The sequence below is a fragment of the Pinus tabuliformis genome, chromosome 9, assembly GCF_031772625.1.
Source record: "Pinus tabuliformis cultivar Carrire ecotype Pingquan chromosome 9, CPIR1, whole genome shotgun sequence".
Classification (NCBI taxonomy): Eukaryota; Viridiplantae; Streptophyta; class Pinopsida; order Pinales; family Pinaceae; genus Pinus; species Pinus tabuliformis.
In genome coordinates this window covers 1,734,131,975-1,734,420,332 of record NC_142307.1, presented here as the reverse complement: position 1 = coordinate 1,734,420,332, position 288,358 = coordinate 1,734,131,975, and positions in this window count along the sequence as shown.

Genomic DNA, 288,358 nt, shown 5'->3' with positions numbered 1-288,358 from the left:
GAACAACCTGGAGGGTGGTGTATCTTGGTTCCAGCTTCCATTCTTATTTGATACCTTGGATCGAGTAAAGGGACTCATTATTTCCCTTTTTCTTGCATGTTTCATGTTCCTGATTCATACACTTGATGGTCGACTGACACAACAAATTGTACTAGTGATTCTCAGGTTTTTGTGAGATGTTTCAGACCTCATGAAGGGGTGGCCCTTTAGGTAGCTCCCTAACATGAACTGATGCATTCATATTATGCTACAAACTCAGATACGATTCCGCAGATTTGATGGGTTTGGTTCCTACAGATCGCAATGTTCATAGCATGCATGTCTCCTATAGATGATGCATTCAGTTTGTAGAGCTCTTCCCTGTTCAACAGGGCTTCTTTTGTTATTATACCCTCCCTCTCACCCAATTTTTAAGGGAAGGGCCATTATATCTAATGTACTCAGATATTATTCTATTCAATCGTGGATCATGTTTTTCCATGTGGATTATGTATATGGGACACACTGTATTATTTCCTAGATCAGTTATGTAAGCATGTCATGTACCATTTAGCATGTACTTCATTGCTCAGTTTTATGTTTCTCAGTGCATCATTATTTTTGTACTAAGTTATCTTGACGAGTATAGGTATGCCTCCCCTGCCTCACTAATATCTGGTACCACAACATAAAAGGAAAATTGCATTGGTCTCACCCCCTCTGTCCCTATCCTCTTTTGCTTCAGCTCTATTGGTCTCTGTCTCTCTCTGTGACACCACTTTGTTGTCTAGTGATTGTGTCTTAACAATGTACTTTGTACATTGGGTGCAATATGTTATCCCCCAAAAATTGATCATCTAACCTCATTTACTAGATGGATCGAAGTACACAACGTAAGGTCAATTTTACCATAATAAAATTGCTTTCATTGTGAGAAATTACTTATTAAACGACATTTGTTAAGTAATTTATTATTAAACCCATGAAAAATAATTAAAGAAATCACTATTTATTTAATTATCTTCGAGGAATAATTAAATAAACCATGGTTTAATTAATATTCCTTATCATAATTGACCGAGTTATGAAAAATAAATAGATAAATCATTAATTATTTTGTTTTTCTCTAGGAATAATTAATTGATCACTAATTAATTATTATTCCTTGCCAAGTTTGACTAAATCCCTTAGGAATAATTAAATAAATAATTATTTGTTTATTATTCCTTAGCCATATTTCTTGACATGATAAATAAATCATTTATTTATTGATTGATTTTAAATAAAAGTTTAAAGACTTTTTCCCTCGCAATCAAGTACAATAAAATATTTCAAGTGGTTATTTCTAGAATGGGGTTAATAATATTTTATTATTGGTCATTATTCAAGATAACTCAATATTTTGTTATAAATAGAAGGGTTTTCCGTTCATTATTCCCTTTTGATTATTTTCATTGTTGCACTCACTTGCTCTAACTCTAATTATTATCACTATGGCACACTATTTTTATTTCTATTTTAGTTCCCATTGAGCTCAAACATTTTATTTGCTGGTTTACACATTATAGAGGAGAGAGACTCTACAAAAGCTGAAGACAATTGACGTTAGCCAAGAACCCATCTCATAAACGTGGATTGGTAACATTTATTTGTTCCTTTCACAAGTGTTATTTAATTAAATCTATTCTTTGTATATCTCGTTTCCATTGGATTATTTTGGTTACCATCATTTATTACTATTTGATTTCGTTGTTTAACTATGACTGTGGCATAGATGAGGGCTTTGGTATGTTTTGTTTCTATCATTTGCTGTAGATCTACAATGTTTAGAAGCCATTTATATTGTTGAGACTATTTGTCATCCACAGTCTTAGGTGGTTTCTTTCCGTACACCTTTTAGAAGAAAACCCTATAACAACCTTTATAAATTAATCACAATTAGTAATGCTTTAATCAAATTTAATTAATGACTTAAAAACTCTACATTAACAACATAGCTTGAACTGATAATTAGTTTAATTAAACTATCGCTAGTCTTATCACATAAAATCTTACACTTTCGAAAATATGCATTTTTAACCAATTTTCAAAGGTTAATGGATTACAATTTGTGTGATATGATAGGTAATATCATTATAATGTCTTGTCTTTATGTGCTTTCCTTTTTAAATTAAACATGAAAATCATATGGATAATGAAAATATAAATAAATCTGAACTTGGGAAAAATAGTTTTTACAGGATGGGGTGCTAAGGCAAAGTAATTATAACTCATATCTTACTTGTCCCTTCTTTCTGAACTTGGCTTCTCCAAGTGGCCTAAAAGGTACCACCATGTAATGTTAGAGCTTACCTACACTCTCCATCAACTTGATCCTCTCATCATTAAGAATGTTATGAAAAGTACTCATTGGAACAAGGTTTTAATGGGAAGGCATGTGAATAGAGTCTTCTACAATAGTTATATCCATGCATGATCTATTAGTGTACATCACCTCCTTTATGATATTATTGAGCTCATTATGAATTGGTTTGGGAAAAATTTGTTGTTTTCATCAATTTTTCTTCTCTCTATTTGGCCTCCTTCCATTTGATTCGATAATCTCTGAGTTCCAAATTTAATTCTTATATTGGGATTATCTCTCTTTCCTTATCCTTCCCTTTTTTCTTAGTGGTACTACCACCCTTCTTGTTCATTTAGTCTCTCACTCTACGCCTCATGATGATGAATGGTATTTCCCTCTAACTTTATCCCTCTTTGTCCTTTCTAGCATTGGATGCCCATCCATCACTTACACTAACTTAGTTCTTTGAGGGAGTAGTGGCACCCACAATCCTCCTCTCAATCATTCTTAATTTTAGGTTGAATCTCCTTTCCCTGCTTTCAAAATTCGAACCTCATGTGAAATGAGAGAAGAGTTAATGTTAGTATGGAAAGCAATTCAAAATTAGAAATATATAAGGAATTAAGCCAATGAAAACGAGACAAGAGAAATAGAGAGAGTAAAACTACAAAGTATTAACAAACCATTGAAAAATACAAAAGACTATCCATTTCCAAGAGGATTCTTGGTCTAAAGCAACATGGCACCCAACCAACATGTCAGCCTAGTTGCAAAAAATGTTTCCCCCACTCACTGACATACACAATGCTTTAGTTTTTTTTCTCTAATTGTTACTATGGTAGATATCTCGTAATATAGTTTAAGGCATATAGTGTTGGGAATCGCGATTGTCGTTAGACCAAAACCCTAGCAAGAGATAAGGATCCAGGAGAGGTGGTTAGACTATGTCGCGAAACACACGTGGAGCATTGGTTTATCCAATGTCCAACAATCTCTCCCCAAAGCGAGCAAGGCGTGTATCAAACTCATGACCTACACTCTCATACCACTTGTTGGGAATCATGATTGTAGTGAGACCAAAACCCACATGTGTTAGTCAATGATCACATGGCTAGAGATGAAGATCCACCAGAGAGGTTTAATCCATGTCCTGAAATACACAAGAACTTTGGTTTATCGAATGTCCAACATATAAGTCATCTTTATTGTGAAGACAATCTCATTTTCAAAAACATTGGCATTAAAAATCTCTTTCAAACCATAACAAAGAATACTTTTGTAATTTCTATTATGAACTAATAGTAAGTATTTATATATAATTTTTAATCATAATTAATACAAAATAATTAACTAACGTTATATATAAGACGAATAAATGCTATTAATAGCAGGCAAATAATATAACTTTAACATATAATAATAAATGTCGTACAAATTGACATACATATTATTGTATTTTAAGGATTTCAAATTCAATTTTATATATTATATTAAAAAGTTAAAAAATATATTAATGTGAAACAATATAGAATATTAAAAACCAAAACACGACCCAACATTGCTTATTATCACAGAAATATTATATCATTTTTAATAAACAACAATTTTTCTTAAAATTTATATCATAGGGTGATATTTTTACCGTATTATATGACTATGAAGATTTTTGCTCAACTCTCACAGTTGCATAAAGGTTTAGAGTTATAAAATTACAGCTGTTGATTAAGTGCGATCTCCTCCCATCCTACTTTTTTCTACTTAATTATTTCATTACTTATTTTTCTACTTTTAGTTCTACATATAATGTTCTGATGTAAATCAACCCCACACAGAAAATAACGCTTATAATATATAGCTAGGAGCTGGAGAGAGATTGTGTTACTAGATGGATAGAAAACAGACATACAGGTCTCGTTTATTGACATGATTGGCCTATAGGGAATGGGACAAAATCCAAATTTAGAGCTGACCATTTATAGAGCAGATAAACATAAAAGGTCCCCCGAAATACCACTCCTTTCTAGCTGTGTAGAATTCAAATGAAACATAAAAGGGCTCCGAATACCCTTTGTTTAGAGCATAGGCTTCAAATGACATACAAGGGAGGATTCAAATAATAGACACGGGGGATTAGCCTAACAAGTAGACAAAAACATACTTTTTGCGGTATAAATTCCCTTTCAAATTCTTTTTGCAGTATAAATTCCCTTTCAAATTCGTCAAAATTAAAACAGGGAAAAAACAAACTTTAATTATCATAAAAATAAAATGTCATTAGATTTTAGTTCTAAACAAATCTAATCGTTTATAGTGAGATTTTTTTGGAAGTTTTTTGGTAGAGTTTTCACTTTAAATTTTTTTAACAATAATTTATTGAAATCACAAGTTTGATGGGTAATTTCTGCACAATCCAAGTGCATTGGGAGTGCATTGGGAGTTTTCCAAGATGCTGAATCCATATATAAAGTAAAAAACTAGTTTAAATAACACAAATCAAGATTTCACCTCAAATTTTTCAACCACATTCCATAAAAGTCTAAAAATTGACACTAAAAACAACTCAGATTTTCTACTCATTAATTCACTTTAATTTATCAAAAACATAAAGCTGAAGGTATCCACCCATTTACCATAGATAACAAACTTTAATTATCATAAAATTATCATAAAAAATAACATTAGATTTTCTACTAGTTAATTCACTTTCATTTGCTTTTATTATTGGTTAAAAACAAAATGTTAGATAGCATCCACAGATTTACCCAAAATTAAATATTAGTAATAGTATATGAATGGTAAAATAATTTTAAAAACTATTTTTATTCTTGTAAGCATTAAAATACCATTTTATTTTATTATCAAAAATATTATAAACCACCCACCTTAGCAACGTAAACCTATAGATAAACACTTACCCATCCGCCAATTATTACCCTGTCACATAAACATTAATTGCCCCTCTTGAATAGTTCAATAACTTATCCATGATCACAACCATTAAAATATCATTTCATTTTATTATCAGAAATAGTATAGATCACCCACCTTAGCAACTTAAACCTATGGATAAACACTTACACATCTGCCTATTATTACCCGATCACAGAAACATTAATTGTCTCCCCCCTTGAATAGTTCAATAACTTATCCATGATCACAACGCCTACAAGTGACTATGCCCTGGCAGAGTATTAACTGCCCGGTTGGGTATTTTAATAACTTATACATAACCCAGCAAGGTGATTATTGAAACAGTTAATGCTCCGCCAGAGAATAATTCTTTGTAGCCGAAACAGACACTTATGGCTTATTCTGAAAATACCCAGAGTTATCGTTGTCTCTCTGAAAATACTCAGAGAATTATTCGATAATAGTTTGATGAAAAAACCTAAACCTATCATTGTCGTTTTGAAAATATCCGGAGAGTTGTCCTCTCACAGTAAAAAAGGAGCAGAAACCTCTATTTGTCTAAAGCTGAAAATATCCAGAGTGTGATCCAACATATCAATGTCTGAAAGGGTTATTCAATCATAATCACGATATGACATGTCAGAATAAATACAGAGGGTTGTCCAATCGTAATCAGGACATATGATTGTCTTCCTCTGAATAAATACATAGACCTATCCATCAGAGCATGCCATCTAAAAGAGTGTTCCCATTTGGACAAGGTATAGCTAAAATAATGAGGAGGATCGCAGAAAATAAGAGAAAATAACTAATATGTTATTTGCAGTAAATGTTATGGTCAGATTTAAGTAAGTATATTATTTAATTATAGATATATACAATTTACTTATCTATATAATTTACTTATTAACTATATTTATAGATAGATTTAGGCAAGCATAATCTATTTATTAACTATATTTACTATTAAATTTAAGCAAGTATATTGTCTAATGATAAACATATACAACTCTTGCACATGAGTGCATGGTCCAGGGGCTGGGCGGCCTGCTTATACCCACCAGCCTGCCTTCCATCCACCATGGTGATGCTGTTGGGCAGCCATTTGTATCATCGTGAGTTCATTTGATATATGGAGAATGATGTTGATTGATGTGATGGGTATCAACCTGTATACATGTAAATATATTGTACATATAACCTAATAAATGTTTCTTTAGAAGACTAGCCACCCCATTTTCAAAAACATATACAACTCCACTTATTAACAGCCCTAAAACTACTGAAACAAATTCCTTTTGCCCAACAAAGATGCACGTCCATCCTTCCATCAATTCCGGAGCCCCAGAAATGACCTAGCTCTCCCGAGCAAATATTGTCCGTCTTGAGAATAAATAAATTTGGCAAATAGCAGCCGAAGATGATAATCTTGCTTTTGAAAAAATATATACTCCATTGCAAACTGTTTTACAAGTCGAACTTTGTTGCGATTTTGACACTGAAACATAAAATTGCAGACGTGCTGAACTATGGTAAATACCTAGAAAGGTATGAACGCCTGCCCCTGAATACCTAGAATACTATATTAAGAAAAGTATGAGACCCGGCAACCTCCATTTAATGTTATGCAATGCAGTGCAGTGAACCATCACCATCACTATTAATTAATAAATTGAGCCTCAAATCTACCATGTCTTTTGGTGATATATTTAAGCAATCATGAGGGTAGTGTAGCTTTTTATCTTTTTATTTTTAAGCTGTAAAACTAGTTAAAATAACACTTTTAATTGTTTAATTTTATACTCCATACAAATTTTTTAAATTTGAATTAAATTGATTTATATGTTAAATTCATTTCAAATAAAAAGGAAATGATATGATTATGAAAAACAAACATAAAACAATTATGTTTTAAATATCAATACACTTGCAGAACATTTATATTTTATTTAGTATTAATCAAAAGGTTACATTAAAAGTATTGTTAATTTAAACATCTTAAAAAGTTACATTAAACATATTATTAATTTTAATTTTTATGTCTTTAAAATATTTTATGCTATATTATTTTTACATAAGAATATAATCAATATGATAGTATTATTAAAAAGGGATTATCTGTATTAAAAATTGGCTTAGATTTATTTAGCTTCAGATTTATCAAGGGTCCAGAAATCACATTTCTTGAGATGAACTTTTTTTAAATGAAAAAAAAATTGGTCCCTTGTGGTAGATATGGAGTTAAATGGATTAGGATAGTATAATTATTAATTATAATTAGTTATATTATAATTATAATTATATTTTCTTTTATTTTCTTTTGACTCATTCAAATTGTTAAAGAAGACATTACAACATCTCTACCATGCTCGTAACTTGAGTGAAGAATTTTTGTTGTATTATTTTAAGTTAATTTAATTTTGTGTATTCCATGTTTAATGGGTCACTACATGTTTAATATGACATCACAACATCTCTTAGCTTCTCTTACACTCTAGAATGACTCTTGGGCTAAAAATTTGCAATATAGATGGCTATACTCTTGGATATAAACACTTATTTACTATAATAGTTGATTGATCAATTATTTAAGATATTGACCATTTGATCCTTTTAAGATTGATGGGAACATTGAAGCTACAAGATTGATTGAAGGCAAGGTGGAAGTAGTGGCTACATTGAATACCTGTACAAACACATGGTGGGACATTATTCACACTAGACAGACAAATGCTATGATTACTCATACTTCTTTTAGTAGTAGGTTTTTCTCTATTCTTGCTTCCACACATATTACTTTCACAACATCTATAGTTACCATATGAATGGATTTTAAAATTGATCTACACTAATTTTAAAATGGATCTATACAGTCTACTTGAAGCTCCTCTGTTGTGTGAAGCTATCTTGTGAGATGATAAAACCCAATAAAAATATATGCCTTTGTCTTTGTAGGGACCGAGTATATCAACTATCCTTGGTTTAATTTTATTTTGAATGCTATCATTTAATGTCCTAAATAAAACACAACAACAATTGTATCTAAACTAGGTTGTTATGGTCATATGAGAGACACATTCTAGTCAATTTTCACATAGAGGTTAAAACCAATGGTTGACACTATCTAAAGTGAGCAACTCCGATAAATTTCAATGTAGACAAAATTAGAAGAGTTTTTATGAACCTCTATCTAATGAATTTTAATAAGGAGGTTAAAAATAAAATGTAAAACAAACTGCTATATTACTACTCTATAGTCTAATTTTCTTTTTAAGGTAATTTGAGCAAGTCAAAATATTTACAAAACATAACATTACATAACATAACATAACACCATTGTAGATCCATCTTAACTCTTGATCTATCAAGTTCCAAGAGGGATCAAATCCCTAAAGGTATAAACCTCCTTTTTGAGTGCAAAACTTAAGGAAAGATTTGCACCTTGAGGGACTTGATCCCTCTCCGCCCTTGATAGATCTAGAGTTAAGATGGATGTATATATATATATATATAGATAATTTGACAAAGTCAATATGTTTAGATAACATAACAAGACATTAATACATCTCTTACATAGTGGGTTGGAAAGAATCTCTTCGCCTAATAACATCATAACATATATTCCGTACTACGTTGTAGATCACCTCTCACCGCAACATTAGTTTGAACATCTTATAATATTTTCATCATAATTTTTTTTTCTCAATCGCCAAGGAAAATTTTAAGGATGGAAAAATTTCTTGAAGTTTAAAAAAATTGGCGAATCTCACTAATCCCTAATATGCAAACTATAAAATGTTTATTGATATATTTGTAAAATTATTCAAATTTATAATGATTTTATATATAGCCTCTATACAATGTTGGCGATTTTTAAGGTAAAATAATTTTATATTCTAAAATTTGGGCGAATCGTCTTTTATAAAATTGGAAATTGGCGAATCTTTTTTGTGGAAAAATCATGGAAAACTAGCCCACTGGGCGAACATTAGCCCCTAAAATTTTCCATGTCAATCGCGGTTAGGCCCAAGATTCAATTTAGCTACTACTACTATAACACCAACACTATATCGAACAATGAGTAAATCAAATATATACCAAAGATGTTCTATAACATTTGAAACCATGTGAAAAAGACAACATCCCATTGTATCAACTATATAAACAAAAATAAACAAATTAAACATATAAAATTCCCCATACTTGCAAGAAGCATTTGCAACTGCTCTTATAAAATGTCTTTTAATAGATTACTATATGTCCTAGTCAATTGACCTCTAACAAAGAGGAATACTAAAGTTAAAGGCCAATTGGAAAAAAGGTCACAACACAACGTGAAACATAATGAGAGAGCATAGCACAAAGCCAACCACACTACTAACAAACATATTTCGAAGAGATGACACTGACAAGTCCAAAAAGTAGAGCTGCAAGATCACCTCCAACATAATAAAACAATAGAGAAAAATTCCAGCCAACATACCATTAAATAATTTCATTAACCCTACAACCACAATTTAATACAACCCCATGACAACTATGTTGAGGTCACAACATGCAATAGAACGAAAAAACCAACAAACCTTGCAAATATAATGAGATATATGTCTAAATAGGTCAATTCCTTTCGAACTTGATCATAAGAATCAAACTATTACAACCCTAATCATCAAAAAGAAATTTCACACCACAAACCTTTGAATAACCTACTTTGCTTCCTAGCTTCCTGAATGTAATTGTTCAAAAGAAAAAACCTTAGAAAAAGGTTTTATGTTGTGACATTTTACTTCAGGGGGATTATCTCATGAATATTCTGATCTACATGGAGTCTCTGAGGGCCCTTAGAACATCATTTCCCTCTACCGAGTGATTTCAATGATCATGTTTGTGAACATTAGGGAAGTTAGGGGACCTACCAATGTTCGTTCCCTTTAGAAGCTAGCTTTTGTTCACCATCTTTCTATTGTCCTTTTCCAAGAAACTCTCGTTCCTTCTATGAAAACTAGAGATACCCTATCGAAAATATGCCTTGATTGGTTCATCTGTGCAATGGATGCCAATTGGGAATTTAGATGGCCTTTGCATTATAAGGAATCCTAGATAAGTCACTCTGAGGCCATTCTCCTCTCTAGCAGGTATTATTATCAAAGAGTCTTTCCGGGGTTTGGATGATCAAGATTTCCTGGTAAATTTCTATGGCCCTTACCTAGACCAAGAAATTATCTAGAGCTTATTATCTTGTAGTCGTTTTCTCTGCACTCAAAATATAATTTTAATAAGTTCTCTAAATTTCACAACATCTATTAATGAAATATGTGGCCAATTGGCTCATCCATACACTTTTGTTGTGGTAATTTCTTAATGTATTAAGGATTCCAAACTTATTGATCCTCGACCCATCCCCTTAGGTGCAACTTGGAGTAATGGCAGAACGAGAGTTAATAGGGTTCCCAAGAGGTTGGCTAGGTTTCATTTTGTTGAATCATTGACTACCATGGTGGGAAAATATAGATCTTGGATATGTCCAGATGTCATTTTAGACCATTTCCTTATTTTCCTTTAGCTTGAATTCAATATATTTGGTCATCGTACCCCCTTTAAATTCCACCACTCATGGTTAAAGGAAGAATCATTCCATGCTCTCGTTCGATTGTGTTTGCAATGGTTGTAACACTTGTTAGGGTCCTATAATTTATAGGATCTCAAGGTAATTGAGTATTGTATCTCAGGAATCTTATTTTGTAAATACTTGTTAATCTGCTAAAGATTTCCAAATAAAATGAAAAAAAAATTAAAAAAAAAGAAGGAAAAGAGGGTATAAAGAAGAAAAATAAAGAGAAAAACAAGAATATTGAAAAAGAAGAAAAGATGGAACCCTGCTAAAAGAAAAATAAATAAAATGGAATATTATTGAAAGTTTTGCAAGTCTAAATGCCACTACTCATAGATATTTTTGCTTCATCATTGAAAATAAAAGTTGTGTACCCCTTTCGTTCATCCTCTCTATTGTGCCCCACCACGTTCCCTCCTCCACTCTCCGCCCCCCATGTGGCATCATCGTTGGCCTATTAAATGTGTTCCTGGCCAAATGATCGTTCTACATTTAATTCAATTTTCTCCTGGGTAACCCTTCAGCCTAACAGTCCCACGCCCTTTTCAATGGGACATTCTTCGCAGCGTTGAAAAGCTCCTGCAGCTATCATTATCATCCCTTTTTCACTTCTATTTTCTCCCTTTTTCCACTTCTATTTTCAGTTATTGACATTTCCACAGAGTAGTCACTTTCAAAGATATTCTGTGACGAGATCAAGAAACAAAAACTGATAGTTCCATTTCATTTTTTCCTTTCAGTCTATTATTCTTATGTGCTTGGTAAGCCTCCTCTGCAAATTCATCTTGTTCATAGATTTCTACACTCATGCCTCCTAAAACTAAGACTCAAGATAAGCTCATTAATCATTTAATTCCCCCCTATGTAGATTTATATCATATTCCTTTAACTAATAGGGATTACATGATAAATGAAACTCAGCGTGACTGTGATTTTTTGGAATTGTGTTGCTAGTTAGAGGATAAACACATAGGAAAAACCGATGAAATTGGGCTCTGGGAGTCAAACCTTCCCCATTATATTTTCCCCTTGACATTCAAAGCCCCCGAATTTACTAGAAGGTGCCAATCTTGCTACATCCCTACCCAAAGATCCATCATTGTCCTACATGTGACATTCTTTTCACCATTATGGCCCAATCCATTGACCAAATGATGTTGGCCCCCACTGTGGAAAATGTTGCCCTATTCTTTATAGAAGCCCTCATCCAACTTTATCAAAAGCTGAACTTTGACACTAGAGCAAGAATTTTTGAGATTTTCTTGCCAAAGAATGCCCAATTACCCAAAAAGAATCCTCCATATCCTTCTTCCATTTTCCGTGATCAGACCAAGCAGATTATTTCCACAGTTTCTTACATTTTAGGCTATCATTCTGATTAGTGGGTAGATGAGCCCATTTTAGTATTCCTTTCCATATTTTCTATAGACAGCAAGCCCCCCTTGGTGTTCAATTTTAGTCAATTCTTGGTTGATAGTATCCATGAACAATTCATAAAGTTTCCTATAGAACAGGTGTTTAATTACACCTCAATTTTGATTTATATGTTCCTCTTTTATCAAGCAGACAGATTTAGTTTTGCATTGTATAAGCTTGATGATGTAGGGAACAAGCAGCCAATAATCTTTTGGAACTCATTGGTCATGATAGAACAAAAAAAATTCACCTACACGAAGTTTATTGAAGATTTTTTTCATCCAGCCATGAACAATCTGAACAGTGCAGTACAACCTAGAATGAGTGAGGAAATCAAGAGAAATTTTCATTTGTGAGACCAAGCAAAGATAGGGGATTGGTATTTATACCAAAATGACACATAAATTAGGGTATATGGTTTTGTATTTGCCCCCTATAAACTCCCCAAATACCTCTAAATGAGGATTTTTTCCCTGGAGTATATGATGCAGATGTTGAATTCGGATGAAATCCACTTTATAGTAGCCAAGAAGAAGTCACAGTTCAGAAGAAAGACACAAGTTGGCCCATTTATGTGCAACGCAAGGATAGTAGGTGAAGAGGAGATAAAATGATTAAAGAAATGAAGTTCAATCTAAGGTTTACATGGTCTTACGATCCCTGTCCAATTATTTCAAAGCTCAGAGTGGAGAACAAGAACATTCCTTACATTCATACTTCAAGGAGAGACATCGAGAAACATGCCAATCAGCTGGAGTGGACAGAAAATACCTTGCAGGAAGCTGAAGAACAATTTCCTTCTACTTCTAGTTTGCAGACTCCTATTCCTCAAGAAAATTCAAGCAAAAGACAAATGGAGGAAGGATCATCATCTACAACTGGGAGTGAAGCTAAAGAATTCAGAATCGGCTATAGGAAGAGAGAAAAGGTAACTCCCAAAGTAGAATTGGATAAAGAAACTGAAGAGCAGACATCCATCATCATCACAGATTCACCACTTGCAAGTACCAAATTCACAACATCTCCTATCAAACATTCATCTTCAGAAGGTCACAAGGAAACTGAGCTTGGATCACAAACTGTCCAAACAGAAAAAGGGAAGACAATTTTTGACAGGTATAGGGAGATAAAGCTCAGAAATGAAATTATAGAAAATATCACTTATAATCAATTTTGGAAGGAGACCTCCAGCTCACAAAGTAGGTTGCTGTCAGTCTTTGATATAGAGCATGGAAAAATGCAGATGGCCTTTCTTGAGGCCCAAGTTCCATAGCCAAAATCAACAACAAACTACAAGAGCACTACTTTTGAATTCAACACAAAGGACATACATCGCATTGATCAAATGGAGATGCACAAGAAAACTAGTTAAATGATATCCTCCACTTTGACTAATACTACTATGTCACTTTCTAAATTGTATGTTTCTTTTGCAAATGTCTAGTCACAATTGAATATGGAGAAAGTCTCCTCCTTCGCAAAGGATAACAGGATTAACTCTTTGGAAGACTTGGTGATTAAAATAGGATATGATACAAAAAATGTCAATGCTACTAAGGAGATTATAAAAAAGAAGAACTTGGACATTGCAGCCTTAAGAAAGTAGCTCAAGCTTCCAGCCACAGAAGATCCAATGACCAAAGATATTGAAGAAGGTGAAGCACAAAAAATAGGTATGATGAAATTGTTTATAGAACAAAATATACAGATTAGGGAGATGGAGGCAGAGATGGAGAAGTTGATAAAGGAGAAGGAAGACAGTTTGAGGATGGCCATTGTCCCCCTGGATGCCATACCTATCTCTCAGCTTCCATCAACAGGGGAAAACACTGCAACTACTTCTTCCACTCAGATTGCAAGTGTTGAACAGGTAACACAGACACTACAGAACATGTCACTACAGTCAAAGGAGATTGAGACTTTGCAAGTGATGCAGGAGCATCCAGCTCAGAAATATCATTGTATTTAGTAGACATAGGTGGTCTTGTGTTTTCAATGAATTTGGTTTCCTCGGTATTAAATTAATGTAATTATTAAGGTTTCTAAGTAAGTTTATGAGAGATATTAAGAATATGAATTAATTAAGTATTGCGAGGCATATTTGTAAATGTTCTTGAATGTTGGTGAACATGAGAGAATTAGGATAGCTGAGAGATTGAGAGATTTGGGAATTAATTGTAAATCTTAGATTAGGAATAGGTTTCATGGTTTGTGGAACTAGAGAGGATCATTAGGGATTAGTTGAGTCAAAAGTGGACTTAGAGGATATTCAGGACTTAGTTGAAAAGGTTAAGGATCTGAATCGAAGTGGGTTACATAACCTTTTGTATAAATGTAAGCATAGAGTTAGTTAGTTAGTTAGTTAGTGAGTGAGTTAGGGAGTTAGAGTGAGAATCAAAGTTCAGAGATTAGATAGGGTTTGACTGTAATCCTATGGGCAGGGAAGAAAAAAGGCCACTCATTAGAAAATCAAGGCAGAGAGAGTTTCATTATGTAAATAATTGTTTATAAAGACAAAGAATTCAATTCTTGAGTTGTGTGGTGTGTATTGATTAATGGAATTATAAATTGTGTGTGAATTAGAGTAATTCTGCATAGTATAGGTATACAGGTGTAATTAAAGCATAATGCAGAGGTGGAGAATGAAGGATAGTGGTCTAATCATTTGAATTCAATTGAAGGATGAAAGTTGAAGTTCAGATGTCATAACGTTTAAATAGTACATAGAATAAAGTTCAAGAAGGAGTCAAGTGGAAGAACAATCAAATATAAAAGTCAATGAAAGGAATAAGAAATCCTTGCTTCAATTGGGTTCTGTGGTTGAAGTCTTCAATATAATTTATAGATTGATCGAACCCAGAGAAAATTCATTAAATAGTCAAGTCGTGCATGGAAGATCAACGACGTAGAATGAATTAAACAACAAAGAATGGGAACCGTTGGATCGACCAGATTGATGGATGATATTGACGGAAGATGAATGATGGAGATTAAAACCATGTGTTAGCAGAAGAATGGAGCTATATTTGCAAGTGGTCAGTGGTATCTCACACGCCCTAAAAGCTATAAAGAGTATTCTACAATTTCACGCGAATAACCTGAGGGGTTGACATGTAGCACAAGAAAACCACTTTTCTCACGTGCTCTCAACCTAATATCTGTCGTACAAGATTTCACGCGAGATTACACAATCATCGTTGGATTGAGGTAGGAGAAATAAATGGTGGAGATTAGCCAAGCTAGTTGGCGCGAGTTACTGTGTGATAATCGTCAGATTGAAGAATGAGATCAACAGTAGAGATTTGCTATGCTAAAGAGAACATTGATATATGTGCAAAGGTTTGTGGAATGGAGGAAAGGTAAGGTTTAAGTGTGGTTTATGAAATATTTCTATTATATGGGAATTATCATAGAAATAAGTTGGATTAATGTATTATGGTTTAAGTTGAGCTCTAACCAAAGTCTAAAATCCATGGTATGGTTAATATGTGCGAGTAATAAGAATTAACCAAAGATTATGAAGGATTTATAAGGTTTCGCTCAAAGGTTTATAAAGGTCCAAACTTTGGATAGTTAAATCAAACGTTTCCATGTGGAGTTTATTAAAGGAGCATTAAACTTTGTATTGTGAATGTTTCACTAAGTATGGAATTATAAAATTCCAGGAAGATAGTGTGACATGGAGTTTTATTTGGATAATGTGGGTAGATGCGGCTTTTGATGTGTCATTTTTGGTATCAGAGCTGAACAAGGAAATTCTGCATGTAATAATTCTTTGAGAAGATTTAGAATAGAGTTATGTTTTGAAGGTATGTATATAGGCAAGAGGAGATCAAATTTTAAATCTGACAAACTGTAGGCACACAGAGATAAAGTGTAGTAGAATTTGTAGATGCAAAAAGATAGAGAACAATCCATTCAAAGTGCAGGTGAATTGTAGAACAAGATCATGCAAAGATCTTGAAGGTGAGATGATATGTTTTTGTTTTAATTTGGTTTGAAGATTGTGGTTGTATAATTTAGGTTGTAGACAAAAGAAGGTATCTCAACAAAAGAAAAGAAGCAGTAATGAAGAAAGTTGGTAAGAATTTCTGAGTGAATGAAATACAAGAGGACAATTGTGTTCCTAAAAGGTAGATATGATTTGAAGCCTAGAAGGAGCAGAGATAAGTGCTCAAAGAGGTTTGAGAGAGTAGATAACCAAGTGCTTGCCAAAATAACAAGTACAGGGGAAATCTTGGTGAGGTAAGTGACAACAAGGAGGACTTGTTGTTGCAGAGGGTTTAATACAGTTCATAGTAAGTGAGTGAGGAACTCATGAAGATAGAGAAGGAGATGACTACTAATAGTCATAACAGAGATAATAGAGGTTTTGAGGAAGACCACAACAAAATAAAAGTGAAGAAAGAGGATGCCAAGGAAAATGGCATACATAGACAATTAAGTGAAGAAGAATATGAAAGGGAGAAGGTTGAGATCGCAATTCATCTTGAGATATTGATGAAGATGATGTAGACGAATAAGGAAGACCAGAGGCATGGTTGTGTCATAAGGAAGAAATTAAAGTGGTAGAGCCTACAAGATAAGAGAAATTAGCAGGTGAATATGTAGTTAGCTGAAGAGCTTATGAAGCTTGAAAATGTAATGGATGATAAATTGAAATCTGAAAAACTCAGAGAAGCTGAGTTGAGAATGGAAGTTTCCATTTATGAAGCAGAACAAGGTGAATTTCTCGGTGAAGATGAAGACTAGAGATTTGTGAAAGATCTTATGAACCATTGTGCAAATTCAAGACAACAAGAAGTTTACTTTGCCGAGAAGGAATTATTGATGATTTTCTAAACTGTTGGACAAATTCGGATCAACAGGAGGATGTAAAACCTTGTATATTTGAATCTAATAATTTTGATGTGATTATAGGTTTTACAAAAGATGAGCAGTCTTTTGAAGCTATCAAAAGTATGGAAGAGTATCTTTTAGAAGATAAATACTCTGAAGTAAAGAAGGATGGAGAATGCCTCTTAAATGAGAAAAGCAGTGAATTATGGTAGTAGAAAAAATTTAGTAATACATTGATGTTTGAAGCTGTTACAATGCAGGAACAATTTCTTATGAAAGAAGGAGATGAGATTCAGTCTGAAGAACTAATATGTGAACCGACAGTTGAGACTGTTGAACCTTGTAATTTTCAAACTGATAATTTATGCATAAATGCATGAATTATAAGTGATGATGAAGTACTTATGAAGTGTCAAAGAGAAATTAAATTGCTGGAATATTTGCTGAAAAAATTTGAGTATGACAGTGTGATTACAAACGAAGGAGTTCACTACAGTGGGCAGTAGCAGAAAGACATCATTGAAGCAGATGGTGTGGAAGAGATACTTGCTGACAGTTTCAAGAGTCCTTTGGAGAATTATTTAAAGAGGTTGAATTAGCATACTAAGGTGCTGATAGAGAAGGAAAAATCAGAGGAACATACTGAAATGTTGCCAAAGGAAGAAGGGGCACTAAGGCCTTATGATTTTCATTTAATAACTGTTTTCTGAGTACAGGCTTTCTTGCAGATGCTGGAGAATATTTGGCACATATGAGCAGCCAAGTGAAGATGGAAGAGGAAGGAAAATATGCTGGAATTGATGAACAACATAGTGATGTATTTGAGAGGAATCAAGTACAAGGGGAATTGGAGGAAAAAATATTTTTTGAAATTAAATTTACAGATATTGAACATAGGTTGTTTGGAAAGTCACAAGAGGGTAATGATGACATGGCAGTAGTAAAAATCTGACAACTTCAAAGAGAAGATAATGAACAACAGTTTGAAGATGTTCAGACCTAGTACAACAACAAATGGTAGAGTATGTACCAGCCCAAGGATGTGTTGGAGATAGAGATTGAAGAATTATGTCAATTAATGATGAAGCAATCTAGATGGAGGAGATTGATAGCAACAGGAAGAGTGATCAATCAAAACTTGAAACTGATTGACAAGGAGATGAAGATGAAACAGAAGATAGTAGACATACAATAGCAACAAAGGAATAGAGCATTCAGACAACTACAAACTAAAGTTTGGGACCCTGGAGGTTTTCTATCAACATATGAGAACACATGATATGGAGGTCATGATTATTTTAACCTTGGGAGTCTCATGAGGAGCATCTAAATCAAAAATATCATTGTATTTTAGTAGACATAGGGGGTCTTGTATTTTCAATGAGTTGGTTTCCTGAGTATTAAATTAATGTAATTATTAAGGTTTCTAAGTAAGTTAATGAGAGATATTAAGAATAGGAATTAATTAAGTATTGTGAGGCATATTTGTAAATGTTCTAGATTGTTCGAGAACGTGAGAGAATTAGGATAGTTGAGAGATTGAGAGATTTGGGTATTAATTGTAAATCTTAGATTAGGAATTAGTTTCATGGTTTCTGGAACTAGAGAGGATCCTTAGGGATTAGTTGAGTCAAAATTGGACTTAGAGGATATTCAAGATTTAGTTCAAAAGGTTTAGGATCTGAACCGACATAGGTTACAAAACCTTTTGTATAAGTGTAAGCCTAAAAGGCAAAGAGTTAGTTAGTTAATTAGTGAGTTACGGAGTTAGAGTGAGAATTAGAGTTCAGAGATTAGATAGGGTTTGATTGTAAGCCTACATGCAGGAAGGGAAAAAGGCCACTCATTAGAAAATTAGGGCAGAGAGAGAGAGATTCATTATGTAAATAATTGTTTATAAAGACAGAGAATTCAATTCCTGATTGTGTGGAGTATATTGATTAATGGAATTATAAACTGTGTGTGAATTAGATTAATTCTGCATAGTATAGGTATGTAGGTGGAATTGAAGAATAACATAGAGGTGGAGAATGAAGGATAGTGGTTTGATCATTTGAATCCAATTGCAGGATCAAAGTTGAAGTTGAGATGTGATAACGTTTAAATAATATGCAGAACAAAGTTCAGGAAGGATTCAAGTAGAAGAAGAATCAATGATCGAAATCAGTGAAAGGAATAAGAAATCCTTGCTTCAACCTGGTTCCTTGGTTGAAGTCTTCGATGCAATGTATGGATTGATCGAGCCCGAAGCAAAGTCATTGAATATTCAAGTCACACATGGAAGGTCAATGAAGTAGAAAGAATTAAACAACAAAGAACGGGAACTATCCGATTGGCCAAATCGATGAATGATATTGACTAAAGATGAATAATGAAGATTAAAAACACGTGTTAGCAGAAGAATGGAGTGGTCTTCACAAGCGGTCAACAGTATCTCGCGTGCCCTAAAAGCTGTAAATGGTTTTCTACGATTTGACATGATTAACTTGAGGGGTTGACATGTAGCACGAGAAAACCACTTTTCTCGCACTCTCTCGACCTGATATTGGTCATGCAAGATTTCACATGAGATTACGTGATCATCGTAGGATTGTGGTAGGAGAAATAAACGATGGAGATTAGCCAGGATGGCTGCCGTGAGTTATTGCGCGATAACCATCAGATTGAGGAATGAGATCGATGACGAAGATTTAATCTACTAAATAGAGCATCAATATATGTGAAAAGGTTTGTGGAATGGAGGAAAGGTAAGGTTTAAGTGTGGTTTATGAAATATTTCAATTATATGTGAATTATAATAGAAATAAGTGGGATTAATCTATTATGTTTTAAGTTTAGTTTTAACCAAAGTATAAAATCCATGGTATGGTTAATATGTGCAGGTAACAAGAATTAACCAAAGATTATGAAGGATTTATAAGGTTTCGCTCAAAGGTTTATAAAGGTCTAGACTTTGGATAGTTAAATCAAACGTTTCTGCATAGAGTTTATTGAAGGAGCATTAAGCTTTGACTTCTAAAGGTTTCACTAAGTGTGGAATTATACAATTCCTGGAACATAGTGTGACATGCATTTTTATTTGCATAATGTGGCTAGATGTGGCTTTTGCTATGTCAACAAGGCTAAATCAAATCTTTGGAAGTGAAAAAGACCAAATCTGAAGCTGTGAGGGTCACTAAAATGGAGAAATTACAGAGATTGTTGGAAAATTTTCACAAGGTAGAGAAAGACAATTTAATTGGTCAGAACTTGGCCCAAGGAAAGGAAACTATTTGGTTGAATATATTAGACTCTATGAATGAGATTTTTCCTTCTATCCAAATCATATTTGAGCAGAAAGAGCTAATAGAGAAGGATACATAAACTATTGTGCAAGGAAGAGAAAAGCTAGGAGAGATGCCCACAGAATCCTCTAATATAATCAAGTTCTTAAACTCAAAGTCCAAGTATGAGTTGGAGGAGGTAAGAATCAGTGATATAACTACCACCATTCTGGAAGTCGAGAAAGTATTGACAAAGAGAAATGTTATTGATCTATTGGAAGAAAGTTGTGAAACTATAGAGCTGCAGGTAGGTAAATAGGTTCACAAACAGAATTGAAGCCTTAATTGAAAAGGGACTGCTGAGTATCTATGTTATAAGTGAAAAATTGATCATTGAGGAATACTATATCCTGAAGATGAAAGAAGTTGCCAAAATCACCTTTAAGTTCAGTGGAATTAAGGGCATTATAACAACAATGACATTTTTTGAAACTATGTCAAACAATTTCCATGAACAGAATGAGGCAAAACACATTTTTAGTGCAAAACCAACTTTTGCCACATACATAGAGGTAGATGAAATTTATCACGGGGTAATAAAATTACAGTTTCAGATGAAAAGAGATTAGAGGAATTGGTTGCTTTACAAGATTGAAGGATAATTCAGGAGCAGTAAAACAACTTGCCAGTGCCACAGCGAGCACGACGGTCAATTCAGCATCACAACACTGCTTCAAGTTGACTCAGCAACTGAAACCATCAGAACAGGTCGATCTTTCTTTTCAATAGCCTGCATGGCCTATTATTTTGCCAGGATTAGATGATATAGTTTGTAATTAGTCTAACAATAAATTGTTGGTTTGACAATGATTTTCTAAAGCATTTTGTAATTTATATTATAAGTACTTCACTGTTTGAAGTATCAAGTGTTGATTTCTGAATGTAATTTCCTTCTACATATTGTAATTTTCAAAGCACTGGAGCATTAATAATAGAAGGACCTTTCACAAGATTCATGTCGTGTGGTAAATGGTGATGTGTATTTTATGTCTATTTGTTTAAACATTGTTTTTTCTTCCTCTCTTATTCTAAATTTCTAAATTAATCAACATAAACTGTGATAAATAAGATTCGCTATTTAGAGTGCCCTATTTTGGCTATTGTTAATTTTAATGTTTTCTACTAAAGTCAGATCAAGGAATTCTTAATTTCTCCTTGATTTCTATTGAACCTTACACTTCTGATATTCCATAATTCATTTAATTTTTGAAAAGATCCAGTTATTTCAACCTAGCTTTCCTCATGAGAACTCCTCTAAAAATTGATGTAAAACTCCACTTTAGTTTAAAGACTCCATATCCCAATGGAATTATAACACTCAAATCAACCAAACCAATCAATCAAAACAAACAAGTACAGTCATAGCTAGCCTAAAATTTACACTAAAACAAAGCTAAATTAAATAGAGAGATCCCTCTCTGAAGCTGGTAGGGCTAGCTCCCAGCTTCCAAAGTGGCGGCCATACTGGGGAAGAATACTTTTTAGTCTAAAACATTATTAATCCCTGGTATGTAATCAATATTTCTATAAATCGAGAGTTATATATCAGCATGAAATACATGATTTGAGGTTGTTATTTTGTGAATATTCTAGTGTGTCATTGATTTTATTTTTATTTGTGTGATGATTTTTAATAGATATGGCTCCCAAAATAATTTTCACTAGATCTCACCCTGACCCCAACCCTGATAAATTTGTAGATAACCCTGAGAAATTGGTGAGAAAGAAAAGATTTACACAAAGTCAAGGTAGTAATAGCCCATTGCCTAGATTCAGTTCTCTTTCTGAGAATATTCCTTTGTCAAGGTCTAACTCTCTTCCAGAGAAATTTGAAACTATTCAAGATATAGAGATTGATTTTCCTTTCCAACATAGTTTGTTTAGATCAAAGTCTGAGGCTTTTGCAAATCAAAATGTCATTGATAAAGCCCTACTGCAACCACACATATCCCAGACCTAGCATTTCAAAACAGATCCTGATCTTGAATCCTTACAGCAATTTGACAAATTACAAGGTCTAGTTTCAGTGTTGGACCAAGCTATTGAAGAATTTTTTATTCAACAATCTATTGAGTTTTTTTCTTTAACAGTTGTAGCAACCTCTTTGTCTAGTAAATCTTCCCAGTCAGTTCATCTATAGCCTCCCAGTCCTACTCATTCCATAGTTTCAACTTCCTCAACTATGATCTCTTAAACAGTTATTCCTACTATCCATGTAGTTATCAAAACTACACCTACATTAGGTCCATCTTCAAGTCAATCTTCTAGAATAGTTATGGCAGGTAGGTATGCACCTTTGGTGTTACTAGGCCAGCTAAATGCTATGCCTAGAGATTACAAATCTGAAATTGTGACCTTTGATAACACTAGTGCTTATACTGCTCAACAACATGTCAATAGGATGAATGATGTGTTTGACCTTCAAGAAGTAGATGAAGTCAATGTTAAAATGAGATTGTTTACCCAAAGTTTAGGAGGTGATGACAAAAAATAGTTTAGGAGTTTACTTGCAGAAAGTATAGCCAACCTTGATTCTTTCCATCAAACTTTCTTAGCTAGATGGGAGATAAAGAAAAATGCACTTCAACTCCTAAATGAATACAAAAGACTAGAACGAACACCAAATGAAAGTGTGGAAGAATGCTATGAATGGCTTAATATTGTTTACAATGCCATTCCATAAGACATCAAGCCCTCCCTTGGCTTGGCTCTAATTTATTTTCAAGATGGTTTCAATGTAGACATGGAATATCAACTTAGAGAAAGGGACAAGACAAGTTTGGAAGAAATACAAGAAAATCCTATTAAAGTTGAAGCAAACATCCTAGCCAAGAAGGCCAAATTGAAATCTAAATGCAAAGTCACTAAAAAAGAAGAGCCTTCTACTTCTGTTGTTGATCATAAAATTGATAACCTAGTGAGAGTAGTGAATCAAATGATGCAAACAGTGAACATCAATGACCAAACTCAAGTAAGAGAGAACCAAAATACCCCTCAAACTAGAAACCAAAACTTTAGAAGGAATGTTCCCCAAATTAAACAAAGAGAAAAAAATGATCCAGACCAACAGGTTCGGCCTCCTTTTCAGGAAAATTACATAGTTGATGAGGGGAATATTCTTGAAGATTTGGATGATAATCAAATAAATTTGATGGGGATAACCGATGATGAAACAATTTTTCTCACTCAACAGGAAGAAGAATTTTTTCTCCTAGCCCAAATTGAACTAGATTCTGAAGAATTGGTTGAATATAAGCAAGGATTTGAAAATACCATAATGGAAGTCCATAGGTAGTATAACATTAGGAGAAAAAAGAATCTAGACACTCTAAACACAAAAAACTCAGATAATCCTGCTAAAACGTCATCTAAAATTGAACCTAGGAAAACCACAGACAGTCTTCCTAAGAAAATTGTGGATAATTCTCGCAAGAAAAAGGTAGAGATCACTGTTAAGAAGTTTTTTGACATTGTTTCTAAAACTACTCAAACAGATATCCCAACCACCAATCAACATAAAGAGCCTATGAAAAAAATAATCGCAAATCAATTTGAACTTCCCAACTTGACTAAGGTTCAAACATCATTCAACATTGAGGATGAACTAGCAAGATTGAAAATCCCTATTGCTCTCATAGAATTAATGAGTAGAAACATGTACAGACCCAAATTAATGAAAGATTTAAACATAGGGGAAAATACTGACTCTATAAATATGAATGATAACTAGCCTGGACTCTTATTTGGACCAGAAGTTGAAGGAAAACCATAGGAAGGGGGTGTTCCTCCATTCTATGTTAGCCTGAATGTTCATGATAGAATTCTCCATAATGCTATGGTAGATTTAGGTGCCTCCCACATTTCAATGCCTAAACTTGTTATGGAGAAATTATGACTTGACATTACTAGACCTTATAAATACTTGTATTCCTTTGATTCTAGCAAAGTTAAATGCCTAGGTCTTATCAAAGACCTATGTGTTACTTTAGCTCAAATACCTACTAAGAGTCTAGTAATGGACATAGTGGTTGTAGATAATCCCCCTAAGTATGGCATGCTGTTGTCATGCTCATGGGGATAAAAATTACAAGGTACCCTACAGATGGATGTGACCTTTTCTACCATACCAGTCTTTGGGAAGCAAAGAAGACTATATATGGAAACCTTGATGAAATTCATGGTGAGTAGTCAAGACAAACCTCACAACTATTCACTTTATTTTGCTCACTCAGATTTGGATTATTTCATTCTTTACAATGATGGGGATATCAACACTCGAGTAATCAATGTTGAAACTAAAATTTCTAAAACAAACCCAACCCAATCACAAGTAATAGAACTAAATACTCCTCCTAAACCTCTTTGGAACATGAGTTTTGATGTCTCTTGCAACAAATATGGTGTTGGAGAAGGAATTTGGGTCATTAATATAGGAAATAATCATGTTGAGGTTCAATCATACAACATTAATTTTCAATGTACTAATAACATAGCAGAGTATGAAGCCCTTATTTTAGGATTGTTGTTCTTAAAAATGTTAGGTGCTAAAAGAATCTCCATTCAAAGGGATGCAAAATTAATTATCAAACAAATCAAAGGAGAATATTCAGCCAAACATCCTAGGATGAGAGCGTACAGAAATGTTATGTTTGACTTTGTAGAGACTTTTCTTGAATATGACCTTTCTGCAATTCCTAGAAAATAAAACATCATTCCAAACAATTAGGATTTTTTAGCTAGCTCTTGTAAAATGCCTTATCCTAATCAGGAATATGTATTGTAGGTAAAACATCGACTAGTTGTACCTGATAACATGAGGTATTGGCAGGTGTTTGGAAATGATAAAAAGATTGAAAGTCTTTTGCAATCAAAAGATGAATTTCAAGATGACAGTATTGATTTGGAATTGAAACTAGATAGTCAATTTGTTTAACATTCTAATCCAGAAAGGAAATTATATAATTTGATATAAATACATGTGTAGATAAAATTGTAAATAAGATAGAATTGCTTGAAATAGACCCTGAAAAAGAAGAATTCAAAACACTCTAGCTTAAAGATAATGTTTTTCCTAGAGGTCTATTTCCATTAGAGGAATTATTTGATTTCAATGATGTGGCTAAAAATCCTAATATTGAGTCGTCAGAAACAACAGTTGAAGATTGTAATTTAGGTATTGAAAATGACACAAAAATCATAAAACTGTCTAAATCAATCCCAACAGCTGAAAAACAAAAATACACTGCTTTATTCAAGAAATTTAGTGATGGTTTTTCCTAAAGCTATGAAAATATTAGAAAATATGATACAACAATGATACAACACAAAATTCCAATTAAAGAAGATCAAAAACCATTTAAACAAAAACTTCGTAGAATAAATCTGATTCTGATGCCTTTAATTGAGAAGGAAATAAAAAGAATGTAAATTCTAAAATAATAGTTCCTCTTAGGTACACTAAATTGGTTTCCAATATTGTGCCAACCAGGAAGAAAACATGTGAAATACGATTGTGTATAGATTTCAAAAACCTAAACAAAATTTCCCTAAAAGACAACCATCCCTTACCTAAAATGGATCATATCCTGCAAAAGTTAGTCGGATCTTCTAGCATTTCCTTATTAGATGGATTCTCAAGTTATATTTAAGTCTTAATTCATCCATAGGATTAGAACAAAATAGACTTTACCACTCCATGGGGTACCTTCATGTATGCGAAGATGCCTTTTGGATTAATGAATGTTGGAGCCACATTTTAAAGAGCAATGGATATTTATTTTGTTGATGAAATTGGCAAATTTATTGTGATCTATCTAGATGACATAACTGTATATTCTAAATCTGATGAGGAACATTTGATGCACCTAAGAATAGTTTTTGAAAAATGTAGAAGTTTTGGGATTTCACTAGATCCTAAGAAAACAATGTTTCGCCTTGAAGAGGGAAAACTTCTTGGTCATATCATATCTAAGGAAGGTATCAAAATTGATCCTAAAAGGATTGAAGCTATTCTAAAAATAAATCACCCAAGAGATATTAAAGAATTTCAATCATTTATTACGATAATAAGCTTCCTCAGAATATTTATCCCTAACCTTGCAAAACTTCTCAGAAACATCACAAACATGCTAAAACGAGATTCTGAAATCAGGTGGAACCTTGAAGCTAGGAAATCATTCGACCAGGTTAAACAAGCATTAACAAAGGCACCAATCCTTATTAGTCCATATTTTACTAAGGATTTTATAATTTTTTTATTTTCTTATGAACATATTGTTGCAACTGTCCTTTTGCAGAAAAATGATGATGGATATGAACAACCCATTTCTTTCTTTAGCAAGGCCTTGAGGGATGTTGCACTCAAGTATAATATAATGGAGAAACAGGCTTTTGTACTGATAAAAGAAATTAAATATTTCAGAGTATATATCCTTCATTCTCATATAATTGCTTATGTACCAAATGTTCTAGTTAAAGATATCTTGACACAAAATGGACCATATGGAAAAAGAGGCAAATGGATTTCCATCATACTGGAATATGACGTGGAAATCAAGCCAACCAAGATTATAAAAGGACAAGGATTAGCAAAATTGATGGTTGTATCTAATTTTAATGCTTTAGATATCAACTTTGTAACTGAATTGGATGATCAAGAGGAACATGCGACTCCACAACTAGATGAGTCTTTCATGACCTCACCCTAGTATGCAAACCTTATTTATGTTTTATTTAATTTAAATGCTCCTCCTCGTCTAATGAAAATAAAGGTTGGTTTCTGAAACTAAAAGTAGTTAAATTTTGCATCATAGCAAATGTTCTATATTGGAAATATGTTGGTGGCATTCTACTAAAGTGTTTGTTGAGAGATGATGCAAAAGAATAATGTAGGATTTCTATTAGGGTGACTGTGGTGGCCATTTCTATTGGAAAACCACTACAAATAAGATCCCTAGAGTTGGTTTTTACTGGCCTACACTTTTTTCAAATGTTCATACGAAGGTAACCTCTTGCCACAAGTGTCAAATATTTGAGGGAAAAAGAAAACCTTTTCCTTTACCTTTGAAGCCCATATCTATTGAAAGCCCTTTCCAATAGTGGTTAATGGATTTCATTAGAGAAATCCATCCTCCATCCTCTTCTCAATATAAATGGATCCTTACTGCTATTGACTACTTCCCCAAATGGTTTGAGGCCACTCCTTCTAGACTAGCCACTGATGTTTTTATCATCAAATTCTTCGAAACCAATATCATGTATAGCTTTGGCTACCCAAACAAGCTTATTACAAACAATGTTGCAGCCTTTAGGTCTAAGAAAATTATATATTTATGCAACAAATACCATATCACTTTTAGGCATTCAACTACTTATTACCCACAAGGTAATGGGTTGGCTGAATCTTGAAATAAAAGTCTAGTAAATATTATCAAGAGGTTGTTAGTAGGCAACAAAAGGTCATGGCACAATGAGCTCATAAATTCACTTTGGGTTGATAGGCTCACCACAAAGAAATCAATTGGCATGACACCATACCAATTGGTTTATGGAATGTGTTGGGTCCCTATAATACTAGTGATTACCCCATTACTATTGTAGTTATACCCCTTATTTATATTGTTGTGCCCCCATTGCCCCCCATATTGTTATTAATGTGCCCATAGAATCCCTCTATTGTTATTTTTGTGGCTTTATATTATTATTGTTAGGTCGGCTGGATTATATTGTGACTCCTTAGACTCCTATATATAGAAAGGAGGTTTTGTCATTTGTATCATCCAAGAATTGTTCATTTATGTAATGTAAAGGAGGTTGCCCCCTCGAAGAGGCTGAATTCTAAGGCGTTGATCTATCTTTTCTATCTTTTCTTGAGCTGGTTTCATAACATTTGGTATCAGAGCTTTGGATTCTAGGGTTTCGCTGCTCCAAACAGGTCATCGTGGCATTTTCGCTATAACTTTTTTTCTGTGAAGTTTCAGAAATCGCAAAAAAAAACCCATTTGAGAAGAAATCGCGCTGAACCTTGGGTCCAAATTTCAGATCTTTTCGCGCAATATTTTCGGAGATATGATCTGAGGAAGTTGGTCTTTTTGCAGACTCCTGAATTACACTCAAAACAGGTGACCTGGGGAAAATCGTCATAACTTTTGTTCTGATCATCGGATTGAAATTTCGTAAGAAGGTACAGAAAGAGGACAGACTGTAGTTTTCGTTTATATATTTTTCAGAGTCAAAGGTTGAAACAGTGACACGTGGCACTTTGTACAAGTTCTCTCTACTGAACTAGTCTATAATCAGGTCACAGCGGAAGATTGTGCATAACTCTTTCTTGGAGAATCCAATTTGGATCAGACTAGTGGCATTGGAAAGAGGACATAGAAGGATACTACAGGTAAAAATTTCAGAACTGGATGATTCGAAATTACAGAGATACATCAGATTCAATATCAGGCTTCTACAAAGAAAAAAACGTGTGTAGTTTTTTTTTAAATTTTTGCATAAGCTTAGTTTGAAGGAATTCAAAGGGCATAGTAAAGCATTATTATCGGTAACTGATGCCCCGAGGAAAGAAAATGCAAACACCTAGTAAGGAACTTGAAAGCTCTAGCATGACTCATGAAGAAGAGGAAGAAATGCTACATGATATATCAAAATTACAAGAACAAGTGCAACAAATGTCACGCTCACAAAAGCTAACAAATGCTAAGATAAATGGCGTGGAATCTAAGATAAAGGGCATGGAAGCTAAGATGGATGGCATGGAAGCTAAGGTGAATGGCATGGACGGTAAAATTGATGGCATGGATGATAAGATGGAAGAATTGAAGATAAATATGAATAAGTTGCTACAAGAAATGGTCACTAAGGGTGAAAGAGTACTAAAGGAAACTCATGATGAAAACAAAAGAAATGTTAATCATGATTCCATAGACTCTAATGTTGGATCAAAGACTCACCATGTTCCAAAAATCGATATGAGGAAGTTTGATGGCAAGGATCCCGCCACATGGATATTACAGATGGAGCAATTCTTCGATCTCAATAATGTGCAAAACACACAAAAGGTACGTATGGCAACTTTATATTTGGAACCAAATCAGTTTGTATGGTATCAATGGCTTTGTTCTCGTAAACAATTTATCACTTGGACAAATTTTACGGAAGAATTGATAGCACATTATGAGGATACAAAAAGCAACACTTTTTTTAGCCAATTGATAAGTCTCAAACAAAAGGGTTCAATAATGGAGCACATTGAGGAGTTCCAAAAATTGAACATAAGGGTAAAAGATATTCCAGAGGAGCATAGGATTGATGTGTTCATAGGGTCTTTAAAGGATATGATGTGCGCCTTTGGGAACCTGATTCATTAGAGAAGGCATTCAGGTTAGCAAGAAAAATGGAAAGCAAAATTATGGCAACTAGGAAGCATACCATTCACAACTATAAAGATGGAAGTGTTGTTGCCCATAGTCTTCCACAACCTACAAGGTTGACACCACAACAATTGGAAGAAAAAAGAGCAAAAGGGCTTTGTTACAATTGTGATAGCAAATACACAAAAGGTCATAAGTGTGCTGAGAAGAAATTATTCTACATAGATTGTGAAGAGGAAGAAGAAAAGGAGCAAGAAAGGTCCAAAGAGGATATATTCCAGGAACAAAGCCTAGATGAAGAACAAATAAATCCGACCATATCTTGTAATGCATTTGCGGGAATTACCACTCCTCAAACCATCAAGATAGAAGGACAAATCAAGAAGAAAAAGGTAATAGTGTTGATTGATTCAGAAAGCACCCACAATTTTATTCATTGTAGGGTAGCAAAAGAATTGAATTGCTTCCTATATCCAGCACCAGAGTGTCAAGTGATGATTGCAAATGGAGGAACAATAAATTGTTCTGGAAAGTGCCATAATATCAAGCTATCCATGGGAGAATATGTATTGACTAGCCCAATGCTTTCCATTCCAATGGGAGGTGCTGATGTTGTACTAGGAGTCCAATGGCTACAATCCTTGGGTACAATAGCTTTTAATTTTCAAGAAATTTTCATGAAATTTTCTGTGGAAGGAAAGGAAGTTGAATTAAGGGGTATTGCAGGGAAACCAGGAAAGATAATCAGCTCTAATGGCATGACAAAGCTTCTAAAAAAGGAGCAAATAGGTGTAATTGCACAATTATGTTCGCTAGATGTTTCCACATTGGAATCATCTATTTCTCCATATCTCCAAAAAGTCCTGGAAAATCATTCCAAGGTATTTGAGACTCCCAAAGGTCTCCCACCTATGCATGATCATGATCATGCTATTCATCTGATTCCAGGAAGTGTTCCTCCAAACATCAGGCCGTACAGATATCCCTATGTCCAAAAAAGTGAAATTGAACGTATGGTTGCAGAAATGCTAGAGGCTGGTATAATTCAACCGAGTCAAAGTTCTTTCTCTGCTCCAGTAGTATTGGTGCACAAGAAGGATGGATCATGGCGCGTGTGTCCGGATTATAGGGAGCTCAACAAGCTCACTATTAAAGATAAGTTCCCCATTCCTGTCATTGATGAATTACTGGATGAATTGCATGGATCAATTTACTTCACCAAGTTGGATCTTCGTTCAGGATATCATCAAATCAGAATGAAGATTGAAGACATTCCGAAAACGGCATTTAGAACTCATGAGGGTCATTATGAATTTTTGGTCATGCCTTTTGGCCTTACCAATGCACCTTCAACATTTCAAGGTTTGATGAATTCAATTTTCAAACCATTCCTTAGAAAATTTGCGTTAGTATTTTTTGATGATATACTTATCTACAGCAAGTCTTGGAAGGATCATGTTGAACATGTTGAGAGGGTGCTACAACTATGAGAGGAGAAACAATTATATGCCAGAAGATCCAAATGTTTTTTTGGAGTCCAGGAGGTGGAATATTTGGGTCATATTGTATCTCATGAAGGAGTTAAGGTAGACCCTAGCAAAATTAAAGCCATTAAGGAATGGAAAATCCCCACATCCATAAAGCATTTGCGTGGATTTCTTGGGTTGACAGGGTATTATCGCAAGTTTGTTAAGAATTATGGGACTATAGCAGCACCTCTAACAACATTATTGAAGAAACATGCATTTTCATGGACTCCGGAAGCAACAAAGGCCTTTGAACATCTTAAAGAGGCAATGTGCCAAGCACCGGTCTTAGCTACACCGTACTTCACAAAAACCTTTATTGTGGAATGTGATACTTCAGGAAATGGAATTGGTGTTGTTCTAATGCAAGATGAAAGACCCATTGCTTTTGAAAGTCGTCCAATCAAGGGAAAGTTTCTAAGAAAAGCTATTTATGAGAAGGAAATGTTGGCAATACTCCATGCACTTAGGAAATGGCGACCCTACCTAATGGGAAGACACTTCAAGGTAAAAACGGATCATGATAGCCTTAAATACTTTTTAGAACAAAGATTATCCTCTAAAGAGCAACAAAAGTGGGTCACAAAGATGTTGGGTTATGACTTTGAAATCATCTACAAAAAAGGGAAGCAAAATGTGGTGGCAGATGCACTCTCAAGAAAGGATGAGGATGTGGAAGCATTTTTGTGTGCTATTTCTATCATCCAACCAGATTGGATAAATGAAGCAAGGGAGGAATGGAAGAATGACGAAGAAGTGTGGGCTCTTATTCGAAAGCTACAACAAGATTCCAGTACGTCTGATACATTTAGCTGGAAAAATGATTCGTTATGGTACAAAGATCGCTTATACCTCTGTAAGAATTCCCAGCTAAAACAAAAGATTCTTATGGAATTGCACACTTCTCCCTTAGGAGGGCACTCAGGATTTTTAAAAACTTACCACAGGGTTAAGAAGGAATTTTTTTGGGATTGCCTTAAATCAGATATTCAAAAGTTTGTGGCAGAATGTTTGGTTTGCCAACAAAATAAAGTTGAAACAATTAAGACACCGGGTCTATTACAACCTTTATCCATTCCAAGCCAACGCTGGGAGGAGGTATCAATGGATTTTATCACAGGTTTACCCAAGTCTGAGGGAAAGAGTGTCATCATGGTGGTAGTTGACAGACTTACCAAGTATGCACACTTTTGTGCATTATCACATCCATTTAGAGCCAGTACAGTTTCTACTGCATTTATGGAAACAATTCAAAAGCTACGTGGAAACCCAAAGATTATTGTAAGTGACAGAGATCCCATTTTCACTGGAAATTTTTGGACAGAATTATTTTCTCGTCTTGGTACTCAGTTAGCTCATAGCTCATCTTATCATCCTCAATCTGATGGGCAAACTGAGATAGTAAACAAATGTTTGGAAGGATATCTTCGTTGCTTTGTATCTGATAAACAGACACAATGGGTCAAATGGTTGCCTCTGGCTGAATGGTGGTATAACACTTCCTTTAATACAGCAACAAAAATGACCCCATTTATGGCACTTTATGGGTATCAACCACCATCCATCACATCATATTTAAGAGAAAATTCTAAGGTTCAGGCAGTGGAACATTACATCGAACATCAACAACAAGTCCTCCAACTCTTAAAGGATAACCTTGTGTTGGCACAAAATAGAATGAAACAACAGGCAGATCAACATCGCAGTGAAAGAAGTTTTGATGTAGGTGATTGGGTATTCCTATTGCTACAACCATATAAGCAAATGTCCCTCAAGCAAGCTAAGAAGGATAATAAATTATCACCAAAGTATTATGGTCCACAAGACAAGATCGACAGGATACTTTGGTGATAATCTATTTGGTGATAGAAGGAAATGGATATTGATTGTCTGATTGACAGATCAAAGACAAGATCAACCGTTATCACGTGGGTAAACTACGGGGGCATTAATACGCGAGAAAGGTAGTTTCGCAATAGTGGAAGTGGATTTCAGGTGGAAGAAAAACCGTAAGCGGTATTTTCTTATTGGCTCCGATTCCACTTAGTGGAAGACACGTGGCAGTGAGGAGGAGAGAGGAAACTGCTTTTTGGGCAGTTAAACCTTGCGCTAGTCATGCATCAGAAATCACTGATAGCCATCGGATCTAGAGTGAGGTGATCGATGATCGGAGATCAACAGACTGTTTGATTTTTCGGAGTGAATATTGACCGTTGATCAGAGCAAATATTGGACGACAGAGATTGATTGATCCGCAATCAGCAAACGGAGAGCGCGATGGACTGTGCGATGGAATGACAGTATGTGATTATGCGATATCGCCGTTCGGAGATCAGAGGTATCGGCTTATCGGAGTTCCAAGGAATAGATCAAAGGGTGGGCAGACTCGATGATATGTGTAGTGGCGGCCTTATAATTTTGAAGTCTAGCTATACGTTTGGAGTGGGGTTTTTTCTCGTATTTCTGTGTATTGCGATAAAGATTTGATGTCCTAGAGTTTTAATGTAAAAGAACAATGTAATGCTCCTGATAGTATAAAAGGCTCTGATATGTTATATGGTTCGGTTTTAAAGGCTTAAAGCCTTATGGAACGTTTCAGATAAGTGATGGGCTCATAACCCATAGGTCCCAGGATCGAATGTTATAAAGGAAAAGGGGTTTTGGCCTTACCCCAAAATTTCTTTTCATCAAGTGGTATCAGAGTAGAATTATATCAGAGCAGGGTAAGGATTTCTTGCGAGAAGAAAGGAGTGCAAGTAAAAGGAGAAGAGGTACAGTTGGTGTTGAAGACTGGAGAGTTATGGTCTTTACTTTCATGCAGAGAATGACAGCATAAGGTGAGAAGACTTGTAGAAACCTAGAGCAAGGAGTGCTCAATTGGTTCCAAAGGACACGACCAAAAGGATGCTAAAAGACTAAGCTCAGAGGAGAAAGCTTGGTGAGGTATTGTGTAGCAGAGAAAGACTATTACTGCAGAGGTTGGATGCAACTCACAGAAGATCATGAAGGCAATTCCATTGAGAAGTGGGTAGAATTGCTAAGGACAAGGAGAAGCATATGACCAGGAGGTCATAAATTCTTGTGCCCCAGGAGTCTGATGCAGGAGCATCCAAGAACTCATAATTAAAGGAGGAATCCAAAGTGAAGCAAGGAGAAGGACGTGGACCATCGGAGCAAAATAGGGACATTTATGTTAAAAACAAGAGTAAATTATGGAATGGATAAAAGTCTCGAGAAGAATTGCTTTAAATGTAATCTGCCATATATATATATATATATATATATATATATATATATATATATATATATATGTATATATATATATATATGTATGTATGTATATATATATATATGTATATATATCTATATATACATATGTATATATCTATATATCTAGATATATATATATATATATATATATATATATATATATATATATATATATATCCAGATGTATACATGTAGAGAGAATTTAGGGGTTTGTTGAGTAATTTTGGGGAGAAATCGCACATTTTAAATTATCCACGACTATTGTAATATATTATATAAAGAGAGTCTCTATAACGAGGTGAGATATAGAGGAATAGACAGTAAACTGTGAGAATAGAGTATTCACAATGTAGTCGAAGGAGAACCTGTTACTAAGGCTGAAATTCCTTAGAATGTAATTATGTTGTGTATAATAGAAAAGTGTGTGTTTAAGTGTTGAATTGTGCGCCTGAGTGTTATGTAATAATGCCTTTCATGTTATTTGTGTATAAATGTGATAATGGCTTGAATCCAAGGTTAACAGATTACTAATCCTCCATTGATTAGTACGACGATCGATGGCGATCCATTAGAAAAGGAGTTAACCATTATGGAGTTGTATTGTGTGTAAACAGACTATGGTAGAGGAACTGGGATTTAAACATAAAATCCATCAACGACATGCAGAATCAAGTTAAGCGAGAATGATGGAGGAAATGGATATCGACCGTCCGATAGACAGATCAAAGACAAGATCAATGGTTATCACGTGGGTAAACTACGAGGGTGTTAATATGCAAGAAAGGCAGTTTTGCAACAGTGGAAGTGGATTTCAGGCGGAAGAAATACCGTAAGCGGTATTTTCTAATTGGCTTTGATTCCACTTAGCGGAAGACATGTGGCAGCGAGGAGGAGAGAGGAAACCACTTTTCGTGGGGTTAAACTTTGCGCTAGTTGTGCATTCGAAATCCCTGACAGTTGTCAGATCTAGAGTGAGGTGATCGACGATCAGAGATCAATGGACTGTTTGATTTTCAGAGAGAACATTAACGTTGATTGAAGGAAATATTGGGTGGCAGAGATTGATTGATCGGCGATTGGAAAATGGAGAGTGCGGTATAATGTGCGATGGAATGTCGATATGTGATTACACGATATCACTGATCGGAGATCGGAGGTATTGGCTTATCGAAGTTTGGAGGAATAGAGCAAATGGTGAGCAGACCCGATGATATGTATAGTGGCAGTCTTATAATTTTGAAGTCCAGCTATATGCTTGGAGTGGGGATTTTCCCCGTATTTCTGTGTATTGCAATAAAGATTTGATGTTCCGGAGTTTTAATGTAAAAGAGCAATGTAATTCTCCTGATAGTATAAAAGGCTCCAATATGTTATATGGTTCGATTTTAAAGGCTTAAGGCATTATGGAATGCTTCGGATAAGTGATGGGCTCATAACCCATAGGTCCCATGATCAAACGTTATAAATGAAAAGGGGTTTTGGCCTTACCCCAAAAAAAATTTCATCTGTTAGGAAAGAAATTTCTTCTACTGGGCCCCATCCCTTACATGTCACCCTCTGGTCATTTCGGATCCTCCACACCAAAACCATTAACTGCCCACTACCCCCCTTAGAAACAACTTTCCCTCATCCACTTTGCTACACCCCACCACTTTCCCTTCACTGCTCTTCGCTTGCCACATGGCATAACCTTGGGCCTATTAAATGTGTTCCTGATTTCTCTCGGATAACTGTTCAACCTAATGGTCCCACGCCCTTGTCAATGGGACATTCATCGCAACTTTTAAAAGCTCATGCATCTATCATTCTCATCCCTCTTTCACTTCTGTTTTCTCCTTTTTGCCACTTTTGTTTTATTTTATTGACATTTTTGCATAGGAGTCACTTTCAAATATATTGTGCGACCAGATCAAGACAGGAAAAGTGATAGTTCCCTTTCATTTTCTCCTCTCAGTTCATTATTCTTCTATGCTTGGTAAGCCTCCTCTTCAAATTCATCTTGTGAATAGATTTCTACAATCATGCCTCCTAAAACTAAGGCTCAATATAAGCCCATTAATCCTTAAATTCCCCCTTCTGTAGATTTAGATCATATACACTTAGCTGATAGGGATTACAGGATAAATGAAACTTAGTGTGACTGCAATTTTCTGGAATTGTATTGTTGGTTAGAGGATAAACACACAGACAAAACTGATAAAATTGGGCTCTGGGAGTAAAACCTCCCCCCTTATATTTTCCCTTTAACATTCCAAGCCCCATAATTTACCAAAAGGTGTCAATATTGCTATATCCTTGCACAAAGAGCCATAATTTCCCCTATAGGTGACATTATTTTCATCATTAAGCCCAAACCATTGACCAAATTATGTTGGCCCTCACTCTGGAAAATGTCGCCTTTTTCTCCCTAGAAGCCCTCACACAACTTTATCAAAAGATGGAGTTTGCCACCAGAGCCATAATTTTTGAGATTTTCTTGCCAGAGAATGCCTAATTAGCCAGAACAAATCCTCCATATCCTTCTTCCATTTTCCCTGATCAGGCGAAGCAGATTATTTCCATGATTTCTTACATTTTAGGCTATCATTCTTATCAATGGGTAGATGAGGCCATTTTAGGATTCCTTTCTATATTTTCCATAGACATCATGCCCTCCTTGGTGTTCAACTTCAGTTAGTTCTTGGCTGATAGTATCCATGAACAGTTCATAAAGTTTCCTATAGAAAAAGTGTTTAATTACACCTCAATTTTGATGTATATTTTCCTCTATTATTAGGCAGACAGGTTCAATTTTGCATTGCAGAAGATTGATGATGCAGGGAACCAGCAACCAGTAATCCTTTGGACCTCATTGGTCATGATAAAACAACAAGAATTTACCTACAAGAAATTTATTGAATATTTCGTTCATCCAACCATGAACAGTCTAAACAGTGTAGTACAACCCAAAACCAATGACAAAATCAAGAGAATTTTGCATTTGTCAGACCAAGAAAAGACAGGGGATTGGTATTTATACCAAAATTACGCAGAAATCAGGGTATATGGTTGTGAATTGCCCCCCTATAAACACCCCAAATACCTTCGAATGAGGATTTTTTCCCTGGAGTATATCAAGCAGATGTTGAATTCGAATGACATCCACTTTGTAGTGGCCAATAAGAAGGCAGCCTTCAAAATAAAGACACAGATCATCCCATTTGTGTGCAACATAAGGATAGAAGGTGAAGAGGTAGATAGAATGCTTAAAGAAATGAAGTTCAATCTGAGCCATGGTCTTATGACCCATGTGGCATTATTTCAATGCTCAGAGTGGAGAATAAGAACAATCCTTACATTCATATTTCAAGGCTAGACATAGAGAAATATGTCAATCAGTTGTAGTGGACATAAAATGCCCTGCAAGAAGCTGAAGAACAACTTGTTTCTACTTCTAGTTTGTAGACTCCTATTCGTCAGGAAAAATCAAGCAAAAGACAGAGGGAAGAAGGATCATCATCTACAACTAGGAGTGAAGCTAAACAATTCAGAATCAGCTATAGGAAGAGTGAAAAGGTACCACTCAGAGTAGAATTGGATAATCAAAACGAAGAGCAAGCAACCATCATCATCATATATTCACCACTTGCAACTGCCAAATTCACAACATCTCCTAGTGAACCTTCATCTTCACAAGGTAACAAGGAAACGGAGTTGGAATCACAAAATGTTCAAGAAGAAAAGGAGAAGACAATTTTTGACATGAAAAGGGAGATAAAGCTCATAAATGAAATTTAAAAAAATAACACCTATAATCAATTTTTGATGCAGACCTCTAGCTCACAAAGTACGTTGTTGTCAGTGTTTGATATGGAGCATGGAAAAATGAAGATGGCCTTTCTTGAGGCCCAGGTTCCATAGCCAAAATCAATAGTAGACTACAAGATCATTACTTTTGAATTCAACACAAAGGACATACATACCATTGATCGAATGGAGATGCACAAGAAAACTGGTGAAATGATATCCTCCACTTTGACTAATACTACTATGTCACTTTATAAATTGCAGTATTTTATTATAGCGGTTAAAACCACCCTCCAAAATTTTTCCTTAGCTTCGTTTTGGAGCCTCCCTACCAACCTTTCACAGCAACATGTCCTTCTTCACCAAGTACAAAAGCTTCAGTGTTTTTCTTTTAGAAAGATATATTGTCTATCAAAGCTTGATGCATTCCCGTCATAGGTTGTTTCTTCAGACTTGGTCTAGCTGCAGGCTGAGAAGATCCTTGAAGAAGTTGCGCAATTCTTGATGGAAACTAGCCTTCCCCTAGAAATTGTGCAATTTAGTTTGGAAACCTACTGGGCTTGAGAATTGTGCAATTATGCCAGTCAGGCTTCATCTATAAAATTGCGCAATTCTTCCCAGCATGGTTGCTTAGCCTGAGCATTGTGAAATCCTGGGCAACAATCAGTTGATTTACCCAGAAATTGTGCAAATATCATGGGTTGTCAACCTAGCTCCCATCCAGAAATGCACATTTTCTCCCAGCAATTGAGTTGCTTCTTTCATGTGCAGTTAGGTTGACCAGTTCCACCCAGGACCAAGGAAACTTGACTTGCATCCATGGCTTGCTCTTCTCAGAATAGCAAAATGAAACATGAAAAAAAAAATCCCTTGATTCAAGGAGCTATTTTTAGCAGCTGGAAGTTACAAGAAAATATTGTTTTAGAATCTTTCCTCATGTCCCTTTTTCCTAGACCTGTGGCATGTGTGTCATGAGACAAAACTTATTTATTCGATGCATGAAAGATCATTCTTTTACATCGATCTTGGAGCTTTGACATCCCACAACACATCCAGGAATCTTTGACACATCTGGCTCGGCTATTTACGAGTAAGTGATCTCAACTTGTCTCTTTCAAAAATTCTGTCGTTTTTTGTGTTTTTCCTTGTGTGAGTGCTTTTTTCTTGATTTCTTTGAGCGCTTGCTATTGTTTACATGCATACTAGCTTGTATTAGCACCATTTCATTTTTCATTTCTATCTCACTATTGTCACATGCATGAAACTGTTTTGCACGAACAATCATCAATTCGGCGACTCGCTTCACCCACATGCATGTTGTTCTGTTTTCTGAGTCTTTCATCCAATGTTTGCATGCATGATCATTTTCTTATACTTACACTCAGTATCACCATGCATTCACTTACACATTTTCATTCAGTTTCCCATCAACGGGTCTGGGTAGCCTTGGCCCAGACTCTACCTCATCGAGACAACATTACACAATCCTAAGAGGGAAGGCTCTGTCTTCCTCTCTAGAAATGCATATTTTTTCCCACCATCTATTCCCTAGCCCTAATTTGTGCAATCTTGAGTGACAGTGACTACTGGCACAAAAAATTGCCCAATGCAGTCACTGAGCTTATAGTCACTACCATCTGGAATTGCGCATTGCACAATTCCAACAGTCAATAGTCAGCCTGGATTGCACATTGCACAATTACAGCATCCATTCAACCTCCCTAGAAAACCCATACTAACTTTCATGCAGTTGTGGCAGATAGTCACTCAACCTCCCAGAAAGAAATTGCACAAACTTTTCCTATCAATCCCCCTATATGTGTTATGTCATTCCCAAAATTGATTTTGTTTTCACTGATAGATTTCTCTCCATGTATGTTGCTTTGTCTCCAGATCTAGTAGGTGTTCGTTCATCTCTTACAGTTCAAGATCGATGGCCTCTATGAGAGAAGGATCAAAGGACATTGACATAATTGCAATTGGAGCAGCAGATGAGCGAGTGTTGTCAAATATACCAATCTATGAAGATAACAAGTTGCTTCTAAACAAGGAAATCAAGTTGAAATGGAAAGAGGTCAATGATGCATTTACAGGCACATTTGGGGAAGACCTCAAAGACCACTAGGTATACATGAAGATTCACAAGTCTGGCTTGTACTGGATTTCATGCAGATACCACGTGTTCCCATGCGTGGACATGATACACTGGATTGTCTCACACACTGACCCTGAGACAATGACCTTGAGCAGTATCAGTGGGACAAATATTGCAACCTTCAAGGCAGAGGATTTTGATGAGATTTATCAAATGTCAGAGCCCATGACTATCATGGAGACTCGCTTCAACTTACCAAGCAATAATGCCAACTCCAAGACATTATGAAGAATTGGGTAAAGTAGCCGGCTAGATTCAGGATGACAGCCAACTAGATCTACAAGATGAATATACTATGGAAGGCGTATCAATACTTGGTCATATTTTCATGTCAATTGTATGGCCAAGAAAGCATGGAAATCTTCCCACAGAGTTGGGTGATTGCACTCTACCAACTGGCCAGAGAAGGAAAACCATGTAACTTACCTCGTGTGTTGGCTCATCAACTGAAGGAACATGTAACGAGGACTCGACGGCCAGCTAAAGGTATGCAATTAGAAATCTACATGTCCTCCTATATCTTGGATGCAATCTATGCCTGAGAGGAGTTCCTAGGCTTGAAGTGGGAATGGTCACCACTGGGGTATACTCTGAACACTTATTGTATGTTGTTGTTCGAATGCAGCTTCAGAGGAGTTATCACATGACTCTCTAATCATTTTTTCACCCTTGTCTACATGATGATATTCGAATAGGATCCACCCTGCATGTCTAAGGTAGCAATGGAGGCACTGATAGACATTACTGATTAGTATGCCTCACCGTCTAGGACCTTCATACGAATGTATAGTGCGAAGAAGCCTCCACATGCGCTACCGAAGTTTTCCTTGGACATATTCATTATGTAGGAAGTACCATATCACATCTCGGCAAGATTGACAACTATACTCCACCGGAAGAACAAGGCACCTTATCCCTCTCTTCCATTATGGATTGGGTTATATGAGATCTGGAGTTTCAAGCACGTGGATGTTGAAGTAGAGAAGATAAACAAGTATCCATTCAACCTCCAAAGTTACAATCCATATGACCCACATTGTCTTGTGAAAGATCACTGCGTGAGAGTACAGTTCAACTTGATCCACAGGGTGTCTCATTTGGTGGAGGAGGACCCATGGAGATATTACTATAGTTTCTCCAGAGCCAATGAACAATTTGGCTTTGTTGTGGAGTGGTTAGTGAAGCGAGATGAAGCATCATCCCAGAGAGCACCAGAAGGAGCAACAACAGTAGAGGTGAACATACCAATGCTCGACAAGGGCAAGAGAAAGATTGTCGATTACATGGAGGAAGAGAAAAGCTGCAAGTTTCAAGTAGATCTACTTGTAGATAGCAGCTTTGGATATAGAGGCGAAGAGCCAACATCGCAATAAGAGAATCACACAAAGGCAAAGGGAGAAATGGAGAATGGAGGAAACATATAAGGAGTGGCATGAGTTGAAGGAGAAACTCTGGTAGTAACAAGAGTTGCGCAAATAGGAGAGGGAAGCACAACAACAACAGGTACATCAAGGGGCACAACATGTGCAGACGAATGAAAAAACACATGTACAGGTAGTGGACTCATCATAACAGCTAGCATCAGGTAGACAGGGTGAACCATTAGAGGAGAAAGACTTCACTTGTGAGATAGAGAAAGCACTTCAACAGTCGGATACAGATATGGAGCAATAGGAATTGGAACAAGACATCAACCTCATGCCTCATCACCAAGAGGTCGACTTACCCACTTCACCGCATCTAGAAGATGAGCAAGTCTCAAGCGATCGAGGAGGCACTGAGATCACTGGAGATCAATGGGAAGGAGAGATGCACAACATCTCATCCGACGAGTCTCAACATAGAGTTGTGCAGTCTCGTAGAGTGTCAACTCAAGATGATCATACATCTCCTGCTCAAGTTGAGGAATGAGTGATCGTGTTTGACGTGTGAAAACATCTAACAGCCTTGGCCAATTCTACTAGAGTGTATGCCAAGGCCAATAGCTCAAGTGTTCACTTTCTAAGAGCTAAGAATGAGCGAATGGCTAAGGAACTACATACGACCAAGCAAGGAGAAGAGTTGGTTACAGCTTCCGCCCAAGTAGAACAGACGAAGGAAATACTAGATGAAGTGTTTTCCCTTGACATAGTCATGTGGGCATTGTATTCCATGTTTGGTACCATGCACAAGGCAGTCGTCCATCTCAATAGATGGTAGCAACTTTGTGTTAGAAGCACACGTATCTTGGTGAACATGCATGTTTCTACTGATTACATGCAAATATGGACAATGAGATAAAAGGGAGCCCCGCTTCACTTGCCTAAGATGATGAAGCCCGGAGCAGTTGAGATGAAGGAACATATGTGGAGTCAGCTGTGGAACTATGAAGAGATCCCACAACTCATCATTACTATATAGGCTTCCCATGCGCGTGTATTCAAGAGTATGGATTTTGTGGTCCATGCACATGCGATAAAATCTATTGGGACTCTCACCCAGGTGAATACATGTCCAACTAGAGCTTCACTCATAGTTTGACGAGTTGATGCGCATTTCCACCAGCCTAGACTTGCCCATGAGTGTAGACATCATGCACAAATATGTTGCTGGTCTGGCTGCATTGAAAACAATGATCTGCATGCTTTCAGATGAGTTGGACAGAGGAGCCCGAGCAGTGTATCGAGATGCTATGGAGGCAAGAGTCAGGTTCCAGAAAGGTGTCACCTTGGAGCACACGGACACCATCGTAGACTACCAGTCTTGGCATCAATATGCTACTGTCAACCACAATGAAGATGTCAAAGAGTTGGTCTTCAAACAGTTATCCAAGTCATATTGATGTCTACCATGGATTGCGCAAGCCATTTTGTCACAGAAGGTTACATGTGCATTGTAATGTAACGTCTTGTGAAGTGTAAGTTCAAATGTCAATAGTTGGATGTAATAGTCATAGAGTAGATGAAGAGTCATGAGCGTAGATGAACTCTGACAAAGGGGAATGTCAAGGGTCACCCCACTCTTTGCTATAAATAGCCCCTCATAATTCATTGTAGAGGCTTTTGGTCAACCAAGCTTCTTATAAGAATATCTCGGAGAGAGCTTGCACAATATTGTAATGAGATTTAGCTTCTCCACTGCGCAGAGCTAGTACATCTCTTTGGAGGAGCAGGCAGTTGTGGCTGTAACATTCTGCTATCGGAACTAGTGGTTGGACATGGATGTATTATATGAGTGGAACTTACACTTCTTAATATAACAGGAGCCAACACATTTCATGCATATGTTGTATTGTGTTCTATGCTCTCTGGTTTACTCTAAATGATATATGTATATGTTTTCTTACGCATGCATGTAAATATTTCTGTGTATGTATATATGAATATTTCTAAAAGGTGTTGTTGGTTTAACAATCTATTTGGATTGCTAGCTAACTTGCCTTCCATGTTATGATGCATCTATGCTCGTGTGATCGCTTCTTAACTCCATGCTATCATAGGTTTCCAAGGGGTGCACGCATCTCAAATGAAGTGTGTTAGAACCTCTCATGCACCTTCCTTGGCTCACTAAATATGTCATAGCCTTGCTACCAACGCAGTTATCTTACTTGCCTCTGTGCAAAATCATGGTCAATGCATTACCATACGACCCACTGCTGGGACTCCTACACCAAATTGTTTGTGGTCTAATTGCGACTTCTTACCGGGGGATACCCTGACATGTTGGCCGGTCTAGCACCGTCAACTTTTATGGTGCTAGGAGGAGGACTAGATGACAAGCTGTGTCCTCTCACCCTATTTTTAACATTTTCAAATCTATCATGGATTCTTGCACTCTTCTCCCTCCACTATGTTTTTCGAATCACGAAGATGTCACCATCAACGGGGAGTTCTTTGATCTCTTGTCCACTTACATGTATGATGGTGCAGGCAAAGTGGCCTCGCCTGAGTTCTTACATGACTTTATTTCCATGCTTCATGAGGAAGATGGATGTTCTCACAAACATGCTAGTTTGGTGATTTCATACACACTTTGTGAATCTCCACATCGATGGTTGTGCAGCCTACTAGCTGACAATGTGCACTCACTTGAGCACTTTTGTGATCTCATTGAAGAAACTTTCTATCATTTTGATCCAGACCATCTTGACCAAAAACTGCTACAACAACAGAAGGCTCTGCATGAATCGACTATGGATTTTTTCAGTCCTTTCGTGATTTTTGGTTTCAAGCTCTAAAGAGTTAGATGAAATTTTTCTACCTTTGGGACCAATTCGAGTACTGTGTTAAGAAATCTACTCATCCCAATAAGAAGTTTGAAATCAAGCCTCGATCAATATTCTTTAGTGATGGATTTGCGCAATCACAAATGGAGGCGTCACTGTCACAAGTGATTGTCCTTTGTCCCCTCATCAAACAACTCCACCACTGCAGAGTGATGTTGAATAGCATGCTCACATACCTGTTGAGCTGTCACATCCTCCCAACATCACTTCGCTTAATTTTCATGTAGATCTGGTTGTGAGTCCATTGAGTTGTCACATGCATTTTGTTCCACGACCTCTATCTTCATTCTCGACTAATCCTCTGGATGATACTGTCTTGTGTTATTCCATTCCGGACTCTGCACTTGTTGTGAATGAGGATCAAGCCATCGACGAGGTTGGTGTTGCACAACCAACATGCACTGTAATTCATGAAGAGTATGATTGGGAGCTTGAGCATAAACACTCGGTGAAGGATGACTCCCTTCCATCTGAGCCTCCTCCGTTCTTTCTTGACATATTTGGTGAACCTTCCATCCATGATTTCGTATGTGTATCTTCATCCATGGATGCACCCATTGTTGATCACTCACAGGATACACTGGGTGTTAGTCCATCATCGGAAAATGGAAAGCATAACTTATTCATTGAAAATCCATTTGATTTTTCATCTACCTTTTCTAGAAACACAAAGGATGAATTTGTTCACTTCTCATCCACCCCTATGTTTCATTCATCATATAATGAGGATGTCGATGAAATCATTGATTTTACTGATGATGGTTGTCGTGATCCATTTACTCCCATATTCGATCACGATCATGAATCTAATGCATTTGATTTTTCGAAGCCACCAGTATATGATGATCTATCTAATGATGAAGTTGAATCACCTAAGATTATTGAGGCACTTCAGCCTGAGTCGATGGTTATGTAAGGCCCTTTCTCTCTTGGGGTTAGTTTCACTTCCGATTAGGAAATTATTCAATCACCCAAGGCTCTTCATCACTCATCTGTATCCATTGAAGATCAATCTCACACAAAAATCATACTTCTTGCACTCGAACCGCACGATCCCATTGCTCATGCATTGGAGAAATCTTACATCGCAAGCACACATGCATGACGCAAGTTGTATTTTGTTTCTTTCATTTTCTTACATGTAAAAGTCAAGAGTATGCATATGCTTCAAGGTTGCATGCAATGTTGCACAACATCATGATAATTCCATGGATTGCTCATCATGCACTTGCACTCAGTTATGTCCCATGGACACTTCTAAACATAAAGTGTGCTTGTCTTCATTGTTATATCTTTCTTGCTTGCTGGTCTGCACAATTGGGTTGCTCACGGACCAAGCCTTCACCAACTTGGGTCAACCAATGCACTGGTGGCTACATTGGAAATATCACCTCATGTGATCAAGCCCATGCACTGTTAGCTCAAGAGTAGGAGTAGCGTTTTCTTTCAGTTGGTTTGCTTCCAAGCTTGTTTTCTTACTTGTTTAGTTTTTTTCTTGTTTTCTTGCTTGTTTTCTTACACACTTTGCTTTCGCATTCACTTCGGCTTCTGCTTTGCTTTGTTATTTGTTCGCTTGTTTTGTTCGTAGGTTAGTTTTGCATGAAACCATGTATGACTCTTGAAACAAGCTAGGTAAAGTATAAGAGGCCTTGTACTACTATCACTACTTGGTTATCTGTCATCCTACCTCTGTATGTTGAACTCGTTACGTTTAGTCCATGATATGTCGAAGAAAAATATGTATTATTCGAAGTGAACCTTGGTGAAAACACAACACCTGCGTGCTAACTAGTGTCACCAACCCTAGTTGGTTGTTTTTGGGTTAACCCTTGTTAGCTCAGTCAAGTAGAGTAAGGCAAGGGGGAAAGCCTTAACAAGCATGTTAGAGGTATATAATAAACTACTTCTCTCAAGGAAAAACCTCTTCTTCTCTCAATAATTCAAGATCCCTCTTCTACCTCTAAAATAAATAGGTGCTATGCACAGTTGTGAAAATGAAAAAAAGAAAAGCGAAAATTTTAATGAATGAAGAATGAATAAGGTGAAAGAAGAGAAAGGCTTCCTGTGGAGAGATGTGATGAAAGTAAGTCTACTGGGGTGCTGACTAGGCTTGCTAGAAGCAGAGTGATGCTTGTGTTCCTGCATGACTCTGCCAAGATACTATCTAGGCCTGCTGGCAGTAGAGGAACATAAGAGATGAAATTAACACTCTGACGATTATATTACTTGTGCACCAATATACTCATCAACCCCAATCGAAACAACTATGTTTCCTTGGCTTGGAATGTGTGTCAATCAACCAAAAGTTTGGTAGATGCTACATCTTACAATTAGGCTAGTGTGAAACCAAGATGAAGTAAGAAATGAACAATACTTCCAAAGGTGTTAGACTTGATTTTCATGAACAAGTTCCGTTCATAGAGTTGGAGTTATACCAGTGTCTCACCAAGTGTTGTAGCGACTAGAACCACCCTCCAAAATTTTTCCTTAGCTTCGTTTGGGAGCCTCCCTACCAACCTTTCACAATAGCATGTCTTGCATTGTCAAGTACAGAAGCTTCAGTGTTTTTCTTGTAGAAAGGTAGCCCACATATCAAATATTGATGCATTACCCTCATAGGCTATTTATCCAGACTTGGTCCAGCTGCAGGCTAAGGACCTCCTTCAATAAATTGCACAATTCAATCTAGTAGCCTACTGGGCTCCAAAATTACGCAATTCTGCGAGTCAGGCTTCATCTAGAAAATTGCACAAATCATCCCAGCAGGGCTGCTCAACCCAAGAACTGTGCAATCCTAGGCAGCAGTCAGCTGCTCTACTCAGAAATTACACAAATCTCTTGGGAAATCAGCCCAGCTCCCATCCAGAAATGCGCATTTTCTCCCAGCAGTTGAGAAGCTTCTTGCATGTGCGGTTAGGTTGACTAGTTCCACCATAGACCAAGGAAATTTGACTTGCATGCATGGCTTTATTTTCTCAAAATAACAAAAGGAAACATGAAAAAAGCATCACTTGATTCAAGGAGCTATTTTTAGCAGCTAGCGGTTACATGCAAAGATCGTTTTAGAATCTTTCCTCCAAGTATTGCTTTTTCCTAAACCTGTGGCATGTGCGTCATGAGACAAAAGTTATTTATTCGACACATGAAAGCTCATTCTTTCACATCGATCTTGGAGCTTTGACATCCCACAACACATCCAGGAATCTTTGACACATTCGGCTCAACTATTTACAGGTAAGTGGTCTCAACTTGTCTTTTAAAAAAAAATTGTCGCTTTTTGTGTTTTTACTTATGTGAGTTCTTTTTGCTTGATTTATTTGAGTGCTTGCCATCGTTTACATGCATACTAGCTTGTACTAGCACCATTTCATTTTTCGTTTCTATCTCACTACTGTCACATGCATGAAACTATTTTGCATGAGTAGTCGCTGATTCGGCGACTCGCATCACCCACATGCATGTTGTTGGGCATGGAATCCCCCCACAGCATGTTTTGGGGCTCCAAGCCCAAGTTTTGGCCAAAGGTTTTGTAAGACTCCGTGAATTGCAGGCGCAAAGTACGAAGTATAGGTTAAGTCATAGGGTTGTCTGCCCTAAAGTATTGTAATGTAATCTAAATTGATGTCAGCCTACCCATGGTCCACGGACCATGGGATTGTATAAATAAGAGTGAGGCCCTAAGTTTTAAATATAGCTAATGAGGAAAGTATAGAAGAATATGAATGGTTTGAGCATAGAGTAGAAGTCTATGTGTATTGGGATATAGTAGTAGGAAGAGGCTCTGCAGCTCAGTGCATAGAGGCCTAGTAGAGTCCGTAGCTGAGTGCGCAGACCCCTGCAGCTGAGTGCACAGGGTGGTGTCAAGTCTGTAATCTTGAACGAAGAATAATAAAGAGAAGATGATTCCTATTTTTGCGTATTTGGTTGTGTATTGCCTTCTTTACATTTATACTATTTTATTTATCACGCACACTGATATGATTGCTGAATATGCTGTAATAATCATTAGTCTTACACAGAAAAGCTAGGTAATCAGGAAATAATGAATTGAATAAGCAAGGAACTTGGGTATTATATGGGTTGCGCCCCGATTAGGACTGCGCAGGAGCAACATCATGGGTTGGGAAGGAATAGGAAGTGCACGTAGTGACGTGCGCGCAGGGTCAAACTGCGGACCTCCAGAAGCTCATCAGACATCCCCACGGTGCAAAAACTTGGTTCTAGCACCCTCCCATACTACTTTAGGTGAGACCTTAGTCTGCGCTCTGCGTACTATTGCTGAAAGGGCCAGTGGTACTTGGATTTTCTTGGCTAAATCACCTCTGAACCTGGGTCAGGCCCATACAAGGCAATAAATGGTTCCGTTGCTAGGACCGAGATCTGCATAAAGGATGTCTGATGTCGTGCCACTAGAATCCAACAAAGAAAGAAATTGAAAAGTGGTTGGACAAGAAGATTCACGAGTTTGCAGTGCAGGAAAATAGAAATCTATGAGTATCTAAGGAACAATGGTTGGAGCGCTACTTATATTCAAAAATCCATGAAATTTTCTTTGGATTTTTTCCTTCTGAGCTGTATGAGTGGATCGCGAAGTTAGCATACAGCCAGGGAAGGTGTAGGCTCAACAAACCAATAGTGTGGAATCCATAATTAGTGTGTAGGCTAGAAACATCAGGAGATAAGATAGTGCGAGTTGTGGACCACTGGCTCGACTGAGTAATAGGAGGATTTATCACTGAGTTTGCGGTAGACATGACTGTCACCTATAGTGAGGCAGAGTGATGTTTCCTCAAGGGAGCATAAGGAAAGTATATTAAATCTTTGAACACTTGGATTAAGATGCTATTGTGTGAAAAGTGGGTTATGTGAATAAATTAATGTTTGGGACTATGCGAAGTGGGAAGATCTACAGAAGCAGAAGTGGTGAAGAGTTGGAAACTAGTCCCTTAATTTCACCTTCGCAGGAAAGCGAGGAAGAGCTCGCAAAAGTTTCTCTGAGCAGTGCGGTCAGTTTGATAAGGTAGTGTATTCCACGTTTACCACCTCCACCCACCTCTCCACCCATCTCACCCTCCTCGCCTCCATCTCCACTCACCCCACCTCCGCCACCACCACAATTCAGTATGGCGAGTGGGATCAAACTACCGGTATTCAGATGAGTGGGAAATGAAGATCCGGACCAATTCTGGTTTGTGGTAAGAGTAGTATGGGAAGCACAAGGCATCGTGGATGATAATATTAATAAGGCTACGTTGGTGAGTATGTTGCAGGATCATGCATTAACGTGGTATATCAAGCATTCTAATGACCAACCAAACACAAGAATTGTAGAGATCCAGGTCGCATTGAATAAGGAATTTAGCAGGCCGAAATCAGAAACACAATCAATCATTGAGTTTAAGGAGATCACGATGCTCCTAAACGAGACCCCCGGTGACTTGGACCAGAGGCTGAAGAGTACGATTTGCGAAGCCAATATGATGTTGACAAATGGACAACATCATGCATAGTTTGTGGCATCACTTACGCCACACTTAAGGACGCCGTTGTCACAACAAAAACTTTCCACCCAAGCCGAATCATTGGAGATGGCAATGAGATTACATGAGACCCATATAGAAGACCCTAGGTTGGGAGTCCAACAAATTCACACACAACTGCAGAATCTATGTCTGGAAATGCAATGTTTGAAATAGGACATGACACCTCAGCCAGAGATGTGCGAGGAAGTATGGTGAATAAACTGCAAATGCCAAGGGCACGATAAGGACCATTGTCCAGTGTTCACAAACTATTTAGTAGGAGGAGGGCTGATTCCATTAAAACCTGAGGCACAGGCGAGGCCAAGCATGACATCTGCATTATGGTGCATGATTTGTCAAATAGGAGGAAAACACACCCCGGATAATTGTCATCTATTGCAGAAGTATACGTAGACGTCCCAACAATTGTTTTATAATTTCTGCAGGTCAGTAGGCCATGATGAATGCACCTGCCGAAGCTACAAACTAATGATTGACTAGACACCTGCCTACAGGGTGCAGACCAAAACGCGAGCCCTCAAACCAAATGTAGCGATGACATGCACTGGATTTCAGGGGCGTGGTCGAGGTGGAGGTGGAATGGGACCAGGAAGGGGTCACCAACAACTAATTTGTTACAATTTTGGAGGGCCTGGGTACTATGGCTGCAATTGTACAAACCCAACAAGGACATCATGTTGGTATTGTACTTAGTTTGATCATGAGGCAGAAAACTGCCCTTCGCTGATAGCGAGGATGCATGAAAAGGGGTTACTCTAGCCCCCTCCATCTCAGAATTTATAGATGATGAGGTGTGAGCCACGTGAAGAGGACTCGAATATAAACATGATGCTCAGCAGCGATATGACCACGGGAGAGGATAAAGGGAAGCAACCAGAAGAAAGTGTGTGGGTTCGCAAGGCTCCTACAAAGGAACCTGAATTCGATTTAGAATGCGTGAAGGAGAAATTCATGGAAAGGAAGAAGAGCTTCACGGAGGCCTCCACTTCAGGTAGTAAGGATCAACTAGAGCCAAGGATGGATCCTTCAAATCTCACTACCTTTCTGGAGACATGCATGAAACTACTGCATGACAGCAAGGCAGTCAAAGGACTACAGGAACTTATCACTAGGTGCACGGGGTTAGGAGAACCGTGCGTGGTCTGGAAAGTTGGAAAGCATGCATTGCACACAGGAAGGGAAATGAGGTTGACTGCGTAAATCAGCGAGTATGAAATGGATCAAGTAATCCTGGATCTAAGTTTGTATGTGAATGTACTACCAAAGAAAACATGCGAATGCATGGGCAAACCCATGCTACAATGGTCTCCTATTTAGTTATGAATGGTGAATCAACAGAAGATTTTTCCCATGGGAAGAATGCAAGGGGTAACAGTAGATGTTCAAGGTGTGAGCGTGTAGGTGGATTTTGAAGTGATAGAGATTTTCGATGATAGTAATCCCTATCCCACACTAGTAGGGATAGATTGGGCCACCGATATGAATAGAGTCATAAATCTAAAGAAGCGCAAAAAGATCTTTGAGAAAAAGTCACTACGTGTGGTAGTACTGCTAGATGAAACCAAAGGAGCATGATACACTTCGCGAGAACAGGATTGGGTGAATCCGATTGCAGATGGAAGGATTTCATGGGACCGCGAAAGCTCCTGCACCTCATATTCAGACGAAGAAGTAGAACGATGTAGAATCGGATGCACAAAGTAGCAACACTGAATTGCAACATGATGGTTGGATCATTGCATTGCGTGAAAATAGAGGCAAGGGAGCTACCGACATATGATGGATTGTCAGCGGTGGATAAATTCCTGAGCAAATTTGAAAGCGTAGTACCAGAACAGTAGCGTTCGACACGCTAAAGTGGGCTCTACACGCAACACTCGCACGATGGTGGGGTACGCATAAAAGAAGTTTTGAGGATTGGCACAGGCTGCAGAAGAATGATGCACCTACAATTTGGGAAACCCCAAATACGGCTAGTAGACAAATATGACAGATGAGACGATCGACGCACACACCCCATGAAATGGACCAAGGTCTATGGGGAAGAGCCACAGCTTGAATGGTTACATTTATTATACCATACGCTGGATGCCATACCCATGAATTTGTATACTGAGATGTAGCTCCACCATGCTACGGGTGAATGGGATGTATTGCATGAAGGATTTTTGTTAACCTTCACGTTCGAAGATCATTAGTCAGATACTGTTGACAATGCGCTACAAGTAGTAAAGGCTGCTATCTTCAAAATACCACAGGAGCCAATGGGAGTACTTCTGCCAAAATGGGCGACACAGTTAAGCAACGCACTAAAGTGTTATAACGCAAATGTTGAGGAGGATGATGAGGACCGAAGCAAAATTCACATTTCAGAAACAGAAGGCTGTCACGAGATTCACAGACCATCACTTGAAGACCCCTACATCACCGCACCAGTAAGGATGAAGTAGGTCAATATTGGAACAAAGGCAGAGCCAAAGTATGCAATGCTTGGGGACTATTGGGACGATGCCATAATTGATAAGGTCACAAAGTTACTTCACGAATACCAAGACTTGTTCCCAACCAAAATTACGGACTTAAAAGGGATTGTTGGCGATTTAGGGATGATGAAGATCACCCTGAAACCTGACGTGAAGCTAGTTAAATAGCGGCCTTACCACTTGAATCCAAAATATAAATAAAAGGTCCATGACAAATTAGACAAAATGCTCATAGCCGCAATTATTGAACCAGTGGAAGAATATGATTGGGTGAGTCATATGGTAGTACATGAGAAAAAACAAAAGGAGGAAATAAGAATATGTGGAGACCTCAGGAAGCTGAACGATGCCTATGTACACGATCCATTCCCAACACCATTCACAGATGAAGTACTAGGGAATGTTGGCAGTCAGGAAGCATACTCATTCACAGATGGGTTCTCAGGGTACCATCAGATCAAGATTTCGCTAGAAGATAGGAGAAAAATGACCTTCGCAATAGAACGGGGTTCCCTTCAGTACACCGTTATGCCATTTGGACTGAGGAATGTGCCAGCTATATTTTCGTGCATCATGGTAGCTGCATTCAAAGAATACATCCACAAGTTTTTGGAGGTCTATCTAGATTATTGTATTGTCTTTGCATTAGTTAAGCATCATGTAGCGAGCTTACACTTGATGTTGGGTACTTGCTGTTGACACCAAATTGCGCTGAACCTTAAGAAGTGCACATTCCCCATTCCCTTTGGAAACCTTCTAGGACATGCGGTCTACAAAAAAGGACTGATGGTGGACCTTGCAAAGATTTTCGTTATCCTAAATTTGGAAGCACCACTAGGTGTTAAACAACTGTGCACTACCTTGGGACACAGTGGATATTATAGGAAGTTCATCAGAAGTTATGCCCAAATAACTGCGCCGATGGAAAAGCTATTGAAAACAGATGTTACATATTGCTGGGATGATGATCACATGAAGATTTTGGATGTCCTAAAGGGGAAATTGGCCTCTACTCCAATCCCGATATTCCCAAAATGGGATGTGGAATTTGATGTACATGTGGATGTGTCATGTATTGTGTTGGGAGCCGTACTCACACAGGAAGGCACGGAGGGTGTGGATCACCTAATCATGTTTGTAAGTCGAAGATTTTTCAAAGCAGAAAAGAACTACTCTAATACCAAACATGAGGGGTTGGCACTGGTGTATGTGCTCCAAAAATACCGACACTATTTACTTGGAGGAAATTTCAAGATGTACACTGACCATTCCGTGTTGAAATACCTGGTGAACTAGCCTGTTGTTATCAGGAAAAGTGTCTATTTAGAACTACTCTATCCCACTAAGGTGTGACAGTTGCCTTAGAAACAAACAGAGAAAACTACTTTTGTATTTCCTTTATGAATTAAAGATAGAGGGGGATAGAAAGAACCGACCTATGTCTTGCGTTAATCCTTTGATCCAATCCCTCTCTTCTTTGACAGCTTCCAGCTACTTGCTCCCTTACTTGCCCAGCTTCACCAAGTACTTGTAAGGTCACAGAAGAAGAAAACTATACAAAGACATGGATCTATATTCATAAACAACTTAGGATCAGATTTAAACTAACCATACAAATGTAACAAGCATCAATGATACAAAAGCATGGAGGAAAAACTCAAATAGGTTTTATTGATATACAACAAGATCCAGGAGGAGTTACAACTGATGATTCCTGACCCAGCATCAACCTCCCAACAAATAAGCCCCTCTTCACCTCCAACAAAGCATAAATCACCCAATACTCTGATATCTATCTCAAAACCAATAGCAATTCCTTGCAATGTGCAAAATTCCAGCCCCTGGATCTCTGGGATGAGGGATCCATATATAGATATATGAAAGGAGGATGAGTCAGCTTGTGATTTGATTAGTGTCTTCTCTCTGTCAGTTCTTGCTTCCACTTGGAGACTGAAGGCCTCTTACTCATCCTTGGTAGAATTCAGTGAGGCAAGTGTCATAGAAGAAGATTCTGGAAACTTCCATTGTCTCTCCACCTCGCGGAATGGCACTGCCATTTGTCATTTCCCACTCAACGCACCCTCATAGTGCATTTAGGTGTGTTGCAATGCACCTAGCTAGTGTGTTTAGGTGCTATGCAACGCACCTATCCAGTGTAGCAGCTGAAATGATCCTGTTTTGACTTATTCTGAGCAGTTTCTGGTGGAGAACTTCTGGGAGAAGCTGTAATTTGTTGACCTTGTTCCTTTAGGGGTTAGAACAACACTTTTAGAGACTTAGGAGCCCTTGGTTTATGGACATTTCATGCTTGCAGCTGCAAGGCACAAAAATGTCTATAACAGTTTCCCCCTAAAGTATGAGGTCGTTAATCGGGTGAAATGCTTTATTATGAGGATCCGAAGTTCTTTCAATGTTGGGAGGAGACCTGTAATAAGATACAATACAATACATTATCTTCATATTATTTTCATGATCTAACTGAGGTGGGCATTCCCATGCTCAGCTTTATAAATTCATTTTCATGTACATAGGACAGACAATCGTCTGATTCTAGATTGATGATTCTGATAGAGCCATCATCCTTTTGGTAGGATGATTATCTGTGCTGCAATGCTGTACATTTAATGTCTTTATTTTCCTGAATATATATCGCAGCCCGGATGGATGAAACTAGATCCAGGGTCTTCAATCTCGTCCGATCTTCACTCGAAGTACAAGTCGATCCATGTGAGAAATGTTTTGAAGTCGAACATGGAAAGACATCGCTTGATTACCAGTCAATGATGTAAACTGTTAACAAGCGCGAGAGGAATCACCGATAATGATGATGATCCTCAAGGTACTGCAGTACAATTCACGTGGTGTGAATAAAGGACTTGGCATCGAACACCACGCAAAATCTTTCGGTCGAAGGCCATTGATGTAAACCTGTCGCCGGAAGTGAGAAACTTGCCATTAAGGCATGCAAGCTTCAAAGTACTAAATGGGGTGTTCCTAGACCAACTTCTTGGATAATGAGCTGATGTCGACAAGAAGTGATCTGTCACAGGAGGGCCTTAATGAATCCCACATCAATGACACGAAATGGAGCAAACGATTTTGATGGAGGTGAAAACAATCTGATGAGATACGGTTCAGGATGGCGGTCATGAAAGAATGGAGTATAATGTATGGTAGTGGGTGGGACACAGGTGACTTCTCTGGATGACTTCTCTTGAACATGTCGGCGACACTTATGTGATGGATTCGTAGCATTAACCCCAAATGTGGATGGTATGGCATGACCATGGTGATGTGACCGGTGAATGAAACAACCCAACTTGACTCGGACACGGAGTGGAAGTGTCATGTTCAAGAGTGACTTGCTACCAACAAGATTCTTTGAGTTTTCTTCCCAATTTTTCCCCAGTCATTGCTGACCAGTACCTCTTTATTTTTGTCAAGCTTGAGGAGGATAACATATGCTTGTTCTATAATTTTCCCTTCGGGCAAACCCATCGCTATGTTTTAACGAGCCTAGTGATAGTGAAACTCGTTCTCGTCTAAAGACAAGTTTGTCGCTATTAATCTTTTTAACGAGTTTAATGACAAAGATAACTCGGTCCTTTTCATTTTTAGAGAGTCTGAAAAGGTACGTAAAGGTAACTCCAAAATTCCTTTTTCGTCATCTAATCCCTTAAGTCCGAAAAAGTATAAAACAATACAGAAGGGATGAATTTTCGATAGTTTTAATGAGCCGAACAAAACAAGCGCTCGATCTTTTTGTGCAATAATCCCTCAGGTCCAAAAAGATTAAAATCTAGATGAGGGATAGCACTTCCTGTCCCTTTAACAAGCTGGAGAGGGCAATGGCTCGGCAATCTTTTCATATTTTAGGAGTCAGCTGAAAAGAGCTTAAAGGAGACTCGTCTTTTGAGGAACGAGTGACAAAATGGGTAGCAGCTGATTCCAGGTAAGGTTTGGAATTTTCCAATCACAGCAGTGTCACAATGATGGCTAGTGAAATCACTCTTCGCAGGTATTCCTCAAAATGGGTAAACAATCAAATGGAGGTGAATGATCGGCCAATGTAAAAGTGGAGGTGACGGTGCAAACACAACCAAGGCTTTAATGGCTGAAGTACTACATTCACGGTGGTTATTTACCGGGGAATAGTTCATTTTTTAACAAGATTAAATGCGGGTGGAAACATTTGCTCGGTGCGGGTTTATTTTTTAACGAGCTTGAACCTTGCGGTAACACTGCTCGATTAATCCAGTCGTATGATAACAATGTCTCATATAAAACGTCAATTTTTAGAGTTTTTCCCCACATCCTTTCTTTATGCAAGTTAGGAAACGACCAATCCAAAAAACAGATAAATAATTGCTCTTTGCTTGCACTCCAAAAGGTTTGCATGCCCCCAGGTATAAAACAGAGTTTCAAGGTTACCTCTTCTTTAGTCCGTTAAAACATTTGTTTTACCGAGAGAGGCCTACCTCTTACAGGTTACAAAAGATTGTTCTATTCGCAGCGCAAACAAAACACTTCTTCGGCGATGTCTACCGAGATAAACAAAGGTGAGTGGCGGCACTCGCCAACTCACATAACTTTGACAAGAGAATCCTATCCTAGAATAACCCCTCTTCCACTCATGGATGGGGGTACAGACTAGGCATATTCTCCCGCGGAAACCTACTCTATAACCGAAGTTTTCCTGCCGAAGCAGACCAGGATGCATGCCCCCTGGGTTTCAATCATATCCATCCGAATTACTCGCGCTCATCGGGAGGACGGACTGGAGATTGAGACATTTCTTGCATGAAAAGACCATTCAGGGATGGTATATGACTATTTGCTCTGTATGATCCGGGAAATGAAAGTTGGTCCACGAGCTTGACAACTCTTCCTTCGTGCAGAAAACACATTACTCTAAAGAGTGAGGAGACAATGGCTCCCATGCAATAAATATAGTCTCGTCCAACGAGTAGATTGTATTCTAGGGGTCCTTGAACTACCATTACGTTCAGGTGAATGGTTTTCCCTCTCAATGTTATGGGCACATCGGGAAGGATCCCTAAAGGTCGACTGGTTCCTTTATCAAAGCCTGTCAGCTCTCTCATCTCAGGAAAAAGCGATGGCGAACCAAGTGCTTTCCAAGCAGTTGAGGAAAGGATACTCACAGAAGCCCCCTCATCTATGATGGTACCGGCCATAACCATTCTATATATTTGAGCGATAATTCGGAATGGTATGCTTGCTGGTACACGGGGTCTGCCTAGTTGATTCCAATCGAAGGAGACAACTAGGTTGCTCTGAGGTGGGACCGAATAGACAGCCTGGTACGACTCTGACGAACTTCCATCCTGCCGTAAAGGAACAGGTAAATTGCCCCCATGTTCGTTGGAGTCTGTGCTTATGAAAAGAATTTGGATGGTGTCATCGTTGTTCTCTTCAGTGACTCTATCATCTGAAGATGAAACCTCTGAAGGCAAGACCGGGTCAACTGCCGCCTCGACCTTTTGACTTTCGTCTGGTATGGATCTAGACGGCTTATCTTCAACGATAGGTGCTTCAGCCGACCACCTGAGCGGGCCAGCCGGATTTTCAACTAGTGACGGACTCGACAAGAGTTTTTTATATCCAGGAGGAAGTCGTAACGGTGAAACCGGACGATCATCCAAAACTCTTTTAGCTTCGTCTAAGAAGGGACAACGGTGGACGACATGGTCGCCTTCGCACAGTTTACAAGGAAATCTACATTTTTCTTTTTGTCCTGGGGCTTCACTTTCACTAGTTGACGGTGTGCTTTCAACATGATCATCAGAGGTTGACGACACCGGGTTGTGCAATCTAGGAGACCAGTCCCTTAATATCCGAGGGATGCAAGGACAATCTCTGTAAAAGTGGTCTCCTTTGCAAATGACACATGGCGATTTAGGCCTGGTCGGTGCAGTGTGTGGATTTTCGTTAGACGACACTCATTTTCCCCCATTCACCTTTGGCTCCTTCTTCTTCTTCTCTTTCTTCTTCTTTTCCTTCTTCTCCTTAGTAACTTGACTTTTGGCTTTACCAGCCCCATCAAGTGAAGAGGAAGGAGGAGAGGAAGAATTAGAGGAAGTAGAAGGTTGGTGGGCAACTCTGGACTCGCCTAATTGCTGATTCGATTGTTCAGGAATAGTGGTGTTCTGAACGACAGAGGTTGAGAAGAGCCATACAGGCAAACGAATTGTCAGTCCTGGAAGCGACAATGTGGCCATATGGGGTGCACCAACATCTCCCCAAGAGGAGAAGGGACTAGGATTTCCTCCAAGGGGAATTCCTTGGTTGGTAGACTCCATTTTCTCAATCCAAGATCAACGTAGGAAAGGGGTAATGAATATTCTGTTTAAAATAAATTTTAACACGCTTTGACACAACCTTTTTTTTCAGTTTTTAAGAGTCGAGAAAAAACAAAAGATTACTCTAGTCTCCTTCGATTTTTAATGAGCCTGAAGTGACAAGTGCTCAGATGGACCTTTTCCATTAAGGAGTCTGAAAAGGAACGAAAGGGACTACTCTGGAGATCTAGGTAGAGGGAGTACCAAACCAATCGCAAAACTGCAGAATACTTTTTACGGTACGGCAGTCAATCTTCCTGAATGTTGTGTTCAGTGCATTGCGATCGATAGGGCGGTAGACACAGCTTCCTATGGATAAAGCATTTAAGCCTATAGGGGTCTCCCAAAATATACTCGACGGTACGTGGGAGCACAAGTCCGTACTGGCACTTATCGTCTCAAAGTGGAGGAATCACCCAACCATCAGTGAGGACAATAGTTACCAGGCTTTACGACACCGGAATACGTCTCTAGCCTAGACCTCTAAATGTTGTGCGTTAAGTTCCGAAGCGTTGTTAGATTCATTGAATTTATTTTAAGTTGATCTTTCTTATGAAGTTTTCCTTTTGGGTTCACCATGAGATGTAGATGTAATTCCTAAAATGCAATCTAAAGATGATAAACAAACTTTTATCTCTTTTACGCAATGAAAATCCTAGCTACTAGAGGAAAAGAAAGACACAATCTTTTCACAAAGAGCAAAGAGCAAACTGTAAATGCACTTTCCTAAATCAAGCCAAACATACTGTCAATATGCAAATGCACATGCATGTATTTGTTTTTTACTTTCTTAGTATTGATGCTAAAAAGAAAGTTGATGTACAAATCTAAATTTGCTTTCAAGCGAAAAACACAAACAAGCTTCTTTTCGAAATCAAAAGATAGAGACGATTACGACACTTTACGATTTTGAAATGAACACTCATTTTTGACACTAGAAAATCACAAATTCAGACCTAAGGCAAAAGTAAAAGTATAATCGACCATCAACAGTAATCAAACTTTCTCCTATGATCGAAATCGACACTTGCGACAGATCTAAATCAAAGGACGACAGTACGACTATTTTACTTTTGCAATGGAAAACTGTAAACGACTCAACAAACACACAAAAACATCTACAGTTCTTTTGTACAAAGGAGGTAGAATAACAGCAAGGAAAAGGGGTTTTTAAACAGACATATACTGATCACAAGATGCAAAAATTCAGAGACAAAACTGGAAAGAATGAAGCACAAGAACCTCAGCTGCACAAGGCTAGTCTGATCAGCGCACCTGTAACACAGAGAAACTGGATTGCAGCGCAGGTTGCCCTTTCGGGAAGTGCGCTGAAATGCAGGAACTCTTAACAGTACCTACGCTGGGCGAGAAACGATAATCTGTCTGGGTTCTGGGTCACGGTTTGCAGTTCAGTCTTTGGTTTTTGGCCGAGTAAAAGCAATCAGTAATGCACAATCAGGGGTAGATCTAAGGAGGGTCTAAGAGCTATCACAAGGGCAATCAGATCATTTGTGGATTAGTTGTTCAAATCATAAACAAATCCAGTGAATGGATTGAGGCAGCGGATGTCTACTTTGCATTTGTTATGGCAAATGCAGTTCGAATGCCACTTATAAGTTTATGAAACAAACAACAAAGAGATACACAAACAAACTAATTAGACAATCGTCCCCAGTGGAGTCACCATTTTGTTACCGGGAAAAGTGTCTATTTAGAACTGCTCTATCCCACTAAGGTGTGACAACTGCCTTAGAAACAAACAGAGAAAACTACTTTTTTATTTCCTTTATGAATTAAAGATAGAGGGGGATAGAAAGAACTGACCTGTGTCTTGGGTTAATCCTTTGATCCAATCTCTCTCTTCTTTGACAGCTTCCAACTACTTGCTCCCTTACTTGCCCAGCTTCACCAAGTACCTGTAAGGTCACTGAAGAAGAAAACTATACAAAGACATGGATCTATATTCATAAACAGCTTAGGATCAGATTTAAGCTAACCATACAAATGTAACAAGCATCAATGATACAAAAGCATGGAGAAAAAACTCAAATAGTTTTTATTGATATACAAGAAGATCCAGGAGGAGTTACAACCGATGATTCCTGACCCAGCATCAACCTCCCAGCAAAGAAGCCCCTCTTCACCTCCAACAAAGCATAAATCATCCAATACTCTAATATCTATCTCAAAACCAACATCAATTCCTTGCAATGTGCAAAATTCTAGCCCCTGGATCTCTGGGATGAGGGTTCCATATATAGATGTATGCAAGGAGGATGAGTCAGCTTGTGATTTGATTAGTGTCTTCTCTCTGTCAGTTCTTGCTTCCACTTGGAGACTAAAGGCCTCTTACTCATCCTTGGTCGAATTCAGTGAGGCAAGTGTCATAGGAGAAGATTCTGGAAACTTCCATTGTCTCTCCACCTCGCGGAATGGCACTACCATTTGTCATTTCCCCCTCAACGCACCCTCATAGTGCATTTAGGTGCGTTGCAACACACCTAGCTAATGTGTTTAGGTACTATGCAACGCACCTAGCCAGTGTAGCAGCTGAAATGATCCTGTTTTGACTTATTCTGAGCAGTTTCTGGTGGAGAACTTCTGGGAGAAGCTGTAATTTGTCGACCTTGTTCCTTTAGGGGTTAGAACAACACTTTTAGGGACTTAGGAGCCCTTGGTTTATGAACATTTCATGCTTGGAGCTGCAAGGCACAAAAATGTCTATAACACCTGTGTTGGGGGGGTGAATATGCATATGGCTTTCACTATTTCAATAATATGATTTTGAGTTCATAGTCAAGCCAGGACATTTAAACGTAGGACCAAACCACTTTTCACGAATTGAGATGGGCGAGGAACCAACAAATTTGGAGGAGGGACTACCTGATGCACAGCTCTTTGCAGTGCACATCATGGATGGACACTTCGAAGATATAATCCATTTTCTAACAACAAGGACTGCACCAAAGGAATACTCAATCAAACAGAAGAAGGAATTGGTGGTGGGTGCGGCGGACTTTTCTGTCATCGCGGGGCACCTCTACAAGATGGTCAATGATGAGATATTGTGAAGATATGTACCTGAATTTGAACGAGGTCGGATCTTCATGGAAGCACATGGGAGCATTTAGGTGGACACTATGCAGGATGGACGATCGGACAAAAGATTCTTCGCACAGGGCTACGGTGGCCAACCCTTCACCAGGATTCGAAGGTGCACTGTGAGGCCTGTGATATCTGTCAACAGATTGGAAAACCATCAAAAAGTGACGAGATGACTCTAAATCCACAAGTGACACTGCAACCATTTGAAAAATAGGCAATCTACTTTGTGGGATCTATCAAATCTCAGGGAAGAATTGGTGTGCACTACATCATCACCGCGACGGAATACCTGACACGATGGGCAGAAGCATAGCCAGTCAAGGACTGCATGGTTGCTACGGCTGCAAAATTTTTGTTCGAAAACATGTTGACATGATTCGGCTATCCAAAAATATTAATGAGTAATTGTAGAACACATTTCCTAAATGAATCCGTCAGCACGCTCATAGAAGAGTTCCAGGTGTATCATCAGAAAAGTACACCATACCACCCACAGGCCAAAGGGACTGTAGAGGCATTCAACAAAATACTAGACCGCGCTGACCAAAGTATGTAATGCACAGCGAAATGACTGGGACCTAAGCATACCTATCGTCTTATGGGCATACAGGACAACATGCAAGAAATTGATGGGACAGACACCTTTCAGGTTAGTCTATGGCACGGAAGTTGTCATGTCGATGGAGTACATCATCCCTAGTCTCCGAATAATAGCGCTCACAGGCATGACGGACCACAAATCTCTCGAAGAAAGGCTCACGCAATTAGAAGAACTCGAGGAAGAATGTCTTCTGGCTAGATTTCACTAGTAGGTACAAAAACAATGTGAAAAGGCCTGGCACGACCGCCATATCAAGTCGTGCACCTTCAAGGTAAATGACTTAGTACTATTGTATGACAGTAAGTTTGAAAAATTTCCAGGAAAATTCAGAATGCACTGGCTAGGACCATATGTGGTAAAGGAGGTCACAGACGGAGGTGTGGTCTAGCTAGTCAAACTAAATGGAGAACCCTTCCCAGGAAAAGTAAATGGTAGTTGCTTGAAACCCTACATGGGTGGGTTGGCTCTCTGACTAACTGACCGAAGCAAAGTCTTCGCAACCCCAGGAGCCAGACAATGGCGCAGGACTATAAAAACATGCACCAGATGCCAGTACCAAGGTAAGGACATGATTCTGACATGGATGATTCAGAAGCAAGAATGCAGCAGGTCCAACAAAACAAAGAATAGTGTGCCGCAGACCTCTGAGCAGTATGGGACCAGTTGGCGGGACTCCACACCAAGGTCATTGCACCAGCAGAGTGACTCGGGATGAGTCACGATCATTTTGTTGGGGGCCTGTTGGGCATGGAATCCCCCCACAACATGTATTTGGGCTCAAAGCCCAAGTTTTGCTCAAAGGTTTTGTAAGACTCCGTGAATTGCAGGCGCGGAGCACGAAGTATAGGTTAATTCATAGGGTTGTCCACCCTAAAGTATCGTAATGTAATATAAAGTCATGTAGACCTACCCATGGTCAATAGACCATGGGATTGTATAAATAAGAGAGAGGATCTAAGTTTTAAAGATAGCTAATGAGGAAAGTACAGAAGAATACGAATGGTTCGAGCATAGAGTAGGAGTCTAAGTGTATTGGGTCGTAGTAGTAGGAAGAGGCTCTACAACTGAGTGCGCAGAGGCCTAGTAGAGTCCGTAGTTGAGTGTGTAGACCCCTGCAGCTGAGTGCGCAGGGCGATGTTGAGTCTGTAATCTTGAATGAAGAATAATAAAGAGAAGTTGATTCCTATTTCTGTGTATCTGGTTGTGCATTGCCTTCTTGACATTTATACTTTTTTATTTATCGCACACTAATATGATTGCTAAATATGTCGTAATAATCATTAGTATTACACACAGAAGCTAAGTAATTAGGTAATAACAGATTGAATAAGCAAGGATATTGGTATTATATGGGTTGCACCCCGAGTAGGGCTACATGGGAGCAACATTATGGGTTGCGAAGGAATATCAAGTGCACGTAGCAACGTGCGCGCAAGGTCAAACTGCGGACCTCCAAAAGCTCATTAGACATCGCCAGGGTGTGGAAACCTGGTTCTAGAACCCTCCCATACTACTTTACGTGAGACCTCAGTTCGTGCTCTGTGGAATGTTGCCAAAAGGGCTAGTAGTACCGGGATTTGCTTGGCTAAGTAACCTCTGAACCTAGGTTAGGCCCATACAACCCAACACATGTTGTTTTGTTTTCAGAATCTTTCATTCAATGTTTCCATTAACGATCATTTTCTTATACTTACACTTAGTATCGCCATGCATTCACTTACACATTTTCATTCAGTTTCCCGTCAACGGGTCTGGGTAGCCTTGGCCCAAACTCTGCCCCACCAAGACAACATTGCATAATCGTGAGAGGGAAGGCCCTGTCTTCCTCTCTAGAAATGCATATTTTTGCCTAGCAGTTGTTCCCCAGGGCTACTTTGTGCAATCTGAGGGAAAGTGACTGTTGGCCCATAAAATTGCCCAATGCAGTCACTGAGCTTGCAGTCATTACCATCTGGAATTGCACATTACATAATTCCAGCAGTCAGCCGTCAACCTGGATTGTGAATTGCACAATTTCAAAAGCCATTCAGCCTCCCCAGATTGCCTTTTGCGCAGTTCTGGGAGCCAGTCACCCAACCTCCCAAAAGAAATTGCGCAATATTTTCCTATCAATCCCTAGGTATGTGTTATGTCATTCCCGAATTTGCTTTGGTTTTTGCTGACAGATTTCTTGCCCTGTATGTTTCTTTGTCTCCAGATCTAGTAGGTGTCCATCCGCCTCTTACAGTTTAGGTTCAATGGCCTCCAAGAGAGCAGGATCAAAGGACACTAACGGAAGTGCAACTGGAGAAGTAGATGAGCGAGTGTCCTCAAGTCTACCGATCTATCATGATACCAAGTTGATTCTAGACAAGGACATCAAGCTGAAATGGCACGAGTTCAATGATGAATTTACAGGCACATTTGGGGAAGACCTCGAAGACCTCCATGTATATGTGAACATTCACAACTCTTGCTTTTACCATATTGCATGCAGATACCCCGTGTTACCATGCGCGGGCATGATACAAAGGATCTTATCACACACTGATGCCGAGATGATGATCTTGAGCAGTGTCAGCAAGACGAATATTGCAACCTTCAGGGCAGAGGATTATGATGAGATTTATTAGATATCGGAGCCCATGACTATCATGGAGACTCCTTTCAGCTTACCTAAAAACAGGTTTAAATCCAAAGACATTATGAATAACTGGGTAAAGGAGCCGACTAGATTCAGGATGACACCCAACCAGATCTACAAGACAAAGATACTGTCGAAGGTGTATCAACACTTGGTCATTTTCACATGCTGACTGTATGGTTAAGAAAGCATGGAAACCTTCACACAGAGTTGGTTGATGGCACCAGACCAACTGTCCAGAGAAGGAAAACCATGTAACTAATCCGGTATGTTGGCTCATCAGCTGAAGGAATAGGTAATGATGGCTTGACAACCACCCAAACATATGCAAGAATAAATCTACATGTGCACTTATATCTTGGATGAAATCTGTGGCCGAGAGGAGTTCTAGGGCTTGAAGTCGGCATGGTCACCGACGGAGACTCCTACAAACACTTATTAGAAGTTGTTGTCCGAATGTAGCTTCAAAGGAGTTATCACACGACTGTCTGATAATTTTGTCACCTTGATCTACAAGATGATATTCGAACAGGATCCACCCTGCATGTCGAAGGTAGAAATGGAGACACTGATAAACATTTCTTATTGGTATGCCTCACTGTCCAGAACCTTCATACGAATGTACAGTGTGGAGAAGCCTCCACATGTTCTACTAAAGTTTTCCTTGGACATACTCATCATGCAGGAAGTAGCATATCACATCTTGGAAGGATTGACAGCTATACTGCACCGGAAGAAGGCACCTTGGCGCACTCTTCCGTTGTGGATTGGCTTATATAAGATCCGAAGTTTAAACCATGTGAATGTCGAAGCAAAGCAGATGAAGTAGTATCCATTTGACCTCCAAAGTTACAATCCATATGCCCACATTGTCTTGTGAAATATCACTGCACGAGAGTATAATTCAACTGGATCCCTGGGGCATCACATTGGGCAGAGGATGACCCATGGATATATTGCTACAGTTTCTGTAGACCTAATGAATAAGTGAGCTTCCCTATGGAGTGTTTAGCAAAGCAACGTGAAGCAGCATCCCAGAGAGCACTAGAACCAACAACTGCAGTAGAGGTGAACATACCAGTACGCGAGAAGGGCAAGAGAAAGACTGTCGATTACATGGAGGAAGAGAAATTTTGCAAGTTCTGAGTAGATCCACTTGTAGAGAAAACAACTTTGGCTATAGAGGTGAAGAGGCAATAGTGCGATAAGTGAATCGTGCAAAGGCAGAGGGAGAAACAGATAATGGAAGAAACATAGAAGGAGTGATAAGAGTTGAAGGAGTAGCTCTGAAAGGAACAATATCTGCGTAAATAGGAGAGGGAAGCTCAATAGAAATAGGTACAACAGGGGAGGCAACATGTGAAAATGGATGAAAAAATGCCCATACAGGTAGTGGACTCATCAAAACAGTTGGCATTAGCCAAATAGGGTGAACCATCATAGGAGCAAGACTTTGCTCGTCAGATAGAGAAACCACTTCAACCGTTGGATATGGATATGGAGCAACAGGAGTTAGAACAAGACATTGACCTCATGCCTCATCACCAAGAGGTCGACTTACCCACTTCACCACATCGAGAAGATGAGAAAGTCTCAAGAGACCAAGGGGCACTGAGATCCTTGGAGGTTAGCCAGAAGGAGAGATGCATATCATCTCATTCGACGAGTCTCAACATAGAGTTGTGTAGTCTTGCAGAGTGTCGACTCCGGATGATCATACATCTCCTACACAAGTTGAGGAACTAGTGATCATGTCTGACATGCGTAAGCATACAACAGCCTTGGTTGATGCTACTAGAGTGTATGCCAAAGCCACTAGCTCAAGTGTTCACTTTCTGATAGCTGAGAATGAGAGAATGGCTAAGGAAATATAGACGAACAAGTAAGGATGAGAGTTGGTTACAACATGTGCCCGAGAAGAACTAAAGAAGGAAATACTAGATGAAGTGTTGTCCCTTGACATAGTCATGCGGGCATTGTATTCCAAGTTTGGTACCACGCACGGGGCAGTCATCCATCTCAATGGATGGCAACAATGATGTGTTAGAAGAGCATGTAACTTGGCGAACATGCATGCTATTTTTGATTACATACAAACATGGACGATGAGATATAAGGGAGCCCCGCTTCACTTGCCTAAGATGATGAAGCCCAAAGTGGTCTAGCTAAAGGTACATATCCAGAGTCAGGTCTAGAACTATGAAGAGCTCCTGCAGCTCATCATTAGTATACAGGCTTCCCATGCACATGTATTCAAGAGTATGGATGTTGTGGTGCAAGCACATGCGATCCCATCTATTGGGTCTCTTACCTAGGCAAAGACAAAGGCACAGGTATGCCTAGAGCTTAACTCATAGTTTGACGAGTTGATGCGCATTCCCATCAGCCCAGAATTTCCCATCAGTGCAGACACCATGCACAAGTATGTTTTTCGTCTGGCTACATTGAAGACAATGATGCACATGCCTTCAGATGAGTTGGACAGAGGAGCCCGAGTAGTGTTCCGGGATGCTATGGAGGCAAGAGTCAGGTTCCAGAAAGATGTCACCTTGGAGCACAAAAACACCATCGCAGACTACCGGTCTTGGCATCAGTATGATACTATCAACCACAATGAAGATGTCAAAGAGTTGGTCTTCTAACAGTTCTCCGAGTCATAGTGATGTCTAGCATGGCTTGCTCAAGCTAGTTTGTCTCACATGGGTACATGTGCATTGTAATGTAACGTCTTGTCAAGTGTAAGTTCAAGTGTCGATAGTTGGATGTAACATTCATAGATTAGATGAAGAGTCATGAGGGTAGATGAATTGTCACAAAGGGAAATGTGAAGGGTCACCCCACCCTTTTCTATAAATAGTCCCTCATAACTCATTGTAGAGGTTTTTGGTTAGCCAAGCTTCTGATAAGACTATCTCAGAGAGATCTTGGACAATATTGTAACGAGCCTTGGCTTCTACATTGCATAGAGCTAGTACATTTGTTTGGAGGAGTAGGAGGTTTTGGTTGTAACATTCCACTATCGTAACTAGTGGTTGGAAATGGATATATTGTATGACTGGAACTTACACTTCTTAATATAACAAGAGCCAACACATTTCATGCATATGTTGTATTGTATTCTATGTTATTTGGTTTACTCTAAATTATATAGGTATCTATTTTCTTATGCATGCATGTATATCTTTCTCTGTATGTATGTATGAATCTTTCTGAAATGTGTTGTTGGTTTAACCATGACTTTGGATTACTAGTAAACTTTCCTTCCATATTGTGATCTATATTTTCTCGTTTGTTCCCTTCTTAACTCCGTGTTATCATAGGTTTCCAAGGGGTGCACTCATATAAAACGCCGTGTGTTAGAACCTCTCATGCACCTTCCTTGGTTCACTGCATATGTCACACCCTTTGCTACCAATAGAGTTATCTTACTTTCCTATGTGCGAAATCACAGTCAAGGAAATACCATACAACCCACTGCTAGGACTCCTACGCCAAAAGGTCTGAGGTCTAATTAGGACTTCTTACTAGGGAGATCCCCTGACATGTTGGCGGGTCCAACACGGTCAATATTTTCTTTTTCCAATGTCCAGTCACAGTTGAAGATGGAGAAAGTCTCCTCCTTGGAAAAGGATAATAGGATTAAGTTTTTTGAATACTTGGTGATTAAAATAGGATATGATACCAAATATGTCAATGCTACGGAGGAGATTATCAAAAAAAAGAACTTGGACGTTGTAGCCTTAAGAAATCACCTCAAGCTGCCAGCCATAGAAAATCCAATGACCAAAGGTATTGAAGAAGGTGAAGCATAGAAAGCAGATATGATGAAGTTGGTTATAGAAAAAAATATGCAGATTAGGCATATGGAGGTATAGATGGAGAAATTGATAAAGGAGAAGGAAGACAGTATGAAGATGGCCATTTCCCCCTTAGATGCCATACCTATTTCTCAACTTCCATCAACGGGGGTAAAAATTGCTGGTACTTCTTTCACTTAGACTGCAAGTGTTGAACAGGTAACATAGACACTACAAAACATCTCACTGCAGTAAAAGGATATTGACACTTTCCAGGGCCAAATCAAAACTTTGGAAATGAAAAAGGCCAAAGCTAAAGTTGCTCGGGTCATTGAAATGGAGAAATCCCAGAGACTATTCGAAAAGTTGCACAAGGTAGAGAGAGACACTTCAATTGGTCAGACCTTGGCCCAAGCCAAGGAAACTATTTGGCTGAATATACTAGACTCTATGAATGAGATTTTTCCTTCTATCCAAATCATATTTAAGTAGAAAGAGCTGATAGAGAAGGCTACATAAACTATTGCGCAAGGAAGAGAAAAGATGGGAGAGATTCCCATAGAATCCTCTAATATAATCAAGTTCCTAAACACAAAGTCGAAGTATGAGCCATAGGAGGTAGGAATCAGTGATAGAACGGCCACCATTCCAGAATTCAAGAAAGTCTTGGCAAAGAGAGATCTTATTGATCAATTGGAAGAAAGGTGTGAAACCTTAGAGCTGCAGGTAAATAGGTTCACAAATAGAATTGAAGCCTTAATTCAAAAGGGACTGCCTAGTTTCTATGTTATAAATGATAAATTGATCACTCAGGAAGAGTATATCCTGAAGATGGAAGAAGTGGCGAAAAGTAGCATTAAGTTTAGTGGAATTAAGGGCAGTATGAAAGCAAAGGAATTTTTGGAAACTATGTCAAATGATTTCCATGAACAGAATGAGGTAAATCACATTTTTACCATAAAATCAACTTTTTCCAAATACACAGAGGTAGATGAAATTTACCACACGATAATAAAATTGACAGTGCCAGATGAAAAGAGATGGGAAGAATTGGTTGATTTATTGGATTGGAGGATAATTTAGGAGTAGTAAATAACTTGCGAGTGCTGCAGCCAGCACGACAATCAGTTCAACATCACATCACTATTTTGGGTTGACTCAACAACCGAAACTATCAGAACAGGGCCACCTTTCTTTTGGATAGCCTATGTGGCCTATTATTTTGCCAAGATTAGATGATATAGTTTGTAATTAGGCTAATAATACATCGTTGGTTTGACAATGATTTTTAAAGCATTTTGTAAATTTTATTATAAATACTTCATTGTTTGAAGTATCAAGGGTTGATATCTAAATGTAATTTCCTTCTGCATAATGTAATTTTCAAAGCACTAGAGAATCAATAATACAAAGACCTTTCACAAGGTTCATGTGGTGTGATAAATGGTGATGTGTCTTTTCTGTCTATTTGTTTAAACATTGTTTTTTCTTCCTCTGTTATTCTAAATTTCTGAATTAATCAACAGAAACTGTGATAAATAGGATTCATTATTTAGAGCGCCGTATTTTGGCTATTGTTAATTTTAATGTTTTCCATTGAAGTCATATCAAGGAATTTTTAATTACTCCTTTATTTCTATTGAGCCTTACACTTCTGCTATTCCACAATTCATTTAATTTATGAAAAGATCCAGTTATTGCAACCTAGCTTTCCCCGTGAGAACTCCTCTAAAAATTGATGAAAAACTCTAGTTTAGTTTATAGACTCCATAACCTAATGAAAATATAACACTCAAATCACCAAACCAATCAATCAAAACAAATAGGTACAGTCATAGCTAGCCTAAAATTTACACTAAAACAAAGCTAAATTAAATAGAGAGATCCCTCTCTAAAGCTGGTAGGCTAGATCCCAACTTCCAAATTGGTTTTGATGTTTTCCTATGTGTTTACTCCCTCAACCTCAAAAATACGGAATGAAAACAACACTAAACCCTCCCTTTCTACTACAAATCACTAGAAATTTATGATGTATGTCATTTTGTCATGTGTGTTTACTCCCTCAACCTCAAAAATACAGAATGACAACAACACTAAACCCTCCCTTTCTTCTATGGATCACTAGAAATTTAAGATGTATGTCTTAAAAGTACATGTTAAGCATTGGGATGGAATCCACCTGCATGAAAAAAAAAATGGAATTGGAAAACATTAAGGCATATATTAATTTTTTTCAGTATATTTCTTCAATATTTTCAGATGCTCTTAAAAGGGATCCTTGTCCTTTGGTTGAGAAGAAGGCACATTTATGTAAGGTCAATGAAGAAAGGTAGTGCTTAAAAAGAAAATCCATATGGATCTGAGAGGGTGATGGGAACAAAATGTTTTTCCACAAGTTTGTGTCTAACAAGGGAAATATAAATGTTATTTGCAATATGTTAGATTGTGATGGAAATTGGATTTGTTCCTAACAAGATCTTAGGAATGCATCTAAGGCACATTTCTTCTGGATTTTCAAGGACCTAGTTGAGAGTAGATTGCAGGAGAAAGGTCTTGCAACATTTCCTTAGATTCTTGCCTATGAGGCCTCTTCCAGGATTGGGTCTCCTCTTACTTTGGATGAAATAAAGCTTGTGCTCAAATCCTCCACAAAATATAAGATCCCAAACCCTAATTGGTGGTCTATTGATTTTTATTTAGCCTTTTTTATTTCATTGGCCAGGATATGCTAAATGTCATTGAATAAGCTTGCATATCTGGTAATATATTTGGGTGTAGAAATGCCACCTTTCTTGCACTCAGTCCAAAGTTCTCAAGCCTAATTCCTTTGATGACTTTTATCCAATATCCTTGTGAAACATGATTTATAAGGTCATTTTTAAAGTGGTGGAAAACAGGCTTCAAAGTGTTCCCTTTTCCTCTATTTCACCTTAAAAGTTTGGGTTCTTACCTAATAAACTCATTCATGATGTAATTGGGTGGCTAAGAATTCCATTCATTCTATGAAGAATAAAAATATTAGCGCCATGATTCTTAAGATGGATTTTGTGAAGGCATATGACAAGGTAAATTGGGAAATTTTGAGACAACTATTCTTTCATACTGGTTTGGATTAGAAGGTGACGAATTGGATGGTTTCATCACCTTTGCAACTTTTGTAGTTCTCATAAATGGCACCCCATTGACTTTCTTTCCATCCTCTTGTGGTCTTCCTAAGGGATGTCCTATGTCCCCTCTAGTATTAGTACTAGTCATTGAGGGGTTAAGCTTAATGATTAAACAATCCAAATCTAATGGTGATATTGAAGATGTTGAGATATCAAATCATATATTTAGCACACCTTTTATTTTGTTTTGACAAGGATATGATCTTTTTTTTATGGGACTATCTCGTAATGGAAAGGCAAATAATGCTATTTTCTCTTACTTGTGTGTTGTGACTAGAATTCTAGTAAACCTGGTTAAATTCTCATTTTTCCAACACAATGATCAAACAAGCCAAAGCTAATGGTGACATTAAAGGTGTTAAGGTATCAAATAACATATTTATCACACATTTTCTTTTTGTTGATGATGTTCCGATTTTTGGTGATGGGATTATCTCATAATGGAAGACATATAATGCTATTTTCTCTTCCTTTTGTGTTGCAACTAGATTGTGTTTCATCCTCGTTAAATCCTCATTTTTCAGCATAATATCCCTAGTGACATTTGTGACTCTATTACCTCCTTCCTTCCTTACAAGGTGGCACAACTAGAGCACGATATTACTTGTCTTGGTTTTCACCTAGGCAGCGTGTAAAAGGTCTCCTCCCCATAAAAGTGTTCATGCCCAAATAGATTTTATCCCCACATCCAGCTTTCCACACCATTCACCTAATGGTCCACATGATTGTATGCAATAGACCCATCCATATGTTTGATCCCCCAACATAATTCAAATTCATGCCAGACCAAAGCCAATTAATAACGGGCTGATTCTTTGAATATTTATCTACAACAATATTTCTCCAAATGCCAGAACTAGTTAGCACCCTCCAAATACTTTTCATAGCAAGTTCTAGACCAAACCGATGGAGGTTCTTAAAACCCCATACACCATTAAATTTTTGCCACAAGATAGTCTCCCATTTAACTGGATGAAAGCCACACCTTTGTTTGTATGTTGCCAATAAAAACTTAAACATAGTTTTTATGATCCACCCAAGAGTTGTTTTAGCAACCTTTGGCAATGAAATCTAGATGAAAAGTATGCTTTCTAAGGCCGATTTCACCAATTCCATCCTCCCATCAATGGATAACCACCTATGACACCAAAGACTAATACATTGATCAATGCACTTGTGTAGCCACATCTAGTCCTCCACTAGATAAAAATTTGGCTTTTTATTATTACTCTACTAAATGTCTATGGGATATATAAGCTTGGACATGCCTACCTTGTTGGTGAACAAGAATGGAAAAATGATAAATGGATTAACTCTCATGACCTAGGCCTTTGTGGCTCTATGAACATTGAGTGGGATGGATTTATATCTAAATTTTCATGTAGTGGATTGTTACTTAGTAACACGGATGATAGCATTGTCTAGCTTGGGAACACACCCACTGGCCCAATCACAGTTAGACTAGCTTATGATCTCATCAATAAAACATTTGATTCATCTAGTGTAAATTGGTGGAAGCAGATCATTTCGAATATTTGATCACTCTGAAACTTAAGTGTTTTTCTTGGTTGGAATTACAAAATAGGATTTTGAGCTAGGATAACTTGATTTAGTAAGGATTCAAAGGTCGAAACAGTTTTATCCTTTGTATACATGGACCGGAATCTATGGATCACCGTTTCTTTTCTTTTGATTTCTCTAGAGGCTTGTGGTAGGAAGCATTCTTCACAGTGAATCTTCAAGAATGTGGTCCAATCTATTTTCTGGAATTTTATATTGGCTGGTGGGTTCATAATATGGGGCACTATAAATATATGTCGATCCACATTGCATGCGGCATATGGAATGTCTGCAACAAGAAAATATTTGAAGGCCCACATTTCGACATCTCCTAGATTCTTCATCCTATGCAATATAGAAGGCTTCACTATATATCTTTTTTGATGGCTCCTATCATGGGTTATGTTGCCTTCTTTGAGGGGGAATAGTACTTGGGCATTTGTGGATGGGGTGGTGATATCATCCTTCCTGCCAATATCACCTTTCACTTCTAATTGAATGTGAGGAGCGGTTCCAACGTAAAAGCATAAAACATTACAACTTGGTATATTATATATATCATTGCATATATGAAGGTAACTTCGTTGCAGATTTTTGGTGACTCTAGGTGTGTTGTATATTCGTTGAACGGAAAAAGAAAATTGCAGGTACTTCTGCTTCAATGTTGGATGGAAAGAACCCGGGTATTAAGGGAGAACTTTCAACTGTTATCTATTCTACATATACATAGGGAATTGAACTATAAGGCGGACACCCTCTCAAAGAAAGACTTGCAGGTAGAGGAAGGATACATTTTCCTTGAAAAATATCAAAATGGCTCACTAGTGGGAAGGGGGAGAATTCAACTCCCTACTGGTCAATGACCTCAATCTCTTCAGTTTTGACACAATCAAACATTGTGGATGCCTCTATATTTATGTGTTGACGTTGGCATATATTTGTTGTGATCCGTTTTATTGGGTCTTTTTTTCATCTAATGGCCTTTGATGTTTATCTACAAATGTATATGTATGTCTATTTAGACATTATGCTTATAATTTTTTTGTATTGTTGTACTATGGTGAACTACTACAAAACTTTTTGTCGGTGTTTTAAGCTATGTCTATGTGTAGGCACACACATATCTATGTACGCCTTTTATATTATTGAAAATTTGATGATTTTCCTTTTCTCGAAAAAAACCATACTAAAAATATCTACATAGAATCCCTAATTTTTCGGTCATCTACCAAATGAGCACAAAATCAAAGCTCCAACAACAAGTAGCACAATAGTGCCAACTAGTTAAGCATGAATGTAGACCAACAAATAGATGGCAAATTGAACTCCAACATGTCCAATTAACCAAATAGTGAAGAGAAATTCCAATGAGTCACACATTCAATAATTTCTAGAGTAAAAAGAAAGAAAATTCACCATTAATAAAACAAATCCAAATCTAGTCCAATGGAAATGTAATGACTTTTTTAATTTGTTTAAAGCCATTCCAGGTATTCTAAGTTATTGCTTTCATTTATGCCAATATTTGTTGAATGTTTGAATATACTTTTGTCTTTTCTTACGAAATAATTAATTACAATGTTTTGTCGGATGTTTTAACAAAATTACACATTTTATTATTTTTTTAAAGTGAATCGACATTTCTATTCTGATATTTGAAAAGATAGTTTAAGAGTTTTCTCTCATTCTTGAAATAGTTTTCTTTTTTCTCCTATTCATGAGACATTTTTTCTTTATTTTCAAATAGATTAATTCGTTTTTTGCAAATAAATTTTCAAAATTAAAAATATGTCTAGATAACTTACTCAACCCAACACCCTCATCATATGTATCCCATAAAGAAAATAAAAATTTAAATTTCTTGCTAGAAGACACAAATTTTCATCACCATATTCCATTGAATTTTCTCAACATATTCTGGTCGTTTCTCTTCCCCAGCCCGGACCACTCGCTCCATTTCCAGTCATATAGTACTAGTGTACAAGAGAAAGAAGGTGGTGTTTCATTCAACGCAACTGGAACACATTCCATGACTAAGCCACTCTCCAAAGAATTTGTCAAACTAAAGTTGGTGGCCCTACAAGCTCTTCCCCCACCACCCCCACCCCCGCGCACCCTCACTCCCCCCCCCCCACACCAAAATTGAATCCCTTCAAGTTCCCATCATTCACCAGGACTTAGCCGATTCACACCGAGAGGCACTCTACAACCCTATATGGGGTAGATGTGTAGGTGTTAGATGTTAGATGTGTATGTGTTATATGTGTAGGCATTAGATGTTAGATATGTAGGAGTTGAATATGTGAATATTTTTTAGATTTCAGTCTCATAAGTATATATAGGTTATGTAGACATTTTGAAGTGGTCAAATTAAATAAAAAAGTAAAATTAAATATATAAATAAATAATCTTAATATAATTGAGATAAAATAGTAAATTTATGGATGGATGTTTTTGGGTTCCAAGTTTTCACAGCCCGTTGTATTCTTCTTTGATGGTCAAATTACATTTAAAAAAATGGTAAAATTTGAATGAAATTTAAAAAATTTTAAAATGATGTAAAATAAATAATTAATACTTAATAGTTGAAATAAATTTAAGATAAAATAGTAAATTTATGGATGGAGGCTTTTGGGCTCCAAGTTTTCACAACCCATGGTTTTTCCCATGGTATTCTTCTTTAATGTAGCATATTTAAAGGTACGATTCACAAATGTGAGACATTCATTGAAATAAAATCTTTTAAGTTAAAATAAAATTGAGATAAAATAGTAAATTTACAGATGGAGGATTTTGGGCTCCAGGTTTTCACAACCCATGGCTTTTCCTATGGTATTCTTCTCTAATGTAGCCTATTTAAAAGTATTATTTGCTAATGTGATACATGCATTGAAATAAAATCTTTTAGCTAGATCAAAATAAATCCTAATTACCCCCACAAATATCGTAACTTGAGCAATTTTCATATCTGATTTGACAAATAAAACCACTAAATAAATGCACACTACACAAATATTTCTTTTCAATGCATGTCTTCAAGATAAAACTAGGGAAAAATAGTTTTACTCACTTTTTTACATGACCTTAAAATATTATAATTTTCTAGGTTGTTTTGCATTTTATTCATTTTATTTTTAATGTTTGAAATTTTAATCTTGAGTGTGAAGAGAAAAATGAGCACAAGAAAAATAAAATCTCATGCATGAAATCCTACATTTTGTTTATATTTTCTTGTATGCATTAAAGTTTATTGGAGTTTCTTAGTTTAGATTGTGTCAACTGTTGGTTTTAACCTCTGCATGAAAAATCACTGGAATATGTCTCTCATATGTTCATAAAAAATTAGTTTAGGAACAATTGTTATTAATTTTTATTTAGTTGATTGAATGATAACATTAAAAATAAAACTAAACCAAGAATAGTTAATATCCTTAACTCATGCAAAGATATAGGTATATAGTCTTATTGGTATTTTTGGTATAACAAAATAGCTTATTAGGTTTTATGGTCTAACAACAGAGCTTCTAGCTGTCTATCTTAACTATCGATCTTATATATATCAAACCAACCTAGATCCATCTTAACGCAGGATCCATTAAGCATCGAGAGGAATCAAATATCTCAAGGTGCAAACATTTCCTCAATTTTTTCACCCAAAAAAGTGTTTTGTACCACGAGAGATTTGATCCCTCTCAGTTCTTGATAGATCCCAAGTTAAGATGGATCTAGGCTAGTACAATTAAATGCAGTAGCTTAGTCATAAATATGTGGTTGATATACATTATTAGTGTGATTTTCCATATTTTGAAAATGACATTAACTAATTTATATCAATCACATCAATTAATTTGTATCAATAACATTCATTTATTAATTTATAATTATATTACTTAATATATTACCGCAACCTATAATCATAGGTGACTTCGTCACTATTTCTTTATGTTGCAGGAGCATAGACTCGGGAAAATACTTTGTATTTTACTTAAATCTAGGGGTTTCATGTTTTTGAGAAATTATTAATTTTATGTAAATATTTATGAGATTTTGAGAGGATTTGTAATGTTTCCAAATAATTGGAAAACATGAGAAAAATTAGACTTGGGATATTTAAGAATTAATTATGAGCCTAAGATAGATTTAGTTTCAAGATATTAGGGATAAAATCTAGATTATAGGGGTGTTGAGATATTTGGGGATTTTTTTGAGTGGTTAAAGGGATATGAACCAAAATTGGTTCAATTCAATTTGTATCGATTAGGAGATTGTGAGTTGTAGAGAGGGTGAGATTGGGAATAGAAAGCAGGGGTTTCTACTTGGGAGCCTTCGGGCAATTTGCAAAGGGCCACCGAATTAGAATATCGGCCAACAAAAGTTTTTAAGTCATTGTTTTGTTTCAGATTATACATACGTTGGTTGATTGATTGAGAAACTGTTTATTTGATTTCTGAAGTTCGTGGCATTGTTGAATTACTGAAGAAATGATCAATGGGCTTGCATTTACATTGGTTTTGTGTGGTAACCGCCATGTATAATCATTGTGTAAAATGGCATTAAATCTCTGCGTAAAGGATGTATTGTAAGGCATTGAGTCTGTAGCTTGGTGTGGAACTCTGTATGTAAAAACTCTGTTCTATCAGGGTCGTTGGTTATTGAGAAAAAATTGTGTAATTCAGTTACATCAATAATGGATGGATTTCACTGTTGCATAATGTGTTAAATGAACTGTAAACCATCGAAGGGTTGGAGCATTGCTTTGGCGCAGATTAAATAAGCGTTGTCAATTGTGCTAAATTGGGTATGAACAAATTTTGAATCACTATTATTAATGTGTTGGTCTTCTGTCCAAGAATGAAGGTTGACCTGATATATGACCACGTTATTGAAGCTGTTTTTAGGAGAACTTAAAATTGCATCGGTTCTGTATTAAAATACATAGTTGTTGACTACGCCAGTGGTATTGAGTGATCGGGTTGTGGACAAGGCGTAGATGTTCAAACGGAGCTCAGTTGGACTTGGAAATTCGACTTCAGGGAGGCGGAATCGTTTAATGGAATTTTGATTGAGATGTTGTGTGTAAAATCGTGTTTGAATTCAAATTGCAGGTTTAGGATCTGCAAATCTACATTCCTGATTGGTGAAAAGCGGTCGGAGGAATTTGTTTAAATCCAACGTAGAGTTTTGTGTGTATATATTGCAGCAGATCGATTGAAGAGTAGTTTAAAACGCAGAGCTTATGAAACGCAGAACTAAACTCTATGTATTAGTTGATTGTAATTGCAGGGAAGGGCTGTTGGTCTTGGAAAACAGCAAAGAAATTGGAGTCTTGGAAGTTAATTCAGAGCAGAGAGAGTTATGATTAACTCTTGAGTGAAATCAATTTTAAACATCGATTTCTTATGTCTGAATGTACTGCCTTAGTGCTAGAAGGTTTGAGATCAAATGTTGGCATTTGAGATTATAGTTCCACAGCAACTACAGGGGGTGAATTGGTATTACCAAGAACCTGTGTTATTGGTGGATAAACAGGTATGAAATTTGGATTCTATTGTTTAGATTTGAGCTTGGTAAAGGGCGTATCATGGATAGGTGTAAAGCGCTCCTGGAGTTAATCCATTGATTTGTGTGAATTGGCTGGTTAACCAATTGTTAAAGATTGAAGGGCGCAATAAAGTTATGGATCGAATCCAAAATGAAGTGATTGTATGGATCAGTGTTGAGGTTAATGACAGTGTTAAAAGCAGAGTTTGAGCTGGAGGATGGACAACGCTTGAGAGCACAGGTATGTTTAAATTGAATGGAATTAGTTTGAATAGCGCTGGCAAGATAAGTTGTTACTGAGGAATGGTATTGTGTGAATTTGCCAACTATTGAAGTTTTCATTTGGGAAAAAAGCTGAGATGCATTCTTATATGCATGAAATGTTTAAAGATCCTGGGTATTGCAGGCCCTGCCTGCGTCAATTTTGGTATCAGAGCTGGAATAGCTCCATTTGAAGATTCAAGTTTTTAAGTTAAGTTAATTGCATGTGATGAATGAATGTTAGATTTTGGAACTAATGAATATTGCAGCACAGAGATGCAGTGCAGTTGAGAAGTGAAACAAGATCAACAGGATCTTGAAAGGTGAGCTGACGGGTATTATTTATCTCTGGTTTAAAGGTTATGCTTGGATAATTTGATTTACAGGCATAGTGAAGAAATCTCAGCGGGAAGAAGTAGATCACAGCTAGAGTGCAGTGATGAAGGAGTCCAGCAAGGGATTCTAGGTGAATGTGGCAGAACCTAAAGATTCAACAAAGGTTGAACGAAAAGGACAATTGTGTTCTTGGAAGTTGCAGATGAGAGAAGCCTGAAGGAGCAGTGGAGAAATGCTCGAAAGGTTCCAACAGAGGACCAGTGATTACCAAAATACCAGATCCGGAGGGAAGGATTGGTAAGGTAAGTGGCAGCAAGAGAGTTTGTTGTTGTAGAGGCTTGATGCAACTCATGGGTGAGAAACCCATGGCAAAGGAGATGACTACTGAAATTCATAAAGGAGAAAGCAGAGGTTCAGAAAGAGGCCATAGTAGAAAAGAGAAGAAATATGCCAAGGCGAATGGCATAAGACAGGAGTTGACTCAGGAAGAGTATGAGAAAGAGAAAGCTGAGATAACAGTTCATCTTGAGCTATTGATGGAGTTGTTACAGGAAAATGTGAAAGACCAGAGACATGGTTTGCTGATGAGGAAGAGAGTGAAGTGGCAGAGGCTACAACAGAAAAGAGATCAACAGATAAACATGCAGTTAACAGAAGAGCTGAAGAAGCTTGAGCAGATGATGAGTATACAGTTGAGACGTGAAGAACTCAAAACAGCTGAGTTGAAAGTGGAGGTTTCCATTGATGAAACAGAGGAGGAGATCATTGATGATTTCTTGAGTTATTGGGTAAATCCAGATCAGCTGGATAATGTAAAACCGTGTATTTTTGTAGCTGACAATTGTGATGTGATTACAGGTTTTACTGAGGAGGATGTGCAATCTTGTGAAACTGTTACAGCACAAGAGGAAGTTCTTATGGATGCAGAAGAAGTGGATCAGTCTGTAGCACGGATAAGTGAAGCAACAGTTGAGACTGTTGAACTTTGTGATTTTCAAACTGAAAGTTTGTGTGTGAATGCAGGGACTATAAGTGATGATGGTATGCTTCAACAATGCCACGGAGAAATTGCATTGTTGGAATATTTGTTGGAGAAGTCAGAGTATGATAAAGAGATTGCAGCAGAAGGTAGAATTCAGTACAGTGAACAAGAGGAGAAAGACATCATGGAAATAGATGGTGTGAGAGGAAGACTAGTTGATAGTCTTGAGAATTCTTTAAAGGATTCTTTGGGCAGAGAGAATCAACATACTGATGTGCTGATTGAGATGGAAAATTTAGAACAACATACTGAAATGCGGGCAGAGGGAAGTAAGGCACTGATGCCTTATGATTTTTGTTTTAACAAGTGTTTTGTGAATGCAGGTATTATCGCAGGTGTTGAAGGACATTTGACTCAGTTGAGCAGTCAAATGAAGGAAGACGAGAATTATGTGGAAATTTCTAATCCATGGGATAAGGACGTTATGTTGCTAGAAAGGATGCTGAATGATCAGAATTCAGTGCAAAAAGAATCTCAATTTTAGAATTGGGAGTTGCAGGTGCATAGAGATGAAGATAGCAGAAAGGAGTACACAATGTACCAGTGCAGTAAGTTGTTGATAGGAGAAGGCAAGGAAGAAGTTTTTCTTTGTAGAAGACAAGAGGGCATGGATGATTGGGTGGCAGTAAGAAATGAGAAGGTAAGAACGGAAAAAAGCATAGAAATAAGAACTGAGCAAGCCATCTTAGCTCAGCAAGCAGCAAAAAATCAGCGGTTTGAAGATTTATTGGACAAAGAAATTGAATTAATCAGATGCATCATGTTGAAAGTGTCTCAGAGGAAGACAGCAGCAAGAAAGAGAAGAAGCAGCAACAACAAAATGAAGACATAGACAGATTGTGAAAGTGCAGCTAGTGGAGAAAGACAGCATAAGATATGGAGACCTGGAGAAAAGCAGCACACAACATCAAAAATTGATGATAACTTGCAAAACAAAATGTGGGATCCAGGCAGACAAAGATTTAAAACGCATGATCTGGAGATCATGATCATTTTCTACCTTGGGAGTCTGATGCAGGAGCATAGATTCGGGAAATACTTTGTATTTTATTTAAATCTAGGGGTTTCATGTTTTTGAGAAATTATTAATTTTATGTAAATATTTATGAGATTTTGAGAGGATTTGTAATGTTTCCAAATAATTGGAAAACATGAGAGAAATTAGAATTGGGATATTTAAGAATTAATTATGAGCCTAAGATAGATTTAGTTTCAAGATTTTAGGGATAAAATCTAGATTATAGGGGTGTTGAGATATTTGGGGATTTTGTTGAGTGGTTAAAGGGATATGAACCAAAATTGGTTCAATTCAATTTGTATAGATTAGGAGATTGTGAGTTGTAGAGAGGGTGAGATTGGGAATAGAAAGCAGGGGTTTCTGCTTGGGAGCCTTCGGGCAATTTGCAAAGGGCCACCGAATTAGAATATCAGCCAACAAAAGTTTGTAAGTCATTGTTTTGTTTCAGATTATACATACATTGGTTGATTGATTGAGAAACTATTTATTTAATTTCTGAAGTTCATGGCATTGTTGAATTAATGAAGAAATGTTCAATGGGCTTGAATTTGCATTGATTTTGTGTGGTAACCGCCATGTATAATCATTGTGTAAAATGACATTAAATCTCTGCGTAAAGGATGTATTGTAAGGCATTGAGTCTGTAGCTTGGTGTGGAACTCTATATGTAAAAACTCTGTTCTGTCAGGGTCGTTGGTTATTGAGAAAAAATTGTGTAATTCAGTGACATCAATAATGGATGGATTTCACTGTTGCATAATGTGTTAAATGAACTGTAAACCATCGAAGGGTTGGAGCATTGCTTTGGCGCAGATTAAATAATCGCTGTCAATTGTGCTGAATTAGGTATGAACAAATTGTGAATCACTATTATTAATGTGTTGGTCTTCTGTCTAAGAATAAAGGTTGACCTGATATATGACCACGATATTGAAGCTGTTTTTAGGAGAACTTAAAATTGCATCGGTTCTGTATTAAAATACATAGTTGTTGACTGCGCCAGTGGTATTGAGTGATCGGGTTGTGTACAAGGCGTAGATGTTCAAATGGAGCTCAATTGGACTTGGAAATTCGACTTTAGGGAGGCGGAATCGTTTAATGGAATTTTGATTGAGCTGTTGTGTGTAAAATCATGTTTGAATTCAAATTGCAGGTTCAGGATCTGCAAATCTAAGTTCCTGATTGGTGAAAAGATATCGGATGAATTTGTTTAAATCCAAGGCAGAGTTGTGTGTGTATATATTGCAACAGATCGATTGAAGAGTAGTTTAAAACACAGAGCTTATGAAACGCAAAACTAAACTCTGTGTATTAGTTGATTGTAATTGCAGGAAAGGGTTGTTGGTCTTGGAATACAACAAAGAAATTGGAGTCTACGAAGTTAATTCGGAGGAGAGAGAGTTATGATTAACTCTTGAGTGAAATCGATTTTAAACATCAATTTGTTATGTCTGAATGTACTGCCTTAGCGCCAGAAGGTTTGAGATCAAATGCTGGCATTTGAGATTATAGTTCCATGGCAACTATAGAGGGTGAATTGGTATTACAAAGAACCTGTGTTATTGGTGGATAAACAGGTATGAAATTTGGATTCTATTATTTAGATTTGAGCTTGGTAAAGGGCACATCATGGATAGGTGTAAAGCGCTCCTGGAGTTAATCCATTGATTTGTGTGAATTGGCTGGCTAACCAATTGTTAAAGATTGAAGGGCGCAGTAAAGTTATGGATCGAATCCTGAATGAAGTGATTGTATGGATCAGCGTTGAGGTTAATGACAGTGTTAAAAGCAGAGTTTGAGCTGGAGGATGGACATCGCTTGATAACACAGGTATGTTTAAATTGAATGGAATTAGTTTGAATAGTGCTGGCAAGATAAGTTGTTACTGAGGAATGGTATTGTGTGAATTTTCCAACTATTGAAGTTTTGATTTGGGAAAAATGCTGAGATGCATTCTTATATGCACAAAATGTTTAAAGATCCTGGGTATTGCAGGCCCTGCCTGCGTCACTTTATCAAGTGCAAATATAACAACTTTCTTGTCGATCAATGAAATATGCAATGAAATTATTGGGTTCCAATACTTGAGAAATAATGTTTCCTATTTCAATGGATTTTGTATGATTACATTGAAGAGTTGACGATGTTTATGATAATATATTTATTATCTCTTAATTCTTGCAATACTATGTTTGCGTGTTGTATTAATTAAAAAGGTGTTGAAATCTCATATCTAAAACATAAAATTATTAAATGTTTTCATTTAAAAATACATTATATAAAACTATTAAATGAGATTTTATTTAAGAAATAGTATAACTTATAGATGAAATGGCATTTTTCACGACATTTTTTTTAGTTAAGTTTAACCAAAGTCCGGCATAGATTTTTAAAAACTTGAGTTTAAGTTGTTTAATCTGTAGAATTCTAGTGCCCCAAGGGTTTTTCAGGGTGCTTAATCCATTTAAGCATTCAAAAATGTATTTTAAACAGCAAAAAATCACATTGTTTCTTGAAATTATTTTCTGGTTTCTCGTGAAAAAATCTATTTCGTCTATAAGTTAGACTATGCTTTATTTAAAAATAAAAATTTCTTTATAGTTTTAATTAAATTATTTCAAAAAATATGGTAATTATTATATTTAATTGATTTAAAGGAATGCTTTTATTATAATTATTGTAATTGGATGATTCCATAACGATGATGATTACCATTTATTACAATTGAATGGTTTAATGATAATGATTACTATTTATTAATATTAACATGGTTATGGTCTATCACACTTAAGGTAAGAAATATTTAGAATGTTTTAAACATTTTATTTTTATATTAAAAAAACATGCAGAGAAGCTTTTCAAAATCACCATAGTTTTGTTGATTTAAAATATCAAGAAAGTTGGTAGTGTGATAAATATTTCAAAAATGAGATTAAATCGGAGTATAATAGGGACAATTGAGGAAAAACTATGTTTCATATTCAACCCTCTTAGTGTGTGATGTTGACTATGTCAACACTCTCAACCTTAAACATGATTTGGTTCCTTTTTTTTCAATGCACCCATTTCCCCTCTATTCCTTTCTATGCCACTTTGATCTAAGCCCTAAAAAAGTTCAATTTTCCAATTATGTATCAATCTTCTCTAGAGTAGCTAGGGTTTGGAAGGAATTGGCACTTTGTGCTTGTGAGATGAACAATGATACTCCACCACTGGTTGGAGGTTTACAAACCAGATGTGGTTGCAATTAATGAACCTACAAAAGGCCAACTGGTCCCACGTCAATAAAAATTTGACGTCATCGTCCCAGTCGGGGTAGTCAGAACTTAGACTCAGGCTCGAATGATAAAATTAGTCTACTAAGGTCGGGGTCAACTTCTCCATGCACCAGTCATGGTCATTTGACTACAAAAATTTAAAAAACAAAGAAGGCTCAACTAAGGGTTGGGATCGACTAGAGAGGTTGGGGTCGACTAAATAAGGTTGAGGTAGACTAGAGGAGGTAACCCAATTGAAAGGGTACTATAACCACCCCTTCACACATTTACCCAATTTCACAAGCCTGTCAAGGTAAACATGAGACAAGTGTCACTATGACATGACCTGACCTCCCAAATCTAGGTAAGGAAGTGGGGCCTACAAACTCACCACATAATGACATCCTACATGGACTACAAATCACCCAAGAGATGAAGAAAAACCCTGGGTGGTGAATCATTGAGCTACAACCATATTTCACTAACTTAGACCCACAACTGCATGGTTGATATTGCTTTTGTGGGATTATAATTCTATAACGACATTCATAGGGTCGGATCTATGCTATTAGGGCCTAAAATCTTCAATTTTGAGTGCACGGTTCTGGGATCTGTGCAACATTTTCAGGCCAACCTCCATACCACTTCCAAAAATTTCTTGAAACTTTCTATAACACAATCAAAGGTGCTAAAAATGCGAGAAAATCAAAACTATTGTGAACACTTGACCTGATGAGGCTTAATCCATAACAAGAAATTTCTCAAACATATGGAAAAGATGTAAGCTATAGGTCATGAACACATATCTGATCATAAATTAAGAGTCTTCATCTGAGAATCACTAAGAAGGCTCTAAACCTTCTCTAGGTAGCTCCAATAACACTTATTATTCGATACAATCATAAACCATTCAATAAATTTACAAATCATGGCAATAGCCATAGATAACATACATCACGTAACTGTTAGAATTATGGCTAATGTGTTGTCCTTGATGGTAACCTACTTGTCAAATATATCCTTGATGTCTATTTGGTTATAATATGATGGTTATGGAACTAATGTGGATAATATGTATTATGATATAGATGTTACAGAGGATATGGATAGCGAAATGGTAATATAGTTACAGATGGATGTCAAAAGTGAATTTTGATAAAGTATACATGGCTCCCATGAAGAAGGGTCACATACATACACTAGTCCTATGAACAAAAGTCAAGCACATAATCTAACCCATGGAGAAATGGATACCAGGAGTTATTGTCATGGCAATTTCCCGTTGAAATTGAAGCGACAATGTCTATTTGTTCCCATCAACAAATACCATCAATTTTACCAAAAGATTTACCTGAGGTATTGGATAAGGCAAAACATATATAAGGAGATGCAGATAGAGGTTTACGTGTGCAAGTGAATAGTTATTCATGTATGAACTGATTTGAAATAGGTGTGCACCAGGAAGGAAGGAGAAGACTCAGATCTAAAAGATTTGAAGATATGTTGAAATATATGATTGATTGATTTACTTTTTAAGTAGCTAACAAAGATAGATTTGTTTAAATGAATTTGAAGTGATCTGTGATTTGATAGTAAGGAATGCGCAATATGTATTGTGTTTGTAGTGAACGATTTTTCAGTGATTTAAGATATACACGAAAATTTTATTCAACAATTCTTCATACATACGCATATTTGGTTCATTATTATCGCATCTAAATTTTGTGATAATGTATTCAGTGTATTGAAATATATATGCGAGTGTTGTGCATGGTAATCATGTTCATACATTGATCTATTCTGTAAATGTCACCTGTATGCACTAGTGTTTGAGTTGTTTTAATAACGAAAATTTATGATGTGTGTCCTAATTGTTGCTTCCTGTCAATGATGTCTTGATAAGAATGGTTTGTATCTAGCAGTGTTGATTGGGTTGATTAGATTGTGGCTTGGTATATTGATCAATGATGATGTCACATTATAGTTGGGTTTTCAGTAAGTCGATATTGGTGTATCTGTTGTGATTTAGTTTTTCAATGATTCAATGACTCACACAGTTATTCAATCAAGGAAGATTCTAAGGATGGAAATTTATATTAAAGTTTAGAAACCTTGGCGAATCTCACTAGTCCCAAATATGAAAATTACAAAATATTTGTTCATATCTTTGTAAAAATATTCAAATTTATAATGATTTTATATATAACGTCTATACAAGTTTGGTGATTTTTAAGGTAAAATATTTTTTTACTATAAAATTTGGGTGAATCATATTTAGCAAAAATGGAAATTGACAAATATGTTTTTGGAGAAAAATAATGGAAAATTAGCCCACCTGCGAATATTAGCCCCTAAAATTTTCTATGGATTCAACCTGGCAATATTTTTTATAGTTAGTGATTTTAGATATGTACGCAGATGTTATGAAGAGGAAGTGCATATATACACAGTTTCTATTAAGAATAGTCACGTACATATTCTAAAGTTCATTTGTTCTAGTTGGATTTTTTATTCAGTAGTTTGATGCTTGAGAGATCCAGTTTATTTACAGTGATTTAGACATTGTGTTTCATTATTTTAGTTTGGATATTGGTTTGGGGTTATTGTTGGTGTGGGTCTAGTATGATAATTTTTCGAAAGGTGGCCTACAGGTTGTTTGATGATTTTTTGACAAGTGGATCCAGTCTGAAATATTATGAAACATGGTCCACATGGTGCTGAGGGTTGCAACATTTAGTGAGGGCATAGAAGCTCTCTTCCAGTAGGAGCTGGTAAATGAGATTAGGGGGTTGTAGCTCCCTTCCAGTGGGTGCTAGAAAATGCGTAGAGGTTGTAGCCTCATGTAGGTGGGTTCTTATGTGTTGGTAAGATTAAGCACCAGTACATGGTGAGATGAATATTTTCTTTATATAACAAGAATGAAGACATAGAAAATGACAACGATGGTTTTCTCCCACATTGTGTTTCCACCTAAAATTCTGGTGAAATGTGTGTTTCTCATGTGTTGTTATTTATCTATTCTTTACTTCTTTCTGGATTGTGAATGAATTAATAATGCAATGGTTATGTTATCTCACTGATGAAATATATGAAAAATTAAGTAGTCTAGATATATGTTATTTTTATTCTCTAAAGTAGCATACACACAGATGTTACATGAAGAACACTATCACACATAATCTTGAATAGGAAATTGAAAGTTAAAGTGGATTAAAATACTCGTTCACCAACCCCCAAGTATATTTTTCCCATTAATTGGTATCAGTGTATTTCCCTCAGAAGAAGCTTGATCGCTTAAAGGGAGATCTATCGATATGAGAAGCCAAGAGAGAGTATCTTCTATCAAGTCACATTTGTTTAATGGAACTAACTTTGTATTTTGTAAAATTAGAATGACAGCTTATTTGTAAGCACTAAGTGCTTATGTATGAGAAATTGTTGAAGGTGGATATCAATACACAACCCCCATTCCCACAGATGATGTAGGCAAGAAACAATATGAGATTAATGCAAAGGTTGTAAATGTTATCTTGGGAAGTTTGGCTGAATCTGGGTTTTTGAAAGTCATGCAGTAGAACACCGTAAAGGAAATATGGTATAAGCTTGTCCAAATCTATGATGGTGACACTAAGGTAAAAAGTGTTAAACGCCAAACATATAGAATTTAGTATGAGACTCTTAGAGTTCATGATGATGAGAACATTGCAAGCTTTTTCCTTAGAGTAGATGAGATTGTTAACTCAATGAAAAATTTTGGTGACGAAATAAAGGATACTACTATTTTTTAAAATATTTTGAGATCACTAACCCTAAATTTTATTCCAAAGTTTCTGCCATTGAAGAAATGTAGGATTTGAAGAATCTCACTATTGAACAACTTCACAGGATCTTGATATATTTTGAGATGAGAAAAGGGTGTAAAACAGGTATTAGAGAAGCAAAATTCAAAGCCACAAACAAAGGGAAATAAAAATAAGAGCCTAAGGAAACAAGTTACATTTTAGATGAAGAAGAACAAAATTTGATGAAGAAGCTCCAAGTAGGAACTAACAGGTTCGAAGGTAAGCTTCCTTTCAAAAGTTTTTCTTGTGGAAGAGTAGGTCACTATGTCTCCAAGTGTCCTTATAAATAAAAACAAGAAAAAGGAAAGAATGTTTCAAAAGGGAATGTTAAAAGAGGTTTTACTGGCATGAAATTTTTTGTACTCGTGAAGATAGTGAATATTCTTCCAATAACGAGGATGATTAATCAGATCAAGATTATCAGTTACTTATGGCATTCAAAGAAAAATGACTATAAAATTCTGATGATGATGAATTTTTGGATTATCTAGAAGAAATTGGTAGTCTCGAGGTCATACACAAGAATCAAGAAAATATTATGTATAAAGAAAACTCCCTTGTTGAAGAAATAACTAAGTTGAAGATATGTTTAGAAGAGGCTAAATTAATAGAAGAAACAAGTCCAAGAAAGGGAGAATCACTTTGAAACCTTAGAGCTTGAAATTATGGGTCTAAGAAAGGAACTTGAGAAAACAATATCTATTAATCTTATATTTTCTAAAGAATCTGAAACTTTAGAAGAAATAATTAAAGTTCAACACTCTCCACTAACCAATACAAGTCTTAGATAAAATCCAAATCAAGATGGAGAAACATCAGAACTTATGAAATATTTTGAAACAAGTACAAAAAGCTACGTCAATGTGGTAAAAGGAAGAAATCATCAAAATTACAGGACTCAACAAAAGAATGAAGGGTCAAACTATTCTCATGCAAAACAACCTTTCCATGAACAAAGGGAAAGCTACTCAAAAATGTATTATACTCCCATGTACTCTTACTTCAATGGTCAATGCTTCACTTGTCACAAATTTGGTCACAAAGTAGTTCATTGTGTTGCTTATAAAACAATTATGACTAGAGAAGCAAGAAAACAACATAATGGAAATGGGACAAAGAAATCTTCTTATAGTGGCTTCTCCCCTCTTGAGAATGAATTTGAATGTTCTATTTGTAATAACTTTGGTCAGGAAGAACCTATATGTAGAAGCAGGATGAATTCATCTTATCAGCATGAACAGAAGATAAAACCTCACAAGGGATGGAAAACGAAAATTTATTCCTCTAAAAATTGTGGTCTAAGATTTTATGCAAGAGATCAAGAGAATCTATGGTAAATTGAAAATGGTTGTTCAAACAATATGACGGGTGATAGAGATAAGTTTGTTTCTTTTAATGAATCTAAGAAAGAAAAGAATGAGAATGTTGGTAATAGCTCACTTGCTACTATTAAAGGAAAAGGGTCTATATTTATAAAAGAAAAGTTCAAGGCTGGGAATTTATTATTTGTTGATGGGATAAGACATAACTTGTTAAGTGTTAGCCAAATGTACAATCAGGGGCATGGATTTATTTTTAGATCAAATAATTGCGTGGTAAGAAATTTGAATACAGGTAAGACAATAATCAAAGGAACTAGAGCTCCAAGCAATGTGTATATCCTAGATGGTGACAAAGAGTGCAATTTTTGGAGAAAATCTGAAGAAAGTTGGCTTTGGCACACCTCAACTTTTCTCAACTATATAAATCAAGCAATATGGGAGTATTTTGTGACTTGCCTAACATTTCTCCACCTGAAAAAAAATTGCAAATCATGTCAATTTGGTAAGCAATCCAGATTTCCGTGTAAAGCTAAAGAATGCACTTCAGGTAAATCCGTTGAACTTATCCATGTTGATTTGTGTGGACCTATGAAAAAGAAGTCCCCTTGTGCTGAACAATACTTGATGCTATTGATTGATGACTTTACAAGAATGTGTTGGGTTGGTTTATTACAGTATAATTATGAGGTAGTTTAAAATTTTAAAATTTTCAAAGCTATGGTAGAAAATGAATTGGAACTAAAAATCAAATGTCTTAGATTTGACAGAGGAGGAGAGTTTATATTAGATAATTTTTTTGACTTTTGTGAACATCAATACATCAAAAGATAGTTTTCGATAGCTAAAACTCAACAACAAAATGGAGTGGTAGAAACAATGAACAAAACAACTCAACAAATGGCGCGTGCAATGCTTGATGAGTGAGGAACATCTTACACGCTCTAGGGAGAAGAATGACACACCATTGTGGATAAATTTAATAAATCCTATGTTCAGGTAAATAAACATAGTTATCGATCAAACAATAAATATTACCTCAAAATGGGTATTTGAGCTCAAAAATCCTAGAAAAACATGAAAAAACAGCCCAGAAATAGCAAGTGTTGATTCTGGATCACCATTTTTTCAAAGTAAATTTTCATTATTTTTAAAAATAGCATTAAAAACAATAAAATCCATTTTGTTTGGTGCAAAAAACACCTTGAAATCAAAAAGTGTTGATGCCGGAATAACGTCTTTTTCTTTCAGGGTACATTTTCAATATTTTTAATAATGACGTTAAAAATAAAATATCATGACTCTGAAAAAATTTAAATTTCCAATGATTTTCAACCATGATATTAATGATAAAATATCATGTCTTTGAAAAGCCTTAAAATTCCAACAATTTTTTAGCATGACATTGAATTTAAAATATCACTTCTTTGAAAAACCTTAAAATTCCAACAATTTTCAAGCATGGTGATAGGAAAGATTATTTATAATTGTTTTCAACCATAACATTAAAGATAAAATATCATGACTTAGAGAAACATCAAAATCTTGACAATTTTTCAACTATGGAATTAAAACCAAAGATCATGACTACAAAACGATCTTAAATTTTCAAAATATTGCAAGCATGACATAATGAAAAAATTTTATGACTAAAGAAACTTTTAAAATGAACACGTGAATGAAATATTTATTATACCAAGAGTAATCATTTTAAAATTCTAAATGTATAGTGATTTTAAAATCTTAGCCTAAGACAACTTGATACATTGCAAAAAAAGAGTTAAAAATCAACTATCAAATTGACACGCAGTGTAGGTGAGCTCATTCCATTGTAATGAAAACTTAAAGACCAAACATGAAATTAACAAATTATGGGGCAGACACGATTCATTATAGCAAAAAATTTAAAATCAACTGTCAAATTGCACATACTGGGATCGGGTTGCTAGACAAGCATTGACACTGACCCTAGAATATATATATATATATATATATATATATATATATATATATATATATATATATATATATATATATATATATATATATAAGAAAAAGTCACAAAAGATACATCAAAGCGCTTAGGAATGTAGGATCTAGCCCTCCTAGACTCAGAGAGGGGTCTCTCTAGATATTTATGATTTCACTTTATTTCCAGTGTTTTAATATGTTAGGCTAGATGTAATAATGAAAGAGATTTATTACTTGATTGCTTAGTTGTTTTTTTGTTTGGCTAGAGTGGGTCATATTTGAATCCTTTCCATTGGGCTATGGAGTCAAAGGTTGAGTGGTAGCATCAATTTTCCAGATCATTTGTAAGGCAAGCTAACTATATTTACTAGATCTAGTAGCTGAATGAAAAATGAGATGATAAAATAATGATATCTGTAATGATTAAAAAGAAATTAAGTATTTTTTAATCATACATTAAAGGAAAACTTTTAGATTGTAAACACAGATAAAATAAGGTGCTCCAACATCATATCTTATTCTAGAATTTATGCTTTACAATAATACTTAATGATGCACAATGAATAAATAACAAGACAATCAATCATAGAAAGGAAGACATCACCAGGTTAACACAGTTCAAGTATCTCGCAAACGATCCTTTTATTGATGCTCCAGCTCAAAATTATAATGCTCCAAAAAGAACAGATAGTTCAAATGACTTGGGTCCAACCCCTAATACTTCCAATGCATGAATTATTTAACAAAAACCTACAACAATTGCCTTATACACTTGGCAATTTGTTATTAATTACACTGAAAGAAAATTGACTAGTGTAACCACGAAGTGGCCATGATGAGAAAACTGGGACATTTGGTCCTCTTTTTTAGGGATGATGTTGCTGAGAAATTAATTTTGTTGTAGTGGCTCTGCTGACATGGCTGGTGCTGACTTAGATCTACGTTGTCACTTCAATCATCCTTGTCTTTCTCCTCTTGATAATCACACAGGTCACTCCATGGTTCTTCATCTGGAATCTTGATCTTAATTAACCTCCTATATATTTCATTAGCTTTAGTGTATTTTTCAAAAGTGGGTTTGACCAAAAAAACATGTTTCAGCTCATGCTCGATATAAATTGGATTGTTGATAGCTTCTAGCAATGCTTTTCCTATTATGATGCCTTTAATATTAGAGAGATTTGTAGCATCTTTGGCTATGCCTTGGAGCCTATTGACATAATCTTCTTTGGCCATGAGTTTGTCATTAATGACAAATAGAGAAGGGAGACCTTTTTGGGTTAAAGGTTCAATTCTATTAAAAAACATTTTCACTGTTAGCTCCAAACTCTAACATTTTTCTTCTAGCTGTACATTCAAGCTATTCTTAGTTAACACCTTTTTCACCTAAAGAATAGTTTCTATCCTATCTCCTACTCCCAGCTTTTGTAGCTCATACATGTTCCTTGAATTGAGAAATTTGATTATCCTGTTGGTTGTCGCTGGCATGTCTCCTAGCTCTAGATTAGTAGATGAAATATCTTCTTTAGCTTTTTCAACTAACTCCTTCTGTTCAAAGATAATTTGTATGTTGGGCCAAATTTCATTCATGCCATTGATGATATTGTTCCAGATGATCTCCTTCACCCTTCCTAGAGTCTTACCAATGGTTGATTCCTTTCATATTTTTGCAACTTTTCAATTAAGGTTCGTGCCCTCTGCATATCTACTGAGTGGTCACTTTCAGCTCTTTTGATTTGGTCCTACAGAACACTCACTTGTGTTTCTAGTTTCTTGATTTCCTCCCTCTGAAGATTCATGTCGTCCATGGACCTAGCTATTTGTTCTGTACTGCTTCCTGCCCCTGTAGCAGCAGTTGCTGGAGTGGCTATGGGAATTGTTGTAAGAGGAAGAGCCTCCATAGTGGTGTTGGTCGTTTGTGTTGTATTTTCCTTCTCTTGTATCATTTTCTCCATCTCTACTTCCATTTGTTTAATTTGGAGAGATTGTTCTATTATTAACTTCATCATTTCGGCCTTCTGACTCTCTATTTCCTCTATCTCTTTGGTTAAGGGATCATGTGTTGCAGGCATTTTGAGCTGCTTCTTCAAAGCTGCTATATCCATCTCCTTTTTCTTAATTATCTCTTTTGCTACTTTTACATATGACGGATCATACCCAATTCTCACTACTAAGTCTTCCAAAGACTTAATTCTGTTGTCCTTTGATTGAGATGAAATATTTTCCATATTTAGCTGAGATTGAGCATTTGACAAGGCCACCTACATTTTAAACAAACTCACAGAAGTACTAGTTAGAGTAGAGGAAATCATTTCACCTCTTTGCTTGTTCATTTCCAGGTGATCAGTAGGGTGAACGTTCTTGACATCAAACTCAAGAGAGGTATGTTTGTAATCAGTTTGAGTTTTGGGTTCTGTTGTCTATGCTTCCAAGAATGCCATATGCATTTTTCCTTTTTTTGAATCAAAGGCTAAGAGAAGTCTGCCTTTAGACATTGCACTCTATTTCCAAAATTGAGCATAAGTTCGCTTTTTCAATATCTCATTCCTGATTTTAATCTCCCTAAAAGTGTCAAAGACGGTCTCCTCCTTTTCTCCAGTTACATTTGTAGATGTGGAAACTTGAAGAGACTGTTGTCTTTCTAAAATTGGAGTGGTAGGAAGAGATTGACCTCCTGTTGGGGATGAATCTGAAATATCACTGAGATTGATGATTGTTTGTTGTGGTGATTCCTTGCCTATGTCCATGTGCATTCTGGCCCTTTTCCTAAATTTTAATTTGAATTCTTTCATAGAAGTATCAGTCCCTGGTGACTGATCTTCTCTTGGCCTTTTCCTAGTTGCTCCCTCTTCTTGTTCCTTTCCTTTGTCTAATATATCTTTTATTCTCTGCCTTTCCTACTGTCTTGGGGTCTGTGCACTTGAAGAAGAAATTACTAGTTTTGCAACCTCTTGCAGTGTCTCAGGCATCCACTCAATCTGGTTCATAAATTTCTCTATTTCAAGCCTTTGAGTGTGAATGTAGGGTGTTGACTTGTTCTCTACCCTTTTCTTGGAGATGATGCCCCATGGGTCATAGGACCATGTAAAACTGTGAGTGAATTTCATTTCCTTCAATCTCTTGTCTACCTCCTCACCTGCTGCCCTGCTGTTGCAAATGAAAGGACCAATCTGAGATTTGATCCTAAATTGTGATTTCTTCTTTGCTGCTACAAAATGTATTTCATCTGCATTGATCATTTGTCTGATATATTCAAGTGCAAAGATCCTCATGGGGAGGAACTTTGGCAACTTGTAAGGGGCCAACTCACATCCATATACTCTTAATTCAGTATAATTTTGGTACAAGTACCAATCTCTTGTTCTTGCCTTATCTTTCAACTGCATGATCCTTTTAATTTCTTCACTGGTCTTGGGTTTTGCAGTCCCACTAATGAGGCTCATAGCTGGCTAAAAAAACATTTATGCAAATGTCTTGTAGGTGAAGTGCTTTTGATCCTTCATCACTAAGGTGGTCTAGAAAATAATAGATTAGGCTTCACCTTCATTTAACTTGGTCATTGTAAACTGAAACCTGTGTGCCTGAAAATAAACAAACATATATACAAGTACTGAAAAGTACTGGAACACCTTCTCTTTGATGAAATTTACAAATTTCTCATGGATGGCATTTGCTATGAATTGACTGAAATTGAATAGGACAGAGGGCTTTCATTCTGCTAATAAGATAGAAGCTTCATCAAGCCACTGATCTAAATAATAGCCCAACAAATATGAAAGTACAGTGACTATATGCCTGGTTCTATCAGTGAATGCAGAGGAGGAATAAGGAGGGTTCTTGCCAGGCAGTGAGGTTTTTTTAGTCATGAAGAGTTCTAAGGTTCTAGCTCTTTTGATGAAGTCTAGCCTCTGATACATTTCAATAAGGATCTCATGGGAAAAAGGAGTGGTTCCTTCAATGATAGGAGCCTGCATCATCTGCATAATAGATTTGGCATCAATAATAAACAGTATGTCTCCTGTTGGGGCTATCACTACCCTTTGCTATGGATTATAGCATGAGTGGCATTTTTTGATTAGTTCTGGGCAGCTATGGGTTTTTGGAAAGATATAAAAAGGCAAATTGGTGTCCCAGAGCCCTATGTCATCTGCTTCATCAACAAATTTATCCTCCCACCAGCAGTAGATGTCAAATAAATCAAACTTTGAGAGTGTCTCATGTATTTTGAAGTCTCTGTCTGCAAGGGGTATGTGATCCAAATCCAGTGGTGGGTGCACCATTGGATTAAACACCTCCTGTTCTTTCTTCTTTGGTGGCATGGCTATCTTCTGCAAAAAACCTTTAAACCTGAACTGTGTCGGATTTGTAGTTGAACTACAACAGAAAGGGTTGAGAAGAAATGGGAATTCAGTGAGGGAGAAAGAAAAGGAATGAATAGGAAGTGGGATTCAAGAAGGGGAATGCTTGATAATTGTAGAAAAATGGAATTTTTTGCGCCTGTACTGTTGTTTAAGTGTGCTCGCTGCTTTCTTTGTGTATTCCTGTATGAATTTTAAATTTCACATGTAAGTAGATAGAGCATGTTAAAATTTGTAAATGGTGTGAAATGGTGCATTTGTAGTTTTACTTTTCTCCTGTTGGATTGGCCTGAAGTGGTGTAGGTCCGTTGGCTAATGGTCCAGCCAATTGAATGCACAACGACGAGAATGGAGGTGATAGGCGGATGGGACGGAATGGCATCGTGAGGTGGCAGGAGTGGTAAATGGTTAGAATAGGGGAAGTGGTTTAGAGAAGGTGGAAACCACTTTTCGGGGGGGCCTAGGAGCGGTAAGCGGAATGAGCGAGGGGGGGTGCAAAATCCCGAGAGTGTGACACATCAGTGGTTTGAAACCACTGATTTCGAAACCCACCCCCCCCTACCCCCCAACTAGCATTAATGTTCGGAGGGTGAGGGGGTGCTGGAAAATGATATGGGCCATCAGATCGGATGGTGGGTGCAGAGATTCAATGAGAGGTGAGGGGTGGGTTATGTTTGATGCGATGGGTACGTGAGTGGTGGGGTAGGAGAATTAATAGGGGGACGAAATATTGAATATAGGGGTATAGAATAAGGTTAGGGAAAATAACATAAGACCCCTTCCCCTTTTTAATTTCTTTTCTCAACATTAGGAAAAAACATTGAGATATGTCATCAAACCTTAAAGAACTTTTCATGTCTTTTTCCCTTTGCAATTCTTCTTAACCTACCTATCCTTATTTTTCTAATCTAACATTTTTTTCTTTCTTTTTGCATTTGCAGGGTGCATTTGGACCTGCAGACCCTTTCACTTTTTTTTTTTTCTAACCTACTCTATCACTTATTTCTCCCATTGGTCCAGATTAAACAGTTGAACCAATTTCATTTCTACCTAACTACTGATTTGCCAAGCTTAAACTATTTGGCAGATCTTTATTTTCTACCCTATCAACAGAAATTGAAATTTGTTCAATCATGCTTAGATTATATATATATATATATATATATATATCTTCTTTTCATTTCTTCTCTTTTTTGTGAAATCAATTGAACATTGAAATCTATGAACAATATGAATTCTACCAAATATGAGATACTCAATCACCTTGAGATCCTATAAATTATAGGACCCTAACAGTAATGACATAAAAAACTACAAAATGTAAAAACAATTAACCATACCATGTAAAATTTAAAAAAAAAAATGAAAAAATAAAATGTAAAATAAAATAAAAACCACATAAAAAAGTAAAAATTAAAAATTAAAAAATAAGAAAAATAAAAAATAAAATTACAAAAATAAAATACAACGTTAAAAAAATTAAAAACTTAAAAAAGAAAATTCCTCGTCTATCCGACGACCAACTGGCCAGGGGTGGCAAGGGGATGATTCATGACAAAAAAAAAATAAAAAAAAATTATAAAATATAATAGAAACAAAAAAAACCATAAAAATGTTAAAAAAAAAAAAGAAAAACCAAAATTAACTTGTAAGAAGGAAAATTAAAAATAAAAAAAAAATTATGGATGCTCAGCTTCTCTGCACAGAACGAAAGATCAAGATTCTTATCTTTAAATGGAATTTAAAGAGTGCAGACAGACTTAAATAAATAAAAGATAAATAAATAGATTTAAAAAAAAAGTAAAAAAAAAAAAATTAAAAAATATATATAATTTAAGAAAAAATAAATAAAAATTTAAAAAAACCATTATTTTAAGTTAAAAATAAAAATAAAAATTAAAAACATCATTTAAAAAAAAGGTTAAATATTTACCCAAAAAAAATAAAAAGTTCAAAACAATTAAAAAAAAATTAAATATAAATCTAAAAAGAAAAAAATTTAAAAAATTATATTAAAAAATTAAAATTATATAAAAAAATTAATATATATATATATATATATATATATATATATATATCTATATATCTAATATATATATATATATATATATATATATATATATATATATATATATATATATATATATATATATATATATATTTAAATTTAAAAATTAAAAAACAAAATTTTTAAAAACCTAAAATAAAAAATAAAAATTAAGAATTATCTTAGATCTGTTAAATACCTTGTTGATACTTATGACTCAAAAAAGGGTCTACCTTGTTCCCTCCTTCTGTGGGATCCCGTACATTGGAGAAACAGGTAGATCTATTAAGCAGAGGATCAATGAGCATGCTGCAGACATTAGACACAATCGCTCCCGCTCATCAGCATTAGCTGAGCATGTAGAAAAATCCAAGCACCATGTCTACATTGAAGAATCCAAAGTCATTGCTAAGGTCGACCACTTCCACCATAGAAAGCTTAGAGACGCGATTGAGATAGAAATGCATGCCAAAAATCTTAATAGGGATGATGGTTGGAAATCAAATAAGAGCTAGATTCCATCTATCTCATCGTAAGTCATCATTCCCTTCTTTTTCCCCTCTCCTCCTCTTTCTCTTTCTGGCTTTTTCTCTTTTGTTTTCTGCCTTGATCCTTTTTTTTCTTTGATTTTACTATTTTTTTTAAGTAGTATTTTTCTTATTATCCTTTAATTTGAATAATATAAACTTAATTTTAATAATTTTTTTTTTATTACTACATTGGGATAAAGTTTCTAGTTTCCTAACAACTTGATTTCTAATCGCTCAACCTCTAACAATAAAGTGATATAATTTATTAATAAATAACTTCTTTTCTTCAATTAAAATTGAATGTTTTATTTTTTATTATTTTTAATTATTCCTTAACAGCTATTTTTAACTAAACATAGAATATTTTAACCACTAACTCCCTAATAATTAATTTCTTTACCTTTTAACTAATTCACCAATAGCTAGTTTTTAATGGCTATTTCTGGGCAATGTTGCATCCTTACTATTTATTCCTTATGATCGATGGATTTCTCACCGAGTCCTGAGGATGAACCACATTAGCCGGTTCGAAACGTCGACCAAATCCTCTCAATGTGATTAATCCAAAAGACTTTCTTCTACACTATGGATCACAAAAGTCTTAGATCTAAAAATAAAAAATAAAAAATAAATAAAACAAATTAAAAATTAAAATTAGAAAAAGTTAAAAATAAATAAATAAAAACATTTAAAAAAATATATAAAAAAAAAAACAATAAAAAATAAAAAATACAAAAAATGCAATTCAAAAAAATAAATAAATAAAATAAAGTTCAAAAAAAAAAACAACAATTCAAAAGAAAAATACAATTCAAAATCCACTTCCCCTCCCCTAGCCCCCCTCTCCCCTCCTCATCTCCCGACCCCCCTTCCTCCCTCACCTCCCTCGCCACCCTTTCCCACCCTCGGCACTCCCCTCTCCTCTCTCCGACACACCCCCTCTAACCCCCTCCCCTCCCCACCTAGGCCACCCGCCAGTGGCCAAGAGGCTGCAGGACGATTCCGAGAATCGGCCTGCAACATCCTTGCCACTTGCTAGGGGCCTGGGTTGGGAGGGTAGGGAGTTGAGGGAGGGTTGTGTAGGGGAGGTGGGGGGGTTCAGGGGGAGGGGGGGGGGTGGGTGGGGGATGGAGTGGGAGGGGAAAGGGGAGGGCCGAGGATGGGCAGGGGAGCGCGGTGAGGGAGGGGTGGACGGGCCGACGGGGGGCACCCAACGGCTAAGAGACCGCAGATTGATTCCGAGAATCATCTTGAAACCTCTTGGTCGCTGGCTGGGGGCTTCGATGAGGTAGCAGTTCGAGGGAGAGGCTACGGCTGAGGGTGGGGAGGGGAAGCGAGTTAGGGAGAGGTGGGGGGCGACAATTTTTTTTTAATTGTTTTTTTTAATAATTTTTTTTAATTGCTTTTTTCAATAATTTTATTTATTTTTATTTTCTTTTAATTTTTCATTTTAAATTTGTTTCGATTTTTTTATAATTTTTTGTTTTTTTTTTTTTTATAATTTTTTTTAATTGTTTTGAATTTTTATATTTTTATATTTTTTATATTTTTAATTTTGTTTTAATGTTTTTTTTTTAGTTTAGTTTTTTAATTTTTTTAATTTTTTTTTTTTTTTTACTTTAATTTAATTTAATTTTAAGTTGTTTCTTTATTTTTATAATCTTAATTTAAAGGAATAATTCTTAAATTTTTATTTTATTTTACTTTTAACTTTTAATTTTGTTTATTTAAATTATTTAATTAAAAAAAAAAATTATTGCTTATTTTAATTGATTTTCTTTTTAATTTTAATCTTTTTTCTTAATTTTTTATTTTATTTTAATTTGTTTTGGTAATTATTTTAAGTTTTTTTTTTTTCTAATGAGGTTTTTAATTGTTTTTTTGTTTTTTTTTTAACTTACAAAAACTTTTTTTTATATATTTTTAATTTATTTATTATTTTTTTCGGATAATTTTTTAGTAAATTTTTTTTATTTTTACAAGTTAATTTCGGTTTTTTTTTTTTTTTTTACATTTCTATAGGTTTTTTGTTTTTATATATATTTTTGTCTTTGATTTCCTTTTGTCGTGTTTTTTTATTTTTATTTCTATGTTTTATTACTAACATGAAAATCACCAACATTTAAAAAAATATCCACACTTAACTCATTAGTTTACCTAAAGTGTAAAAACTGAGCCCCTTAAACAAAAAAGGTTGATGCTCATCAAGACTTTTCAAAATCAAGATGAAAATCACTAACAAAAAAAAAAATGTTCACACTTGAGTGTCAAAAATAAGCCTTCTAAAAAAATGTGTTGATGCTACATCAATACTTTTCAAAATCAGCGTGAAAATCACTAACATTTTAAAAAAAATGTTCATACTTGATACATAAAAAAAATTTAAAGTAGCAAAAATATGCTCCAATAAAAGGTGTATTTTGAATCACCATTTTTCAAAATCGAGTGATTTTTCTCTACCTCAAAAAAGCAGGTACTAGGTCATTTTCGCGTTTGATTGGTAACTATGTTAATAATAACAAAACTCCATATGAACTCTAGTGTGGTAAGCCTGCAACTGCCAAACACTTTAGATTCTTTGGAAGAAAATGTTTCATAAAGAAAAATGATGATAAGCTTGGAAAGTTTGAATCCAGAGTTGATGAAGGAATCCTTCTTGGATACTGTTCCATAAGCAAAGCATATAGATGTTACAATAAGAGGCTCCAAAAGATTTTTGAAAGCATATATTGTGTCATTGATGAAGCATCCACAGGTACTAAAAGGGAAGAAAGCAGATGACGAACCACTCCCTACTAAAACCCAAGAAGTTGTAGGAGAAGAAGAATGAGAAGCATGAGAAGAAGGCAATAAAATACAAGTATGGAAGAAAAGACCCCATCAAGGTATGTTCAAAAAATCATCCTGAATCTCAAATTCTAGGTGATAAGGAAGCGAGAAAACAAACTAGAATAACTTTTGTTGGATCATCTAGTCATTTACCCCTACTATCCCCAATTGAACCTCAAAATGTCAATTGAGCAAGCAAAGATGAATGTTGTGTTAAGTCAATGCATGAAGAAATTGATCAAATAGAAAAGAAGCATACATGGGAACTTCTACCAAACCCTCATAATAAAAATGTAATTGTGACAAAATGGATGTTTAAGAATAAGTTGAATGAAAATGGAGAAGTAATTCGAAATAGCACAAGGGTTGTATGCAAAGGCTATGCTCAACAAGAAGGGATATAATCTGAAGAGAAATTTTCACCTCTAACTAGACTTGAAGCCATAATAATGTTTCTTACATTTTCCTTCTATTGTAACTTTAAAGTATATCAAATGGATGTTATATCTACATTTTTAAATTGGGACCTAGAAGAAGAAGTCTATATTGAACAGCCTCAAGGATTCATGCTTGGCAATGATAAAAATATTGTTTTCAAACTTAAGGACGTATTATATGTGTTAGAATAGGCTCCTCATGCATGGTATTATCATCTTTATAGGTATGTTTAGCAACAAGGATTCAAGAAAGGATCTGCAGATAGAAATTTATATATCAAATATGAAAAAGACAAAGTTTTGGTAGCAATAGTTTATGTTGATGACATCATATTTGGAAGCAATATTGAATCTATGAGTCAAGGATTTTCTTCAGCTATACAACAGGAATTTGAATGACTTTACTTGGTGAGCTAACATACTTTCTTGGTCCTCAAGTTCAACAAACTAAAGATGGTATCTTTCTTTCTCAAACAAAGTATCTCAAGCATATTATGAAGAAGTAAAGAACAAAAGACTATAAACATGTGTTCACACCAATGGTATCGGGATGTAATCTTAGTCAAAATGATGACTCTCTTACAATTAATCAACCGAAATATAGATCTATGATTGGAAACTTTCTTTATCTTATCGGTACAAGCCCAAACATTATGCATGTTGTTGGCATAGTTAGACGATTCAATGAAAATCCTAGGGAAAATCCTCTCAAAGTAGTCAAGAGGATATTCAAGTATCTATAAGGAACTCGAGATTTTGGTGTCTGGTATCTCCAAAAAATAGATTTTGCACTTCATGCTTAGATAGATGTAGATTGGGAGGGTAATATTGATGACTGTGAAAGTACTAGTGGAGGAGGATTTTATTTGGGACCTCTCTTAGTTTCTTGGATCAGTAAGAAACACATTTCTATTTCTTTATTGACTGCTAAAGTAGAAAATGTTGCCACTGCCAGTTATTGTAATCGAATTCTATGGATGATCCAAACGTTGCAGGACATTCAAGTCACTTATCCTGAACCTATACCTATTCTCTATGAAAACACTAGTGCCATAAGTATCTCTAAAAATCCTATCATGCACTCTAAAACTAAGCACATCCCAATCAAATACCATTTTCTTAGAGAGAAAGTTCTTGAGCAAAAATTAAGTTTAGAATATGTTCCTTCAAAGGAACAAGTTGCAGATATATTTACCAAGCCTCTTCCACATGATTCCTTTGAATATCTCAGACAAAAATTAGGAATGATTCTTGCATCTTCACTTTGCTAATTGTTCTAATGTGTATGTCATGTTTAGGGGGATATGGGGTTGTAAACATCAACAGTTTAGTATCTGTACACAGATATTATGAATGAAGGTCACCTGTATATGTGGTTTTTTATCTACACAATCACGTATGCCTCGTAGTAATGAAAAAGAGGTGGCACAAATTCAAGGGGAGCAACTCATATGCTTCCATCAGTTCTTTATTGGAATTTATAGTTCTGGCATTGATTTATTAAAATTTTAAGATAATGCTCATTTGTGTTAATTTTCAAATTGTTCTATGATGTATCAATTACTTTAGCCTAATTCCAAACATCAATTAGAAAAATTTCCAATTATAATTAGTGTTTGCATTCATCAACAATAATTAAAGATAGAACAATATATGCAACGACAAAAAATACAATCATCATATCAACAATAGACACCACATTTGGTCAAAGAGCGGGGAAAAATCCTACTAGGGGGAAAACCCTTTGAAATTCTTCTTTTACTAGATTTTCACAAAATTTTCAACAAAGAATTCACTGAGCCTAATACAATATGATCATAAATACAGTCCATCATCTTCAAAAACTAGTTTACAGTGGCAGAATATATCAAGGACAACTTGATTCAGACTTCTCACAGCTTAAGAAAACTTCAGATGATGTTCAATTGTAGTTAAACCCCTGGATGCTCCCTTCAGGTTAGCATCTGTGTGTTTGTAGCTTTCTACACATTGTCTTGACCATAGCATGTGTCTGTCGAGGGAAAAAAATTCACATTTCTGTGCCAACGTCCAGAACAGAAACCCTAATTTTTTGTGAGCTTAAGATTTGAGATTTTGAACCTCTGTACGACCTTTTCCTTCGCCAATGTGTTGAGCCAAATCATATAGAAGAGAGGAAGATGCTTGATGTTGTCATGATAAAATAGGCTTCTAGGTCACTTGTATTTATAGGGTGTCCAACAATGTCCATTTGATGTTGAGGCCGACCTGTCTAAGTGTGCATGAGAGTGAAGCCAACTTTATCCAATATCCATGAGTGGGTGCACAAAATAAAAAACCAACTTCTACTTATCTGAAGGAGCTGATATTTAGGTAGATTTTGGTCCTCTCGAAGAGGGGAATTAAATTTCATCATCATCTCCATCAAATGAGCATTCCAAAGTGGAATTTGACCGTAGTTGCATATTTTTAACAAATTGCTGCTTAGAATTATGATGGTTCATGATCCGGATTTAAACAGGAATGCAATAAATTACAGAGATAAACATAAAGATAGATATGCAGTGGAAATAATACTTCATTTCATTAATGTGAAATACTGAAATATGCTTACAAATAGAAATGGAAATAAACCAGCTAGGGCGATGGTAGCTTATCTCTGAGAGGAGATGTGGTGGCTACATGCCTCTGAACTGTGTTACAATGATGCTCAAAGGCCTATTTATTGTTTAGAAATAATGGAAAACCCTTCACATTCCAAAACCTAACCCTAGAAGATGAAACGCCAAATTGTGGGCCCCGTTTTTGGGTAAGTTGGTACATCAACTTCCGGGGGTCGTGAATTGGTCATATTATCTCCGTTTGATGCGCATGATAGCCCGTTGGAAAGATCTCTCCGAGGACTATGACGGAATAGGCGATTTTTTGAAAAAAAAAATTGCTAGTGGTAGATTTCCCAAAAAATGTCGTTTAGGGCCTCAAACCGGCTCCGAAAGTTTAGGACTCGAAAAACTGCTAAAACTAGTAAACTGTGCTATAATTAAGGAAACTGAAAAAATGAAACAGACGGTTATGGGGGTCCAATGGGATAGGTGGGTGGCCACCAATGTCCACCTGAATCATTCCTCCCCCCTTAGGAAGCAATGGTCCCCATTGCGTTGAGTTCCTCCCTGATATGAGGAAGCTTCTACTGAGCTGGGTCTCTGGTGAGTCGTTCTGTAATCTTTGATGTGTAAAAATATGGTGGGAAGCATGGTCGACGACGATCCACATTGAACACTCGATGCAAGCGAAGGAATGGAGGAATGTTGTGCTTCAAAGCTTTGTTGCCCATAGCCTTGTTACTAGTGTAAGGACCATGTCGGAGTGGTCTGAGTTTCTGATGGGTTCTGGTAAGACGTTCTCTCTGCAAATGACACCAAACTTTATCACCCACTTGGAACTGGTGTGGTACCCCTATGCGTGAGCTGAAGTTGTTCCTGTGTTCTGTCATGACCGTATCCCTTTGCTGCCGCTACTGCATGGAGGAACCCTTTGCAGGGGTCATGGATGTAGCAATGATCTTCCCCTTACTTTGGGAGCAAACCAGACAAAAAATAACTCTCCTAGTCTGGGAGATGAGCTTGCTGCCTTTCTTGGCAGTGATCAAAAAGGTGGCGGTAGGTGGGGCTACCTCCGGTATCCTGTATAATGAATTATCCAAAGAAATAATGGTAGCGCGAGGCCTAGACTCATACACAACATGTTTCCTCCACAAGTATGGCTGGCCTAATAGTACATCGCAAACATCCATAGGTGTAACATCACACAATACCTCATCTGTGAAGGGCTTGATGCTGTAGGGAAGGCGGCACTGCTAGCGAACTTTTAGATCTCGTCCTTCGTGAAGCCATGCGATACTGTACGTCTGCAGGTGTGGTGTGGTCGATAGGCCCAACCACTTCATGACCTCTACTGAAACAAGGTTCTTTTGGCTCCCACTATCAACAATGAATTGTAGCGGTGAACCCTTCACCCACATTTGTGAGTGGAAAAGGTGTTCCCCCTCCTCTGGGTCTTTAGGCTCATTCTTCTAGATCTTGGCGGTGGAAAAAGTGGCACTGTGCTATGCATCAATGATATTCTTCCCTTTTCCGTTTCCCTTGTCGGGTTCTGGTTCAGGGTCGGAACATGCATCTGATTCGGTAGCCTCCAACTCGACCACCAGCGACTGCTTCGTCCAACACTCACTTGTGTTATGAGTGGGACTCTTGTGGAACTCACACCACTTTCCTGTGTCCTTCTTCAGCTTCGTGGTGTTGTTCTTTTCTTGCAGCTTCGACGGGTTGTCTTGGGTCACCCTGCCTTGGCTTTTTCCTTTGGGCTTCGATTTGCAGATCCAAAGTCTCGCTTCTTCTATTTGAACTTTTGCTCGATTTTGACAGTGTATCGGTATGCTGTGCCAAGTGAGGAGATGTTCAAGAACTCCATCTCTTCTTGGATGTATCTGTGTAGGAAGCTGCGGTATTTGAGTACGAGATGCAGCTCAGAATCTTTGATACCCAACTGTGTGCGAAGGGTATGAAAATCTTTTCTGAACTCCGGCACATCTTGGTCTCGTCCCTGCCGCAGTGTGGTCCATTTGATGTATTTGTCCTCATAGCTTTTGATAGGGTAGTACTACTCCTTGATGGCATCCCAAAAGTCATTCCAAGTGGGTGCGGCTGAAAATAGTGAGCCTGTACTTTCATCCTTCTGCTCGTAGTAGGTTTCCCACCAGTCCTTGACGTGGGGGGCTGCTTTGAGAAGAGCGAAAACAATATTTTCTCGACTTGAAAATTCATGAACAGAAAAATACCCATCTAGCAAATTTAACCATTTATCTACGGCATCTGGGTTTATTTGACCCTCAAGATGGGGATTTAAAAATTAACTTGTACCTTAAATAGTGTGGCGTTCCCAGAGTAGCTGTTGGAAGCCAATGCGTCACCTCTGGGTAGCCGCTGAAGGATTTGCGTAAAGCTATCCATCATCGTGTTCCTTTGCCACTCGAGGGCTTCTTCGAGCAAGATTTTGATAGGATCTCCTACCCCCTCATCTTTCTTCTCATCCGCCATGGGAGGTCGTTGAGATTTGCGAGGCTGGTCTTGCAAAGGTTCGACCAGTTCAAACCCTAACTCCTTATATCCCGACCTCGTTGGGGACATGCAAAGAAAAACAAAGAAAAAGCAGACAGCTCTGATACCACTGATCTAGATTTAAACAGGAACGCAATAAAATATAGAGATAAACATAAAGACAGATATGCAGCGGAAATAATAGTTCATTTCATTACTGTGAAATACTGAAATATGCTTACAAACATAAATGGAAATAAACCAGCTAGGACGATGGTAGCTTATCTCTGAGAAGAAATGTGGCGGCTACATGCCTCTGAACTGTGTTACAATGAGGCTCGAAGGCCTATTTATTGTTGAGAAACAATGGAAAGCCCTTCACATTCCAAAACCTAACCCTAGAAGATGAAACGCTAAATTTTGGGCCCCGTTTTTGGGTAAGTCGGTACATCAAGTTCCCGGGGTCGCGAATTGGTCATATTATATCCATTTCACATGCATGATAGCTTATTGGAAAGATCTCTTCGAGGACTACGACGGAAAAGATGATTTTTTGAAAGAAAAATTGCGGGTAGTAGATTTCCCAAAAAATGTCGTTTAGGGCCTCAAAACAGCTCCGAAAGTTTAGCACTCGAAAAACTGCTAAAAATAGTAAACTGTGCTATAATTAAGGAAACTGAAAAAATGAAAGAGACGGCTATGGGAGTCCAATGGGATAGGTGGGTGGCCACCAACATCCACCTGGATCAGTTCATGAGTTGTTACAAATATTACACTGCTACTGATTGAAATGGTTCTGTGGTGCATTTGTTGATTGATGAGATGGATATGATGAAATTTTATTAGCACAGGTTAAGGGGGAGACTTTTCTATGCGTCTAATGATCCATTGTTGGCATTATGGTTTCTTTAGCATTATGTTGACTATGATGAGTACATATCATTGCTGGTGATCTGAATGTATGGTTATTACTTCTATTATTGTTGTGATTATGTACGGTTATAAATGATGCATGGATTGCATGTGAATTATTTGTGATGCTGGAGTTTATTAGTGATGCTTGGAGACATTACATATTTGGTCACATATTGGTGATATTGGAGAAATTGATGCTATGTTTTCTTATCTTAGATAGCTTCTTGATGATGAGGATGTTCATGCTGCTGTAATTATGACATTTATGCTGCTACTATCAGATGATTATGTTGCATATTCCTATATGGTGTATGATGGTTGCTGATGACTATCTTGGTCTTTCTACCTCATTGTTGAGGTCCCTATTTTTGGTTATAAGAATAATATATTAATCTTGTTGTAAAGGTCATGTAAAGACCCATGTTGTAAATCATTTTAAAATCTAGTCATCTATGGGCTATTGGGATCAAATCATGCTATGTATGTAATCCCATTATTTTGGGACATTGTTGTAAAACTTGGGTCTAATATGTAAACACAATATTTTGAGTGTCTGATGTAATCATTAGTCATTGGTGACATGAAAAGTCATATTTGTTTGAGTCATAATGTATTGTACTCTATTGAATATATACAAAAGGTTTATTATACGTTCAGGGGGAGCATGGTAAACATGTAGATTTTATAGTTCCTATCAGTAGATTCAACTTGTAGCAATACAAGGGAAGCACTTCATTCATCCTGGTTCAACCATTTACACTTAATGACAAGGGGGAAGAGAAGCTTGGTGTTTGGAGAGAATACTTGTCTTTGTGTTTGCAGAGAATACTTGGTGTGTTTGGAGAGAATACTTCATGTTTGTAGGTGTATTTGTAGATGTTTGTTAGTGGTGTCTAAGCACCAAAATGGTTTCCATAAAGTCCAAAGGGGGAGATTGTTGGCATTATGGATAATGTGTTGTATTCAATGGTAACCTACTCGTCAAATATATCCTTTATGTCAACTTGGTTATAATATGATGTTTATGGAACTAATGAAGGTACCAGGTATTACAATGAAAATGATACAAAGGACATGGACAAAGAAAGGGCAATACATTTATAGATGGATGTCGAAAGTGATGTTTGAGAAGTATACATGGTTCCTATGAAGAAGGGTTTTGTACATACATTGTTCCTATGAATTAAAGTCATGTACATAATCTAAACCATGGAAAATGGCATACCAGGGGTAATTACCATGGTAACTTGCCATAGTCATTGAATCAATAATGTCTATTTGATCCCAACGACAAATACCATTGACATCTTTACCAAAGGATTTACCTGAGGTATTGGCTAAGGAAAAATCTATATAAATAGATAGGGATCAAAATCTTAAGTGTTTAAGGAATATTTATTCATGTATTATCTTATCTATAACAGGTGTGTACCGAGAAGGAAGGAGAAGACCCATATATGAAATATATGAAGATATGTTGAAATATATGATTGATTGATTTACTTGTTAAGTAACTAACAAATATAGAATTGTTTAAATGCATTTGATGTGATTCGTGATTTGACAGTAAGGTATGCACAATATATGTTGTGTTTGCAGTGAAGGATTTATTCATTCTTTTAATTTATATACTCAAGTTTTATTCAGTAATGCCACATACATACACAGATGTGGTTCAGTATTGTCGTGTATAAATTATGTGATAATGTATTATGTGTATTTAAATATATACGTTAGTGTTGTGCATGGTAATCACGTACATATGCTGATCTGTTTTGTGGATGTCATGTATATGCACTAGGGTTTCAGTTTATGATTGATGACAATTTATGATATATATTCTATCTATTTTTGTCTTTCACTAATGTCTTGACAAGCATGGTCTATATCTAGTAGTGTTGATTGGGTTGATTAGATTGTGGCTTGGTATATTGATCAATGCTGATGTTGCATTATGATTTGGTTCTGAGTAACTCAATATTGATGTATATGTTATGATTCAATTTTTCAATGATTCAATAACTGACACAGTGATTCACTCTAATAATATCTTCAGTAGTTAATCATTTTAGATATGTACGTAGATGTTATGCATAGGAAGAATGCATATATGTAGGTTCTATTAAGAACATTTGTGTGCATATTCTAAAGTTCATTTTTCTAGTTGGATTTTATATTTAGTAGCTTGATGCTTCAAAGATTGAGTTGATTTACAGTGATTCAAATTTTGTGTTTTAGTATTTCAGTTTAGATATTGGTTTGAGCCTATTTTTGGTGTGCGTCCAGTATGAAAATTTGATGAAAGGTGGCCTAAAGGTTGTTTGATGATTGTTTGACAAGAGGATATAGTGTGAAATATTATGAAACGTTGTCCACAAGGTACTGAGGGTTGTAGCCTTTAGTGAGGGGGTAGAAGCTCACTTCTAGTAAGAGTTGGTAAATGCGATTAGGGGATTATAGCTCCATTCTATCGGATGTTGGAGAACACGTTGAGGTTCTATCCTCCCGCAGGTGGGTACCTACATGCTTGTAAGAGTTTGCACTAGTACATGATCTAATGAATATTTTTTTATATATAATAAGAAAGAAGAGAGAGACAATGACAACATTGGTTTTATCCCACATTAGGTTTCCACCCAAAATCTTGGTTTTCTATGTGTGTTTCGCATGTGCTATGATTTATCTATTATTCACTTCTTTCTGAACAATGAAGGAATTAATAATGCAATAGTTAATTTAACTCACTAATAAAATATATGACAATTAGGTAAATTGGATATATGAAGTTTTCATTCTCGAAAGTCTCATACACATGCAGGTTACATGAAGAAAAATAGCATACTAAATTATGAATAGGAAATTGAAAGTTAAAGTGAATTAAAATGTTGATTCACCCCCTCCCCCACCACCAATATTTTTCCCAATAGTAACCAACAAATAACTAGCATAGAAACCATGACAATTATGTCAAACTGTCATCAACATAAGAAGTACAAGTACTCATAAATAACAATAGGAAAATAAATCACATTAATATATGAAAATAACAACCAAGTTAGGGACTTCTAGGTACCACCCGCCCATAGATTGAGATGATTAACCAAATATATCTTTCTGCCAATCACCTACATTCCATATTCCAAGCACGAATGTGGTATCTCGTGCAACCAAGATAAAACCAAACTAGGGCTTCGAGAGTCCAAACCACATCAACCCTCAACTACAGTGATTCCACCACTACAGTCGGACATCACTAAAACCAATGAGACCAATCTCTACCCATGCTGTCTAGAGATCTAGGAACTAATAACTCAACCCACAATCTTCTAGGGCTCCAGAGTGTTTGTCCAACCCGGCCGCAGGGACTACTAACTCAACCCGCAAAGGGCTCCAAATTGTTTGTCCCAAGCTAGGCTCCAATACTAATAACCCAACCCATATTGTTTCAAGGCTTCCAAAGAATTTTCTCCAACCCAATGCCATTAGAAGCCATAGCACCAATAAAAAAAACAAGTGGAAAAACCCACAACACGATTCTTATCCAGGAAATCGAAAGACAAGGATAAAACCACTATCACTGTAGGAAAATATCAATGGCAATGAAAACACATAACTAGAGAATCACATGCATATACCATGCATGTAGAAATCAATAAGGAAATCACACATGAAACATGTTACCTTCAAATAAATCCAATTGTAGCTATAGATCCAACCATTTCATTACACTCTTTGCTTTCCTTTAACTTCTTTCTCCAAATCCAAGTGAATACTAGAGTGCTACAATCATGCTCCAAGAATTCGCTAAGTGTTCAAGAGTATGAGAGAATGAGAGAATGAAATGAGAGCTCCAAAACTAAAATGACAAAATCTCTCCATACAAAAGCTATGGAATGATCCTCCGAAAACTTTTATCATTGAGGCCTCTATTTTCTTCATTTTCCTTCATTTTTGCTCTAATTTCCTTAGCATGTAAATCTATGTCTATTCCTTCCTATTCTTCTTTTTTTTATTTTCATAAAAAAAATGCCATTTATTGCCACTTTTCCTTTACGAATTCCTTTTGCCAATTTGCATAGCCATTAATTAATCACACGTGATACTCATCACTATGTTTTTCCCATCATTCAACTTGGAATATGTTTCACATGAACTAGGGGTTGTTACAAACCCCTCCACCTTAGGGTAACACCGTCCTTGGTGTTCTATGACACCCATGACCAACAAAATGTTGAAAACAAAACATACTTCCCATGGAGCTTTATAATATAGCTCGTTGTAGTATTTAGAATAACCACTGCTGAAAACATGACAAACATAGCATTTATTGGAGATTTATAACACAACTCATTATGGTATTTACAATAACAACCACATATACTTATGCCCATTTTCTTAAAGAAAAACTAAGCCATACTGTCTATGGAGCATTATAAATCCAACTCAATATAGTATTTACAATAATATACACATATAAATATGTACATTTTCTCTAACCAACATATACGGTGCCCACATAAGTCAATAAGGGAATCTAGAGGCTCATACCTCAACCCTCAAAAGTAGTACCAAGATTCACCTTCTTCCCAGGAAGTCCAGAATAAACTACCAAAGTCAAACTTTCAACCAATGTCCAAAACTATGATCCTTGTGCTACCTATTCTCTCAATCAACAGTTACTTACTCATTGTTCTAAAACACAACCAATGTGATTTTTATTCCATGTGGAAATGCTAATGACCAAAACAACTGCATTCATCAACCTTCCCTTCTCTACTGCATAGTCCCTTGGGAAATACAATCACCCCTTTTGTGTAGTCACACACCTTCTAAGTTTTGCTGGCGTCCCCTTCTCTGCTACATACTATCTCAGGTGATCCATCCCTTGGCAAGGTATCCTCGTGTTGGAAAGTACAAAACCAAGGCATATCCCTGCCTAAAAACCATCATACCGATGATAGCATGCTCATGGAAATCAATCGACACTATTCGGTAATAATGTCTCACAATGGAAATACTCTTGAATTCTTTACCAAGATAATGTTGCATGTTCGAATTCCTTTTACTACTGCAAATAACTCTTGCATCCAGTTCCAACCACCCAAACTAGGCATTTTCAACCACCCAAACCTAGGCATTTTCCATGCTTTCTTGTACCAAGCACATAATTTCCATTAGATTCAAAAGGAATTGAAATAAATTTAAATCATACCTCATAGGTAGCTCATCGATAAGGTACACCTGTAATTTTGTTTTTTTCTTGTCACAACAAGTCAAACTAGCTCTTTGATTAAATCATTACGTACAAACATATCACATATGATTAGCTCAAAATGAAACCATCATAAATCAGAATCATAGATCACATGTAACCATCATAAATCAAAGTCATAGATCACATGCATAATTAAAAATGAAATAAAATATTGATACTTGTCTTTCATTCAATTCTTTTCTTCTAAATTTGTTCTTGTCCCTTTCGTACACATGATGAATCAGTTTCCAAACTCGAAAGTAACCTAGTTCCTTCTATTCTATTCAATCATGCACACATACACATTGTACATGACAACACATACACCTACACACAGTTTACCACACAATACATACATCTAGACCTGGTGTACAACACAATACATATACGTATAAAGAGTACAATACAATGAATACACATGTCATGATACAATGACTACATAATACACATAACACACTACCACATATACACAACACAACATCTCCAACATGTACAAAATACCACAAGTACAAAATCTACACAACACCGCATGTACAACATGTACACAAGATGACATGTATCACCTGTACACAAGACCACATGTACACAACACCACCTACACAATATGTACACAATGCCACATGTAAACAAGTACATAGTACCACATGTACACAACACCACTTGCACCACATGTACAACATGTAAACAACACCACTTGCACAACATGTACACAACATTACATGTACAACATATACACAACATCAATATTGCACATCCAGAAACCGCATTCTATCTACTAAGAAACCTTACTTCTAGTGTCTTTCCCATGCCTTACTCCATGCATCCACAATCCAAATTTCGGGTATGTGGATCTTTCCACTTATCCATGCTCGCGCCAGTGTGTCGCATATCACACTGCTTTCATTTAGATTATGTATCCCTTAGCATAGCCTGCCCATAACATAGGCATAGTTATAAACACATGATATCAAATAATGTTGAAATGATACTAACCTCATACATTTGTGAGGGCTACTCCTCCCACTTGATTCCTCATAAAACTAGGAACCTCTTCTTTCCATTCACCTACATAAGAAATTATTCTTCCATAATTACGATCCCTAACGACCCTATTAGATAGCGACATACATGCATACATGTATACATATATAGACATCAACATAATCATGATCACAACATAACTATGATATGTCATAAGGTCAAGGTTTAGAGAACTCCATTTATCCATGCACAACATGCACAACATTGAGAACAATAGTTCCCAACATAGCCAATGCATTAGTGCCTCAAATGAAATTACTTTACATTTTTTGTTACCTTTCTCATGATTTTCCTGCCACCATACATTTACCCCAATGGACCCAACCAATCCAACTAGTTGTCATATTCTTTCCTTCAAATATCCTTGTACATGTACTAGGCTTCATCGACATCTTACATCGCCTGTTAGGTTTCATTAATTTCCCCCCGAGCTCCATTAAATTTCATGTGGCCCCAACGAATGGCCAAGACCCTCAAAACATAAAAGGAAATAGCAAGAAACAAAGAAGAAGAAAGCCATGAAAAACCAATAGAAATATGACACCAAAAACAAAGTAGCATGGCCATGCGCCAAACATAAACAAAAATGCAAATGGAGTGAAAACAAATCTCAAAGAACCAAAAGCACACAAAATTAAACTTACACCATGATGTAATCCACATGGGTTCTCTATGCTTCCAATGAAAATCTCAACTTGATCCTTCTTCAAGAATTCATGGCAGTCTCTTTTTCCATGCAATATCATGCATCATACTACCATAAACACACAATTGTTAGTGCATAAATAAACATAATAGTATGTTGGTTACCTTACCTTGTTGTACTCGACATACTAACCTGTAACTAAACACGTACATATATCATCTCTCAAGGGAATCCAATTCCTTGACGAACCCAACCATAACTGGAAACCGAGTGTTATACCTGTCAAGTACATGTTCATGAATATAACACATATCCACATAATCTCATAAAAAATTCAAGGTTAAGAAGAGTTCCTATATTCATGCAAAGCACTCATTCGTTTGGAGTTAAGGTTTCCAAACATAGCCAAAGGAATTCTCACCCAATTCCTTTCTTTTAATTTTTCTCTTCATACGTTTGAGTCTTTTCAGGTGCTATCACATCACACAACTATTAGTTATATAAACAAATCAATTGTTACCTTGTCATCCTAATACCAATCATGTTTCTTTGTAACTATTCAAACAACTCAGTAACAAGTTCCAAATATCATGATATCATGTCTATTAATTTGAAGTAATCATTTACGGAGACTAATAGCCATGTCATAATCAACTCACAGTCATTAGTCATAATACTACAACTAGCATCCACTTGCACTCAAGCGCATATGAGTTGTCTCAAAACATATTGTGTTAGTATTTCCGTCATAAAACGAGATTATTTTTTTCATGCAATATTTTAGACATACATACTCATATCATGAAATTAATCAAACATTCAAACAACCTGTAAACATAACCCCCTTACTATCCCTAGTCCATATTAAGGTAGAAGTAGGTATAATGGCCCAATATCCAATGTCAAACTATGGAAATGGTATCTCCAAAGCTCTATTAAGTTTAACCACACATTAAAGAAAATTTTAGGTTGAAAATAGGCCTCCTAAAGATATCATAAAATAAGAATTGAAATAATAAAATAAGAATAGATTACATCATCAAATTTTAGAGAGAGAAAAAAAAAACTACTTTTTCAACTCGTATTTTCAACTTATCTCGCTATGGTTTAACTCAAATTTTGAGTGGGAACACTCGTTGGATGCAAAATTTAATTCCTCATCCGAGGATTCCCCATGTTGCATACTTTTAATGGACCTCTCTGCATGAAAAATTTGAAATACATGAAAAATCATGATTACAAATCAGAGGGAGATAAGTTGAAATTTGAGTTGAAAAAGATGTTTTTTTTAATTTTTTTATCATTTTAATTTTTTACTCCAAAAATGGTGAATCATTCCCCATGGTTGACATCATCATCTTGAATCCTAATGGTTCTTTATAAAGTTGATTTTGGATGTACATTTTTGTTTGAGGCCCATTTTAGACCTAAAAATTTCTCTAATGCTTGCCAAAACTTGATTTTCATTTCTCATAAATTTTGTACTTGAAAATATGCCATATAATCATGGAAATTTTTTATTCTGTATATTTAGCGGTAGGCCTGTAAAGGGAGTGATGTGAACGATAGTCCACTACTCTACTCTTCATCCCTGATCTTCTATTTCTTGTAAACATACCATGTTAGATAAAACAAATAAACGACATGATCAAACCCATATCTTAGCATATCTCAGGGCAGGTTGTCACATCTGCACAAGTTAGTCTAGATTAGTACAACACAATACCTCAAACATATCGACTCGTACCTGAATATCATAACCATAACCATCTTCATAGGCCAATCTAGATTAGCATGATACATATAACATCAAGATTTTAAATTAAATGACCATAATCATCATGTGTATGAATGTAATGCATATAACAACAAGTTAACTACCATGCATGACTAACCGATGCACGTGCATATGACCACAATGATTAACTAGGATCTATTATGCATGTAACCACAACAATAATAGAATTACATGCATGTATATAACTATAATGCATATAACAACCATTAATCGTCATACCTACATGCCAACATATGATACATGTATGACGATATGCTTTTACCCTAAGGTCTAGTGTCGTAACCTTGTTATAATAATTTGCATCTCCTACTCCATCTCATCCAACATATTAGCATGATAACATACTAATGACATCATGATGACACAAAATGCATAATGAACACCATGATGATGCATGTATGACCTACTATGCGTGCATAACCATATACATTTAGCCCATCAAGTCGAACTGTTTGAACCTAGAAGCTTTGATATCACTCTGTGACAACCCCCTCCCAGATTTACCCAACTTCATAACCATGCCAAGGTAAACATTAGATGAGTGTCACTATGACATGACCTACACTCCCAATTCCATTTAACAGAGTGGGGCCTACAAAATGAAAAACTGACGTCCTATAGGGATTATATATCACCCAGGAGCTGAAGAAACACCCCAGGTGGTCAGTCTGTGAGCTTGAACCTTGTTTCATTGACCTAGACCCACACCACACCCTTGACATTGCTTTCATGCAGTTATGAGGCTATAATCACACTCACATGATTACCTCCATGCAGTTATGACCTAAAATCTTCAGTTCTGAGCATGTGGTCCCCAGATCTATGCCACCTTTTCAGGCCAGCCTCTAGACCACTACCCAAAATTTCCCTAAACTTTCTAGAATTTAATCAAAGGTATTAAAAATGCTAGATAATAAAAAATCAAGCAAGATATTGACCTAAAGATGCCTCATATATAGTAGACATTTCTTCAAACATGTAAGCTAAAGGTCATGAATGCATATATGATCATAAGCTAAAAGTATTCATCTGAGAATCATCGAGAAGGTTGTAAACCCTCTCTAGTTAGACAAAATAACACTTATTAATCCAAATATTAATTAGCCATTTGATAACTTAAAAAATCATGAGAAGAGCCATAGATAACATACATAATGTAACCAACATATAACAAACAAATAACTAACATATAAACCATGGAAATTCAGCCATAATGTCACCAACATAACTAGTACAAGTATTCATAAACCACATTAGGAAAATAACTCGTATTAATATATGAAAATACCAACTAAGTCAGAGACTTCCAGACACCACCTAACCATAGATTGGGCTGAACCAAATCTCTCTTTCAACCAATCACCCTCGCTCCATATTCCAAGAATGAATCTTGGATCTCATGGATTAAACCAAGACAAAACCAAACCAAGTCTTCTATACACCAAACCACCTCAACTCTAAACCACAGTGATTCCACCTCTATGGTAAAACATCACTAATTCCAACCAAATCGGTCTCTACCAAAGTTGTTTAGGGCTCAAGAAAATAGTAACTCAACCCACAACCTTCTAGTGCTCCAGAGCACTTGTCCAACCTAACCCTAGGGACTAGTAGCTCAACCCACCAAGGGCTCTAGAGCGTTTGTCCCAACCTAGGCTTTAGGAATAGTAATTGAACCCAATATGTTCCAGGGATTCCAAAGCATTTGTTCCAACCCACATCCATCAAGAACCTGAGCAATAATCCCGAAAACAAGTCGGAAAACCCACAACACCATTGTTATTCAGGAAATGGAAAGGCAAGGCTAAAACCACTATCACTCTAGGAAAATATCCATGTGAATGATAACACACAACCAAAGAATTAGATGCATATACCATGCATCTAGAAATTAGTAAGGAAATCACACATACAACCTATTACCTACAAAGAAATCCAGCTGTAGTTACTAATCCAATTTTTTCCTTCTGCTCCGTATCTTCCTTTACCTTCTTTCTCCAAATTCAACTAAATACTAGAGTGTTCCAAGCATGCTCCAAGAATTCTCCAAGTGTGAAAGAGTATGAAAAAATGATAGAATTAAATGAAAGCTCCAAAAATAAATTGACAAAATCTCGCCTAAAAAAAGTTGTGAATTGATCCTTAGAATCCTTCTTATCATTGAGTCCTCTATTTTCGTCACTTTCTTTGATTTTTCCTCTAATTTCCTTAGCGTGAAAATCTCTCTCTTCACCTTTCTTCTCTACTAATTTTCTTTATTTCATAAACAAAATGTCAATTATTTCCACTTTTCCTTTGCCAGTGCGTTTTTCCAATCCCCATTGCAATTAATTAATCACAAGTGATACCCATCACTAAGTTTCCCCCCACATTCATCTTGGAATATGTGTCCCATGACCATGAGTTAAAGGGTCCCATGCCAAAAAAGGTAGGTTTAGTTGGCATGTCAACAAGAAGTATATCACGCGCACTTGGATAGGCTTGCGAAGTCTTGCAACTAAAACCAACATTTGACATTAAATGATTTGTCACCAACCTCTGTAATAAAAATCAACATAATCGGTTATATTCCTTGGCCTCATTCACTGACAATACTTCATTGCACCTGGTTGAATGCAAAGAACAATGACTTTTCTCATATCATCCCTTGTTAATGGACGATAATTTATACCAAACCCTTGTCAATTTAATGCACCACCAAATAGTTCTAACTCAAACACAAGACACTTTGGCTCCTAGCACCTTCATTTTTCTAACCACTTAGTAAGTAGGGACTACCTGTTAACTTACAAGACACTTTTTCGGTCATTGGTTGAAGAACTAAACATAGAGAGTATTAGCTCCTATGCTATATAGACATATAGGCCTTGAACATGGCATACTCTTTTATCCAAAAACCACACACCACTACACACATGAAGTAAATATTAGGTATATAAGGGATTTTCAGGGTGTCTCCAAACACACAATTTTTTTGTAATCTTTTCACACACACGAAATCCTATTTCTATTAATTCAAGCCATAGATTAAATGCAAAGAGCGACTTCATCTAGATCCATGAAAATAGGACTAGATGGCCGAAATTTCGTTCAAAACAAACCTCTCAAATATCTCAAACAAATTAACAAATTTCTAATTATATGTCAATTAAAAATATTATTCCATCTAATCTACCTAACCAAATCCTAGATTTGAGGAACCAACTCCTATCGTAAAATATTTTTCCTCCTCATCAATTCAATTTTTGCCAATGCTCTTGCATTATACTCCCAAGGAACAAATTATTTGTACTCTCCTAATCATAAGCCTTTTAGTTGTTGAAGTCCAATTGCATCCCAAATCTGTTGATCTAGATTGTCATTAATGTCAATATGGAAACATTCTAGGATACTAAATGATGATATGAAGCCAAGGAGCAAAGCCATCATGGAAGCCGTCAGAGGAGATTAGTTAAGCAAAGAGGAACATATCAAAGCAACGAATATTGGAAGTTGTCAGACTAGGAGAGTGATTTTGGAGCCGAGGTATAGAGGAGGGCCCTGGAGTCATATTGGATGGCGTTAAGAGACGAACGACAGAGATGAGCTTTCATTCTACCGAAAAAGGAATCTGGAGGAGATTTGTGGAGCCGTCGATGGTAGAAGATCTGTGGACATCGAAAGCGAATCAATTCAGGGTATTAACCAAGATGAAGGGCAGATTTAAAGCTATAAGCGAGATTTCGAGCAGATGCAAAATGGTAAGTGGTATTTATAGGAGAGCGCCTGATTCCATTCAATGTTTGACACGTAGCAACTAGAGGAGAGATAAAAACTACTCATTTCGGGTGAGTAACTCTTGTGCAAGTAGTCCACTCGAAATCGCTATAGACCGTTAGATTTTGGGGGTTGAAATCTATAGTGGAGAATGAACTCGATAAAGTTAAACCTCGGGAACTGTGTCTGAATGGGTTACATCATCACCATTGTAATACGCCCTAATGCTATATTGGGTCTGCGTATCGGAGGTTATGCATTGCAATTTATAAAGTAATGGCACACTATAAACTGCGATTGTAATATATATATGGACCTGACAGAATTATTAAAAACAATTTATAATCATATCGCATCTAGTAGGGGCAATCAGTAATCAGCCATCAGCAATGTTATAGGTACGATGTATAAAAGACCTCCAGAAGCTTGCGATTGCGATTGAGATAGTGACATGGCTGGTGGGACCACCCATTATATATTTCTAACTATGTTAATTTGGCATCAGATAGGTTGTGATTACGATTGTGGGATTATTAATGTATATTATGTGAATATTAAAAAAAAAGGGGCCTCTCTAATATTTTCTTTAATATGCAGCATTATTGTAATTTGGCCTCTCTTCCACATTAACATGAACTATGAGTATTGATGGATTCGAAGAGATAGAGGAAGCCAAGGAGTGAGCGCAAAGGCAGCTGAAAGATCATGTGAGCATTGAGGAAGCCGAAGAGCCAACGGAGAAAGGAAGCCAAAGGTCAGGGGTATCATGAATATAAAATAGAGAATAAGGAAAGTCTTGGTGTGTGTGTGAACTGTGAGAAACAGAGGAAGCCAAAGTTCAGGCATAGGTGGAAAGAAGCAGTCAGGACAACTGTTTATACATTGAACCGAACTCAGTTAAGACTAAATTATGAAAAGACTCCTTATGAATTATGGAAAGGAAGACATGCTTTAGTAAAATACTTCAAGATTTTTGGAAGCAAATGCTTCATAAAAATCAATGATGGCTCACCAGGAAAATTTGATTCTCAGGTTGATAAAGGGATCTTCCTTGGATATTCTACATGAAGCAAAGCCTACAAGTGCTAATATAATCGACTACAGAAAATAGTGGAAAGAAATGATGAAAAGATTGATGAAGGTCTTCTAGATAAAGAAATTGAAGAACATGAATTTGATCCTCTCATTGAAGAAGAAGAACTTGAAAAAGAAAAAATAGATTAAGAAGAATCTGAGGAAAAAGAACCACCTCAAACCCCTTCAAAGATGAAGTTTCTCCAAAAATATCACCCAGAAGAGCATATTATTGGCAATATAGATGAAGAGGTGCAAACCCGAAGAAGGATGAAAAGTACACCAAAGAAAAACGATATTGCTCTTCTATCCATGATAGAACCAGAAACATTTACTCAAGAAAGTAAGGATCCTCATTGGGTAAAAGCCATGGAAGAAGAAATGTCTCGAATTGAGAAGAATGAGACATGGGAGCTGGTACCTTGTCCAAAGGACAAAAACATAATAGGAACTAAATGGGTATTAAAAAACAAAACGAATGAAGATGGAAAAATCATTAGAAACAAGACAAGGCTTGTTTGTAAAGGCTATTCACAAATTGAAGGAATTGACTTTGAAGAAACATTTGCACTAGTAGCTGGTGTGGAAGCTATTAGGATGATCTTGGCATTTGCTTGCTCAAAAGGATTCAAAATCTATCAAATGGATGTAAAATCAACATTTCTGAATGGGGAACTCAAGGAAGAAGTCTACATGGAGAAACTAGAAGGGTTTAATATAACAGAAGGAAAAGACTTTGTTTGTAAGTTGAAAAAGGCATTATATGGTTTGAAACAAGCTCCTTGAGCTTGGTACACAAGATTGGATCACTATCTACAACAACAAGGCATCAAGAAGGGGGTGGCATGAAGTAATATCTACATAAAGATGGATGAGGATAAGTTACTAGTTACACTTATTTATGTTGGTGATCTGATTTTTTCTAGTAATAATGATGAGATGAGCCATGAATTTTCTCAAAACATGTCAAAAGATTTCGAGATGTTGATGATATGAGAGTTATCTCACTTTGTTGGACTACAAGTATCTCAAACCACGACATGCTTGTTTATATCTCAAGCCAAATATCTTAAAGACATGCTTAATAGATATGGAATGGAAGACTGTGCACCCATGAGCACACCTATGACCATAAATTGCAAATTGAGAAAAAATGATCCCCTCCAGTAGATGCAACTCATTACAGGTCAATAATTGGAGCCTTTTTGTACTTAACTGCTACGTGACCCGATATTATGCAAACAGTAGGAATGGTGGGAAGATTTCAATTAGCTCCTACACAATCCCATTTGTTGGCTGTGAAAAGAATTCTCATATACCTGAAAGGAACTCCTAATCTCGGTCTTTGGTACCCTAAGAGCTCAACTCTTACTGTGACTGAATACACCAATGCTGATTGGGCTGGAAGTGTCGATGATCGAAAAAGTACTAGTGGAAATGAATTCTTCTTGGGAGACTGTTTAGTATCCTGGCTTAGCAAAAACAAGACATCCATATCACTATCTACAGCTGAAGCCGAGTATATAGCTACCGCAAATTATTGTACTCAAATACTATGGATGAAGGAAGCCCTAAAAGATGACAACATAGGTACAAATCAACCAATTACCATCTATTGTGATAACACAAGTGTGATCAACCTCAGCAAAAATCTAGTGATGCACTCAAAGACCAAACATATACCAATCAAGTATCATTTCCTTCATGAACAAGTAGTTGAACAAAACATCATCTTGGAATATATCAATACTAAGGAGCAGATAGCTGCTATTTTCACAAAACCTCTTCCTCGAGAAGCATTTGAACATATTCATCAAAATATGTGATTTATCTCTTTAGCATCACTTAAGTTGATTCATAAAGATGTCGCAGGACAAGGGGAGTCCTTGTGCACTCCTTTGCCACTGATGTCAAAGGGGGAGAGAAGAAGAATATTTCCATCAATGACAAAGGGGGAGGTTGTTGATCTAGATTGTCATTGATGTCAATATGGCAATATTCTAGGATACTAAATGATGATATGAATCCAAGGTACAAAGACATTAGGGAAGCCATTAGAGGGGATGAGTTAAGCAAAGAGGAACATATCAGAGCAGAGAATATTGGAAGTTGTCAGACGAGGAGTGTTATATTGGAGCTGAGGTCTTGAGGAGGGTTGTGGAGTCGTATTGGATGGCGTTAAGAGATGAATGGCAGAGATGAGTTTTTGTTCTAGCAAAAAAAGAATCTAGAGGAGAGTCATGGAGCTGTCGATGATCGAAGATCTACGGTCATCGGAAGTGAATCAATTCAGGGCGTTAACCAAGACAAAGGGTAGATACAAAATGGTAAGTGGTATTTAGAGGAGAGTGTGTGATTCCATTCAATGGTTGACGCGTAACAACTAGAGGAGAGAGAAAAACCACTCATTTCTGGCGGGTAACTCTCGTGCAAGCAGTCCACCCGAAATCGCTATAGACCATCAGGTTTTGGGGGTTGAAATCTATGGTGGAGAATGAACCCGATAAAGTTATCCTCAGGAACTGTGTCTGAGCAGGTTACATCATCACCATTGTAATATGCCATAATGCTATATCGCATCTGCCATATCGAAGGTTATGCATTGCAATTTATAAAGGAATGGCACACTATAAACTACGATTGCAATATATATATACGGACCCAAAAGAATTATTAAAAATAGTTTATAATCATATCGCATCTAGTAGGGGAAACCGGCAATTGGCCATCGGCGATGTTATAGGCACAATGTATAAAAGACATCGAGAAACTTGTGATTGCGATTGAGATAGTGACGTGGCTGGTGGGACCACCCATTGTATATTTCTAACTATGTTAATGGGGCATCGGCTAGGTTGCGATTGCGATTGCGAGATTATTAATGTATATTGTATGAATATTAAAAAAAAGGGCCTCTCTGATATTTTCTTTAATATGCAACATTATTGTAATTCAGCCTCTCTTCCACATTAACGTGTCCTCTGAGTATTGATGGATTCAAAGAGACAAAGGAAGCTGAAGAGTGAGTGCACAGGAAGCTGAAAGATCAAGCAAGCATTGAGGAAGCCGAAGAGCCAGTAGAGAAAGGAAGCCAAAGGTCAGGGGTATCAGGAATATAAAATAGAGAACAAGGAAAGTCTTGGTGTGTGTGAACTGTGAGAAACAGAGGAAGCCAAAGTTCAGGCAGAGGTGGAAGAAGTAGGAGAACAGAAGTAAATCATAGGCCCAGCAGGGTTGGGAGCAAAGAACTACAACAAAATAGATCCAGACAGTTTATAGTAAAGGGTTAGAGCCCTTGGGGTTGGAGCCTCATAATTGGAAGGATTGGTGTCCTTGGGGTTGGTGCCTCAGAAGTGGAAGGATTGGTGCCCTTGGAGATGGTACTCCTATATCAAATGCTCGTGCATTGATAATAGAGGGTTGGAGCCCTCGGGGTTGGTGCCTCAGAAGTTGGAAGGATTGGCGTCCTTGGAGTTGGTGCTCCTATATCCAAGGTTGGTTCCTTGACAACAGAGGGTTGGAACCCTTGAGGTTGGTGCCTCAGAACTAGAAGGATTGGTGTCCTCGGATTTGGTGCTCCTAAGTCCAAGGTTGGTGCCTTGACAAAACAGAGTTGGTTCTCTGGAGGTTGGAGCCTCACAAAAGTCCAAGTTGGTGCTTGGCAATAGATTGGAATCATATATATTTTGTATCTATTTCATTACATAGATTATATTAATAAAAGTATTTATTTCTGCTATCTATTTCTGTGTTACATATATAAATGATTTTATTGGTAAAAATAACAATTTCGGAAAGAAATACTAATTCACCCCCCCGCCCTTCTCAGTATTTCCAACAAAATCTTGTGTTGCTATTATCCATTTGCCACATTGTCCTGTTGTTCCTCTATTGCTACCAACAATCTTCTAGGATTCCAATTTTGATTTTTCTTCTATGTAGTCTCATTACCACAACTTTTGATACTAGCCATCTATTTTTTGCTATGGTTGTTTCTTCTCATACACTTGTAAATATTTATATTTAACCCTACTTATTGTGCTTTTTCTCATTTTTATTTTTTCTTCCTTGGATTGGACAATTCATCCATTCACAAGATATCCTGCATAAATATTCTCTTAGGGCTTCAAAAAATTTTAAATCTCACTCCATGCATTCCTTATTAGTTTCTTTGTCTTGTGCTTCCATCATTAATATCATATGTTGCCTCCAAAGTGTTTCTATTAAGTTATCTCATGTATCGATCCACAAATCATTTACTTGATTATTTGCAGAATTTGTAATGTATAACTTCTCCATTGACCACATATCTAATGTCTCAAGTGGAACCCTTTTATCTCTTAAACAATTATCTCCCTACTTGGTATGAAATAATAAAAATAATACTTCATATATCTCCCTTTCACTATAAAAATCTTAGAGTCTTGCCAATTAGTCATTGCATTCAATTTTACTATTTTCCTGTTCATCGTCTCCACCAACCCTTTTATATTTAATGCCTCATTCATTTTATGACAAAATCAAGTTACATTCCACAACTTCACATTTTCTGTAGTCCTCTTTTTCTTCAAAAATACCTTAATTCAAATTTATAAAAAAAATTATTTTCCATTCCAAGTTTTATCTTCTTTCTCTAGTAATTGTCTGCTTCTATCTTCTAAACTTGTATATTTATCTCCATCTCCATAAATAAACATATCTTAAGGATATTTTGTCTTTCAGTATGCAAAAAACCTTTAAATTTTAAAATTTCAAACCAAAATGTACTTTACATTCATCTCTTCTTTAATATCCCTTTGTTGTTAACCCTATTGATAAGCACATGAAACAATAATTTTTTCATGTACCTCTATCTTTTCAAGTTCTGCTTCATATTTCACTGTCCTAGAAATAATTTCATTGTCTTCTTCCTCCTTAAATTTCCTTCCTTGCATGCTCATATCATTCTTTTCACCATCCTATATTCTCACTATTCTGGCTCTACTATCATCTGATAGCTCATTATTGTCTGTTACAAATGTATGGCTTACTTCTTTATATGTACACTATCATTTTACCTTTTGTTAGTTATCTTTATCCTCCTTACCATATATTTTTCTATCTTGAAGCATTATCTTCCATTCAACTCTAATTATCTCAAAAATGTACTATGTGAAAGTTTTAAGAGTTATTTCCCACCTCCTTCCACAAATATCCAAGGGATAAAGTTTCCATGTCCACTCTTCTGGTAGTTTTATGCAATATTTTTTTCGTCAATCTTCAAAATTCCCATTTTTTATTACACTTGAAAATTCAATAAACATATTACAGAAAATGTCTTCTTCGGAACATCTTTTCAGCTCATCCTCAATTCCTGATGCATCTTGTTGTTCTCTTTGACTAGTTTTGTTATGTTCTTGAGATTCTTATGGAACTTTTAGTTCATCTTCTACCCCTTCCTAGCTATTCTTAACACCCTTCTCACTATTCCTTACAATAGATTCTTGCTTTGTATACATATTCTCATTTCTCTTCAAGACAGTGTTTCAGTTTGTTCTTCCTTCTTCATAACTATCCTCACAAGTCATCCTTCTTCCTTTCTAGGTTGTACGAGATACTATTGTATCCTCCTCTTCCATGATAGTTTCTTCATTGTCTTCATGTCTTTGGTGATATTTAACTTCCTTTGAACTCACTGAAATACATTGAGCTGATTTCTTCTTTTCAACTCCTCCTTCACTATCTTCACATTGTTCTAATGCACAATTATCGAAAAAATGTGTTCTCTTTTCTCTTCCCAATATCCAATTGTTTCCAATCTTTGATAAGATTCCTTCAAAAATAATCAAATAAACATTTGGCAAGAGGAAATACAACCAATCAATTTTACCTCTAGGTTTACTCGTCCTTTTACAAACTTGAAGAGGTGCATCCTAAATTCATTCATGGTGTTTTTCCATATAGTCTTCATGAACCAATGTTGAATTTTCTCCTCTTGAAAATTTTTGAGACTATTTATCTGTAGAGTCTGCTACCCCTTGTTGTTCTTCATAACTAGAGTTATTCCTTGGTTGAACTTATTTTTACACAATCTCTCATATCTGTTCATATCCATTATCTTTAGTACCTGTAAATATACACACTCAAATAATTAAAATTAAAAACCCGAGGTCCTTTGGTCTCTAAACATTCCTCTAACATCCTTCCTTTGCACTAATATGAGCACATCATCAACCCATCATCATCATCATATTATTCTCCAAGGATTGGTTATTTCTTTGGTTCACAAATCAATTCTTTCATCTCATACTTAGTTGCCTTGAATACCTTCTCTGTCTCCTTTCTCTGTATCAATTTCTTTGTAAATAATCTCTTGATCAACCACTTGACCCTTTTCCTTACATTCTATCGTCATCTAAATTATTTTCTAATTTCCTTCTGTAGTAGATTTTTTATGTTATTGAGTTATGCCCTTATCTCATCTATCTCTTTATCAAAATAGTCATCACTCATTCCCTTTAGGCTAGATGCCTAGGCTTTTCCTTCCATCTTGTTGTGGCTTCTTCCTAAGTTCCACCTTTCACTATGTCTAGTCATCTCAATCTTTCATTTTGTGAGCTCCTACATGCTCACAGTGAGTTTCAACCAAGCCTTCTCGTCGTAGTCATTCTTCAACACTATACTTAATGCCTAATCAAGAATTTCTCCTGGGATTAATCTCTTGGTATCCTTGGTTCTTTCCTCTATAAATTTTTGAACACTCCCTTTCTCCACTCTTGCTTCTACATTCTTCTCATACATTCCTCTTCTGAGAAATTCCATTTTTCCCTTACCTCTAGTTTTCAATTGAAAGCTTCTTACAACATTCCTTGTTGAACTTTCCTTTGCCACAAGCTTTCATTTGAGAGATTCACTTGCTCCATTCTCCTATGTTACAAATCTCTTGTTGCAATCCTATATGACAACATATTTTCTTCTACTATCTTCTTCAACAATTCTTCCTCAAGTTAGTTGAAAAAAACAATTCATTTACCTGTTATTTGATCTGACCATATCATATACTATTTTAGTCTCCCAATCCTCCTTGTTGGCTACAAGTCTATTCTTTGTCACATTAATTATCTTGTTTTCCAATCCTAATTCAAAACATCAACCTTATGTTCCAATATACAACAAATATTGTTTATTCTTTCTTTGTGACTGATCAAGGAGGGTCCAAGATACCTCAAAAATAAAAGTACTCGAAATTTTATGGAAATAGTACCACGATGAAGAGCTAGATGAGATGTTTCCAACACAACTTGAACCACGCAAAGTAGAGTCTCTATGTGAAAGTTATCAATTTGAAGATTTTGACTAAACAATAAAAAATAAAAGTCAAAGGACACGTGGTAGTGGGAGATGACATGGCATAGTAAGTGGCACTGAGTGTGCATATGGCATGATACCATCTAGGAAGTGACACATGGCACCACCATGTTGACACGTGGCACCACTCTGTTGACACATGACACCCTCTATACACCTGATCCATGTGGCATCATTGGTAACGTTAGCAATGACGTGAACACAATTGGTAGTCTAGTGGAAATCCATGTGGTCCAATCTAGAGCTTCCACATGGTATCACGCAATTGGCTAAATATTTGTAACTATCAGAATAAAATTTGTTTGTAGCATAGGTTTGAAAGTCATGTAATGAATGGTTATTATAATCTATGGTGGGTATATTATATAGCATATATATAGTACATTGGAATAAAGGTATAAGGTCGGGGAACAAGGATTTTACCCCAGGTATACCTGCTAATATTACCAACAACTTTCCAATGTGCCAACAAAATGGGACTTTGTAAAGTCTTCCCACATAATATTATTTAAGGCTATGTTATTCGTCCAATGAGGGAGAGTGATTTGCACACCTAGTCATGGGCATGAATTCCAAAGGAGGCTTTGGCAGGAACATACATGGGTGTAAATTTCGATATAGGCCTACATTGACTATAGAGAAGGTACATCTATATGGCACAAAGCTTGAGATAGTGGAGCCTAGAGAGGTACAAATGTGACAGTGAGAGAAACATATGGTGTTTATTGCCATTCTCCATGATTTTTCGACACAAGTTCAGTGGTACATAAATAATTTAGATCTAGGTAGTATATCTATTCATAATTAAATCCCCCATGTGCCATTAATGTTTGGCACAAATTTTGAGGTAGAGATGATTTTTTTAGAACATGGACATGTTTACAGTCAAAAGTTGAAGAGTGACGAGACAAACATTTTAGTGAGTTTTTTTCCAAGTTTTGAGCAATAGATCTGAGGGATCATGGTTAGAGACCACATTCGCCATTAATTCTTGGAACAAATTTTGAGACAAAGATGCACTTTTCAAAAGCTGGCCATGTTTACAGTCAAAAGTTGTAAAATGATGAGGCAAACCAACTGGTGTTGTGTTTGTTGATGTTCGAGCATTTGATTTAGCATTTTGGCTTGGGAACAAATGCAAGTCTCATTTACTGTTGATTTATCACTTTCTGATATTTCTAAGAATGGGAATATGTAATTGCAGATTATGTAAGGTCTTTGAATGTTGTAACAAGGAAAAAAAAATGAATCATAGTAGAGAACTCTTTGTTTGGTATTTTGCACACAAGCCGAGAGAATGCGACATTGAAAGGCCCATTTTCCACTTGAAGTGAGAGTTTGTAACAACCTTGAGTTAAAAATCCATGTAATAAAGTTAATAAAGGAGAATAATAACCAAGGTCATGAGACACGTATTCCATTATTAATGTTCGGAAAAAAAGTAGCGATGGGGATCACTTGGGATTAATTAATGGCTATGAAAATTGGCAAAGGCAATGGCAAAGGCTTTGGAAAAGCATGAGGCATTAATTGGAATTTTGTTTATTAAAATAATGGAAAATAGGAGAAAAGGAAGGTGAAAGGTCACATGTTGCATGTGAGGAGGAAAATGAAGGAGAAATAATGAAAACTGAAGAAAATAGAGGCTTCATTGATAAAACGGCTTATGATGATGAGTTCACAACCTTTTGTTAGTTTTATCTTGGTCTCTCTCTTCTATTCTCTCTTTGTCATACTCTTGGACAACTAGATCTCCCCCCCTAATGCAAGCCAGGTGTGTTTCAAACTCGAGACCTTTAGCTCCGATACCACTCGTTGGAGTCATGATTGCCGTTACACCAAACTTGCAGGTGTTATTAAACAGACACATCGCTAGAGTTAACAGATCCATGAAACACATGGGAGCGTTGGATCAACACCGCCATTAACGAGAGTGCAACAATCTATTCATAATTAAATCCCCCATGTGTCATTAATGTTTGGCACAAATTTCAAGGTAGAGATGATTTTTTTAGAAGATGGACATGTTTACAGTCAAAAGTTGAAGAGTGACGAGACAAACATGTTAGTGAGTTTTTTTCCAAGTTTTCAGCAATAGATCTGAGGGATCATGGTTAGAGACCACATCTGCCATTAGTGCTTGGAACAAATTTCGAGACAAAGATGCACGTTTCAAAAGTTGGCCATGTTTACAGTCAAAAGTTGCAAAATGATGAGGCAAACCAACTGGTGTTATGTTTGTTTATGTTTGAGCATTTGATTTAGCATTTTGGCTTGGGAACAAATGCAAGTCTCATTTATTGTTGATTTGTCCCTTTTTGATATTTCTAAGAATGGGAATATGTAATTGCAGATTATGTAAGGTCTTTGAATGTTGTAACAAGGGAACGAACTTTGAATCATAGTAGAGAACTCTTTGTTTGATATTTTGCACACAAACCAAGACAATGCAACATTGAAAGGCCCATTTTCCACTTGAACTGAGAGTTTGTAACAACCTTGAGTTAAAAATCCATGTAATAAAGTTAATAAAGGAAAATAATAACCAAGGTCATTGGACATGTATTCCATGATTAATGTTGGGAAAAAAATTAGAGATGGGGATCACTTGGGATTAATTAATGGCTATGAAAATTCACAAAGGCAATGGCAAAGGCTTTGGAAAAGCATGAGACATTAATAGGAGAAAAGGAAGGTGGAAGGTCACATGTTTCATGTGAGTAGGAAAATGAAGGAAAAATAATGGAAAATGAAGAAAATAGAGGCTTCATTGATAAAAAGGCTTATGATGATGAGTTCACAACCTTTTTTCAGTTTTAGCTTGGATCTCTCTCTTCTATTCTCTCTTTGTCATACTCTTGGACACCTAGAGTTCTCTTGGAGCACTCTTGTAGGAGTGTGACGTACTTGGGATTTGGTCTAAGGAGGTAAAGGAAAATAAGGAAAGTGCAACAGGACACTGAGATCAAAAACTACAATGGGTTTTTCTTGTAGGTACCAAATTGCATGTATGATTTATTTGCTAGTTTTGGCATGCATGACACATGCATGTGGCTTCTTGGTTATGATCTGTCATTGGCATATACGATTTCATGGATTGAAAATGGTTCTTCCTAACATTTCAATTTCTTGGATATCAATGGTGTTGTTGATTTTATCTATGTTTTATGTTTGGTGCTCATGTTCCTTTGGCTGTGGGTTGAGTTACTAGTTCCAAGAGCCTTGGTTGGACAAACGCTTTGTAAGCCTTGTAACAACCTGGGTTGAGTTACTAGTGTTGGAAACAATGGTTGGACAAACTCTTTGGAGCCCTCGGTGGGTTGAGTTACTATTCATTGAAGCCTTGGTTGGATAAACACCCTCGAGCTCGACGATAGTTGTCGGTTAAGTTTCTAGTCTTGGAAGTTGGTTGGAACAAATGTTATTAAGCCCTAGACAAATTGGATAGAGACCACTCTTGTGATGGTTAGTGATCTTCGACTATGAGGTGGAATCACTGGTTGAGGTTTGAGGTGGTTTGGCCTCTGGAAACCCTAGTTTTTTGTTCCTAGTTTATTCCATGAGATCACTAATTCATGCTTGGAATATGGCACGGGGGTGATTGGATGAAAGAGAGATTTGGTCGAGCCCAATATGTGTTCGAGTGGTACGTGGAATTCCTCGACTTGGTTGGGTTTTCATATGTTAATAAGAGGTCCTTCTCCTTTGGTATTTCATGAGTAATTGTGCTTGTCATTATGTGGCTTTAATGGTTGTTCTATCAATTCTATTATTCTAGTTATATGTTGGTTATAAGCATGGTTTATGATAGACTTGATTTATGGTTCTCATCATGTTTTGATTAGTAAATGGAATATTAATGAATGAATGACCTAATATATGATACTACAATTATTTTGAGAAGGCATCAGACCTTCTTGAAAATTATTGGATAAGTATGAGGTACCTATGTTATATGTGTTTTTATGACTTGTACATTACATGTTCATGATTTCTTTGACGAAATTCATGTCATGGTTAGGATGATTCAGGTTAGTTCCTTGTTCTAGTTTTCTATTAAAGGAATTTTCTTCTTGTTATTTACCATTTCTAAGAGTTTCATCATGTTTTGGGCAGAGGTATGAGTCCTAGCACTGAAAAAGTGGTTCAAAATTCAAGTTTGCTGGCATAAAACTTCCTGAAAAATATTGCAGTCGCATGGAAGCCTTGCTGTGGGAGAGACTAGAGATTTTTAGTCACATGGATAACTTTTCATGGGAGTGGCTTAGGGCCTAGTTCACTCAAAAGGTATGTTAATGAAAGGGTTGGGCACCTGGAGTGGTTGGTTAGCTTCTTGGGTTCCTGCATCTCCTTGAGAAGGTTAGCTTGGTTTTAGTTTTTTTATTCCACTTCCTTAACTATACTTGGGGAGTTGAATCATATCATAGTAACTGTTGGTCACATGTCTACCCAGGTGGACCAGTTATCTTGAGTAAATTTGGGAGGATGGTGGTTACAAAGTTCATTCCTTTTGTATTTTCAAAGGATAACATCTCTTTGAAGGATAAACATTTCCACTTGAGGTGAGAGTTCAGTCATTTTGTATTGAAAAAGAATAGAGCCTTGAAGAGCGACAAATGAAATGGATAGATAGTTGAGGAAATCCTAGAGATATAGCCCACAATGGCTGAAATTTGTTACCAATTCAGTGATCTCTTCTCTTATGTGATTGACATATTTTCTCATGTTTTCTTATATATGTTATTTCCATGATTATGATCATTAAATGCATTTAGTAATGAATTTCGATACCGTCATCATAATAACATGTTTAATTGGATTCAATCCTGCTAATGCATTCAAGTCAAAAGATCACTATTAAGAATTGGGTCATGTTTAAAGGGTTTTCAACTAGATTAAGTTTGGAATTAGTTTCCCCTAAGATCTGGATCATGTTTGGTATCAGAGTAGGTCTGACAAGGATTTTAGGTATTGAATCATAGATGGGAAAATAATAAAAGAAAACATGGCTCAAAGAACTCAAGGAAATCAACCAGAGAATAGTGCAAAGTTGAGAAGACTACTGCAATAAGAAAAAGAAGAGAAGTAGAGATTACAACTTCAGTTACAAGCTATACAAGAGACCTTGGTAAATTTGTAGCATAATAAAGGCTTAGAAAATCCATCCTCACTCGATATTGAACTGATAAATGAGGTAAGAAATGTTAGTAATTCTTCAGTTTCATGTTCCCATTATGATTATGATTTTAGTGCTTTTAAAAATCACACTACAATCATCGACTTGAAGCTAATGAAGAAAATCAAATATGAAGGAAAATTCCATAGAGTTAATGGGCATGGTATTGTTAATCCCATCCAAATGGTAGAACCACCTCAATATTCATGATTAGGCTATGGCAGAGAGGAAGATGGAGAATTCTCCAAGACCACCAATGAAAGAAACTCCAGAGCCACAAGAGGAAGAGATTCTTCATGTAATGAGTCTAAGTCAAGGCAAGATGAGAGGACATCAAACCATAGAAATGGTTAGGATTTCATGTCATCTCCAAATGGAGGTTAGCATTTTAGAGGATGAGATAAATCAATTTCTCGTCACTAAATCTACACCAGGGACAACCAACAAGGTATAACTATTCCAACGCAGCTTCCTTTTGATTATAAGAATATTAACAATGTAAAAAAAAAATTATGGAATAGAAAACCATGTACATTTTTTGGTTTGAATAACCATGATGTTTCCAAGTGTTGTAAAATAATTGATTTGTACAAAAAGGTTACGTCGAATAGTAAGGAGCCATGACATAAAGACCCCTCTCCACATTAGGAGAAATGGAAGGAAAATAAATTTTGAATGTTGGAAATCTAATGTAACTATTGCAACAAGAGTGGGCACCAGAGATCTTGGAAGCTCAATCTAGATATATTTCTAGAGAAGGACCAAAAGCTTATGAAAGAATCTTTGAAGAAACAAATTCTTGTGCAGGAACTGGTAGATGAGAAAGTGGAACACATTGTAACACTCCATGAATCTGCTCAGAAAGAAACATAGCTATAGTAAGAAATCCCATTACACTGGTTGGGTAAGAGATGTGCAACCTTTTTAAATAGTTGAAAGTGTCCACCATTCTAAATCACATGTTTCTTTTGGAGACCCCATAAATCATCAAATTTTGTTTTGTAAAAGTGATGAAGTGTATAAAATCGCTTAAGTATGAAACATAGTGATATTTTAGGGCTTTTGTTGGGCAACAAAGATATGGATTCTATTGTATATTACAGAAAACATGTATAATCTTTGTATGTAAAATTTTGGGGTCCAAAAGTCCTTTAGTTGGAAGGGATGATCCAGGAGGCTCTAAGAGACCTCACAAATCAAGGTTTTCAAAATTTGATAAAAATAGCACCATGACAAAGAGCTCAATGAGATAATTTTATTATAACTCAAATTGCATTGGTTAGAGTTTGTATGCGAAAGTCATCATAGTTTGAAGATTCTGATCAAATAATAAAATGTCAAAGTCAGAGGACACCTTGTAGCATTTTGTCTTGATACATGACAATGAGAGCTGATGTGGCATAACAGGTGGCGTTGAGTGTTCAGGTGATGTGGCACCATACAAGAAATGAAACATGGCACCCTTCATACACCTCCACATGGCATCATTAGCATTAGTGGTAGTGATGTAGACATGTAGTTGGAAGTCCATTTGAAATCCATTTGGTCCAATATAAGGCCACAACATGGCAACACCTAATTTGCTAAATCTTTGTAACCATCACAACAAAATTTGTTGGTGGAAAATGTCGGAAAGTGAAGTAATGAATAGTTATTATAATTTGTGGTAGATATCTTATATACCATGTATACAAGACTTTGCAACAAATGTACAAAGTGGGAGAATGTGGGCTTTATCCTCGGCCTACTCATTAATACTACAAACAAGTTTCTAATGCACCAACTAAATGGGACTTTGTAAAGTCTATGCACATAATATTATTTAAGCCTATGTTATTCATCTCATGGGGGAGATAAAATTGCATGTCAAGTCATAGGAATGAATTCCAAGGGTGGATCTATTGGGCTCGTTCGTTAGAATGAGTTTTGAGATAGACCTGTGTTACAGAGAAGGTATGTCTGCATGGAAGCAAGTCCAAGGTAGTGGAGCCCAAAGAGGTTTAGAATTAAGAATGAAAAAAACCTATTGTGGTTATAGTACTTCTTCACCAATTTTTTTGGGTCATTCCATAGGCGTAGAAGAAATTTGGATCCAAGTAGCAAATATGAGGGCTCATAATTAAAGCCCACATTTGTCTTCAATTCTTGATACAAATTTTGAGACAAAGATGCACTTTTTAGAAGATGGTCATGTTTACAGGTAAACGTTGCAGAATTATTAGATAAACTTGATAATGTTGTGTTTTGTGATTTTTTAGAAAGGATCTAAGGGATCATGGTTAATGCCCACATGTGTCATTAATTATTGGCACCAATTTCAAGAATGAGATGCAGTTTTTAGAGGTTGGTTGTGTTTACACTCAAATTTTGCAGAATGATGAGACATACTTGTTGATGATGTGTTTTCTACGATTTGTGCATCCAACTTAGCATTTTGGCTCAAGAACCAATGTAAGTCTCATTTATTGTGGATATTTCCCTTTTTGAGATTTGTAAGAGGAGGAATATGTACTTCCATATTTTAATGGTCTTTGTATACCACTGTAAGGTAACGAGATCTAAAACATTGCAAAGAACTCTTTATTTGAGACTATGCACACAAGCCGAGATGATGCAACAATCAAAGGCCATTTTTCCAAATGAAGTGAGAATTCATTTCTTTTATATTGTTAAAGGTTAACATCTCTTTGAAGCGGAGAAATTTCCACTTGAAGTGAGATTTCATTCCTTTTGTATATCAAAGGTGAATGCGTCTTTAAAGGAATGACATTTCCACTTGACATGAGAGTTAAATCCTTTTGTATTGAGAAAGAATAGCATCATGAAGAGAAGATAAAGAGGTTGCTACACGGTTAAGTGATGCTTGGAGAAGTAGACCACACTGAGTGAAATTTGTTACAAACTCAGTGATCTCTTCTCTTATGTTATTGATCTCTTGCCTCATGTTTTCTTATGCATGTTATTTACGAAATTATTATCATTAAATGTATTAAGTAATGAATTTGGATAACATCAACACATTCACAAGTTTAATTGGATTCAATCATGTTAATGTAATTATATCAGAATATCTATATTAAGAATCAGGTTCTATTCAAGGGGCTTTCAACTAGACCAAGTTTGGAATTGGTTTCCCCTCAAATCTAGATCAACAATCCATGCTTTATAATGCAAGATAAAAGTCATGTTTCACAATATTCAGACCAGTATACTACCATATCCTTCCTCTATTGAACTCATATTTGATCCCTATAAAATTCAATTAAGTAGGCAAACCTATTCTTATACCACCTAATGTCGATTGCATCAACAATATCAACATTGAATTCGATCCACTCCCTTTTACTTTTCAATGGAACCACTTTACCTCTACTCTTCATTCCAACACTCTAATATAAGCCTCAAACAAGTTTGATTTTCCAGTTATGTATTAGTCTAGTATGGAGTAGCTGGGGTCTTGGAGGAATTAGCACTTTGTGCTTGCTGGATGACCAACAATATTCTTCTATTGGTTGGAGGTCGAGAGATCATAGATGGTCAGAACCAATGTAAATACAAGAGGCCAAATAATCCCACATCAACAAACACCTGAAATCATTGTCCAAATCGGGGTAGTCAGAAACAAATATTAATTTTGGTAGTGGACTAAGATTATTTTTTTATTAATAATTATATTATAAAAGTTTAGGATTTTGTGTGTGTGTGTGTGTGTGTGTGTGTGTATACACTTCTACTAATTTAGGTCTCTTTTTTTTTTGTAAATAAGCAGTGTGATTTTGAACCAGGTGGATATTGGTGGCCACTGATTTATTGCACTTGGACCCCCACCATTTTTTCTTTTAGTATTTTAGTTTCCTTAATTATAGCACAGTTTACTATTTTTGGCAAATTTTCGGGTCCTAAACTTCCAATGCCGTTTTGAGGGCCTTAATGACGTTTTTCTATGAAAACCACTGGTAGTGAATACGAGTTTTGTAACTTTGTATTTGTTCTTAGTACTTGTAATCCTCAGATATATCTTTCTAATGAGGTGTCGTGTGCATCAAATAGAGATTGTGTGCCAGAGATATGACCCCGAGAAGTTGATGTACCAACTTACCCCAATGAGGCCCATAATTTGGTGTTTCATCTCCTAGGGTTATGTTTTTGGATGTTTAGGGTTTTCCATTTTTTCTCAATGATAAATATGCCTTCAAACATCATTGTAACATAGTTCAAAGGCATGTAACCGCCACATCTCTTCTTAGAGATAAGCTACCATCGCCTAAGCTAGTCTTATTTCCATTCTGTTTGTAAGTATATTTTAGTATGTGATATTAGTAAAAATGAAGTGTTATTTGTGTTGCATCTCTATATTTATGGTTATATCTATAATTTGTTGCATTCTGTTGGGTCCCTATAATACTAGTGTTTAACCCATTACTATTGTAGTTATACCCCTTATTTATATTGTTGTGCCCCTATTACCCCCATATTGTTATTTCTATGCCCCATAGAATCCCTCTATTGTTATTTTTGTGGCTTTATATTATTATTGTTAGGTCAGCTGGATTATATTGTGACTCCTTAGACTCCTATATATAGAAAGGAGGTTTTGTCATTTGTATCATCCAAGAATTGTTCATTTATGTAATGTAAAGGAGGTTGCCCCCTCGAAGAGGCTGAATTCTAAGGCGTGGATCTATCTTTTCTATCTTTTCTTGAGCTGGTTTCATAACATTTGGTATCAGAGCTTTGGATTCTAGGGTTTCGCTGCTCCAAACAGGTCATCGTGGCATTTTCGCTATAACTTTTTTTCTGTGACGTTTCAGAAGTCGCAAAAAAAAACCGTTTGAGAAGAATTGGCGCTAAACCTTGGGTCCGAATTTTAGAGCTTTTCGCGTGATATTTTCGGAGATATGATCTGAGGAAGTTGGTCTTTTTGCAGACTCCTGAATTACATTCAAAACAGGTGACCTGGGAAAAATCGTCATAACTTTCTCTCTGAGGATCGGATTGAAATTTCGTAAAATGGTACAGAAAGAGGACGGACTGTATTTTCTTGTATGCATGTTTCAGATCCAAAGGTCGAAACAGTGACTCGTGGCATGTCGTACAATTTCGCTCTACTGAACTAGTCTATAAGCAAGTCACTGTGGGAGATTTCACATAACTCTTCCTTGGAGAATCCAATTTGGGTCAGACTTGTGGCATTGGAAAGAGGACACAGAGGGCTACTATAGTTCACAAATTCAGAAGTAGATGAATGGAAAGTACAGAGATACATCAGAGGCAATATCGAGCTCCTACAAAGTGAAAAAAGGTGTGTAGATTTTCTTAAATTTTTTCTTAAGCTTGGTTTGAAAATTTATTTTGAAGGAATTCAAAGGGCATAATAGAGCATTATTATCGGTAACTGATGCCCCGAGGAAAGAAAATGCAAACACCTAGTAAGGAACCTGAAAGCTCTAGCATGACTCATGAAGAAGAGGAAGAAATGCAACATGATATATCAAAATTACAAGACCAAGTGCAACAACTGTCCCTTGCACAAAAAGGAACAGAATCTAAGATGGATGCTTTAAAGAAAGATGTAGAAGCTAAAATGGATGGTTTAAAGAAAGGTGTAGAAGCTAAGATGGACTATTTAAAGAAAGGCGTAGAAGCTAAGATGATTGACATGGAAGCTAAGATGGATGATTTGAAGATAGATTTGAAGACAGACATGGACGGATTGAAGATAAATATGAATAAGTTGCTACAAGAAATAGTCCCTAAGGGTGAAAGGGTACTAAAGGAAACTCATGATGAGAACAAAAGAAATGTTAATCATGATTCCATAGACTCTAATGTTGGATCAAAGACTCACCATGTTCCAAAAATCGATATGAGGAAGTTTGATGGCAAGGATCTCGCCACATGGATATTACAGATGGAGCAATTCTTCGATCTCAATAATGTGCAAAACACACAAAAGGTACGTATGGCAACTTTATATTTGGAACCAAATCAGTTTGTATGGTATCAATGGCTTTGTTCTCGTAAACAATTTATCACTTGGGCAATTTTTACGGAAGAATTGATAGCACATTATGAGGATACAAAAAGCAACACTTTTTTTAGCCAATTGATAAGTCTCAAACAAAAGGGTTCAATAATGGAGCACATTGAGGAGTTCCAAAAATTGAACATAAGGGTAAAAGATATTCCAGAGGAGCATAGGATTGATGTGTTCATAGGGTCTTTAAAGGATAATATCCAACATGATGTGCGCCTTTGGGAACCTGATTCATTAGAGAAGGCATTCAGGTTAGCAAGAAAAATGGAAAGCAAAATTATGGCAACTAGGAAGCATACCATTCACAACTATAAAGACGGAAGTGTTGTTGCCCATAGTCTTCCACAACCTACAAGGTTGACACCACAAAAATTGGAAGAAAGGGCTTTGTTACAATTGTGATAGCAAATACACAAAAGGTCATAAGTGTGCTGAGAAGAAATTATTCTACATAGATTGTGAAGAGGAAGAAGAAAAGGAGCAAGAAAGGTCAAAAGAAGAGGATATATTTCAGGAACAAAGCCTAGATGAAGAACAAATAAATCCGACCATATCTTGTAATGCATTGGCGGGAATTACCACTCCTCAAACCATCAAGATAGAAGGACAAATCAAGAAGAAAAAGGTAATAGTGTTGATTGATTCAGGAAGCACCCACAATTTTATTCATTGTAGGGTAGCAAAAGAATTGAATTGCTTCCTATATCCAGCACCAGAGTGTCAAGTGATGATTGCAAATGGAGGAACAATAAATTGTTTTGGAAAGTGCCATAATATCAAGCTATCCATGGGAGAATATGTATTGACTAGCCCAATGCTTTCCATTCCAATGGGAGGTGCTGATGTTGTACTAGGAGTCCAATGGCTACAATCCTTGGGTACAATAGCTTTTAATTTTCAAGAACTTTTCATGAAATTTTCTGTGGAAGGAAAGGAAGTTGAATTAAGGGGTATTGCAGGGAAACCAGAAAAGATAATCAGCTCTAATGGCATGACAAAGCTTCTAAAAAAGGAGCAAAGAGGTGTAATTGCACAATTATGTTCGCTAGATGTTTCCACATTGGAATCATCTATTTCTCCAGATCTCCAAAAAGTCCTGGACAATCATTCCAAGGTATTTGAGACTCCCAAAGGTCTCCCACCTATGCGTGATCATGATCATGCTATTCATCTGATTCCAGGAAGTGTTCCTCCAAACATCAGGCCGTACAGATATCCATATGTCCAAAAAGGTGAAATTGAACGTATGGTTGCAGAAATGCTAGAGGCTGGTATAATTCAACCAAGTCAAAGTTCTTTCTCAGCTCCAGTAGTATTGGTGCACAAGAAGGATGGATCATGGCGCATGTGTCCAGATTATAGGGAGCTCAACAAGCTCACTATTAAAGATAAGTTCCCCATTCCTGTCATTGATGAATTACTGGATGAATTGCATGGATCAATTTACTTCACCAAGTTGGATCTTCGTTCAGGATATCATCAAATCAGAATGAAGATTGAAGACATTCCGAAAACGACATTTAGAACTCATGAGGGTCATTATGAATTTTTGGTCATGCCTTTTGGCCTTACCAATGCACCTTCAACATTTCAAGGTTTGATGAATTCAATTTTCAAACCATTCCTTAGAAAATTTGTGTTAGTATTTTTTGATGATATACTAATCTACAGCAAGTCTTGGAAGGATCATGTTGAACATGTTGACAAGGTGCTACAACTATTGGAGGAGAAACAATTATATGCAAAAAGATCCAAATGTTTCTTTGGAGTCCAGGAGGTGGAATATTTGGGTCATATTGTATCTCATGAAGGAGTTAAGGTAGACCCTAGCAAAATTAAAGCCATTAAGGAATGGAAAATCCCCACATCCATAAAGCATCTGCGAGGATTTCTTGGGTTGACAGGGTATTATCGCAAGTTCGTTAAGAATTATGGGAGAATAGCAGCACCTCTAACAACATTATTGAAGAAAGATTCATTTTCATGGACTCCGGAAGCAACAAAGGCCTTTAAACATCTTAAAGAGGCAATGTGCCAAGCACCGGTCTTAGCTACACCAGACTTCACAAAAAACTTTATTGTGGAATGTGATGCTTCAGGAAATGGAATTGGTGCTGTTCTAATGCAAGATGAAAGACCCATTGCTTTTGAAAGTCGTCCAATCAAGGGAAAGTTTTTAAGCAAAGCTATTTATGAGAAGGAAATGTTGGCAATACTCCATGCACTTAAGAAATGGCGACCCTACCTAATGGGAAGACACTTCAAGGTAAAAACAGATCATGATAGCCTTAAATACTTTTTAGAACAAAGATTATCCTCTGAAGAGCAACAAAAGTGGGTCACAAAGATGTTGGGTTATGACTTTGAAATCATCTACAAAAAAGGGAAGCAAAATGTGGTGGCAGATGCACTCTCAAGAAAGGATGAGGATATGGAAGCATTGTTGTGTGCCATTTCTATTATCCAACCAGATTGGATAAACGAAGCAAAGGAGGAATGGAAGAATAACGAAGAAGTGTGGGCACTTATTCGAAAGCTACAACAACATTCCAATACTTATGATACATTTAGCTGGCAAAATGATTCGTTATGGTACAAAGATCGCTTATACCTCTGTAAGAATTCCCAGCTAAAACAAAATATTCTTATGGAATTGCACACTTCTCCCTTAGGAGGGCACTCAGGATTTTTAAAAACTTACCACAGGGTTAAGAAGGAATTTTTTTGGGATGGCCTTAAATCAGATATTCAAAAGTTTGTGGCGGAATGTTTGGTTTGCCAACAAAATAAAGTTGAAACAATTAAGACACCGGGTCTATTACAACCTTTATCCATTCCATGCCAATGTTGGGAGGAGGTTTCAATGGATTTTATCACAGGTTTACCCAAGTCTGAGGGAAAGAGTGTCATCATGGTGTTAGTTGACAGACTTACCAAGTATGCACACTTTTGTCCATTATCACATCCATTTAAAGCTAATACAGTTTCTACTGCATTTATGGAAACAGTTCAAAAACTACATGGAAACCCAAAGATTATTGTAAGTGACAGAGATCCCATTGTTGGCATTATGATTCAAGTGTTGTCCTTGATGGCAACTCACTCAGAGGTTGGTACAGATGCTCAGAAGTTGGTACAGGTAATGGCAACTTAATCAGAAGACCGATCCTAGTACAGCTTACCAAGGAAGTTCATACACGCAGGTTTGTTAAGCCCAAGTCGCGTGTACACGCAGGTTGGCTTCAGAAAAAGTGCGTGTATGTGGAAAAGTACTTTTGGTCCATGGCGGTTAGCCCTTGGAAGTTGTGCCTATGGTTTCGAACCATTGTGTCTCGACGGGCGTGTCGATCCCTAGTTTTGAAGTTGATGGTATTGTGTTTCTATGGTTTTGGCTCTTGGTATTGAACAAGGCCTAAGGCTATATAAGGAGAAGATCAATAGGCAAAGATAAGTGTGTGGGTGTCTGACGCAGTGAGAGGATCTGGTATTGCTGGTTATCTGTTCGGGACGCTTGGCAAGGGTCGGATCTGACAGCAAAGGCAGAAGTAATCATTTCTAGATCTGCACGCGGGTTGCCTTTGGAGAAAGCGCGTATACATGCGGTTTTGGTACAGTGAAGTAGCGTATGCATGATAAGGGTTGATATTTCAGGTTGTTGCTGATTCTGGTGGTTGTTGCAGAGTTCTAGATTCTGGTTTGGGTTCTGTGTTCTTGATGACAGGGTTTCAGTGATTCGGTATTGGGTTGTTTAATGAATTATGATGCAAGTATAAGTTGATGATTGTATTGCGGTAATGTTTGCTTTGTACTCTTGGATCCAGTCTGAAAATTGATGAAACGTGGTCCCTGAAGGTTGTAGGGTCAGCACCTACGTACTAGTAAATGGATCAGCTAGTACAAGAGCTGAGGGAGTTGTAGCTCCCTTCCAGAAGTAGTTGGAAAACGAAAGAGAGGGTTGTAGCCCTCTGCAGGTTGTAGCCTGCATACTGGTAAAGGACTGCACCAGTATATTGTAAAAGAAGTTTCTCATTAAAGAAGAAAGAGACGAATTGCAGCAGGTGGTTTTCACCCACATTGGGTTTCCACCTTATATCATGGTGTTCATGTGTGTGGCTCTTGTGTGATGTTCTGTTCTGTTATACTGCACCTGTTTACTGTTAAATTGCTTAATAATGTTCTGATGCATTTACTGAAGATAAGATTAACTGAATCATAAGATATCTGCATATACGCTAGTTGCTTTAGACACAGTCGCGTGTACACGCGGATTCACTTAACTGAAGTCGCGTATATGTTTCTGAGTATGAAATTGAAAAGGTTTTATTGATCTGATAATACTGATTCACCCCCCCTCTCAGTATTATTTCCAACAATTGGTATCAGAGCAGGTCCTTCAGAGGAAGCTTGATCGCTTGAAGGAAAAGATCCATCAAAATGGCTAATCCAGAAAGAGAGGCACACATCAGGCCACCAGTCTTTGACGGGAACAATTTTACTCACTGGAAGATAAGAACCACTGCATATCTACAGTCTCTTGGAGCAGAAGTTTGGGGACTCGTAGAAGGAGGATACAAATTCCCATCAGCAACTCCTACAGATCCAGTAGAGAAAAAGCAATATGAGCTCAATGCCAAAGTAGTTAATGTCCTATTGAGTACTTTGACTCAATCAGAATTTATGAAGATCATGCATCTCAAATCAGCTAAGGAAATATGGGACAAAATCGTTACAAGCTACGAAGGAGATGATCAGGTAAAAATAGCGAAGCTTCAAACTCTCAGAATCCGGTATGAAACTCTTAAGATGCGAAGTAATGAAAGCGTAGCTAATTATTTCCTGCGTATGGATGAGATTGTGAATTGTATGAGGGATCTGGGTGAAGAATTTGAGGAAGTTGTCTTAGTTCAAAAGGTTTTGAGATCTCTGTCTACTAAATTTGATTCTAAAGTATCTGCCATAGAAGAAAAGGAGAATGTGCGGAAAATTACCATGTCACAGCTTCACGGGATCTTAACTGCTTTTGAAATGCGACAAGAGGTACCACCAGAGGCCGCATTCGAAGTGTCAGAGGAAGAAGATGAGGTAAATTTTGTCAAGAATCTTGAACGGGGAACTGGACGGTTCAAAGATAAGCTGCCTTTCAAATGTTTTCTATGTGGTAGAGTTGGTCACTATGCTGCTAGATGTCCTCATAACAAAGAAAGGATATATGAAGAAGATGGTAGAAGCTATTATTCCCATATTAAAAGTTCATTAAATGATAGTGAAGATATTAGAAGTCTCATGGCGCACAAGAAGAAGAATGCTTCATCCAATAATAGCGAGGATATTAAAAGTCTCATGGCACATGAAGAGAAGAATGCAGAAACTGAAGAAGCTGCCAAATTAAAAGAACTATTGGAAACAGAAACCAGGGTAAGGGAGAGATTGCAGGATATAGCAAAAGATCAGAGCACAACTATTCAGAGACTTGAATCAAAGATCCTCTCTCTAAAAGAAGATCTTGAAGATCAAGAACATGAAGTGATCAAACTAAAGCGACAAGTGGAAGAAGGGAGAAAAGTTGAAGAAGACCTAAGGAAGCAGTATCTGAAAAAGGAAGAACAACATCAGGTTGAGGTAAATATCTTGAAAGGTAAACTAGAAGAAAAGGATAAGCTCTTACGATTTCAAGATAGTTCTAAAGTCTTGGATGATATTCTTAATAGTCAAAGATCTCCTGCTATCAAGACTGGTCTTGGTTTTCATGAATATGGTGAAGGTGAATCTAGTTCACAAGGTGAGGCAAGAAACTCTAATGAGAAATCTGAAATGCTCAAGGAACAACCAAGGAAAGAAATTCCTCAAGGAAGATCCTTTACTCCTAACTATGGACGTGATAGACGATTATTTCCTCCGCTGAATAATGTTGAATGTTATGTATGTCATAATCTTGGACATGTTGCAGCCAGATGCAGAAGTAGAATGGTTCAAGAAAGATCATCGCATCCCAAGTATTTCAGAGGGTATTGCTTTGCCTGCAATGCATATGGACACAAAGCAATTGATTGTGATAGAAGGAACATGAAAAATATAAGGTGTTATACATGCAACAACTATGGGCATAAAGCAAGGGAATGCAGGAGCAGATTTCAAAATTCAAGACAAGGGGACCATACATCATCACAGTTGCAGGAATTGAAGAAGACAGAGACAGAAAGGTGTGGGACAACTCAGTCAGCTGACATAACAGACACAGGGGAATCTGAAAGTGATGAGATTCAGTATTCCATCCTGCATACGGTGAAATAATGAAGACAAGTCGCGTATATACGCGAGTTACAGGCTGCAAAGTCGCGTATATGGAGAAAGGGCAGCAGAACAGACCCAGGTTCAGTCATGGTTGGCTCAGGCTCAGGGGGAGCAGAACAGACTCAGGAAATGGTTCAGACATGGTTGGCTCACACTCAGGGGGAGAATATTCTTCAAATAATGCATTGTTGGCATTATGGTTAGAAGTTGTTGATAAAGTCTATGAAGCTAAATGATACATCTTACTGTTTAGGAATGGGATTGCAGGCTGATGCTTATGGTACAGATCATGATGCTGTTGGTGGCTTTCATAAGTCTTGGTCTAAATATTTCGTCTCTATGTCATGTATCTCTTGTGATATCTCTTTTTATGGTGTCAAGGTCATGTAACGGCCTATGTTGGTTTCCCCACTATGCCTGGGATGAATGATGAATGTATGTTGAGTCTTTTGGTGATAGGAAGGTCTTCTATGATGTATAAGTCCTTGTTCTTCTTGAAGAACATCTTTTGCAGATCTTGCCTACAGTCAAGGGGAGCATGAACAGCACAATTCAGCAAGAGCAGGATGGATAGATTGGTACACTTTGGCATACACAAAGGGGGAGCATAGTTGGAGATTTCAGCAAGTACTCAGGGGGAGTATGGACAGCAGAAGGTATACCAAAATATCTTGGTCCGCCCTTTGCCCTTGATGTCAAAGGGGGAGAGTGACTTGGTGTAGTGGTTGCCATCAAGTCCAAAGGGGGAGATTGTTGGCATTATGATTCAAGTGTTGTCCTTGATGGCAACTCACTCAGAGGTTGGTACAGATGCTCAGAAGTTGGTACAGGTAATGGCAACTTAATCAGAAGACAGATCCTAGTACAGCTTACCAAGGAAGTTCATACACGCAGGTTTGTTAAGCCCAAGTCGCGTGTACACGCAGGTTGGCTTCAGAAAAAGCGCGTGTATGTGGAAAAGTACTTTTGGTCCATGGCGGTTAGCCCTTGGAAGTTGTGCCTATGGTTTCGAACCATTGTGTCTCGACGGGCGTGTCGATCCCTAGTTTTGAAGTTGATGGTATTGTGTTTCTATGGTTTTGGCTCTTGGTATTGAACAAGGCCTAAGGCTATATAAGGAGAAGATCACTAGGCAAAGATAAGTGTGTGGGTGTCTGACGCAGTGAGAGGATCTGGTATTGCTGGTTATCTGTTCGGGACGCTTGGCAAGGGTCGGATCTGACAGCAAAGGCAGAAGTAATCATTTCTAGATCTGCACGCGGGTTGCCTTTGGAGAAAGCGCGTATACACGCGGTTTTGGTACAGTGAAGTAGCGTATGCATGATAAGGGTTGATATTTCAGGTTGTTGCTGATTCTGGTGGTTGTTGCAGAGTTCTAGATTCTGGTTTGGGTTCTGTGTTCTTGATGACAGGGTTTCAGTGATTCGGTATTGGGTTGTTTAATGAATTATGATGCAAGTATAAGTTGATGATTGTATTGCGGTAATGTTTGCTTTGTACTCTTGGATCCAGTCTGAAAATTGATGAAACGTGGTCCCTGAAGGTTGTAGGCTCAGCACCTACGTACTAGTAAATGGATCAGCTAGTACAAGAGCTGAGGGAGTTGTAGCTCCCTTCCAGAAGTAGTTGGAAAACGAAAGAGAGGGTTGTAGCCCTCTGCAGGTTGTAGCCTGCATACTGGTAAAGGACTGCACCAGTATATTGTAAAAGAAGTTTCTCATTAAAGAAGAAAGAGACGAATTGCAGCAGGTGGTTTTCACCCACATTGGGTTTCCACCTTATATCATGGTGTTCATGTGTGTGGCTCTTGTGTGATGTTCTGTTCTGTTATACTGCACCTGTTTACTGTTAAATTGCTTAATAATGTTCTGATGCATTTACTGAAGATAAGATTAACTGAATCATAAGATATCTGCATATGCGCTAGTTGCTTTAGACACAGTCGCGTGTACACGCGGATTCACTTAACTGAAGTCGCGTATATGTTTCTGAGTATGAAATTGAAAAGGTTTTATTGATCTGATAATACTGATTCACCCCCCCTCTCAGTATTATTTCCAACACCCATTTTCACTGGAAATTTTTGGACAGAATTATTTTCTTGTCTTGGTACTCAGTTAGCTCATAGCTCATCTTATCATCCTCAATCTGATGGGCAAACTGAGATAGTAAAAAAATGTTTGGAAGGATATCTTCGTTGCTTTGTATCTGATAAACAGACACAATGGGTCAAATGGTTGCCTCTGGCTGAATGGTGGTATAACACTTCCTTCCATACAGCAACAAAAATGACCCCATTTATGGCACTTTATGGGTACCAACCACCATCAATCACATCATATTTAAGAGAAAATTCTAAGGTTTCGGCAGCGGAACGTCACGTCGAACATCAACAACAAGTCCTCCAACTCTTAAAGGATAACCTCGTGTTGGCACAAAATAGAATGAAACAACAGGCAGATCAACATCGCAGTGAAAGAAGTTTTGATGTAGGTGATTGGGTATTCCTACGACTACAACCATATAAACAAATGTCCCTAAAGCAAGCTAAGAAGGATAATAAATTATCACCAAAGTATTATGGTCTGTACAAGGTGTTGCAAAAGATTGGTACTATGGCATACAAATTGGAGCTTCCTGCAGCTTCTCGATTGCACCCAATTTTCCATGTTTCATGTTTAAAGAAGGTTGTAGGCGACAAGCTCCCAGTTCAAACAATATTGCCAAAACTTGACGAGGAAGGAAAAATTATATTGGAACCGGAAGCAGTCACAGAAACAAGAACTCGACAACTACGAAATCGATCAATTTCAGAGTATCTTATCAGGTGGAAGAACTTATCCGCTGAAGATTCCACATGGGAGGATGAGAATTTTATGCAGAAGTATCCAGAATGGCTCAAGCGTTGAGGACAACACTTTTTTGAAGGAGAGGGGCATGTTGGGTCCCTATAATACTAGTGTTTACCCCATTACTATTGTAGTTATACCCCTTATTTATATTGTTGTGCCACTATTACCCCCATATTGTTATTTCTGTGCCCCATAGAATCCCTCTATTGTTATTTTTGTGGCTTTATATTATTATTGTTAGGTCGGCTGGATTATATTGTGACTCCTTAGACTCCTATATATAGAAAGGAGGTTTTGTCATTTGTATCATCCAAGAATTGTTCATTTATGTAATGTAAAGGAGGTTTCCCCCTCGAAGAGGCTGAGTTCTAAGGCGTGGATCTATCTTTTCTATCTTTTCTTGAGCTAGTTTCATAACACATTCTTGTTTAAACCTAGATCAGTGGTATCAAAGTGGTATGTTGTTAGAAAATTATATATTACGGAGCAATGGAACACATAAAATATTGCAGAAATATAAACACAGAAAATGCATAAAACAAGAGAGACACAGATATACGTGGTTCACACAATTTGGGCTACATCCACAGAGAAACAACCAATCCTTCCTTTTATATTATCCAGCAAACTAAAGAGATACAACCTACAGCAGATCCGTTGTAACACCCTCTTCGCTCTCATTCTCCTCTCTCTTTCTCACTCATAATATAGATCTACATAGATGCAATACAATTCCCTCATATATAATGAGGGGTTGCCTTCTAGGGAAAAAAACCCTAAATTAAGCATAACTTCTATCGTCAGATCTTCGCCTAATGAACGGCCCAGATTGACTAGAAATTACTATACTCTTACAAGGCAATTTTACATCTATTCTTATCTTCGGGGGCGTTGCCGCCAAAACCCCCCGCTATGGGGCGAGGCTACCCAAAGGTCGTAGCCGCCCCCCTTGGACCTCGCCTGTAGCAAATATTTTACGGGCGGCATTACTGCCCCATTTTGAACTAGGGTCTAATGTGGCAATACCTTTGAATACAGAAGATAATCAGGCTCCACACCCAACATATGCTCTTTCTCTATTTTTCTTTGCATGTCTCCAACGAGTTCGGGAGATAAGGAGTTACGGCTCGATCTGGTTGAACCTTTGCAATATCATCCTTTCTAACCCCGATGGATGCCCATCTAGGATGAAAGAAATATGAGGGAGCATGAGATCCTATCAAAATATTGCTCGAGTAGGCCCTTTAGAAACAAAGCAATGCGACGATGGATAAATTTTCTCAGATCCTTCAACAGTTGCCCACTAGTGCCGCATCCACATCCAAAAACCAATCTAAAGGCGCCACTCCCTTTAAGGTACAAGTAAAATTTAGCATTCCCGTATTTGAGGGCCAAACATATGAAGACATCGTAGATAAATAGTTAAATCTACTAGAAGGATATTTTTTTGTTCATGATTTTTCCAACCGGGAAAAATTTACCTTTGCTCTCCTCAAAGCTACCCCCCAAGTCAAGGACTGGTGCGACACCTACTGTGAGAAGAAGGATGAAAGTACTCCCTCATGGCTTTTAGCTTCACCCACTTGGAATTAATTCCGAGAGGCCACCAAGGAGTAGTACTAACGTTTCAAGAGATATGAGGATAAATACATAAAGTGGACCATGCTGCAGTAGGGAAGGGACCAAGATGTGTCGAAGTTTACTAATGTTTTTCATACCCTTCACACAAAGTTGGGTATCAAGGATTATGAGAAACATTTGGTACTCAAGTATTTCCCTGCCGACACATGTACATCCAGGATGAGATGGAGTTCCTAGGCATCTCCTTGATCGGAATGACATACCGATATGATGTCAAGATCGAGAAGAACCTTGAATAGAAAAAGCGAGATTTTGGATCCATGAATCCAAAGCAAGGGAAAGGTGCCCCCAAGCTACAGAACAAAGGAAAAAGACAAGGTGGGGCAGCCCAAGACAACCTGCCAAAGTTGCAAGAAAAGAATAACACCACGAAGCTGAAGAAGGACATGTGAAAGTGGTGTGAGTTCCATAAGAGCTCCACTACTAAAAAAAGTGAGTGTCATGCCAAGAAGTCACTCGTGGCTGAGCTACGGGCTTCTGAATCAGGTGCATGTTTTGACTTTGAGTCAAAACCCGACAAGGGAAATGACAAAGGGAAGTAGATTATTGTTGCGGAGCCCAACGCCATTTTAGCTAGCACAAAGATCCAAAAGGAGGAACCTAAATATCTAGAGGAGGAGGATCGCCTCTTGCACTCCTAGATGTGGGTAAAGGGTTCCCTGCTACAATTCATTTTTGATAACGGGTGCCAAAAGAACCTCACTTTAGTAGAGTTCATGAAGCTTTTGGGCTTAGTTACCACAATACACCCACAGTTGTACACCATTGGGTGGCTCCACCAAGGATGGGATCTTAATATTAGCCAGTAGAGTCACCTTCCATACAACATCAAGCCCTTCATGGATGAGCTAGTATGTGATGTTGCCCCTCTTGATGTTTGTGATGTATTATTGGGCCAACCATACTTGTGGAAGTGACATGTTGTGTGTGAGTCAAGGCTTCGCGCTATTATTGTTACATTGGGAAATAAGTTATACAAGATACCGGAGGTAGGACTGCCTACTGCCATCTCTTCGGTTATTGCAAAACAATGTAGTAAGCTCATTTCCAAAACTAGGAAATTTGTTTTCATGATGATACGCCCTCAGGGAAAGAAGAAGATGGTGGCCATGACCTCCAAATAGGGCCCCTCCGTACAACAACAACAAATGGAGAAGGCCATGGAGGAGTACATGGTCATCTTAACCTTGTTGCAGAAAGGTCACATCTGGCCAAGGTCATCACCTTATGGGATCCTGATTGTGTTGGTATAGAGGAAGGATGGGACTTGCAGACTCTGTATTAACTATCAGGCACTGAACAAGGTCACTGTCCGGAATAGGTACTTGATCCCATCGATTGATGACCTTCTAGACTAGCTCAAGGGGGAAAAATGTTTTAGCAAGATCAACTTGAAGTCCAGATATCACCAGGTACCAATCAAACCCTTTGATGTGTGGAATACTTCCTTCAAATCCAAGGAGGACCTTTTCGAATGGTTGGTTATGCCTTTCGGGTTGACGAATTCTCTTACAACCTTCATGAGGTTGATGGATGACATCTTGTGGCCATTCACAAACTAATTTGTAGTGGTATACTAGGATGACATCTTGATCTCCAGCTAGAGTTGGGAAGAGAACCTACACCACATCCGATAGGTTCTGCAAACATAGTATAAACACAAGTTCTATGCAAATTTGGAGAAATGAACTTTTTGCATGACCCAGGTTAAGTATCTGGGATACATTATCGATGAACAGGGGGTGTATGTGGATCCAGCCAATATCCAAGTCATTTGGGACTCACTAACCCCAACCACTCTGACAGAGCTCCGAAACTTTCTCAGTGTTGCCAATTTCTACTACAAGTTCATGTTGGGGTTCTCTAATATCACATAGCCCTTCAGTAAAGTCACCAAAGGGAGGAGCAAAAGAAAACTTCTTTTGGTCTAAATCTCAACAGAAGGTGTTTGTAGAGTTGAAACATCACCTCTGCTCTACACCAGTGCTCACATTAATAGACTTATAACAACCATTTGAGATCAATACATATGCCTTTGACTATGCTATTAGGGCAACCCTTACTCAATAAGGGCATCCAATGGCATATCACAGTGAGACACTTTTAGACACAGTATAAACTTAGCCCAATTATGACACAGAGATGTATTCCATTGTACAGGCCTGCCGACATTGGAAGCGTTACATTTTTGGGAAGGAAACGGTCATCCACATAGACCACAGACCCCTATAGTTCATACAGACACAAGGGAAGTTGCAGAATTATCGCCATCAGAAGTGGTCCACATACCTGAAACAGTTCCATTTAAATATCAAGTATAAGAAGAGCAGCACCAATAATGTTGCAGACTACCTTGGCTGAACCCCAATCATGGCATTAACGAATGTGGTCAGCTCTTGTGGGCACAAGACTTCTGATTGGCCACTTCTCAATGAAAGTGACCCAGAATTCGGTACACATACCAGATTCTCTTGGAGGGTCAGCAAGTGCCAGATTTTCACCTCAATGATGCACTATTATGCCACCTGGGACACCTTTGTGTTCCTTCAAGCAAGCATGAAAAGATGATTTGGGAAGCACACTATAGTTGGGTCACAGGACATTTCCGAGTGGAGAAAATAGTGGCAGTACTACATAAGTATTTCTACTTGCTGAATATTTGATAAGATGTTGGGAAGTACATTAGATCCTACACTGCCTGCACCATTTCCAAACCAACCATCAAGAAGCAAGGCTTCTATACTCTGGTAGCTACCCCTAGTCGACCTTGGGAATCCATTTCCATGGATTACATGTTGGGCCTTCCTTCTACTAATCATGGCAATGAATGTGTTTTTGTGGTCGTCGACAGTTTCTCGAAGATGGCCATTATGGCAGTCTGCAAGAAGAATATCATAACATAATCAACTACTAAACTCTTCTTTGAACAAGTGTGGGTACACTTTGGGATCCCACAGTCTATCATCTTATATCGGTACAACAGGTTCGTCAATACATTTTGGTCCACTCTCTGGTCGATGCTTGACACCAAGCACACTAAGTCCACAACTTTCGATCTGCAAACCGATGGCCAGACAAAGGTCTCCAATAAGATGATCGTACACATTTTATGCATGTACAACTCAAAGCATCCATGCACATGGGATGAGAGGCTCCCTTATGTCTAGCATAGCTCCCGATTTGTGTATGACTTCTAATAACTTTTCTTTACCAGCCCAATAACTCAGCCCTAACATACTTTAGACACTTAACAAAACTAGATAATAGGACTATACAAAACTTCTAAAAGCCATACCCCCATAACAGAGACATATAGTATCATATTAGTTATCAGGGTCTTCACCCACGGCGGGGGTGGATTTCCCAAGAGGGTGCACATGTGATGGACATAGTGCAATAAAGTATCAAACATTTTTACTATGGAGGCAATATGGTCCTTCAGACATCGTTCAATGTTCATCAATGTGGGTAGGTGGGTTTCTAGTCGATCTATTCTTCTCTGAAGGATGCCAAATTGCCTGGTCTGGGTACCATGAGAACTAGTCTATCGTATGAATTTACTCATCAACTTTTTTATGTGCCATGCTATCTCGACATTTTTGTGATACAGGGCTTCCCCGGTCCGAGTGATGCTTGTATCTATCACCTAGTCGAGCTCCTCTACCACTCATCCCTTTGATTTGTTTTCTCTTTTCTCGTGGGCTTATTTCTCTTTAAATTCTAGAATGACCTTTCCCACTTCTGGGACAAGGTCCACATAAGTTTGTGCAACCTCCCATGTCACATTATCCATTCTTATTCTTTTACAAGGGGTGTCTGATGACTGCCTACCTCTTGTCCTTCCCCTACGATTAACCTTCCGACCATGACCCATAATCCTATATGCCATTGTTCTTCACAACACCAAATGGATATTATCTATCTTGAGGAACAAAAAATCACTGTGATGGAAAACACAGTGAGTGGGCTAATAAAAAGCATCATACGCCCAAATCCTGGAGTCCCCACTACTCTGTAACTTGCTTATTTCAGTCATTATTTCTAGATCGGGGTGTAATAATCCGCATAGATTCATCTATGTGCATCAAGGCCTCCCCTAGGTATGATTAGGTTGATATCTTTTCATTATTGCACGACTTGACATGGGAATTAACTGTGAGCACTTGCATTTCGGTTAACAATAACTATTTTCCTTGGGACAAGGGGATTTTGTACTGAGGATCATAGCCTCCTCTATTTCCACCTCACAAGCCTTCAATCACCACATACCACATCTCTATATTATTCTAGCACCACTTTGCTATAACAACCATCCCTTGTGTTGGTTACGAGTCAGTCATGTTGTCCGATTTCGGATCGTGATTAATCATTTCTTGGGATTTCCCCCCTGGCCCCGCCAAGGTGTGTACCTAGCTCTATGATGCTCATTTGATTCCGATCACTTACCTTCATGTCCATCTCAGCTATGTTATTTCATTCATACTTGAGCTACCTAGATGAAACCTCCTACCATAGATATTCACCCTGGACTGTGAGCTTCTTCACTCCTTCATTCATGAGCCTATCCGCCAACTTGTTGGATGATCGACGAATAAGGCTGAACTCCAAGGTCTACATGTGATCCAAATTTCCATGAATTCTCTGAATGATCGGGTTGAAGCACCAGTGTTTTATCATGTTCCCAAAAAAAAATCCACATTGTAACCTTCTAGCTACCATGATTGCCAAAGTTAAGTCTACCTCTATTGTGCAGTGGTGGATATTGGATCTAATTAGTAGGTCTAGCCCTTGTTCAAGAACCATGAACTTCAATACATTGTTTGTCTTCATTACTATATTAGAATAATAGAGCCTGAGGATTTTACCGGTGTTTTCCCAAGTTGACCCTCCCACACCAATGTGACCTAGGTTACACTTCGAGGACCCATCAAAATTTAACTTCAGAAACCTTGTCATCAGTGGTGTCTAGGATGTTGATGATCCCTGTATGCATCATTCCTTTCTCCTTTGAAGTGGATTTTTAATCCCTTTCAAACCTAATGTTTGTTGGATTTTGTTTTCATATGTTGTAGGATTACTATTTTCCATTTTCCCGTTATAACAGAGGACTGATTCCTGTATTTTTTGTAGGATTTGGGAGATCAATGAAGAATTCGAGGAAGATTTGTCCTTAAATATCCAAAAATTTCTCTCTTTCAATGCCGCCCAGATCACAAAACCAAGACTCAGGCTCTAGGAAAGATTGGCCACTTCATCTTTCAATATTTCTCCTCTCCAATTATTTATAGTCTCTTGGATGTTTTATCTTTTCCTGTCTAACTATTAAAAGGCATGAGCAACCCATTCATATAGTGTTGTTGTGTATTCAAAACTATTTAGTATGTGGTTGATAGTTTCTTCCTTCTTTTGACGTAGGCTACAGAGTGAGGGTCCTAAAAATCCCATGTGGTAGAGGTTTTCCAAAGTAAAAAAAAAATTGTGCATTACAAACCAAATGAAAATTTTGATTTTTAGCAACTACCTAGATGACTAGATATTACTCCAGTTTAATCCCTCAATATATGGTTGGTCCTTTGTAAGATATCTTTAAGATTCCTTTAAGGAAAAATGGTTGTCTTCTTTTCTCCTCCAATGAATTTGATCCTCATCCTCTGAATGGAGAATCCTTCGTAGCCGAATATCCTCGTTTAGACCTTGGGAAATTTGGGCTAGTGGCTAATGTGTGAATTGGTTTAGGATGGTCCACTGTCTCCATTTTTGGTTCCCCCCTGTTCCCAGTACTGATGAGCCATCCTTTTTCCTTCTGCTTGCAATGCCTCCTCGAGTTCCTTTCATTCTGATCCTACTAGTTTTGGTTCCTGCTACCATGTGTCCTCCCAGAATAGTGTTGTTTTTCGAATCCTTACCTGCCAAAAATAGTTCTCCTGTATTAGTCCTTTATTTTTCTAGGCTAGATTCCATGAGGTGGATCCTAACATCGTATCATTAAATTTTATCGAAACTTAAGAGTTCCAATGTGGAGAATATTTGGCCTTCCAAAATGATGCCCAGGGGAGATTGACATATTTAATCCACCTCCACCATAATTTAGCTCCATAGACAACATTACTTTTTTCTGAGTGTACAAGGCCTAACCCTCCCCGGGATTTTGGCTTGCAAATTTTATCCCAACATACTAGCACCCATTTGTTATTTTTCTCTACCCCATTCCATAGGAACTTCCTATGGATTTATTTGATTTTATTGATAATGCCTTTGGGAGTTGGGAGCACTGATAATAAAAAAATACTTATTTCTTGCAGAACTAATTTGGTAAGCACCAACCTATCTATGAGGTTTAGAGCACAGTATGTCCATTGGCTGAATTGGTGTTGTAATTTTTCTACTAGGGTTTCCAAGGTGGATTTATTTCCTACTTTTTCCATTATAGGAACACCTAAGTACTTTGACTGCATGGATTTCCTTTGAAATCCTAAAATGAAGGAAAGGTTTCTTTGCACTGCAATGTGATTATTAAAATAGAAAACAATGGACTTGGAGAGATTGACCTCCATACCTGAGGCAACAGTAAAATCCTCAAGGATGTGTTTGTAGGTTCCTTACTCCTTGACCAAGGGGACTCCATGCAATATTTTGTTATTAAAAAATTGTCGGTGACTGGTCGACTTGCATTCTACGTAAGGTTGCAATCCTTTAATCTCCCTTGTAGTAGGTGGTTTTAATTTCTCTACTAAGGCCCTCCATGGCCAAAACAAATAGGAAAGGAGATAGAGGATCTCCTTGTATTAGGCCTTTGGTGGAGGACAAAGGTTGTTCTAGGCTCCGTTTACCAAGGTTGAAAAATTGGTGGAGGTGATGATTTACATTATCCATTGGATCCAATGCTGCCTGAAACCAATGGTTTGTAAAAGGTTCTTTAGGTATTCCCAATTTAGTTTATCATATGAATTTTTAGTGTTCAACATCATAATCATTCTCGTCTTATTTTGAGCCTTGAGGGAGTGAATGATTTCATGATCCTAGAATATTTTATCTAGGATCGGTCATCCTTCCACAAATCCAGCCTGTTCCTATGACACCTGAATTGGGAGTAGGGTTTTATCCTTTTTGCAATGAATTTTGAGATAATATTGTATATTACATTGCAAAGAGAAATAGGTCATAACATGTCTAGAGTGTTAACTTCTTTTTATTTGGGGATCAAAGTTATGAGAGTATCATTAAGGGCTTTTAGGATAGATGTCAATTTGTGGGAGTCTTCGACTAGCTCTGTTATCTCGGGACCCACAATCTCCCAATATGCTTTGAAAAAATTGTCTATGAATCCATCTAGGTTGGGTGCTTTTCCATTAGGCATATCTTGCACCACCTATTCTACCTCCTCCATCGAGATTGGCTTGTTGAGATTATCATTCTTCTCCTCTATGATTAGTTTGGGAATATGTTTTAGGATTTTCCTGATGGCCCCTAATCTGTCTCATGGCAGTTCTGATGTAATATCATGGAGGTGTTTGACTAGTGTTTACTCAATCTTATGATGGGAATTTACCTCCTTCCCTTCCTTATCATTCAATCTCAAAATACTGTTGTGATTTCTATGAGTGACAATGGTACTATGGAAGAAATTGGTGTTCTTCTCCCCATCTTCAAGCCACAAAACTATAGATTTTTGTCTCCATAATTTTTCTTCTTGTTCACATTGTTCTTACCATTCTCACTACAGGGAGCGTTCTTAATTTTTATTTTCATTTGTGAAGTCTTCCTCCATCGTTGATCTTTGTAGAGCTTCCAGTTTAACTTTTATTATTTTCTTTTCTTGGAAATTATTCCCAAACTCTTGTTTGTTTCATAATTTAAGTTGTTCTTTAATAAATTTCAACCTTTGTTGTGTCTTGAACATCTTGGAACTTCTCATAATATTAGCTTCATTCCACCATTGCCTCACCTTTTTTACAAAATGGGGATGATCCATCCAGAAGAATTCAAACTGAAAGGTTTTTTTTATAGGTACCCTTAATCTGGGCAGCCAAGGATACAAGCTAATGACCTAATCCAATGCTATACATGATGTTTGTTTCCATATCTATTCATTGCAAGATCAATTCCTTCGAGACTATAAATATGTCTATCCTCGAAGCCACCAAGTATTTACCTCCCCTTTTATTTGTCCATGTATTACACCATTTGAGGTCTCTAAATCCAATAGTTTCAGGTCGTCAATCATACTTTGTAGAATTTCAATGTCCCTATTCAGTTTCCTAGTTCCTCCCTTTTTCTCTCCGAGGGAAAGAATCATGTTAAAATCCCCAACGAGGATCCATTTTCATGTGGGGTACCTTTCTCACAGAGCTTCTAAGGACTAGATAAAATTAATATTCTCATCAATCTATTGAGTGCCGTAAATATTGGTGCAAAGAACCAGATCTCGCGACCCTATATATTGAATGATCATAGAAAACACATTTCAAGAGGCTTTAGAGGACACAACATGGATTTTTTGGGGATTCCATAAGGTTAAGATCCCTCCTGAAAAATTTCTAGATTCTATGTCTACATAGTCGTAATGCGACAAAAATTTCCCACTATTTATTTTCATACAAGCCATGGTACATTTAATTTCTCAAATGAGTATAATATTAGGGTTTTTGTTTTTCATTTTTTCTTTCATTTTTTTTTTTCTTTCGATGGTTATTCAAGCCCCTTATATTATATGTTATAACTTTCATTGGAAAGGAGGGGGAGGCAGTTTGGGTTCCAGGGCTTCATCTTACCTAAAGTTATCACGAGAGTCCCAAATTCCTTGAGTGCAACACTATCTTTTCTTTCATTTCATTTTTGGTGGATTTGCTTTGGGATATCTTTTTTTTGGATCTTTAGCTTGAATCCTAGGCCTTTTCTTCCACATGTGTTTGTTTGGAACCTCTCGTTCGGTTTTCTTTCCTTGTTAGGAATAAGTATTGCACTCGATCGATTTGGTCCTTTGGAATCACGTCCGATCCTTTAGTTTTCCATTACTCTAGGAGCTGAGGGAGGTCTAGTCCTTCCTACTCCATTAGTTGCTTCAGATACGGGTCTTTTTTCCATATATTTCTAGGTGTCATATCCAAATCCTCGGTCGACTATAAAGGGATGGTAGGCTCACCTTCCTTCTCAAGGGATTGTGCAGCTTCCATGAGTGTCTCTTCATTTATAGGAAGATCACTCTCTATTTCTTCTTCTTTCCTTTTTTCTTAACAGTTTCCTCGGCCAACATATCATATACGTTCTTTAACTCCTTATTCCCAAAATGGTTTCATTATTGTTGTTTCCTTCTTACTTCCCCCTAGGTCCAACTTTTGTGAAGCCATCATCATCTCTTTCTCAAATGGGCTTAGTTTGCTTAAATTTAGCATTTAATGGGCATTCTCTAATAAGCTTCCCATGTTCATTACATCATCGGCATGAGAACGAGATATTTTCATAGTCAATGATCTGAGTCCAATGCTCAACCTAGAACTTGAGTGTAACCATTTCAGGAAGGCTTTCAAAGATGTCCATTTCCATAGAGATTTGGGCATATGCTGTGTACTTTCCTTGCCGGGTTGCCTATGAGAGTTGGAGAAAAAAACCCAAGGAATGATCTATGGCTTCAAGGGTTTTGGGGAGCCAATTATCAAGTGGTAGCGACTATAGCCTAATCGATACATGGAGGAAGGTGAAAGTTTCTTGTTCTAGAGTGAAGTTATCCTTCCAAGGGCACATGTAAAATCTCACTAACAACAAGAAATAGGGGCATCCTTTGAATATTCTATCCCTATCTTCAAGGTTATAAAATATGGCCGTAAAGAAAACTTCATAGCCTAGGTGAAGGCCCACCTCCCCTTTAGGTTTCCAAATGTACGTAATCCAAGATTTGAGAAGTTTCTCATTTCGCGAGCTCCTCATCAATTTGCAAATTAACGCATATGTCTTCATGTGGTCCTTGTGGGCTTGGGTTCGTGGGTACTCTAAGACCACCTTTGGTGTCTTTGATGACTCACGTTTGTAGCCTCCTTTTGTATTGATTATTCATATCGTTTTTCCTCCACTACCTCTATTGATTTTCTTGCATCGATATTTTCATCGGCTGTCTTCCAACGTTTTCCACCTGAGCCTCACTGGTTCCATAACTAATCCTGCCTGACTTATTGGAATACTTTATTATCCCCCCTTGGATAATTTTCCCTCTCTCAATCAGAATTTTATGACGAGAGGGAGGAGAGCGCCCCCCCCCCCACCCCTGCAGCTGCCATGTTGCTTCAAACCCTTTAAGACTATGGATTTCCTTCCTTTGATATTAGAGTCAAGTTCTAGTATTCCCACCACCACACTTTTCAAATATTCTCCTTAAGAGCACAAGATGACCTACTTTAGGTCTCTTCATCTTGAGACTAATCCTTTATTTCTTCCATTCAACATAGACAATGTTTCTTAGGTCTTATTTTAATTCTAGCTTATATGTTCCTATGCTTCTTCTGTATTCTAGTACATCCAATATACTGATACAAGAAGTCTAGAAAGCTATGATAATAACTATATATTCCTACTTTTCTCGAAAATTGTGTAGTAAGATAAATTTTTTTTTTTTAAATATCATCTAACAAAAATAATTTTTTCTTGGATCCTTTTTCTCTCTTCACATATTCTACTATAGCTTTACGAGTAAATTGTTTTAATGAATAAATCTAAAAACTATACTTAATACTTCTTGAAATTTCCAATTCTTTGCTATTCAATTTAACATCATACTATAAGTTTGAACTTTCATAGAGATTTAAATAAAGCACAACAATTCATTTTTCTTTAAAACTAAGAGGGTTAAGAACATAACTTGAGAAATTAAGTGTGGAACTGATGCAATAGTTCATCGGATCTACCCAACCTTCAATACCTCTTTTCCTTAGTGGTATCACCCCAAGGACTTAGGTCTACAAGTTACCAATTTTGTTTATTTCTATCCTTTCTTTCCTCTCACTAGATTAGCTCCACGTGACTCTCCTCCTTTCAGCAATATTTCCAAAGTGGATTACGTTATTATTAATTGTTAGTCGGTAACTACCTCCACCTAACCCAACACGTGGCAGGTAGTTACTAGCTCATTTATGAGCTCCAATTCCCCACTCTCAAAGAAAACTTCTTGTATCTTAGATAAGTTAATGATCAATTACCTCAATGATCATTAATAATTAATCATTTAGATTAAATGTCTAGGACTTATTGAGTGATAATTAACATCAACAATTAACTTGTAGGCATTACTCATTGAGTCAGGTGTAACTTCAGTATCAATTTCTAGATATTTATTTTATTAGAAACATTATAACTACAAAATTTACATCGAATGTTTATCAGTTATCACACTGATAAACTATATACAAATAAGCCTTTTAAAGTTAAGACACAATCACACTTAACCATATATACAAGTTTACAAGAAAAGCTTCAACTCAGGGTATATCACATATTAATGCATCTAATCTACCTAAGCAAATCCTATATTCGATGAACGAAATCCTCTAGTAAAAGTTTTGAACTCCTTAGTTATACATTTTTTACCGATGCTCCTACATCAGTGTGGCAAAGGTGATAACATACTTTCATTCCATGGTGTTTTTAGAATTGACAATTGCATATCATGTTTATTTTCTTAATTAAGAGAGATCCTTTTTATTTTAAATAATGAAGTTGACCACCTTCTCATTATTTCTTCTTTTCCTCTTTGTCTCTAATTTTTTATCACTTCACAATTTCTCAAATTTTAATTTAATTATATTTCTAATACCATTTTTATTTTGCAAAATAATATTCTCATCCTTGTAATACAAAATGTTAAAAACTATTAACAATATAAATAGTATATTGTAATTTTAAATTTATTACCAAGAATATATTTTAACTCCCCATTTACTATTAAATATTAAAAAAAACAAATATTTTCATATATATATATATATGTATATATATAAATAAAAACAAATATTTTCATATATATATGTATATATATAAATAAAAGTATAAAACAACCATTTAAATAAAATATTATTATTATTATTATTTCTTTTATCTATTGCATTATGTAAACTAATATAATTTATCTAACTGAAAATATATGTATTAAGGGAAGGTATAAAAACTCTCAATTTTTTTTTTGTAAGTTTGGTGGAACTACATCTTCATCATGTCCAATATATCACCGTGAATGGTGAACCATTGACTTCACATCGAGGAGTGCAGCGCTCGATCACCATCCATCTATCCAAGACCTGGACGAAACTCTCAACATATTAAATACAAGTTTAAATTATTTTAATTCTAGATCTACTAAGTATTGAGAAGTATCAAATCTCTTTTCATTCTAAAACAAGTTTGCACCTCAAGAGACTTGATCCTTGTAGAAACTTGGGAGATCTAGAATTAAGATTGATCTAGTCGATATGTATATATATATATATATATATATATATATATATATATATATATTAAATTGAGTATTTTACTTCAAATTTATTTTAATTATTAATTACATAACATTAGGTCACAAACATCTATTCTATACCGCGCTAGAGAACCCTTGTCAACACCATTAAGAAAATCAAATATTTTAAAATATAATTTTTTATTATTATTTAAAACAAAATATTTAACTAAACTATTGTATTACTATTATTGCTTTATATACTATATTTTCTCGTTCAAATAACATAACTATTTATTTAGGTTATAATATATTTATTAAACTAAGGTATGGAAGCACTCTAAAGAAAGCATGTTTCTTTTCTTCACAAGTGGGAACACCTCTCATAATTTAGTTGTCAAACCAGCAGTGAGGACAACCATCTCTGGCTGCAAAACCATGCTGACTCATCATCGTTAACTAAGGAAAACCATGCCACCTGGAATAACCCACTCGTGGTATGTAAAGGGGTAGTGGTCGTTAACCTATTTTCTTAGATCCGAGGAAGACGAACTCTTAGCCAAACATAAGTAATCTTAGGGGATACACTAGGTCCATAAAAAAAAAATGCGTGTCTTCGAAGACTTGGACCCATGCAACTAGGAACAAAAAAGTGTGTGCCATACCACTCAAGTCAAATTCCTTACTTAAATTAAATTAATTATTATTCAAAATTAATATTTCTTATAAAAAAATTTAAATAAAATAAAATAATTCTTTTTTAATTATTTTTGGAAATTTTAATCGAATTTTAAAGATATATTAGAATAACTGAATTCAAAAATAATTACAGATTCCAACTTAAATGGAATTTTAAAATTTTCTCAATTTTTTTATTAGATTTAAAAAATATTTTTTCATAAAATAAAATAAAATTGTGGACTTGTTAAGATGCTTTCTTTAAATTTTATATGTTTTAAAAAATTATATTATATTAAAAAAGTTATATTAATATTGAACGCGGTAAAATGATTTAAAAAACTTTCTTATTATGTCATTTTTGAGAAACAAAATTTTTGTTTAAATTTTTTTATTATATTATGTTATAACTTTTTCATATTATATCATCGTAGTTAAACCAATCCTTTTTCAATTTTATTAAAAGGGCGACCTTTTACTATAAGGTTGTGTTGATTAAATGTTCTCTTCCTAACTTTAAAAAGACTTTCATTACTTATTAATTGGACTTCAGTTCAAACGATATTGTTATGATGTAAAACGACTCCAAACAGAGCTGCTTCAAATTATGTTAGGTTATGATGTAAAACGAAACCCAAAGAAGAGCTTATAATTATAATCCTGCAACAATTCAAAATTGTGAACTTAGATGTACTCATGTGGAAAGGAATCTTGAAGCCCTAGATTATGGAAGCACATTTTATTGCATTTATATCTATTCCGCGTATTGCATGATGTTGAACGAGTGTTATTTAGTGGGAATGACCAACTGGTTAATTAAATAAATCAAAAGAATATAAATGGCCTCAAAGTTATTAAGAGATAAAGGTATTTTCTGAGTTTATCCCTAATTTAAAGGTATTAAAGTGTTTTAGGAAATCAACCACATTCTTCTTAACTTGCCCCACATCTCATAAGGAGATTTCTTCTTAAATAATTAAGTTTTAATTATCACATTATAAGAAAATACCACATCTTACTCTTTATATATATATATATATATATAAAGTGTTTTCTTTAAATATTGTTTAGATGGTTATATCTCAACCTCTTTTATGTATATATTATATTTTTTTACATGATTATTTTTATTTATTGTACGGTGAACTATTTCATTGGTGGGCATTTAGGGGCAGTGCTTGCAAAAAAAAAATTGTGTAGTTTTTTTACACCTATTTTTGGTGATTTTTGACATACCATTTTCATTTTTAATGGTTTTGTCACACATGCTGGTTGAACCCATGCTTTTTTAGGTTTTGGTTAAGAAACGATAGTTGTATTCTAATCCAAGATAAAAAGGTTTGCAGTTTACGGATGCCATGTAATATGTAAAGATAGATTTACCCAAAAATATTTCTAGTTTTTTTGCTTTGGGTTTCTAGGCTAAAATGTTTCTGTTAATGCATGTCTTTCAATGCATTTTTTCTATTTTATTAATAATATCTTTATAATAGTTAACTATACAAGTTGAAACATACATTTGTTCTTAGAGAAATTTTTGGTTCAAGGAGACAGTTTTGTGGCTAAGCGGGTTTTCTCAAGCCTATGGTGGACTGTTATAGTGGGAGACGAGCAGAATTGATTATTGTGGTGAAAGGAAATGGTGAATAGTTCAAATATAAAGATTGAGAAATTTAATGGAAAAGTTTTGAGTCATGGAAGCTCAAAGTGGAATAGTTTTTAGTGGACAATGATTAGTAGATCATTGTGGATCTGGGTACTACACCAACAAGGATGTTGACATAAGATTGTACAAAATTGTATTGAAAGGAATAAAGTACAATATGGTTTTGTCTCTTAGATGCAATATTACTGAAATTTTTAAGAGAAGCTACAACAAATATATTGCAGAACAAGTTTGGGACTTTGTATTATTTTATGTCCCTAATCAACAATTTGTTCCTACATAAAAAGTTGTATAAATTGAGCATGACTAGTGGAGAGTAAGAGATAAAATATATAAATTCACTCAATACTATGGTAATTTAGATATTAACTAATGATATTTAGATTTCAAATGAAAATAAGTGTATGATTTTGTTGTGTTATCTACTGGACTCATGGGATAGTTTGATTGATGCCATAGGTAGTAATGAAACTACTTTAAGTTTTAGTCGTATAATTTCATCTTTGTCATTAGAGGAGATGAGACAAAAATACATAGAAATTTAGAGCACATTTGCGATATTGGTAAGAGGACATTCCTACAATAGGAAGAAAATAATTTAAGTAGGAGATTCAAATCTAGAGGAGGATTTAAATCTCTAGGAAAATTCATAAAGATGTGTTAGAAATGTGGGAAAGAGGGAATTACAATAAATATTGTAGATCCAAAATTTTAGAGAAAGGGAAGGAGTTTGATGATGTTCCTGGTGGAGAAGCAATAACCTCCTAGGTGAAGAATGGGATGTGTACTTAATTATTTAAGCATACAAATCATGAGGTGTGGCTGTTTGACTCAAGGAAATATTTTTATATACTTCTTAGAGGAGAAGTTTTGTATGTAAGAAAGATATGATTATGGTGACTTTTTCCTAAGAAAATACTCAATAGCCAAAATTATAAGATGATGCAAAGTCAAGTTATATTTCATGGGTGGAAGGATTAGAATACTTATTTCTATTCAAAACATCCCAGCAATAGAGACAAATTTGATTTTTGTATGCAAGATGGTTTAAGGATAAAATGTATTTTTGAGAGGAGTTTAAATTTGAATTCTATCCGAGCTACTAGGAAGCACTATCAATGATGGGTGCAATAATTCCATTGTTCTTGCAAGTAGATCTGAAGAAGGAAAAACTCCTACAGTCTTTGGAGAAAATACTATGTTTTGGCACTTAAGACTGGGACATATAGGAGAGAAGGGCTTTCAATTACTACATGGTGATGTTGTGGTAGAAGGTATGTCTAATTTCTCTCTAGATTTTGATTTCTATGAACATTGTTTATATGGGAAGCAGAATGAGGTAACATTCTCTTCTAGTGTTACAAAGACAAAGAAAATATTGCTTATGTTGCATAGTGATGTTTTGGATATGTGTCAATTCCATCATTGAGTAAATATATGTAATATTTAATATTTATAGATGAATTCTTGAGGAATACATAGATTTATTTACTTATAAAGTTTTTTTTTGAAAAATTCAAATATTTTAAGGCCTTAGTGGAAAACAAATGAAGAATAAAATTAATATGCCAAGGAAACATAATGGTGGAGAAATTTTTGGGAATGAATTAGCGACTATAGCATAATCGACACATGGAGGAATGTGAAAGTTTCTTGTTCTAGAGTGAAGTTATCCTTCCAAGGGCACATGTAAAATCCCACTGTCGACAGGAAATAAGGGCATCCTTCGAATATTCTATCCATATCTTCAAGGTTATCCAATACAATCATAAAGAAAAATTTCTAGCCTAGGTGAAGGCCCACCTCCCCTTTAGGTTTCCAAATGTACGTAATCCAAGATTTGAGAAGTTTCTCATTTCGCGAGACTCCCATAAATTTGCAAATTAATGCATATGTCTTCATGTGGTCCTTGTGGGCTTGGGTTCGTGGGTACTCCAAGACCACCTTTGGTATCTTCGATGACTTAGGTTTGTAGCCTCCTTTTTGTATTCATTATTCATATCGTTTTTCCTCCACTGCCTCTACCGATTTTCCTACATCGATATTTTCATCGGCTGTCTTCCCAGGTTTTCTGCCTGACCCTCACTGGTTCCATAACTAATCCTGCCTGACTTATTGGAATACTTTATTGTCCCCCCTTAGATAATTTTCCCTCTATCAATCAGAATATTATGATAGGAGGGAGGAGAGCTCCCCCCTCCCGTCCCCCCTCCCGTGCAGTTGCCATGTTGCTTCAAACCCTTTCAGACTATGGATTTACTGCCTTTGATATTAGAGTCGAGTTTTAGTATTCCCACTGCCACGCCCTTCAAATATTCTCCTTAAGAGCACAAGATGACGTGAATTTTTTTTAATGACTTGCTACTTTAGTTCTCTTCATCTTGAAACTAATCCTTTATTTCTTCCATTCAACATAGACAATGTTTCGTAAGTCTTATTTTAATTCTAGCTTATAAGTTCCTATGCTTCCTCTGTATTCTAGTACATCCAATATACTAACACAATAAGTCTAGAAATCTATGATAATAACTATATATTCCTACTTGTCTCGAAAATTGTGCAGTAAGATAATTTTTTTTTTTAAATATCATCTAACAAAAATATTTTTTCCTTGGATCCATTTTCTTCCTTCACATATTCTACTATAGCTTTACCAGTAAATTGTTTTAATGAATAAATCTAAAAACTATACTTAATACTTCTTGAAATTTCCAATTCTTTGCTATTCAATTTAACATCATACTATAAGTTTGAATTTTCATAGAGATTTAAATAAAGCATAACAATTCATTTTTCTTTAAAACTGATAGGGTTAAGAACATAAATTGAGAAATTAAGTGTGGAACTGATGCAATAGTTCTTCGGATCTACCCAACCTTCAATACCTCTTTTCGTTGGTGGTATCGCCCAAAGGACTTAGGTCTACAAGTTACCAATTTTATTTATTTCTATCCTTTCTTTCCTCTCACTAGATTAGCTCCATGTGACTCTCCTCCTTTCAACAATATTTCCAAAGTGGATTACGTTATTATTAATTGTTAGTCGGTAACTACCTCCACCTCACCCAACACGTGGCAGGTAGTTACTAGCTCATTTATGAGCTCCAATTCCCCACTCTCAAAGAAAACTTCTTGTATCTTAGATAAGTTAATGATCAATTACTTCAATGATCATTAATAATTAATCATTTAGATTAAATGTCTAGGACTTGTTGAGTTATAATCAACAGCAATAATTAACTTGTAGGCATTACTCATTGAGTCAGGCATAACTTCAGTATCAATTTCTAGATATTTATTTTATTAGAAACATTATAACTACAAAATTTACATTGAATGTTTATCAGTTATCACACTGATAAACTATTAGCCTTTTAAGGTTAAGACACAATCACACTTAACCATATATACAAGTTTACAAGAAAAGCTTCAACTCAGGGTATATCACATATTAATGCATCTAATCTACCTAAGCAAATCCTAAATTCGATGAACCAACTCCTCTAGTAAAAGTTTTGACCTCCTTAGTTATACAAATTTTACCGATGCTCCTACATTAGTGTGGCACAGGTGATAACATTCTTTCATTCCATGGTGTTTTTAGAATTGACAATTTCATATAATTTTATTTTCTTAGTTAAGAGAGATCCTTTTTATTTTAAATAATGGAGTTGATCACCTTCTCATTATTTCCTCTTTTCCTCTTTGCCTCTAATTTTTTATCACTTCAAAATTTCTCAAATTTTAATTTAATTATATTTCTAATACTATTTTTATTTTGCAAAATAATATTCTCATCCTTGTAATACAAAATGTTAAAAACTATTAACAATATAAGCAGTATATTGTAATTTTAAATTTATTACCAAGAATATATTTTAAATCCCCATTTATCATTAAATACTAAAAAAAACAAATGTTTTCATATATATATATGTACATGTATATATATATAAATAAAAGTATAAAACAACCATTTAAATAAAATTATTATTATTATTATTATTATTATTATTATTATTATTATTATTTCTTTTATCTATTGTATTATGTAAACTAATGTAATTTGGTGGAACTACATCTTCATCATGTCCAATATATCACCGTGAATGGTGAACCATTTCCTTCACATCGAGGAGTGCGGCACTTGATCACCATCTATCCAAGACCCGGATGAAAGTCTCAACATATTAAATACAAGTTTAAATTAGTTTAATTCTAGATCTACTAAGTATTGAGAAGTCTCAAATCTCTTTTCATTCTAAAACAAGTTTGCACCTCAAGAGATTTGATCCTTGCAGAAACTTGGGAGATCTAGAATTAAGATGGATCTAGTCGATATATATATATATATATATATAGAGAGAGAGAGAGAGAGAGAGAGAGAGTAAATTGAGTATTTTACTTCAAATTTATTTTAATTATTAATTACATAACATCAAGTCACCAACATCTATTCTATATCGCGCTAGAGAACCCTTGTCAACACCATTAAGAAAAACAAATATTTTAAAATATAATTTCTTATTATTATTTAAAACAAAATATTTAACTAAACTATTATATTACTATTATTGCTTGATATACTATATTTTCTCTTTCAAATAACATAACTATTTATTTAGGTTATAATATATTTATTAAACTAAGGTATGGAAGCACTCTAAAGAAAGCATGTTTTTTTCCCTTGACAAGTGGGAAAACCTCACATAAAACCACGCTGACTCATCATCGTTAACCAAGGAAAACCATGCCACCTGGAATAACCCACTCATGGTATGGAAAGGGGTAGTGGTCGTTAACCTATTTCCTTAGATCCGAGGAAGACGAGCTCTTAGCCAAACATAAGTAATTTTAGGGCATACTCTAGGTCCATAAAAAAAGCATGTGTGTCTTGGAAGACTTGAACCCATGCAACTAGGAACAAAAAATGTGTGCCATGCCACTCAAGTCAAATTCCTTACATAAATTCAATTAATTATTATTCAAAATTAATATTTCTTCTAAAAAAATTAAATAAAATAAAATAATTCCTTTTTAATTATTTTTTGAAATTTTAATAAAATTCTAAAAAAAATAAAATAAAATAAAATAACTCCTTTTTTAATTATTTTTTGAAATTTTAATAAAATTTTAAAGATATATTAGAATAATTGAATTAAAAAAAAATTACATATTCCAACTTAAATGGAATTTTAAAATTTTCTCAATTTTTTTATTAGATTTAAAAAATATTTTTTCATAAAATAAAATAAAATTGTGTACTTGTTAAGATGCTTTCTATAAATTATATATGTTTTAAAAAATTATATTATATTTTAAAAAGTTATATTAATATTGAACGACACAAAATGATTTAAAAATCTTTTTTATTATGTCAATTTTGATAAACAAAATTTTTGTTTATATTTTTTTATTATATTATGTTATAACTTTTTCATATTATATCATCGTAGTTAAACCAATCCTTTTTCAATTTTATTAAAATGGCGACCTTTTACTATAAGGTTGTGTTGATTAAATGTTCTCTTCCTAACTTTAAAAAGACTTTCATTACTTATTAATTGGACTTCAGTTCAAAAGATAATGTTATGATGTAAAACGACTCCAAACAGAACTGCTTCAAATTATATTAGGTTATGATGTAAAACGAAACCCAAAGAAGAGCTTATAATTATAATCATCCAACAATTCAAAATTGTGAACTTAGATGTACTCATGTGGAAAGGAATCTTGAAGCCCTAGATTATGGAAGCACATTTTATTGCATTTATATCTATTCCGCGTATTGCATGATGTTGAACGAGTGTTATTTAGTGGGAATGACCAACTTTTTAATTAAATAAATCAAAAGAATATAAATGGTCTCAAAGTTATTAAGAGATAAAGGTCTTTTCTGAGTTTATCCTTAATTTAAAGTTATTAAAGTGTTTTAGGAAATTAACCACATTCTTCTTAACTTGCCCCACATCTCATAAGGACATTTCTTATCACATTATAAGAAAATACCGCATCTTACTCTTTTTATCTATCTATATATATAATTGAAGAGTTTTGATTAAATATTGTTTAGATGGTTATATCTCAACCTCTTTTATGTATATATTATATTCTTTTACATGATTATCTTCATTTATTGTACGGTGAACTACATCATTGGTGGGCATTTAGGGGCAGTGCTTGCAAAAAAAAATTGGGTAGTTCTTTTACATCTATTTTTGGTGATTTTTGACATACCATTTTCATTTTTAATGGTTTTGTCACACATGTTGGTTGAACCCATGCTTTTTTAGGTTTTGGTTAAGAAACTATAGTTGTATTCTAATCCAGGATAAAAGGGTTTGCAGTTTATGGATGCCATGGAATATGTAAAGATAGATTTACCCAAAAATATTTCTAGTTTTTTTGCTTAGGGTTTCTAGGCAAAAATGTTTCTCTTAATGCATCTTTTCCAATGCATTTTTTCTATTTTATTAATAATATCTTTATAATAGTTAACTACACAAGGTGAAAACCTACATTTGTTCTTAGAGAAATTTTTGGTTCAAGGAGACACTTTTGTGGCTAAGCGGTTTTGCTCAAGCCTATGGCAGACTGTTATAGTGGGAGAAGTGTGGAATCGATTATTGTGGTGAAAGGAAATGGTGAATAGTTCAAATATAAAGATTGAGAAATTTAATGGAAAAGTTTTGAGTCATGGAAGCTCAAAGTGGAATAGTTTTTAGTGGACAATGATTAGTAGATCATTGTGGATCTGGGTACTACACGAACAAGGATGTTGACAAAAGATTGTAAAAATTATATTGAAAGGAATAGAGTACAATATGGTTTTGTCTCTTAGATGCAATATTAATGAACTTTTTAAGAGAAGCTACAAAAAATCTATTGCGGAACAAGTTCTTTGTATTAGTTTATGTCCCTAATCAACAATTTATTCCTACATAAAACGCTGTATAAATTGAGCATGACTAATGGAGAGTAAGAGATCAAACATATAAATGCACTCAATACTATGGTAAGTTAGATATTAACTAATGATATTTAGATTTCAAATGAAGATTAGTGTATGATTTTTTTGTGTTATCTACTTGACTCATGGGATAGTTTCTTTACTGCCATAGGTAGTAATGCAACTGCTTTAAGTTTTAGCAGTATAATTTCATCTTTGTCATTAGAGGAGATGAGAAAAAAATACATAGAAATTTAGAACACATTTGCTATATTTGTAAGAGGACATTCCTACAATAAAAAAAAATAACCTAAGTAGGAGATTTAAATCTAGAGGAGGATTTAAATCTCTAGGAAAATTCATAAAGATGTGTTAGAAATGTGGCAAAGAGGAATTACAAGAAATATTGCAGATCCAAAATTTTAGAGAAAGGGCAGGAGTTTGGTGATGCTCTTGGTGGAGAAGCAATAACCTCCTAAGGTGAAGGATGGCATGTGTACTTAATTTATTTAAGCATACAAATTATGAGGTGTGGTTGTTTGACTCATGGAAATATTTTTATATACTCCTTAGGGGAGAAATTTTGTATGTAAGAAATATATGATGATGGTGACTTTTTCCTACGAAAAGACTCAATAGCCAAAATTATAACATGATGCAAAGTCAAGTTATATTTCATGGGTGGAAGGATTAGAATACTTATTTCTTTCAACACATCCCAACAATAGATAAAAATTTGATTTTTGTATGCAAGATGGTTTAATGAAAAATTGTATTTCTGAGAGGAGTTTCAATTCGAATTCTATCCAAGCTACTAGGAAGCACTATCAATGATGGGTGCAATAATTCCATTGCTCTTGCAAGTAGATTTGAAGAAGGAAAAACTCCTACAATCTTTCGAGAAAATACTATGCTTTGGCACTTAAGACTGGGACATATAGGAGAGAAGGGCTTTCAATTACTACATGGTAATGTTGTGGTAGAATGTATATCTAATTTATGTCTAGATTTTGATTCCTACGAACATTGTTTATATGGGAAGCAGAATGAGGTAACATTCTCTTCTAGTGTTACAAGGACAAAGAAAATATTGCTTATGTTGCATAGTGATGTGTTTGGATATGTGTCAATTCAATCATTGAGTAAATATATGTAATATTTAACATTTATATATGAATTCTTGAGGAATACATAGATTTATTTTCTTATAAATTTTTTTTTTTTTTTTTTTTTTTTTACAAATTCAAATATTTTAAGGCCTCTGTGGAAAACAAATGAAGAATAAAATTAATATGCCAAGGACACATAATGGTGGAGAAATTATGGGAATGAATTAGAAGAATTATGTACGAAGTGTAGTGTAGAAAGATAGAAGACTAGTATATAACCATCTTAGCATAATGGAGCTGCATGAAGGATGGACATGATGTTAATGAATTAGAAGAATTATGCTCGAAGTGCAGTATAGAAATATAGAAGACTACTATATACCCTCCTTAGCATAATGTAGTCGAAGAAAGGATGAATATGATGTTAATGGAGAAATGGAGGATAATTTTGAGTGGTGCTGAGTTAGGACATGAATTTTGGGTAGAGGAAGTTGATATTGCATGTTATCTCATAAATATATCACCCTCATTAGTGTTGGATGATAATACTACATATAAGATATGGAATGGTAAGAAGTGTTCCCTTAAACATATCAAGGCATTTAGCTTTGATTCTTATATATACGAATAATGTTAAGTTAGATTAGAAATATTGGAAATGTATCTTTATTCGATATAAAGATAGTTTGAAAGGTTATAAGCTTTGGAAACCATAAACTAAGAAGATTGTGTATAGTTGAGATGTAGCATTTGGAAAAATATAGTTTTTGTCAAAAAGGAACAACTACTAATGGGGAAAGAATGAGATAAGATAGAGTTTGAATTGAAGGACAAGAATCCAAAGAACAAAAGCACATACTTTAGTATTGAGGAGTTCATTTTGAGAAAGAAGGAAATTAGACATATATACAATAAAAATTTTATTTGTTTATTATTATAATGACCCTAGAACTCCTAAGGAATTAGTGGGTTTATAGGTCTAAAACTTTGGAAAAAGGCCATGGCTAAAGAGATCACACTCTTAGAAAAAACAAGGATTCGGAACTAGTGGAGTTCTTTGGTGAAAGAGAACCCATTGACAAAAAATAGATGTTTAAAAAAAAATTGAATTCAGAAGGTGAAGTAGAGAAATACAAAGCTTAGTTGGTAGTAAAAAATTAATAATGGGTAGAGGAGATTGACTTTGGTAAGATCCTCTCTCCTATTTCCAAGTTCACTAGAGGAGAATCTTACTTGACCATAATTATCAACATGTGAAGATAAATGAGGTAAGATTTGATAGTATAATGCAATACTCGTAGTGAAGAACATAAAGTATCATTCAAATACAAAGCATATTGATATTCAATACCATTTTGTGAGAGATGATTGAAGAAAATAAAAATACAAAGCATATTGATATTCAACATCATTTTGTGAGAAATAATTGAAGAAGAAAAGGAATAATTTGTAATAAAAAAATAGACACAACTAAATTTTTTTAGTCTAGTACATTAAATACTTCTAGTGATTTCAAAGGGTTTTGAGTGAGAAAAAATGTGCACTCATGCCTCTCCACCCTGTCATATTTCATCCATGCGACTGGGGTTGTATATCCTAAGACTTATTTTTCATGAATACAATAAAAGGCATAGATAATTTTAATAACTAGTTTTAAGAGAAATAAAAAAAATAAGTTAATCTAATTTGAAAGTAACCTTATATAGGACTTTGAGAATGAAAACAAAGTTAATAGTAAATAAATGACCAAAGTCTTTGTCAGTGTTGTGAATATGATAAAAAATATATACTTAGTTGTGAGACACTTTGCCATCTCAAAGAAATGGTTTTGTGAAGTCAATATACAAAATCCTATTAGGACTCTTATAACATTTAAACATAATTAGAAGAACGGACACTTTATATGCTTCATGGTTTGTGGACTTGAGTAATAGCTAAAATTGGAATTGCTAACCCTCCATTCCCTTGGGTATAGGGCAAAACGCCATTCTTCTTACTCACCTAGAGTTCACAACTTTGTGTTTCATAACCCATCTTCTTGATGATGAAGATCACCCCGGGCTTGAAAGAAGAGGTACAATCAATTTTTTCAATTGTAGAGTTCACGAATGTTTGTTGGCTCACTGAATCATACTATCGAGTTGAGACAATGCAAAATTGATGATTTTGAAGCTTTCCATTGGCCCGATATACCATTTGTTTAGAACATAGGCTTCAAATGACATAGAAGGGAGGATTCAAGTAATAGACGAGGCGTATCAAAAACATACTTTTTATAGTATAAATTCCCATTCAAATGCGTCAAAATTAAAATTATAAAAACGTCAAGAACAAAAACATTAACTGTTTTGAGAAATGACATTAGATTCTCTACTAATTAATAAACCTCCGTTTGGTAAAGACAGAGAATGAGTGCATCCACCATTTACTCAATATTCAATGCTACTGGTTGTTGAGTTTGAACGGGTTTGATATCCAAAATATACTACCCACCTTAGCAGCGTAAACCTATGGATAAATACTCGCCAAAATTTAGAGCTAACAAGGGAAGCTGCATCGCAGCAAGTCCCTGCCCGTGGAAAGCTTTACAATGTCTTAACGTGGAAGGATTTACAAGTTACTTTTGAGGCAGCTGAAGATTTACAAGTTACTTTTACAAGTCAAAGGAAACATGCAGGAGTTTACAAGTTACTTTTACAAGTCAAAGGAAATATGCAGGAGTTTCAGTTTGAATGAGCCCTATAAATAATGTTGAGCTTTTGATTACAATCTTTCTAAGTTACAAGATCTGCTTTGACTCGAATTTAGGCAGGTCTTCAATATTTTTCGCACATATTTAATTACAAATTACAACACAAAACCATAACAAAGACACAGGTAGAAACATCAGCAAACGTGACCAGCAAACGTGAGACAAAACTCACACAACTTGATTAATCATTTGCTCAATTACATCACACTTATATAGGAAACTCACAACTAATTCTGGCAACCAATTCCTAACTAATTCATAACTAATTCTGTTCAACCAATTCACAACTAATTCTATTTCTGCATTATTCTCACATCCTCCCTTAATGGAGAAATGGATTTTCTACAATACCTAACTGACTTCTAAAAACTTCAAATTTGATTTTACCAAGGGGCTTAGTAAATATATCAGCCACATTATCCTTGGTGTTACAAAATATCAATCCAATTTCTTTTGACATAATTTTCTCACGTACAAAGTGGTACTGTAACTCAACGTGTTTTGTTCTAGCATGGTAAACTGGATTATGTGCTAATTTGATAGCACTCTGATTATCACAATTGATACATGTTGCACCACTTTGCGCTTCTTCAAGATCTGCAAGAATTCTCCGCAACCAAATAGCTTCACAGGTGGCATTGGTCAAAGCTTTGTACTCTGATTCTGTTGATGATAAAGAAACAGTTGGCTGTTTCCTACTACTCCAAGATACGACCCCTGATCCAATATGAAATGCATAGCCAGAGGTAGATCGTCTATCATCTGGATTTCCTGCCCAATCTGAATCAGAAAAACCTGTCAGTGCAACATCAGATTCATCAGTATACATAATACCAAGATTCATTGTTCCCTTTAAGTATCGGAGAACTTTCTTTGCAGCATTCCAGTGATTTCCTGAAGGCTTAGCCATGAACTGACTAAGAATACTGACTGAGTATGCAATGTCTGGCCTGGTAGTGGTGAGATAGTTCAAACTTCCCACTAACTGACGATATAATGTTCCATCTGCCTCTTTCGAACCATCTTCTTTGTACAACTTTGCATTCTGTTCTAAGGGAGTTGACATAGCTTTGCAATCTGTCATATTAAACTTTTTAAGAATCTCCTTTGTATATTTGCTTTGAGTGACCAAAGTTTTACCAGTTTCTCTCCATACCTCAATGCCTAAACAGTAATGCATTTCACCCAAATCTTTCATTTCAAAAACCTGTGACAACTGAACTTTAATTTCTTTAATTAACTTGTGAGCACTGCCTGTTATAATGAGATCATCCACATACAAAGATATTAAAGCAACATTTCCTTTTTCATCTTTCTTAACATACAAGTTAGGATAATTTTTGCTTTTCACAAATCCATTCTGAAGAAAGAAGGTATCAATCTTTACATACCATGATCTTGGTGCCTGTTTCAAACCATACAATGCCTTTCTTAGCCTGCAAACCAGATGCTCCTATCCCTGTTTGACAAACCCTTCAGGTTGAACCAAATAAACTTCTTCCTGTAAATCACCATTTAGAAAAGCAGATTTGACATCCAATTGATGTATATTCCAATTATGTTTTGTGGCTAAGGCAATCAGTAATCTTATTGTATTCAACTTAGCTACTGGTGCAAAAGTGTCTTCATAATCAATTCCCTCCTGTTGAGCATATCCTTTTGCTACTAATCTTGCCTTAAATTTATCAATTGTACCATCTGCGTTAAATTTTGTTTTGTACAACCATTTGCTTCCAATTGGAACTTTATTTTCAGGAAGTTCCACTAATTCCCATGTTTGATTTTTCATAATAGAAGCATACTCATCATTCATAGCATTAATCCATGGTTCATGTTGTTTAGCCTGCTCATAATCAATTGGTTCTTCAACATTCATTATATTAGACATTAAGGCATAGTCTCTATACCTTTCAGGAAGCCGGGTCTGTCGGGACAACCTTCTTGGTGTGGGTGTTCCATCCATGATTCATTGGCTTTGAGGTGTATCACCTCCTTGTGATGACTCACTGCTGCTAGATGTGCTCATACTGCTGCTATCATCCTGATCCTGTACCTGTACCTGGACCTGTTCCTGTTCCTGCTTAATCAAAGTATCAAGCTTGAGATGTGCATCATTAGAAATATGCCATGTATCATTCTTTGTGTTACTTTTATCAGTCTGCTCATGAAACAATACATCACGACTTGCAAATAGTTTATGGGAACTTGGATCAAACAATTTATAGGCTTTCTGATCCGTACAATATCCAATGAAAACACACTTGATGGACTTGGCATCAAGTTTGCTTCTGTTAGCCTTAGGAATATGAGCAAAAGCAGTACATCCAAAGACTTTGAAATGACTCACATCAGGTTTATAACCAAAAAGAACGTCAAAAGGAGTTTGAAAAACTAATTTCTTAGTGGGACATCGATTCTTCAGATAAACAGCAGTGTTAATGGCTTCTGCCCAGAAACCATTAGAGATATTCTTACCTTGCAGCATACTACGAGCAGATTCCACCAAGGTTCTATTCCATCGCTCAGCAACACCATTTTGCTGAGGGGTATGTGGCACTGTGAACTGTTGTTGAATTCCATTAGATTTACAATAGGTGTTAAATGCTTTTGATTTATATTCACCCCCTTGATCAGATTTGAGTATTTTAATGCAATTTCCTGTTTGTTTTTCAACCATATTTCGGAACTCTTTAAAATACTCAAATATGTCACTTTTCCTTCTAATGAAATAGACCCAGGTATATCTAGATCTATCATCAATAAAAATAACAAAGTATGTAGCACCACCAAGGGACCTAGTTTGCATAGGGCCACATACATCAGTGTGAATTAATTCAAGTATATCATACTTTCGTGTCTCAGTATGAACAGGAAACTCTTCTCTATGCTGCTTACCAAGTGCACAAGCTTCACATGGTAAATGTTCACACTTCATAACAGGAAGACCTTCAACCATTGATTTCCTTTGTAACAACGATAAATCATTGTAATTTAGGTGCCCATACCTGTGATGCCATAATTCTGCTGTCGATGTCTCTTGAGATGTCAATGCAACATGGCGCTTGACTGTCACATCCAATCTGTACAATCCTCCAACCCTGGTACCTGTAGAAACAACCCTGTAGTGGTCCTGAACATCTTTCACTATACATCCCAATTTACCAAATTCTACTTTTAAATTATTATCAGTGATAGTGGAAACAGATAGCAAATTCTTTTTGAGAGCAGGGACATACATCACATTATGAATCTGTCGCATTTGTCCATTAGGTAAGTACACATTTACTATGCCATAGCCTTGAACTTTAAGTGACCTATCATCTCCTAGGTAAATGTGTGTACCATTAGATTTCTCAAAATATTTATCAAACCATTCTTTATTACAAGTCATGTGTGATGAGGCACCAGAATCGATAAACCAAGCATTCTCATCATCAGTTTCAGCAGACAATGCAGCATCAGAAAGAAATAACTTAAGATTTTTAAATCCATCATTCACTGAGGTGTCTCTGTTTATGTAATTTCCATTATGCCTGCGATGTCTTTGATTTGATTCATTATTCTTTCTCCTATAGCAATCTTTAGCCAGATGTCCAGGTTTTCCACAATAATGACATTCAATGTTCCTTTTAACATAAGAATCAGGAGGTGCCATACCTTTCTGCTTTGCTTGAAAACGGCCTCTGTTTCTGTCCCATGGTCTCCCTCGGAATGGTCTTTGGCCTCTTGCAGTCAAAGCCAAATCAGAACCATTTGACTCCAGTTCAAAAGTTTTCATGCGCTCTTCTTCTTGAAGAAGAATTCCAGCCAATTCTTCAAAAGTAGGAGGTGTCGGTCTAGCGGAGAGAGCTGAAATAAAGAATTTATAGTCTGGGACTAACCCCTTTAAAGTAACAGTTACCAAGTCTGTACTAGAAACCTTTTCACCAATATCACCAAGCTTATCACTGAAATCTTTAATTCGAGAAAGAAAGTTACTAACGCTTTCATTGGCATCCATTTTGATAGATAGCAGCTTTGCTTTTAAAAATAAAATACGGTTTGCATTAGTAGTCTCATACAAACCTTTGAGAGTGTCCCATGTTGCCTTCGAAGTTTCACAGTCCCGAATGTGAGGAATTATATTGTACTTCACTGACATGCGTAGCAGCACCCTTGCTTTCATTTCACGCTTCTCCCAATCTTGAGTATTAGTAGGAGGTTGAGGCTTGGTCTCGTCACCTTTGACAATCGGCCAGAGATTGTATGCCTCCAGTACTGTCATGATCTTAAATTTCCAATTGACATAATTTTCTCCATCAAGTCTTGAAGACTCATTTAAATATGAATCTGCAAGGGGATTAGCCATTTCTGAACTCTGCTATCTTTTGAAAAAAAAAACTGAACAACCTCTGCTATCAAAAAGCTTGAAGTACCAATTTACAAGATTCTCCAAAATTTATCCTTGAAATATTCTGACCGAAAGGCAAGAAACACCATAAAAGTTTTATCTACGATAAAACTAACATTATAAGAAAACAGAAGTTAATCACAAAATCCGCTGACAACGCTGACAACGAAGAGAACAATTACGACGCCAGGGTCTGAACTAGCAAGTCACGAAGAGGATTTATGTGGTCAAATGAATCTGTCCAAAGCAGCGAGGAACAACAGACAGGCGGTCCAGGGCATATCTGTTAATGTTCAGCGTGAATTCTGGAAGCAAGAAGGAAATTCCCAAGTGCAGTTTAACCAATAAAATGTATGGCTAATAATCAAACACAAGCTAAATGCTGAAAGCTGTATCAATTCCGTAATGATCAAACACAAGCTAAATGCTGAAAGCTGTATCAATTCCGATGCTGAAAGTTGTATCAATTCCGACGCATTAAGTCGGTCCTCTGCTAAAATTTACATTTCTGGGTATGTGCAGAGTAATGGTTTCAAGGAGGCTCTGAAATTCAAACAGAAACAGTACTTCAGACGCTTACCAGAATTTCTTACAACCGAGAGAAGAGAATAAATGTGCGTCGGGAACTCGTGACAAGGAAGGGGCTGCTGACTGCTTTTTCGCCTGACGAGGTTTCACCTGCGTTATCTCCTTCAAACGACGACTTCAGAAAACAGTGGCACACTCTAATGGCAGAGTGGCTCCGATACCAAATTACAAATTACAACACAAAACCATAACAAAGACACAGGTAGAAACATCAGCAAACGTGACCAGCAAACGTGAGACAAAACTCACACAACTTGATTAATCATTTGCTCAATTACATCACACTTATATAGGAAACTCACAACTAATTCTGGCAACCAATTCCTAACTAATTCATAACTAATTCTGTTCAACCAATTCACAACTAATTCTATTTCTGCATTATTCTCACATATTTTTACTGTGTCATCTCGACTCAGGATTTTGGACTGTAGAGACCAGGAATTTGGAAACCGCTCCATCTAAAATGAAAGGCTGTCGTATTGTCTAATTGTTTATTCGATGAAACTGACGTTTATCTACTCAGTTCTTGATTCTACAAATCAAGGAATGTTAGACTCGTTCATTGCAGTCACATTTGTTGTGCTCTTGCTATTGGATGTTGCTCTTGCAGTCACATTTGTTGTCATCATGAGTTCATTAAAGTAATTTTGTAATGGAGCCAAAGTACTCCTCGTTCTGGCAGGAACAATGACTGCCAGTCTCCTTGACCGTATCCTAATCTGGTGGCCCACTTCAAAGTCAAATGCGACCTGGAAACCTGATAACTCGATTCTAGAAATGGGCTTTCACGCATTGAGATCATAATCCTCAGACATATCTGACGAATTAGTTTTATCAGTCAATCTGCCCAGAAGCTGAATCTAGCAAATTCGTATTGTTAGTCATTCTCCAAAGAATGGGTAGCAGCGTTGATACGAACACGAATGGAGGTTCGAAAGGAAAAAGCATATCAATGTGGATTATTTTTAAACATTCAGATCCACAAGATCTGCTTTGACTCTGTCATTCGTAAGTTTCTGTAAGTTATATTGCTAAGGATGTTTACCCCCAATACGATTTTGCTCAGGTTAAGTGCATAGAATGCACACGGTGTTTCGATTCGGTGGATAGCATTAAAATTTACCTAGGTCGTTTGTGGGATATAGCAAGTTACCAGATGCTGTGCTGACACTGGAAAAATGCATTTGTCAGACACTGAGACTTGTACAAAATTGAGCCACAGCAAAGTCAAGAAAGTTTATTAGGAAATTTTAAAGTAAGCTACAACTATAATCTCTGTGCCACTGCATTAAAGAGTTGCCCAGCAACAATGTGCATGACATACAAGAACGGGACTCTTTATAACTCTTTTAGTATAAATTAAAATGTTTCATGTTCCTGACTTTCCAGTTCCCGCCATGCTAGGCCTGACAGACATACTGCCCTTACATATTGGAATAGCATTAAAATGACATGGCAAAACATTTCGGAAGAAGGGTTTCAGAACCAAATATTCTGAAGCTATGAATATAAGGCAGCAAGTGAAACTATGCCAAAGACATGATTTAAAGGGGCGTTACTTTCTAAAACCTGCACGTCGTCATAAACGAACCGAACTTATTAAAGTCATTATAAAAGTTCGTTAAAAAAACCATAACTATATCTTTGCTTCTAACAATTTTACTAAAAGTGAGTATTTTCGATTACCCATGCACTGTAAGCATGAAGTTTACTGACTATTCCAACCTCACAAAAGCAAATATTAAATGAAAGATTATAAGATGAAATAAAGCAATTATCACATCAATGTGTAACACAATATATTACATTTTGAGTTTGCCAACGATTTGTTGGACAACAAAGGGGATTCCAATGGGCCAACACACAAAAGCCAACCGACTCACGTAACTTGTCAGCAGCCCCTTGAGAGCTCTCTCCCTCACCACGTGCATTGCATGCAAGCCATGTGCTTGGAAGCAGGGAGGTGATCTGTCACATTATATCATTCCAGCCATTATGAGGCTAGTTATTCAACCTTCGCCTCTGCTTAACGATTCTGCCAGACGATTCTTGCCAATGCTAGATTGGGAAATAACCAGAGAAATTCAGCTTATTGGATGAATTAACGCAGGCGTAGATGTACCTGAACTTGAACATTTAAATAGGTTTCCCGGTTGTCCATTTATAGCGAATGCATCTGAAATGTTGGGGCCAGCTCCTGTTCCGGTTGCTTGGTTTACAATATCTATAGTATTCGTGTTCCACCATTCTCCTGCGAATGCAAACAGGGTCAATTTATTTCCATTGCGTTACGAGTTAAATTGAAATTGAAATTGAATATTTCTAGCAGAGGAACACAAAATTTGAATTGTTCCAGCAGACCTAGAAGAATTGGAATCTGGCGATGCGGCCTGGTAAAGGTAAGGGGATAAGAGCTGCCTAGCCTTGGCAAGATGTGGATACTGTTGGCGGACGGCAACGGCGTAATGAGCAGCTTCTGTGTGAATGAAAAAATTGCATATTGTAAGCACGGATTTGGTCATCAAGGTATGATTCATGAAAGCATGTATTGAATTGGGCTATTGAACTTGAAAATCTAGAAATAAATTATGTATCTTCTTGCATGTGTATTAGTAGACTTAAAGTTAACCAGATTTAAAACTAAAACTAATGATAATGATCTATGATACATATCAAACTTATATTTGTTATTCATTTTAAATGAAGTAAATACGATGAATATGTGAATCTAAAACGAATGTAAAAGGAATAAATAACACAATCTGAAAGTCATTGTTCCAGGGCTTGAGGAAAAAATTAAAATAAATTGTGGTACGAATTAAAACGAATTTGTGAAAAATTACTGTATATGTATGTAAAATAAAATGAAGAATTCAATGTCATACTCATTGCAGCAATCGAGAGAACGATTTTGATATGTTAAAAACAAATGCAGTAACGCCATGGAAGTGTAATAGAAATAGATGACTGCGCAATAGTTTATTTATGAGGAAGAAGAGGTAAATAGCAATATAACTAGCAATATGACTAGAAAGATGAGATTCCCTAGCTCAGAGAAGTCTTCGGCTTTTATTTAAATAAAGATATTATTAGATGGAAAAGATGCTAGAAGCTGTACTGCTCGTAGCTAATAAAATGAATTGGGCTATTGAACTTGAAAATCTAGAAATAAATTATGTATCTTCTTGTGTATCAGTAGACTTAAAGCTAACCAGATTTAAAACCAAAACTAATGATAATATTTCTTATTCATTTTAAATGAAGTAAATACGATGAATATGTGAATCTAAAACGAATGTAAAAGGAATAAATAACACAATCTGAAAGTCATTGTTCCAGGGCTTGAGGGAAAAATTAAAATAAATTGTGGTACGAATTAAAACGAATTTGTGAAAAATTATTGTATATGTATGTAAAATAAAATGAAGAATTCAATGTCATACTCATTGCAACAATCGAGAGAACTCATAGCAGAATGCGTGGCCGTATGCAGTGGGTGAACCTAAAGCCGACGACTTGTAGTCTTAACCGTTTAAGGGCATGTTTTGCTCCATATCTACCAGTAGGTTTAGGAGCGTACCAAAGAAAGGACTTCCAGTTGTGATAACGTCAGGACTGCAAACAGACCAAACTAGGTTCTGATTTGGAAAAGGGCATACCTTGTTCACAGAACGAAAGCTCCAGACGCACAAAAGAGCAGGTGGAAGATGATTATAAAGCAAAGCACAGCTGCGCTGCATCATCCACCTGTAACACATGCAAACACACTTGTAATTACCTGCGATTGCTAATGAACTTATGATATGTTCCTTGTAACTACCTCCCAATCTCAAACATTTAATGTTTCAAACTAATGTTAACATTAAAACAAAACCATTTACGGTTAGCCAAAATGCAGCAGGCGTAAAACCAATATAAGCCATGGTCGGGGCTCTTTCGCCTCGGGAAGAGGCCAAATAAGATGAGAAAGGTTAAGGCCGAATGCGACTTTGGTTATGTGCACAGAACACCTCACAGGACTTTAGTATAAGCGCCGTATAACAGCACTGAACTAATGCTAAGTCGGCATTGAACGATTACAATAGTCCCTGCCGGATGCCAAATGGCAGGGACTAATAATAACTACGTGGTGCTTGAAACATCAACTGCCCCTTTGAATAGTTCAATGACTTATACATAATCCCAACAATAACGTAGTTAATGAAAATACACGTGACTACGCCCTCACAGAGTATTAACTGGCAGGTAGGGTAATTCAGACGCGCCTAGACGGTTAATGCTCCACCATAGAATAATTCTATGTAGCTTAAACAAACATTTATGGCTTTATTTCTTAAAATACCCAGAGCTATACTTATCTCTCTGAAAATACTCAGAGAGTTATTCAATCATAATTTGATTAAAAAACCTAAACGTATCATTGTCTTTTTTAAAATATCCAAAGAGTTGTCAAATCAAAATCTCAAAGGAACAAAAACCTAACGTTCTCTTGGTTAAAATATCCATAGCGTTATCCAATCATAATTAGAACATTAATTAGAACCTAATTATAACATATCACCTCCCAAAAGAGTTATGCAATCATAATACGGACATGACATGTCAGAATAAATCCAGAGAGTTGTCCAATCATAATCAGGACAAATGGTTCCCTCTCTGGGAATAAATACAGAGATCAGCTATCAATCATACCCTCTAAAGAAGTACTCCCCATTGGAATCTCCATCCAGCCTAACATAATGAAGAGGAGTGCAGGAAAGTCTCTTCTCCCCAAACAAACATGCACATCCATCCTCCAATCAATTCCCTAGTCCCAGTACTGACATAACTCTGCCGACCAAAAATTGTCCATCCTAAGATTAAATGAAATTGGCAAATCTCTGATCATTGTGCAAATAGCAGGCAAAGATGATAATCTTGTTCCTAAAAAACATATATTCCATTACAAGTTGTTTTACAAGTTTATTTTTGTTGGATTTTGGCATTGAAAGTTAAAATGGTAGATGTGCTCAAAGATGGTAAATACCTTGAAAGGTCTAAAGCCATACATCGTTTTTTCTTCCTCGTCCTTTTATATTCAATAGAAGAGTGAGAACATGGTGCAGTATGTTAAACCATAGTTAATTTAACTCGTAAAAAAATCGATAATAAACATCCTAGAGATTTTTTTTGTTAGTTTTTTTTCTGAATTTATTTTGAATTTTCAATAATTTTTATATAATATAACAATGTTAAGAATAAAATTATTTAAGAAATATACCATTCATCTTTTCCCTCCAAAACTTCAATCTTTACATTAAAAAAACTAATTACTTAAAATTAAGTCACATCACACATTCTCTTATCTAAGTTTCCAGGATTGAAAAACAAAATTTTTTTAATATTAATTTTACTTTCTATTTTGTTTTCCCTTTTTAACCTTTTGTTTTCGTTATTGGTGTATGTAATCCAAATTCTATTTATTTCTATTAAGAAAGACTTATAACAAGGAAAGAATGAGCCACTTGCACTTATTTTCTGTCCTCTTTTCCAAGTTTAGAGAATTGAAAAACCGGACTTTTTCTAATTTCACTCATATTTTCAATTTTTTTCCCTTCTTCCGCCTGTCATTTCTTTCCTTTCTCTATATATCCATCCCACTTCTATCTATCTATTTTCAAGGCATATTGCATGAATAATTCCTCTCTCAGTCTACAAATCTAGATTGAGGAGTTACAAAGTAACGGCCTCCTCCTGTGTCACACTGCCTCCCCATTCGGTCCCTTCCGTGTTGGGAGGAAAACCTTGCTACCGAAACCCTCAATTGGTAATGCTTGGCGTTTGAATTTTAGTGTATTATGTGTAATTGTCATCGAGTTTCATATTAATATTAATTCTGTGTCTTTATCCTAAGTTTCTAATTTATATTAATTATGTGTCTTTAGATTAAGTTTCTAATTGCATCGATTTATTTATTGTTATACTCCTCCTAGAACATTCCAGAGATTGAGCATATTCTATACCAATATACAGTTAATAGTTCAACTAACTTTGAAATCAATGCTAAATAATGATTTACTTCTCCTTTTTATGTGACCGTTCACTAACCCTAACCCCTTGCCATTTTCAAATTTTCCATATATGTTCACAAGGCATCCTGCACCAGAGAATTAACAAACTGCATTAATCCCACAATTAACCCTTGATGCTACAAATCGGATTGAACTACAGCGAACTGTTCGGCAGACGAACCGAATCAGCAAATTTCCGTACTGTTTGCCCCAATTCGGGCGAACTATCAGTAAATTTCCGTACTGTAAACCCTGAAGCCAAATGCCTAACCCGACGTATACTGCTGCAACGCAACGCCGACGCCAACACTCTGTAGTCACCAACCTTCCCCACTTAGAAAGATATCGCCGTCCAGGACTAACACTGTGTTCACCCGAACTTACCACACCGCCCCCCTGAATTTCAGATGTAGCTAATTCTTATCAGCTTTGTGATTTTCTACAAATTTGTATTTACCTGAGCTTTAGAATGCAATCCAAGGCAAGGCCCTCCAGTAATGAAAAACTTGTGTTTTCTGTGTTTTCGGTTTTCCAATCTTGTTTGTGATCTGCTGTGTGTCTCGTCACTGAATTTCTGAAGTCTTATGTTGCCTGTGCTCCTCTCATCCCATCTACTGGTATCAGAGCCGAGGGAGAGCTGCTCGACGGTGAGAGAAGACCTATTCGTCATCAATTAGACTCCTCGCAGATGTTCTTGCAATGTCGAGTCTCGGCGGAGCGGCAAAGATTATAGAGCATTGGCGTAATTCGACTCCTCGCAGACGTTCTTGTAGTATCGAGTCTCCGTTGAGCGATTTGCAGGGGCAAAGATTATAGAGCATTGGCGTGGAAGGTCAAAGACTGTTTGCGTTCGTAGGACAAGAAGGCAATTTATAATTATATTTCGTACCTTGCACTTTAGTATTTTTTTCATTGCACATCAAATTAAAGGACGTTGGAAAATTATAGTTATATAATTAAAAAGGAGTGGACATATAATTTCATACGTGGTGACACATATATAATTATATGTATTCTATAAATGTTAAGTTGTCTTTCTTTAATTAAGTTTGCACACCTTTTTCTAATTATTGAAAAAATAAAAAAGGAATAGGTTATTATAATATTCTTTTTAAAATGAGATTAATTTTTGCCCGGGGTAATAATTAAAGCTTTATTTTAAGTGGAACTGTTTTTTTGGGTTGTTCATTATAACAGCGTCTTGTATGTTGACACTCGTCTTGTATGTTGACACTCGATTTTATGCCGTAGCATTAATGACTTGGTATTATGAGGATGAGTTATGCAGCATCAATGATCACAAATTCTTTGAGCATCATTGATCATATTTTCTTCTATAGGTGATATTGAGACATAGCTCTGCTATGTTCTTTTGAGGCTATGATCATATGATTCACTATGTATTTTTAAGTCTTCTTTGTACACTTACGTATACATGTTGGATCTGCTTTATATTTCATCAATGAACATGCTTTACAATCTCTGAGCATGGGTATGCCCACCTCAAACAAGAGTCTTCTTTCTGATTCCTTTCATAGGTATTCAATGGGCTGGAATATGGTGATCTCCTATCAGGTCTTCAAATGATCTCTCTTTGTACTTAATACATTTCGGCCATCATGTACCCCTTCTGACCTCATATATTAAGCGGAATATGTTATAGCATCATTCAACACTCATGTAGTTCTAATGCTATCGTATAGTCTTGGGCAACCCTTTCCCATACAGACTTGATCATTTATTAAAAAACAATATTTTGAATTCCATACATGATTTTTTCCTATAAAAAGCACGTACACATGCTGGTATCATAATATAGAACCTGTGTATATTATTTAAAATATGAAGAAATAAAAAATATCCTACTTTTCGGGTGGGGTTTATGAGTTTCACCGAAAGCCCACCTACAGGATCTTGTGGCCTAATTGAATCAACTAATTTCTGGTAGTATTTATACACCTCATGGGAAGGCCTAATAACATCAAGGAGATAGGATATCAACATTATAGTCTTTTCAGTCCATAGATCAAGTCTGATTTTCGTGTGCCTCCTGCACTCCCGATCATAGGAAACCCTTGTTTCCTTGCATATATGCTCTTCCTTCATTATATGGCATCTTTTTGCACATTCCTGAAAGGTGATCTTTGAGGCTTGGGTTGGATAGATCCGGAGGAAGGTTGCATTGGTGCTGTCATCGAATCAGATTGTATCTCTCCGCAATTCTTTGTGAGTATCAATAAAGAAGCTCTGTCTAGTTTATGATATGTTATGATCTCGTGTTTTTATCATTCATGTGTAATATGTCATGATTTATATGTTTGTGATTTATGATATAGCATGTTTATTATGCATGCACTTTGAATTACTTGCTATGTATATGCTTCTTCAAACTATGTTGTATGTATGCTCGCTTGGGAGGAAGCAAAGGGTTTGGACCCTACGGCATAGATATCAAATGTAGGACCTATGGGTAATCCTCTCAAACCCAACTTTCGTAGTTTGTATAGTTTTCTTTCTTGAATGTATGCTTCTTATTGATTATTTCCCTTCGATCTATTGAGGTTGTCAAACTTACCTTAGGGACGCTTTTCCTGCCAACAAGGTTCATTCAAAATTCAAACATTTTGGTTTGTATTAGCTTATCTTTATTTCTTGTTGGTATGCTTTTATATCTTTCTTGACATGCATTCCCTAACTTGCATAGGCCAACCAATGCATCGGTGACTACATTGGAAGTATCACTTTACATAAGTTTGGCATGTGCTCTCTTTAGGTTAGGAGTAGGAGTAGATTTTCTTTACTTCGTTGCTCCATGATTTTCTTTACTTTTTTTCACTTTTACCCCACTTCTTTCCTTTCATTTGTTTTATTTTCAGTTGTAGGTTAGTTTCCGCATGGAAATGTGTTTGGCTTCATAGAGAAGCTTGGTGAAACCCAAGAGGAAGTTGGACTGCAATGAACACTTTGTTATCTATCTATTCCCTCTCTTGATGTGAATCTTGTGTTTCTTCTAGTCAATGACACTCCGATGGAAAACACGTCGCTCTCGGAGAGAGTCATAGTGAAATCATGATGCTTACATTTTTAATTAGTACCACTTACTCTAATCGGTCTTCTATTTTCCACCAACCCTTTTTAACTAAGTCGATTAGAGTTAGGAGAGGAAAACCTTAACAAGAATGTGAGAGGTATATATAAATATCATTCTCTGAAGGGACAACCTCTTCTACTATCAATAAGTTGGGATCCCTCTTCTGCTTCATAAAATAAATAAGTGCCTATGTACAGTTCTTTAAACAAATAAAAAATGAAAAAAATGAAAAATGAAATTTGAAAGGGTGAAAGACGAGAAAGGCTTCCTGTGGAGACAGTTAAAGCAAGCAACTCAGCTGGGATATTGTCCAGGCTCTTTGGGAGTGGCGCAATTCTTGTGTTCCTAAAGTGACTTCGTCAGGGTACTGTCCAATCCTACTAGCAGTGGAGCAACACCAAATATGAAAAGTAAGACTCTAACTGTTTCTTTTCCTCCTCATCCATAATCGAAACAACTCAGTTTGACTTGGCTTGGTATGTGTGTTTCTAATGAAGAGATTGGTAGGGAATATATATTTAACTCAAGCTAAGTGAAGAAGCTATGATAATCAAATAGATGAACAATACTTCCGAAAGAGTTAGACATGTTTTGTATGAGACGAGATCCATTACAAATAGCTAGAGTTCTACAAGTGTGTCAACAATGTTGTAGTGGGTACAACCACCCTCCAAACATTTTCCCATGCTTTGATTTTGGAGCCTTCCTTACTATCCACAACAAGTCATCTCACATTTATCGAGGTATTCATGCTTCGACTGAGACTTATATTGTAGAGTTGAGGCTTCTGTGATCCATAACAAGTTTATGATAGATTTTTCGGCGAAAATCACATGAGAAACCATTTGTCAACACGTTTTGAACCAACCAGTGTGGTTCATCGTCAATGAGACTTATATTTTCATTTTTTCTTGTGTTTGTTTAGTTAGATGATTGTTCTAAGTCACAAGTTGATCTCCCAACTTGGTATCACAACACTTCTAGGCTTGCCTCTAGAAACTGCACAATCTTGTAGGGAAAGCAACCTTGATGATGGGAATTGTGCAATCCTGGATGGTAATTAGGCTTGAGCTCAGAAACTACATAGTCATGGGAGGCACCCTAACACTAAGCCCAGAAATTGCTCAACCCTCACTGGGTTCATAAACTGCACAGTGAACTGAGCCAGAAAGTTATCAAGTTCCCCAGAGCTACGCAACCTTTCCCAATAATGTGCATGGAAAGTTTCCCTAAAAAAAGGTTAAAAAAATAAAATATATAACCCTAAAAAATAGGGATCTATTTTTAGTATCCCGAACGAGGCACTTGCATTATTTCTAGAAACTTTCATCAAGTGTCACCTTTTCATTGATTTTAGGCATGCATGTCATAAACCCTAATTTGTCCAAATCTATTTAATCAATGCTTCTATATCTCATATTCGCAGTTGATCCTCAAGCTCTAGAATTCCCAAGGAGATCAAGGAACCTTCAGTGCGATTGTAGATGCTTTTCTAGGTGAGTTCTGCTTTTGTTTTCTTTTTCTGCTTTTTCTGTCGCTTTTTGATGTTTGGCTTGTGTTAGTGAAATTTCACTTGTTTCTCTTCATGGTTGCTAAAATTTTAACTTGTAGAAGTGTTGTTTTAAGTTTTAAATTGCCTTTCCCAAGTGTCGCATTAGTTCTCTTGTTTTTCCACCAATGGTCGTCGTTGCTATGACTTTCCACACACACTTCATTTTCCTTCTGTTTCATTAATTAGTACACTCGATTATATGAATTTACTTACACTTAGAAATATCTTCACTTAGCTTCACTCTATCTCTTAGATCTGCTCATTTTCCACACTTCCCATGGGAAGATCTAAATTCCCCTTGGCTGATTTTCACTTTGCCCAGCCGGCACTGTTTAATCCTAAGGCCCAAGCCATAAGAGTTTCCTCTAGAATTGTGCAAGGCGTAGAACAAGTGGGCTCTAATTGCACACTGCACAGTTCCATGATCCAACCAATCATCCTTGCCCACTGAGACTACACAATGCATAGTCTCTCCCAGGCCTCATCCCATTTTGAACTGTGCATTGTCTAGTTTGAACCATCGAGCTTCCATCTTGGCTATGAGGACAGTGCAGTGCACAATTCCCACAAGAAGCTAATCCCTCTTTCCAAAGAAATTTTTGCTATCTTCTCCATCAAATGCTCGATTTTCTTCTTGAACTTTCCTTGTAAGTAGATTTTCCTAGGATTGACGTTTGCTTTCCATGAGTGTCCTTTTTGTCCCTTGCTTTCAATGAGTGTCCTTTTTGTCCCACACGTATAACTCTCTAGCAGTCATTGTTGCCATGACACCTAAGAGAGTTTCTTCAAAGGAAACCACTAAGAGAAGTACTAGGGAAGCAGTTGGGAAAACATATTTTGGTTTTCTAGTCTATGCAAATACTTACTTGTTTATAGAAAATGGATCATCACTAAAATGGCAGTAGATTAAAGATACTTTTGAAAAGGACTTTGAGCAAGACTTCGAGGACTTATAGGTGTGTCTCAGCATCTAACAATTAGGGTTATAAAAGCTTGCATGCACATATCCAACCTTCCTGTGTGTACATGTCAATAGTTGGATTGTATCGCACATTGATGAGAAGACCATGACATTGAGCAATGTCAATAGACGGAAGCACGCCACCTTTTAGGTAGGAGACTTTAAGCAAATATACCACTTGCCTCAGCTAGTAGAGCACATCAACTCACTCTTCTATTCCACCCACAACCATGTGAACACATGGGACATTATCAAAGGTTGGCTTAAAAAGCCATCAATTTTTGACAAACACCCACCCATGTGTATAAGACAAAGTCCCTCAAGAAGGGCTACCAGCTCTTGGTTATCTTCGCTTGTAGGGTACATGGTTATGAGAGCACAAAAAGTTTTCCTGAAGCGTTGGAAGTCTTAATGGACCAAGTGGCCAAAAATGGGAGGTCGTTCAACTGGTATGACCTATTGGATCAACAGTTGAGGGCCCATGTAGCACATTTTTGGAATCCTCCCAAGGATGAGCAGGAAAGATTCTATATGTTTGCATACTTACTAGATGCAATATGTGCACAATAACAATTTCCTGGCATGCACTAGACATGGACACCATGAGAAACTGTCATTCACAACTATTGAAAATTTCTTTTATAATGCTATTATGAAGGAGTAATAACATGATTAAATAACCACTTCATCATCCCGTTGTACAAGCTTATCTTTGAAGAAGATCCACCTTGCATGTCATGAGAAGAAATGGGGGTGATAACAGACATCACAGATTGGTATGCCTCACTAGGTTGAACCTTCATTATAGTGATTGGTGGAGAGAAGACTTTGCATGTTTTACCAATGTGTGCCAATGAAAAATCAACCATGTAAGAAGTATCAACCCATATTTCCATAGGGTTGTTAGCAGCACTATGTAGGAAGAAGAAATCACCATGTCCCACTCCTCTTTTGCAGATTGGATTGTATAAGATAAGGAACTTGAAAGTTGCGGATGTCGAGGAAAGGAGATAGGGGGATTTGAATTCGGCACTTGAGAATTTAATCTGTATGATCCCCACAGTATTTGTAAATACCACTATGCGAGAGTTTACTTTCTGTGGATCGGTGGGGAATTCCATTAGCTAGAGGAAGACCCTTGGAGGTACTAATATAATGCCTCCACACTGCATGAGCCAGTCAGTTTAGCACGAACTCCATAGGCTGCTCCATAGACAATAAAAACTCTAGAATCAATAGAAACAATCCCATGAAGGACAAGCGAAAGAGGGAGATTGCTAACAGTCCAGAGGGAGAACAAAGCTGCAAGATGAAGGTAGATCCCATTATCATTAAATTAGCTTTGGCAGTAGAAGCTAAGAGGAAGCATATGATACAGAGAGAAGATATGTGGAAGAGAGAAAAGCATAGGTTCCAGGAACAAGAACTGAAGCTGCAGGAAATAGAGCAGAAGTTGAAGGAAAAATAGGAATTGAGGAGGAGAGAATCAGAAGAGAATCAGAAGTAGGAAGAAGAAAATAGAGAAGGCGCAATGACAGAGGAAATAACACCAATATACGTTGAAGAGATGGAACAATAGCAACCAGCAGCTGAGGAGGAAGGTGAACAAAGGCATGATTGGGAGCTTTCTCGGCATATTGAGCAATTGATTGAAGTGACAGACATGGATATGCAATAAGAGTTGCAAAATGAAGATGTTGATCTGATGCCAAGAGCACCACAGGTCATCCCTCAGTCACTACCACCTCTAGCAACAGAGCCAACCGTGAGCGAGTAAGGGGATGTCTTTCCCCTTGACGATGATCCAATAATGGATGTGTACAATCTATCATTCTATGACTTTAAAAGAAGGATTGTGCAAGAATGGAGAAAGAACTTTCTAGATGACCACACATCATCTTCATGCATTAGAGAAAGGGTGATAGTGTCGGACACCAGGAAGCATCCAAATTCCATTACCGATGCCAAGTTGGCCTATGCAGGAGCAACAAGATCAAACATTCAGTATTTGACGATCAAGAATGACCAACTAGCACAAAACTTGCGGGCTTCTAGGAAAGAGGTAGAAAAACTCCGTGCAACAGCGTAAAATGTAGTTTCCACATAGGTTTACTTAGAGGAGATGAGAGCAACGATACTTGTTGAAGTATCAAAACTTGGAGAAACCATGCATAAGCTGTATGAGGGGTCTGTCACCATACATAAAGCATTTTTCCGTATGCATGGCCTATAACAATAGAGCAAAGAGTTTGTTAAAACTCTCAAGAACATACAAGTTTCCATTTCCTATGTGCAAGAGTGGAAAATGCAAAACAAAATGATACCGCTTGACCTAGTGAATAAGATGAAGCCATAGGGAGAGCTGGAGAAGGCAAAGTTTTGAATGTTGATTCAAAACAACAAGAAACTAACCTCATTCATTGGAAACATTTAGGCCTCATATGTATAGTTTTTCAACATTTTGGATGACTTGTTGAGAACACATGAAATACCATCACTTTATTCACTTACCAAAGCTAAACTTAAGAACCAAGTTCGAGAGGAGGTCAAAGAGTACTTGGAGAAGCTAAGACAAAATGCCACTAGGGAGGACATGGAGCTGAATAGAGAGAACATGCATAATTTCATCAGTGATCCTATCAAAGTCAGAACAATGCTTCTCATGCTTCAGAATGAACTGGACATAGATTCTAAGACAATGTAACCAGATGCCATGGAGGCCATAGTCTGCTTCCAGCTAGACACCATTATGTAGTTTGGGGACACCATCACATATTACCAAGCTTAGCACTAATATGTGACTGAGAAACACCAAGTGGAGATTGTTGAGCTACACTTCACCCAAGCTCAAGCATCATAATGTTGTGTCTTATTAGGTTTTCAAGTTGCCTCTACTATATTTTGTGTTATATGGGTACAAGTGTAAAATGTAGTATTATTTGTAATTATGTTGTAAGTGAAATTCCAAGTGTCAATATTGGAATATGAAGAGTCATCATTTAATATAACATCTAATTTTGTAAAGAATTTGAAGAGTCATGAGGGTAGTCCAAAGGTTAAAAAGGGGAGTTGAAGAGTCACCCCCTCTTGTTATAAATATAACCTCATAACTCATGTAACATGCTCTTGGGAGATAAGCTTTTGGCTAGGCTTAGGCTTAGAAAGAGATTGGGAGTATTGTGAAGAGCCTTGGTTTCTCCGTAGCATAGAGTGAGTATACTTCTTTGGAGGAGAAATTTTTCTTGACTATAATGTTCCACTATTGGGACTAGTGGTTTTCGATGGTGTATGTATGAATGAAACTTTCACTTATAATAATAAAATCAAAGCAAACATGCTTTCATGCATATGTTGTGAATATAGTAGGATTATTCTTGTTGTATTTTCGATATATGTTATTTAACTTATGCTTATGCTTATGAACTATTTGGTTTTCATTTGTATTAATCTTGTTGAATGCGTGTTGTTGTATTAACTTGTCACTTTAATATGTGGACAATTTCACATATTTTCTTGTGATGCCATTTCACTCGTGTGTCCCTTTCAAGATGTGTACTATTACATGCTTCCAAGCGGGACACTTCCTTTTCCCTTTGTGTGTCAGAACCTTCATGCATCATAGTTGACTCTTTGTAGGGTCACACACTTGCTCTGATCTAAAGTTATCATAGTTCCCTCTGCGTGTTTCCACGTTCAAGGCATAACATTACCACAGATAATTGGGACTACCACTCCAAATGGCGTGAGTTCTAGTTGGGACTTCATATCGTGGAGATGCCCTAAATTTTGGCCGGTCCAACACCATCAACATGTCACTACTATTATGGAACATATCTGTCATTTCTTGCCACATTGCATACAAAGCCTTTTTCCCATGGATATTTGAGACAATATGGTCTTGTACTCCCTCCAATATGATTCTCCTCATATTGGCTACACACTTCTTCCATTCTGCTATATCCTGAGCATCAGACGTTGCTAGTTTCGGGATATCATTATTGATGAATCCCTTCAACACATTAGCTTCCAACACTGCCTCCATGTGGTTCTTCAAAGAAACATAATTCAATATTCCCTTAAGGTAATACTCGATTCTTAATCTACAGAAATCCATCCTTCTATCTCTCAAGAATTGATCCTACAAATTTGATCCTCCTACAATGAAAACTTCTAAATCTCTTCTCTACTATCAATCATGCTTTGATACCATGTAGAAATTAATGTGTAGATTCAAAACTACTCATGAAATTTACTAAATCACAAGGCTGAGAGCTACTCTACTGATCTGCAGAAGTTAATTTAGCGTTTAGAACAGAATTCATAGACATCCAAAAGGAAACATCACACATGTAAAAATATTTATCTAGAGGAAAGAAACTACTCAAAAACCCTTCCTATCTGTATTGCATTAATCAGAGAATAGAGATGAAATACATATCCTTGCTCAAGCCTAAGCACAACCTGCAAGTGTATAGTTTATCTCCCAACCTGACTAACTCACTCTAGCCAACACTTAGGCAATTTTCAAGCCCACAAAACTCTTATTTTCTTCTATTGTTGCTTGAGGAAATTAGCTCCTATTATCTAGGAAATTCCCTATATTGAATTCAACAATTCCTCTACATCCTTCCTTTAAATGCATGCACCATGTGTATACATGGGATTAGTCTACAATTGATAGTACATTGACTTGGAATATCCATCTCAATTGGGTAAATTGAATTATCTACATGAAACAATGATTTTCGTCTGACTGATCAATTAACTAGTTGATCATTGACCGTCGTTGATGTTCCACTTCGACAACATGACCTCCACCAGTTCATTTGATAGTTAGGGCTTGTTTAATTGACAATAACTCAATTTAACTGAAATAGATTGCTACAAATTAGCAATCAATCATGCTGAACCGAAATCAAGCTTCCTGAACTTGAAACAAATGATTTAATTGAGTTACAAGTGCCATGTCACCTTATTTAACTAACTCCAAGATTTCTGCTGAAATAGGAATTCAAATTTTCTCTAATTTGACCAAGGCAAAGTCAAATTGAGATTTTCTTGCTGCATTTTTGACACTCTCTCTTGGTGGTTCTGATGTAATAACCTGGAGGCATTGGAAAAGTGCTTTCTCAATCTCATGATGGTAATTTACCTCCTTTCGTACCTTATCTTTAAATCTCAAAATCCTGTTGTGATTTCTATGAGAGATCATGGTACGGTGGAAGAACTTGGTGTTCTTATCCCCATCTTGAAGCCACTGAACTCTAGATTTTTGTCTCCATAAATTTTCTTCTTGTTTACATCATTCTTCCTATTACCACTATAGGGAGACTTCTTGATTTTTTTCCTTTGTGAAGCCTTCCTTCACCATTGATCTTTGTATAGCTTCTAGTTTAGCTTCTATGTTTTTCTTTTCTAGGAAAATATTCCCAAACTCATATTTGTTCCACAATTTAAGTTGTTATTTAATAAGCTTCAAATTTTTTTGTATCATGAACATCTTGGAACCTCTCATAATATTAATTTCCTGCCACCATTTCTTCAATTTGTTTATAGAATTGTGATGATCCATCCAAAAGCCTTCAAACTAGAAGGGTATTTTTTTTGGGGTACCTGTAATCTGGGAAGTTAGGGATACAAGCAATGATTTGATCCACTGCTATATAGGATGTTGGTTTCCAGATCTATTCCTTGCAATATCAACTCCTATGAGATTAGAAATCTATCTAGCCTCGAAGCCACTATATATTTACCTCCCCTTTTATTTGTCTAGGTAAATACACCATTTGAGGTCTCTAAAGCCACCAGTTTCAACCTGTCAATCATATTTTGGAAATTTTCGGAGTCCCTATCCAGTTTCCTGGTTCATCCCTTCTTCTTTTCGAGGGAAAGAATCATGTTAAAATCCCCATCTAGGATCCATTTTGATGTGGGTTACCTTTTTCATAGAGCTTTTAAGGATTGGATAAAATTAAGCTTCTCATCAATCCATTGAGGGTTATAAACATTAGTGTAAAGAACCAGATTTTGTGATCCCATATATTGTATGATTACAGACAACACATTTGAAGAGGCTTCGGAGGAGACCACATGTATTGTTTGTGGATTCCATAACATTGAGAGCCCTTGTGTCCAGTTTCTAGATTCTATGTCTACATAATCATATCGAGACCAAAAGTTCCCACTGCTTATTTTCATATGAGCCATGGTACATTTAGTTTCTCGAATGAACATTATATTAGGATTTTATTTTTTCATGTGTTCTTTGAAATTTTTTTCTTTCTTTAGAGGGATATTCAAGCCCCTTATATTCCATGTTAGAACTTTCATTAGAAAAGATGGGAGGGGAGTTTGGGATCTAGGGTTTCATCTTACTTGAATTTATCAAGATAGCCCCCAATTACTTGAGTTCAACACTACTTTTTTTCCGGCTTCATGTCTGATGGGTTTGCTCTAGGATCTAGCTATTCTATATCTTTAGCTTGACTCATAGGCCTTTTTCTTCCCCATGTGTTCATTTCGACCCTCTCGTCTAGGTTTCTTCCCTGGTTAAGACCAATTGTTGCACCTAATCGATTTGGTCCTTTGGAATCACGTTGAGCCCTTCAGTTTTCCATTGTTCTAGGAGCTAAGGGAGGTCATGTCCTACCTGCTACATTAGCTCTGCCATATCTCGGTTTCTCTCCCTATCTCGTTAAGTGTCATATCCAAATCCTTGTCTGACTGTAGAGGGATGGTAGGATCACCTTCCTTCTCAGAGAACTATGTGGGTGCCATTAGTGTCTCTTCATTTGAAGGAAGATCACTCTCTGATTCTTCTTTCCCCTAGGTCTCTTACTCAGGATGTTTCTCTGTTTCCGCTGAATAGTTTCCTCGACCAACAATTTATATTGGTCCTTTGACTTCTTATTCCTGCTATGGTTTCATTGTTATTTTTTCCTTCCTACTTTCCACCTAGGTCCAAATTTTATGAAGTCATCAATATCTCCATCTAGTCTAGGCTTAGTTTGATCAGATTTAAAATTTAGTGGTAATTCTCTAATAAAGTTCCTATGTTCATGGCATTGTCGGCACCAAAACGAGATGTTTTCATAGTCTATGCTCTAACTCCACCTGTCATCATGGAAATAGAGTGTAACTACCTTAAGGAGAGCTCCAAAGATGTCCATTTCCACAAAAATATGGGCATGCGATGTGTATTTTCCCTGTTGGATTGCCTCTGAGAGTTTGAGAAAATGACCCAAGGAATTACCTATGGCTACAATGGTATTTAGGAGCCAATAATTAAGTGGTAGAGAGTATATTTGTATCCACACAAGGACGGGTGTGAAATTTCTTTTTCTGGAGTGAAGTTCCCCTTCTAGGGGCACATGTATAATACTATTGATTACAGGAAATAGTGGCCTCCTTCAAATATTCTATCCCTATCTTCAAGGTTAGAAAATACAACCATAGAGAAACTTTTAGATCCTAGGTGAAGGCCCACCTCCCCTTTAGGTTTACAAACATATGTAATCTAAGATCTGAGAAGTTTCTCATTTGGCCAGATCACCATAAATTTGTATATTAACACATAGGTCTTCATATGGTAATTGTGGGATTGGATTTGCGGGTGCATCAGGACAACCTTTGGGTCTTTGTTGACTTAGGTTTATAGCCTCCTTTTAGTACTAATTATTCAAACCGTTCTTCCTCTATTTCCTCTAACACTTTTCCTACATCAAGATTTGTGTTGACCGCCTTGATGTTTTCCACCTAAGCCTGACTAGTTCGAAAACCAATCTCGCCTAACTTATTGGACTACATTCCTATCCCCCCTTGGATACTTTTCCCTCAGTCAATCAAAATATTATGATAGGAGGGAGCAGATCTCCCCCTACCTGCCCCTCCCCACAACTGTCATGTCTCTTCAGAGTCTTTCAAACTATGGATTTCCTGCCTTTCATCTTAGAGATGAGTGCTAGTATTCCCACCACCACGCCCTTCAAATCTACTCCTTAAGATCACAGGATGGTGTGAACAGTTTCTAATGACTTGCTACTTTAGGTCTCTTCATCTTGAGGCTAATCCTACATTTCTTTCGTTTAACATAGACAATGTTTCATAAGTCCTATTCTAATTCTAACCTATAAATGCCTATTTTTCTTCTATATTCAAGTGCTTCCAATTTACTGAAACAAGAAGTCTAGAAATATATGATAATAAGTAGGCATTCCTAATTTTCTCGAAAATTGTGCGTGAAGATTTGTATTTACAAATATCATCTAACACGAAATAATTTTTCCCTGGCTCCTTTTTCTTCCTTTATATATTCTACTATAGATTTACTAGTAAATTGTCTTCATGAATAAATCACAAAACTATATTTAATACTTCTTGAAATTTCCATTTCTTTGCTATTGAATTTAACATCATACTATAAGTTTGAATTTGTGTAGAGATTTAGATAAAGCATAAGAATTCATTTTTCCTTAAAACACAGAGGGTTAGGAACACTAACTTGAAAATTTAAGTATGGAACTGATATTGTAGTTCATCGGCTCCACCCAATCTTCGATACCTCTTTTCCTTGATGGTATCCCCCTAAGAACTTTAGTCTACAAGTTACCAAGTTACCTTTCTTTCCTCTCAAATAGATTAGCTCTGTGTGACTCTCCTTTCAAAAATATAACCAAAGAGGATTACCTTATTATTAATTTCTAGTTGATAACTACCTCCACCTCACCCAACAATTGGCAGGTAGTCACTAGCTCATTTATGAGCTCCACTTCCCCACTCTCAAAGACAACTTCTTGTATCTTAGAGAAGTTAGTGATCAATTACTTCCATGATCATTAATAATTAATCATTTAGATTAAACTCTTAGGAATTATTGAGTGGTAATGAATATCAACAATTAACTTGTATCCATAACTCATTCAGCCAGGTGTAACTTTAGTATCAGTTTCTAGATATCTTTTTTATTAGAAACATTATAACTACAAATTTACATTCAACCTTTAACAGTTTTATCACACTACTAAAGCATTTCCAAATAAGAATTTTAAATTTAAGACACAATCGCACTTAACAATGTATAAAAATTTACAAGAAAAACTTCAAGTCGGGGTATATCACATACTATTTCATCTAATCTTCCTAACCAAATCCTAGATTTGAGGAATCAACTCCTCTATTAAAAGTTTTGACTTCCTCGGTTATTCAAATTTTACCGATGCTCTTGCATCAATGTCACAAAGGTGATAACATTCTTTCATCCCATGGTGTGCTCGGAGTTCACAATCGCATGTAATATTTATTTTCTTAGTTAAGAGAGAGATCCCTTTTATTCTCAAGAATGGAGATAATCACCTCCTCATAATTTCTCATTTTCCTCTTTAACTCTAACTTTTCCTCACTTCAAAATTTATCCTTAAATTTTAATTTAATTATATTTTTAATATTATTTTTGTTTTGCAAACTAATCTTCTCATCGTTATAACAAAAAAAGTTAAATATCATTAACAATATAAGCAATATATTGTAATTACAAACTTATTACCAAGAATAGATTTTAATTCTCAATTGATTAAATATTAGAAGGAAACTAATATTTTCATATATATATCTATATATATAAAACAATCATTTAAATAAATTATTATTATTGTTATTTCTTTTATCTACGTAATTTAATCAAATGATTATATATATATATATTAAAAGAAGGTACAAAAACTCTCAATTTATTAAATACTAGTTTAGATCACTTTAATTCTAGATATACTAAGTATCGAGGAGGATCAAATCTCTTTTGATTCTAAAACAAGTTTGCACCTCAAGAGATTTGATACTTGTAAGCGCTTGAGAGATTAGTGTTAAATGGATCTAGGTGATATATATATATATATAACTTGGATGCCAAAAAGCATCAATAATAAATTGACTATTTTACTTCAAATTTATTTTAATTACAATTTTATTTTTTATTTACATAACATAACATCACAACTAGAAATCACCTCTCAACACAATAAGAAAAAACAAATATTTTAAAATATAATTTTTATTATTATTTAAAATAAAATCTTTAACTAAACTATTATATTATTACTATTTTCTTTATATATTATATTTTGTTGTTAAAATAACCTAAGTAATTATTTAGGTTACAATATATCTATTAAACTAAGGTACGGAAGTACTCTAAAGAAAGCATGTTAACCATTCCAATTATTTTTTTTTATTGATAAAAATCATTTTTAAATCTAATAAACAAATTGTGAAAATTTTAAAATTCCATTTAAGTTGGAGTATGAAATATTTATTTTGAATTCAATTATTCTCATATATTTTTAAAATGCTATTACAATTTCAAAAAATTATTTAAAAAAAAAAATATTTTATTTTATGTAAGAAAATAATTTTATAAGAAATATTAATTCTCTATAATAATTAATCTATTTTTATGTTGAAGGAATTTGGCTTGAGTGGTATAACATATATTTTTGTTCCTAGTTACGTGGATTCATGTCTTTGAAGACACGTTATTTAGCTGACTTTATTGACATTTATGGTATTGTTATTCTATTTGGTGAAATAGTGGTTGTTGTTTATATCAATTTACCGATTCCATCAAGGTACAATGTACCCATTCTTGTTAAATAATAATATTAATAATAATAATTAATTTATTTTTATAAATAATTTATTTTAGTTAAGTAATTTATTTTATGTGGTTGAGAGGAATGATTATTATCTTCTCGATACGAGTTCAATTCGTGCAAGTGACATAATGGATTTTGATATGAATTATATGAATTATTAGATAATGAAATATAAACATGTACACAAAGTTAATCATAATTACATATACTATTAAATTGTCAAATATAAACACTATGATCCATCTAAAAATCTTGCGAATAGGTGCACTCATGTGTCCCTTAGTGCGTTTGCTAGATGTTTTCTTATCTTACCTAGTTTATGCTGACTTGAAATCACCAATTTCTTGTGTGATTTGTGCTTCATTCCACTAAGCATCTATGTATGTCCCCTGAACCCCTTGGTTATATTTTTTACTCTCTTACCTTAGTTTTTATTCTCACTTACAATTGCTATTTTTTTTGTGTGATGTGTGCTTCATGCCATTGAGCATCAATATATGTCATATACTTCAACACATTTTCCCTTATTGTTTTTCAACTTTTTCTTATGTTCAATATATTGTTTACATATCCCTAACCTATAGGTTTCCATTGAACATCCCTTATTTCATGGAATATTCAATGGAAGACAACTCGTCTATTAATCACAACAAATGATGTTATCCCAATAAAACCTTACCAAAGTTTAATGGATGATGTAAATCCTCTACATTAAGAATATGTTGTGAACAAATAATTTAACTAAATAAAGTAGCCCTTGGGGATTATTGATATTTTTTGGTAGCAATGGACATGTGTTCTAGCCTTTATGGTGAATAACAGGTTAAGCAACATAGGAGGATAATTATATCCTAGACGCAAAAATTATTTCTGTGGAAAATTCTTCTATTAGAATAATTAGCCAATTATTAAATATTTTCCGAAGTCTAACTTAGAAAAACAGGTTAATTAAATGAGATTAATTGAGGAATATTGATTTTTCTTTAGAGACTTTTGGAAAATTTACTTGATAGGGCCAATAGGGCCAAGATGATCTTAGCCATTGATTCTCATTAGATCATGGTTGTTGGTTTCTAAACAAGATATTATAAGAGAAACACGATGGGTCAGTTAAAGATACATCAAGGACTTTGAATTACCTAGTTGCAGTGATTGGAGAGGGTGCATTTTGAGCAAGGGAGACACTGGCAAAATGGTTTCAATAAAGAATATTGAGTAGAAAATATTTGGAGGAATTTTTTTAGTGATTTCCAGTTTCCAGTGGGAGAAAGGAGATCAATTTCATCTGTAGAAGAGGAGGCTGAATCTAGAAGTATGAGTAGTTAGTTAGATAGTGTGAGTGATAGAGAGGAGATCGTTTCAGTTATCTAATGTTGTATCTATCACCCGAAGGCACATCGAGTGGGCCAGATGAAGTGTTGGGGGTAGTTTTACTTGTAGAGGAATTTTCCTAGAGACAATGCAAATTTCTAGAGTAGCTAATGCGAGTTGCAAAGCTATTGGGACTTGATGGGAGGAGCAAAAGCTGCACAAGAAATCCAAATACAATTACAGAGGGAGACTTTTATGTTTCCAAATTGTATTTGTGAAGAGAAAAAATAAATTTTTGGATCTTTGTGAGTGAGAGGCAAGAAGATTGTAATTCTCAATTTTTTATGAAGAATAATATTAAAACCCTCATCTTCAAAACTCTTTTTCTCCACATTAAGGTTTTTCCAGAGATAATTTGTCCAAAAATATTGGTATCGATAATTCTATGTATGTGAATTATTTCTCAGTTGCTGCATTTATTTGTGAAGATTACAGTAGTGAATTAATTGTTATTTTTCGTGATCAAAAATTTCAAGAAAAGTAATCTCCAATAGTTAGAAGATTAAATTCTAGTTGCTACAATTAAGTAAATTTGACACTTATTACATAAAATATTATACATCTGTTGTAGCCACTACAACACCACCTAAATTTTTGGACATATCCAAAGTTTTGGGTACCCCACCACTTGCCCTAGGCTACTAGGGTTGCAATAAGGCTTTCAACCAATTACTCTCCCCACGACCTTACCTATCCAACCCCTTTGATGAGCCCACTCACACTTCATACATTGCATCCACACATCATGCTTTATCTCAAACATAGGACTTTAGATCGCATTATGGTTTCGAAGGTTAATGGCTTCATTGATGTATTGAGAGTCTCTCATAATTTTGAAACTCATCTTCACATGATGTGCATCGCGATCAATAGATGCCCCATATTTGAACAAGTAAGAATTCAAATTGGTTTCCCTTATGATTGACAATATTAGGGTTTGGGAGAAACCTTGGATTCTCAAAAGAGTGATGCCCTCCCTTTTGTTACCAAATTCGCACGCCTCTAGGGGTACATTCTTATTGGCATCATGGTGGGAGTCATATCAGAACATTTTCCCCAAGTTCTTGGCAAATCCTTCACCTGAGCATGTGCATTAGGGTTTGTGAGAATCATGACTTTCCCTTAGCATCTTTGTAACCCTAGATGCATGTGATTCAAGGTCCAACCTTGATTTCAAATAATCCTCACTCTCTAGGGTTTATGGGAATACATTTTGTTGATGGCACTGCCTCACCATCATCCTCATCACTTCCAAATCTATTTGGATTTCTGTATTGTGATCCACATCTTGCATACCCAAAACCTATATGATCGAATAAAACCACAACCTTGTATAAATTCATCTTATTCTCTAGCTACATTGCCACAAACATGTGTTGGCATTGAACAAGCATCATAGTGTCATCTTGACATTGTCAGGCTTCAATTCTATGACTCCACTAGGGTGGGAAGGGACTCATTGTTTTGGAAATGCACTCGAGGTATCAGACGATCACAACTTTGCTTCTTGACTATGTGCATCATGATAGAAAAAAGACATATCACATTTCTTCCAGAGCATCTTTCTATCACACTAGGGGTTATGAAACTACTCCCCCCCTTTCGTGCATCTTTAGAACCATATGTCATCGTGACCAAGGACCAATATCACAATCCATCAATCCTCACCTTACAAAATGCATACTCACAAATGCTTTTGATCCGAATTGGATCCATAGAAAGACTGTCAAGGACCATGACTGAATCAGGTCGAACAAATCTCTAATGAAACCCAAAATGGTATCAAAAACACCCTAGAACCAATGGCCATGGAAACTGATGTGGAACGACGATGACCTCAGTCAAAGTGCGTTGACCGAGACCCATGGAGACCACGCAAGAGGCTAAAGTAGCCGCTGGGAGCCCCAGAATGGAAACAGAGTGAAGTTTTTGATGCACTAATCGTGCATCGCTAAGCAAACAGGGCTAAAATGGGAAAGCCTGAGCACTCGGTCGCGTGCGGGAACCGGAGGACCGTGGGTGAGAAAAGGTAAAACTGCTAAAGTACAAAGGCAAGACCCGCTCTCTAGAAACCAGTGGTTTTGATCGGGGCACCCTTGAACAGTAAGTGGTTTTGGATAGGAGCAGAGCAATTCCATACATCGATTGATGCGTGGCAGGCAGAGGTGAGAGAAAATCGTCATTGATCACATGCTATTGGTCGAGAAAGTCAACTGCATGAAACGTGCATATGGCGTCGAATTTGGAGGGCCGAGATCAAACGGTTGAGATTGCGCTTGATGGAAAGAAGCAGAATTGACAGGGAATTAAGCTGCATTCTAAAGGGATTTGGAATCTGTTTCACCACCATGGTGGAGGAAGAATGCATCCATGGTGTAGCTGAAGAAAGGAACCGACAAAGCATGCTGGCACCATTTAGAGGAGGACAAGTGGCCACTCCCTGAGCATTCATGATGATGCCGAATGTAGCGAACTCCAAGCGCAACTGCAGATCGTGAATCGACACAAGCGGAAGAGGAACCGAACAGGCATAGGGATCGAATGGCTAAAGCCATGAACAGATATAATGGAATTAGTTAGGTTGGGAATCTGAATTGAGGAGAATCCAAGCAACCAAGAGAGAAAATGAACAGTGAACCCTGAGAGGAGGACTGAATATAGAGAATAGTAAAGCCAAGCAGAAGAGACAGAGGGCCGAGTTGACCACAGGTAGTGTCAAGGACCAGAGAGCTTGAAGATTCAAGCCTTCCCATAAAGGAATCTGTCTGGACTGAGCATCACATTTGGCTCTTTCCATTGTAGACCAAGGGTCACAGAGCAGGTAGGAAGAAGAAGAGTCTATGTACTCTAAGTGGCTTGGGGAATCCAAGAACCACCCTGCCAAGCAAAATCTGCTTCAGGAGAACTCATATTGAGTCCCTGTATTGTAATTTCTTTGCTGAAAGACACAATAAAACAAGGCCACCACTGAAGTTGGACCGGAGGCGTAGCCCTGGAGAATAGGGTGAACTCTTATTAAAACTGTTTGTGTCTTTGTGTTGCTTACTATATTTCTCTATTGTCTTTCCATTTCATTTTCTATGTATTGGCAATCTGATCGATCTGTTGTTTCAATAACACAGAACACACACACCAGCTCATGAGTCTGTAATACCTTTAGTTAAATAAATATTTAACTGATGGCACTCATACAGTGAATATCAGATCAAGCTGTATCAGAGGTTAAGGTTGTAAGGTTAGACAAGCTTGTGTTGGTATAGCTGTGAATGCTCACAAGATCAAACCTCAAATAAGGAGAAGGAGAGTTGGTGGAAACTAATCCTGAAATTGGGAGAGTCTATCCTCAAAAGACCATGTCAAAAAGGTTCTATAGGGCCAAACCCTCAATTCATAGAGAGTTTCCTAGCTATGAAGTCCATGGTTGAAAAAATGTATCGAGACTTTAGAAAGAAAAAGGTGGAAGATGCATCAGGCTCTAAGCAAGAGAAAGGAGAAGATCAGTCTCACTTCCATGACAACTCCAAAGGGAAAGGGAAAGAGGAAAACTTTGTCACACCTCCTAATAGCCCTGTACATAATAAGAAAGCATATTTGGTTAAGTTAGATGTTAAATTTGCTTTGCCTATATATGATGGAGAGCTAAATGCTGAAAAATTGGACAATTGGATTAGACAAATTGATGTGTATTGCAGGGTACAGAACATAAACTCGGACAAGAGTAAGATTTAGCTGGCAAGCCTACACCTAAGAGGCACTGCCTTGGTTTGGTGGGAAGGTAGAACCCAAGCTGATATGCAAAGCCATGGTAAGACCATCTCTGTCTGGAGTGACTTCATTTCTGCAATCAGGAAATAGTTCTATCCATTGGCCTACATGCAGCAGGCCATGATGAGTTGGAAAAATATTCAGCAGTTGAAGGGGAAAAGTGTATAAGGGTATACTCAAGAGTTCAGAAAGAGAGCATTGACGTTTGGTATCTCACTAAACTCACCAGAGACTCTTTTGAAGTACATTGGTGGTCTACACAACTACATGAGGCATACCATCCTCAGGTTTAATCCCACTAGTATAGATGAGGTGTATGTGCAAGCTACCCATCTAGAGACTAGAGGAAAGAATGGAAATCCAGATGTTGGGGGACCATCCCAACCCACTGTCAGCAAAAACAAGGAGAAAAGACAATAGAATTGTAAAGCAAGGAAGGCTGACACTGCACAGAAAGCCAAAGCTTCCTGCACTCACTTTAAAAAGGAGGGGCATGATGATGAGAATTGTTGGATTCTGCATCTAGCGCTGAGACCTAAGAAGTTTGAGGGCAAGAAGAAGAAGACAACTGCAGCTATCAGAGAGATTTGGGGTCACACTCGAGAGATGAAACAACCATAGCAGCCACAGGTATAAAAGTTTGTATGCTTTAGAAAATTCTGAAATCAAGAAGCAGGTGCAGGAGTTGCTTGAGAAGGGCTTCATCAGGCCTAGCACATCACCATGTGGGTCACCAATCGTTTTGGTGAGAAAGAAAGATGGCTCATGGAGAATGTGCATTGATTATCGAGCACTGAATAAGATAACAATCAGGAATCGTTATCCCCTTCCTCGCATAGATGATCTCTTAGATCAATTAAAAGAAGCTATTTATATCACCAAGCTGGATTTACACAGTGGATACCATTAGGTCAGAGTTGCAAAGCAAGATGCATGGAAGACTGCTTTCAGGACAAAGTAGGGATTGTATGAATGGCTAATTATGCCTTTTGGCTTAAGTAATGCTCCTGCTACTTTCATGAGATTAATGAATGATGTGCTCAGACCTTTTCTTGATGATTTTGTTATTGTGTATTTGGATGACATTCCGACTTTTAGTAAAATGTGGGAAGATCATTTAAAGCATGTTAAGCAGACATTAGATGGTTCAGAAAGAGAATAACTTTATGTTAAACTCTGAAAATGTGAATTTGGAAAAACATCTCTAAACTACTTGCGTCACATAGTAGGGGGGAGGTGAATTGAAAATAGATCCCTCTAAAGTGGTAGTCATTGTAAACTGGCCTAAACCCAGGTCTGCTACAGAAGTGAGAAGCTTCTTAGGAGCAGCACAATATTGGAGGAAGTTCATCTCTAACTTCTCCATGATTGCAACTCCCTTACATACTCTAACAAGATTGAATAAGGTGTTTCAGTGGGGAGGAAAACATCAAAAAGCCTTCGACACCTTGAAAGAAAAAATAAGTACAGCACCTGTACTAGCATTGCCAGATTTGCAAAGACCATTTGAGATCCAAACCGATTCCGGTGACTATGCCATGGGAGCAGTTTTGACACAGCACGACAAACCCATATTCTATCATTCTGAGACTTTTAATCCTGCAGTAGTTAACTTTCCTACATATGATAAGTAATTGTATGCATTATTTCAGAGTGTGAAAAAGTGGAAACATTATTTTATGGGCAAAGAGATAGTAATACATACTGATCATGAGCCACTTCAATATCTACACTCCCAAACTAAGTTGCAACAATCAAGACATTACAGGTGGATGGGTTTTCTACAATAGTTTCACTTAGTCATCAGATATAAAAAGGGCATCCATAACAAGGTTGCAGACATGTTATCTAGACCCATTATAAATGCATCTACCATACATAAGCATAATTTTGTACTACATGAAAGCTACATAGAACAATATGCTCAGGATATGGACTTTAAAGATGTATATGAAACTTTCAGTCAAGGCAAAAGACTAGAAGAATTGGACTATCATAAAAAGGATCGACTCTTATGCCATTGTGGGAAACTTTGCATTCCACAAACCGAGAGGATAAAGATAATTAGGGAAGCACACACTTCTCTGATATCAGGTCACCTTGGGGTAAGCAAAATAGTTGCACAACTGCAAAGATTTTGCTATTGGCCGAAAATGAATGAGATAGTTTCTAGATATGTATGAGGGTGTGCCATGTGTGCTAAAAGCAAGCCCAACAATAGAAAACTAGGCTTGTACACTCCCAATTCCTTCTCACCCTTGGGAAAGTGTTTCCATGGATTTTGTAGGAGGATTGCCTAAATCTAGGAAAGGTCATGATTATCTATACGTTTTTGTGGATAGGTTCAACAAAATGTGCATTTTGATACCTTGTAGTAAACAGGTCACTGTTGAATAGACTGTGAAATTGTTCTTTGAACATGTATGGGTTCATTTCAGATTACCCACTTCCATTGTATCTAATCGAGACACCCGATTTGTGGTGAAGTTTTGGTCTAGTTTGTGGGAACTGATGGACACCAAGTTAAAGAAAAGCGCAACTTTTCATCCACAAATAGATGGCCAGACAGAAGTAGTAAATAGGACTGTGATCCAGTTACTAAGAGGATATTTCAGTAAACATCCTAAGCTCTAGGATGAACACTTGTGTTATGTGCGGCATGCTTACAACAGAGCCAAACACTCTTCTACACAGAGATCTCCTTTTGAGACCTGCTTTCCTTTCACACCAAGGACTACTTTGGATTTTGTCTTTGGTAAAGATACCATGGTTGATGGGCACAGTGATGTGGATAAGGAAACCAGGTTCATTGAACAGATCCAGGAGATCCATCAGGCAGTACAAGAACAACTGGAAAAGAGCTAGACCAAGTATAAGGCTAGGCATGATAAGCATTGGATGGAGCATAGTTTTCAAGTTGGAGACCAAGTCTAGCTATATATCAGCAAGGACAGGATGCAAGGTGAAGGTGAAGAGCTAAAGCCTATCAGGTATGGACCTTTCAAGATACTTCAGAAGATTGGTGAAAATGTATTTCACCTTGATCTACCAGCTTACATGGACATCTACTCAGTCGTAAATGCAGATTGTTTGAGATTGTTTGAACCTTCAATGATTGAGGACCTTGAAGAGTAAAGTGAATTGCCTTCTATTGATGACCCGCTACCTGAATACCTAAATGAGTTGCAGGAAGACACACTACTAGACAGGAAGGTGAGGACAACACGTAGGGGAGAAGTTGAATACCTCAATATCGGGCTCAAAGGTTCAAAGCTGAGCAGCACAAACTAGATTGAGATTGGACAAGTGAAGATATAGTATCCTCACTTAGTCGATGATTGAAAACCAACTTTTGGTGGTCCAAAAGCTTTTTCAGCAGGGAGGCCGTGATCCGAATTGGATCCATAGGAATATTGTCAAGAACCATGACTGAATCAAGCCGAACAAATCTCTAATGAAACCCAAAACGGTATCAAAAAAACCCTAGAACCAGTGGCCATGGTAGCCGACGTGGAACGACGAGGACCACGGTCAAAGCGCACTGACCGAGGCCCATGGAGACCACGCAAGAGGCCAAAGTAGCCCCTAGAAGCCCCAAAATGGAGAAAGGGCAAATTTTTTGATGTGCTAATCACGCATCACTAAGCGAACAAGGCCAAATGGGAAAGCTCGAGCACTCGGTCGCATGGGGGAACTGGAGGACCGTGGGCGGGAAAAGGTAAAAGTGCTAAAGTACAAAGGTGGGACCTGTGCTCTGGAAATCGGTGGTTTTCATCGGGGTGCCTTGAATGTAAGAGGTTTTGGATAGGAGCGGAGCAATTCCATACACCGGTCAACGCGTGGCAGGTGGAGGTGAGAGAAAACCACCATTGTCCACACACTATTGGTCAAGCAAGTCAACTTCGTGAAACGTATGTATGGCATTGGATCTGGAGGTCCCAGATCGGATGGCTGATATTGTGCCTAATGGAAAGAAGCAGAATTGACAAGGAATTAAGCTACGTTCTAAAGGGATTTGGAATCCGTTTAACCACCATGGTGGAGGAAGAATGCATCTAGGACATAACTGAAGAAACGAACCAACAAAGCATGCTGGCACCATTTAGAGGAGGACAAGTGGCCACTCCTTGAGTGTTCATGATGACGTCGAATGCAGGGAACTCCAAGCGCAATTGCAGAAGGTGAATCGACATAGGTGGAAGAGGAACTAAACAGGAATAGGGATTGAATAGCTGAAGTCAGGAACAAAGACAATTGAATCAGTCAGATTGGGAATCCAAATTCAGGAGAATCCAAGTGACCAAGAGAGACAGTGAATAGTGAACCCTTAGAGGAGGATTGAATACAAAGAATAGTAAAGCCAAGCAAAAGAGACAGAGGGCCGAGTTGACCAGAGGCAGCATCGAGCACTAGAGAGATTGAAGATTCAAGCCTTCCCATAGAGGAATCTATCTAGATTGAGCATTGCATTCGACTCTTTCCACTGTAGACCAAGGGTCACAAAGCTGGTAGGAAGAAGAAGAGTTTGTGTACTCCGAGTGGCTTGGGGAATCCAAGAACCACCCTACCAAGCAAAATTTGTTTCAGGAAAACTCATATTGAGTCCCTATATTTTAATTTCTCTGTTGAAAGACACGATAAAACAAGGCCACCACTGAAGCTGGACCGGAGACGTAGCCCTGGAGAATAGGGTGAACTCCTTATTAAAATTGTTTGTGTCTTTGTGTTGCTTACTGCATTTCTCTGTTGTCTTTCCATTTCATTTTCTATGTATTGGCAATCTGATCAATCCGTTGTTTCAATAACACAGAACACACAGACCAGCACATGAGTCTGTAATACCTTTAGTTAAATAAATCTTTAACTGATGGCACCCATAGAGTGAATATCAGTTCAACTTCTAAGATTTTGTGTCCATGTTTAGATAGATGTCCCAATTAAAGCTTCACTTGCTCAACCCATGCAACCCATAACACCTTAAATTAGATCATTTAGGGTTCATGATCCTTGAATAACTTATTTTTAGTATTGCATGTTTCATTTTATTTCCTCATATTAAAATAGTTGGTCTTCATGCTCTTAGATGAATGTGCCAATAGTGTAAGCTAACTTGTTTTCATTACATCCTCTTTTTAGGGAATCAATTGAAGATTCCTCTTAACGTGGAACCACGAAGATTATAAAAAACAGATGGCTTTAATATACCATATGAACCAGGAAATGGCTTGATGATAAATATGATAGTGGGGATTATGGCATTGAATACTCTCTCATGGAACAAAATGAAAAAAACATTGTTTGGAACGAAATAAAGGATTAACAGAGTGCTTTCGTGAAACCTATGATCTGACGTAAACAACCAAGGTAGCAAGAAATTGGTCATATTCAGCGGTGATCAATTTTCCATATTATTAAATTAAATGTGTGGTGAATATGTTATGATAGTTCACTCACGACAATCTTCATAAACCCAGATATAAAACCATGATAGATCATGATGTTGCCATGGTGCCACTCTTTGAAATATCATTCATGATTTAAGCACTTTCGATGTGATGGCTTACTAAAGGAAAAGGAAACAAAAAGAGGCAGCATAACTTATTTTTAGTATTGCTTGTTTCATTTAATTTCCTCATATTAAAATAGTTTTTTTTCATGCTCTTATATGAATGAGTCAATAGTGTAAGCTAACTTGTTTTCATTACGTCCTCTTTTTAGGGAATCAATTTAAGATTCCTCTTAACACGGCACGACTAAGATTATAAAAAGAGGATGGCTTTAATATACCATATGAACCAGGCATCGTCTTGATGAGAAATATGATAGTGGGGATTATGGTATTGAATACTCTCTCATGGAATAGAAGGAAAAAAACATTGTCTAGAACTAAAGAAAGGATTAACAGAGTGCTTGCTCGAAACATGTGATCTGATGTAAACAACCTAGGTAGATAGAAATGGGCCATATTCAGCCATGATCCATTTGCCATATTATTAAAATTATATGTGTGGTGAATATGTTATTGGAGTTCACTCATGACAATGTTTATAAACCTGGATATCACACCATCATAGATCATGATGTTGTCATGTTTCCACTCTTTGAGATATCATTCATGAGTTAAATGCTTTCGATATGATGGCCTGCTAAAGAAAAAGGAAACAAGAAGAGGCAATGTAACTGACATTAGAGAGACAATGTTATGCCATGAATATCCAAATGACATTGAAAATAGTTGCAATTCATTTTAGAACATGTATGAATATTGACACACTCCCCACCAATTTTCTCTCGACCATTAAGAGGGGACCACAAGAACAAAAGGAATAAATATTGTGTCAGTCGATATACATGGCATATCAGTGTGGGAAGCTAATGTGACAGCACCATCATTGGTCATGAGAAAGGTAAACTAGATGCATGCCATGTCACTGTAAACAAAATGCCAATGACTTCAAAAGAAGGATTCTCATGGCACCTGAGCATTATAGACATGCCCACACAGAGGCTGAATTCATGTTCTCATCGAAGGATACTGAGCCATGAAGGTGATGAGAGGAACTGAACATCAATAATTCTGCGAGATCCGGATGAAAGAAGGGCAATGTTTGGTAAGATTTCTCAGAATTCCGATGGCAGAACCACTCGCATGAATGATTCCCCCTATCCATAAAACATATGCCTTTAGTAAAGTCTTAGCATCTCAGGATCAAGGGATGCAAAGACTGCAACCATTTCGAACTACTTAGCGAAAAAAAAAACTACTCCTGAGATCCATAAGGGAGCAAGAAGAAAAATTTCAACACTCTTTCGACATTCCCAAATTTGTTGGCACGATCTTGGTCACACAAGAATGGAATCATGTGCTTCATCTCAGGTTGTTTTCCTAGATTAGGATCATTTGGACCAAGCTCAAAAGTGAATTGTTTTACTCTCACCAGCCACTAACTCGCACTTTGCGCCCTAAGGGAAGCAACCAAAAGTACGACCTTGTTCAAAATGTGACTGTACGATTATGGTCACTAAGTCATACTCGAAAACCTCAGGCAGACATCCAAGTTGTGCAACCTAGACTACGATGTGACCTGTGATATGTTGTGACCTGGTGGCCTCCAGTAGGGTCACACATTAGACTAAGTTGGTGGGTCGCGTTACAACTCTTTAGGTGAGCTCCCCGAAAATGCGACCATGAAACCTTCAGTAAGTCACACTCCCAAATAGGTCATGAGGTCACGTTTTCATGCCTTAGTGAAAGAAGTTAGAGATGTGACTTGGTTGAACTATGACTATGTGACTTTGAGAAAATCACAAATCACTCCCTAGGTCTCAACATAATTCTTGGGCTTATCTATATACAAGGGAGAATAAAGATTATTCCTTGGGGATGGAGGAGAATGTTGAAGTGCGAGTCTATGTGGTTATGAAAAAAATAAGTGAATTTCCTTTTAATGTTTGAAACCAACATGGCTTGTCAAACTAATTCAAAGAATGCAGGCCCGATCATAAGCTGAAGATGAAAATGAATGTAAAGGCCAGGTGCTTAGAGTTGATGGTTGGTTGATGAAAGAGAAGGCGATGCCTGTCATGTCAAAAATTTATTCTTTTATCCAGTGATGATATTCCATGCTCAAGAATCAGAAATGATGGTCCATTTATATGCACTATAGGTGCCAATATGGAATGGCCATGTTTCCCTATATATGAAACATAATTGTCACCCAAGGGCTAACCTCAGGGAGTTTGGTAATTTGTATTTAAGAAAATCTTCTTGAGAGCTTGAAGGAAGGAAGTCAATGCCTGATCAACATAGGTCCTACTAGTTTCCCTACCAAACCCAAGTCTAGTATATGCCCTATAATGAGCATAAGGGACCTTTTCTACTATGCACTAGTTGAAGGGACATGAAGCACTAAAATGAAATGGATAACTATGTGCTCCTCACACTCTTGCCTAAAGAAACTATTTTATAATGTTGATTCATGAAAGCAAGGAAGAAGTTAGGTTTTTTATTCACCATAATTAAACCCATGAAGGATGATATGGGAGTCTAAAAATACCCTGCAAATCCACTCGCTTTAACACTGCCATAGCACGAGATAGGACTATGTAGGGGTCTAAAGTTGATTTTGGTTTTCCATGACTACTGTTATTTATTTATCTATTTTTAAATTTATGGCGTGATTCTTCAATTATCATCATGTATAACTATGGTTATTTTCTTATAGGGTATAGGAGAGCGAGAATTTCAACCTTGGAGGACAACTCTAGGGTTACTTGCAAGAAGCCTTGTAGCTAGGATTTCCAACCAGTGAACAAGATGGCTCCACATAGATGATTGAGAGACTATGTCAACCACGTTGGTAGATGTCATAGAAAATAAATGGTCATTCTATGCAGCCAATGAACCACACAATTTGGTCTTGCACTCTGGCAGTTGCCTTGGCGACAACTATTCTAGGGTCTATAAGAAACCTCTACATCTTGTACTTCTCTTTCATCATAATGTAAATGTTCTCCTATGATGTCAATAGTTAGGCTGAGATCAATTAAGCCTATACTAGGAAGTAGGCATGAGAGAGTAGTGAGGAAGCTCAAGAGTCATGAAGGTAGTTGAAAGAGTGTGAGGGAAGGCCAAAGGTCATGGTAGGTGAATGGCCAGCTCACCACTATAAATGTGCCCTCATCCCTCATTTCCCAAGGACTTTAGCACTTGAGTTGAGGCTAGGAATAGATAGTGTATTTATGCTTGAGAGCTAGAGCCACTGAACTCTTGGCAGCTAGTCGAGTGGATTTGCAATGGGGCAAAGGTTTTGGCATTCGACAATGGTATGAAAAACCCATGTTCCACTCTTAGGTTTTGACCAATTGCATGATATGTATTTGAGGTTGCAATGATATTAATAAGATGTTCTTTATCTTTGGCATTGATTCCCATCCTTACTCATGGTGGTTGTCTTAGCTATCTGGTACTTCACTATAGTTGTGTGTGTAGTTTCATATATGCAATATGTTATGGACTGATAGATAGTGGTTGCATGCATGTTTCACTTTCAAATTTGTATTTACTTGTTCCTTTCCATGTCAGTGACCTATTGTCAACTACCCTTCAATTGACATTTGGCATATTCCTGTTTATTATGTCTGAAGGGGTTTTAACTCATTAATCCTTCTCATCGCATACCTCTTCTTATTTTTGCTAAGACTTGTTTGTACCTCTTTCTAAAATTTGTCAATCTTCGGTTGATTTTGTTTCACTACATGGGAATTTAATTATTTTCTCACTTTGACACCTTCTCATTTGATAACTAATCGAAGAGGATCTCATAAAATCAGTTGCACAGGTTCATCGTCAGTGTTTAGTGTCATCATCAACATTCAGTCCACTGTCATTTAGTTTCGACAATGTTGATTATGGTTCAGGTTTTCCAGGTGATGTTTATGGTTTTTCATGTTGTTCAGTTGATATGGTTTTGTACCTAGCTGTCGACATATGGTTTCCATCAATTCCGCCAAGATTTGGTTGTCGACATGTGTTTGTTATCCACTAGCAGTATTTGGGTCATCAATATGGGTTGACCATTCTTCTCGCAGGAATTGGTGTCGACATGGATTTGTCGTCATGTGATCGCAAATGCAACTTGTTGGAGAACATATGTGTGTTGGTGAATGTCACTTTGTGACAAATGACTGTAAATAGGTTTTGATGTAAAGTCTAAAAACCTAATCCTAAACCCTAAATTCATACACTAAATAACATTACCCTAAGTCCTAGACCATAACCTTAATCCTATACTTATCAGACCTCTTTATAAAATAAACTATGTGTTAAACAATACACATAAAACCTAACATAAAACTATGTTCTAAACCATCAGCTTGTTGCAAAAATAATAAAACATTACAAATACATCCAACAATCCCTAACGGCATCGAAAGTGCAGTGGAGTAAACATTAACATGTGAACATGAGACAGCAGATCGACGTTTCAGTCGACCGTCACGGTCAGGCGGGGTAATAAACCTCAACATGTGAAGAGATCATGGTTTTGCGTAGTAGATGTCCAAGGTAACCATGTTATAACTGTTAGAGGTTGTGTTATGTGAACGGTGGAATGCCGCCAGGTGTAACTACAATGGATTGACCATTGGAACCATAGGGGTAAAAAATGCAGGTGGCATCCAGGTGTTATACATCTTGGTCACATGCCAATGGTCCACCCTATTCGTGTTGTCAGTTAACTGTTAACAGGTTCGGAGTTAACGTAAAGTCTATTTTTGGTTTTTGTTTGTTTTTTTGTGTCAATGTAATTCCACCACCATGCAACTTAACACTAAGGTGTCAACTAAGCATAAGACCAAGTATCTGCTTATCCAAATCAAACCCATTCATTCCTATCTTAGCCATGGGACCTTCGAATGTACCTGGAAGGTTTTAAAAGGATTTTTTCTCATTTACCTGGACATTGGTGGTTTTCGATTTTGTATGCAGGTTCTAGAGGTCATATTCATTTTTATTTTCAGTGTAACAAGAGCATCCGAAGTCGGAATTGGGAACTGTGACAGGTGTTGGAAAGCTGGTTCAGAGAACTATCCTTTGAAAGTGACGAGAAGTGCCTATGTGCACATTTAGTGGTCAAATCTCTATCTAAGAAACCTCTTCTGTTTCAATCCTAATAAAGCGGTCTCTCATCTTGAAAGCGAGCCCAGAGACGTAGTCCATCAAGAATGAATTTCGTAATCAATAATTCTATCTAGTATTGCTGTGTTTTAGTTGTTTTCACTTTTGTTTTACATTGTACTTATGTTTTATCATATGTCGTAAACGTCTTCTTCTCGAGAAATTCTCACACTTTCAACACTTTCAGTTAATATTCTCTTCATTAATGGCATAATCAATTCTACATTAGTTTTAACTTATGATCATTTCAAATCATATAATTTGGTATCAAAGTAGGTTGCACTTGTAGAACTTTCCATTGAGTGTTAACTAGGTCAAATTCACAACATGGAGAAGGAATCCTTGAGCAAATTGATCCAGAGATTGGAAAGCGATGAGTCGTTCATAAGTCGACCATGACAAGATCTGATCTAGGTGAAAACACAAAAACTAAGATGAGTGATGAGTAGTTTTAGCAAGCATTCTTGACTATGCAACAGATGTTGGGAGAACTATACGAATACAAGAAGGCAAGAGATGTAGCTTATTCTTCCAAGACATAGAAGAAGCACAAAGGTAAAGGAAAGGCTGATAAAGCACCTTCACCTCCATCATCTCCATCATCTTCTTCTTCTTCTTCTTCTTCTTCTTCTTCTTCTTCTTCCAGTGCAAAATCTGAAACCAAAAAGAAACCTAAGATAACATCTCTTTTGAAATTTGATGTAAAATTTGAGTTGCCTATTTATGATGGTGAAATGAATCCTGAAAAGTTAGATAACTAGATTAAGAAGTTAGAAGTGTATTGTCGTATTCAGAACATTCTTTATGATAAAACAAAAATTTAGTTAGCTACACTTAGAATAGGGGAAACAACTTTAATCTGGTGGGAAAGTGAAACTCAGATATATGTAAACAGTAAAGGAAAAGTCATCTTTTTATGATCTAAGTTTTTAAAATATCTTAGGAAATAATTCTATCCTTTAGGATACATGCAGCAAGTTGTTATTGATTGGCAGCATCTGATGCAAGGTAAAGGGAAGAGTGTTTAGGAGTTTACTCAGGGATTCAAAAAGAAAGCATTGGCACTTAGTATTTCGTTGGATACACGTGAAACTTTATTAAAATACATCGGAAGTTTACATTCATATTTGCAACATACTTTATTGATGTTTAATCCTGATGATTTTGATGAAATGTGTGTTCAGGCCATACATATTTAATTAGGTAGAAAACCATTCATTTTTTCATTGCAAACATCCAAAGAGTTGAAAATCAAAGATTCTAATGACAGTAAAGGGAAGAAAAATTCAAAGAGAAAGAAATCAGTGATAGCTCAGAGGGAAAGACCTACTTGTTCTCATTTCTAGAAAATCGGTCATGATAAATCTAAGTGTTGGAAACTTCATCCAGAACTTAAGCCCAAAAAGTTCCTTAAGGAGAGGGATGAAAACAAGGCAGTTGTAGTAGTTTAGCAAGATATAGGTTCAAATTTAAGTGATGAAAGGAGGATAACTGCTATGGTTACGACAGGTAAAACTTCTGACACTGGTTCAAGTTCGAATACTATTGCATGTTCATCGAGTATAATCCTTCAAATGAGGATAAGAGAGTTGAATTATTTAAAATAAGGATAACCTCTAAGCATATAAAGATAGATACAATGTTCAACAATGGATCACAGCCTAATTTAATCTCTAAAATTTAGTTCAGAGTTTGGGTTTGGAGACAGAAAATCATCCAAGACCTTACCCATTAGGATGGATAAATAAATCAACTAAGATAAAAGTCACAAAACAATGTCGAATAAGATTTTCAATTACAGCTGATTACATTGGTGAAGTGGAATTAGATGTGGTTACAATAGACAGGTAAAACTTTTGACACTGGTTCAAGTTCGAATACTATTGCATGTTCATCGAATATAAATCCTTCAAATGAGGATAAAAGAGTTGAATTATTTAACATAAGGATAACCTCTAAGCATATAAAGATAGATACAATGTTTAACAGTGGATCACAACCTAATTTAATCTCTGAATATTTAGTTCAGATTTTGGGTTTGGAGACACAAAATCATCCAAGACCTTACCCATTAGGATGGATAAATAAATCAACTAAGATAAAAGTCACAAAACAATGTCGATTAAGATTTTCCATTACAGCTGATTACATTGATGAAGTGGAATTAGATGTGGTTACAGTAGACATATGTGGAGTTGTCTTAGGAAGTCCTTATCTTTATGATCGTGATGCAGTATTTTACAGGAGAGAGCATAAATATCACCTTAAGAAAGATGGGGTTGAATTTATCATCAGGGCACATCAAAACAAGAATCACTTGAATATTGTTGCCAATCAGATAAAGAAATTAATAAGTTCAAATAAAAGATTTGTAATCATATGTGTAATGGAGCAACATAACAATGATTCTTGTTCAAGTTATGAGACTCATCCTAAGGATAGTTTGATAAAAAAGGTAGAAACATTTCCAGTTCTATGTAGAACCAAACATCCTACTCATAAGTAGGGAATACCACATGAATTATAGTTTGTGCCTAAATCTCCTCTTCCTAATGTCAGAATGAATCAATTTAGTCCATGTTTGGAAATTAACATTTACAGGGATACAGGTCAATATTGGGCAAAGTCAGTGTTAAATTTCTCTTATATTGTGTCACCATTTCATGTTTCAAATAGTTTGGTAACCTCTTTTCAAGTGGAGAGGAATCCTATTTGTTTTCATATCAAAGTCTTTTCTAAAGCAGTGTCAAAGTATTTACAGGAAACTTGTGCATCAGGGGAAATTCCTAATTAATGGAAACATAATTAAATGAATAAGGAAAAAGTTATTCAAATAAATCAACAACTAATTCAGTACTTTCAGAATCAATCTAAGTTGCAACAGTTTCCATATTACAATTTGATGGGTTCATTGCAACAAGTTCACTTAGTAATTAGGAATTAGGAAATTATGTCAAGTCAAGTAGTTGGTTTGATGTCAAAAGTATCTTTGATTGTCTATATCATTACGGAAAATAGATTATTAATACATGTCAATGGTAGTGAGCAATATACGGTAGAGAATATTTTCAAAGATGATTATGAATCATTAACTCATGGTAGTTCATGGGAAGGAATCAATTGCCTTGTTCATAAAAGGTTGTTTAACAAACGTCGCAAGTTGTTCATACTATAGATTGATGGAATAGGTCACCAAATCAAAATGTGCCATGGTCAACATCATCAGGTTCATCACTTGCAGGTGATTGGTTGAATGTATTGGTACATCATCAGGACAAGGTGGAAAGTGAGGGAGCTCTAGCCTCATCGACTATTTGTTTAGTCAAACTTTTGTGGTCCAAAAGCTTTCAAGTGGAGGGGATTGATACATGAGGATATCATCAGATCAGTTACATAGGTTCATCATCAGTGTTCAGTGTCTTCATCAGCATTCAGTCCATTGTCATTCAGTTTTGACACTGTTTATTATGGTTCAAGTTGTCCAGGTGATGTTTATGGTTTTTCATGGTGTTCAATTGATATGGTTTTGTACATGGTTATCAACATATGGTTGTCATCAGTTCTGCCAGGATTTGGTCACCGACATGTGTTTGTCCTCCACCTCGCAGGAATTGGTGTCGACCTGGATTTTTCGACATGTGATCACAAATGCAGCTTGTTGTAGAACATATGCGTGTGGGTGAATGTCACTTTGTGACAAATGATTGTAAATAGGTTTTGATGTAATGTCTAAAACCTAATTCTAAACCCTAAATTCATACGCTAAATAACATTACCCTAAGTCCTAGACAATAACTGTAATCCTATACCTATCGGACCTCTTTATAAAATAAAATATGTGTTAAACAATACACATAAAACCTAACATAAAACTATGTTTTAAACCCTCGGCTTGTTGCAAAAATAGTAAAACATTACAAATACATCGAATAGTCCCTAACTGCATTGGAACCACGCCAGAGTAAAAATTAACATGTGAACATGAGATAGTAGACCACTGTTTCAATGGACCATCATGGTGAGGTGGGGCTATAAACCTCGACATGTGAATAGATCATGGTTTTGGGTAGCAGGTGTCTAGGGTAATCACATTAACTGTCGGAGGTTGTCTTATGTGAATGGTGCAAAGTCACCAGGTGTAACCACAATGGATTGACTGCCGGAACCATAGGGGTAGACAATGCAGGTGGCCTCCAAGGGTTCCACTGCTTGGTCACATGCCAATGGTCCAGCCCATTCGTGTTGTCAGTTAATTGCTAACAGGTTCAGAGTTAACACAAAGTCTATTTTGGGTTTTTGTTTTTTCTTTTGGCATAAATGTAATTCCACCACCATGAAACTTAACACTAAGGTGCCAAATAAACATAAGACCAAGTATCTGCCTATCCAAATCCAACCCATTCATGCCTACCTTAGCCATGGGACCTTTGAATGTACCCGGAAGGTTTTAAAAGGAGGTTTTTCTCATTTAAGTGGACATTGGTGGTTTTCAATTTTGTATGCAGGTTCTAGAGGTCATAGTCATTTTTGTTTTCAGTGCAACAGGAGCATCCAGAGTTGGAATTGGGAACTGTGATAGGCGTTGGAAAGCTGGTTCAAAGAGATATCATTTGAAAGTGACCAGAACTGCTATAGTTCACATTCAGTTTGGCAAAATCTCTGTGTAATCAATCTCTTCTATTTCAACCCTAATAAAGCAGTTGCCCATCTTGAAAGTGGACCCGATGACGTAGTCCATCAGGGACGAACTACATAATCAATATTGTTGTCTAGTATTGCTCTGTTTTAGTTGTTTTCACTTATTTTTTGCATCGTAGTTATGTGTTATCAATTATCGTAGATTTCTTCTTCTTGAGTAGTTATCACACTTTCAGTTAACATTCTCTTCATTAATGGCATAATCAATTCTACATAGGTTTTAACTGATGATCATTTTAGATCAATAACCAAGAGTAGAAACATTCATGGTGGTAGTCGGGCCCACAGACCCAATGGGTGTCCTATCGCAAATGGTGTGATGTCTTATTGGGACTTGACACCAGGGAGACCCCTTAGTTGTTGGCGGTACATTTCATCCCATCAACAAATTGGACCTAGAAGGAGGGTCAGATGACAAGATGAGTCCTTGGAGACTACAGTTTAGTCTCGTATCCATAAATGGCTCTGACCCGAATTTTTCTCTCATGGTGTTTTTCTAGTTTTTCCATTTTTCAATTTTCCATCCCTGAGTAGCAGGTTTATTGCTTGTCTTGGTTAAGGTTTGATGGTAAAGATGGAACATCCATAACCGAGCACATTTTTTATTTCCTTGAGTTTTGCAATCTTTTGAGGTCGATGATGAGAATTTTTCTTGTGTTCTTTCCTCCCTCACCCTTGAAGGTTGCATAAAGAAATGGTACCACACGTTACCATTAGTATCCATTCATTCGTTCAAAAACACATCAGTAAGCTCTGACAAGCATTTCACAAGTGTGATTTTCGAGATGTGTTAAAGAGGATAAATGAGCTTAAGATGAAACTTGAAGAACCTTCAGAGGATTTTTATTTAGATTTGAACATTTTGTTTTGAATTTCCTGAAAGAGATGTCGACTGGTTGTATTTCAATACAAATTTTCAATAATTTGTTCTCATTTCCTTACAATATTTTCAATTAGAAACAAATCGCGTTTCGCATGAGTATCATCATAATTTACAAGTTACAAAGTGTCCATATTCTACCCCTAATCTTGTTTTTCCTATCTCTCTCAATCTGGGACAACCTCAATCCTCTGAGGAAGAGAGTATTGGTTGTGGGATTTCTAATCATCCTCCTAACTTGTTACATAATAAGATTTTGGCTGTAAATGGTTCAGACGATGAAAAGTGCTTTCTACGAAATTAATCTGATGGTCTCGACTCTAAATCACCCATACATCCTTTTGATCTTGAATCTCAAAATTATATAACATCTCTTCCTACTAATGGAACCTAGATTGAGTCCATTCAAGATATGTCTCACTATATTCCTGGATCTCATTCACCTTCCGATGATGGCCTTGATCTTGTCTCAGGTAAATTTGATTGTCTCATCAAATCCATGGACCACATCATGCCTGCAGATCCATCTCACCCTTTGGCGAACATAAATGGGCAGGATGTGAGTTCGGGTCTGATTTGTGCCCCTTCATATAACCCTGTGCATCCATTCTACCCTAATTTAGTCCATGGATCTACTACACCTGTGGTTCCGAAAAATCATTCACATCTTTATCTCGCTCACGTTGATTGCAATTATGTACATGGGGGTGATGTTTTACAGGAAAGGGATGTGGATTTTGAATCTCTTATGCCTGATATTTTCCAATTGTAGTCTTTAATAGGTAAAGAATAGGGCCTTTCATCTCACCCAACTCAAGTTGGTTATCTCATTAATCCTCTTGACTCTCAATACAAGAAGAGCCTTATGTGCCAGATACCCAACTTGATCAAACTAGTGGTTTCAGTGATTCTCTTATACCGAAAATATATTCACACACAACTTTGGTGATTATCCTACGTGTCCATCTCTTGATCCTACAAAGGTGCCAAAATTTGATGATACAAATTTTGAATGTTTGGGGACTCATTAGAAAGTTAAGGCACTTCATCTTTGACTAATGGTTATATCAGGTTCTCATATTCCTGATGAGACCCCTGAACCAAGTTGAATTAGGGATTCTGAAATTAGGGTTTATGTACATCACACTCCTCTCAACATCATCTTGTCAGATGCGAACTCATTTTGGAAATCCTCTGATTAGCAATGTCCCTCTGAGAAAATAGTTCCATCACCTTTTAGCTGATGTGGATCAACCTATATACCCTAATTTGCTTGTCGAAGGGAGTGCTCTAGCCATTGTCTCAAATATTTTTGAGTTTTTCCAATATAATATAGTGTGTCAACATACACAATCAAATGGTGTCTTACAATATCCTATATGGGAAGGTGACAATCGCCTGACCCCCCTCTTCTTGAGACTCTTTCGGTTGATTCATTTCATTCTTGGGAATCTGAAGGATCTATTTCAGACATCTAATCCAATCCACAATATTTTCAATGATAGTTATCGGTCACAACTAACGAAAACCATATACATCCACCTACAAACCTCGTGAAGCTACCAATATTTGATGGCATGTCATTTGAATGTTCAAAGATTTGTCAGGATGATGAGGCACTTAAGCTTCTGTTGATGGTTATGTCAAGTCCCCATGCCCTTGACGAAGTCTATGAACAACTTCAAACTAGGGTTTTTGAAATTAGGATTTCTGCGTTTGAACCCTTAGGGATCTTAGTTACGCCTAGTAGAGGCTCCTCTTTTTAGAGTCATAAAGTTGATCATCCTCTACATCATGATATGGCTGTGGATCGGATTAATCAGGTGGATTCCTCTGCTAGTCGGCAACATCTTTCCTTACTTACATTGGATTTAGGGTTAAGCATGAACAAATGTATGTCATGGATGGATGACTATAAATTTCATGTTTGTGATTTGGTTTACTAGGATTGGATTGGAGTTTTCCTTGAAAGGTATTTTCTGGTACATTTCCTTATAAGTAGATGAAATTTTCTTTATGTCATGCATGCTTTACAGGTAAGCATTTTATTTTTTGCACAAATATTTTCACAAATTATAATTTCTTTCGTCCTTGTTTTTGCAGGTCAAGAACTACTGAAGTGGCTGCATTGGAAGTATGATTTCACATGACCCGACCTCCTCTTTGGTTAAATTAAGATTTAGGGTTTAGACTAGCTAGGTTTTAGGTTTTTCTTATTCATTTTCTGATTAGAATTTGCTTTATGGTTTAAATTTGTTATGTTTTGGTTTCCTTACCATAGGTGGTTTAGTTTCTGGCTTTTTAATTTTCCATTGGCTTGCATTCACCTTCTTGCACTGCTCATTGCTGCATAGAATGTGTAACATCCTTGCATAGTTATTTTGTTTTCCATTAGCTAATATCTTTTTCACATAGAATTATATTGCATCATCAGCCATGTCTGTTGTATTGTATCATGCACTTTCCTTCTAACTTGTCACACACTTACCTTTCACCTAGCTTGGAAATTCCCTCTATATTGCATACCATTCCATGAGCCATCATGAACTCGAAGCTTTCAAGCTTTGGGTACTTTGAAGAGATTTCTCACACCTTTTTTCACTTAATCAAACCTTAAAGTGATTGCTTTAACCCCTTCGCACATGTTGAAACCCTAGGAGAGTTTCGTGGTCACCTAACCCTAGAACTAAAACCCTAGCCCTAATGATTGTGTGAAGTTGTGATGATTATGCCAATGGGTAGCTTCTCTTAGAACCAGTCATAAAAGTAGCATCATGGATATCTCTCCTACGAGCCTGATTTCTTAACAAGGAGGATAAGAACAAATTTCTCATAAGGAAACCTAATCAGTTTAAATGACCTATACCCATAACCAGAATCTCATGCTCATCATGCTCTTGATTGTTTCAATGAATTTTGTTCTTTGTTCACTTGTGAACTGGAGATGAGATGTGGATGCTTGGCATGAGGGAAAACCTAAATCAACATATCTCTTAGCCTCTATCAAACAAGAAACAACGTCTCTTTCTCGTAAAATAATTTGGGATCCCTCATCCGCCCTCACACAATGAACGCCCAAGAATTAGTGAAAATGCACACGTAAAAGAAAATGATTTTAAATATAGGGTAAAGGATCGAGAAAGTATTCCTACTTAGAGATGTAATGTAATGACTCGCAGAGGTACTGACTAGGCTCATTCGCAGTGGAGCAACGCTTGTTATTTATTGGAGTGACTTTGCCGAGGTACTGTCCAGGCCCGCTTGTAGTGGGGCAACACCAGATTTTGTTTTTCTAATCTTGAATATAATAATCCCTTTGCCTTGTTCTATGCATCATCATTAACTGCTATCATGTGTGAACTTCTAATTGGATGTTTACTAACTAGCAAGACCTAGCTGAAAGATAAAGGGAAGGCATATTTGCAAAGGTCAAGGTCACGCAAGAGGTGCCCATAGAAATTGTTCAATATTCCCTTGCCTCATTATCTAGACTCAGATTAATACAAGGATGTTGACAAAGATACTGGATTCTACTAGTGGTTCTCCAATTTTTGTAGCTGCTACAACACCACCCACATTTCTAGGCATATCCAAAATTTTGGGTACCCCACCACTCACCCCATGGTACTAGGGTTGTGATAAGGCTTTCAACTAGTTACTCTGCCCATGACCTTACCTATCCAAACCCTTTGATGAGCCCACTCACACTTCATACATTGCGTCCAGACATCATGCTTTATCTCATACATAGGAATTCAGATCACATTATTATTTCGAAGGTTAATGACTTCATTGATATATTGAGAGTCTCGCATAATTTTGAAACTCATCTTCACATGATGTGCATCACAATTAGTAGATGCCCCATATTTGAACAAGTAAGAATTCAAATTGGTTTCCCTTAAAATTGACAATATTAGGGTTTGGGAGAAACCCTCAATTGTCAAAAGAGTGATCCCCTCCCTTTTGTTACCAAATTCGCATGCCTCTAGGGGTACATTCTCATTGGCATCATGGTGAGAGTCATTTCAGAACATTTTCTGTAGGTTTTTGGTGGATCCTTCACCTCAGCATGTGCATTAGGGTTTTTTAGGGTCATGGCTATCCCTCAGTATTTTTGTAACCTTGTATGCATGTGATTGAATGTCCAACCCTATTTGAAATAAGCCTCATCCTCTAGGGTTTGTGGGAATACATTTTTTCAATGGCACTACCTCACCATCATCCTCGTCCCTTCCAAATGTATTTGGGTTTTTGTATTGTGATCCCCATCTTCCATATCCAAAACCTTGATGATCAAATAAACCCACGACCTTGTTTAACATCATCTTCTCCTCTAGCTACATTACCACAAACATGTGCTGGCACTGACTGAGCATCATAGCATCCTCTTGGCATTGTTGGGCCTCATTTCTATGACTATGCTAGGGTGGGAAGGGACTCATTGTTTTGGCAATTGACTCAAGGTCTCCAGAAGATCCCAAATTTGTTTCTTGACCGTGTGCATCGTGATAGAACCAAGACATTTCACATTACTTCCAGAGCATCTTTCAATCACACTAATAGTTATGAAACTAATCCGCCCCCCTCTCGTGCATATTTAGAACCCTATGTCATCATGACCAAGGACCCAATCTCACCGTGGATCAACCCTCACCTTACAAAATGCATACTCACAAATGCTTCTAAGATTTTGCGTCCATGTTTAGATTGATCTCCCAATTAAAGCTTGACTCACTCAACCCATGCAACCCATAACACCTTAAATTGGATCATTTATGGTTCATGCTCCTTGAATAACTTATTTTTAGTATTGTTTGTTTGCTTTCATTTCCTCATATTAAAATAGTTGTTTTCATGCTCTTAGATGAAAGTGTCAATAGTGTAAGCTAACTTGTTTTCATTATATCCTCTTTTCAGGGAATCAGTTGAAGATGCCTCTTAATTTGACACCACTAAGATTATATAAAGAGGATGGATTTAATATACCATATGAATGAGGAAATGGCTTGATGAGAAATATGATAGTGGGGATTATGGTATTTAATACTCTCTCATGGAATAGAAGGAAAACAAACACCATCTAGAACTAAAGAAAGCATTAACAGAGTTCTTGCTCAAAACATGTGATCTGATGCAAACAACCTCTGTAGCTATAAATGGGCCATATTCAGCCATGATCCATTTCCCATATTATTAAAATTGGATGTGCGGTGAATATGTTATCAGAGTTCACTCATGACAATCTTCATCAGCCTGGATATCACACCATCATAGATCATGATGTTGTCATGTTGTCACACTTTGATATATCATTCATGAGTTAAATGCTCTTGATATGATGGCACGCTAAAGAAAAAGGAAACAAGAAGAGGTAGCATAACTGAAACTAAAGAGACAACTTTATTCCATGAATATCCATCTCATGTTGAAAGTAGTTACAATTTGTTTTAAAACATGCATGAATGATGACACACTCCCCACTGGTTTTCTCTCGACCATTAAGAGGGGACCACCATAACAAAAGCAATAAATACTGTTTCGGTCGGTATACATGGAATACCAGTGTGGGAAGCTGATGTGATGGCACCATCACGAGTCATGAGAAAGGTCAACTAGACACATTCCATGTCACTATACACAAAACTCTAGAAAATTGAAAAGAACGATTCCCATGGCACTTGAGCATTATAGAGATGCCCACACAGTGGTTGAAGTCATTTTCTCATCGAAGGATACTAAGACGTGGAAGGGATGAGAGGAACTGAAAATTAATAATGCTTCCAAATCTGGATGAAACAAGGGCAATGTTTGGGAAGAGTTCCCAGAACTCCGATGGCAGAACCACTCACATGAATGTTTTCCCCTATCGATACAACACAGTTAGTAAAGTCACAACATGTCAGGATCAAGGGATGTCAAGACTGCAACCGCGTTGAACCACTCAGCAAAAATAAAACACTGTGCTTGAGACCCATAAGGGAGAAAGAAGAAATGTTTCAACACTATTTCAATGTTCACAGAGTTGTTGGCATGATCCTAGCCATACAAGACTGGAATCATGTGCTTGATATCAAGCTATCTTCCTAGATCAGGATCATTTAGACTAGGCTTCGAAGTGAATTGTTTTTCTCTCACCATTCACTAAGTCGCACTCCGCTCCCTTGGAGAAGAAAACAAAAGTGTGACCCTGCTTAAAATGTGGCTATATGACTAATGGTCGCTAATTCAAACTTGAAGACCTCAGGTGGGCATCTAAGAGATGTGACCTAGACTATGATGCGACCTCCAGGGGGGTTGCACCTTCTACCAAGTCGCTGGGTCACGTTACAACTCCTCAGGCAAGCTCCCCAGAAGTGTGGCCAGACATCTGCTTTGACCATGCAACCTTCATTAAGTAGTGCTCCCACGTAGGTCGTGAGGTCATGTTTTCTTGGCTCAGCAAAAGTAGCCAAAGATGTGACTTGGCTGAAGTGCGACTATGCGACTTTGGGAAAATCACAAATCACTCCCCAGGTCTCCACATAATTATTGGGCTTACTCTATATACAAGGGAGCATGAAGATTATTCCTTAGGGATGGAGGAGAATGTTGAAGTGTGACTCTACGTTGTTATGAAGAAAATAAGTGAATTGTCTTTTAATGATTGGACCCAACATGGTTTGTTAAACTATGTTACAGAATGGAGGCCCGATCATAAGCCGAAAATGTAAATGAATGTAAAGGTTAGGGGTTTAGAGGAGCTGACGATTGGTTGATGAAAGAGAAGCATATGTCTCTGATATCAAACATGTCTTATTTTATCCGGTAATGATATTCCATGCTCAAGAATTAGAAATTATGCTCCATCTATATGCACTTTAGGTGCCAATATGGATTGGCCATGTTTCCCTATATATGAAACATTATTCTCACCTAAGAGAAAACCTTAGGGAGTTTGGTAATCTGTATTTAAGAAAATCTTCCTAAGAGATTGAAGCAAGGAGGTCAATGACTGATGAACATAGGTGTTGTAGTTTCCCTACTAAATCCAAATCTATATATGCCATGTCATGAGCATAAGGTACCTTTTCTATCATCCACCAGATGAAAGGACATGAAGCATTGAAATGCAATGGCTAACCATGTGATCCTCACACCCTTGCCCAAAGAACCTATTGTATATAGTTGATTCGTGAAAGCAAGGAAGAAGTTAGGGTTTGGATTCACCATGATTAAACCCATGAAGGATGATATGGAAGTATGCGAAGACCCTGAAAATCCACTCACTTTGACATTGCCATAGCACGAGATAGGACTATGCAGGGGTCCAAAGTTGATTTTAGTTTTCTGTGATTACTATTTTTTATTTATCTCTTTTTATATTTATGATGTGGTTCTTCGATTATCATCATGTATAACTATGTTTACTTGATTACAGAGTATAGGAGAGCGGGAATTTCAACCTATGAGGAGAGATATAGGGTTACTTGTAGGAAGCCTTGTATGATGGGGTTTTAACTCACTAATCCCTCTCATGGCATATCTCTTCTTATTGTTGTTGAGACTTGTTTGTACCTCTTTCTACAATTTGTCAATCTTGGGCTGATTTTGTTTCACTTCTTGAGAATTTCATTATTTTCCCACTTTGACACCTTCTCATTCGATAACCAAGAACAAAAGCATTAATGGTGGCAGCCAAGCCCACATACCGGATGGGTCTCCTATCCCAAATGGTGTGAGGTCTAATTGGGACTTCACACTACGGAGACCCCTTAGTTGCTCGTGATACATTTTAGCCCTTGAACAAAATCTAAATACACGTTTTTCTTAACTAGTTTTCAAAGGTCCATGGACTACAAATTATCTGATATGATAGGTAATATCATTATAATCTATCATATTGACATGATTTTATTTTCAATGTAAAGAAAAACCATATGCTTAAGAATATATAGCTAATTTTGGACTTATTTCGTTAAACAAAAAAAAATCATAGGATGGGGTTCTAAGGGAAAGAAATAATATATCATGTGCCACTTATTCACTACAATGGCCCTATTGCTTGAAATTGGGGTACCTTCATTTAATATTTTTTTGCTCAAACACTTTGTCAGTTTTATACTTGTATCATGAAGAATGTTATGAACAATATTGATTGGAATTTAGTTTTCAATAATATGCATGTGATTAAAGGACACCATTTTTATCCACACAAAATATATCATTTGAGATAACCTTCATTCCAATTCTATTACACTCATCATGAATTGATCCTGGGAAAATTTCTTGTTGTTATGGCTTTTTCCATTCTAAACTTGGTCTTCTTCTCTTTAATTTGGAAATCTCTTGGTGTTAAATTTAACACTTAGATGGTTCCAACACTCTGTGTCCTTATCCTCTTCATTTTTCTATTTTTTCCTATCACCCTTCTAATAATTTAGCCTCTCAATCTACATGTCATGTTGAGCTTTGAGTTTTCGCTATGGCTCTACCCTTCTCTATCATTTCTAGAATTGAATCCCCCTCTATGGCTCTCCTAAATATGGTGTTCAAGGGATTAGTGGTTGCCACAATCCACTCCAAATCATGTTCATTTTCACATCAAATCCTCTTCCAATACCTTCCAAACTCAAACCATGTTGGAAATTAAGGAATAGGTTGATTTTTTTGAGGATGATGCTCATGTGGAATGCTGTTGTATCTCATACTAGGAAATAGACGGGGAGTTAATCTAATGGATCTTAGAGATAGGTAATACCCATAGTATAAATAAGGAATATGACTAAATTGTTGACATCTATTAGAAAATGAAGATTTTTATGGGCAAGGTTCTTGTTGAAAGGAATAAGAGATTAAGTTGCAACCATTACCAAGAGGATTCTAGGCCTAAATTATGAGCACACAAATCAACACATGGGCCTACTAGTTTTGCATAAGATGTTTCACTCACTCATTAACATGCACAACCTTTTAATTTCTTAATTATGTCTCTAATTGTTACTATCTTAAACATCTCTTAATATAGTCTTAGGAATATAAATGATTTTTATTGCAAAAACAACCTAATTTTGAAAAAATTGCCATTAAAAATATCTCTCCAATTATATAGATAGAATAATTATTTTATTACCACTCATCTAATTTCCCATATTTATATATAGTTCTTAATCCTAATTAATACACGTTAGTTAAAAAACAAAATAAAAAAAATAAAAATAAAAATAAAAAAATATGAATGGATGATATTAATACATGAAAAACCATTTAAATCTATAATATAATAATAAATGTTGTTAAAATTGAATTGAGATATACACCATTAAATTATATAGTTATATTAATATTTAACAAGATGAAATTATTTTAAAAACTTTGTTATTATGTCATTTTGGATAAACAAAAAAATTGTTTTAAATTTTTTATTATATTATTTTATTGTAGTTAAACCAATCTTTTTTTGCTTTTCTAAAAAGGGCGAGCTTTTACTATAAAGTATTTGTGTTTATTAAAATTTCTCTTCCTAAATTTAATAATACTTTCATTATTTATTATTTGGACTTTAGTTCAAAAAATATTTAGGATGTAAAAGAGCTCAAAAATCAATGCTTCAAATTATATTAGGTGATGATGTAAAACGAACCCCCGAAAAGAGCTTCTAATTACATTCATGCAACAATTCAAAATTATGAACTTATATGTACTCATGCGGAAAGGAATCTTGAAGCCCTACAGTGTGGAAGCACATATTATTGCATTTATATCTATTCCTCGTGTTGCGTGAGGTTGAAGGAGTATTATTAGTCCCTTTCTTCGGCATAGCAGGGACTATTGCAATTGATAATCATTGATCTACTGTTAAATCACATTAATGTTTTAAATAAAATATTCTGCTTAACAACTTTTGTCCAATGTTTTTGTTTGGACCTCTTATTGTCGGCTAGACTGTACACTTTTCTTAAAACTTAAGATAAAGAGTTTGGGGCTAGATTATATATTTTTCTTAAAACTTGGGGTAAACAGTTTGGGGTTGTTTGGACCTCTCCCTACCCACACAATATACACAATATGGTAAGAGACATGCATAGATTGCATGCAGTCGAGGTGTCTAGGTGTTTGTTCTCTGAGTCAACTTCTTCTCGCCATTTATCACTTCACCCGTTCAATCCTCTTGCCTCCTTTTCATTCACAACAACGTGTTCAGTCACCATGCCTCGTCTTAATTCACAACAATGTGTTCAGTCTTCATGCCCCTCTTCATCCCATTGAAAACACATTGATCTTCAAAAGGGTGGTCTACTGGTGCTAGTTCATTAACTAGATATGAGCAAGTCTACTTACTGGTGACCTTTCTATTATCGAATCTTACCTTTATCTTTTTTTATGGCTACGACATCAAAGTAAGTTCATCAACTCTTACCTCTATTTTTTTTATGGCTGCTACATCAAAGTAAGTTCATCAACATAAGCTACACAATCTACAATGGCATTAATCTACAATGGATCAATTGTTAATGCTTGGTGTTTCATCGGTGCACTTGCAATTAGAGTAGTAAGTTTCACTACCAGAGTAGTAGCACCTGCAATCAAAGTAGTAAGTCTTTCTAGTGAAGATTATTACTCACATTCTCGAGTAGCACTACATTTACACAAAAAGCTGATAAAACAATGATTTGATTTTGATTTTGTTTGTTCTATGATCTCCTGATTTCATGATTTTGTGTGGAAAGCCAAAGTACTAAACTGATAGCCAACTCCATTGATGATTATATTTTTTTTCTCTAAGCCCAAAGGAAATAGTTTGGTTAGGGAAGAAGCAAAGCCCAGTTGGGCATAAGCAGTGAAAAGGAAAGGTGCACTTTATAGTAACTGAATGATGTGATATCATAAATCTAGGCTGCTTACTTGAGAAAATGTAAGTGATATCCTTCCCAAGATGCTCTACTCTCTTTGCTTACTTTGTTGCATTTCCCATTACTTCCATATTTTTTTCTTGTCAAACGAGTCATAGCCCATAAGTCATTTAGGTTTATTCAAAGGTGATCCCATAGGTTATTTAGGTCTATTCAAAGGTGATGAGGCTTCTAATTCATTTGTTTGTTCAAATCCATTTTCTTTGAAAACCACACAGGTGTAGTCCATAAAACCAGACTTCTTGCACACTGACAAAACCATATCCAACATAGAAGACCCCTTCCATTGAACAAAAATGGAACAACATCTGGTTACAATTCATCTTGAAACACCTTCTTCTATCATGAGTTACAGAAATTTGAATTTTCTAGGACTTCATGACAGACGAAATCATGGCCACACTAACACTCAGAAGTCCATGCAAAAATTCCCTTGACATTGCCATCCCCAAGCAACGTGAATTTGTTGGCAAACTTAGGGATTCTCTTTCTTTCCATTGGAAAATACTAGCAACTCTCCTCATCCTCGACTGTGTCATGCTTTGGCTTCCCTCCCTGGAATTTTGTCACTAACAACTTCTGGTCTTTGACATAGACCTAAATTTCGGACTTGGTGGGGCCTAGAACGTTGGCATAGAACACTTAATCCTTGCACTTTTTTCTTTAATTTCCATCGCTGCAGGTTCCACTCCTTTTTTCTCGTCATGGCATTGGTCATATGACCACCCAAATGGAATTGTGATCTTCTCCAATTCCTCCTAGAAGTGCACTAGTGGGCTCATGGCCAAAGCGTGATCTAGGTAACTCTTCATTGCTCAAATCTCAAACTGAAATACATATGAAAATAATTAAATGGACTAGGGCTATCTATGAAATCAAGAGCTCAAATCTCAATCTAAAATACCACTGAAAATAATAAAATGAACTAGAACTATCTATGAAATTGAGGGAGATGGGAAGCAGAAGTGGCATAGAGCATGAATAATGCACAATAAGGATATCTATGAAATCAATGGAGATGGCAAGCGAAAGCAGCACAAATCTACAAGAATAATGCACCATATATCAATGGAACCACTCTATAAAGGATAAGAGTCCTTTATAAAACGGTCCTGAAGCAAAGGATTCCAGGCAATAGGGGCACGTGGGTTGCATCTATGCCCACATGTCAGGCAAATTTTATTTGTTTTTTTTATTTCAAATTTTTTTTACTCTAAGTATAATTTTATCATTTCATTCAAATAAATAAATAATACAGCAATACATATATAAATATAAAAATTAAGTAATTAAAATATAAAACATGAAACAAAACTAAGCAGGCTGTATATATGCATGCAATGCAAGTGTCCGCGCTATGAGGTAATATAAACAAATGTTGAAGTCTGTGTTTGCATTAGAGATGCCCCCTGCTATCATATGATGGTTAGCAAGGAAGGAATAGATTTCAGTTTACTCTGGAATTAAATGATTGCCTCTCGTAATGATTCCATATAACTTGTTTACTTTTAAATCGATATGCTCGAATGTTTAAGGAGACAGACTAAAAATTTATTGGGCTATGCCCAGGTAGGTTCAAACCCTGATGGCGATGATTCATTCTCCGATTCATTCTCTTTTTTTGTTTTACGTTAATGACTTTAAATGCGCTTCCCCGTGCAGGTTGGATTCCTGCTGCTGAAGGGGGTAGAACTCTTCAAGTCTATGTTTGGAAGTTTCCAAGACTGATTTAACGTTTGTAATTTTCCATAATGAGCACTCAACACATAAATCCAAGGAGTAACACCAATGATTTAAAATGTGCTTCCCCGTGCAGGTTGGATTCCTGTTGCTGAAGGGGATAGAACTCTTCACTATGTTCGGAAGTTTCCAAGATTGATGTAATGTTTGTAATTTTCCATAACGAGCACTCAACACATAAATCCAAGCAGTAACACCAGCGGTTCATTAACATTTCTCAAAGAAATTTGACAGGTTAACTATATTCAAAAGTTTTAAAATAAAATTTAATGGAGGGAGTAACACCACCGGTTCATTAACATTTCTCAGAGAAATTTTATAGGTTAACTGCATTCAGAAGTTTTAAAAGAAAATTTAATGGAGTTCAATACTAACTCTTCACTATGTTCAAAAGTTTCCAAGATTGATTTAATGTTTGTAATTTTCCATAATGAGCACTCAACACATAAATCCAAGGAGTAACACCAACGGTTCATTAACATTTTTCAGAGAAATTTTACAGGTTAACTGCATTCAGAAGTTTTAAGAGAAAATTTAATGGAGGAAGTAACACCACCGGTTCATTAATATTTCTCAGAGAAATTTTACAGCGTAACTGCATTCCAAAGTTTTAAAAGAATATTTAATGGAGTTCAATACTCCGTCCCGTAGGCAAAATGAGATATGGGGTCAGAGAGTTAGAGAGGGTGGAACTCTCGACATCAGGATTTCTTAGATAAGTTATGAGATCTACACACTAACCAACTGCTCCAGCACGACCTACGTGCTAACCAACTACGCGAGTGCCATTGCTGATGTGCAGATCCATGAATTGAGCATATTCTAAGTTTATAGAAACGAAACCATCCAAATTCCGTGTCTGAACGATGATGTAAAGGTAGATTCTAAGGTAGGGTTCTCTTGGTGTATTACTGTTTTGTGTCTTTTTTTTTCTCTTTGATTCACTGTATTTCTTGTATAGGCAACATTCTTGAAGAAAGCTTATGAGGTTACATCATGAGCCCCATCCATCACGGAAGTTGCAGCCACAACTATAGATTTGTTTTGTCTGTGAGTCCACTTCCTTTGTTTGACATGGGATTTCGAGTTTTTTGGAGGTTAGAACTCACAAAATTTATGGATTACCACCGACATTCTGTTTGGTTTCTGAGTAGATTCATCTTAACCATGCAGGTATCTGCATCAATTGCAAAGCAAGAGGTAAAAGTTGCAAAGTTATTGTTTGGGATTTGAAAGGCGAATTACCAAATTATGCAGAAGAAATTTAAATGATTTAAAGACCACCTCATCATCTTCTCATTTGGAACCTCTTCTGCGTCATTTTTGGCTCTACTCAACCCATAGGGCATATACGTGCCTTTATTTTACTTTTCCAGCCTAATGTTTTGTATTGTATTTTATTTATTTTCTCCATTGAAAATTGTTGAAATTTCCTTGTAGATCCAAGAAGAAGAAGAAAAATCCTTTGCCTCACTTGGATCAAATTGAATTGGACCTCCTGCTGCCCCTTCAACTGCACTGGCTTCCTGTCAATCTTAAGGGATGCAGATTGTTTCTTCTGCTAAGGAAGATGATGTAATTGCACATTGTGGACAATTTTTCTTCTCTGAATAATTTGCTTCAAAATGACAAAAAAGTCAACAATAGCATCATAAATTACTATGTTTTGCCACCCTCTGGGGTCAAGGATTAGGGTTATGTTTAGGTAGTAGCAGAAGCCATAGAGTAATGGGTTCTTCTAAGGCCATGGAAAAGGAGTTAGTGGACTGTGGAGCTCTTTCAGAAGGCCCAAAATGTCGTGAACAAACTGCTATAGATCAGGAGTGGAATAATGATGCTTCATAATACAGTTACTGATTACATATTACTGAGTAACATAGTTATCGTTTACAAATTATGGAATAAGAGTTTATCAATATTATTGATATTGATTGCAGAGATTTAAGGTTGAAATTTAACCCTAATAAATGAAAAATTGGGGCAGTTTCTGAGTAATGTGAAAATAAATAACTGAACATATAGACAATCACATGGCAGATTCGTTGTAAGAAGATGTTGAATTGGGTAAATAAGCTTTCAATTTTTATGTTAAAAAATGAACCATCTGGGTGGGAAGTTGGAAGGTTTCTACCATTCCGTATTTGTATATAAATAATTATGCAACAAATCTGATATCATATTGTCTGTGATTGTGGTTGCTACATAGAAATATAAGACTGTTTTTTTCCAAACAATTATTCTTTTAGCATTTCACGGCAAGACTATCGCTGCTGGCAGTTCTTGTTTATTTAGTGAGGAATGACCAACTAGTTAATTAAATCAATCAAAAGAATATAAATTGCCTCAAAGCTATTAAGAGATAAGGTTCATTTCTGAGTTTATCATTAATTTAAAAGTATTCAAATGTTTTCGAAAATTAACCACATTCATCTTAACTTGCCCCACATCTCATAAGGATATTTCTTCTTAAATAATTAATTTTTAATTATCACATTATAAGAAAATACCACATTATATATATATTAAAGAGTTCTCATTAAATATTGATTAAATGGGTATATCCAACTATTTTTATGTATATATTATATTTTTTGTATGATTATTGTCACCTATTGTATGTTGTGTCAGTGTAGCAAGGTGAAAGACATCATGGGTGGGCATTCAGGGGTATCACCCCTAAAAATATTGGGCAGTTCTTTTACATCTATTTTCAGTGGTTTTTTACACACTATTTTCATTTTTAATGGTTTTGTGGCACATGTTTAAGGTTTAAGTGACAATTTTTAAGGCTTTGGTTAAGAAATTATAGTGTTATTCTAGTACAAGATAAAAATATTTGAGGTTTTTGCATGCCATGGAATATATATATATATATATAACCAAAAATATTTCTAATTTTCTTGCTCGTGGTTTCTAAGGTAAAATATTTGTGTTAACTCATGTGTTTTCCAATGCATTTTTTTTGTTTTGTTAATAATATGTTTACAATAGTTAACTATACAAGGTAAAAATCTACATTTGTTCGTAGAGCAGTTTTTGGTTCAACGAGACACTTTTGTGGCTAAGTGGTTTTTCTCAAGCCTATGGTAGAATGTTATAGTGGGAGATCTATGGAATCGATTATTGTGGTGAAAGGAAATGGTGAATAGTTCAAATATAAAGATTGAAAAATTTAATGGTAGAGTTTTGAGCCATGGAAGCTCAAAATGGAATTTTTTTTGTGGACAATGATTAGTAGATCATTGTGGACCTGGGTACTACACCAACAAAGATGTTGACAAAAGATTGTACCAAATTGTATTGAAATGAATAGAATACAATACGGTTGTGTCTCTTAGATGTGATATTACTAAACTTCTTAAGAGAAACTAAAACAAATATATTGTCGAACAAGTTAGGGACTTTATATTAGTTTATGTACCTAGTCAACAATTTGTTCCTACATTAAAAGTTGTATAAATTGAGAATGAACAATGGAGACTAAGAGATAAAACATAAATGCACTCAATAGTATGGTAAGTTTGCTATTACCTATTGATATTTAGATTTCAATGGAGGATAAGTGTATGATTTGTTCTTGTTCTCTACTCGACTCGTGAGATAGTTTGGTTTGCTGCCATAGGTAGTAATGCAACTAGTTTAAGTCATAATGGTATTGTTTCATATTTGTCATTAGAGGAGATGAGACAAAAACACATAGAAGTTTAGAACAGATATGCTATATTTGTAAGAGGACATTCCTACAATAGAAATAAAATTAATTCAAGTGGGAGATTTAAATCTAAAGGAGGATTTAAATCTATGGGAAAATTCATAAAGATGTCTTAGAAACATGGGAAAGAGGGAATTACAAGAAATATTGTGGATCTAAAACTGAAAATAAAGGGAATGGATTTGACGATGCTCCTTGTGAAGAAGGAAAAACCTCCTAAGATGGAGGGGACATGAACTTAATTTCTTCAAGTAGGCATAGAAATCACGAGGTGTGATTGTTTGACTCAAGGAAATCTTTTTATATACTCCTTAAGGGAGTAGTTTTGTAAGTATGAGAGATAGGATGGTGGTGTTGTCTTCCTAATAGAAGACTCAATAGCCAAAATTATAAGATGATGCAAAGTCAAGTTATATTTCATGGGTGGAAGGATTAGAGTACTTCTTGATATTCTACACATCCCATCAATTGATACAAATTTGATTTTTGTAAGAAAGATGGTTTAATGATAAAAGGTATTATGGAGAGGAGTTTCGATTCAAATTATATTCAAGCTACTAGGAAGCACTATCAATTATGGGTGCTATAATTCCATTTTTCTTGCACGTGGATCTAAAGAAGGAAAAACTCCTATAATGTTTGGAGAAAATACTATGTTTTGGCACTTAATGCTGAAACAAATAGGAGAGAAAGGCCTTCAAGCAATACATGGTAATGCTATGGTAGAAGGTATGTCTAATTCCTCTCTGGATTTTGATTTCTATGAACATTGTTTATATGGGATGCAAAATGAGGTTGTATTTTCTTCTAGTGTTACAATGACATAGGGAATATTGCATATTGTTATGAAACCAACTCAAAAGGATAAAAAAGATAAATAAACGCATTAGAAATAAGTCTCTTTGAGGGGGAAACCTCCTTTACATTACACAAATGAACAATTCTTAGATGATTAAAATGAAAAAACCTCATTTGTATATACAGGAGTCTAAGGGGTCACAATATAGCCAAAGTCGACCTAACAATAATAAGATAAAGGCACAAAAATAACCATAGTGGGATTCTATGGGGCACAATAATAACAATATCGGGACAATAGGGGCACAACAATAACAATAAGGCATAAAACGACAATAGTAATGGGGGAATCACTAGTATTATAGGGACCTAACATGCCCCTCTCCTTGAAAAAGTGTTTTCCTCAATGCTTGAGTAGTTCTGTATGCTTCTGTATAAAATTCTCAAACTCCCATGTGGAATCTTCAAAAGGTAAGTTCTTCCACAAGATGAGATACTGTGGAATTGATCGATTTCGTAGATGTCAAGTTCTTGTTTCTTTGACTGCTTCAGGTTCCAATATGATTTTTTCTTCCTCATCAAGTTCTAAAAATATTGTTTGAACTCGAAGCTTGTCACCTGTAACCTTCTTTAAGCATGAAACATGGAAAGCTGGGTGCACTCGGGAAGTTACAGGAAGCTCCAATTTGTATGCCATAGTACCAATCTTTTGCAACACCTTGTACGGACCATAGTACTTTAGTGATAATTTATTATCCTTCTTAGCTTGTGTGAGGGACATTTGTTTATATGGTTGTAGCCGTAGGAATACCCAATCACCTACATCAAAACTTCTCTCACTGGGATGTTGATCTGCCTACTCTTTCATTCTATTCTATGCCAAGGTGAGGTTATCCTTTGAGAGTTGGAGAACTTGTTGTTGATGCCCAATGTGATCTTCCACTGGTTGAACCTTAGAATTTTCTCTTAACTATGATGTGATGGATGGTGGATGATATCCATAAAGTGGAATAAATGGGGTCATTTTTGTTGCAATATGGAAGGAAGTGTTATACCACCATTCATCCAGAGGCAACCATTTGACTCATTGTGTCTTTTTTATCACATACAAAGAAATGAAGATATCCTTCCAAACATTTGTTTACTATCTCATTTTTCCCATCAGATTGAGGATGATAAGATGAGTTATGAGCTAACTAAGTACCAAGACAAGAACATAATTCTGCCCAAAAATTTCCAGTGAAAATGGGATCTCTTTCACTTACAATAATCTTTGGGTTTCCATGTAGCTTTTGAATTGTTTCAATAAATGAAGTAGAAACTATACTGACATTAAACGGATGAGATAATGCACAAAAGTGTGCATATTTGGTAAGTCTATCAACTACCACCATGAAAACACTCTTTCCTTCGGACTTGGGTAAACCTGTGATAAAATCCATTGAAAGCTCCTCACAACGTTGGCTTCGAATGGATAAAGGTTGTAATAGTCCTCGGGTTTTAATTGTTTCAACTTTATTTTGTTGGCAAACCAAACATTAAGCCACAAACTTTTGAATATCTGATTTAAGGCCATCCTAAAAAAAATCCTTCTTAACCCTGTAGTAGGTTTTTAGAAATCTTGAGTGCCTTCCTAAGGGAGATGTGTGCAAGTCCCTAAGAATATTTTGTTTGAGTTGTGAATTCTTACATACGTATAACTAATCCTTGTACCATAACGAGTCATTTTTCCAGCTAAATGTATTAGATGTACTAAGATCATGTTGTATCTTTTGAATGAGTGCCCACACATCCTCATCATTCTTCCATTCATCACTTGCTTCATTTATCCAATTTGGTTGGATAATATAAATGGTGCAAATAAATGCTTCTACATCCTCATCCTTTCTTGAGAGTGCATCTACCACAACATTTTTCTTCCCTTTTTTATAGATGATTTCAAAATCATAACCCAACATCTTTGTGACCCATTTTTGTTGCTCTTCTAAAGATAATATTTTTTCTAAAAGGTATTTCAGACTATCATGATCTGTTTTTACCTTTAAGTGTCTTCCCATTAGGTAGGGTCGCCATTTCTTAAGTGCATGTAGTATTTCGAACATTTCCTTCTCATTAATAGCTTTGTGAAAATACTTTCCTTTTATTGGATGAATTTCGAAAGAAATGAGTCTTTCTTCATACATTAAAATAACACCAATTCCATTTCTTGAGTAATGACATTCCACAATAAAGGTTTTAGTGAAGTCCGGTGTAGCTAAGACTAGTGCTTCACACATTTCCTCTTTAAGATGTTCAAAGGCCTTCGTTGCTTCTAGAGTCCATGAAAATGCATCTTTATTCAATAATGTTGTAAGAGGTGTTGCTATTATCGCATATGTTAGTGCCTAAATCTACCTCAGGCTGAAGGAAGGCAGGTCTAGGGTAACATCAAACCACGCTTAACCTGGTAGCTAGCCCTACCAGGTCGGGAGAGGGTTCTCTCCTTGTCAATATTAGGAAAATATAGCAAGTGAGGCTTGAGATGACTGATGTAAAGACTAATTTTAGGCTAGGTATATGATCAAAGGAGTTTGATTGAGTTTTATGGTTGATTGTTGGATCAAATGTGAAAGGCAGTTTTGGGTTCGGGGAATGAACTCAGTCTTGCAGAGGTTTCTATGGGGTGAGGTAGGCAAGTGCTTTAGTACTTTGAATTAGGTGAAATTGAGAGTCTTAAGACTGGTGAGGAGTTGGAGAGGGCATGGAAGTGTCATGAGGCCTCTTCAAACAGTAGAAAACATGTAAAACTAAAGAAACCCTAAGATAGAGCACTGCAATATCAATGATTTCCACCTTTATACTTGATTCATTTAGTTAAGTAGAAAAGAGAGAGATAATGGCACGCATAAACATATGATAACTTGAATCACAGAAGGAAAAACAATACTAAGTCACCTTACCACAAGAATCCCACAAAATGGTGCAAGCCCTGGTCTATTTCCTTGCCAAACTGCAGAAATGATGTACAATAGTGCTCAAAGCATTCAGAAGAGTCCAACCTTTACAAATGACCAAAAAACACATGATATAGACCTCCAAACTGCCTGTGCTATCCATCAGGGGTCGAATCCATGAGAAGAGGGGTGGTCTCAACCATATCTAAACTAGGAACACAAAAATAGGCAATGGAACAACTTTCCTCTTAAACCTAGGAAACTGATTCATTCAACTCCAAACCACCTACAACTAATGTATCTACCTTATCAAGTCAATTTTTATCATTTTTACATCATAATACATCAATTTGCTGTTAGAAAATTATATATTACAGAGCAATGGAACACATAAAATATTGCAGAACTATAAACACAGAAAATGCATAAAACAAGAGAGACACACATATACGTGGTTCACCAAGTTTGGGCTACATCCATGGAGAAAGAGCCAGCCCTTATTTTATTATATTATCTAGTAAATTGAAGAGATAAAACCTATAGAAGATCCGTTGTAACACCCTCTTCGCTCTCAATGTCTTCTCTCTTTCTCACTCAGAATACAGATCTACATAGACACAGTACAATTCCCTCATATATAGTGAGGGGTTGCCTTATACAGCAAAAAACCCTAAATTAAACATAACTTCTACCGTCAGATCATTCACCTAATGAATGGCCCAGATTTACTAAAAATTACTAGACTTTTACAACGCAATTTTACATCTATTTTTGGCTTTGGGGATGCTGCCCCCGAACCCCCGTTGGGGGACCGATAGCCCCCAGACCCCCCAGCTGGGGGGGATTTACCCTCCCGCATCCCCCCATGTGGAGGGGTGTATAGTCTTCCTGGGGTATACATCTGGCTGGAACCTTTGAATACAGAAGATAATCAGGCTCCACACCCAACATTTACATCATGTCACATCATGAATTTGACCATAAGAGAGAAAAAGTAAAACTAGAAAAAAACTAGGTGAAAAAACAGAGTTTTTGAGCAAAATTGGCACTTTTTCATCCTGTGCATAGAACCATTTTTTCTGTGTGTAGTGCTTTTTCCAAGCTGATTTTGGAAGGCTTCCCAAGGTCCAAATCAGGTGCAGAATAGCACGTTGGAAAGCCGTGTGAGTCTACTTTCTGGAACAACTTGAATTTTTTCATTTGTAGTCCATTTTCCCTTCCAAAATTGCAATTTCCCAATACTGCTTCCTGTGTGGCCAAAAAGTGGTAGAGAGGGAATTTTTGAGGTGTTTTTGGCCCTTTAGGTGACCCAAAACTTGTCAAAATTTCCTAGTAATTTTGGAGCATGCATAACTTTTCATAAGGAATCCAAAAATGCCAAGTTTTGTTTAAATAGAGGTCCCCATCAAAAGCGAGTGCCAACTGGTGCTATGCACCAGTTGGAAAAGCCTGTGTTAAAATTTTCTATGTGTAGCGCCACTGATTCTATGTGTAGCGTTGTTTTCATATCAAGTTTTGGAGGGCTTCCCGATGTCCAAATTGGGTTAACGATAGCTCATTGGAAATATTATTTAGTCTAGTTTCCAACGAAGCTTGAATTTTTAAATTTTGAGTTCATTTTCCCTTTCAAAAGTCAAATGTGCCAAGACTAGTGAAAATATGCAAAATGAGGCTGCCTAAAGGCAGAGTGCTGTTGCAGTCAACTTATGAAGGTCTTCCTTAACTCCAAATTGAGTTCATGATAGCTCATTGGAAATTTCTTTGTGTCTAGTTATCATTTGACTAATCAAGCAAGTCATTGGGCCAACCAAGCTAGGAGAAAACTTGATTTTCCCAAGGTCACTTCAGAGGTGCATCAATTCTCCTGAGACAACTGTATTTTTGATATTTCTCTAAAACCATAATGCCTGTGTAAAAAGTGGAGGAGTTTTTTCTTCCTTGGCCTATTATGGACAAAATGATCTCTCACGTTCTCCAAATTCATTTGTTCTTGCTCAGAAACATGATTTGAGTAAAACCTATCCTGATGTGTGAAACAGGGGATTTGTTGAAATGAAGTGAAATGAAAGGGATAAGGGGCTTTTAAATTCTTGAGAAAATTTTGGGAACTAGGGAGGGATTTTAGGAAGTAGGGGACAGTGGAATTTCAAAGATTGAGTGAGGGGAAGGGGTCCAAAAGGGCAAAACACAGGCCTAGCCTAAAAAATTGTCAAATTATAGCAAGAAACTATGGTTTGTGCGAAAATGAGGAATTTGAGGGATATCAGTGATGGGAAGTGTTTAGTAAGGTACGTTAAGGATAGGGGAAGGTGTATGAACATCAAGATACAAGTTTTATTGATGATTTGACCATCCAAGAGAAATGACCTTCGAAACCCTAGGAGAGGGAAATGAACCTTACCTAGGCACAACTAAAGCATGAGGAAGGTGTAAAACAACCCATTGGAACTTGACATGAGATGATAAACCTCTGAATGATGGTACACTCAACTGAGTGGTGACATGAACCCCTTTGGAAGAATTACTAATAGTTTCATCATCCCTCTCATATGTTGAATCTGTTTCCATCCTTGCAAATATAGAGTGTAGAACGATGAGTATGAAGAGATTTTCTCAGATATAGGGTGATTGCTATTTTATTTTTAGGAATTGAGAGGATTACTAATAGTGGAACTTTGAATAAGGGTTTTTATGATGGCAGCAGGGTTTTAGGGAATGATAGGGTTTGGGAAATGAGAATTAGGGTTTTGGGAATGATAGGAATTATGTATAGGGTTTAGGATTTTGTGATAGGGGGTAAGGTGAGTGTTAATGGGAGAGGGAAAGAGGAATGGAATTAGGGAAATTTAGTGCAGGGGAATGGGATAGAGAAAAATCATAACAAGGGAGTGAAAACAACAAAAATAACAAAACCCTAGACAATATGGCAAGACAACTTTGAGAGTAGCTAGGGTTTCATTTTTCAACATTCAAATCACCACCATGGATGAAAATATCTCTTGCTAGGCTAGATGGGAGGGTGTGCTTACTATTTGACAGACTGTATGCAAATTTGGAGGCTTGGAAAAGCAATGTAATGTGTTTTCTAACTCAGCCAACAGATGCGTCGCGTCAACGCCCAGGTGCGTAGTGCACTTTCTGTGCATAGCGCCCATTGAAATTCCTTTGTAAAACCTGCACTCGGTGCGTAGTGCAAGGTAGGTGCATCGCGCCAGTGCCCAGGTGTGTCACGCTGGCAAAAAACTTGAATTTTGCTGCAATTTCCCTTATTTCTCCTCAAAGTGTGATTTTACCTCTTGCTCTCTCTCACTTGTACAAATGAAGTTTTCAAATACCAAATATAACTTTATATCCAACTTGGCTTTTAATTTTTCATTTGAAAAACCCATTTTTCTAAATTTCCTTTTCACTTTGCTTTAAAACCCTATTTTTTGCAGTTTGGCTCTTTTTGTCATTTGATGAACTAATGCTTGGATGTTTTTTTTTCTTTTGCAGTGGCTAGAGTGCTGCAGTTTGGAAAGGTGACCAAGGGTTGTAGCTGAAGCTTTATTACATATGAAAACATTAAAATTACATAAAATTTGTACATAAATTAGAAAAATTATTTTTTCACCTCAAAACAAAGTTTGAGGTAAAAACCCTCTAGGAAGCAAATTATCAGTGAAATTTGTGATTTTATGAACTTATTAAACATCCTCATGTGGATTCTAACCTCTTATTGAGGTTTTGAAGACCATGGTAACAAACCCTAGAACTAATGAGAAACCCTAAGATGACTTTTGCAAATGGAATGAAATAAAAATTGACACAAATGATCTGTACATGTGAAAATAGGCTAGCACATGAAAATCATGAGGGAAATTGACAAAGAACCACTACCATCAGATGATCCATGACCTAATGGAGTGCAGTTGATTGGATGAGACACCTAATATGCATGCAAAAAGAGAAATTTGATCAGTGATGGAGGGATGAAGATACCAACACTAACACCATAATTCTTAACAAACTTGCGATAATACCCTATCAGAAAGAGAAATCCTCGTAGATGCTTTATGGATGTGGGGATTTTCCATTCCTTAATGGTTTTAATTTTGCTAGGGTCTACCTTAACACCTTCATGAGATACAATATGACCTAGATATTCCACCTCTTGTACTCCAAAGAAACATTTGGAGATTTTTTCATGTAATTGTTTATCCTGCAATAGTTTGAGAACCATGTCAACATGTTGGAAATGATTCTTCCAAGACTTGTTGTAGATTAGTATATCATCAAAAATTACTAACACAAATTTTCTAAGGAAGGGTTTGAAAATGGAATTCATCAAACCTTGAAATGTAGAAAGTGCATTAGTAAGACCAAAAGGCATGACCAAAAATTCATAATGACTCTCATGAGTTCTAAATGTTGTTTTGGGAATGACTTTAGTCTTCATTCTGATTTGATGATATCTTAAACAAATATCCAACTGGTGAAGTAAATTGATCCATGCAATTCATCCAATAATTCATCAATGACAGGAATGGAAAATTGATCTTTAATAGTGAGCTTATTGAGCTCCCTATAATTTGGACACATGCGCCATGATCCATTCTTCTTGTGAACCAATACTACTGGAGAAGAGAAAGAACTTTGACTAGGTTGAATTATACCAGCCTCTAGAATTTCTACAATCATACGTTCAATTTCACTCTTTTGGACATAGGGATATCTGTAAGGCCCGATGTTTGCAAGAACACTTCCTGGAATCAAACTAATAGCATGATCATGATCACGAATAGGTGGGAGGCCTTTGGGAGTCCCAAATACCTTGGAATGATTATCGAAAACTTTTTGGAGATCTAGAGAAATGGATGATTTCAATGTGGGAACCTCTAGTGAACATAATTGTGCAATTATGACTCATTGTTATTTCCATATAGAAACTTTGTCATTCCGTTAGAGCTAATTATCTTTCCCTGTTTCCCTACAATACCCCTTAATTCAACTTCCTTTGCTTCTGAAGAGAATTTCATGAAAATTTCATGAAAGTTAAATGCTATTGTATGCAAGGATTGTAGCCATTAGACTCCTAGTACAACACCAGCACCACCCATTGGAATGGAATGCATTGGCCTATTCATTACATATTCTCCCATGGATAGCTTAATATTATGGCACTTTCCTGAGCAATTTATGGCTCCTCCACTTGCAACCATCACTTGACACTCCGGTGCTGGATATAGGAAGCAATTCAATTCCTTGGCTATCTTACAATGAATAAAATTATGGGTACTTACCGAATCAATTAAGACTATTACTTTTTTCTTCTTGATATGCCCTTCTATCTTGACAGTTTGAGGAGTGGAAATTCTAGCCAATGCATTACAAGATATGGCCGGATTCATTTCTTCCTTTTCTATGGTTTTTTCCTGGTGTATATCCTCTTGTTTTGACATTTCTTGTTCCTTTTCTTCCTCCTCTTCATAGTCTATGTAAAATAATTTCTTCTCAACACACTTATGACCTTTAGTGTATTTGCTATCACAATTGTAACAAAGCCCTTTTGCTCTTTTTTCCTCCAACTGTTGTCATGTCAAACTTGTAGGTTGTGGATGGCTAGGGGCAACAACACTTCCATCTTTATGGTTGTGAGTGGTAGGCTTCCTTGTTGCCATAATTTTGCTTTCCTTTTTTCTTACCAACCTGAATCCCTTATCCAATGAATCTAGTTCCCAAAAGTGAACCTCATGTTGGATGTTATCTTTTAAAGTCCTTATGAACACATCAATCCTATGCTCCTCTAGAATATCTTTTACCTTTATATTCAATTTTTGGAAGTCCTCAATGTGCTCCATCATTAAACCCTTTTGTTTAATATTTATCAATTGGCTAAAAAAAGTGTTGCTTTTTGTATCCTCATATTGTGCTATCATTTCATCAATAAAAAATGCCCCAGTGACAATTTGTTTACAAGAGAAAAGCGATCGATACCATACAGATTGATTTGGTTCCAAATACAAAGTTTCACTGCGTACCTTTTGTGTGTTTTACACATTATGGAGATCAAAAATTTATCCATCTGTAGTATCCATGTTCCAGGATCCTTGCCATCAAACTTTCTCATATCAATTTTTGGAACATGGTCATTCTTCGATCCAATGTTAGAGTCTATGAAATCATGATTAACATTTATTTTGTTCTCATCATAAGTTTCCTTTACTACCCTTTCACCATAAGTAAGCATTTCTTGCAGAAACTTTGTCAAATCTATCTTCAAATCTGTCTCCAAATCTTCCATGCCTCTCTTTAAATCATCCATCTTAGCTTCCACATTATCCACCTTAGCTTCCACGCCATCCATCTTAGCTTCCACATCATTCATCTTAGCTTCTACATCTTTCTTTAAACCATCCATCTTAGCTTCCATACCATACATCTTATCTTCTACATATTTCTTTAAACCATCCATCTTAGCTTCTGTTACTATTCGTGTAAGTGAAATTTGTTGCACTTGGTCCCCTAATTTTGATATATCATGTTGCATTTCTTCCTCTTCTTCATGAGTCATTCTAGAGCTTTCAGGTTGCTTACTAGGTGTTTCCATTTTCTTTCTTTGGGGCATCAATTACCGATAATAATTCTTCGCTATGCCCTTTGAATTCCTTCAAACTACTTTTTCAAACCTAGCTTATGAAATTAAAAAAAAAAATACTACACACTTTCTTTCACTTTGTAGGAGCTCAATATTGAATGTGATGTATCTCTATAATTTTGGATTTCCAAGGTCTAAAATTTCTTCCGACGGTAACCCTCTGAGTAATATTTCTAACCCCACATGTCTGATCAAGATTGGATTCTCCAATGAAGCGTTATGTCAAATATCCCACAATGACCTAAGTATAGACTCGTTCAATAGAGCGAACTTGTATGATGTGTGCATGTCACTGTTTCAACCTTAGTTTCTAAAAATGATACCCAAAAAAACTATAGTCCATCCTCTTTCTATAACTTCTTACTACAATTCAATTTGATGCTTAGAGAAAAAGTTATGATGATTTTCCCAAGGTCACCTATTTGGAATGTAATTTGGGGGTTTGCAAAAACCCTAACTTCCTCAGATTATATCTCAAAAAATATAGGGAGACAAGATCTGAAATTTGGGCCCAAGGTTTAGCCAGATTTATTCTCATATGGGTTTTTTTAGCTTCTGAAATGGCGTAGAAAAAAAGTTATATAAAAAATTCCACGATGGCCTGTTTGGAGCAGTGAAACCCTACAATCCAAAGCTTTGATACCAAATTTTATGAAACCATCTCAAAAAGATAGAAAAGATAGATCAACACCTTAGAAAAAAGCCTCTTCGAGGGGGAAACCTCCTTTACATTACACAAATGAACAATCATTAGATGATTCAAATGACAAAACCTCCTTTCTATATATATGAGTCTAAGGGGTCACAATATAACGAAATTCGAACTAACAATAATAATATAAAGGCACAAAGGTTGTGGAGGTGGCGTAGTGGTAAAGTCGGCCTCGTCATGACGGACCGGTCCTGTTTTATATCCCGAGCAAGGTCGTAGCTCGTCGTGCGAGTAGTTAGTCTAAATCGGGCCAAGCCCACTACTTTTTTCCCGGATGCGGGTGATTGACAGTTATAAGGGGACGTTGGAGGCGCGCAAGATGGGCAAGTGGTAGCCCATCTACGTCAGGGGTATGACTCATGGCCTGGATAACTGGCCTCGCAGAAATGCATCAAAGGCAGCATTAACTCTGCCTTCCCTGCTTCTGGTCATAGGCACGATGGTGTTCCGTTTCATTCTCATTGTCGTTGTTCTATTGTTTGCTTTCGGCTCCGTCGAGGTCGCAGTCTTGGGCGACTCTCCAAGGGACAGTCTGCCTGCTTGCCTCCTATCGGCATTGGTGTATGCTGAGAATTCTTCCCTGTTGGTCTTGCTCTGCAGGGCTATTTACGCCTTTACCTTCTCCGGAATCCCTTCAGCTCCAATTCCTAACGCTTTCTGCTTTTCACGGGCTCAGTTTCCCGCTCTCTCATTGCATTCGCCCCTCAGTCATTCTTCTGCCTTCCCTCCTTTGTTTAATAGTTCCCATCCCATAAACATTCCGAAAGAAAGGCTAAGAATGATCAACAGGCACAGCGGTTCACGTGGTCGAGCCATCGCCTAGCACTCCTCCACCACTCTGGACCCCTCTAAAGATGCGTCTGTCTATCCAGCAACCAGAAGAGGCAGAGGCCGGGGTCGAGCGCATGATAGAGGTGATGCCTGTCTGGATCATGTGCATCCCACTACCCGCTACGACATTCCTTATTCACTGGAAAATTCCTCTTTCATCGTATCTGTGACTATCGAAAGGTGTGAGCACAACTCGGGTCCGGGAGCTGTTCAACAGAGGGCTACGGAGGAACAGAGGTTGGCAAGTCAAATTGCCACCCCGCGCCAAGGCACCGGAAGCATGCCTACCACGCACTCTGAGGCCAATGTCGGCCCAAGCACGAGAGGAGAGCCTTCAAGCTCTGTGATCCACTCCTCTGACTCCATGGACTCCGGTCATTTTGGGTGTCGATTTTTAGAGGAACAACCGTCCACCTTAGATGAATATTGAGATAGTCAGCGCCTCTGGTTCTATGGTTTTGCCTCCAAAGATAAAGCTCTCCTCCTTTTCGATCCACAGGGTTCATGCCTATCTGAGGCTTTTGTTTATGACACAGGTCAGGGTCTATTTATGCTTATATCTATGTAAAAATCGGTCCTTGAAACAATAGTGTTTCACTCAGTCCGATATCGCTGTTTGGGTCAGTTTTTTGAGTCTGTCTGGTATGTTCAATGTTCCTGGAAATTATTCTCTCTGATGTAAGTCATTTTGACGGTTCTACAGTCAGGATGTCAAGTTTTTCTGCTAAATGCCAACCTCATGGCATGAAATCTCGAGGCCAGCCTCGCTGTAACTTTTTTGTATGAATATAGGAGTAGACTAATTGAGAAAAAAAAAATATAAAGGCACAAAAATAACAATAGTGGGATTCTATGGGGCACAATAATAACAATATGGGGACAATAGGGGCACAAAAATAACAATAAGGGATACAACGACAACAGTAATGGAGGAATCACTAGTATTATAGGGACCTAACACATGTGGTGCATAGTGATGTGTTTGGACATGTGTCAATTCCATCATTGAATAAATCTATGTAATATTTAACATTTATAGTTGAATTCTTGAGGAATACATAGATTTATATTGTTATAAAGATTTTGTTTTTTCACAAATTCAAATATTTTAAGGCCTTTGTGGAAAACCAACGAAGAATAAAATTAAGATTCTAAGGACATATAATGGTGAGGAAATTTACGGGAATGGATTAGAAGATTTATGTACAAAATACAGTATTGAAAGATAGAAGACTTCTATATACCGACCTTAGTAGAATGGAGTTGTAGAAATGGTGAGTATCATGTTAACGGAGAAATCAAGGAGCATGTCAAGTGGTGTTGAGTTAAGACATGAATTTTAGGTAGAGGAAGTGGATATTGCATGTTACCTGATAAATATATCACCCTCATTAGTGTTGGATGATAAGACTGCACATAACTTATAGAATGGTAAGAAATGTGCCCTTAAACATCTCAAGGTATTTAGCTCTGATTTGTATATATACAAATAGGGGTAAGTTAGATTATAAATATGAAAAATGTATCTTTATTGGATATAAAGATGGTCTGAAAGGTTATAAGCTTTGGAACACATAAACTAAGAGGGTTGTGTATAGTCAAGATGTAGTATTTGGAGAAATATAGTTTTTGTTGAATAGAAACAACTACCAAGGATGAATGAATCAGAGGAGATGGAGTTTGAATTGAAGGACAAGAATGAGAAGAACAAAAACCACATACTTTAGTATTGAGAAGTTCAGTTTGAGAAAGAAGGAAGTTGGACATATATACAATAAAATATTTCTTTGTTTATTATTGATGATGACCGTAGGACTTCTAAGGAATTAGTGGATTTAGAGGTTTGAAAACTTTGGGAAAATTCCATGGCTAAAGAGATGACATGCTTAGAAAAAGCAAGGATCAGATATAGTGGAGTTGTTGGCTGAAAGAGCGACAACAAATAGATGTTTAAAAACTATTTGAATTTAGAAGGTGAAATAGAGAAATTTGAATCTTATTTAGTAGTAAAATATTAAAAATGAGTAGAGGGGATTGACTTTGGTGAGATCCTTTCTCCTATTTCCAAGTTCAATGGAGGAGAATCTTCCTAGTGAAAAAGATAGAGTATAATTCAAATATGAAGAATATCGATATTCAATACCGTTTTGTGAAATATAATTGAAGAAAAATAAAAATACAAAACATATTGATATTCAATATCATATTGTGAAAAATAATTGAAGAAAAAAATTAAGTTGTTGCAAACAATAAACACAACTAAAAGATTATAAATAGTTTAGCACATTAAATACTTATAATATGACAAAATGTACATCCATGCCTCTCCATCCCGTCATATGTCATCCATGCAACTAGTCTTCTATATCCCAAGACTTATTTTTCTTCAATACAACAATGGCGTGTATAATTTTTATAACTAGTATTAGTTTTAAGAGAAACACAAAAAGTTAATCTAGTTTGAAATTAACATTATATACGGATTTGAGAATGAAAACAATGTTAATGGTAAATAAATTACCAAGACTTTGTCATTGTTGTGAATATGAGAGAAAATATGTAATTAACTGTGAGACACTCTGCCAGCTTAAAAGAAATGGTTTTGTGAACTATGTTATGCTCCTATATCAATAGGTGTCATATATCATGATTGACTAGATGATCTATGTAATATGTTCATACCTTTACTTGTTGCAAAGGTTTTCCATATTATCAAAAAATCAAAAAGTTTAAAAAATGAAAAGAGAGTATACCCTAAAACAAAAATCAAAGGGTAAAAAGAATAAGATGGTAAAAAAAGAAAAAGAAAATGAACCCCACCAAAAGAAAGACCAAGGAAAGTGTGCAAGTCTAAATGCCACTACTTTTTACTCTTGTACTTACTCTTGTACAAATAAACAATTGTGTGCAGCTTGTTAACTTATGCCACAATTGATGAACAGTCAAACAACTTAAGCTTGGCAAGTTCATATTTGAATTTTATGCTTTAGAGATAGAGAATAAAATCTGACCAAACTATTTAAACTTGGCAGATAAGTAGATAGGTAGAGTGAATAAAAGGAGCTCAACAGATTAATCTAAGCCTTTGGATGTAAAAAGGTTAGACTTAGATAGATATCTACATATAAAAGAAAAGAAAGTGTGATAAGGGTTTGCCAGTCTAAGTGCACCCAAATAAAGAATAAAAAATGTTAGGTTAATGTAGGTAGGGTAGGTAGATGATGTTGCAGAATTACATGTGATGAATAATGACTCTAAATGTGTTAATCTTTACTTTCATCGCAAGTACAAGGCAGACTTTACACCAAAAGAATTTCAAGCTAAGCAAGGTCAAATACTTAACTCCCCCCTTCATTTTTCCCAAAATTCTCACTAATTTCCCCTAAGTACTAAGGCATTTACTAAATTAGAGGAGCTTAGATCATTTCTCTGACTTCTAGAGGGACCGGACTCTCGGCCCAATAGTTTATAAAGCCTAAAGCACTTAAAACTATTCATAAGAACACTCATTCACCTTCATAATTATTTTCCTAAGTAAAATCCTATTTTACTTAGGAAAATTGCAAATATTTCTCATATAAACCCTTTTCATCCTAAGCCTAAGTTTAACTACACATGTCAAATGTTTTTATACTTAGAAATTTCATTTTATTGTCATATTAACTTTTAACTTATATTGTATAAATCCCTTACAATATTTTCCCTTTCCCGTATTATTTAATATATTAAATATCCCCAAATTGTTATATACCCTGCCCCCGGTTGAATACAACCATAATCAGCATTTAAAATAGGATTAATGAATTAATCCATAATTCATTAAGAACCTTAACTCCTCACCACACAAAACGGGATTAATTAGCCCTCACGGTTAATTAATAACCTTACCAGCCAAATCTCGCCACTCTCGATATGATTAAATTAACTCTTAAAGTATCATGCCCACCTTTGTTAAAACTCCACATATCACATCTTGTGTCAACCGTTCGATCAGGTCCTTAAGATCTGACGGCTATTATCAATATCACACAACCCTTTGTGACTGCACATTAGCACGAGATCACAAAGTGGTTTTCTCACAACACCTCCAGCACACATCGAATTCTCTATGGAATCACTGGCTCGAAGTTGATTACCGCCTTTCTCCAATAGTGGTGCGATATAAACCGCTTACTACCTTCTACTGAGTGACAAAATTTCTCATCATTCACTTGGCACCAATTGTCATTTTCATTCACCCGCCAATACCAACTACTTACCCGTTTAAACACAAAAACCCAAGTTTTGCTCATTTTCACCTGATTATGCAGTAAAACCCTATGTAACCTAGCTACGCCACCTGAAACCTCTGTTAACCGATTTGAGCATGGTTTACCTCCCGAAAATCATTCTGGACTCACTCCACAGACCTCTCAAGCTCAAATGAAACCTTTTCGACCTCCCCTACAAACCAATGCTTTCTTAACAGTTCGTTTTGTTTGATAGATGATCAGAAGATCACATCCATGGATAAACAGTCTTAATACTAGTCATGATACCTATTTACTCCAAGAGTGTTATCAAATCTATTCAAACAGAGATGGAAGATAAAACATACAATTGAAAGACAAGCAGAGGAAACATGAAATTAAATGATTTACTATTGAAATAGATAGTAAAAACCTAAAATATATAGTGAAGGTAAAAGGATACACTAAAGAACAGTCAAAGTGTATCAGGATTAAAGAGTATTAGATTGAAGACCAAGTCAAATAAATCAGCTAGCATGAAGGTAAACATTAGGGAAGATAGTTACAAAACAGAGTATACAAATTCATGTCAAAGTGAAGACAGATGAAAAAACAAAGCGGTAAAAGTAAAAAGTAAACAGTAAACAATAAAAGTAAACATGAACGCATTAAGCGTTAAACAAAAATGAAAACACTTTCACTAGCTACAGTGAATTTTATCCAAAATAAAAGTGAAAAATAGTTGAAAGGAATTTACATTCTTAAAAAATTTCCTATTTAAGTCATAGTTTTGTAGAAACTATTATGGCTAATCGAAGGAGTATTTTGAGAAACTGGAGGAAGTATTTGTTCCCAAAATTCTCATCTACAGAAACCTGTCTCACTTTTTACACAGGTAGTACCAAGAGGGAGATAAGTGCATGTCTTCACAACCTATTTTTCAGTTTGTGCAAAGTCTTGTTTTTGACATATTTTTGCAGAGAATATTTTGAACAGCTGGAGATGAATCTTGGGAAACTGAGAGGTTTATCTCAAAAACATTCTTATCTACAATAACTTCTTTCAGGTTTTTCATATCTATCATGGATTGAGATATAAAATCATATCATTAAACCCTAAGTTTGCAGAATTTCTAGGGCAGAATGCACAAAGGAAGGATGCAGTTAGTGACTTGGATGTCTCATCATCAACTAAGAGTTGCTACAAATTCGACTTTCTCTTCTTCATCACCATAAATCCATAGAAATAGTGTCAAACAGATTGATTACTTTGGAATGTCCTTTGTTTAAGTTCTATTATTGTAAAATAGTTTGAGATATTTCTAAACCAATCTTGATATTTTTTTCAAGATATTTCAGTTTACAATTAGTATAAATACTTCTTCATTTGAAGTATTTTGTGTGGATTCTTAGAAATTGCTTTAATACTGATTATTTTGGAATAAAGTGTTGTTGGAAAAAATTTTGTATGGCTAGCTGGATGAAGAATTGATGAAAAGGACTTTTCACAGGATTCATGAGTCAGACACATGATCAATAAGTCTTCTATATCTCATGTTTTAAGGTTTTCTTTTTTATTATATCAACTGTGTTTCATACCTGAATGATAAATGAAAAAGAATAATTCAGAAAGTGCTTGAGCGTAATCTGTTTTCAATCATTTTTTGTTCTTAATGTTTTCCTCTAAACTGGCATAAACAATGAATTCTTAATTGCTTATGTTTCCTAGTTTATTCACTTTGATTATTTGGTAAAGAATTCTTAATTGCTCTTTATTGGTAATCATCCAAGTTCCCTCTTTAAAATATGATGAAGGATTCTTAATTGCCCTTCATCCCTTTTGAGTCCATTCCATCTTTTTTAAGTCTCTATTTGTTCCATGTTTAACTATCTTGCCTTGTGAAACCATCCCTTGTTAAGAAACCAAATCTAGTTAAGCCATCTTCTTTGACTCCATTAGCCCAATGGCCTAAACTACTCAGTTCTACCCCTCTGCTATTGAATTTCACCACCCAAACACAATCAAAACCCCTGAACTTTAATAACTAGCCTAATATCTTTCAAAACAAAGTTAAAACTTAAAGAGAGAGCCCTCTTTGGGTACAGATTGGCTAGATTCTGTACCTAAAAGTTGGTTTGTGGTTACCTCGGACCCCTTTCCTCTTCCCAACAACTTCAAGGAAAATCTGAGTGATAACATAGTGGCGACCTCATTGGGGAATGAATAATTTTTTTGTTACTATTATTTACTTTATAAACTACAGACGAAGCCTGAAGTTAGCAAGGTAGCCTTTGAACTGCTCTTACTTTGCAATTGCATATTAAATGAATGTTGCTTCAGTCTATCTCCGGTCTAGTTTCTGGATTAAACATCTAGTTTCCAAACATTCGACCAGTTCCTCTTGTCAAATAAGTCTTTAAGAAAGTTTAAATCCCATTTTTGAAAGCCTCTTAAATAAATCATAGAAGTTGTTTTGAAAAATTCATAAAAAAGAAAAATAATCATAAAATACTCAAAATTTGACTTTCTAGGGAACTAAATTTTTGTTCAGAATTGTTTTACAAGTTTAGATCTGATCTATGATGGTGGATAGGGATCAGACACACAAAGGTTAAAATTATCCACCTGGAAACTGCAAAATCAATTCTACACTAAAGACTCCATTGGAGGAATGAACTTGAAAGGACTATGTGAAAAGACCAAGCTTTTAACTTGGATTGTTATCCAAGACATTATGTTCTTTCTCATCAAGAAAATATTTCAATATATATAGTATTTTAGAGAAGATCTTAGAGCAGTTTTTAGTTTATCTCTTTTGAAAATTGTAAATATAAAATCTCCATGTACATTTGGGCATCATTCATCTGACTCTTTTGATGATCATTTTCCAATCAAGAAGTGCCAAACAATAAAGAATCCATTGTTCAAAGATCCAGAGCTTCAAATTTCAGAGAAATTCCACAACCAAATAATCCATATTCCAAAGCATTAATAGTGAGACAGGATGATCGGATTTGTGGAAAATCTTTCATTTGATGAAATTTTAAATGAATTCAGGGATGAGTTATCAAAATTTCAGCTTGATGAATATTTTTTAAGAGTTGTGTTTATAATTGTGAAAATAAGAAAATACTCTCATGAAACTAAATTTTTTTTCTTAACTTAGTTGTTGAAAAATATGAAAATGAAAGTAAACTTTTGCATTCTCAAATTCAGTCATATAATTTCCAAGATCCTCAAGAATTCTTACAAAACCTTCCTTCTCCAAACGATGAGGAAATTATACTACCTTTTGATTTTCAAATCGAGGATGATTATGCTTTCAAGAGAAAGACTAAAGAAGTAGTTGCAGGGTTTAGTATTGAGGATACAACTAATAAATTAGACAATGGAGGCCCAGAAGAAACTGTCACACTTTATGCTTTTGTTAATCCTATAGCAGATTATATGGAGGTTCTCAAATCAAATTCTTTAACATGTTTTCTCCATAAGGACCAAATACATCAGCACTCGCCTTTATATATAACAATTTTGATTATGTGGGTACATGATCAAATTATGCTTTTGATTTCACTGACAATTAGTTAAGCAGTTCATTTGTTTCTGCAGTTGCTTGATTGGCTTGATTGGCATTTTTGTATTATTTAATTCAACCTGATTTTCAATAATATAGAGTAGGTAGGATTTCAGTTTGATTTAATTCAGTTGTCAGTAGATTATGAAATAAAACCTTAAAGATTTGAATCCAATCAAAAGGCCCTAAGATCTTGATGATTTACTAATTTGGTTTGAAGGTTGCAGCACCTTTTAGTTTCAAGTCACATCTCAAGTTGTGTAGGAAAAGTTTAAAACGACTTTTGATAAAAAGACCAAGACTGAAGATTCCTACCTATGTTACAAGATTCTCAAGTGGGATTCAAGAAGGAAGAATAAAGGTTTGGTGTGTTGGAAATAATACTGATAGGGGGGGTGAATCAGTATTATCAAGTCAATTATTTTCTTTTTAAACCCAGATCATATATGCTACTTCAGTTAGATAAAACCGCGTATATACGCAACTACAGAGAAGGAAACCCGCGTATACAATGTAGACTTATAATTTAATTTATCTTATAGATGTTGATCATTAATCTGTGTATCAGAATCTAGTAAATAGTAACCAGAAACAATATAACAGAGCTGAAGACAATCACACACAAGAACACAAGATATAAGGTGGAAACCAAATGTGGGTGAAAACCACCTACTACAATTCGTCTCTATCTTCTTTTAATTAGAAGCTTCTTTTTACAATGTATTGGTACAGTCCTTTACCAGTACGCAGGCTGCAACCTGCAGAGAGCTACAACCCTCTCTCGTTCTCCAGCTTCTCCTCGAACGGAGATACAACCCCCTTAGCTCTTGCACTAGCCAACATACTAGTATGTAGGTGCTGGCCTACAGAAGGCTACAACCTTCTCTTTCTTCTAGGGACCACGTTTCATAAATTTTCAGACTGGATCCATGAACATCAATCAATCATCAAAAATTTATGCATCAAACAATCTCCTTTTCACCAATTAGAACTGAATCAAGTAGATACTTCTCTGACAGCTGTACCCAAAACAAAATAACAGCAACCACACAACAAATTCTGAACCCAGAACACTGCAACAATAAACAGAAGCAGCTAGACCACAACTGAAAAGATATACGCTACTTAAATAACCAAAAACCTGCGTGCATACGCTTCTGTGTTTGGACCAACCCGCGTATACATTGTTTTTACTCACAGAACTAGCGTGTATATGCACCTTCGCTTCACTGAACCTGCGTACAGATCTATAAAGGATAATTCACAAATATTCAAACCTTAATTAACCCAGATTTCCAGATTTATAGATCAAGCATGCACCACATATAACAGATCAAAATCATACAAAGATACTATTATTCAAGCCTTAAGATTATGACCCATCAATAGAACTTATCCTTCTCTTTGCGCTAAGGTTCCTCCTTTATTCAGATCCAGATCTGCACCATAACCCCAATCACCAATATTTCAGATCTAGCAGTTATTATATATTCAATTAATTCAGATTGTGCTTTGCCAAATGATCTCCTTCCTCTTTTATAGTCTTAGGCCTTTCACAATACCACGGTCCAAAACCATAATAAAATAATACCATGGACCCAATACTTGGGATCAACACTCTTAACGAGATGCCATGGCCCAAAACCATAGGTTCAATTACCAAGGACTAAATACCACGGACCAAAAGTAAGTTCTCCAACATGTACACGCTTTTCCTTGCGTGAAAGTGCGTGTATACGCATACGCACCTTTGCAATGTCTAACCTGTGTGTATACACAGCTTCGTCTAGATGAACCTACGTATATGTCTTTTCCTTCATTCTGAAAGCCTGAACTGAGATCTATCACCAGAGAGAGTTGCCATCAAGGACAACACCTATGCCATAGCTCCAAACCTCTGCCATAATGCCAACAATCTCCCCCTTTGGACTTGATGGCAACCCCAAGATCCTCAAAGTCATTCTCCCCCTTTGTCATCAAGGGAAAAGGGTTGTGCTCCCCCTGAGTACATGTTGAAGTCTCTGCTCTGCTGTGATGACCATGCTCCCCCTGACTATAGGCAAGATCTGCAAAAAGATGTTCTTCAAGAAGAACCATGACTTATACATCATAAAGGACCTTCCTATCACCAAAAGACTCAATACATACATCCATCACCCAACCAAGTGGGGATCATCCAGAAATTTACATATGACAACCAATTACATTACATCATTCATCGCAGACATAGTGGGGAACCAAAATGGGCCGTTACATGACCTTGATAAAAAGAAGATATACATGACATAGAGACGAAGTATCTAGAGCAAGACTTATGAAAGTAACCAATAATTGATATCAGCAGCATCTGTCAATCACCGTTCAGATCAGCAACCATGTTTTCCTTCTGTTCTCCCTCTGCATTTGTTCCACTTGAAACCAACAACATTTGTGAACTTGAACCAAAAGCTTCTAATATAATGCCAACAATGCATCATTAGAAGTTTATCTGCTCCCCCTGAACATGTGCCAGATGGTCTTTGTCAGACCCATATCAGACTATCTTCAACCAGAGCCTGTCCCTACTGATATCCATCAAGCCTCCATATACGCGACTGTCTCTCCATAAACCGACATATGTACGTGGATCCTCCTCAGGCAACTCGCGTACACCCATTTTTCTCTGAAACAGACAAGTTTTAATAGCAAGATGATGCATCAACTACTCCCAGTATCTGTCTGAGGTATTCAAAATTTTCCCTAGGCAGTGGTTTTGTGAGAATATCAGCAACTTGTTCCTTAGAGGGAACATACTCCAATTTTACCTTTTGTTCCAACACTTGTTCCCGGAGAAAATTATACTTGATCGGTATGTGCTTAGTCTTTGAATGCATAACAGGATTCTTTGAAATGCCGATTGCACTTGTATTATCACATAAGATGGAGATAGGTGGTGTACAAGTGATTTGAAAATCCTGCAAAGTCTGCATCATCCAAAGGAGTTGAGTGCAGCAAGATGCAGCAGCCACATATTCCACTTCAGCTGTAGATAAAGCAATCGAACTTTGTTTCTTGTTGAACCAAGATACTAATATGGAACCCATAAAGAATGCACCACGACTTGTGCTCTTTCTGTTATCCACACTTCCAGCCCAATATGCATCTGTATAAGCATGAAGAGTGTGATCTGTGTCTCTAGGATACCATAAGCCATAGTTTTGAGTTCCTTGAAGATACTTGAAAATTCTCTTTACTGCATGAAGATGAGTTTCCTTTGAATTTTCCTGAAATCTTCCAACCATTCCCACTGCATGCATGATGTCTGGTCAGGTGCCTGTCAGATAAAGAAGACTTCCAATCATGGATCTATAGGTTGGTTGATGTACTTCTGCTGATTCATCATTTGCACTGAGGCTGCATCCTGTAACCATAGGGGTACATACTGGTTTCGAATCTTCCATGCCATATTTCTTCAAGGTCTGCTTGAGATACTTGGTTTGAGACAAAAAGATACCGCCTTCATTTTGTTGGATTTGTAGACCAAGAAAATATGTCAGCTCTCCAAGTAATGACATTTCGAATTCTTTCTACATTACCAAGGCAAAGTTTTGACTCATAGCTTCTTCATTGCTACCAAAGATAATATCATCTACATACACAACAAGTATTAGCAATTTGTCATTTTCAATTTTTATATAAAGATTGTTGTCTGATGATCCTTTTGAAAAACCTTGTTGATGAAGCTATTTGTCCAAACGATAGTACCAAGCCCTAGGAGCTTGTTTAAGACCATAGAGGGCCTTCTTAAGTCTGCATACAATTTTTGGATCATTTCCAAGGATGAATCCATCTGGTTGCTCAATATACACTTCTTCTTCTAAGTCTCCATTCAGAAAAGCTGATTTTACTTCCATTTGAAACACTTTGAACTTCTGAAAGCTTGAGAGAGCAAGGAACATTCGGATGGCCTCAAGTCTAGCAATGGGAGCAAAAGTTTCTTCAAAGTCTATTCCTTCCTGTTGAGCATACCCTTTACAAACAAGTTTGGCCTTGTTTCTAATAACTTCCCCATTTTCATTCAACTTGTTTTTAAAGATCCATTTTGTCCCTAAGACATTCTTATCTTTTGGTCTAGGAACCAACTCCCAAGTGTTATTCTTTTCGATCTGTTCAAGTTCTTCATCCATTTCCTTGACCCAGCATTCATCTTTGCATGCCTCTTTTACATTTTGTGGTTCAGTGGAGGAGAGTAATGCCAAATAGCTTGAGGCTTCTGCAATGGTTCTTCTTGTTTGTATATCTGCCTCTTTCTGCCCCAAAATTTGAGATTCTAGATGATTCTTCTGAACGTACATGGATGGAGTTTTATCTTCTATCCTTGTCTGTTCTTCTGGTGCCTCTTGAGCTTCTTCTTCATCATAAGTCTGATTAGATGTTGAAGGATAGTCCTCATCATCTTCGAAATCTTTGAAATTCACTTGCCTAGGAATGTTTCCTTCTTCATCAACCATTACATCAATGTTGTCAACAATTCTTCCAAGTATTTTGTTGTAACACTTATATGCTTTGCTGTGTGGAGAATAACCAAGGAGAATCCCTTCATCTCCTCTAGGTTCAAACTTGCCAAGATTTTCATCATTATTTTTAATATAGCATTTGCTTCCCTAAAATTTTGAAATATTTTACCGAAGGAGTCTCACCATACCAGAGCTCATGACGAGTTTGGGTGTTTTTCACCCGGACATTTGTCTTGTTGAGAATAACAACTGCAGCAAATGCGAATTCATCCCAGAAGGTTGCGGGAGTTCCAGACTCATCAAGCATTGCACGAGCCATTTGTTGAACCGTTATGTTCATCCTTTCCACTACTCCATTTTGCTGAGGGGTCCTAGCTGTAGAGAATTCCCTTCTTATTCCATGTTCCTCACAAAAATCGAAAAAATCATTCGAGGTAAATTCTCCTCCTCGATCAGACCTGAGGCATTTGATTCTGTGTTTTGATTCGTTCTCCACCAAGGCTTTGAATGATTTGAACTTTTCAAAGGCTTCGTCTTTGTGCTTCACAAGTCCTATCCAACACATCCTGGAATAGTCATCAATGAATAATATAAAGTATTCTTCTCCTCGAGGTGACCTTTTCCTAGTTAGACCACATACATCAGTATGGACAAGTTCAAGTGGCCTATTGGCTGATCCTTCCTTCTCAGGGAAGTTAGTTCTGGTTTGCTTACCAAACTGACATGATTTTCATATTGTATTGTTCGGGATTCTGATGTCTGGAAGCCCACGAACTGCGTGGTATTTGCATGCTTTCCTTATCTGTGAGAAACTAAGATGCCCCAATCTTCTGTGCCATAGCCATTTTTCATCATTCTTGCTCAGATAGCATTGATGTTGTCCTTCTTTGAATATGTATAAATTATTTGGAGTCCTTACACCTTTGATCACTGTTTTTCCTGTATCAGGATCACGAACACTACATCCATTCGATCGAAATATTACCTCAGTTCCTTGATCACACATCTAGTTGAAACTTAATAGATTATGCTTTAAGCCATCAACATACATGACATTTCCAGCTTTGACCCTTTCTTTCAACTAAACATAACCTTTACCTTTTATGAGAGCAGGGGTGTCATTTCCAAAAGAAACCTTCTTCTCCTTCTCTAAGGTACTATATGACTGAAGTTTTTCTTTATCACTTGTCATATGTTTCGAACATCCATTGTCGATGTACCATTGATTTTCTTGCCCTTCCGCATATAAGGCTATACCACATCTTTCTGGTTGGGGTTCTTTTATTCTCCATGATTTGGCACTTGAGGCTTGCTCCTTCTGAGTTGTCTGCCGAAACCTGCTCCTACATTCAGAATCTTCATGACCGAAATTGTTACAAATATAACATTTTATTTCATTTTCAAGAGAAGAGAAGTTGTTGTAGCTCCTTTTCATGATCCCAGTCATACTCCTTTGTTTATGAGCTTCTATAGTCATGATTGTCTTATAGGCAACACATTGAGCTACTTTGTGACCAAAGTTATGTTGGCATTATGATTCAAGTGTTGTCCTTGATGGAAACTCACTCAGAGGATGGTACAGGTGCTCAGAGGTTGGTACAGGTGATGGCAACTTAATCAGAAGACAGATCTTAGTACAGCATGCCAAGGAAGTTCATATACGCATGTTCGTTAAGCCCAAGTCGCGTGTACACGCTAGTTGGATTCAGAAAAAGCGCGTGTATGTGGAAAAGTATCTTTGGTCCATGGTGGTTAGTCCTTGGAAGTTGTGCCTATGATTTCGGACCATTGTGTCTCGACGGGCGTGTCGATCCCTAGTTTTGAAGTTGATGGTATTATGTTACTATGGTTTTGGCTCTTGGTATTGAGCTAGGCCTAAGACTATATAAGGAGAAGAAGATCATTAGGCAAGATCATCTTTCGACAAGGCTTGAATATCTAAGAGAGAGAGAGATCTGATATGCAAGTTCTGGGTTGCTTGATCTAAGCCAAGGAGAGATCACATCGGTTGATGGAAGACTAGATCTAAGGATAGATCGGGATCTAATGGTTTGAAATGCACTATCATGATATGGTTGATTATGCGTATTTCTAGATCTGCATATTGTCGCAATGCTATGTTCTGGGTCTAACTAATGTCTGGTACAGCTGCAAATTGAGAAAGTTTATTTTTAGATCTGTACGCAGGTTGGCTTCGGCAAAAGCGCGTGTATACGCGGGTTTTTCTCATTGAAGTAGCGTATATCTTTTGAAGCTTGATTTTGGGTTTACAGTGGGGTCTGACTGTTATTGCAGAGTTCTGTAGTCTGCTCTGTGTTCTGGTAACTGGTGATTGATAGGGTTCAGTGGTTCAGTGATTCAGAGTTTGGTTGTTTTATGCTTCAATGATCTGTTGTGGAAATTGAATGAATTGTGGTCTTCAGATTGTAATGTTGTGCTTCAGGAATATCCAAGTCTGAAAATGTATGAAAAGTGATACCTGAAAGAAAGAAGATTGTAGGTCAGCACCTACGTACTAGTATCTTGGCTAGTACAAGAGCAAAGGGGGTTGGAGCTCCCTTCCAAGGAAGTTTGGAGAACGAGAGAAGGTTGTAGCCTTCTGCAGGTTGTAGCCTACGTACTGGTATAAGGCTGCACCAGTACAAAATATTGTAAACTAAAGTTTCATATTAAAGAAAGATAGAGACAACTTGCAGCAGGTGGTTTTCACCCACATTGGGTTTCCACCTTATATCTTGGTGTTCATGTGTGTGGCTTTTGATATGTTCTGTTTTACTGCACATGTTTACTGTTAATATGGTGAATAATGTCCTGATGCACTTAACTGAAGAATAAGCTAACTAAATTGTGAGTTTTCTTCTTATACGCTGTTTTACTTAGTCACAGTAGCGTGTACACGCTGGTTCACTTAACTGAAGTAGCATATATGTTTCTGAGCATTGAAAAGTTTGATTGATCTGATAATACTGATTCACCCCCCCCTCTCAGTATTATTTCCAACAATTGGTATCAAAGCAGGTCCTTCAGAGAAGCTTGATCGCTTGAAGGTAGATCATTCATCATGAGCAACTACGAGAAAGAAGCATCAATCAGGCCACTGGTTTTTGATGGAACAAATTTCAATTATTGGAAGGTAAGAGTTACTGCATATCTTCAATCTCTTGGTACAGAAGTTTGGAACATTGTAGAAACAGGCTATGCTTTTCCTTCAGCTACTCCTACAGATCCAGCTGAGAAAAAGACATATGAAACAAATGCAAAAGCAGTCAGTACTCTATTAGGAAGTATATCCCAAACAGAATTCATGAAGGTCATGCACTTCAAATCAGCAAAAGAGATATGGGACAAAATGATCACTAGCTATGAAGGAGATGAACAGGTAAAGGAAGCTAAACTTCAAACTCTCAGGATTCAATATGAGACTCTCAAGATGTATAATGATGAAAGTGTGGCTAATTATTTTCTTCGGGTAGATGAGATTGTTAATTGTATGAAAAATTTGGGTGAAGAAATAAAAGAGACTATAGTAGTTCAAAAGATTCTAAGATCATTATCCCCCAAGTTTGAATCTAAAGTATCTGCAATAGAAGAAAAGGAAAATCTCAAAGTTCTCACTATGTCTCAGCTACATGGAATTCTAACTGCTTATGAAATGAGAAAGGGAGGTCCATCAGACAGAAGGGAAGCTGCTTTTAAGGCATCGGGAAAAGAAGATTACTATGAAGCAAGCCATGTTCCAGAAGAAGAGGAAGAATCAAATTTTGTCAGAAATCTTCAAAGGGGTGCTGGAAGGTTCAGAGGTAAGCTACCTTTCAAATGCTTTGCTTGTGGAAGAGTAAGTCATTATGCTGCAAAATGTCCTTATAAGGATAAAGGAAAAGAACCTGCTAGATGGAACAAGAAACAAAGTGCAAATAAGAAAAGCTACTACACCCATGAAGATAGTGATGGCTTATCAAACAGTGATGAAGATGAACAAGGTAATAAATATAAACTGTTAATGGCATTTGAAGATGATGATTATGAGGATGTTGTAGATGTGGATAATCTCTATAATGAAATTACTAGACTCAAGAGATGCATAGAAGAAAAGAGTGTGATCATTGATACTCTGCAATTTCAAATTGATGAAAAGGAAAAACATCTTGAAAAACTAGAATGTGAAATTGTTGGTCTCAGAAAAGAAATTGAGAAAACAAAAGCTATTAATCTTAAGTTTGTCAAAGGATCTGAAACTTTGGATGAGATTATCAATGTGCAGCGGTCTCCTCTAAACAAAACAGGTTTGGGCTATAATGGAGAAACCTCTCAAGCATCCACCTCAAAAAGTTATCTTGATGCAGCAAGAAGAAATGAGCAGAAGAACAATGAAGATAATCAGGTAAAGCAGGGACGAATTACAAACAAAAACTATCAGGGACAATCCTTCTTAAGGGTGAACAAAAGCTACAACCAACCACAGGTAAAATCTTCTCAGTTTGGCACAAGAATAGATGAAAATAGAAATTACAATCAGTTGGCTGGTAGATTCAATAACCGCAGAAGCTTCTTCAATGGACAATGCTTTTCTTGCCATAACTTTGGTCACAAAGCAGCTCAATGTGTTGCATATAAAACAATCATGACTAGGGAAGCTCAAAAACAAAGAAGTATGACAGGGATTACAAAGAGGACCTATAACAACTTTTCGGTTCTTGAAAATGAAGTTGAATGTTCTATTTGCAATAATTTTGGTCATAAAGAATCTGAATGCAGGAGCAGGTTTCAGGAGAAAAAGGAACAAGCCACGAGCACCAAAAAATGGAGAATAAAGGAACCTCAGACAGAAAGATGTGGGATAGCTTTTTATGCAGAAGGACAGGAAAATCTATGGTACATTGACAGTGGATGTTCGAAACATATGACAGGTGATAAAGAAAAACTTGAATCTTATTCTACTTTAGAAAAAGGAAAGAAAGTTTCTTTTGGAAATGATACTCCTGCAACTATAAAAGGAAAAGGTATTGCTCCTTTGAAGGAAAAGGTCAAGGCTGGAAATGTTTTGTATGTTGATGGATTGAAGCATAATCTTCTAAGTGTCAGCCAGATGTGTGATCAAAAAACCGAGGTTATTTTTAGATCGAATGGATGTCTTGTTCGTGATCTTGATACAGGTAAAACAGTTCTCAAAGGCAAAAGAACTCCAAATAATTTGTACATATTTGAAGAAGGACAACAACAATGCTATCTTAGCAAGGATGAAGAGCACTGGTTATGGCATCGAAGGTTGGGACATCTAAGCTTCTCACAAATAAGGAAAGCATGCAAATATCAAGCAGTTCGCGATCTTCCAGATATCAAAATTCCAGACAACACCATATGCAAATCTTGTCAGTTTGGAAAGCAAACCAGAACTAACTTTCCAGAGAAGAAAGGATCAGCTAGCTTGCCTCTTGAGCTAGTCCATACAGATGTATGTGGTCCATTTAGGAAAAGGACACCTCGAGGAGAAGAATATCTGATATTATTCATTGATGATTTCTCAAGGTTTGTTTGGTTAGGGCTTATGAAGCACAAAGATGAAGCATTCGAAAAATTCAAATCCTTCAAAGCATTGGCTGAAAATGAATCAGGACACAAAATTAAGTGCCTCAGATCTGACAGAGGTGGGGAGTTCACATCAAATGAATTTTTCGATTTCTGCGATGAACATGGGATAAGAAGAGAATTCTCTACAGCTAGAACTCCTCAGCAAAATGGGGTTGTGGAAAGAATGAACAGAACTATCCAACAAATGGCTCGTGCTATGCTCGATGAATCAGGTACTCCTGCAACCTTCTGGGGTGAAGCTGCACATGCTGCTGTTATCATTCTTAACAAAACAAATGTCCGAGTAAACAGCACTCAAACACCTCATGAGCTTTGGAGTGGTAAAACTCCTTCCGTGAAGCATTTCAAAATCTTTGGGAGCAAATGTTATATTAAGAACACTGATGAGCAACTTGGCAAACTTGAACCTAGAGCAGATGAGGGCATTCTTCTTGGTTATTCTCCACATAGCAAAGCATACAAGTGCTACAATAAAAGACTTGGCAGAATTGTTGACAATATTGATATAGTGGTTGATGAGAAGGGATATATTCCTAGGCAAGTTCATCATGAAGACATTGAAGAAGATGAAGGTTACTCTCAAAGGCGAAATGATGAAGAAGAAGAACCTCAAGAAGAAGAAGAATCTCAAGAAGAACCAGAGGAGCAGACAAGAATAGAAGAGAAGACTCCATCCAGATATGTCCAAAAGAATCATCCAGAAACTCAGATTGTGGGGCAGAAAGAAGCAGGAGTACAAACAAGAAGGACACTTGCAGAAGCTTCAAGCTACTTGGCACTACTCTCCTCCATTGAACCACAAAATGTGAAAGAGGCATGCAAAGATGAATGTTGGGTCAAAGCAATGGATGAAGAACTTGAGCAAATCGAAAAGAACAACACTTGGGAATTAGTTCCTAGACCAAAAGATAAGAATGTAATAGGAACAAAATGGGTCTTCAAGAATAAATTAAATGAAAATGGAGAAGTAATTAGAAACAAGGCCAGACTTGTTTGTAAAGGGTATGCACAGCAAGAAGGAATAGATTTTGAAGAGACCTTTGCTCCTGTGGCAAGACTAGAGGCCATCCGAATGTTCCTTGCTCTCTCAAGCTTTCAAAACTTCAAGGTATTTCAAATGGACGTGAAATCAGCCTTCCTGAATGGAGACTTAGAAGAAGAAGTATATATTGAGCAGCCAGATGGTTTCATTCTTGGGAATGATCCAAACCTTGTATGCAGATTGAAAAAGGCACTCTATGGGCTCAAACAAGCTCCAAGGGCTTGGTACTATCGGTTGGACAAATATCTTCACCAACAAGGCTTTTCAAAAGGATCAGCAGATAGCAATCTCTATATAAAAGTTGAAAATAACAAATTGCTAATTCTTGTTGTTTATGTAGATGATATTATTTTTGGCAGCAATGAAGAGACTATGAGTCAAAACTTTGCCTTGGTTATGCAGAAAGAATTCGAAATGTCACTTCTTGGAGAATTGACATATTTTCTTGGATTGCAAATCCAACAAAATGAAGGAGGTATCTTCTTGTCTCAAACCAAATACCTCAAGCAGATCTTGAAGAAGTATGGCATGGAAGAGTCAAAGCCAGTATGTACACCCATGGTTACAGGATGCAGCCTCAGTGCAAATGATAAATCAGCAGCAGTTCACCAACCCACTTATAGATCCATGATTGGGAGTTTGCTTTATTTGACAGGTACTCGACCAGATATTACACATGCAGTAGGAATGGTTGGAAGATTTCAAGCCAACCCAAAGGAAACTCATCTTCAGGCAGTCAAAAGAATCTTCAAATATCTTCAAGGGACCCAAAACTATGGCTTATGGTATCCTAGAAATACAGATCTCACTCTTCATGCTTACACAGATGCAGATTGGGCTGGAAGTGTGGATGATAGGAAAAGCACAAGTGGAGGTGCTTTCTTCATGGGTTCCAGATTAGTATCTTGGTTCAGCAAGAAACAAAGTTCGATTGCCTTATCTACAGCTGAAGCAGAATATGTGGCTGCAGCATCTTGTTGCACACAACTTCTTTGGATGATGCAGACCTTGCAGGACTTTCAAATCACTTGCACTCCACCTGTCTCTATCTTATGTGATAATACAAGTGCAATCAGCATTTCAAAGAACCCAGTCATGCACTCAAAGACCAAGCACATACCAATCAAGTACCATTTTCTTCGGGAACAAGTGCTTGAGCAGAAGGTCAAGTTGGAGTATGTTCCTTCTAAGGAGTAAGTTGCTGATATTCTCACAAAACCACTGCCCAGGGAAACTTATGAATATCTCAGACAAAAGCTGGGAGTAGTTGATGCTTCATCCTGTTGTTGAAGTTTGTTTTGTTCTACAGAAAGTTGGTATACGCAGGTTACGGAAGGGATATACGCGTATATACGCGGATTTATGCTGGGTAAGTCGCGTGTATGTTGGACGCTTGTTGCAGAAAGTATATCCGCGTACATACGCTGTTTTATACAGGAGAAATCGCGTATATGAAGTTCTGAACAGCAAGGGAAAACTCTGGAGTTCTGAAACAGCAATGGGAATGTCAGAATTCTTCAAGCACAGTTTCAGGGGGTACAACAGGCACAGGTTCAGGGGGAGCAGCTTAAAAGTCTCATAAAGCATTGTTGGCATTCAGATGTTTTGGTTGTTGGTTTCAGGAGAAGGAACTCAGAAAGAAATCCTGGTTGCTGATCTAACAAGATGTTTATCAGATGCTGCTGGTGCCTTTCCTAAGTCTTGGTCTAGATCTGTTGTCTCTATGTCATGTATCTCTCTTGTCATATCTCTTTTATGGTGTCAAGGTCATGTAACGGCCTATGTTGGTTTCCCCACTATGCCTGGGATGAATACTGTAATATAATTGGTTGTTTCTGATATGTCCCCTCTTGATAGGGAGTATGGATGTATGTATTGAGTCTTTTGGTGATAGGAAGGTCCCTTATGGTGTACAAGTCTTGGTTCTTGTTGAAGAACATCTTTTGCAGATCTGGCCTACTGTAAGGGGGAGCACAGCCCTTTGCCCTTGATGTCAAAGGGGGAGAGTGACTTGGTGTGGTGGTTGCCATCAAGTCCAAAGGGGGAGATTGTTGGCATTATGATTCAAGTGTTGTCCTTGATGGCAACTCACTCAGAGGATGGTACAGGTGCTCAGAGGTTGGTACAGGTGATGGCAACTTAATCAGAAGACAGATCTTAGTACAGCATGCCAAGGAAGTTCATATACGCATGTTCGTTAAGCCCAAGTCGCGTGTACACGCTAGTTGGATTCAGAAAAAGCGCGTGTATGTGGAAAAGTATCTTTGGTCCATGGTGGTTAGTCCTTGGAAGTTGTGCCTATGATTTCGGACCATTGTGTCTCGACGGGCGTGTCGATCCCTAGTTTTGAAGTTGATGGTATTATGTTACTATGGTTTTGGCTCTTGGTATTGAGCTAGGCCTAAGACTATATAAGGAGAAGAAGATCATTAGGCAAGATCATCTTTCGACAAGGCTTGAATATCTAAGAGAGAGAGAGATCTGATATGCAAGTTCTGGGTTGCTTGATCTAAGCCAAGGAGAGATCACATCGGTTGATGGAAGACTAGATCTAAGGATAGATCGGGATCTAATGGTTTGAAATGCACTATCATGATATGGTTGATTATGCGTATTTCTAGATCTGCATATTGTCGCAATGCTATGTTCTGGGTCTAACTAATGTCTGGTACAGCTGCAAATTGAGAAAGTTTATTTTTAGATCTGTATGCAGGTTGGCTTCGGTAAAAGCGCGTGTATACGCGGGTTTTGCTCATTGAAGTAGCGTATATCTTTTGAAGCTTGATTTTGGGTTTACAGTGGGGTCTGACTGTTATTGCAGAGTTCTGTAGTCTGCTCTGTGTTCTGGTAACTGGTGATTGACAGGGTTCAGTGGTTCAGTGATTCAGAGTTTGGTTGTTTTATGCTTCAATGATCTGTTGTGGAAATTGAATGAATTGTGGTCTTCAGATTGTAATGTTGTGCTTCAGGAATATCCAAGTCTGAAAATGTATGAAAAGTGATACCTGAAAGAAAGAAGATTGTAGGTCAGCACCTACGTACTAGTATCTTGGCTAGTACAAGAGCAAAGGGGGTTGGAGCTCCCTTCCAAGGAAGTTTGGAGAACGAGAGAAGGTTGTAGCCTTCTGCAGGTTGTAGCCTGCGTACTGGTATAAGGCTGCACCAGTACAAAATATTGTAAACTGAAGTTTCATATTAAAGAAAGATAGAGACAACTTGCAGCAGGTGGTTTTCACCCACATTGGGTTTCCACCTTATATCTTGGTGTTCATGTGTGTGGCTTTTGATATGTTCTGTTTTACTGCACATGTTTACTGTTAATATGGTGAATAATGTCCTGATGCACTTAACTGAAGAATAAGCTAACTAAATTGTGAGTTTTCTTCTTATACGCTGTTTTACTTAGTCACAGTAGCGTGTACACGCTGGTTCACTTAACTGAAGTAGCGTATATGTTTCTGAGCATTGAAAAGTTTGATTGATCTGATAATACTGATTCACCCCCCCCTCTCAGTATTATTTCCAACAAGTTATGACAAGAAAAACATTGGCCATTGAAGAAACTCCTGTGATTATCAAATCTACCAGCCAAATAATTGTAGTTCCTATTGACATCCATTCTTGAGGCAAATTGAGAAGGTTTTACCTATGGCTGGTTGTAGCTTTTGTTTGTCCTTAAAGTAGATTGCCCCCGATTTACCTGGTAGTCTTTGTTCATTCTTGAGGTAAATTGGTCCTTATTTACCTGGTGATTTCCATTGGGTCTTTGTTCACTTCTCCTTGCAACATCAAGATAACTCTTGGAAGTAGATGGTTTTTGAGCTTGAGTTGTTTCTTCATTATATCCCAGACCTGTCTTGATTAGTGGAGAGCATTGCACTTTGATAATCTCATCTAACGTTTCAGATCCTTTAACAAATCTAAGATTAAGAGCTTTTGTTTTCTCAATCTCTTTCCTCAGTCCCACAATTTCACATTCTAACTTTTGATGATGTTTTTCCTTTTCAGCAAGTTGGAATTGTAGAGTATCTATGATCACATTCATCTCTTCTAAAAAACTTTAGAGTCTAGAAATCTCTTCATAAAGACTTTCTTCATCTATAGTATCCAAAAAATCATCATCTTCAAAAGCCATTAAAAGTTTATTTATTACCTTGTTCATCTTCGTCACTATTTGAAACTCCATCACTATCTTCATGAGTGTAATAGCTTTTCTTATTTACATTTTGTTTCTTGTTCCATCTAATAGGTTCCTTACCCTTGTCAATCCTATCCTTATGAGGAAATTTGGTAGCATAGTGACCGACTCTTCCACAAGCAAGGCATTTGAAAGGTAACTTGCCTCTGAATCTTCCAGCACCCCGTTGAAGGCTCTTGACAAAATTTGATTCTTCCTCTTCTTCTCACGTATGTCTTGACTCATAGTAATCTCCTTTTCCTGATGCCTTGAATGCAGCTTCTCTCCTATCTGATGGTCCTCCTTTCCTCATTTCGTAAGCGGTTAGAATTCCGTGCAACTGTGACATGGTAAGGTTCCATAGATTCTCCTTTTCTTCTATTGTAGAAACTTTTGATTCAAACTTAGGGGACAAAGATCTTAGAACTTTTTCAACCATAATAGCCTCTTTTATTTCTTCACCCAAATTTTTCATACAATTAACAATCTCATCTACACGAAGGAAATAGTTAGCCACACTTTCATCATTATGCATTCGGAGATTTTCATACTGAATTCTGAGGGTTTGAAGTTTTGCTCGTTTTACCTGTTCATCTCCTTCATAGCTCAGAACAATCTTGTCCCATATTTCTTTTTTGGATTTATACTACGTAACCTTGACGAATTCTGATTGAGATAGACATCCTAATAGAGTATTGACAGCCTTTTCATTTGTTTCATATTGCTTCTTACCAGCCGGATCTGTAGGAGTTGTGGATGGAAAAGTATACCCTGTATCTATGATATCGCATACTTATGTACCAAGAGATTGAAGATAGGCTGTAACTCTTACCTTCCAATAGACGAAGTTGGTCCCATCAAAAATTGGTGGCCTCATAGATGCTTCTCTCTCGTAGTTGCTCATGATGATGGATCTTCCTTCAAGCGATCAAGCTTCTTCTGAAGGACCTGCTCTGATACCAATTGTTGGAAATAATACTGAGAGGGGGGGTGAATCTGTATTATCAAGTCAATTATTTTCTTTTTAAACACAAATCATATACGCTACTTCAGTTAGATAAAACTGCATATATACGAAACTACAGAGAAGGAAACCCGCGTATACAATGCAGACTTATAATTTAATTTATCTTATAGATGTTGATCATTAATCTGTGTATCAGAATCAAATAAATAGTAACCAGAAACAGTAAAACAGAGCTGAAGACAATCACACACAAGAAGACAAGATATAAGGTGGAAACCCAATGTGGGTGAAAACCACCTACTGCAATTCGTCTCTATATTCTTTTAATTAGAAACTTCTTTTTACAATGTATTGGTGTAGTCCTTTAACAGTATGTAGGCTGCAACCTGCAGAGAGCTACAACCCTCTCTCGTTCTCCAGCTTTTCCTGGAAGGGAGCTACAACCCCCTTAGCTCTTGCACTAGCCAAGATACTAGTATGTAGGTGTTGGCCTACAGAAGGCTACAACCTTCTCTTTCTTCCAAGGACCATGTTTCATAAATTTTCAGACTGGATCCATGAACATCAATCAATCATCAAAAATTTCTGCATCAAACAATCTCCTTTTCACCAATTAGAACTGAATCAAATAGATACTTCTCTGACAGCTATACCCAAAACACAGTAACAGTAACCACACACCAAATTCTGAACCCAAAACACTGTAGCAATAAACAGAAGCAGCTAGAACACAACTCAAAAGATATAAGCTAATTAAATAACCAGAAACCTACGTGCATACGCTTCTATGTTTGGACCAACCCGCGTATATGCTTGTAACGAATAAAATATATAAATAATATAAATATAATTTAAATGATAATAATCATAAATAATAATTACTTAAGTAGTAATTAGGTTGAAGAGGCATGTCTAAATGATACATGACTTTTCATGAAGAGACACTTGCTTGGTATATGAGCAAGCCTTTCGTTCTCATTTCTAAATCATTCATTTCATTCTTATTCATTTTAATATATAATGTTTATATCTTCATGGATATCTTGATATTCCAAGTATTGTGGAGTAATTAATCTTAAGAAGGAACTTTGTTCACTTCATTTGGTATCAGAGCAGTTTGGTTCTCTAGGTTGCTTAATTGGTGCAAAGAGCTCGTTCTCTGATCTAGGTCTTTGGCTATCAAAATTCGTCAACCTTTTTGCCGTAGAATTGAAACATTTTTCTCATAATTTGGGAGCTTCTCCTTTTCTCCATTTTTCTAGGCCTTTGGCCATTAAAATTAAAATTAAAAGAAAATTCGCTAGTTGGAGGGTCTCCAATTCGCTAGTTGACATTTGGCCATAAAAAAAAAAAATTAACCAGAGAAAAAATAAATAAATAAATAAATAAAGATATATATATATATAGAAGTAAATAAAATTTTAAAAAAGAAGAAGAAAAAAAAAGTAAAAGAAAAAACAAAATGGATACAAAATCTCATACCAAGTATATTTAAAACTTTTTACGTAGAGAAGCTCGTGGTTTTAAAAATAACCCATGGTAATAGCCCATGGTATTTTAAAAGTTAAAGAAAAAACAGGGATACAAAAGCTCTTATGTGAAAGGTAAATATTACTTTTTACAAAAGGTTTTAAAAACAACCCATGGTAATAGCCCATGGTATCTTAAAAGTTAAAGAAAAAACAGGGATACAAAAGCTCTTACGTGAAAGGTAAATATTACTTTTTACAGGAGGTTTTAGAAACAATCCATGGTAATATCCCATGGTATTTTAAAAGTAAAATAAAAAACGAAAGGGACAGAAAATCTCATACCAAGTGATATTTAAAGCTTCTTACGTGGAGAAGCCCGTGGTTTTAGAGACAACCTATGGTAATTGCCCATGGTATTTTAAAAGTAAAAGATATTTTAATAACATTGGAGAAGAAAGGTGTGATCTAAATAATTTTAATCATTCAAATCTAAAGATTGTGACCGTACCAAGAGTCATGTGTCATCCAAATTCTCTGGGAAAAAAAGGATTATTATAATTATAAAAATGATACTATATAAGCCTTATATAGTTACATATAAAAGGAAAAGTGGGTATATATAAATTTTATATAACTATAATTTTATAATAGATATAAATCAAAATCATATAATATATATAATTTATTTCTATATATATAAAAAAGTTATTATTATATAAAAAAATTTACTAAAAGAGTGAAAAGAAGAAGAAGAAGAAGAGAATATTTGAAATATATATATATATATATATATATATATATATATATATATATATATATATATATTAGATTTTTGTAAGAGAGAAGTGGAATATATTTTATAGATTAAGAGAATATATAAAGAAAAAAGAAAAGAAAAGAGTGATTTAAAAAGTTATTTAATATTTAAAGAGTAAAATGGAGACTAGTAATGAAATGTTTCCTAAAACCTTTAGTAAAAGTGTTGATACATCATTTAAAATCAAAGGATCGCTGGTAGGAAGAGATATCATAATCACTATCAGTCCTGCTGAAAAAAAGTAATTATGTTAGTCCTAAATGTGCTAACCAATTGGTGATTCCTGAATCAAATATAGTTGAAAAGAATACTCTTGGCGAATATGACAAACAATATGACATAAGCAATTTACACCTAAGTATTGGAGATTACACTTTTACCTCACAATTCACCGTGAAAACCTTATATTCTAATGATAGTGACATTGTTTTGGGATCACCATGGATGGAAACTCTAGGTTCCTTTATTCTAAATACAAAAAAAAAGTTTTTAACATTTTCTTACAAAAAGAAGAAAATAACGCTCCAAGATTTTACACTGGAACCAAACTCAGTAACGCCTGAAGATATCTTAGATATTTCAAAAGTAATTTCTCAAGAAGATAAAAAAGTATTACAAAATATGCAAAACAAAATTAATAAAATCACTGTTGATAAAAATGAAGAAGTTTCCCGACTTAAAAACCATAGTGAAAAATTGCTGACACAAATTAAGAAACTTAAAAAGGATAAAAAGTCGTTAGAAAACAAGGTACGACAACTTATCGAGAAAGACATATCAAATGTAGGAATTCAAGTTGATGACAAAACAAGAAATACCTATCCAATGAATATGACAACTCAAGAAGACAAGTCAGTTGAAGAAATGACACACGTAGATGTTGCAGTTCGGACAATGGACATCCCAAGTGAATGTTCCATAACCAACTCAACAACATCTTCACTAGAAGAAAATATAAAAATTGCCACATGCCCAATAAGGGAAAGTCAAACCAAAAAAGTTCCCTATCAACATCCAAATCATGAGAATCAACAACTCAACCAATCCATGTATCAGGACCATTCAGACCAGGAACAACAAATTGATGTTTCAGAGAATAATGATGTAAAATCAATCTCGTCTTATGATGCCAAGTCGTTACAAAGTTTTAGTGATCAGAATACTATACAAAAGATTAATCTGGGATGGTCTGATCCCTTCTCAGTGCGATAATTCTCTTTGTCACTAAGAAGATCATATCAGCTTGTATCGACGAAGATGACTATTCGAAGATAGAAAGACGCTTGAAGCTGAAAAAGAGATCAAGCCTTTTGTCATCAACAAGCTTTGAGGACAAAGCTTTTTGAGGAAGGAGGCAATGTAACGAATAAAATATATAAATAATATAAATATAATGTAAATGATAATAATCATAAATAATAATTAGTTAAGTAGTAATTAGGTTGAAGAGGCATGTCTAAATGAGGCATGACTCTTCATGAAGAGACACTTGCTTGGTATATGAGTAAGCCTCTCGTTCTCATTTCTAAATCATTCATTTCATTCTTATTCATTTTAATATATAATATTTATATCTTCATGGATATCTTGATATTCCAAGTATTCTGGAGTAATTAATGTTAAGAAGGAACTTTGTTCGCTTCAATGCTATTTTTACTCACAGAACCAGCGTGTATACGCGCCTTCACTTCACTGAACCTGCGTACAGATCTATAGAGGATAATTTACAAATATTCAGACCTTAATTAACCCAGATTGCCAGATTTATAGATCAAGCATGCGCCATGTATAACAGATCAAAATCATACAAAGATACTATTATTCTAGCCTTAAGATTATGACCCATCAATAGAACTTATCCTTCTCTTTGCGCTAAGGTTCCTCCCTTATTTAGATCCAGATTTGCACCATAACCCCAATCACCAATATTTCAGATCTAGCACTTATTAGATATTCAATTAATTCAGATGGTGTTTTGCCAAATGATCTCCTTCCTCTCATAGTCTTAGGCCTTTCACAATACCACAATCCAAAACCATAATAAAACAATACCATGGACCCAGTACTTGGGATCGACACTCTTGACGAGATACCATGGCCCAAAACCATAGGTTCAATTACCAAGGACTAAATACCACGGACCAAAAGTAAGTTCTCCAACATGTACACGCTTTTCCTTGCGTGAAAGTGCGTGTATACGCATACACGCCGTTGCAACATCTAACCTGTGTGTATACGCGGCTTCGTTTAGATGAACCTGCGTATATGTCCTTTCCTTCATTCTGAAAGCCTGAACTGAGATCTGTCACCAGAGAGAGTTGCCATCAAGGACAGCACCTGTGCCATAGCTCCAAACCTGTGCCATAATGCCAACATGGTGTTGATTGGATGGTCAGACTGTTAAGTTGAAGCTTGAAGAGAAGCCCCTAAGCTCCATAAACATTACTGTCATACATACAATAAAGCAACAGGCACAAGAACATTCATAGTCTAGTCAAAATCATTCAAAGGCCATCTGACCTGTTGTTCTTGACTTTCCACCAGCAAAATCCATCCCCAAGTGGAGCCAGTTTTATGCTCCTATATAAATAGGTGTCCTATATCATAATTGACTAGATGATCTATGTAATATGTTCATACCTTTTCTTGTTGCAAAGGTTTTCCATATTATCAAAAAATCAAAAAATATAAAAAATGTAAAGAGGGTATACCCTAAAAGAAAAATCAAAGGGTAAAAAGAATAAGATGGTCAAAAAATTAAAAGAAAATGAACCCCACCAAAAGAAAGACCAAGGAAAGTGTGCAAGTCTAAATGCCACTAATTTTTACTCGTGTACTTAGTCTTGTACAAATAAACAATTGTGTGGAGCTTGTTAACTTATGCCATAATTGATGAACAATCAAACAGCTTAAGCTTGGAAAGTTCATATTTGAATTTTATGCTTTAGAGATAGAGAATAAAATCTGACCAAACTATTTAAACTTGGCAGATAAGTAGATAGGTAGAGTGAATAAAAGGAGCTCAACAGTTTAATCTGAGCCCTTGGATGTAATAAGGTTAGACTTAAATAGATATCTACATGTAAAAGAAAAGAAAATGTGATAAGGGTTTGCTACTCTAAGTGCACCCAAATAAAGAAGAAAAAATGTTAGGTTAAAGTAGGTAGGGTAGGTAGATGGCGTTGCAGAATTACATGTGATGAATAATAACTCTAAATGTGTTATTCTTTACTTTCATCGCAAGTACAAGGCAGAATTTACATCAAAGCATTTCAAGATAATCAAGGTCAAATACTTAACTTCCCCCCCTTCATTTTTACCTAAATTCTCACTAATTTCCCCTAAGTACTATGACATTTGCTAAATTAAAGGGGCTCAAAGCATTTCTCTGAATTCTGGAGGGACCGGACCCTCGACCCAATAGTTTATAAAGCCTAAAGAACTTAAAACTATTCATAAGAACACTCATTCACCTTCATAATTGTTTTTCTAAGTAAAATCCTATTTTACTTAAGAAAATTGCAAATATTTCTCATATAAACCCTTTTCATCCTAAGCCTAAGTTTAACTACACATGTCAAATGTTTTTATACTTAGCGCTTTTGTTTTATTGTCATATTAACTTCTAACTTATATTGTATAAATCCCTTACAATATTTTCCTTTTCCCGTATTATTTAATACATTAAATGTCCCCAAATCATTATATACCCCACCCCCAGTTGAATACAACCATAATCAACATTTAAAATGGGATTAATGAATTAAACCGTAATTCATTAAGAACCTTAACTACTCGCCGCACAAAATGGGATTAATTAGCCATCACGGTTAATTAATAACCTTACCGGTCAAATCCTGTCCCTCCCGATATGATTAAATTAACTCTTAATGTAACGAGCCTACGTTTGTTAAAACTTTGCATATCACATTCTGTATCAACCGTCCAATCAAGTCCTCAAGATCTAACGGCTATTATCAATATTGCAAAACCCTTTGTGACCACGCATTAGCACGTGATCACAAAGCGGTTTTCTCACAGCACCTCCACCACGCGTCGAATGTTCTATGGAATCACTGGCTCAAGGTCGATTACCGCCTTTCTCTAATAGCAGTGTGATAGACACCACTTACCACCTTCTACTAAGTGACAAAATGTCTCATTATTCAGTTGCCACTAATTTTCATTTTCATTCATCAGCCAATACCAACTATTTACCCATTCAAACACAAAAACCCCAGTTTTGCTCGTTTTCACCTGATTGTGGAGTAAAACCCTATGTAACCCAGTTGCGCCACCTGAAACATCTGTTAATCGATATGAACATGGTTTACTTCCTGAAAATCATTCTGGACTCACTCCACAGACCTCTCAAGCTCAAATGAAACCTTTTCGACCTCCCCTACAAACCAATGCTTTCTTAACAGTTCGTTTTGTTTTATAGGTGATCAAAAGAGAACATACGTGGATAAATAGTCTTAATACTATTCATAAGACCTGTTTACTCCAAGAGTGTTATCAAATATATTCAAACATAGATGGAAGATAAAACATACAATTGAAAGACAAGGAGAGGAAACATGAAATTAAATGATTTACTGTTGAAATAGACAGTAAAAACCTAAAATCTACAGTGAAGGTAAAAGGACACAGTAAAGAATAGTCAAACTGTATCAGGTTTAAAGAGTATGAGATTGAAGACCATGTCAAGTAAATCAGCTAGCATGAAGGTAAACAACAGGGAAGACAGTTACAAAACAGAGTATACAAATTCATATCAAAGTGAAGACAGATGAAAAAACAGAGTGGTAAAAGTAAAATGTAACCTATAAACAGTAAGAGTAAACATGAAGGCATTAAGGGTTAAACAAAAATGAAAACATTTTCACCAGCTAAAATGACATTTATCGAAGGTAAAAGTGAAAAACAGTTGAAAGGAATTTAAGGTTAAAAGATGAAATCAGAATAGAAAGGGTACATTCTTCGGAAATTTCCTGCTTAAGTCATAGTTTTGCAGATATTATTATGGCCAATGCAAGAAGTATTTTCAGAAACTCAAGGTGGTTTTTGTTCCCAAAAGGATCATCTATGAAAAACTCTCTCACATTTTACACAGGTATTACTGAGAGGGAGATAAGTGCATGTCTTCCCAACCTATTTTTCAGTGTGTGCAAAGTCTTGTTTTTGACATATTTTAGCAGAGAATATTGTGAATAGATGGAGATGAATTTTGGGAAACTTAGAGAGGTTTATCTCAAAAGCATTCTGATATACAATAACCATTTTCATCTTTTACACATATATCACGGATTGAAATATACAAGCATATCATTGGACCCTAATTTTGCAGAATTTTTAGGGCAGAATGCACGAAGGAAGGATGCAGTTAATGACTGGGATGCCTCATCATCAACTAAGATTTGCTACCAAATTCTACTTTCTCTTCTTCATCACCATAAATCCATAGAAATAGTGTCAAATAGATTGATTAGTTTGGAATGTCCTTTATTTAAGTTCTATTATTGTAAAACAGTTTGAGATATTTGTAAACCAATCTTAATATTTTTTCAAAATATTTCAGTTTACAATTAGTATAAATACTTCTTCATTTGAAGTATTTTGTGTGGATTCTTAGACATTACTGTAATACTAATTACTTTGGAATAAAGTGTTGTTGGACAAAATTTTTTATGGCTAGCTAGATGAAGAATTGATGCAAAGGACTTTTCACAAGATTCATGAGTCAGACATCGGATCAATAAGTCTTCTATATCTCAAATTTTAAAGTTTTCTTGTTTATTATATCAACTGTGTTTTATATCTGAATGATAAACGAAAAAGAATAATTCAAAAAGTGCTTGAGCGTAATCTGTTTTCATTCATTTTTTGTTCTTAATTTTTTCCTCTAAACTAGCATAAATAGTGAATTCTTAATTGCTCCTGTTTCCCAGTTTATTCACTTTGATTATTTGGTAAAGAATTCTTAATTGCTCTTTATTGGTAATCATCCAAGTTCCCTCTTTAAAATATTATGAAGGATTCTTAATTGTCCTTCATCCCTTTTGAGTCCATTCCATCTTTTTTAAGTCTCTATTTGTTCCATGTTTAACTATCTTGCCCTGTGAAACCATCCTTTGTTAAGAAACCAAATCCAGTTAAGCCATATTCTTTGACTCCATTAGCCTAATGGCCGAAAATAATCAGTTCTACCCCTATGCTATTGAATTTCACCACCCAAACACAATCAAAACCCCTAAACTTTAATAACTAGCCTAATATCTTTCAAAACAAAGCTAAAACTTAAAGAGAGAGCCCTCTCTGGGTACAGATTGGCCAAATTTTGTACCTAAAAGTTGGTTTGTGGTTACCTCGGACCCCTTTACTCTTCCCAACAACTTCAAGGAAAATCTAAGTGATAACAAACTCAACATAGAATCCTTCTAGGACCCTTGAAAATAACATTTAAACATAATTTGAGGAATGGACACTTGATATTCTTCATGGTTTGTGGACTTGAGTAATAGCTAAAATTGGCATTTCTAACCATCCATTCCCTCTGGTATATGGCAAAACACCATTCTTCCTACTCATTTAGAGTTCACAACTTTCTGTTTCATAACCAATCTTCTTAGTGATGAAAATCACCCTGGCTTGAAAAAAGAGGTACAATCAATTTTTTCAATTGTAGGAACAATGTTCATCAATACTTAATGTTCAATTAAATGGTGTAGTTCATGAATGTCTGTTGGTTCAACGAATTATACTATCAAGTTGAGACGATGCAAAATTGATGATTTTGAAGCTTTCCATTGCCGCGATATACCATTTGTTTAGAGCATAGGCTTCAAACAACATACAAGGGAGATTCAAATAATAGAGAAGGCGTATCAAAAGCATACTTTTTATAGTAGAAATTCCTATTCAAATTCATCAAAATCAACATTATAAAAAAATCAAGAACAACCTTTAACTGTATTGACAAATGACATTAGATTCTCTACTAATTAATAAACTTTAGTTTGCTAAAGACATAAAATGAGTACATCTACCATTTACTCAATATTCAATGCTACTGGTTGTTGAATTTGAATGGGTTTGATATCCAAAATATTATATAACACCCACCTCAGTAGCGTAAACCTAGGGATAAACACTTGCCAAACTTTAGAGCTAATAATCACTACATTGTGCTTGAAACATCAATTTCCCCCTTTTAATAGTTCAATAACTTATACATAGTCCCAACAATAAGGTAGTTATTGAAAATACACGTCTTCAACTCACTACGCTCGGACACAATATTAACTACCAGGTTGGGTAATTCAATAGCTTATACATGACCCTAGTAGAGTCATTATTGAGATAGCCAATGCTCCACCAGAGAATAATTCTTTTTAGCTTAAACACTCATTTATGGCTATATTTCTTAAAATACTAGAGTTGTAATTATCTTTTTGAAAATACTCAGAGAGTTATTCAATCATAATTTGATAAAAAACCTAAACCTAGCATTGTCTTTTTGAAAATACCCAAAGAATTGTTGAATTAAAATCTAACAAGAATAAAACCTTTTGTTCTCTTGCTTAAAATATCCATAGCGTTATCCATTCATAATTAGAACATATCACTATGGGAAAGAGTTATCGAATCAAAATCAAGATATGACACGTCATAATAAATCCATATTGTTGTACAATCATAATTAGGACAGGTCGTTATCTCTCTAGGAATAAATACAAAGATTAGCTATCA